The following is a 288358-nucleotide window of genomic DNA, read 5'->3' as shown; positions in this document are numbered from 1 at the left end:
TGTTGACAATTTGTCACCTAGCGAAAATTATTACGCTTTGGGAGTGAGAACGTGTCTGACCACTACCGGCACACTTTTGCACCGGAGGTTTTCGGAAAGCTTTTATTTTGGTATTTCCGCTGATCCGTGCAATAAATTTGCATGTTAGCCTAAACATTTAGATTTAACATTTAGCATTTAGATTTAACATTTAGATTTAGATTTAAATATAATATTTAGATTTAACATTTAGATTTAAATATAATAGATTTAACATTTAGCGACCTGTCCAGGGTGTACCCCGCCTCTCGCCCTATGACAGCTGGGATAGGCTCCAGCACCCCCGCGACCCTGAAAAGGATAAGCGGAAGTGAATGGATGGATGGATTTAACATTTAGATTTAACATTTAGATTTAGATTTAAATATAATATTTAGATTTAAAATTTAGATTTAAATATAACATTTAGATTTAACATTTAGATTGAATATTTAACATTTAGATTTAACATTTAAAATTCTGTTTTAAATATGAAAAGTTACAAATATTTTACTAAATGTTGTAAAAAATGACTTGTTTTGAGCTAAATGTGGAAAAATGTTGCCGTTAATTTCAGCCGTTAATGCAAAAGCATTGACATATATTTTTCCTTCCTACAATAGCCTGACGGGCAGGGAAGAGATAGATTTTGGTACCCGACTGGAAAAATCGCTAGCCCCTGGACGTCGGGCTAGCGATATTGCGAGCCCTGTATCTGATTGAGGAATCACTCATCTTTGGAAAAGAGAGTTTATTACAGAGAAATGGCTCTTTATACTATACGCTTCTTCTGGGCTATATTCTCAGCAGCATATTAAACATATCAGGTCCCCATAAGGAGAATCATGTGCTAACGGCTGTCTAAATGACTCGGGTAAAGTTTGTAGCATGCATGCTTGTCGTTTTTGTCTGCTTTCACTTGTCTTTGCACTAGGATGATGTCCGTGTTAATGTGCAGTCATATTCGTTGTGTTCCCACTAGTGCTTTCAGGTTAATCTCATTGAAATGACCTTAACGCCACAACACGGCAAATCTCCGTTAACGAGCTACCCCTGATCGCCCCGTGCATGGGGCTAGACGGCCAACACGTTAACGAGCTAACTGCACTAACACACTAGTTCCCACCCATGTAATTAAGCATTGCGTGGCACATCCAACATACTGTTTTACTTTAGTCCATGACGCACTTACCTTCAGGGTCATACGTCACATGAAAACCAAAATAATTCCAAACGCCAGATCTGAATGAGGGTGAGGGAGGGTCAATTTGCCATGTTGCAAAGAGAGCTTAACTTCTGTCTTGCTAGCTTGCCCTGCGCTCTTCCTTCTGATGATGCTGTCTGTGTTGAGCGCTCAGTGGATACGCTCGACAGTGCAGCCTAGGCGGAGTAGTCGAACGCAGATTCACTGAGCGCTCCACACAGACAGCATCGTCAGAAGGAAAGTTGATAAAATAAATTACAAATGTTGTGTTCGATACATATGTGTACCGAACCGAAAGCACTGTATCGAACGGTTCAATATCGATACGAATATCGTTGCACCCCTATTATTAATATACTAATGCTATCATTTTCCCCATCTCGTTTACTTTTTTTCATTACTCCATCCAGTGCAATCAAAATCACTTAAAGATATCAACTTTTTGTGTAACAGAGGTGCTACAGTTTACACTGTCATAGTACTTGTTTTTAATTTTATTGGTATTTCTAAAATAAGGGACATTAAATAGTGACCGTCACATTAGCAAATGCTGAAAATGGAAATCCTTTTCTAAGAAATACATTTTCTGATAATATTCTTTTGCTTTTACTTTGGGACCATATTGAATATGGAGCTTAACGATAAAGCACAAGAATATTATCAGGAAATGTATTTATAAAAGGTGTGCAGTGTTAATTTTGTCTGTGTGTGTGAGTGTGTGTGCAACATGATAAAAATGGGTCCACTTAATATAGCAGGAAATGGCTGTTTCATGTACTTTAGTAGGTGTTAATCAGTAAAGTGGATGTCAATGCATCCATGAAAGATGCAGCAATAGAGATGGAATGTATCTTTAAGATTAAGTATTACGATTTGCATGGTCTGATACATGACTACCATGTAATCTGCACTGGGAAAATGTGGTCAATGTGTCCAGTGCCCCACCAGTTTATGCCCCTGACTTACACTCATTACATTCAATTTAAATGCGTGTGAGTGTATGTGTACACACTCATATGGCCGTGGTTTTGAAAAAAACTCACAACAGCAGAAACTACCAAAAAATATGGGATATGTTTATAGGTCTAGCTGTATGTGAAATGTTTTTCCCAACTTTCAACTGTGGAAAATTTACTCATACACTGTTATTTATTTATTTATTTATTTATTTATTTTGGGGTGGAGTTCAGTAAAAATATATTTCAGATAAAAATGAAGGCAAACTTCAAATAGGGTCTTTAGATTGATATTATTCCATTTAAACTCAAATCAAGCGATTTTACAACTGAGTTATTAAATGTCCAGCATATTTCATAATCTGATATCAAGTTGTATAAATAATATAGGAATCTGACAACTAACCATTTGCTGCACTTGTTGAGGAAATGTAGAAGGGTACATGTGCAGGAAATTAAAATAATTGCCATAAAAGAGCCATAAAATAAAAATCTTCAGGTTAAGCCTGGTAATTAAGTATTTCTATTTCAACTGAAAAAGAAATAGCTGAACACCACTGTGAGTGTTTTTCTGCTGTAAAATGTTAGTTTTTCCTTGAAAAGTTGAACTGAGCACCTCTTCTATTACTGATTAGGCTAATGACTCAGCACATTAACAGAATGTTTCTTATTTGGATGTTTTTATTCCTGACCTACACGTTTCTGTCCTCTTTGCTCTTTTGACCTCCACAGCTCTCTGCACACAAGGGCCTGGGGCCAAAGGCTGAACCCACTGAACCATGAGTTAAACCAGTACTGGAGCAGCTTGTTTTCTTGTCTTGTGTTGTCTTTCTTCGTCTGTCAGTCTGAGCTTTTCACACTCCAGATGCCCTCAGACACGCCTAATATGTCGACAAAGTTAAACACCCTCATACAAGAGCACCTCTTATGGTTCACCTGCAGGACAGGGGAGTTGCGAACGTCTGGTCCAGGGTCCGTCGGCCAAGAAGGGAAACAGGGGGGTTGGTGTGGGGGATCAGAACACCAAAACCAACCTCCACTTAACTGGAAAGTGCTTGAGTGACTGGCTAAACAAAGGCTTGAGGTAACACCCACGGCTCATATGAAGTGTATCTGCAGTCATTACTCAGGCCTATCTGTTGCTGCTAATACAAGAGGCCTGACCTTAGCTATTTGTGAATGTTATTGCATTATGTCACCGAATCTAGTCACGTAAGGTTTGTTAGCCCAGATAAACAGCCTTCGTATTTGATATCTCACTTTTCAACAGCCCCGAAAACACCTGAACATGTTCAGCGGAAGGAGAGAGACACAAATACATGCTAGTTCTGGGAATGCATGACAAGCTGCATGCCACTCAGAAACCTGCCTCTTATTGTGAGATGTAATAATGCCAAGCATATGCAGAAAGCTGATGTCTAGCACCTTTATTGTGTTCACTATACAGACGTATTCAGAGCAGATAGTCACTGAAGAACAGGCCTGCTGTAGATTAGGCTCTGTTACAGCGACCCTTGTGGCTAATCCTTGCACGCATGCCACCGGGAATGTTCCACTCCCAAGACACAGGCTTGGATTAAAGCTGGGAGTTATCAACATACGCAGCACACACACAAAGAGAGCGCCATTAACATAGAGAACGACATGAGCTGCTCTCCTTTGTGAAGGGGCAGATGAAGCAGCACCGCTGCCTCTGCATAAACAGAAGTCCTCGGTGAAAGAGCAGCGAGAGGAGAAACAGACAACAGCGGTGACAAGGAGTGATATTTGTTCTCAAACTCCAAACCAATTCCACACAGCAGAGCTACATTAAAATAACAAAGGCTGGAAACTTTGCCCTTTGTTGCTGTTGCCTTCATGTGTCCTCATGAAGTCAGGAAAACATCCTTTCATATTTAAAATATGATTCTCCCAGTTTCCCCACGGGGATCATTAAACTTTCATCCTTCTGTTAATGACTGAGAACATTTTTGTGCTCCAACAACAAAGGCGGATATTTGCAGTGTATATTTTAAATACGTATATTGGAAGCGTCTTGTTGATATTAAGTTGCAGCTTCTTTAACATGATCCAAAGTTTAAAAAAAAAGCTTGTCTCTTCTTATTTTTATCTTCGTCTGTGTTCAAAAAATTAATAACATTTGAAGACTTGTTTATCAGTGTTTGAAAACCACTTCCCTTTGTTGGTTTGGTGTAGTTTTTAAAAATTTGCCCAGCTTCTGATTCCAACATGTAAATTCCTTTCGATCATCATAAAACACCAGTAACATGTAAAATTGTTTATTTCCATATGCACTAGCTTGCAGTCTTCTGTTCCCAAGCCTTTATTGGGATATTGCTACCGTCTCCTTCTACAGGTCATGACCTCCATGACCTGTTGACAAGCAGAGGTGCCTTCTCTTTAAAAAAAAGAGGCACAGCCACCAGTGTCCACAATGAATTGCTTATTTTCTCATTTCACTGCCAGATTGAGCTCTACCAGGTGTGTGGATTGCACTTGCAAATTTACATTAGCTATTAGGCTAGCTACTGTAGTTTGGAGACATGTGCAACATGTGGGGCAGGGATAGCTCAGTAGGTAAAGTGGTCGCCCCATGATCGGAAGGTCGGCGGTTCGAATCCACTTAACGGCTACCCTGAGGTACCCCTGAGCAAGGTACCGTCCCTACACACTGCTCCCCGGGCGCCTGCTTAGTGGGCTGCCCACTGCTTCACTGAGTGAATGGGTCAAATGCAGAGAAAAACAAGTAATTTCCCCATGGGGATCAATAAAGTATCTATTATTATTAACTTGTTATATTTGAATAAACAAAATAATCAACAATGGTAAACACATGCAATGTCTGTAATAATTTGCTACTAACTTGGTAGCTACTGTTCGGTGGATGCTCCCTTTCTCTTATATGGCCAAGATAGCAAACACTGTACCGTCCATCATTTTCACCGTCATGAGTACACATTGCAGAGTTCTGCATGCAGCCATGCTTTACAGTATAAGTACAGGGTTCATCAAAGAGAATCATCTGATTTCAAAAAGGCTATGTTTGTATTTTTTTTTACATAAAAGCTTGCAGTAAATGTTAAAATACATATATAAAGTCCTAAATATAAAACTTACAGTGTTCATAAGTGCTCAATGTGTCCTCCTTTGGATGCAAATGCATGAGCCAGCTGAGCAGTCTTAAATAATTCTGCAGCAATGAGCCTTTCTTCAAAGCAGCGTGGATATTTGGTTGACACAGTCTTAATCGCAGTCAACCTGCCTTTATCCCACAGACAATGATAAAATAGTAGCTAATTAACTGTACCATGCAGTACATTACTAATTTATCAAGACTGTTCTTTTAATGTGTCACTCCTTGGCATCTGTCATGAAGATTAAATAAAAAAGGTGCAATTAGCAATGAAAAATGAGATTATTGTGCATTAAGGTCAAGTTTGGTCAAGGTCAAGTTTATTTAGATAGCACATTTCCAACAGTCCGTGCTGCACAAAGTGATTAACAATGTAAAATCCCACTAACATAAATAAAATGCACAACAATGATGCAGAAAAATATAGAAGGAAAAAAAAAGTCAATAAAAACAACTAAAACAACTCAGCTAAGGCTGTTAAAACCAAAATGTTTAGGTCAACATGTCCTAAAAGCCAGAACATAAAAACGTGTCTTTAAAATACTGCATTTAAGCAGCTAATCATTTTCTACCATCTTCATACATTCATATGCAATTCCAGAGGAGCCTAACACAGTTCACTTTCCTTGTGAAAAATGTATTCCACTCTTCTCCAACCACCAACCTTACAGTAGCCCAAAACGTCTAAGTGCAGTCAGTCTGTCAGCTTGTCACAGGCAGATTCAGGCCAACATATGGAGTGTACATTATGAGTATGTGCAACTACTCGAACAATTAATCAACTGCCTGTGTTTGTGTTGAGCTCCTGAGTCTTCCAAAGAGTTTGATGACTCATAAAAATTGGCCGCAGCTGGATGTTAACAATGTGTTTTCTTCTTCTGCTAATAGGCACTCATATCCATTATCTAGCCAGGCATTGTGAAACCTGGGAGTATCCCAGCTTCATTAATCCACCTCCAAGACAACAGCAAGAAGAGACAAATGTTTGAAAAACATGTGTTAGTCAAATATCTGACTGAAGACCTATTTGACTCATGGCTTTTAGTATGATAACAGCTTAGAAAGAGGGCTAAAAATCCACACACTCCATAAAATGCAAACAGCCCTGGTATTTTAACCCTTACCATTTTACAAATAAAAGTAAATAACACTTGGGGATACTTGAAAAAGGCAATTCAACATGATAGACAGTGATTCAGTTGTTGGAACTCTTAGGAGCCTACATGGTTGAATGTTCCTGCAAAAAGAGATGAAAACAGTCAGTGGCTGCAAACTCCATCAGAAAGGATTACTTCAGGCCTAAATATACTTTCCGAGCCAACAGCTGCAGGCTCAGAAGGAAACCTGGAACAGTCGAGGTGGTTGCACATTTCAAGCAGGTAGTGAGGTAAGAGCAGGTTCCAGCGAGAGGAGTTTGCTTGAATAATAATTCCACTGTTTGTCTTGTTGCTAATGTCTGGATGTGACTGTGTATTGCCACGTTGCTCTGTTGCTCAGGTTGTTTTGTTTACATATTTGTGGCCTTGCATGATAATTTAATTAGCCTGCTAAGCTGACATACACGCACAAGTACGCCACTTTTGCAACCGTTAGAGGAAACCATTGTCAGATGAAACGTTCTTAAGGCTTAATGTGGGATTTTATCATAATCTGAAAACAAATGATTCAACTGCAATTATGTCCTTTATAGACAGGATTAAATGTTGCTTTTCAGTTCTAAATAAATCACGGTGATTCAGTTGAAGAATGATATACAGTTCACACCAGTACTTTACATAAGGGAACGTAACTGAAGAGAACTGCACCTCATACAATTTGTATTAGACTTCAAACACACCCTGATTTAATCAAGCTTGTTGAAGCGACTTGAACTTAATCATTAGCCAACCTATTAATGTTGCAAAATGAGTAAATATGTCAGTCCACCTGTTATCATCACATAAACCACTTTGTGGTTTTTGCATGAATGTTTGCCCACCGAAAACCTGTGCTTAACATTTTTGCTCGCTGTACAAAACTAAGTGTTGCATAATAAAAACTGAAAATGAAAAACAAACAAACTGTAAAACCAAGTATGATTCTATGAACATGTTTCCATTGTTCTGATAAGGCTCAAATTCAAGGGGACAGTGAAATCACCATCACACCCAAACTTCCATTATTGCCAAGTTGTGTTACAAAATATGCAACATTTTCAACCACGACACATGACCTGGCCTTTTTTTGTGTGTGCTTTGGCACTTTTGGCAGCACAAGTTGAACACTGCTGTATTGTAATATCACATATTTTGATAAAGTTGTGAACTTTGTCATGTGTGCCCTCAAGTTAATTCATTTACACATAGGCATTAAAACCATTAATCAACTGTAATCGATAATGCTGACATATATTTTGACTATTGTGTCCGTACAGGTTTTACTGTAAATCGTGTTCTCAGGTTCTCTCTCTCTTTTATGCAAATGAAAATTAAATTATGACACATTTAAATATTTTACTTGTTTAATGCTATAGTTCACATCCACTTTTTAACACAATTTTAGTAAAGGAAATAATGGCACAAATTATAAATAAGTCACTGAATATGTGTGTTGAAATTTGACACTCATTATTACTATATTATTCTCCATAAACCCGAAATCAGCACCAGTTTCACTACAGTCTTATCAGAAGGCCAGGATTTATGCTGTCAATCCTCTGCAGTTTGACTCCCATTACAAATTTATTAACAAGCCCAGGGGCAGGTTTTGGCCTTGTCAGTGCGCTATCAGTGTTGACTAAGAAACAGATGACCTGCAGGCCCGGGCCAGCACAGTGGCAACACGCACAGTAGGGGAACAGGTTACTCAACAAGCTGATAAAAAGGTTCATGCTATCGCAAGTTGATTGTTTAATAGCTGTCTAATCCGGTGGCAGTTTGTATTTGAGTTTAGTTGATCAAATATGCCTGAATGTCAGTGCAGACATCCATGTTTATTCTACATTTTTTACAAGAGCATGATTTCTCATCTTGTATTGATCCTATTATCTATATATGTGGGCAAATACAAATTGTAGTAGCAGTTAAGGCATAATAAAGCTTGTTAATTATCATCTGTTTCATGTCCACTGCAGAGGACACAAAAGTGGTAATAAACACTGTAGCTTTAAACACGAGAAAATTAATCAGTGTAGCACTTTCCCAAAATGCTCTGGATTATTCTGTAGATTTCAGACCCTTCATTAGAACCATAATTTATGAATGTTTATGTAATAGTCCACATCTTGGCCTTATGTCATGTCAAGAGAAATCTGATGCCTGTTGTTTGGAGCTTTGTAGAGAAATCAAAGCACAGCTGATAAGTAGGAGTACAATAAATTCAATCAATCTTTCTTGCTCTGCTAGACTGGATTACACCGGCTGTAAATAAATCAAACCCTAAATTTATTTCAAAAGTTCAAGCGTTCTTTACTGCATCATTAAAATTTGGCTGCTTGAGTGGGAAAAAAAAGTTGAGGACCAAACACTATAACATATCGCGTTTTATGTTGATGCGGCAAACTTGTAAACTAATCCAAAACAACTTTTTAAAAATATATTCTAAGTGACTCATTGAAAGTGGCTTTCTGTCCTATTGTCAGGCACTGTAAATGCTTCACTGTGGTCACAAGCTCGCTTCTAACTGTGCCTGTCAGCCTTTTAGGCTAAGCAGGTGAAGTACAGTTGATTTGTATATCAGGGAAGCGTGGAAGCCCACAATAAACCCTGCAGCGGAGGGTCGTTGGTTCATTACAAGTCACTACTTTTACAACTTTCACATTGTCACAGTAAAATCATCACATGATTTTCACTTTAATGAATAAGTGAATGAAACTAAATGTCAGTAAGCTTTGTAAAGAGGAAGGTTTGCAGGCGCTGATGGAGAAATATTTCTGATTCCAAGCGATTAGCAGTGATATAAACTGAATTATTTACCTTTTTTTTTTTTTGCTAACATAATATATTGTAGCCACGTATTAAGCTATATTGGTGAGAGATGCAATTTTAAAGTGGTGTGATATAGTTACATTATTATAAAAATACATTGATTGATTGCTAATTGTAATGGGAGTCAAACTGGGGTCACACTGTACAGAGCACGTCACAGTATCAGATTTTCACTAAAGCAAAAAATACATTTAAAAAAATCACGATAAAGCTACTATCAATATATTTACAGAATTATTTTTTTTTGCGCTAATTAAATTCAAATCCATTAAATTAAAAACATACCTCTTAATTTTTTATTTCATGTGTTTTCTGTCCCATTGCCACAGGTGTACAAAATCAAGCACCCTCTCATGCACCCTGGCTTTATAAACATTTGTGGAAGAATGGCTCATTCTAAAGAACAAATTAAATTGATCTTAGTGCTATAATAGAACAAGTCGCCTTGTGAAAGTTCTTCCCACCTACATATTCCACAATCAGCTGTGAGTGGGGTTAATGCAAAGTGGAAGCATTTGGAAAACAAGTGGCAGAGCATGTAAGTTTACACAGTGGGGTTGCAGAGTGCTGAGAGACATTGTGTCAACACTCTGCTCATTCAGTATCTCCAGTATTCCAAACCTCTTGTGGCATTAACATCAGCACAAAAACTCTGTCCCGGGAGCTTCATGGGTTTTCATAACTGAACAGCTCCTGTTCAGGTCGACCTGTACTTTTGTCCATATAATGTGTGAGTGAATTCGCAAGAGACCTTGTAACTATAATTGTACAAAAACATGCAATAGACTGATTACATAATTATTCACAGTATTATCTTATCTGCATTATTTAGAGACGATCCATATTCCATTAATTAGAATATCATAGTTACGGTAAATACACTCTTGACCCTCAGTTTACTGTAGAAAACAACCATTAGTTTTGTCAGTTTGTTCATTCACCTACAACAACTACCGAGTGAGAGCTCAACATAAGAAATTGTTCCTTTGTTGCAAAAGAGCTGAATTCAGTGATGCATTAATTTTCCGTTACAAACACTACAAAGAGGCATTGAAACTGAATATCACTCCAGACCTCTTGTTTTGTCAGAGTTGGATGCAAAAATTATAACCAGATCAATAGAGTCTGCTTTTCACAAGGGAACCTGACATGTGAAGAAGCAAACACATTTCGTTGCTTTTTGTGTGTCTCTGCTTTTCTTCCGGGACCTACAGACAGAGCCACACAGTGTGGTACAACATGCCAAATGGGTGGCCTGGGGCAAGGAACACCAAGAAACCATCAAGTTTGGTGGTTTGAGCGCGAGCAGGGGGAGCGATTGGTTTGGTTTACATTGAAATTAAGGCAAAGAAATGAGAAACTGCTGTTTACATTTTGGGTGGACTGTTCTCTGTATTTCCATCCACACCCAGGGAAAACCTAAGACAAGGAGTTATGAAAAATGCATCTTGTAATTGAACGAGTGAAATGTGAAACAGAGGTTCACCTTTCTTTAGTTTACAATTGAAAATCCAGGCATTATAAATTTCCTCTGGGTTATTATGCCAGTCAGTCATCAGCTCAGAAAACCTTCAGAACTCTCTAAAAGGGTTTCTCCAATGTATCATACCATGCAGCATAACACACACACACACACACACACACACACACACACACACACACACACACACAAAGATGGCTGAACAGACCTCAACTATGTTATATGGACCTTTTAATATTTTAAGACTAATACTTTTAATTTTGAGCATTTTATTCTTTTTAGTTTTTCAATCTGGAAGTGATAAAAACAAGGCACTGACACTTCTGCAAATCTACAGAGTCCATATTTTTATTGTTATCTCTTTACATGCTGTTACAGAACTGCAGCTTAAACTATGTAATAAGGCTTCTCCTGTGGACAATATATGTTTCTTTGACCAAAAGCACTTTATATTCACTCTGAATACACAACACAAGCAAATTTCAAGTCTCTGACACATGCTTTCCAATATGCATGCAGCACAGAGTAAAAACGTCATTAATGACACCATTAGGTGACTTGCAGTCTGCATACTTTTGATTGCGTTCATGCTTAACATTTTCAAGTGATGAAACATGCATGTTAGGAAGATATGTAGTCGCTCATCTGCTTGCATTCCTGGATGTTTGGTAGTATGTGTTTTAATTCTGTCCATAAAAATTACATTTGACAACCTTTCCTGTTTCCACTAGTGACGAGTTTTGACATCTCAATATATATCTATGTGGTTTTATGATCATTAGAACATATTCCAGGTCTTTCCAAGGGAAGTCCCAGTAAGCTGTATAGGGAGAGATCAACCCTCATCTGATACAATTTGTTCTGAAAGGCCCCAAATGTGATAGAAACCACTCAGTTTATTAAAGAGAAACAAGGATTAGTGTCCAAAGAAGGCGTCCAAGGGAGAAAAAGTTAAATCTTACTGCTCTTCTGTCATTTTGCCTCTCAGACTCATTTGTGCAATCTGCCTCCTCCTCCACCCCACTTCATTCGTTCTGTGCAGCCAAGGTAAAGCTAGGGATAACTGCTACTGTTTTGTCCTTGGCTGTTACTGTTAATGTTGATCATAAATACAGTCTGACATAATAGATTTAAAAATTATTAATCACACTAGCTGGTGACAGCTACAGTTAGCAACCTAGCTGCACTATAGCTACACTACATCAATGCGGCAACAGTTTGTAATGTTACTGATAGAGTAATTTGAAAACAATAAGCCAATGTTTTGATGGGTAGTGGAGAGGTAGAGTGGTTAGCACTGTTGCCTCACAGCAAGAAGGTTCCTGATTTGAACCCTACTTCTGTGTGGCGTTTTCTCTGGTCACTGTGGCATTGCTCCACCATTTATGTTAGCTTAATTTTTGATTCTAAATTGGCCATGGATGTGAGGTGAATAAAGTGCTGCAACAATGTATGATTTAATATGATTTGTAATCTACAGTAAGATTAGAAAACTGCTATATAGGCGTAAATGGCAGTTCACCTCCTTTTCACACATACTTGGGCTAACTGCTCGCCGTTAGCAGCGAACAAGAGGCACTGAGATGAGGAAACATAAATGTCATATCCTTTTGTTTTCATGGAAAGACTTCACATACAAATCAGTCCATATGCTGTTGTAGGCAACCAGGAAAGTCCAGGAAGGTTTCATGTTTCAAATAACATTACAATCTCTTCACTCGTTATCAATAACAGAGCATTGAGCTATATGAAAATTGCTGTAATAGCACATGTGAGAAGGCATTAGGATGCAATTATCAATTTTTTTGTTTAAATGTAGAAAATCATATGTGCTATAAGAAATGATTAAAATCAGTGTGAAGTTTGACAGAAAATTTAGTTTCACTTCAGTTTCAGTCTAAGCATTTTAAGATTATCATAGACTAAATCTAAGTCTACACACTTGACTAAAATATAAAGTGTAAAAGATTTTACCAGTGAGAGTTGCTGCATATGGTTTGCAAAGCATCTTATTTTAACTTGATATCAAATGTGGGAGCGAGTTGCCTAACCTTTCTGCTCAAGGAGATTACTTCTGATTGGATAACTTCCAAACACCTTCCGGCTCTCTACACAACCAAATTAGTTCTGATTGGATCTCATCTTTCCAGAATATTTTTATTTGTTTTCAAAAGTGTCAGTATATCATAGGTTTTGTCCTGGTTCATCAGTTTTTTATTTAGTTATCCTCTTGCTTTTATCAGAAAAAAGGTCATTGACGAAAACTGTGGAAAAACAAAACTGACATCGGTTAAAATATAACCTCGGCTATATGCTATGTCCCATTTTTAGGAAGCGAGGCTTGCCTGCGTGTGTCTATTTTTGGCAACCAGCTCAAATTTAATGATCACCTTTGAGAAAAGAGTCACCGTATATTTATAAAGGCCAGATGAAACTCAGACATGAATGGCTGTTGTCCTGGCATAATTCTCATAGGTGTGACTTGGTGTCTGTGACAAAATGACCACAGGGTGTTGTGGGTGCTCAAAGGAGATTATTTTGCAATGATAACAATACAATATGTTGTTTAGGTCTTCCTCTCTGGAAACTGGAAACCTTGTCATCTAATTACCATTACTGGAACAAAGACAAAAAAGACTGTTTTACTGTACACATTTTTAGTTACTGAAAATTGCATCCTAAATTTTGAAAGAGTTTGGGAAATGACACCATAAGTAACAGGCTTGTATTATAAAGTCCTACTGAAAAGTAACATTCAAGAATAAGGCTGGGGGCATCAGGTACTTCTGTTGTCTTTTATAAGTTCTATAAAAATATAAAAAATAAAGAAAGAATTGGTCCTGTTAATAACGTACTACGTGTATCTAGAGCAAACATTTCTTTTTCCTCTGGGCAACGGAGCGTGTGTTCAAAAAACTATTAAACTCACATCAGTAAGCCACACCATGAGCACACACACTGTTGTTTGTTTTTTACTCAGTCCCACACAGTGTCATGCTGCTTCACATTCACTACAGCACCAGATAGAGATTGATCCACCTCCAAAAATATCCCAAATGCCTCACTTCTGCCAGACAGACAAACGTGTTTTAAAAACTACAGGGAAGGGTTTTTATTATTATTATTTTGACTATTCATGTCAGCTATATTCAGCCAGACAAGTTTGCTTGAGGGCTCCAGAAAGTTAAAAATAACTGGGAGACTTTCATGTGTCCTAGAACACCGACTTTTGCAAAGCCTCATGTTTTGCATTAAAATGTGCTAAATATATTTTGGGTCCTGTCTTTTTAAACATTTCCCTTACTAAAGCCCAAGTCAAACCGGCAGCAGCAACACCCTGGCAGTTGCCAAATAGTAGGGAAAAATATGTAGTCCTCAAGTGTTAGGCAAGTGATTGCTATTTGTTGCTAGGTAAAATCAGGCACGAAGAAAGTGCTGCACCAGAAACAACCTTGTTAATTCTTTGGTCAGTAGAAAATTGATGCAGTATTTTTTTTATAGGAGACGGAGACTTGTCTGCAAAGACTCTGCATTTATGCATGTATTTATTCAAATGATCATTTATTTAGTCCCTTCAGCGTTAATCTTGTTAAAATGACGTTAACGCCATAACCACATTAAAACGGCAAATCTCTGTTAGTGAGTTAGCATGGATCACCTCATGCATGGGGCTGCACGGCGCTAACGCGCTAATGGAGATTTGCTGCGTTAATTGGCATTAACGTCACTTTAATAAGATTAACGCTGATAGCACTACATTTATTTATTTTATTATTTTGAAGGTGAATGGTGTCCGTTTCCAGTTTTCATGGCACTTTTAACTATTTCTGTCTGGTGATATTATGTTTGCAGAAAAGTTGATGTCTTCTATTTAAACTACTGGAAACTGTGGCAACCTAGTACATCTATAGCAATCGCAAGAAGGTTTTTGGTGCAGCACTGTATGTGGTCGAATTCATGCTAGCAACTGCCAGCAACCTCAAGAAACATTTACCAACATTTGCAGAATATACGCGTTTTCATAGTGAACAAAGTTTGCCAGTGGACACTGACAGCTCTCATGGCTCGCGTGAATTTCACAATGACGTCTATCAACCTCCAGCAACTACTTACAACCAGTTTGGAAATACGCATTTTCCTTCATGACCTGTGGAACAGTCACCAACCAGTCTCAAAGCATGTGTTCTTAGAACTTAAGAAAACTTCAAGACTTTCTAAGTTTGAAGTTAAACTCTAAGAGCCAATTACGCATGTAAAAATTGGTTTTTATTTCATATATAGCTTCACATAGTGGCACAATAAACTATTTTATTTCTCAGAAACCTGATGCATTACTCAGAAGCATGTTTGACTGAGAAATCATAGGGCTTTCCTTGGAAAAAGTAACACCCAAACATGTAATGCATACAGGTGTGCATACACGTGTACCTTGGCTGACAATGTCAAACATTGTCAACGTGTTCAGTGTACACCAACCGATGGCACGCAAGTTTATTTTTATCTATTGTCTTGTTCCCTTACTGTAATTTTTTTGTGCTTTACGCGGTTGCATACGTGTATGTACGTGTCCATTTATGTGTGTGTGAAAACCCAGGTATGTTCTGCCATCTCTAATTAACTTGGTGTAGATGTGAATGACTCAGCAGCAGTTGACAGCATAATCACTCTGTGGCTCACCTGTTTATACGTGCAAACACACACTCAGAAACGCCAGGGCTAGTAAACACACACACAGACGCATGCATGCTTATACATTTGTAGTCGCAGGTTGGCTAAACCCTTTGTGAACCCCTGGGAGAGTGCTCACTGCACATCAGGGTGAAACTTGGAGTATTCCGTGGTAAATAAATGCAACTATAAAACACAGGCAAGCCGTAACCCATCTCTGGATGCCAGCTGAGGCGCACTCTTGCCAATGTGAATGCGTGTGTTTGTCTGTCTGATGTAACCTGGCAGTTCAGGTGCAAACAGAGGGCAACATGCCGATTAGAGGTGGCAACCTGAAGCCACAGGTAGGCAAGGAAATGAATGCTCAGGAAAATGAATCATCAGTTATTTACCTGAAATTAAAAAAAACAGATACAAACAAACTCCTTGGTTTCGCAACACAGGAAGTTTCCTTCACTTTCCATATATGGAGGCCTTTTAATTGTTTTGACTAGTGTGTTGGTTCTATTAATGACTTTCCAAAGGTGACTTTATGACTTCTCTTTTTCACAGCTTGGATCCTATTTCATCATACTGGTTTCTTCTTGTACGCATAATCAGATGAGTTCATTAGAAGAAGAAACAAAAGCATAAAGGCAGTAAAACCGAAAATGCAGTTCAAAATGTAGATTCATTTAGCTAACACTGTCACTACAGGGTAAAACTGACTGTGCTCACACCTATGACACGGAAGTGAAAGTAGCTCCACAGCATGTAATGGTTGTTTACAAAGGAGTCACAAGTTTGTGTAGTGGTTCTTGTGTACATTTGGTTTTGTTTTCTTTTCCAAATAACTGATTTAATAAGAACTGTAAAGTAAACTTGGAACTTGTTTTGAACCTGTTTGACCACTTGTTCTGCCTGTCCCAAGGGACTGTTTCCATTAACTCTACACTTAAACTGGCAAATAAAATTTCTGAAAACTATAAAACGAAGACAAAATCTTGCTAAATCATGCAGCATGTCTCAAACAATGCTATGGCCTGTACTTTTTCTTTCTTAGCTCGAAAGATGTCAGTGAAAGAGCAACCAAATTTAATTTACTTCAGTACAATTTGGGTGTGGCTTGAATACAAAACTGTCTCCACGAAACCTCTTGTTATATGCCAAACAGACCCATTAAAGCTACTGCATATCTCTCACTTCCTTCAGACCATGAAGCCACCTTTGGGACTGAAGCCAACACGGAAACGGCTACAAACTGCAATTCTTGGAGTTGCCGCTTGAGCCGGACTCAAAAATTGAGTCAATCCTTGTAAAACGACATGCTACAATCGCATAAAAAAAAACCACACGTTTACAGGAACGAACAATCTATTATTATTATTATTTACAAAAAACAGATGTCTGGATGTTGTGTAATCGTTTTGCCTCATTTATCTTAATTCTTTCTTTTATTTGGTTACATTGTTCCACTGTTCAGCACTTTGGCCGGCACTTTTAAATGTGCTATTTAAATAAAGCTGACTTGACTTGACTAGATGATTTCTGTTTTTATAACAAAGCTGTGGTGGCAGATTTAGTCTGCTAGACCCTGTCACCATTTATTCTGGTCACTGAACTTGACTTTTCTACTGCATTTGCGGTGCTAATGCCTTTTGGACAATTTTTAATGTAATTATATGCAAAATATACAAAACAGCCCATGAAATTGGGTTGTTGTTTCAGCTTTGGTCAGTAACATTCTGGTATTTTTTAACACTAACTAGCAGATATCTTGTGTCTGTGCCTCTAACTTGTAATGGCTTAAGAATCTAGCTTGCTAACCAAGCTAGTTAGCATTAGCTGATGACTTAGCATTCCACCCTCTTACCTAAATAACGTCTGATTTGGCTCCGAAAAACAAAATTGACAGCGAAAGCATCAAAAGCTTAAAAATGTGGAGTCCAGAAACTAATGGGGGATATCAAGTCAGGCCAGGTCAATCTTTTATATCTAGTGTATACAGTACTTGAGCCATTATCAGAAGCTGTTATGGGATAATTTGGGATAATTATTCCTGATGGCTTTGCTTGGGGCTTTCCTTTTGTTGTTTGCTTTAACACTCTGCAGCAGAAAGACACAAATTTAACCCAGGTTCTTGAAAAAGTTCAAAAGGGCTTTTAGTTTCTGTTGCTCTGGATGGATGTCTGTTGTTTGACAAGCAGGAATAACACAGGGTGATACGCACATAATAACAGACAGGTGAAACAGACTAAAATATTTCAGTCATGGTTCATGACCTTCCCTGGCATGCTGCAACAGCCACAGCTTCATCATACTTTACCCTGCATCCTTTAACATGACCTTAGAAAAATAACACGTTCTTGTGTGCCAGGAAGCACTATCAGCTCTGCCAAGCTCTGGTGAAAACTCTGAGATGCAGGTGGGGACACAAAAGAGTTTAAAAGCTCAGTTGGAGATGTGGAGGAAAGGTAACACAAAAGTTAATCCCATCAAAAGAAAACAAAAGCCAGTCTTTTAATAAAATCCCGGGCCCTGTTTAAAAGAACTGCTAAAATAGAAATAACGGATGTTTCATAAAGAAAGAGGTGGGAAAGAACAATTCATATGCAAAATCTTTGTTTTTATTTCAGGTCTTTATATGTTTTCTTTTTTTGCAGGAATAGTTCTTTTAGCAAGCTGGATATATTTAATTCATCACCTGTATTGAAATTGTTATTATTATATAATTACTTTTATGGTTAAAAAAAAGAAGGAAAGAAATCAGTCAGAATTATAAACAAGCGATCAGTTTATGTCTCAATAATAATAAAAAAGTACATGTAACTTTGTTTAAATCCATCCTGAGATCAGAGTCACAAGACTCTGGGAGGACAACCATCTGCCACAAAGCAGCTCCTGAGCTGGAGAAACCTGCTGAAAAGTAAAGGGAGAGGGATGATGTCGAAGAAGAAATACAAATTAGAAGAAAGAGAAAACACAAGGGTCCAGCCTGGAAGGAAAAAAGGCTCAGAAATAATTCAGAGGTTCCACTGTGAAAGGGGACAAAGTGTTGTTTTTTATGAGTACATTGTGCTGGATGACATGATTCCCTGTTTTTCAGAGATGCACAAATCCTTTTCACTGTGTTGCTTCAGGGTGTGACTGGCTAATATGCTGAAATCAGCTCAGTTTTTTGTTTTGTTTTTGTTGTTGTTTGGAAAGCACCGGAGATACCAGGAGAGAAAGCTATGATGTGAGTTAAAAGAACTCAAAAATGACTGTATATGTGCTTTTTTTTAAGAAATCCTTTGGCTATCTAATTGGATCCATGAGTTCAAAAAAACTTGGATCATGTATAAATGTGACCAGTCAGTCAGGTCGGTGACTCAGATAAGCTGGTAATGTGTGACCTGCTTTGCACAGGTGTGCTGTACAAACATCACAGTGGTTTATTCCTCCCACATGCTGTGACAGGGAGGTAGAGGGAGAGATTTCTAAAGATAAATGAACGGACAATCTGCAGCGCAGGCGGTTATCAGATATGATCAGATGGAAGCGATGTGTAATAGCCTCGAATGGATCGAACTAAATCAAATTAACCACAGGGCTCGTACAGATTGGCCCTCTCGCAACAATGAAACCTGTTTGTTAAATGTGGGCTGTGATAACTGCAAGGCTGGTGCCTTGGAAACAAAATAATTTCAACCCCGGTGTTGCGCAAGGCCTCCACTTTGCATCGGGATTGCTGCCGACAAGCTGAGGGCTCGCCAGCGCCAAAAATCATCAGACAGTTTTATGACTAAAAATGAAGCTGAGATGAGGAGAGAACCTGCCTGTGCACACAGAAACTCTGCATCTTGTACAAATACACCTGGAGCACACCCAGTATACATGGCAACTGGGGCCACAACCACTTAAAACGCAACCACAGAAAAGAGGTGTTTTGCAAGCTGCTTGGATTCACTGCACACTCGGTCAAGTCTGCTGACAATAACTGAACAGCAAAATGTGAACTGACAACGTTAGCCTGTTTGATGTTCCCCGGCTCTCTCGTTTTTTAATCTTTACTTCAATAGAGGGGAGCCTGAAAGGCAGAGTAGAGATGTTTAGGAACACGGTTTGCGGTGGTAAAACCCACGGATAACAATAAGCGTTTTACACAGAGCAGGAATTCAGAGAACTTGAGGAGAGAAACACAGAGACAATACTTGGCTGTGAAAGAGTGACGATCACTTTAACATGCTAAATCTCTGCCTTTGTGCCCCAAAGCTTTGATCCCAAACTTCCAGTGAGCCTCTTGTTCAGTCTGTTTGCTCTCATTCAGATATATTAAGACTTCCTATTATGTGCCAACATCAGAAACAGCCTGTGGTATTTGCCCAAAGATTAGTTTACTTAAAAGCCCAAAAGAAGGTCCCCGATATCAGAGGGGAAAACCTTCCATTGACAGAGATGAGAGGTAATCTGTGTAGGGTAGAGTCATTTCAGCACTGTTCTAGTCTTTGCATACAAACTGTGTGTGTGTATCTGGCTGTTCCTTTTTTCCCTTCTATGTGTGTGTGTGTGTTTCTCAGCATATTTTGCTGTTAGTTAAACATGCATTGAAAATGTGAAGCTTTAAAAGAAAACAGCTTCTCCATTCATGTCCTGAGTTCAAAATATTGTTTACAGGTCTGCAAATAGTGATAGGTTATAGCCAAACAACCTGGCGATGCAGACCTGTCATGCTCCAGCTTGAGTGTGTGTGTTTGTGTGTCTACAAAGGTACTTTTAAAGGCATTTATCTGTGGGCTTGTTTAGCTGATTTGTGTGCTTGATTGCTGCCTACTGCTGGTGCCATTCATCCAGTAAGCAGTCAAGGTTCATTCGGGTCACTGTGGTTCCTTAAAGACAATGACACTCCAGGCAGCATCTGACATGACTGTGAGGCTAAGCAATGTCAACAGATGACCTCATGGATGTCAGCGCATTCTCAGCGACACTGAGGACGGTCACAAAAACAGGAATTACATTCATGTCAGAGAATGGACAAATGTCAACAGAAAGTACTGTACCACTGTGTGTTGGAGATGTTAATGGATGCGGATCAGAGCTACAAGCTTGGCTTTGGGTCTTCCATTTCCAAAAAACAACAGAAATGATTAAAAGCCAATGAAACTCAAGTGTTCTATTATACTTTACGTTGTTTTATGCTCTTGGAAGCATTAGACATCTGTAACTAGCCTTTTAAAAAACGCTTGTCAGGAAGCATAGATCTAAATGACATTGTTCAAGCATGAGTTCATGGAAGAAACAAACAGATCAGACGTTATGTCAGTGTGTTTTATAAAATGTTGGATCTTGCACCAGAGTTAACGGGACACTTGCAAAGATTAATCCATTTGCTTCAGTTCAATTTAATTCAATTCAACTTTATTTATATAGTGATGAATCACAAGTCACCTCAAGGTGCTTTATATAGGATTGCTTGCTCCTCCTAACCCACCTGATCTCTTAACTTTACACAGCCTGGTAAATCAGTCACAGTTTCTAAGTCTGCCATGCAAATAGCTGTCACAGTGAAGATCAGGCCTTTGCTGAAGCTGATGCTAAATTGTGGAGCTGGTAGGAGGAAAAGAATTGCGCTCCAACTGACCGTAATAAGTCTCAGACATTCTCCAGTCAGTTGTGGCACAACTTGTCAGTGATTTGTCTTTTTGCATTAGGGCATTTGACTCAACTGGTTGCCAGCCGGTTAAATCTGTTTATAATCCTACATGATACGAATATTGCTGAGTGCTGAGTGTCATTTTGAAGAATTTCCGTTTTAAATCTGTAGGTTTTGGCTGAACTCGGAATGTAAGTAGTACATTTCTGTTTAATGTGAATTCCTGTGTACAGTTTGTAGACAGGAAAAGATTTGCTATTGTCAATTCAAATCAATAGTTGCCTCAAGGAGCATTATACAGTAAGGAAGAGACACTAAAATAATACAAAGAAAACTCCAACAATTAGACAGCCCCCTACGAGCACTTACTTGGTGACAGTGGAAAGAAAAAAAATCCCTTATAACTGGAACAAACTTCCAGCAAAATCAGGTTTAGGTTGGAGCGGCCATCTAACGTAACAGGCTCAGGGTGAGGGAACACGCTGTGGAAGAGAGCCAGTGATTAATAATAACTATTGACTAAATGCAAAGAGATCTATAAACACATAGTGAGTGAAAAAGGTGAGTGAAGAAGAAACACTCATCATGTGCATCATGGGAATCCCCCAGCAGCATGACTAAGCATAGCAGCAGCATAACTAAGGGAGGATTCAGGATCACCTTTATTCTTTATTTATTTAAATGGGACCGTACAGTTTAACATAGTCCAAGTATAGAACTTGAAGCTGATGTAATGCACCTGTAGCTATCACTAATTTTCAACCACTGTCTCTTGTTGGATTTACAATCACAATACAAACATTTTACAACCTGATCCAGCCCTAACTATATGCCTTATCAAAAAAGGAAAATTTAAGCCTGTTCTTAGAATTAGAGAAGGTGTCTGTGTCCTGAATCCAGAGAGGGAGTTAATTCCACGGAAAGGGGGCCTGAATGCTGCAGGCTCTGCCTCCCATTCTAGTTATAAATATCCTAGGAACTACAAGTATACCAGCAGTCTGAGAGCAAGGTGCTCTATTGAGGTGATACTATGGTACTATGAGGTCTTCAAGATAACATGGGGCCCTATTATTCATCATATCACCATATTTTCACAGATTACATGTAATAGTAATCAGTAATCGGTCTGACCAACCCGCCTTATTTCTGTTTCAAAGAGGACAAATGACCCCAAGTGGTCGCAGTGTCTTCAAAGCAACCATTTATAGTTTATTGCTATAACCAAAATAACATAGAAGTTAATTTTCAGAAACTTTGCTACAAGTCTTCACTGAAGGCTGTGAAACACAAAGAAATTCTCAAACTAGAAAAGGCATGAGGCATTTGTATGGAATGAAAATCATTATGAAAGTTGACACTGATGATAGGAGTGTACACTGAGGTGTGTGTTCATCCCACCCCAATATATCTGTGAGCATTTGCACAGCTGATTGAGCAATATTATTATCAACCTGCTTGCATATGGATAGACACATACCACAGCCATAGTCACCTATGTTATTAACCTCCACTCCCAACAGACACTCTTTGGAAGGAATGTGAAGGAATGCCTCCAAAGATTTCTGTCTCTCAAGACCTGACAGACCGTGTAAATACACCAGACAGGCTAGAGGGTTCAGCTCTTCGGCGACATCTAAATAAAAGGCTGCTACTGCAGATCGCATAGCAGCTGAAGGAGTCTAAATAGGTATTCATCATCCTATCTCAGGTGTACAGCATACAACACTTGCTTGCTTGACTTTGTGCACAGAAATATGATGAATTGATTGACTGTAATCTGTGTCCCACATGAGCACACAGTCAACTTGCAAGCCTGGAAAAGTTTACCTGCCTTGAATAAAGGTAGCATATTATATTAACATGATATCAGCATTTCAGTTTTATATACAATGATTATTGCCAATTCAGGTGTGATTCTGGGTTACATGTATTACATAAATACACTTACTCAAACAACATGAATTGAAACTTTTTAGCATTTAGCTGTATCTGCAAAGCCCTTCTCGTTTTTATTCTCCTCTGCTTTTCTTTTATTACTGCCCGTTTAACCAGGGTGCTTGTCCAACATTACGTGTAGAAAATCACGAACACGTTGGCTGCCCTGCTGGGAGAGAGAGAGCATACAGTCTATATCGGCCAGAGTGACAGAGTTATGACTGATGAATGGGTTCCAAGAACTCACTCGTGTTTACCTGTAATATCACTGCTCAGAATTACCTCATTCAGGCGACTTAAAGCGTTGTGAGAGAGAGAGACGTGGCACTCAGGGAATTCAAAACCGCTGGGGAATTCTGAAACAGCAAAAAAGGCGAACGAGTCTGAAAACTTTCTATCAGGATTGACAGGTGATTCTGTACATGCAGTTTTACAGTGGAGGAAACAAATATTTCAACTTCCAGCTGAATTTGGAAGTTTGCTCACTTTCAAAGAAATCAACAGTCTCTCATTTTTATGGTAGTTTCATTTTGAGTCAAGTCGAAGCTCCAGCTCCCTCCACAGATTTCTTTGCACCTTGTGGGCACTGCAAGATTTCAATCATACTAGTGTGTTACCAACAATGTTCTTGGTGACTGTGGACTCCTTTGCCTTCAGATCATTAATAAGCTCCTGTGTAGTTTTAGGCTGATCCATCATACTCAGCAGGGGATCAATAATAGTAATAACAATCATTTTTAATGTTTATTTTAGTTTTTTTCACTTGACTAACGTTCATTCTCTGATTGGTTTGAGCAGCTGCTGTCATCGCTGGGGTGAAAAATAACTAGTGATCCCAACATGCCAGAGTCAGATTTAAAGGTTTAAACAATTTGATCTTCTGTCATAATTAGGGGTGCAACGATACACAAAATTCACGGTTCGGTTCGATACTTTGGTGTCACGGTTCGATATTTTTTCGATACAAAAAAAATGTTCATGCCTTTTTAATTTGTCATTTATTAAAATTATAAATATATATTTTAACTCAAAAGTACAGTTTTTAAATTTAACCCTAACCCTTGTGCGTGTTTTTTATTTTGACAGCGAATGCGCACCTGCTGACCACTTATGTGCAGCCCTGGTTATTTAGCTCGTCATATTGCAGCCACAGAAATTCTTTTGTCCATGAAACCATAAAGCTGCACTTTCTTTTACCTTATAGTCTGATTTGTCATAACTTCTCCGTTTTGTGGTAAGCTTTTCTTTGGCTGTCACTTCTTCACCCTGACCTGTCTTATTTGGCTCAGCAGAACTAAAATATATGTCCTGCTGCTTTTACACAGGCACTCACATAACGCTCAGCGATTCTCTGCGCGATCAACCTCTCACATGTTTAAGCTTGCTGCGGGAGATTTCACTTGTCATGTTTGCGTAGTAAGCTAACGATTAATAAGACGATGTCAGAGGAATTGGTGCACAAATTATCATCACTCACCAATCAGTGCTGTCGCTCTCTATACACAGTTCGCGTGATTGCAAAGTGAAAGCAAAAAAACAAGCGCAAATTCAAACGCGATTTCAATATGTCACATATTGACAGTGGCTCACCGATGCCAATGACATAATTACCCAGCTACATTTCCGAAAGAATGCAAAAGCACTGACATATATTTTTCCTTCCTACAATAGCCCGACGGGCAGGGCAGAGATAGATTTTGGCACCCGACTGGAAAAATCGCTAGCCCCAGGACGTCGGGCTAGCGATTTCGCGAGCCCTGTATCTGATTGAGGAATCACTCATCTTTGGAAAAGAGTTTATTACAGAGAAATGGCTCTTTCCAAAATAAAAGCTATACTATACGCTTCTTCTGGACTATATTCTCAGCAGCATATTAAACATATCAGGTCCCCATAAGGAGAATCATGTGCTAACGGCTGTCTAAATGACTCGGGTAAAGTTTGTAGCATGCGTGCTTGTTGTTTTTGTCTTTGCACTAGGATGATGTCGGCGTAAATGTGCAGTCATATTCGTTGTGTTCCCACTAGTGCTTTCAGGTTAACCTCGTTGAAATGACCTTAACGCCACAACACGGCAAATCTCCGTTAACGAGCTACCCCTGATCGCCCCGTGCATGGGGCTAGACGGCCAACACGTTAACGAGCTAACTGCGCTAACACACTAGCTCCCACCCATGTAATTAAGCATCGCGTAGCACATCCAACATACTGTTTTACTTTAGTCCATGACGCGCTTACCTTCAGGGTCATACGTCACATGAAAACCAAAATAATTCTAAACGCCAGATCTGAATGAGGGTGGGGGAGGTCCATGTTGCAAGGAGAGCTTAACTTCTGTCTCGCTAGCTTGCCCTGCGCTCTTCCTTCTGATGATGCTGTCTGTGTGGAGCACTCAGTGGATCTGCGCTCGACAGTGCAGCCTAGGCGGAGTAGTCGAACGCAGATTCACTGAGCGCTCAACACAGACAGCATCGTCAGAAGGAAAGTTGATAAAATAAATTACAAATGTTGTATTGTTCGATACATATGCGTACCGAACCGAAAGCACTGTATCGAACGGTTCAATATCGATACGAATATCGTTGCACCCCTAGTCATAATTACAATGACAACATCATTGCTCTTACTGACTGCTGACCTCTAAACTGCAGCTGACCTGTAATGGTATGCTTGTTTGCTTTATGATGTCCGTGCCATTCTGTCACTGGTCAAAATGGGAAAGAGAGAACCAAAAGCAGGAGTGAAGCAAAAAAAAAAGTGTTTTTTAATTAGAGTATACTGTAACTTAATAACAACACAATTTTTCATTTCTGCCCTTTGTGCATTCAGTTTGTGGCTGCTAATATCGGAAATAACAAATGAAACTCGCCAGTTGAACCAAACCAAATTGCTAAGGCACTCCAAATCTTTGTTGTTTTTTTTGTTTTGTTTTGTTTACTTGTTTGTTTGTTTGTGCTTGGCAGTGTCCATAGAAAAGCATTCAAGCAATGATCCCCTAGGACTTAAACATAATGAGCCCCGCACATACCAGGTATATAAGGTATAAGCAGTGAAAGCAATTTGTGTTAATTATTTCACAAAATCAGTTTTGAATGTATCGGCTAGTCAAAGGAGCTTGAAAAGAAAAGCGTCTGGACTTCTTTAAGTTACTTGAAGACGTTTCACCTCTCATCCGAGAAGCTTCTTCAGTTCTAAGGTCAAATGGTGGGGAGCCACTTCACAAGCGCATGGCACAACACAGAAGAGCCACCTCCACAGGACAAGACTCAGCAGTCCATCTGCATCTTAAGGATAAAGGACACTCTTTCGAGGATGCCAATGTTCACATTTTGACGCCTTAACGCTCTCCTCACATCCTGGGCCATCTGACCTCAGGAAATCACATGTTAAGGTGGGGCCAGGTTTCACAATGAGCTCACCTGAAACTCTGGCTGATTGGGACCCACACCCAGTTTCACACCTTGGCTCAGGCGATTAGAGGATCATCAGGGGGTCCTTTTGTCCCTCTGTGGGGGGAAACTCCCACTAGGTTTAAATCTGGGACTCCCCACTATTTGACCTTAGAACTGAAGAAGCTTCTCGGATGAGAGGTGAAACGTCTTCAAGTAACTTAAAGAAGTCCAGACGCTTTTCTTTGCAAGCTCCTTTGACTACGATGACCTGGATGACTGAGAACCTTCACAGACAAATATATCGGCTAATATATCTAATTTGAAAACCACATAATTTAATACTAAATTGCCAACGACAGTTCATGGTGAGTTTGGTTTTTTATAGATGCCAAACCTGGAGGGCATAACAAAGCTTTTCTGCAGCCTGACAGTAATTTTTACTAGGGCAAAGGTTGTGGCTAGTCTAGGCTAGTGCCTTTAATCACTAGTACACAAAACTTAAATCATCTCTAATCTTTATACCTCTTCTTCTGAGGGGTGATCTAAATGTGGCTGGAAACTTATGGGAAATTGATACGCCTCTGCTACAGTACAGAAGTTTTTGTTCAAGGCCCTTACACTCGGAGTACTCTGCTAAGAAAACAACATGAAATTCTGACTTTTTCAAATGAGAATTGTTCGTGTCACTTATAAACACACCCAAAGTGTTGCTTTTTACTAGAAATCCATAGGAAATTTATGAATAGAGAAAGATAGGCATTGTCCTGCCACTGCCCTTGAAGAAACCAAGACTAAAATGTGTAATCCTAGCAGATCATGTTTTCATCAACTTTTTCAAAAGTAGCAAATGTATGGTAGGAAAAAAACAACAACTTTTTGAACCATATTCTGGAATACAGATTAATTGCAGTTTTTATTATAATTATTATATAAATCTTTGATAAAGTTTGATAAGGTTTATCCTGTTGCTATATGCTCAAGCTGCTGGGAGACTTCTCATGAGGCCCTTCACATCTACTGTCCTCTTTTCAGTCACAATGTTTATATGAATAAATCCAGGATGGCAGGATGTGATGTGAGACTAGGCAGCAGAATGACTTTGCTGAAGCCAAAGGATCCTGATCCCAGATGCTTCTGACAAAAATGGCCTTAACTGATGCCCCAGGAGTGACATTGGGCTGGGTGTCCTGGGGTTATTTAATGGATATAGCTGAAAAAGTGAAACAGTTCAAAATACTTCTCAATATACTCTTAAAGATAGAATACTTTCTTTTTTTTTTTAATTTTCTGGGTCTATGCATGCATGTGCAGGTGTGTCCTTGTGTACAAAGTGCAAATAAGATGATAAGTGATCCATTCTGAAGCAGAGCCAGGACTCCTTCCTGTGACGTAACAGCTAATGACAGTAAATGAGTCTAAGTTCTTTGACGGGCAGATCAGTGGCTCTCAGAGGAAGAGAGACCGTGTTTCACTCTAAGTGCTGTGTTGTTATTTCTGAAGTAAATGGAGTTTGTTATCACAGCTTGGCCTCCCCCTTGCTCCCCCTCCTTCACTTTGCCGAGCGACAGACCAAAACTCCTGCTGCGTTTCTCATGCTAGACACCCCATGCCGGCACACACAAACATGGGGTATACGTGTTCTTATGTAAAGGATGCTCACAATCCTGCAGCAACATATGCATGCATATAAATAAAATAAATTCAGGTAAAGTGAATGTGTTTGAGATATGAAGAGCCCATGGCGTGCGACTCGCCTTCCACCGCCATGACTATGCTTACATGCAGCTTATCTGATCTGCTTATCACTTTGGCAGACAAGAAAACACACACACACACACTCCCTCTCTCTTTTGCTCTCTTTTTGGTATGTACTAATGTAACTAGTATTTTGGCAGGTGTTCCCCAGTTTTCTTAATCGAGATGAGATAATCTTCCTTTTGAGGACCCCCCCACCACACACACACACACACACACAGACACACAATGTGGGAAAATAACCAACAGCATTTGCTTAAGCACCCTTCTGATGTTAAGCTTAATGACGAGTTATTGAACAGTTATAAATACAAGCAACTGTTTAACCGTCTGAAAGCCATCTTGCTGGAGAGTATTTTTATTTTACATATTTTAAGTGACTGATGATAACTGAGGCGTGTTCAGCCTTCCATACTTGACTGTCTTTGGAACATATCTGCCTTAAAAGAAAACAATAACATCAACCAGCCGAGCAGGTGAGTCACTGAGTGTCGTGCGTCACTTTGTAGTTTGGTTTTCACCCTCCGAACCAACATTATACAAAGGAATGTCTCACTCTGCATACCAGCCTGAGCCTACATACGCAAAGAGGAGGCAGGAAATACTGGTGTGATGTTTGTATGTGGACATGGCAACTGTAGTGGGGCAGGAGATCCATCATCCTACGCATGCAGAGACATGGCTCTGAAACACTGCTCAGGCGCTTCAGCTGAATGCTGATGTAGCTTTTCCCCCAGTAACAGTTGATAAGGACATTGCTTTTCTCAGCTTGTAAAAGGCAACATTTTCTTTTTCCTGGTATTTTCAATTAATGGAACCAGTTAGGAGCCTCATGCTTACACATCTCATCTGGTTTGTGAATGTAGTTACTAGATGGAAACCTTGTCAGACTGAGGTGGTTTAAGTTTAAAAGGGAGAACGCAACGATCAACACAGTGTTGCTGTGAAGATTCGTATTGGTCCTCTCTTGATCAGAATTTGAAAATTAAACAAATTATAAACTCAAATGTTCTGTAACACTGAGTGTCAACAAAGATCGCCTGATGTGGAAGAATGGGTTTTTTTTATTAGCTTGTTTATCACATGCCATGTGCAGTGTTGGGTGTAACACATTACATTGTCCTCATATTACATTGTTCTGTAAAGCAGTAATGTAATGCTGTACTAAACTGAGCAATCACGCATCAGTTACAGTTTTGTTATTACTCAGTTATTACATACTATCTCTTGCCTCACTTACAAGGTTTGAATAATCTTATCTCAAAGACCTGATAGTTCTAAGTCACCTGAATAAAGCACTATGTTCTCAACTGCTGGTTTACTTGTGGTTCCTAGTGTATTTAACATTAGAATGAGAGGCAGCGCCTTCAGCTTTCAGGCCTCTCCTCTGTGAAATCAGCTCTGGCTCTAGATTTGGGAGAGAGATGCTATGTCTACCTTTAAGATTAGGCTTAAAACTTCTCTTTTTGATAAAGCATACAGTTAGGGCTGGATCAGGTGACCCTGAATCTTCCCTTATTTATGCTGCAATAGGCCTCGCAGCAGTGGGCTCCCCATAATGCACTGAGTTTTTCTTCTTCAACTCTTCTTCTTCTGTGTTTATACATCATTTTGGCATTTAGTTATTTTTAGTCAGTGTCTTTTAGTCTTTCATAGTGTCTTTGGTTCTGTCTACCTTTCCCTCACCCTGAACCAGTTGCGGCAGATGGCTGGTCCTATCTGAACCCCCTGCTGGAGGTTTCTTCCTGTCAAAAGGGAGTTTTTCCTTCCAACTCTCACCAAGAGCATGCTCTTAAAGGGTCATCTAATTGTTTGACTTTTCTTGCATATTATCTTTTTTCTAACCTTTAACCTTTTTTTTTACAGTTTAGCAAAACTCAATATTTGTTGTCCACTTTTGTAATCCTTTTTAATTAAACAATAGTCAAACATTAGCTTTGAAAACTCAAAGACATGTCGCACAAAACATGAAAAAATAAAGCAACTGATTGCCTAATCGAATTGAGTACTGCTGAATTTAACAGCTGAAGTGCATTTCTTTAGTTGGACAGTATTTTCTTGGCTTCCACCACTAACATAATAATGTTTGGTTAACATTCATATTCAAAACAATGACCATCAAAAATTTCTTGTAGTCCAGTTGTTAAAACATTAACTTTTTAATACAACAAAAGCAAAAAAAACATGAAAAACATGATAATTGGCTCTAATGCAGTGATTCAGACTCTGAGTCTCAATCTCAAGTTGTAAAATGTAAATATAAAGAGGAGGGATAGTGTGGACAAAGTTTGTTGAAGACTGAGCTGAAAGGCAGAAGAAGAAGAGGAATAAGAAAACAAAGTGAACTAATGCTAGAATTCAAAACCTCACTTTGAGGTTCATGTTAAATTTCTTTCCATTGTGTTACAACTGCTGTCATAATGTTGTATCATATGCAGATTTAAGTGTGCAGGCGCCTTTCCGTCATTGGTGGATCCAGGGGACAGTTCATGCGGATTGGCTAACAACATGGAGACAATGTATTTGATGACGCAGCCTTCGCTCACCGGTGGATTGATCCTCTGCGCAGCTCAGCTACTGTTACTTGTTTGATGTTACTTGCTTTATACTGGAGTATGTAGGGGTGGACTGCCTTTTTGCTTCATTATAGTTTTCTCCTGTTTTTCTTAGTTGGGGAGGTAAGTTGTTATCTTTTGGTTTAACTCTGTTCAGTAGGTAAGTTTGTTAAATCCCCGAGATAGGCTCCCTTTTTGTTTGTTGTTTTGGCATTAGGTCCACCCTGAAGTTGTAATGAGTTCTTCTTTTTGTGTCAAATCACCTTAGGAATCAACTCATTGTAAATAAATCATTATTAAATGCAATCAGTTGTGTGATGTGCTGCTTGTAGTCTAACGAGGATGGATCTCCCTTGTGTTATGGCCTGGCCACTCGCAGATGGGACGTAACAATTGTGAAAGTTTTAAATTTCAGCCAAAACCTTTGCTGACATACTTAAACCACCAGCCTTATATTTAAATAAAGTTATTAGTTGAATAAGACAGCTGTCAAATTTGGCGTAGAATGTCTTGGACATGCTCTGCATGAACATCGTTGATGGTGTAGTACACCTTTACTGAAAAAGAGCAAGTTGACAATACAGCAAAGTGTAAGGGTTACTTCAAGGTTTGACCTGCCAGCATCTTTGCTATGATGACTTCTCTTTGGTTTAACCAGCTCGTGTCGCTTACCTAACTACTCCTGGCCATTTTCATCAGTTCTAAAATGTTCTTTAACTCCTTCACCTTAAAACTGTAAAAGAAAAAAAAATCAAATACTTTAGAATAACACTGTCTATGGTTTAAAAATTTAGCAGTCTGTCTCAGCTACTGTGGAGAACTAGGTCGGTTAGCAAACCAGAAAGTGGCTGTGTTAGCTTATTAGCTATTAGCTTATTAGCTGTTAGCTGCCACTAAAGGAGAATTGCTTTTTTGAAATTTCACTAAAGTGGTTTGGAAAAAAGAAAAATTTAAAGAACATTTGAATATTTACTTTGATACAAACAATGTTGGCAACGTTCAACAGTGATGAATGCAGAGCCATTAGAGGTGGGTAGATCGATTCAAATATCGAAAGCATTGATAACAACGCTAGTATTGGTATTGGATCAATACTAGTGTGACACATTTGATACTTTGTTTCTATCCTATCTAAGTTCAGTATGTACCTGACTGAAATATGTGAAATTATTTTTTTTTTTCAAAATGCATAAAAAGCATTTTCATTTAGTGGTCGTTAAAATGTGTTTGCAAATGTCTGATGATTCATGTCATAAATCATGATACACTGCCCTCCCCTACATAAGCTGCTTTTATAGAATAAAAGTATCAGTATTGATACTGGTATCGTCAATACTGGCCCTATATGTACTTGATTCTATCCATACCAAAATCTGCAGTATTGCACATAACTGAGAGCCACCTATTATTTCTGGACTTTCAAAGAGTCTTCAGTGGCTAAAAACACAATGAAAACTATTTGTTAAACTTTGTGCACGATGTAAGTGCAAAAACTGGTCAACAACTACATTTTGATTTCTAAGAATCTAAATTATATGAGAATAAAGACTTACAGCTTTTATGTTTGGGGTCAAATTGACACAAGGCATCAAAACCTTCCAAAGACGATTGCCATGTAATTAAATTGAATAAGTAAAATTCAATGATATTTTTAGGTATTAGGCACTTACTATGCAAAATAGCTGAAGTTGATCGAAAATAATAAGTTGAAGTAACTCAAATGGAAGAAAATGTTAGATGAACTTAAGCTATTTGAATTAAAAAAATCAAAATCAAATCAAAATGTATTTATATAGCACATTTAAAAACAACAATGTCGATCAAAGTGCTTCACAAATTAGGAAATAAATAAGATAAGACAAATTTACCAAACAGCAACACAAGACAAGACAATCTTAGAAGCCAACCAAATGATAGTCAAACTAGGTACGACTGTTTCTTAAAAAGGACGTTTTGGAAGTTTTTTCTTACAAAGCAAGTCATAATATTAGTACAATAATTCACTAAAAAAAGGCATCTATTACACACACACATCATAAGAGGTCCAGTCCAATGACTTGATGACTCTTGATGGCTACAGCTCTTTTAATCCTTGTTTAATCCAGTTTAAATAAACTTCATAATTCTTCCATAGTCGGATATTAGCAAGATAGTTAAGACAGTGACACATGGAAATTGACACGATAATGTGAATTTGCTGATGTTGTTTGTTTTTAATAAAGACAGACCTGAAGCAAAGACCAGGCTTAGGAGAAACCAGGTGGTCCTTGAATTCAGATGCTGCATGAAAAGACAGAGGTTTTTGATGTGCTGTTTTCGCACAAATCCCTACAGGATTAAAACATGATCTGTATACTGTGATGCATAGAGATAGGGTTCCACTACATGGGGTATGCACCTGACCGAGGCCGTGCTGATGAACTGAGTGAGTGCTCACACCTGGGACACACGCTCAGGTGAATTTGGAGAGTCAATCACAGTCTCCGTTGCCCCACAGCAGCAATCTGCCAGTTTAAATTTACTGCCCTGTTTAGTTTAAAACCTGATCTTAGTTCTTAGATCTGTCCTATATAAACATGCAACCACCTATTCTACACTCTAATATGCGGACACAGACACACAGGCATGCACAAACGTGCACACACACTCAGATTATCTTGGATGTTTATACAGAACAATTCAAGCACAGATCTGATAAGACTTATCTGATCCAAGAGAACAGCTCATTAAATCAAGTGTAAGAAATTCTCACGCACCTGTGTACTGCGTCGAGAATGTATTTGCTCTTTACTAGAGAAATACTGTAGCATGTTTATCTCTTTGTTTTCCAAATGACATAGCAAACATATTTTTTGTGCCCTTTCACCACCACATTCCTCACCCTGACATTTTGTCTTACACGGGATTCCATTAATTCTCAAATGTCAGTGAAATGGCAACAGTAACAGATTGCACAGTACAAGTTCAAGTTCAAGTTCAACTTTATTGTCACTTCAACCATATACAGTTTAAAAATACACAGTGAGGCGAAACAACGTTCCTCCAGGAACCAAGGTGCTACAAGACAAGTTAGTGCAAAAAAAAATAATAATATATAATATATCTAGTAATAATATTGTGCAAAAGAGCATTTACAGGTTGGTGTGTGCGATGGTTTGGTGGTGTAGGTCAGTGTGTTTGCGCTTTGTGTTGGTTAGTCAGTCCAGTCTCAATGTTTTGAGGTATTTGAGTTAAGCTGAGTGATAATGTTAGTGTATGTGTGTGTGTGCGTGTTTATCAGTCAGTCCCTTTTTGCTGAGGAGACGGATGGCTTGTGGAAAAAAGCTGTTGCACAGTCTGGATGTGTGTGCCCGAATGCTTCGGTACCTTTTTCCAGATGGCAGGAGTGTGAAGAGTGTGTGAGAGGGGTGTGTCCGATCAGCCACAATGCTGGTGGCTTTGCGAATGCAGCGTGTGGTGTAGATGTCCTCAATAGAGGGTAGAGAGACCCCAATGATCTTCTCTGCTGTTCCCACTATCCGCTGTAGGGTCTTGCGGTCTGATATGGCACAGCTCCCAAACCAGACAGTGATGCAGCCGCTCAGGATGCTCTCAATAGTTCCTCTATAGAAGGTGGTCAGGATCGGTGGTGGAAGCCGGGCCTTTCTCAGTCTTCTCAGAAAGAAGAGACGCTGTTGGGCTTTCTTGTGCAGGGAGCTGGTGTTGAGGGACCAGCCGAGGTCCTTCTCCAGGTGTACACCCAGGAATTTGGTGCTGTCAACGATCTCCACAGAGGAGCCATTGATGCTCAGCGGTGAGTGGTCGCCTCGTGTCCTCCTAAAGTCAACAACCATCTCTTTTGTCTTGTCAACATTCAGAGACAGGTTGTTGTCCTTACACCAGTCCGTTAGTCTCTGCACTTCCTCTCTGTACGCTGACTCGTCGTTCTTGCTAATGAGACCCACCACGGTCGTGTCATCAGCGAATTTAATGATGTGATTTGAACTGTGTGTTGCTACACAGTCATGAGTCAGCAGTGTGAACAGCAGAGGACTGAGCACACAGCCTTGTGGGGCCCCAGTGCTCAGTGTGGTGGTGCTGGAGGTGCAGTTCCCGATCCGTACTGACTGAGGCCTTCCGGTCAGAAAGTCCAGGATCCAGTTGCAGAGGGAGGTGTTCAGGCCTAACAGGCTCAGCTTTCCGATCAGTTGTTGGGGGATGATCGTGTTAAATGCTGAGCTGAAATCTATGTACAGCATTCGGACGTGTGAGTCCTTCTTGTCCAAGTGTGTCAGGGCAAGATGGAGTGCAGTGGAGATGGCGTCGTCCGTTGAGCGGTTATGGCGGTATGCAAATTGCATTGGGTCCAGTGAGGGGGGCAGCAGGGTCTTGATGTGTCTCATGACGAGCCGTTCGAAGCACTTCATGATGGTGGGTGTAAGTGCGATAGGGCGGTAGTCATTGAGACAGGACACAGAAGACTTCTTGGGCACGGGGACGATGGTGGTGGCCTTGAAGCACGTGGGGACAACGGCACTGCTCAGAGAGATGTTGAAGATGTCGGTGAGAACATTTGCCAGCTGATCAGCACATTCTCTGAGCACTCTGCCTGGGATGTTGTCTGGTCCAGCAGCTTTACGTGGATTGACTCTGCGTAGAGTTTTCCTCACCTCAGCTGTAGTGAGACACAGGACCTGGTCGTTCGGAGGAGGGGTGGTCTTCCTCGCCGCCACGTCGTTCTGCCTGTCGAACCGAGCATAGAAGTTGTTAAGCACATCTGGGAGGGAGCCGTCACTGTCACAGGCAGGTGGTGTCGTCCTGTAGTTAGCGATGGCTTGTAAGCCCTGCCACATGCGTCGTGTGTCGCCGCTGTCCTTAAAGTGGTTGTGGATTCTCTGGGCGTGTGCGCGCTTCGCCTCTCTGATGGCCTGAGAAAGTTCAGCCCTCGCTCTTCTAAGCGCCACCTTATCTCCCTCTTTGAAGGCAGAGTCTCGGGTCCTTAGAAGTGCACGCACTTCCGCAGTAATCCACGGTTTCTGGTTGGGTCGTGAGATGATGATCTTGGAGACAGTGACGTCATCGGTGCACTTGTTGATATAGCTGGACACTGATGATGTGTACTCCTCCAAGTCAGTGAGTCAGTAGCATTAGTTAATTCCAAAAATGAATGAATTTCAATTTAATTTGAATGAATTTAATCTGCTTTATAGTGGCAAAAGATGATAAGATAATTCTGGCATGATCTGAGGTCTCAGCTCATCTGTAGCACCTGTTTTAGCTAGAATAGACAGCAGATATGAAAGCTTTTGGTGTGAGTTTTTATTTGGTTGTTTGTTTGCTTCATGAAACACCAAAAGAAATCCCATGATGAAGGAGCTCAAGGGCTGTCTTGATAATAAGACATTTTTGCCTGCACAACAAAATCTCTTAAAAATACAAGACAGATTAAATATCCTAACATCTGCTCGGTCACCATCTGGGGTTAGGATGGGATGTGCAGTTTTTGCCATATACAGTCATGTGGAAAAGAAAGTTCTCAAAGGACTATATGCTGTCCTGTTATAAACTAGGTACAGCCCTAGTTAGTTTGTAGAGCCACGTTTTGGTTTTCTGTATGACTTCAGATCTTGTGGAGGAATTTATGGCACACACTTCTCTACAGTGTTCCTTCAGGTCATTGAGGTTTGTGGGCTTTCATCTATGCGCATTTCCCTTTAGATCCCTCAAGAGTATTTCATTTGGGTTGTGTTCTGAATTTTGACTGCGCTGTTGCAACATCTTGCAACATCTTGTAACATCTTCATTCTTGTCTTTTTCAACCACTGAGGATTTGATCTCTGTCTCGTCGCATGACCACGTTTCTGCCAAGCTTTAGCCGTTGGACAGATGGCCTCACTTTTGACTCTGTGGTATACAGGGGAGTTCAAATCAATGACTGCAAGGCACGCAGGTCTTGTAGCTGCAAAACAGCCCAAATTACCACCCCTTCACCACTGTGCTTGACAGCTGGTATAAAGTGTTTGTGCTGACGTGCTGTGTTTGGATTTTTGCTAAATGTGACATTGTGCTGTATAGCTCCTCTTTGTTTTTGTCTGTCCAAAGGACAATGTTCCATAAATTTTGGTCTGTTCAGATGTAACTTTGCACCACAATTTATCTTTGCAATGTTCTTTTGAAACAGAAGAGGCTTTCTCCTGGCAACTCTTTCAAATAAACTGCATGATCCTTGTATTTGTTCGCTAACTACCAAAACTTGGAAGAACATTTAATCATTTAAAAAAAGACATATTCTGATTGCTTAGGGTTAGAGTGAGGGTTAGGGTAGTGTCATCACTGATCACCTAAGGGGGTTAACTGGTTAAATGGTAAATGTCCTGTATTTGTATAGCGCTTTACTTGGTCCCTAAGGACCCCAAAATGCTTTACACATTCAGTCATCCACCCATTCACACACACATTCACACACTGGTGATGGCAAGCCACATTGTAGCCACAGCCGCCCTGGGGCGCACTGACATATTCATGGTTAAGTACTCATGAATATTTATTACCATTATTACTTCCGTGTTTAAATACTGCACCTACAAAACCCAAAACTACACCAGATTTAAATTTGACTCTAACGGCTCTAACACCTTGTGCAACAATACACTGCTTTCAGCCCTCATGGATCATTGGAAATCCTGTTTTCAACACAAATAAGTACATATTGATTTCACCACCTACTTAAAATTTGTGCTGCAATCATCAACGTCTGTGTTAAACTCAACCTTCATGTTCAAGGGTCCCAATATGTGTCCATATATCATCAGCGCAGGCCTGATGCACTGTGGGTATATGCTGTTTATGATCCACAGATGGGATGTAGATAATATTTAGTCATTCATCAAACAGTAAATGGTAAATAGTAAGTGGGCTGGTACTGATATAGCAGTTGCAGTTAGGGGGGCCAGGAATTGAATCACTAATCTTTTAGCAGACTACCCCGTCTACCGCCTGAGCCTCGACATGTGGCCTCATAAAGATACAATAAAATGTAAACAGGATAAAGGTGAAGCAGAATATTTCTTGATGAGTTTGTTGTGAAAACGGTCCGGAACAAAAATACAGTTGAGTGTTTTCAATGTGGAGATTGCACAAACACATTTTTGGCTGGCAGAAGCTTGTTTGAAGCTCAGAACTGGTATATGATTGATTGTTCGGAATACTGTATTGTCATGTACTATGCTGTAGTTGCGCCACATGGTCAGATCAGATCTACAGCCCCGCCTCTTTGACGTCACGCGCCTCGCCGAGCGTGCCAGCTCCCTGAACTGACAGAAGATGCCCGCATACGTTGGCATGATATTGTCGCATGCTTGATAATCAAGCAACAACAGAAACGGTGCAGCGATGAGGAGACTGATAGCAGGCAGCCAGCCGCTGTGGTGGAGCTGCTCTACTGAATGTGCAGAGGAGGTGAGAAGAAGAAATGTGATAACATTGTTGTTACATCTCTGGTGCAGATTGCTTGTAAAGTACATAGCTCTGAGGAAAACAGTGGAGCCAAAGTACATTTTTAGCTTTCTTCTTCTTCTTTTTTTTTTTTTGAAGTTACATCTCTAAGTTGGTATCACAGTTGACAATCTCTGATCAAAGGGACACATACCATGAGGAAGTCTGGAATGACAGAGGCATGTTACAAATGATGTATTCGAAAACATTTAAATTCATATGTCATCCAAACTTAATTGTTAATGGAGACAAATATCAATGTTTTATTACATTATGTAAAGTTCTTATAGAATAATGTGAACAAAAAGTTTTGTTGAACTTGAATTTCCAGTCAGATTGGGATTTCATGTGCTTAAAAATGAACTTTTAAGTACAGCTTTACAGATTTACTAACAGTGTATAAACCTTCTAAATCTTGTAGTATTCTTCTAGTATTTATTACTAGACTACTCAACCCTGTCTACCTCCTGAACCACAGCTGCATAATCATATGACCTTCTAAAGATGTAAAACATGAAAAGGTAAGCAGCAGTATAAAATCAGAATAATAAATAAATCAAAATATAAAGTTTTAGTCAGCTTGGCAGCATAATAACATTAGCTCACAGCTAAAGCACCGCTGGTCAGTTGAGGTTTGCACCACACAACAAAATGATTCATTTTCCTCCTTATTAACCTGTCCCTGTCCATCAGGGCCATTGAATAATGCTGTATTAATTCCCACCATTCAGCAACTACTTGAATGGAATATGACTCCCACTGACATATATTTTTGAAAGGAATCTTTTTACCATATGAAGTCATGATACAGTAAATCAAGAAGCCATTCATAACTTTATGTGTAGCTGCATATTGCAATAATAATTATCACTCATTGTACACTATTTGGAAACCTATGCAATTACAAATCACGACTTTAGAAATGGGAGAAGATGCAATGTGTTGACAGTATAGTCAAGGCAAATTAAACTCATCAGTGCATCATTTTGGCAGTGGACATAAACTGTGTACTGCAGATTGATGTAATATGAACATAGACCAACCGAGCTGGCAATGCTTTGAATTACCCAGAAGAAGCTCACCATATTTATAACATATAGAAAAAAGTATTGTGCCAGACCTCTTCATTTCTGAATTATGGTATTTTCGGTCCCTTTGCACAGGTGTGTAAAATCAAACACCTTGTAGTGCACTTCAATTGAATTCAGTTTTATTTATATAGCGCCAGTTGTGATGGCATTGTGGGCTAAGAGCCATACAATACCACAGACAAAAAACTGAAAAATGCCCAACAATCAGATGACCCCTTATAACCAGGTGTTTTAGCAACAGTGGGAAGGAAAAATTCGTTTTTAACAGGAAGAAACCTCCATCATAACCAGGATCAGGGAGAGGCGGCCATCTGGCAAGACTGGTTGGGAGTGATGGGAGGAGGACAGGACCCTCTGCTGCCTTTATGTTTTCAGTCCAGTCCTTGTACCTCACAATTTGTTCCAATTTCTTTAACAAAATCAATGAAAAATCCCTAACATAACAGTTTGACAGGCATAAAATAGTATTTTTGCACCAACATGGTGATTTCTAAAGAGCCATTAGCTGAAAATCTTGCATCTCGGCATGGTGTGCAGTATGTCCTTAGTGAATTTGAAGGAAACTGGAGGACAAAAGACGAAGTGACACGCCTGAAACTTTCTACAGCAGATGAACAGTGTCTAAAAGTCACATCTTTAAGAAACAGAAGTCATACATTGACCTGAGAGATTCATCTGGCTCTTTAGTTCTTCTACTGTTCTCTGAAGTCTCATCACAAATGGTCTCACTGGAAGACTGGCTGACAAGAAGCCATTTTTAACAAAGATAAATAGGGAGAAAAGTGGATGTGTGCTAAAATTACACAAGAACTAGACTAAAGTGTGGCAATCAATGGTAACAGGTCTTATGGAGTGATGAAATTTGAATTTTTTGGTTCAGGTGGATTGATGAATTTATGAATGTAAATGCAGAAGAGTCAGATTCACCAAACACCATCCACATTGCTGTACCATCTGGAAAACATCTGACTGGCAACAGATTCCTTGTGTCCTTTAAGAAGCCTTGAGAATTATTCCTGAAGACTATTTAAAGAAAATACAAGTAAGCTTTCCTGAGAGAGTTCAGGCTGCGTTGAAGAACAAAGGTGGTCATAAAAACTATTGGCGTTCAAGTAGATTTCGGAAATCTGTTTACCTTATACACTATGTGCTCCTATATATATTTCTGCATGCTTGTTTCAATCAATCACTAGACCTGTTTCCTAATGCACAAAAAAACCTTTGCACAACACTGTAATCTGTATATCCAAGACTACGTTCCATGCTTTATCCTTAGTTCTGCCAAAGTGAACATTATGGCACACTCGAGCAAAATAAATGTGCATTTGTGACTTTATGGCATAGTCTCATTTATTGTCAACGTGGCCTGAGGCACAAGTTAGAAGAACTCCATGAGGTGGCTATTTAATCCTCAGTGCCACGCCTCACATTAAAAAAAAAAAGTGGCACTATAAATAGACTAATCGCTATTATTGAGGACCCAGACTTTCATGTCATCGTCAGTGTTTCTATAAAGTCACTGGGTTTGTTACACCATCGAATCAATTCTCACTGACATCATAGACTGCATTCCTGTGCAAAATCTGACAGCAGTAATGCAATAAATCATCCGGAAAATACACACAGACGCACACACACCATATATCAGCACAGGTGCTAAGCAAGAGAATGGGAGGGAGTGGAGAAGGAATGGGTGGGGGCTTTAAGTTAAAACCATAATTACGGGCTTTGTGTTATTTTTAGAGCTGCAGTCAGAGCACTAGCATGTAGAATAAAAACAACAGAAACTTCTGCAGAGCTTAAGACACAGACAAACATGTACTTGTTACCTTGTATCTAAACCCATGTGAGTAATGTCAGACCTGATTCACTTACCCAGGATTATAGGCAAAGACTAAATACTGTAAAAGCAAGAAACTTAAAATTAGCTTTGTTTTTGACTGGAGGGAACCCCCTGTATCTGGTGATCCCTGTGCTATTGATATCTGTCATAACAACATTACACGAGAACCAGTTTTTAATAGCACCTACACACACACACACATACCCACACACACACACAGACCTAACCTCAACTGCTTAACACACACGCGATAGTATACTCTCAACAGTGACTCACAGCTATTACCTGACACTATTTACCATTGTGAAACACTACCTGGGTTACCCTCACAGTCCCATACTGTCAGTCACTGTTTCCTCATATTTCACACTAATCCTTTTTTCAGACAAACATGAGTGAGCCGCTAATGGCACAAGTATGTTTGGACATGTTGGTTTGAATGACCAGTCTGCATGTGATGAATGATCTGTCACACTCCCTGTACATAAACTATCGCCGTGCACAACTGTTCCTTACAATAACTCAGGTCAGTGTGATAAGATAGGGGCTGATGGGACGACGGAAGTCAGGGACAATCTCAGTCCAGGTAACATGCTCAACCTGTGATTAGAAAAGAAAAAGAAAAAAAAAACGCAAGGCGAGTTATGTAAAATGCTACCTAACCATTGCATAAAGCAGTAAGGTGTATGCTATTGTTGGAGCGAACCCTCACCCACCTTAAAAATGAGAAATACACTTGTCATGTGACGTGTGTAGGTGTAAGGAATGTATTTTTCCATCTGGTAAATCGTGAGCCACTGAGAACAAGCGCAGTGCCATATTCAGGCACAATGATTGAGAAATGAGCATTTAGAGGTAATGGATGGTGTTAAGTTTAAGAAAAACAAACAAACATGCACTTCAGGCCAAAAACCCCTATAGTATTTGTCTTGTGTGGCAGTTACTGTTGTGTGTTTTAGGCAGTGTTGGGACTAACGCGTTATTAAGTAACGCGTTACAGTAACTACGTTATTATTGTGGTAACGAGCACGGTAACTAGTTATTATGCCAAAACCGGGAACGCGTTACTCGTTACTGGGATTTAGATAGGCTCGTTATTCGTTAATTCGTGTGGTGGCTATCGCGGAGCTTCCACAGATTCAATAACATTAGCAAGTGGTGGAAGCCAGCAGGTGGATGATACTGATACTGTTGATCATAATATCCTATTAGAGCGATTAGAACATGCTGTAGGTATTACAAGTACTGCGCTGCAGTGGTTTGTATCATATCTATCTAATAGACTCCAATTCGTGCATGTAAATGGAGAGTCCTCTTCACACACTGAGGTTAATTATGGAGTTCCACAGGGTTCAGTGCTAGGACCAATTCTGTTTACATTATACATGCTTCCCTTAGGCAGTATCATTAGAAGACATAGCATACATTTTCACTGCTATGCAGATGACACCCAGCTCTATCTGTCCATGAAGCCAGATAACACACACCAATTAGTTAAACTGCAGGAATGTCTTAAAGACATAAAGACCTGGATGGCCGCTAACTTTCTGCTTCTTAATTCAGATAAAACTGAGGTTATTGTACTCGGCCCTGAAAATCTTAGAAATATGGTATCTAATCAGATTCTTACTCTGGATGGCATTACCTTGGCCTCCAGTAACGCGGTGAGGAACCTTGGAGTCATTTTTGACCAGGACATGTCCTTCAACGCACATATTAAACAAATATGTAAGACTGCTTTCTTCCATTTGCGCAACATCTCTAAAATTAGAAATATCCTGTCTCAGAGTGACGCTGAAAAACTAGTTCATGCATTTATTACTTCCAGGCTGGACTACTGTAATTCATTATTATCAGGATGTCCAAAAAACTCACTGAAAAGCCTTCAGCTAATCCAAAATGCTGCAGCAAGAGTCCTGACAGGGACTAGAAAGAGAGAGCATATTTCTCCTGCTTTGGCTTCCCTTCATTGGCTTCCTGTTAAATCCAGAATTGAATTCAAAATCCTGCTCCTCACATACAAGGTCTTAAATAATCAGGCCCCATCTTATCTTAATGACCTTGTAGTACCATATCACCCTATTAGAGCGCTCCGCTCTCGCTCTGCAGGCCTACTTGTTGTTCCTAGAGTATTTAAAAGTAGAATGGGAGGGAGAGCCTTCAGTTTTCAGGCCCCTCTTCTGTGGAACCAGCTTCCAGTTTGGATTCGGGAGACAGACACTATCTCTACTTTTAAGATTAGGCTTAAAACTTTCCTTTTTTCTAAAGCATATAGTTAGGGCTGGACCAGGTGACCCTGAATCCTCCCTTTGTTATGCTGCAATAGATGTAGGCTGCCGGGGGATTCCCATGATGCATTGAGTTTTTCCTTTCCAGTCACCTTTCTCACTCACTATGTATTAATAGACCTCTCTGCATTGAATCATATCTGTTATTAACCTCTGTCTCTCTTCCACAGCATGTCTTTATCCTGTCTTCTTTCTCTCACCCCAACCGGTCGCAGCAGATGGCCGCCCCTCCCTGAGCCTGGTTCTGCCGGAGGTTTCTTCCTGTTAAAAGGGAGTTTTTCCTTCCCACTGTCGCCAAAGTGCTTGCTCATAGGGGGTCATATGATTGTTGGGTTTTTCTCTGTATCTATGAAGCGCCTTGAGGCGACTTTTGTTGTGATTTGGCGCTATATAAATAAAATTGAATTGAATTGAATTGAATGAAGGAAAAGGGAGGCAAGAGGAGAGACCCGAAGCGGCCGCTGGTCCGAGAGTGTCAGGTGAACTGAACTTCAGGTAAGTTATAACCTGCAGTCCATCTGGGTCAGATATGAACCAAGTTTAGTTGGAGTTTATTTTCGTTGTACTGACTTTTTCGTACTGCGTGCTAGCTAGCATGACGGGGTTTCTATACAGCTGGGTGGGTGCTATGTTACTGATGTTGAACTTTATTTTGTTCATAAGGTTAATTATTAGAGTTGCCAACCGTCCCGTAAAAAACGGAATCGTCTCTTATTCAGAGAAAATATCACGCGTTTCATATTGAGGTGAAAAGGAACAGTTTGTGTTTCAGCTACAATGAAAAAGACACAAAGCTGGAGTTATTCTGTGTTTACGCTGCACAGCTGCCTCTTCTTCTCTCATCCTCTCCCCCCTCCCTCTCCTGTTTCTACTTCAATCATGAAACTGATCAATGATCAGCTGATCGGCTTTTCTCTCTTGTTTATTTATCGCCCACTTTGCGCCAGAAAGAGGAAACCAGCGGATGTCGCGCTAAACAACAGCAGCACGTTTAAGCTTGATCAGCTGCTGTTAGAATTTATTTAATATTAATTTCTAGTATCAGCTGATGTTTGCTGGAGCCACAGCTGTAAACCTGCTGGTCATGATATGGTTTGGTTGTGTGGTGAGAGGGAAACATGAAGATGAAACCAGGAGATGTCCTTACTGGATCATCAGAGCTGTGATGGAGAAACAGGTTTACCTTTTAGGTGACATGAATGAGTTGAAGGGAAGTTATGAACTGTTTCTGAGAGACAAATAACACCAGGATCCTTTTCTAAGTAGCTGACAGCTGGTAACTGTGCAGGGGCGGGTCTAGCAAAGTGTTGCCAGGGGTCCATGTAGGGCATTAAAAGGGAAAGGGGGGCTCAAGGAAATACTTTCTTATTCTCATTTAAAATGTCTCACTTTTAAAAAAATAATTATCTGAGTCTTGCAACAAACAATTGATAGATTGATACATATATCCCATCAGAACAGTGTACATCACTGTCACAACAGCGTTTATTTTCATTCAAAGGCTTTATGATTTTTCCTATAATGGTGGGCCGGTCTCTAGTCAAAATGCCCGGGACGATTTTTTTTGTCCCAGTCCAGCCCTGTATGCAGCTCATCTGCAGTCTGGTGTTACCTACATCTTCCTATTCAGAAGGCAGAATTTCCGAGTTCTGAGTACAATCGAAAGCACCACGACTGCAGTTTTTGTGTTGGATGTAAAAAGCAGGCTAGGATAGAATCAGGCGTGGGATTTCTCTCGTGGAAATGTGCACATTATTTTTTCCTTTCTATTGGTAGGTGGCACAGTGCACTTGTGGCAAGTAAGCAAGCTAGAAGACTGGCAATCTTGCTGGGTATCCAGTTACGGAAGCAACACATTAACAAGAGAATTCTGAGTAAAACCAAAGTTACTTTCCCTAGTAACTAGTTACTCTGAAAGTAACGAGTAACTTGAAGTAACTGAGTTACTTTTGATAGAAGTAACTAGTAATGTAACTAGGTTACTAATTTAAAGTAACTTACCCAACACTGGTTTTAGGGTGTGATAAAACCAGAGATGACAGTGATATTGGATTATTTATTCCCACTCTGAATTGCGAAGTAGACAATGTAGACAAAGACTCAAGTAAAAGAGTTATCTTCTTCTTTTAGGGGTCATCACGGTGGATCATCTGCCTCCATTTTCACCAACCGTGAGCATGTTCGTCTTCACGACATCCATCTTCTCTGTGGTCTTTTATTTTTCTAGGTGTCCCCAGAGACTCATTGTACCTTTAATTTTTTACCAAAAGTACAGGACTTTCTATGAGTGATCAGATTAAGCAGAAATATAGAGATACAAAAAACATTTTCCTGAAGACGAAACAAAGGTAGGTGTTTTACATTGAAAAACTGCTACTGGCTCTAGAAAAGGCAACAGCTTCAGGGACCCGAAACTTTGAAAAGTGACAGGGGCACTGCTGCTGACACCACGCAGTCCACACATCAAAGATGAAATGTATATTGTTTTGTTACCAGCAGCTGCAAATGAATCGGACTTGATATTCAGACTTTGCCGAGACACAGACGGCAAGTTAGCGAAATAAGAAGATGCGGGGTTGTGATTGCAGCAGCAGGCCTCTCAGCCAAAGCTCCTTTCCCTCTCTCACACATGGACCACCTGGGTGATCTGTTTATGGAAGCCATCCCAGCTTCTGGCCCAGAGCACATTCGAGCTATTCATGCCGCTTTTGTTTAAAGAAAGTCGATTTATAGAGTCTACTGCACAGGCAGTATGCAGATTAGAAACAGAGAGACTTGTCCAACCGGGGCAATGCTTTCAATCTGGACATAAGGCAGCTCAGTCCTATAACGTAACCACAAGGACATTACAGGCTTATTTCACTGTTTTGGATTAGCATTAGTCCTTTGGTGGATTACATATAAGAGAACTCTCTTAAATCTCCTAAAATCTTACAAAATTATTCCATGATCCTAGAGGAAGATTGTGTAAACTTTGATTTTTTTTTCTTCAATGCCGGTAGGAGGAGCAGGTATTATGCGTATGAGTTTCGTGCGAGGCCAAAGTGTTTCCACAGGTTAATTTGTAGGGAGCAGCTCCGACTGTTATCACGCACTGCAGAGCACTTTGTTTTGCTCCTGCCGTGAAGAGTGTTTTCGAGCTAACCCAAACACGGTCTATAGTAACAGTGATATTATCTACCTGAGAACGCGGGCCCCACCTGCGGGGCTCTGACACAGCGAGAGAGATGTTTTACCTCGTCTGCACGAATGGGCCCCGAGCAGAGGAGGGAGGCAGTAGGATGGGTGGGGGGCAGGGGGTGTGTGGGAGGAACGACACGGAGCGGCGGGGGAGGGAGGCAGTACGGAGGCTTTTACACGCTAACACGCATGATGCTGTTTGGGCAGGTTGAGCCTGCAGACTCGCTGACTTTTCATCAGCTAGTTTTTCTTTGCCTTAACGGCCACACTATAATTAATCAGATGTCTGGGTTGGATAGGCACGCAAGGGCTGGGTTCAAGACCTTTTGTTTGGATAGATGCCTGGTCAGGTGTGTAGCTGTATAAATAGTTACCGCCTGTTTTCTCACAACGCCTTAAAGAGAAAGTTCAATTAGAGTGGTGTGGCAGAGACACAGCTCTCAACATGACCCAGCTTCACAGTGCAGCAATGATGCTTTTCTTCTTTTTTTAGCATAATTGCAGATGGTGGAACTTGACTTTAAGAGAGGTGTGCATCATTCACTGACACATGATTCTATTTTTACTCTCTCTAACCCCTTTGTGAACTGGTAATACTCTCATATCAGCACTTAAACTGGAGTATTTTCCTGTGTTAGACTCTGGCTGTGGCACAGCTGAAGGTCAATTGAGTGAGAGGCATCAGGATAGAATCACACTCTGGTTATCATGCAGTTTACCCATAACTGCCCATGAAGTTGGAGGTAACACATCTTAGACTTAATACATCCAGGCCAGACCCATTTACTACTTAAACAAGAGTAAGAGGATTATGCAAAAACAACACAATGAACTCAAAAAGATAAACACTGACCACTAATTAATTGTTTCACCTTCAACATAGCACGGATAAGGCTGTGAACATTTTATCTTTTGTATTGTCATCTACAGAAACATTAAAGAGATTAAATGAAGTAAGAAATGTGATCAGTATTTGGTATTGTATAACACATAACACAAAACTGATGCGTCAGCTAACAAATAATATGGCCATTTACAAAAAAGACTGCAGGCTGGATCTCTGATTATTGATTACGAGCAGATCTTACTGAACTTTTTTTTTTTTAAGTGAAATAGTTACACTTCTAAAATACTGGGGTCCTTATAATGATAGCATGGAGTAATCTATACCTCAGACATCACCTTCCTTTTCAGTAGGATAAATCCACTGTGTTGTTGTTTTTTTCATTTGATTTGTTGATAGAACAAACACAAGGCAAAGGATTGTTTTTGCAATATAAAATAAAAGTTCATCAACATAATCTGCTCTCTACAAAATAATATTTATGTCACACTTTTATACACATTCTCCTCTTACATTATCAGGTATGTTTAACCACCAGATAAGTTCTGTATCTTGCAGTGAGACTGCTGCTGTTTACTCCCATGGATCAATGTTGGAGCGGAGGCAGGATATATTACAAGACCTGGGCCAGCTGGAGGTGATTAGGCTTTTTTGTCAGCAAACTTCCTATCCTTAATAGTATTCATTTACAAATTATCACCAGATCAATATCTAATAGCACATTCTACAAACAGTAACATCTGCACGGGAGCGCAGGTTTCTAATTGCCCTTGCAATGAGCCGTGTACGGAGATTAGGAAAGAAAAAAAAACCCTCTGCATTTAACATTTGAGTTAATAAAAAAGTATAAGTCCAGAATTTCTTCTCCTCCCATCAAAGGTTAGCCCAAATGGCAGACAGAGTGAACATCAGACCAAAAGAAAAAAATCTAAGTTGAAATTGTTAAGAATTTCATTTTATTTAATTTCAATATTAAAAATCTAAATCTATATCATTATGATGTATGAAAATGACCGATGGCTTTAAACTGTGCTCAGACTGCCTCCACGATGGGTTTTTCATTCAGTAATGAATATGTGATTTAGATTCTGATGTTAATTTAAGGGGTTTATCAAAATTATAGCCATTACAGGAATTGCAGCCATATTTGTTCTAAGTCCATGTGTGTCCAGAAACTCAAAGGTAAATGACTAACAAGCAGTTTCGTGGCCAGATGAGGTCTGTTCCTTTATCATGTCCTGACAAATTAGCAGATGTGACACCTGGAGATGATTCCACATGCTGGACTTGCATTTTGCAGCTTTTCACTGGAATCCTCAAAAAGAAGCTTAAAGAAATGTGGATTCAAGTGCAGGAGGCCATCATGAGCTTGAAAAAGCAAAATAAACCTGTCAGAATGATCGTTTTATGAGATGCCAAATCAACAGTCTGGTAAAGTCTTAAAAAGAAGGAAAGTGGGCGACAGTAGAATTCTTTCCTTGGTTGATAAGAAACACTGGAGCCATTCCCAGGTACCATAGGACGAGAGGCAAGGAGCACCATGGGCAAGTCGCCAGTCTGTCACGTGGCTAACACAGAGAGACTGAGAACGAGTCGTGATTATGGTCAGAATAACCAGTAAACCTAACCCCACTAACTGCATGTTTTCGGACTGTGGGAATAAGCTGGACATGACCATGACCATGACCTCTATCCCCCACATATAAGGCAGCAGTAATATGATGGTGCAGATTAACAATAACAAGAAAAGCTGCTGCTGGGTTGGACACCATGGTCAACAATGCCCATAATTTGTTATCCAGTTATTCTCTCTTGTCAAGGTTAACATCTTCCTTCACTGTTTATTTATTTTTTGATAGGTGGGAATAATCCAAGTAGCAGCCTTAGGGGAAAATAAAGGCAACATAAAATACCAAAAACCACACTTCCAATAATGACCACTCAACAATTATGACCTCTTTGAATAGTTTTTATTTTTTTAAATACCACACTGCTACTAGGCTTAGATTAGAAGTCTACTTTACTTGATGTCAGGTGTGCTGAAAAGTGAATCTGATAGCTGTACGTTAGCTTTTACCTTTACTAATTCACTGATCCAGTCTCAATTGTGCTGTTGTTGCCTTTTTTTTTCCACACACTGGAATTCAGTACAACTATCCAAAGGTCCCATTTTCTGTAATTTACTCATTTTGAAGAACTAAATTAAAAAAAACTTCACTCACCAAATACTCTTTTTAAAAAAATGTATTAACAATATTTCACCAACTCTACTTGCCTCGGTTGTGCTCAGATAACGTCTGTGATGTTGATGTCACTGCCACAGTTTTTGCAAATTATAATATTAAATAGTAACAATAGATGATTCTTGGTTTCAGACGTTTCAGACATAACTTGCATAATCTATCTGTTTACCATACATTGCATGTTGTCAAGACATCTCAGTGCAGCCACTGTGAAAATGTTACAATGTAAACCTGCATATTAAATAACACAACCAACGAATTAATTACCTGAAGATGCGTTGACAGGTACTCTATAAAGTACTGAGTTCAGTTGCTGAGGGAAAGAAATTCTAGTGTTTTCTTATCTGTTACTTAGCAATAATTGGTAGAGCTGTATTTTCCAACCCTACAGTTTATCAATACAGCTTGCTAATGGGGTTAGCCATCATTAGCTATTACGTTACCAGTGCACATCCAAATGTGGTCACTTCACAACATCAGCATGTTCCTGCTGAATCAAATGTGGAGACAAAACCAGTCAGTGAAGTTATGGTGGCTACATAGATATTTTATGCTCAATGTATACACTAATATGTGAAGAACACAATGGTGACTAATAAGGTCTAGTTGGGAATTCGATACTCTTAAATACAATCCTAAAGTGTTTGAACTGGTCTCACTTTTAGAGGCACCATAAGCACCAAAATAGTGTGGACGCTATTAGCTAGAAGAAGTTTTGAAACTAAAATGTTTTAGCATGACTTTGCCTTTGTGTGCTCCTTGGAAACACAGACAGATACTGAACCACACCTTGAATTGCTTCTTGGTTCACTGAAAATCAAAGTCTTTCTTAGCATTCAAAGTTGGTTGCATATATAAACTCCGATTAGTATTTTTTTATTGTATAAAACAGATGGATGACAGCACTGATTTTTAGTATTATGATGTGAATCCCACAAAACACTGGATCCTAAATTTTCCATCATATTAGTTAATAGTGTCTTGTGTTATGCGATAAACATGGTTTTCTTTTGATACTTTTGAAATGTATCTTTTATGGACACCGAGTTCATCACAGTATGTCTGTTTAAACTTAAAATCAACATCTGTATATATAAAAAATATTTAGTGCCAAATTAGTATTAAAACACTTGAATGACAGCTAATCTAACCTGCAATTAAGTACAGGCTTTTCTTAAAAACTGCATTTTGTATGTTTTCTAACGAATACATAAGACCCTTAAGAAATACTTTTAATAAAAATACAAAGAGATTTGCTGACTAACCAGTAAAAGGTAAAAAGAAAAAAAGAAAAAGACAAATATAGGCTTGGAGTAGTTCGTTTTACAACCCACACGCTAATGTTATCAATCAGCGAGGTGTTTGTTGGGGTTAACTACGGGATAATTCCTTAGTAACTGCTCAAATTCAGCGCCGTGTTTGCAGTTAAAGCCCTCGAGCGAGATGTTCCACCTCTCAATCAGAGAAATAAGAGGGGCGGTTAAGGTTCAGACAGTGCAGAAATAGAGCTGCCGAGCCTCGTGGTAGGTTGAGAGGCAGGCAAAGCATCTCGTGCAAACCACTATGCGTGAGTAGAGTGTTTGGATCCTATTTCAAGTTTAGACAGAAAAAAGCTGAACAGCTGCCAGGTAAACAGAGCAGCACAGGTACTGATTTGGCCCCGTGTTTATGCTTACACCAAACAGCCTACAGCGCAGTTGAATGGAATTAGGTCCTATCAGCTGCAGTGATAAAGCAAGGTGTCTATGGCTGAGATCAATCATTGCTCCTTTTTCTCCCCCACCCCACCATCCCCTACCCTCCAGCTCTCTATAGCCCCCACCATGCCTTCTACCTCAGCTTATGAGGGGACTCTAGCGTGTGAAGAGTTGAAATGGACGATAGCGGCAGATATGGCAGGAGGTATGAAGCCCGTGTGGCCCGCATGGCTGAGGTTCATTGACAGACAAGCCCTAACAGTAACATTTTACCGGCAGGACTAAGAAGTTCACTTTGGTCTGCTGTTCTCTTGAGGGGGTATGTTTTGAATTTTTGGAGATGGCCAACTACCATCTGATATCAGCGTCTACTTACTTACTGGAAGTGTTCTAGTGATGGTGCAGGCTTTGGTTGCAAATTGGTTGCGGTGATGAGCCGGGTCTGTCACATACAGATGTGTGGTCATAAGCTCTCCAGGTCACGTTGTGTTTTAATCCGAACCATGACCTTTTCCTAAACCTAGCCAAGTACTTCTAACTGTTAACTAGCACCAAGTTTTGAAAACAAGGTTTTCTTCTGATTGACAGCTTTATGATTTAAATTGTTTACCATAGCAACACTCTCTAGCTGAGTGGGGTGGCTGTGGCTCAGGAGGTAAAGAAGGGCCTCTAAAAACTAAAAGGTTGGTGGCTTGATCCTAACTGCTCCAACCTGCATGCTCCAGTCCCCAAGCTGCTCTTTGAGGCATTGTGTATGTGAAAATTAGTAAGCACTTAGAAAGAAAAGGAGGCTTGTATGCGAATGGGTGTTTAAGGTATGTTGAAAACTTATAAGGCTTGTGTAGAAAAGCTGTACATATGAACCAGCGCATTTACCATTCTTCAGATTTATATAAACTATAGGATAAATTATATCATGGGATCAGGTCACAAAAGGAGCTGTTTTGTTAATCTGCTATTAATTTGGGCCGAGCATTAGAGCAATGATATAATCAAAAATGTATAGATGCTTACCATAAGGTCATTTGAGTTGACCACATGAAATCGCTGAGGTTCTGTAGTGTTCATGTTCTATATGGACACTTACACCAAGACATGCACTTGGTTCTTTTGCTAGCCAGAGGAACCTGTGAGCCAATCGGTGTCATTTGCACCAATCTGAGGGGAACATCTGGAGCAGGAGGTGGTGAAACAAAGAAGCTGTTTTGCTAATGACACACTTGGACCACCCAAATAAGCACACGGGCTATTTGAAATGACTCTACTATGATGCAAAACATAAAACAAAAGAATAAATAGCAGTTCAGAATTACTGCACTAAGATATTGTGGGTGTCAAAAATGTGTTCGCATATCAAGACAGTAACTGGGTTGGGTTGGGGGGGTGTTACAGGGGACTGAGTCACATGACTTTGCATGACTTTTAGGTGCTACCAGTGCCAGGCTGCGTTTCACCTGTGCTTCACCTGTGCTTCACCTCTTTCTTTAATTACTTTAATTATACCTTTGTTGGCTCTGTTTATTTATATGTATCTATTTTCTCTCTCTTTCTCTCTCTTGGTCTGGCAAGGGTGTGCACACCTTAAGTAAGAATGCAGGAAAACCCAAAATAGCAACCCGCAGCTGCCAACTGACTCCAAGATATGCTGCTTTTTTCTTTTTCTTTTTTTTATACTTATATCTGATTTCATTTATTAATCGCTGACATGCTGCACAGATTTATGCACATCAGACCGTGCTTATGAAAACTGTGAGTCACTGCATGTTTTCGTGTCTGTTTATTTGCCTATCAGGTGTCACGGATACATTTTTGATGCTACATGCAGCAGTTCCCGGAGTGCATTCAGTGTGGAAAGTTCCTGGGTTATGTATGAAAACAGCTTCATGGGAACTTTGTTTGTCACTGATAAGTGCTCAGGTGTGCCTCTGATTACATGGGCTGAACGCCCCCCTACCAATTTATCTTCCAAAACACAAAGGTTTGATTCTACAGAAGCACAACAAAGCAGGCAGCAAACGCTTAGAAGGCCACATCGTAGGGTAATTACAGTAATCACCGCTTGAAGAATAAACTAGATGGAACGTATGCATCTTGCTCTTGCTTTTTGCCACAGCACATGCGCAATCTCCCACACCCACACACCTGAGAGGACAAACAGCTGCAGTCAAACAAACACCCCAGTACACACACGCCCCTGAGCTGGTGCCTATCGAGCAGACTGCAGGAATGAGTAGAGCTTATGTGGAATGTCTGATCTTTGAGTTGGCTGCGAAGCTGACACATTGTTGTACCTACCTGTGCGCCCCAGTGAAGCATGTCTACTGTCAGACTATATCTGCTGCAGGGAATCTCGGGAATCTCAGCCACGCAGGGCCTCTTGTTGCCGTTCCTCTCTACCCTGCTCACACACACACATAAAAACACACACACGCACACAGCTCACACTTTGTTTATACAAAGACATGGGGGCTGGCCATCCTTCACTCACAGAGAAGAAAGACAACAAAGATGAGATACAGGTAAGAAGTCATCCGAAGACTTGCAGACAAGGGTTAGCGTGTGAGCGCCGACCGCTGCAGAGGTGGGGCTATTTTTGGAGCTGTGAGGGATTCACCCAGTCAATTTACATAACTGGAATGCCACTCGTGTCAGCACTTAAAAGAGTTCTGCTGCTCAAAGAAGACACGCTAATTCTCAACAGGTGAGCCAAACCATCAAGTTGCCAATTTTAGAAGAGACTTGTTAACAGGTTATATAAGCATAACGCATCTCTTTAGCCTAACAGGGGGCAGAGTTGACTCTGCTGATTTGACAATGCAGTTAAAGCAGTTTAATGCATTAAATATATCATCTTTCATTATGGCCTAAAGGTGAAAGAAGAGCCTGACCTTCTCAAGCGATTTGAAGGTTTGAATTCCACCTTAATCCAAATGTGCAGAGTGAAATGATAATGTGATACCTTATTGATCCCTTTGGGTAAACAGTCTTTCCACTTGTGATTTCAAATTGCCATGTAAAGAATAAAACACGCACAAAAAAACTGAGAACAGGTGTGCTTCCTTTCACACCACATCACTTTGGCACAGGTGTGTGTAGCTGCCTTGGCAGAGTACCTGAAATCGTATACAGCCTCATCTCACTCCTGCAAAGAAAAAGAAAAAAAAATCATGCAGGCACAACTACCACCAGCCAAGCAGTGTAAAATTCCCTTTGCGCCTCACCGGGTTGTTGTGCAGCGACGGCGTTAATGATAGCGCACATGCCGCTGATTTCCTCAGCTCTGGATTTAGGCTCTCAGCAGTCAGCCTCCTGAGTTTCAGCAAAAAAACAATTTCAGCTCACCAGCTGCTCCCCGAATTCCCGGAGAGAGAAGAAAGCTGTTTCCAGAATGTAAATTTGTATGTGACAACCTTTGGTTTCTCTGATGTTCCTTTCCTGTCACAAAGGACGGCTAAGAACACACCACATCACAAAGCTCAGATCATGAGTTCACTGTATTCAAATGGCCTCCACATTTACTAGATTTCAATCCAGTCGAGCACTTATGGGACGTGATGGAAGGGAAGATTCACATTATGGGTGTTCAGCCAACACATTTACAGCAGCTTTGTGATGCTATCACGTCAATATAGGCTAAAATGTCTGAGGACCATTTTCAGCACCTTTCTGATTCTCTGCCATGAAGAATTCATTTAATTCTGAAGACAAAAGGTGTCTTTAGCAGGGTGTACCTGATAAGTGGCTGGTAGGTGTGGTTACCTAGAGTCCTAATAATCAGATTTGGAGTTTGTATATTTTTTAGATTAACTGTAAACAATGGTCATATTTCTAAGAGTGTACAGCATCTATTTCAGCATTTATTACTTTAATATAAACATGTCCGGTCTGACTTCAATGCTTTGGTTAAAGTGCACTTTAGCACTATTAGCAGATTTTCCTCTGAAAGAAATTATCGATCAAGAGAAACCTTTAAAAACATTCAGTGGAAGTGGGCGAGGAAAAATGTAAAATGTGGCAGAGAGGGTTCTGATAGAAATGACATGGCAACCCATTTAACATTTAGCTGTGAAGATTTGTTTAGAATGTATAATGAAATGTGATTTTTGTGTGCAATATATTGTATTTTTATAGGGCTGTCAGAAAGTTTGGGCTCTCAGATAATCAACAACCAGCACCTCTGAAATGATGCCATGTACAACCCTTACAGGTGCGTAGGAGCCTGCCCTCTTAAAAAGCAGGCAAGCGGACCTTGAATTTGACAAAGAAATGAAACAACAGAAACTGTGTTTTCAAGAAACAAGCTGCCATCGGGCTTGTCATAACACAACTGGAAAAACAGACAGGCTTCAAAGTGCATGTTCATATAGTTGATTTGCATACCTTCCACGTTCTCTCAAACATATATACACAAACAGTTCAGGGTCATATCGTTAATCATGCCTGTCATGTATACCCAACGTGATAATTATGTGATAACATAAAAACGTACTGTAGACTCACAAACTGTTCAAGGTGTCAAACACAGATTGGTATCTCAGTGCTCTCTGCTGTCTGGAAGGCAGTAGGTAGTTTATAGTGACCCTATCTTATATGTTTCACTAGGAACTACCAATAGAAACATTTTCAACAGAACTATGTAAACACGCACACATGCATTAGGGTAAATGAAGCTGAACCTGCTCTGTGTTGTTGGGGGCCCCGGAAAGTCCGAGCAGGCACAAAGGAACAGGAGTGCCAGAGTAGACAGTTTAACTGGCCTGAGGCAAGGCTCATAACTCATGTTAACTCCAGCTGCTCTCTGCATCGTCACATGGCGGAGGCGCTGGCAGGAAAAGAGTTAGTGCCACTAACATATTCGGTTTACAGGTGTCAGGGGCGTCAGTTTACTTAAAACCTGCTCCAGTAGGTTTTAAGTAAGCTCCATTCTGTAACTGATTGACAAGCTCTCGACTGGAGCTGTGATTTATAGCTCAGATATTAACTAGTTGTTATATTCTGTCACCAAACCTGTACTGCAACACTGACAAAGTACAAAAAAGCCTGATGTTCTTAAATTCTCTTCAAATCCATCTTTGCATAATAATTTATCTACCTTACAAACTTAAACGCTTTGTTTTATGCAATTGTTTTATGTTGTTGAAATAGAATAAAATTTATTTCAACTGTTTGCTTTAGCTTGCCGCACAGCAAGTTAAAGCAGCAAGGCCCAGGTGTCTGAGTGCTCTAATGGAAGTGCACATCTATTTGTACAGATATGCAGTCAGTGCCGCGGTCTCCTTATACTCCTTATACTAAAGGAAATGCTGCGTGTAATATAATTATCCAAGAACGTGATGTATTTCCAGTAAATTAGGGTTCTGGAGTTTCGGAGACAGTGGATACCTCGCTCTCGCTCATTTACATCACATGTTCAGACACAGAAGTAAGTGTATTTTTTTCTGCTCTTCGCTCAGGTGTTTCCATGCATGCAGGTGCAATGGTTCTCTACTCTGAACTCCCCGTGAACTCGCGGGCAATCTTTGCGAATTTTCTATGAATTCTTTCTGTCTTCTCGCGTGTGGCGACTTACACGTCACCCAGCGTGCGTTAATTGGAACTCCTCCAAAATCTATCGCTTTTATTTCAGTTTAGCCTTCGCGTTACTTCCTCGTTCCGCCGGAGCGCCGGCGGATGGGTATGAGAGGTTCAAGTGAAAAGCAGCCAACAGCATTTTTCTCTATCAACTCTCGTGTCACCTTTTTTAATCTGTCTAGGGTTTTTCTGCGCTGTCTTCTTTTTTTCTGTGTAAAAGCCAAGGCATTCAACACTTCAAGAAGGATTTGCTGTTGTGCGTAAAATTGTCAAAGTTTTTTTATTTATTTCAAAAACGTGTTTAATTTCATAACCTTAATGGGCTGAAGTTATTTTAAAAAGAAGTAAGAGGAAGGAATTATTGTATTATTCGCCTTTATTTGATTGCACTTTGACTGAATCCATAAAAAGCAACTCGTAACTAGAAATAACGAGCTATTCACAGATAGTTGCGTTTGAAGCTAATTATATTTGTCATACCTGCCCTGCCTCGCCTCACTTATCCTCCCTGTTTTTTTTTTTTCTTCTTCTTCCCTGGTGTGGCATGGTAACGTCCAATTGTAAACATACATATACTATATTACTTCAGTCGCTTCAATGGATTCGAGTTGGAAACCCCGCCTGTGGGCCGTCCCTTTCCCAGGCGTTATATTATAACAAGACAAGCGTGTCTCCGGAGACAGATCTGTGTTCTGCTGCCCCAGACTGAGGTTCAGGGTGCCTCCAGCGCTCCACACGAGCCTTTACAACACACAACAAACACTCAGGCACATTTTTGCTGTCAGGACTCGTACACCTGCTGCGCTTCTGAGCTGAGACAAGAGTCCAACCTAGGAGACCATTCACACGGCAAGGTTACCGAGAGGAGACGGTTATCCTTTTTTGGGGAAATGAAACTTGAAGTTTTCTCCGCGCATCACTACGCGCAGAAGCCGCTGGAGTTGTGCATTGACGCAGAGGCGGGAGTCCCTTCTCCCCTGTCCGGAGACGAGCTGGGTTCGGACGGAGACTGCGTAGCCAACAGCCCGGCACCTGTCACACAGAGCAGCGATGGCGGCAAAGGGAAGCCCTACACCCGCAGACCTAAGCCCCCTTACTCCTACATCGCCCTGATCGCCATGGCCATCCGAGAGTCCAGCAGCGGCCGCCTCACTCTGGCAGAGATCAATGACTACCTGATGAAGAAGTTCCCGTTTTTCCGTGGCAGCTATACCGGCTGGAGGAACTCCGTGCGCCATAACCTGTCGCTCAACGACTGCTTCCTCAAAGTCCTGCGGGACCCGTCCAGGCCCTGGGGCAAGGACAACTACTGGATGCTCAACCCACACAGCGAGTACACCTTCGCTGACGGGGTGTTCCGCCGCAGGAGGAAGCGCATCTCCAAAAGGCCCCTCAAGGAGCAGGAAAGCCCGGACATCCTCAGCGAGGACACCCGCCTCCCGGCCCCGGAAGAGAGAGTGGGGGCCAAGTTCTCCAGCCCGTTCGCCATCGACAGCATCCTCGGCACACCTTTCAAAAGAAGGGAGGAGAGGTCGTGCGTGGAGCAGCCCGGCCCCCGGCTGTACTGGTCCCCAGTGGCCCACGTACTGCCCTATAATCTGAACTATCCGGCACAGCACACTTACATGTCAGAGGCGGCGTACAGCGGCACAGAGCCCGGCAGAGATGCACCCACATACCTCCAGCACACAGCATCGGGCACTGCTGCACCTGAGGCCACATTCAAGATGCCCAGCAAAGCGCGAGGCTTTCATATAGAATCCTTGCTGTCGTGAGACATCCAGAGAGCTGTCAGGACTTGTGTGTTCTCATCCACAGTGTGCACTTTGGTGGGCACTCTCAGCTTTCAGTGCTTCAACTGTTTTACTGTGTGAGAGTCGGTGTGTCTCATCATGACTACTGTAGCTTCAGTCAAAGAAAAATAAAACAAACATGCCGAGTTGTTAATCTAGATATAACTGTGTGCTGACTAAGCAAATCATTAGAGTCATTGTAGGACATTCCACTGTGTGTGTGTGTGTGTGTGTGTGTGTGTGTGTGTGTGTGTGTGTGTGTGTGTGTGTGTGTGTGTGAGAGAGAGAGAGAGAGAGAGAGAGAGAGAGAGAGAGTATTCATATTCGTATCTATGGTTCATTGGTCATTTCTACTGTAGGACGGCAGCAAAGTGCCACGTCAAAACTGTTAAAAGTATCACTTTATTTATATTTTCATGTTTTGTATGACCTGCTGTATAAATATTGTATAATATTATTGACTGGGCTGCGTTAGGAATCACGTGGCTGCACTAAGAAACGCATGGAAAAATGTGCCGTTTTCCTGAGATTGATTGTTTGATTGATTGATTGATTGGTGCATGCCTGTTATTTTTTATGAATAAACAAAACACGTGAAACAATGGGACCCTGGTGTTCACTGAGTTATTCACTGCTGACATGAAAGGGGGGAAGGCAGCTGTTAGATCAGAAGCAGGTGCATGAATAGGGAGAGGGAGGGCCTCACACCTGCTGTAGGTATTTGTTGTGGTTTCTCTTGTTAGAGCCAAAAAGGAAAATAAGTTGGTCTTATTTTCGTTTGAAAATGAAACCATAATTACAAAAATTACCAAAGTCAAAAGATATATAATTATATAAAATATTTACAATCAAAGGTTATGTTGAGTCTGGTGCCTTCAGGCTCTTTGGACGATGTCGCGTTTAGTGCGACACGTTTATCCAAACTTGTAAATATTAGCGAGTATTTACTTAGTAAAATGGCAAAATAGAAGTCAGCCATCGTTAATAAATGTTACATATGAAATGCTTTTGTGATGATGGTGCTTATTCGTATTATTTTCCATTTACTTTATTTATTGTACTCAGTCCAAATGGAAGAAAATACCTCCGCAGCGGTGAGGAGTTTGTCATGTAACAACATAACGTCTCACATTACATTGCAAACAAATGTGCCAGATCTGCCTCACAGACAGACTTCAACCCTAATCAAGAAGGGTTTTATTTTCCACCCACAAGAAAGTATCAAAATAAAAGACCTTTTTAAAAAGCCTACTTTTCTGTACTTATTTTATTTGTAATAGCCATCTTAAGTTTCCCATAAACGAGCAACACGGCTCAATGAAACAACGTTTAAAATAATCTACTGGTATTATTTACACTGCATAAAAGTTCAGCAAACAAACAAATCCATAAATAACTAAACCGAACAACAGAAGGAGAATTATGCTTTTTATTTATTTATTTATTTATTTTTCTTCAATTAATTGTTTTGTTCCATCTACAAAAGGCCATTTATGATTTATGTTCTGTGACCACATTGAGATTTACACGCATATCAGGATCTTTAAAAACACGCGGGCTGTTTGTTGTCCGTGTCCCCATGCAGGAGCCTATACTTGCTCTCCTCGGTCCTGAAACGGACCCAGAGACTCGGGGCCGCGGGTTTCCTAACGAGGTGTTGATCACAAAAAAAAAAAAATCACGCGTGAGCTCAGACAAAATAATTGATCAGTCCGTCGACGCTTTTGGCCCAAACTCAGTAAAAGTGTCTCAAATTAAGCTGTAATAATAATTTTTGTTTTCTTGATTAGCACTAGTTGTTCAGAAATAAAAATCCAACTGATTTATTTTTTTCTCTCACTCTGTCATTCTGGGTTTATCTGTTTGTTGTACCATCAAATACAAAACAGAAAGTTTCGGTTTTCGGTTTACACACTCTGCTGTGTTTAACTGTAGCTGTAAGTAAAGATACACCGTTCTGACACAAAGCCTGGTGACACATTTCACAATATAAGAGTTCCTAGTGTCAGTGATTTATTGAAGACTGTAGTGCACTAAACTTTCTTTAGATAGCAAAACTGCAACATTTCATTGTGGGGTAGAAAAAACAACATAGTGGATCAATTCTATTTTAGAGATGTTCAGGGCAACCAAATTATAAAGTGATAAGAGTTTTGGGATTTCTTAAATGTAAGTTACTTTGACTGTACTCAAGAAAAAAACCTGAATATCTCACGTAGCTATTTTTGTTACGTGCATCTTGAGGAATAAACGAACTAACAAACAAATAAATACTACATAAATAAAATAAAATATTTTATATAGTTAAGTGTATAGTCTAAGTTAGCCGTGCAGTAGCTCATATGCTCGTGGCCCCTGTACTGAGCTGGCAGTACGGGGGCAGGTGTGTGTTTACAGGGCTCACTCAGCAGCTGAGACAGGTGACAGGTGAGATTCGTTCCTGTTTCTATGGACAATGCTGCAACCTGCAGGTGAAACACCGGAACAGCACACCTGTCGCTCTCAGAGCCTGTCACGTGGCCCCAGTCATCTCAGCACCCTTACATTTTTAATAACCTCGACACCAAGGCGCATACCTTAGGCTGAAAACGCTCTCTGCTTTTTCACTTCAGCCTTCGTCTCTTCTCTGCACCCATCACGCATTCTGTAGGGAGAACTGTGGGAGTGGGGGGAGGGGGGGGGGTGCCGCGGTGTTATGAAACAAAACTATAAGGCAGGCACAATGTTAGGAAGTCCAAACAGTCTGTCACTCGGGCAAACTGAACCGCGCCTGACCTCCTAGAGTCCCGGAGAGCCAGCTCCAAAGCTCCCGGCACCGCCACAGGAAACGCAGGCGGAGAGGCAGGAGAAAAGCCGAGCAGCCAAAAGAATATTAGATTACCTTTAAAAGAGAGAGAGAGAGACCTGAAATCTGTATTTGTTATTGTTTCACTTGATGAATATTGTTTACTTCAGGCCTGTTGCACAAACAAGGAGCATACAAAACAACCAAGACAGAGCTAACTGTTACACACGTGAACACTGCCTTTGCGTGACATTCGGAAAAAAGCTTTCTTTTTAAAGTTGTTCGGTTATATTAGTTAACAAATAAAATCAGTAATGAAAGTACAAAATGTTCGTCCAAAATAATAAATTTTTCTAAATTGTGTTGAGAAGCAGGATAATTGATTTTATCCTTTAATAAAGAAAGAAAGAAAACAAAAAGAAAAAAGGAGGCCTGTAAGTTACCTGAGGTCAGAGCAGGCCCGTTTCTTAACCCTGTCTGATATTTTCTGTGGGATAATCATATATCTTCGTCCAAACATGCAAACAAACACACGGCCTTATTATGTCCGCAGTGACTTCATATCAGCCTCCAGTCGTGGCCGTGCTACAAAAACAGAAACACATCTCGTTTGTGCGCTGGCAGCTGATAGCTTTATATTCCAGAAGACCAAATTAGAAGCTCTATAAGATCAACGCGTAAAAAAGCAACCGGATCGCTGTCTTCAAAGCGCTCCCAGAACAAAGATTCCCTCTCCAAGCAAAAGCATCCTGATCTCGGCAGGGGTCATAAGTTTTGATGTCGCAGGAAATTTCTGGGGCCGTTTAGGTCCTCGAAACTGCAGTGGAAAACGATTTTATCCGCACATCCTTTGTTCTGCAAAGTGCAAAGGTTAGTGTGTCTGGTTATTGTTTGCTTATATCCTCCAGGCTATATCTAAACTTTAAAGGGCCCTTAGGCACACACGTGCACAGACACACTTGAGCGGGAAATTAAAAAGAGGCGAAAACATGGATATTTATAAGTTTGATTGCGTGGGGCTTTATTTTTCTCCCTTTGTGCGAGGTTCTGTGGAAATGAGGGGAGTAGTTGAAGTCGGCTGAAATTTACACTGAAATATTACAAATACGTGACTGAAAAAAATTAGAAAGGGGGAGATTTACAATCATACAATTCAACCTAAAAGCTCCAGAAGTAAAACCTTTTTCTTTTTTTTTGTTCTTCAAAGCCCAATATTCTCCGCTCTGTCGCAGCACGGATGTTGATATTACCTTTATGGGATATATAACTCCATCATGTTGGACAAATCTGTGTGTGATGTCTCCATAGGGGAGGAAACTGTCGACGCCCGCTCGCCTAATTTCGCTTTTCTCTGTCTAATGAACGTGGGGCCCATGGGACCGACTCTGGCCCGGGGCGGTAAGCTGACACTGGCGCGCTGTGTGTGGTATCCAGGGCCGGGCTTGATGGAAAAAGCCTGCTTCCACTCATGTCAAAGTCATTTACTCAGAGCAACCCCCCGCTTACACACACGCACGGTAAAGACCACCACCTCTCCATCTCTCACACTCCTCTCCCCAGCCCGGCACCGCGACAGTTTGTTTTTGTTATCCTCTGGACCAGTTTGGGAGGAAATTATGAGCGAAATAATACAAATAACGCAATGTGGCCTTTTTTTCTGTCGGTGTTTCACACTGATGTGCTTGGGTATTATCTGCCGGGGGACATCATGTAAGGGCCCGTGTGAATGTTTTGGGCATCGCGGTTTCAGATGCAAGCTGGACATTTTGCACATATTGCGGTGGTTTATTCTTGTCAGAGGAAATTTATGCTCTGTGGCACATTGGGACGAAATCACTGCTTCATATATGGAGGAGCAGAGGCGGGGGGATAGCTCGTTTTTAAACTTGTGCGGCTGGCGTGTGGCGTTGTTGATTGGAGTGTCTGGGGGAGGTTTGATAGATGGCTTAATTGCGTGTAGTCCGAACTTGGAGAGAGGTGGTGGGAGGGGAAGAAACAAGACGAAGGAGAGGAGAGAATGAGAGGTTTTAAGGCTGCTGCACGGTAAATGGACTTGGCATGGGGGCGGGTGAGGGGGGTGGTGTGTGTGTGGGGGGGGGGGGGGGGGGGACTATTCGACACTGATTTCAGGGAGAATTGCAGGGGCAGAGTGCGGATGAGGAGAAAGGGTCGGGGGAAGAGGCGGGGGGCTCGAGCAGAGGGAAGAAAGATTTATGCAATGATAGGTGGTCGGACTTTGTTTGGCTGGACTGTTGCGCGCAATAAGTCCAAGGGTTTTCGTGTTTCCTGCACTTGAGGGATTATTATAGGCGGTCGATGGCCACCCGGCGCGTCACACAGCGCCACTTAGCGCTGCTGTGACACCCCGTGGAGTCCTTATGTCTAGCTACAACTCTGGACACTTAGTCTCCAGTGGATAACCGCCTCCCCCCACTCTCTCTTCCTCTTCCTCTCTGTCAGTGCGTACCAGCCGTGCGTTCTGCATGCGTCAAAGGAGCACCGTGCGTAACAGGAGAGTCGTGCGTAACTGGAGACAGATTTCACTCCATTTTGCGCTGGGATTCTGAGGACCACTGGCGGTGTAACGCTCACTTGCAAGGACACTGACCGCTGGGAGCCAGCACATTTCTCCCCCGAAACACCTCCAGGTCGTCTTTTCTCCCTCCCCTCTCTTCTCTCTACGCCAGTTGTACGTCAGAGCTGACATGACGACCGAGACCCCTCAGCAGCAGCTGGAACCTCCGCCTCCTCTGAGATCCAGCCCGGCGTCCGGCGTCCTGCATCCCGCTATGCTGAGCCCACAAGCCGCCACAGAAAGTTCTTCTAATGGCGTCAAGGGAAAGAAGACGAGCTCCGGTTTAAGGCGACCGGAAAAGCCGCCGTACTCCTACATCGCTCTCATCGTTATGGCAATACAGAGCTCGCCCACCAAGCGGCTGACACTCAGTGAAATCTATCAGTTTCTCCAGGCTCGCTTCCCATTCTTCAGGGGTTCGTACCAGGGCTGGAAGAACTCTGTCCGGCATAATCTATCGCTTAACGAGTGCTTCATCAAGCTGCCAAAAGGGCTGGGCAGGCCGGGGAAAGGCCACTACTGGACGATCGATCCAGGCAGTGAGTTCATGTTCGAGGAAGGCTCATTTCGGCGCAGACCCAGAGGCTTCAGAAGAAAATGTCAAGCTCTGAAGCCCATGTATCGGATGATGAATGGCATAGGCTTCGGCACCTCAATTCTTCCACAGAGTTTTGATTTCCAGGGTCCATCGGCCACCCTCGCTTGTCACAGTAACAGCTACAACTTGGACATGATGAGCAATTCAATGGCCGGGGGGTACGACGGGCTGAGCGGCGGGCACCACGTACCTCACATGTCCCCGAGTCCCGGCTCCACATACATGGCGAGTTGTCCTGTTCCTCCTAACGGGGAATATGGGCAGGATAGCAGCAGCAGTCCTGTACCGTCCTCTCCAGCCATGGCCAGCGCGCTGGACGGCCATTCCCCGTACGCCAGTACATCCGCACACTGGGCGTCCTCCGGCGGCTCCCCCTACATCAAACAACAGCCTCTAGCTTCCAGCAGCCCAGCATCCTCTGGTTTACACTCCGGCATGTCGCCTTACTCCCTGGAGCAGAGTTATCTTCACCAGAATGGCAGGGACAGCCACTCCACTGATATTTCAGGTACCACAGAATAACTCGAGGCTTACAGAGGGGTAGATGAATCCGGATTAAAATCTCTGGGATCCCCCCCCCCCCTCCCCCCAAAAAACAATAATAATAATAACAATTTTCACTGCATCTAAGTTTTATCTGCATGATATAAGCACATTTAAAACGCAACACTCTAAATGAGTGGGTCTTTCTTCTGCAGAGGCCCGTGTGATAACTGTAACGTGTAATTATGAAATTGTAGACTACACAGAAATTATATATATATATATATATATATATATATATATATATATATATATATATATATATATATATATATATATAAAGATGATTGTCCTGTATTTAAAGATGAAAAAGATTCTTAGAGGGAAATTCATATCTGTGCAAAGCGATTAAAAACACACGCAGAGAGAATTTACCATTATTCTTTTTAATCTGTTTGCAGACTTTTTTTTCCCGCATCATTTGCCTCAAAATGTAACCCGAACACACTAGTTGCAAAATAAGAACAAATGTTTTCATTAATTTTGTTAAACAGCAAAGATGCATCGATTATTGGCTGAATCACAAAGCCAGACAGCGCTTTGTGGTATTTTAGTAAATATAGTGACATTTCTTGCTGTGTATGTAACTTCATTAACAATCAGAAAATGCGTCATTTCATCCACAGTTTGTATAATTTCCATAAAGTCACATGTTTATAACATGTCACGGGATATTTCGGCGAATTATTAGATTAAGAAAAACAACTATTTTGCGCTCTCAAGTCACCTCCCAGTTCAACCTCATTTACTTTAGCAGAACACAGCCAGGCTTTACGAAAATCTGGGGATCTAACCGAGGCGAGTAAAACCCATGCTGGAGCCCGAAAGGGGTCCCAGAGGTTAACCAAACAAAGACTGTGCAGGTCGGACCACACTGGCGGTGGATTTCAACCACGGCGTATCCACAAGAGACGGAAGGCCTTGTTAAACTTTACGCAGCGTTCTAATTGAGCCTGCTCGGAGGATAGACGTGCTGGACTGTACACAGCAGACTCGCTAACAGTACTGTCAGTCAAAGAGGCGTGTGTGTGTGTGTGTGTGTGTGTGTGTGTGTGTGTGTGTGTGTGTGTGTGTGTGTGTGTGTGTGTGTGTGTGTGTGTGCTGTCTATGAAAACGGGCGCAGGGCAGCGAGCTGTGGCCCGGAGGATAAAGCCTGCTGTCTTCCCCCCTGAAAAACACGATCACATCTGGAGTCCTTATGACCTTGACAGAGCCGCAGTCTCCACTTTTAGTTTTCTGTTTCTGGAAACAGAGCCTCGCTCACAGACACAGACGATGGCCACTGAATCTGCCTGAAATAACGCAGCATTTTCAAAAAATAATGATAAAATGTAACTGGGTAGAAAACTGAAAGCATCCATATAAGAAAGCTAAAGAAGCCAAAGAAACTGAAAAGAACGGATGTGTGGCTGCGCTGTGAGCCAACAGGGAGGCTTGCAAAAAGAAAAATATTATGATTAAAGAATTCGGGTTTTTTTTTACTTGTGTTAAGAAATATTAGATTTTTATGGCAACTGAAAATTTAAGCGTAAACACTTTATTTTTATAAATACAATAGAAGGACCGTTTACGCCATCAACAATTGTGCTGATTTTAAAGCCACACAAAAGTATCAACAGCACTGTTTAAAAGAGGAATGGCTCATGTTCTGCATTCAAAAGTTCTAATTTAAAAATGTAGAATCAAAGTAAATACTGATTTTAGATATATGACAAGAGCGTATGTTTTATTTCGATGAGATTAAATAAGACAGCAAGTTCAGCTGTTGTGTTTTTTTCTTTCTTTTAGAATATTTTAATGCCACCGTTAATTTCCTGACAGTGATCAGAAATGTGTTCCTTTATTTCAAAACCTTTCCTCTCTGCCTCTCCACAGTGGGGATTCCGCGCTATCAGAGCCATTCCTCGGTCTGCGACAGGAAAGATTTTGTGTTGAACTTTAACGGCATCTCCTCCTTCCACCCCTCGGCCGGCGGATCCTACTATCACCACCACCACCACCACCACCCCCAGAGCGTCTGTCAGGACATCAAACCCTGCGTGATGTGAGCTCTCCTGTCACTGCGGACTTCAAAACAAGAGAGGCATCACAGCCACATCTGAACAAACACGCAGATCTTTTTTTTTTTTGGTCTATTTGTCTTTTTTGTAATTTTTGAAGGATTCGTGCTAGCATGGATGGTGGAGTCCGCACTCACATGTTTGCCTCCTATGCAGCCAAATATCTTTATTATTGTTAATTCTGCTGGACTTGAACTATGCATTGAAGAAAACATGAATGAAGAAACTCCAGAGGCCTTTAGAAGTACCACTTCGCCTATATGAACCCTGACAAGCTTTCTTCTTCAAGAGAAGTTTCAGAAACACGACTTTCGATGCGTTTGCTCTTGTAACACGTGCAAACCAATTATACTCCATGTAACTGTATCTTATTACACACACAACGCTTTAGGCTTTCATGAACTGCAACGAATCTTGCACTTATTGTATAATCCTTTTACCATTTTTTCTTTTTGTTTTGTCCTGTAAAATGTTTCAATAAAGCTGATATATATTTTAGGCTAAATTCCGTCAGTCTTTCCCTGCGCGTGTATCCATCACATTTTCGATTCACTTGAGTTCAAACGAGCTGATCTTGAGCTTGCATGGAGCAAAGACACATAGTCTAATTAAACAGAGCTGTATTTTAGGCCCTTTTAGAAAGTTCTTGGATTATTTGGTCAGCCTGACATGTGCTTGGCCAAATTTCTGATTCTTTACTTTTGCTTTTTATTTACTATAATTGTTAAACCTATTTAGATTACATCATAAAGTGTCACCTATGTGTTAAGCGCCAATACATAATAGCGCACGTGGTCTACAAATACGGACAAGGTAGATACTGCTGCACATTGAGTATTTTTGATAAATTAGGTCAATTTCATGGTAATATTTCTACTTTACCTTAAAGTTTGGATGCTTATTATTAAGCATCTATTCATTTGTTGCATAACTACTTTGGATCTCAGTGCATTTTCCTGCACTAACTGTCAGGCTATGGATTTCTGTTATTCTCTAAAATAGTTTCCAGCGAATATTCAGTAACATACAGTAAACAACCCTATAATGTTTGTTTAGAATCTTAGTTTAAAAAAAAATCAACAATTGCCTTTATTTTAATGTTCTGCTTAAAGGTGTACACTTGAGAGAGGATCCGATTTTTTTCTGTTATTGTTGTTGTTTAGTAACCATTTTACTGGTTTCTGTTCGGTTATGTAGTCGTAATTACAGAGCTTTTACTTATTTGAAGTAAAGGGATTACAGTTATTTAAAATATATAATATAACATTTGGATCACAGATCTAAATCTTAAGTCAAGACATAAACAGAAAAATGTATAATTCATAACATTTAATGTAACGTATAACAGTCCTGTGAGCACCTTTTGTATTTTACTGGATTTTAAGCGCACTGCTTCAATATCAACATACTATAAATATTTCAAGAGGATGATATGAAGTTTATTTATATCCTGTTAAGTAGTTAAATTTAAAATAATACTTCTTATTTTACTAGTTGTTTTGTTTATAAAGTCACGGGTTTAAAGTAAACACAGCTTTTAAATAAATGCAGTAAAAATGAAAAATGTAGCGGCGCTCAGTATAAGAGAAAATCCAGGAAAGTAAAATGCCTTTAAAAGCACACGCGTGTGCATATATGTAGGCACTTGCTACCACCGTATATTAAATTAAATTATAAGAGAAGCGGGATTCTTGTTAACGCTCTGAATGAAACAGATGTAACATGGAGGGAGGAACATTATTAGTCTAAGATCAGAGGGGGGAATGATCACTGCTTCAGACCAGTCTTGGTTTGAACGTTGCTTCATTTCACGTGTTTCACAGCCGTGTCTTGCCCGTGGAAGGCAGCTGAAAATCTTTTGCATCCTGAGGCTGCTCCTTTCCATGTGGTCATCCAGGGTTGCCAACATCTCAAGACGCCATTTAAACAAATGAAACGACTGGGCCCGAGTCTGTGGAAATGCAACAAAGTGGTATTTTTAGAGTGCGGTAAACAGATCAGATTGACACAGAGCTGCCTCGTCACACAAACACAAAGCAGACTCGGGCTGCCGCACTTGTGCCCTTACTCTTCTTTCTCTGCATGGTTTTTGGTCACGAATCAAATGCAGCATCCTACAGATTACACATCTGTAGGAGCTCCTTATTAGGACCCCGGCATCACGTGACCTTTGATTGTCACGTGCAGTCACACCTTGTATCTTAATACAAGATATGAGAAAAGCTTTTTCCTCTCACGTCACCGTTTGTCATTTTAAACACATGACAGCACACTCTTTTCTTTCTCTTGGCCCTTAATGAAATAAAACCTGTTCTCACGTAACCTAAATGTAATTTATGCAGAGTAAAGAATCTGCTATCACACTGCAGAGAAAAATGAATGACCTGGCTGCAGTTGCACAACAAACCCTTTCACAATCTTCATCATTTCTGTGTAAGTGAGCGTGAGAGTCAGTGTGAGGAAAACACACTGGGAGAGTGGCCGACTGAGTCATCCTGGTCTTTCTGAAGTGGGCTCCTTCTTGGCAACACAGCAAAAGCAAACAAGCATCTGCAGCCACATATCAAAAAGAAGAATATCTCTGACTAGACAGAAAAGTCATTTTTTTAAAAATATATATATATATTGTCACACAAAAGTGGCAAAACTGACCCTGCAGCTGCTGGATTTTCCCAAACAGGATTTTTCCAGCGGCCTGTTATTTCAATATAGTGGTGAACAGTGCCATCTAGTGGTCACTGCCATAGAACAGAGACGTTTTTACAGAAACTCAGGTGACCAACTTTACACTATTCAGCCGCAACATTAAAAACAACTACCTCGACGTTGTGTAAACTACCTCCACGCACGTTGAATGTCTCTGATCGGGCTGGAGGTGCGCTGTGGTGTCAGGAACTATGTTTGGTGGTTGCTCCTTTGGGTCCTTTGGGACAGCAGAGTGGGACTTCCGTGGGAATGAACGTAGGATGCTTGTTCCTGCAACGGATTGATTGGAGTGGGGTTTGAGGGAGCTCAGTCAACATTTTGGTCTGTTTGTCATGTTCAGTGGAGGTCTTGGGCAGTTTTTGTGGTTTGGAATCGCATCTCCAAAGCAAGAACATTTCATTCTTAATCAGATGTGTATTTATATAAAAAGCAGCTTGCCTACCAGATCTAGGTGTTTGTTTGTTTTGTTTTGTGTTTTTTTTTTTTAACTTACCAGTACTTGCATCAATTTACTGATCATTACTACATTTTTTGACAAAGCATCTCTTAAAGCATTTTAACATTATAGCCTTCAAAGTAGCAAGTAGCAAACAAGTCTAACTAACAACAATATTTCACGATTGCAAAAGGAACACGTTTTAATCAGAGTATAGCATTGAGTCAGTTAACTTTGCAGATTATTGATCTGGTCAGTGAAGTAAGAGAGAGTGTTAATCAGTTAATCTGCTGTTATGATGTTCATGAAATTCAACAAACAGGAATGAGGTTACCGGTGGAGACCAATGATATTATTCCCTCTTTATCTTTTCTAACTTTTTTCCCCAGTAGTTTTGCATTTGGATAGGCTCAGTATCACTACTGGTAGCCTGAGACGATACCTGAACTTGCAGAGGTTGCACAGATAGTCCATCTCCTTCAGGATGGCACATCAATACCTGCCATTACCATAAGTTCTGCTGTGTTTCACAGCACAGTTTCAAGAGCATGGAGGAGATTCCAGGAGACACACAGTTACTCTAGGGAGCTGGACAGGGCGATAGAAGGTCCGCAATCCATCAGCCAGTATCTGCTCCTTTGTGGAAGGAGGAATGGAAAGTTCATAGCCACAGCCCTACAAAATAGCCTCCAGAACCAGAAGAATATGCAGCAGCATCTTGACTGCCATTAGGTATTGGTACACTGGTGTAGTGAGCCCTGGGTTCAGTGATTAGCCTCATGTGGTGAGGGTATGCAGGCAGTTCCTGGAAGATGAAGGTGAGGATACTACTGACTGGCACCCATGCTCACCTGACCTAAATCCAATAGAATCATCTGGCATCTCAGACTGTCCAGCTCAGAGATGCCCAGGTCCAGATCTGAGAGGAGATCTCCCAGGGCATCAACACATGCCCTGATTTTGTAAGGCACGCATACAAGGACATGGGGGCCGCGTACCATTTTGACTAGCTGCAATGAACTTTCTGCAAAACTGACTAACCTGCCGTGTCATTTTTTCACTTTGATTTTCAGTCCTCTGTAGGTCGGTCATTTCCATCAAGATCTGATGTGATTTCAAAGTGTTCCTTTCAGTTTTTGAGCAGTATATTTAACTGTTTTGTGTAACTTTTCCCTGGACTAGTCGCCCACTGAGGTGTGCAGAGATCTTGAACTAGATGATTGTAGGTTTAGCAATGTTCTAAAACTAGTGTAAATTCAAAGCACAGCAGCAGACACGTGCTATTTTCTTCATAACACATTGTATTATCTGTGCTCTGAGTTTTATGGAGGTGTTAATTGCAGATAAGGATTTGTTAAAGTAAAACAAGATACATATACTTGAAGACAACAAGTCAAAGCAGTTTGAATGAAATTCCACTATCAACTGCACATGATGAAAACATATGCAGTTTCACAAATATTTAGTTGCTACAACTACAGTGCTTGGCCTGAAAGGGACACTTACTGACAGGTTTGGGAAACCAAAGAGCAGGGGTGTTAAACATAAGTCCCGGGGGCCAGAATCAGCCTGAAAAGCACTACAATCTTGGGCCTGCTGGACGGTTTTGAAAATGTGAAGGGGGGCATACATTTTAGACTTGACTGCATTTTCACAAGTGTTACAGCTTTTCCTACTGATAAAGACCTCCTGCATGATCATTCATACTATACCAAAGTAAATAGGTAATAGATGGACATTGAGGACAAATCTCTAATTTTTGCAGTGGGTTTACCATAAAACAACATTCTCTCAGTTAACAAAAAGCATTTATTTTATGATTGCAGGGCATTCTGTGCAATGAGCTAACAGAACAGATTTATTTCGTAAAGTTTTAGACCAAAGCATTTTTTTCATGTAGAAAAAATGAGATGTATTGCTGAAATTACACTTCTTTTTTATATTAAAATATCTCAATGTCATCAGAAGGGGAAGTTTCTTAAGAACAAAGTGGGATGTATATGGCTCACAGTGTAAAAAGAGTTTGGCATCCCTAACCGAGAGAATCAGAAACCAATATCTGAGCAAACTAAAATACCAAAATTAAAGAAGAAATCCAGAACTGACCGATCTATTTGGTCTAGTAATGCTGCTAACAGTCCCCTGACTGTTCTTTTAGCACCACAGTGAGATTGGCATTTTTGCTTGAAATGAAAGTTCCAACTTTGAAGGGACCGCCATTAAATTAGATGCAGATCTTTATTCTCTACAGGTAAACAGACCCCACCAAACTAAATGTGTGTTGTGTGGGATATGATACCAGTGTGGATATAGCTAACGTTTAAGAAAGCACAGGCACACAGAAACTGCACAGATCATATCTGATCATATCTGTTATTTAAGGATCAACGATCTTTTAATGGCTTCTGATGCAGGAAATGGTTCTGTATTCATTTTACTTGACCTCAGTGTAACCTTTGATAATGCTTACCATAATATTTTACTGAAAAGGCTTACATCTTTGGCTCGTATCATTGGCTCTACATTGGACTGCTTTGCCTTATGTTTATCTGACAGGACTTTTTCTCTTAGGGAGAGCAAGTTCTTTTCTGCCACTGCTTCTCTAACCCGTGGGGCTCCGCAAGGCTCAATCCCGGGTCCATTATTTATTTATTTATTCTATATTCTTTCCTTGGCTGGTATCACTTAATCTTTTATAAAATTTCACAAGTAGTAGTGTATATTTCACAAAGTGGATAGTTGTGTTCTCTTAATGTTGATAAGCTACTACTCTTTTCTGTCTTCTGTTTTCTCTCAGCTGTTAGTTACAGCAGATGTCTGCCCCTCCCTGAACCTGGTTCTGCTGGAAGCCTCTTCCTTGCTCATCATAGGGGTATTCTGACCATTGAGGCTTTCTCTCTAATAATGTAGGGTCTTCATTTTAAAGGATTAAGCATCTTGGCTGTGGCTCACGAAGCAGAGCAGACCATCTAGTAATAGGAATGGTTGCTGGTTCAATCCCTGGCTGCGCCAGTCTATGTGCCAAAGTGTCTTAGGGCAAGATACTGAACGCTGAAATGCCCCCAAAGGGCTTCATTTAAATGTGAATGTCAGCCAAAAGGAACTAGAAAAAAGTGCCCATGTGAATGGGTTAACGAGGCTTTGAATGCTCAGGCAGAGAAGAAAATGTGCTCTATGAGGAATGGTCTATTTATTTTGGGTAACCATTGTTAATAACAATAGCACTGAATTTAATTACATTGATTAGTGTACACTGTCACCAGTAGTTTAGTGGTGTCTGACTGACTGGCATACTTTTCCAACACTTTTAAATATCTCACAAGAAAAAAACATCATAACAGAGACTGTGGTGTAATAGATACTGTGGTTATCATCCTCATAGGCAGCTTTCAGTCAAGCATAACCGGACCATGTGGCAACATGTCTGTAGGCTGGGCTAGGCTCGTACTTTGGAAGTGGGCGTAAAGCTGTGTGTGTATTTGTTTCAATGTTACCACAGGTGTTGCTCTTCTCTTTTGCTTCACTTCAAGAACTCCTAGAACAGAAATGGGCTTCAGCCAGGAACACTGCTCCCATACAGGACACAGGCTGTTTTTGCTCCCTATGTCATCAGCTTCTGAGGTCAGAGCTTGGACACCATGCTGCTGCCACCAGTTACGCACCTTAAAACAGGACATCTCTTCTTGCCGCTGGTTATGCAGAGGTCAATCAGTTCTACAGAGCCTACAAACATATCTGACTAGTTTAAAAAACACCCTGCAGGTGCAGACTTCTTGGCATCATAGAAACATTTTTGTTCTGTGGCTCTTATCTGACAGGCAGGTTAAACTACTTTGCTGCTAACCTTTCTAAAGCAGAAACTCTTGTGCTGATGTTGGGTGTGGGCAGCAAGACTGGCGGCCTGCTGAAGTAGACGTACGTGAAGTTAATGAGGAGTTGGGTGCACTGGAGGGCTTTTAATGAATCTCACCAAGCAGATGGGAAAGATCTGGTAAGAGGGGGCATAGAATAGCTTTGACTCTAAGGTCTTGAATTGACCGGATCAGCTGCCATTAGATCGGTAATGGTTAAAGGACTATACTGCACGCAGTGTGAAGAGAGGCGCATTTACACTCACTAACCAGACATGTTTCTTTCTTTAAAGAAAAACGAATGGGAGTTCGTTGTTGGTTTTCAATGCACCACTAGGGGGCAGTGTTTAGCAGCAACGTGTTTTATTTCTGCTTAGTTTAAACAGATTTTATTGGTTTGAGTAATTATCAGCGTTGTAGTTATTTACCTACTAAGATAAATAACACATCGCTATGGTAACCAATAGGGGTGATTTTGTAGATACTTCTTGTTTAAAAATAGCAGCATAATTAAAGCAGCCACTGGCATTTTTTCCTCATGCTAGAAAATTTGGGTACAAAATCCCAGTAAAGCTGATAGTCAAAGACAGATAATTATTCAGCTGTTTTCTGTTTGTAGTTAAAACTGGTTAGATCGTTTACTCTGCTCACTTTCTCTCTTAGTCCAGATCTCATTTGAAATGGATTGCATACTCTGAGTCACTTAATCAGAAACAGCTCACTGCTTGTTGATATGATTCTTATTAAAGCCTTTATTTGGGATTCCAGAGAGCTCTTTCTGTCGGCTGATCTTAAATGTCCAGTTTAGGGTTAAACAGGAGGGGGGGAGAGACCAAATGTGGCCTTGAAAACAGCTTTACCCTCTCTAAACCAATCACGGCTGATGCATCAAAGACAGAATCGAAAGGAAAATGAATCTTTTGCACATGGATGACTGGCAGCTATTTATTTAATGTGCTTTCTCGATGGATGACTGAGGTTTGGAAACTCATCTGTATCTAATGAGCCATTTTACAGGAACAATGGTGATGACATTAAAGTGCCTACAAAAAATTTTTTACAGTCAATCCCGTGTGAGGGAGTCTTCTTAAACATAATATCGTAAACTATTGTGAGGTTCAGGACTAATATACATAAAGCTTATCATTGGGTAAGCAACCCATTTTTTTTATTGTAAATTCTCATGTTGCGCTGCTTATGATGTACATGCATCAATTTGCCAGTAGGTGGAACCAGTATACCATTTAAACCCAAAGACAGAACGTCCCAAAGCGTCCACTTTTTGCTTTTTGACCCATAGTGTATAATTGTGTTATTATTTTTGACTGGTTGTGTGACTGACCTGAAGACACTGTGTGGGTTTGGAGCGTAGATCAGACTGTTTGGATGGGATTCTGCCAAATGTGTCAGAGGTTTTTGTGAGTGGGTAAAAAGGATTTTGTGTTAATATTTTTAGAAAAGTATTTACGGTTTCAAGAAACGTGTCTAAGCAATATTGGAAAACTGTCATTTAAGCTGTTTTTGTTGCCCGTTTCCACAATACAGGGATCCGTAGTGGGCATGAAGGTAGTGAGAGAATCTGTTAACACGACTGTACAAAAACAAAAAGACGGGTGGCAGATGATCAGGTTATTACATGCGCATTACTGACGCAATATCAGCATTTCACTTTTAAACGTGATGGTTATAATACACTGGGATCAGTAGTGGGGAAGATCAGGCAGTCAGACAATGAAAGCCAGAAATAAGCCCGGTGTTCCCCGGTCTTCTCTCAATGCATTATTGTAGGGTCTACCTTACAATATAAAGCGCCTTGAGGCGACTGTTGTTGTGATTTGGCGCTATATAAATAAAACTGATTTGAATTGAATATTAGTTTTAAATATAGTTAATATTATATCGCCATATTTGGATTCCTTATACTTATTATAGACTGCAACACATGTTCAACTGCATTTCTGAGATAAAACTAAATGTTTCAGCAGTTTTTATGAAACAAATTACTCATCAGATTTTTACTTGATCATCGTGACCAAAAACTTAAAAGGATATGTAATATTCTCATGTTGTGTATTTAAAAACTATTAAACAAACAAACACATAAATAGCAATCACACTACTGGTCAGACTTGTTACTTTGCTTATTAAAGTCTTTTGTTGTTGTTGTTGTTGTTGTTGAAAACATCACATCACAAATATCACTTTAGCATTACTGACACAATAACATCAGCATTTCGCTTTTAAACATGATACTTGAAATAAATACAAGTCTGGTGTGACAGTCCCGCTTCAGCAATATATCGTTTCATTTGCAGACATTTTAAATAAATCAGGGTATCCGTAATTTATAGCGCAGCACCTCAGCTATAACTTATATTTCTAATATTTCTGATGCTTTTAAATAGCATACAGTAGCTGTTCTGTGCATCTACAGTTTGTAGCATTTAACAGCAATTACAAAATTCTACTTTTAATTTCCCACAGCCGTGTTTTAGTGTTCTTGTTTACACACCGTTCCCCGCCTCTGCTCATAGAGGAGTTAACCTTGTCGTCGGATACATTTATGTGTTACACCTGTGAACAGCTGCTGTGTTATAGTTTATTATGCGGCTTACCAGAGAGAAATGACCGGAACTCAAATTATAATGTAGTTAGGTTTAAATGCCTAACATTACTTAATACAACTGCTGATGGGAAAACGCCTGCATTTTGCACGTTTATGTACTGACCAGTCGGGGGAGCTGTTCTCTTTCACATTAGGAGAAGAACCGCGTCCGACTTGATACCAGCACTGATCTCTGCTGAAGAACTCAGTAAATGTCTCGTTAAACCATTTTTATATAGATTGTTTAAAACCTATTGCAGGTCATTATAAGAACCTTTGAATTTGGTGTGTGTTTTTTCACAGAAGGGAGTATTATCATTATTTTTATCATCATTATTATTACAGGGTGTGGTTGTATTTCATTGAGATGTCAGCAGTGACGGATAGAGGGGTGTGCTTTGGATGTGGCGGAGCCAGCTGACGTGTTTGCCGGTCAGCCAGAAACACACAGTGCGTGGTCCTCACAGGTGACAGCGTTTGTCTCCTCTGGCCCTGTAAACACATGCAAATAGCAGAACAAAGAGCTGAATAATCACACATACACGTGACAAATTAACAGATTTTATAGCGAATCAAAAACTCGTTTCTCCTCTTTTCTCTTGTGCTGCAGGAAAGATGAAATTGTGAAAACTGTCTCTGAGAATTTTTAAGTCTCGGCAGTTTTCAAAAGGGAGCTCAGCATAAACATGTCGACATGGGCCTGTTTGTTACACGAGGCCTGTTTATTTTATTAATCCCTGCGCTTTTGTCGGGAGACTTCAGACTTTTGTCAATCGGAAGTTGGTGTGAAGATGTTTGCTCAGGGGTAAACTGAGAGCGTCACTGGTCTTAGCGCAGTTAGTTCACAGAGACGTGAATGATTTCTTTTTTGTTTGTTTTGCATTTTGCAGTGTTTTCAAGAGATGAGTCTCTGTGCTCTTCAAGGCCAAACATAGAAGCGTTATCAAATATTGAGATTAACTTTTATGTCATCGGGACATAAAAACCGCATATATACAATCACTGTTTATGTTTAATAAAAAGAAAAACTGACTGAGAATTTGCTGACTTTGCCTCCAAATAAGGTTTTTCAAACACTTGTTTCTACTTGGATCACCAAAAGGTTTTCGTTTAGGATTCTTTGAGTTTCGTGTCTCCTTCATACGAGCATCGTTTAAGAAAATAAATAAATATTTCAGATAAAGCCACGCGGTGCTCCATGCAGGCCTGCTTAGTATTATTTTTTATATAAATAAGTTCTTAAGTAAAAATAAACCTTTTTTCATTTACTAACATCGGCAAAAGCTTGATTTATAACAGAAAATATGACAGATTTCTCTGTGAAAATTATTATCTACAATACTGAACTTTAAAAACATGAGAGAAATATGAGTCTTGTCTGAAATAGAGCAGTATGGCGGGGAAGTTCGTCTTTCAGCAACAAAACAAACCACATAGTTTAGTTTTTTAAAATCTGATCTTCAATCAAGTTCTTAGTTTGTATGATAAGATTAATAATTTAGATTATTTGAAAAAATATTTAAATAAGGAAATGTAAATTTCTAAAGCCTTTAAATTACTTTGAATTCGGCTAACACCTCTCACACTTTTTATTTTTACCCCCAGCCTCACAGAAATCACCGAGAACTTCCATGGCTCTGTTAACACTCCGTCTAGTGCGAGTGACATTTGGAGGTCTTCATCTTTCAAAAACGTCTCAGCAGCCGCTCGCGCCCTGGGGAACTTCTCCACACCCAGCTGGGCCAAATGAGCTTCATTTAGCCTTTAATTAGTTTGTGCACACCGCCCACCGGCGCTGTCGGGGAGGAGCGGGGAGGCATCCACGCTCTTTCATGTCCGCTTGTTTATTCAGAGGCTCAGGCTCATCTGATATCTCACAAAACTGACAGGTCTCAGATCACCGTGCATCGCTGAAGGGATTTAACTGCAGTTTTAATTGTGCACGTTCGCGTTTTTTTACATTTTGGAAATTGATATCAGGCTCGTGTCTGCTATGAGAGAAATTCCTTAAGAATTTGTGGTAACCAAAAAAAAACCCAAGAAAAAAACAAAACCTTATTCCGATCAATTATACACAATAAATCCACTTTCTCCATTTTCACCGTGAAGTTATTTTACGAGTCTCAAAATGAAGAGTTAATAGAAAATAATAAATAACTCACAATTTGGGCCATTAAATGAATCTTTTGGCACTTTGGGCACACCCTGAAAAGTATTTTAATAATTCCGTGATCTGAACTGAGAAGTCAGGGAAAGAAGTGCGGGGGAGGAGGAGAAGGAGGGGTGGAGGAAAGAGTGGGGGTAGTAACTTTTATCACCGTGCAGCGTTTCCACAGGTTCATTTCGCCGTCCCATTGGATAATGGAGCACACATTCGGATTCGGGGTGGAGCAGTCCGAGCAGCCAAAAGGGAGGAAAAAAATGTGAAGGGTAAAAAAAAAGTTCCTCGTTGCAACTCCTCCAGCCCTCTTAGTTTCCAAATGTTCACTGTAGCAGTGCGTGCTCTCTTCGGTTCACCCTGGCGAGCTGCGGCTTAGAAAAAGGAACTTCTACAGTGAACAGAGAGCTGCGAGAGAGATCGGAGCGCAAGCTGAAGTTGTGACAGTTTGTGGAGGGAGAGCGCTTTGGGGAGGTTTTACGCATTGCGCAGGATGCAGGCGCGCTATTCCGTCTCCAGTCCCAATTCTTTGGGAGTCGTGCCCTACATCAGCAGCGATCAGAGCTACTACCGGGCCGGCGGGGGATACACGGGAATGCCTGCGGCTATGAGCATGTACTCGCACGCAGCCCACGAGCAGTACCCGGCCAGCATGGCCCGGCCGTACGGACCGTACACTCCTCAGCACCAGCCGAAGGACATGGTGAAACCCCCTTACAGCTACATCGCCCTCATCACCATGGCGATTCAGAACTCGCCAGAGAAGAAGATCACCCTGAACGGGATTTATCAATTTATCATGGAGAGGTTCCCCTTCTACCGGGACAACAAGCAGGGCTGGCAGAACAGCATACGGCACAACCTGTCCCTCAACGAGTGCTTTGTTAAAGTGCCCCGGGACGACAAGAAGCCCGGTAAGGGCAGCTACTGGACTTTGGACCCCGACTCCTACAACATGTTTGAGAACGGCAGCTTTCTACGGCGCCGGAAGAGGTTCAAAAAGAAGGACGTGCAGAGGGACAAGGACGAGCGGGACAGGCAAAGCAAAGATCCCTCTGTCCGCACGGCGGGCCGGGAGCCCGAGCCGTCCATGCAGGGCTCCCAGCCGGTGCGGATCCAGGATATAAAGACTGAGAATGGGAACTCCACGCCGCCTCAGGCCGCATCCCCGACCCTGGGCGCCGTGCCCAAAATCGAGAGTCCAGATAGCAGAAGCAGCCTGTCAACGGGCAGCCCGCACAGCGTCCCCTCCACCCGGTCACTCAGCATCGAAGGAACCGAGCACCATCACCACGGCCAGGCCCCTGCGCAGGGCTTCAGCGTGGATAACATCATGACCTCCATGCGGGGGTCTCCGCAGGCCGAGCTCTCCCCACCTCACATCGCCTCCTCTCGGACAGGTATCGCCCCTTCACTGCCGCTCAGCTACTCGCCGAACCAGACGTCCGCTTACAGCTCAACGACCTGCAACCAGAACGCCATTTCCACGGGCTCCAACGCCACTTATCACTGCAACATGCAAGCCATGAGTCTATACGCAGGGGATAGATCCTCCAGCGGCCACCTGGCCCCTTCCACCACAGTGGACGAGGCTCTGCCCGATTATTGCATCACCACGACCACCGCGTCCTCACTTGGGCACGGAAACCTGAGTCAGGCGGGCCAGGACGGTCACCACGCACACCAGGGTCGGCTCGCATCTTGGTATGGGGACCTGAGTCACTTGAGCCCGGGTTACCCGGCGCAGCAGCAGAACTTCCACTCGGTGCGGGAGATGTTCGAGTCCCAGCGGATCGGGCTGAACGGCTCTCCATTGAACGGGAATAATAGCTGTCAGATGGCCTTCCCGTCCGGACAGTCCATCTATCGCACCTCAGGAGCTTTTGTTTATGAAAAGTTCTGAAAGCCAAGCGCATCTTTTAAATTAATAACTCTAATATATAATTTCTCTCTATATTTTTTTGTACTTTTGGTCTTTCATTCACACTCCGAATGGACAAGCGATTCAGAGAGATTTTTTGTCTTTTGTATTTTTTGTGCAGAGCTGTGTAACACCAAAACACGTAAGTTTCCTTCCCTCTCACTTCGAGAATAGTTTCTAAAGATGGCTCAAACCCGGCTGTTACGACTAGACTGTAAATTATAGCCTAATATAGTAATTTATTTTTTAGGAAAAGGGAGTGGTTGGACATTGAGGACCAAACACTTTTTCCCCCTCCGCAGTTTTCTTATTGCTGCATTTTAATTGTCCCAGTTCTTGTATAGAAATAGAGGGACTGTGTAGCCTATACTGACTTATTCTATTCATTTTGTGTTATTTGTTTAAAAAATACTTTGAAGGCATTACATTTTGTTTTGTTTAATAAAGTGCCGTTTATTTGAATTTGAGTGATTTATTAGTAACGCTAGAGCCAAAGTAAGGGGACATTTCTTGAATTCAGAAATAGCTGCACGGTAGTTAAATATATTTCAATTCAAAATGTATTATAAAGCGCTAAATTCACCTAAACGTTCTGATTTTTTAAAGAGAGAAGGAGAAAGAAATAAACAAAATAAAAGCCCGTTTATGCGTATTAAAGTATTTAAGTGAATACATAAATTTTCCAACTTGATGGAAAAGCTTTTATAAGTCGGTTGACTTCAGACTGTGGCCCATGCACAGGCGAGCCGAGTTTACCTTTCAAAGTGAAAGCAGCTTAGCAGATGCCATTTTCTTTTTTTAATGCGAGGCTCCAGCCTCACCTGCGCGCTGTATATGTTCAATCCTGGAGTGTAAACGCCGGCGGTAAATAAATGCACGTGTGGCAGCAGCTCACCAACGCGGTCTGAACTCACTGAAGGCCTTGTCAGCAAAACAAATCAGTCATTGCAAAGTGAGCAGGCTTCCGTCTGACTGCTGTTTGGGAATGATGATGGGAGCTTTTTGGATGCAGTTGTTTTTGGATTTGTCTTCAGAGTTAATTTTGCTGCTGGAGGAGACCCCCGCGTGGGGTGGGGGTGGTGGGGGGTCCTTGTTGATGCACCAGGATGACGGCCTGATGGGTACGATCTGTGACAGAGGGATGTACTGCAGCCAGCTTTGCTTTATTTTTAAATGTTTGTTTGTTTCCTGGAGGCTCGAGATTTACCGCAGCTCTGGCTGATTGAAATATTACTGCTGTGTCACGTGTTTACTCCAGTAATTCCCCGATGACTTGGGGACCCCCCCCCCTCCTCCCTCCTTAAAGAAAAGCAACAAAAAAACAAGGTTGCTATTAAAACTTTACAGCGGCCTTTTTAAAATGTCATTCTTATGCGCGTAGGCAGTTTTACACGGAGACACGCATGCTCAGTGTTAATTAGATATGGTCCCTGAAGTTTCTTTAAAAAAAAATCTGACTTTAGAAGAAAAAAAATATATATACATATATCTAAAGTTAGAAAAGAATAATCAGGAAAAATATCAGTTACATGTAACTTCATGGCGGGAACCCCTTAATCATGCAAAACAATTATATTATTATTCATTATTATTATAATAATCTTATTAGCGAGTACATATACTCCACACAATAATAATAATAATAATAATAATAATAATAAAAATTATTATTATTTTAATGGCGGCTTCTAACCTCTGCAATCATCGAGCTGCAGGGCATTAAAGCTGAAAACAAAACAGAGCAGTGTGTGTGTGCGTGTGTGTGTGTTTTAAGTGGCTGGTAGTTGAAGCTTAAACGTGACTGTTAGTTTTCGGCCCGTGTGGATTGGTTTTTAATGAGTCAGTAAAAGTAAAAAAAAAAAAGAAAGAAAGAAATCCAGCACGCAAACGCTCCCCAGGGCCAGCAGTCAGATGAGTCAAGCTCATTAAAGCTAACATAAACAATGTGCCGTTTCTCCTCTGCTACAAACCACGCAGGTGAGGTTAAGACTGCGGTTCAAATGCAATCTGCACTACATACAAATCAAATCAAATAAATAAATGTGGAAATAACCACCAGTTGCACGCAGAGCGCAGGCTAATACGAGAAACGCGTTATTCCCTCCAAACAAACGTCTTTGTGATTGATCAGCACTCAAGAGTCAAGAAGGAAAAGCCAGTCACGATGGCGAGTCGTTTTTCATTGCAAGTACAAGACAGGAGGAGGTGATGGAGGTCAGTGGAGAGGATGTCAACAATGCACTTTAGGGAAGGACGGTGAGCAGCTTGCGTTAAAGCCCGTCCCTGCTTTATCCAAAGCAGCTTCACATGCAGTGCACATCGCAGGCTGGCCGTGGCAGCTTCACGGCCTGCAGTGTATCAAACAATAACAAACAGTCAAACTAAAGGGAGTCCCGGAAGAGAAGGGGAGCTTCAGGCGCGCACTGAAGTGCTCACAGAAGCCCCAGTTAAGGAATTATTGTTTAATGCCGTATTCGGGATACTTTAATGTTCACATTAGTATGACTGTAGCCTCGAGGGATCACACGAGCGTAGGTGTAGTTTACGGCCCCGGCTGTCTGCAGATGTTCTACATGGGGAATTCATCCCAGTGTCTGATTAGCGTTGAAGGCCAGATCTTTGCACAAGTGCCGTAGTCACGAGTGGCAAAGCAACCCGATAGCCCACAGCATGCGCTCTAAAGGTTTGGCAGGTATCAGAGCGCTTATGGGGAAACATATGAAGCTCCTGGAAACATGTGGGCGCCCCACACATTTGAAGGGGGCTTTTTAAAAAAAATTATAAGGAGGCTCTGTTTTTACTGACTGCTTAAAAAGCTTTCTGTTTCACACAGAAAAAACAAAATAGAATAAAATCTCTACAGAGTTTAACGCATTTTCGCGGGTGTTATGCATTTTGTTCTAGTTTGAATTTTTATTTCTGAAGGTTGAGCCTGAAATTAAACAGGAACAATTTCCACACTGACACTCGCTGCGGGTTTTGCGTCCAATCTACCAACCAGATTCTCCCATACAGACCTTTTGTATCCACAGCTTAATTTTTTTGTTATTGTTTTTATTTATTTTTTTAATACTTCAAATTTGCATGTTATATGCATACAAGTTCTGGCAACTGCGGCCATCTCACAGTTACCGACTAAACTGTAAGCCCGTACCCCCCTCACACACTCCTCACCTCTCCTGTGAGACACACACACACACACACACACACACAGAGAGAGAGAGAGGAGTTCGCGGGAGCAGAGCTAAATCCCATCGCGCAGGAGCAGTGATTGAAATCGCGTCTGTATTTCCTGCACGAATCTGGCCTCCTGCGTTTTTTCCTCGATGTATTATTTTTCTTAAAAGAAGAATAAAGAAGAAAAGCCCATCGTGTCCTAATGACTTTACATATCAAACCAATTAAAGGAGTGAGGATTCACCATTTAGCCTAAAGTGGGCTGAAATCGAGGCTTCAGTGTAAACGGTTTATTTTGCGTCTTGTTTTGTGCCTGCGTGGATTTTTGGTGAAGGCTCTAGTCACGTAGTTTTCCAGTTTCTCACTATGAATTTTCAGAGTTTCTAAAATTCCAGCATTTGTTTTATTTATTTATTTTTTATGTGTATTTACACTGTTTTTAACGCTTTTTAAAATCGTAATATTTTAAGGTGTCTGCACTGTAGACCAGCAGTAATAATAAAGAATGGGATATCTTTTATGTCCTTGATATCTCAGTAACACGACAAGCAGGTGACCTCCACTGTCCCGGGATAGTGCTCCGATTCGTGTTAATTTAATTGAACTTGATATTCAGTGAGGCCCTGTGTAGGGCTGGCGACCTGTCCGTACCTCTCATATGTTAGCTGGGATAGGCTCACTCCATAAGAGGTTTAAAAAAAATGGATGGACGGATGATATTCAGGGGCGAGATCAGTATTTTCTCTTCCTAATAACAAATGATAGAGGACACTGGTCGGATCCTTTTCTCCGTCTTCCACTCTGTGGCCGTCTGTCCAAATGTGCTCAGTAAAGCTGGAGCTTTGAAAGAAAGGAGCAGCTTCTCCCTCCTGCAGCTTTCACTTTAGGGATCACCTCCCCCTACAATATCTCTCGTGCGTTTGATTTGACAAAAAATTATTATATTCGCGTTTTTCAGGGATTCTGAAAATCGTGACTTTAGAGCCGTTTAATCTCCTTAAAAACGTTTATTTAGCCGCACAAGTCTGCTCCCCTCCTCCTTCCGAGACTCCTTCTCGGTTCAAATCTCAGTCATCTTTTCTTTGTTTGTGCGCCAGCAGCAGAGCCGATCACAAAACGTGCCTAAATGTTATTAAAGGGGAATACTTGGTGCACCTGTGTGAGGCCGCGGGCTCAGTGTGTTGTGTGCTCTCAGCGCGCTTTAGGGGGCCCAAACAACCTCAGAGCAACATCTGTTTCCAATCTGGAGTCAGCACAGACTCAGCGCTGTCCAGGACGATCACAGAGACTTTTAAATGTCCTGTAGGTGCCGTCCAGAAAAACACACAGGCGATCCCACCCTCCACAGACCGCTCACGGTCCGCGCAAGTTGAATGTCAAAACCTGACAGCAGCAGTGTGCTCTGAGGAGGGACCGACATCTATCGAGTGCTGCATTTAAATCGGAGATACTTCATTTAGCATTCCACGTGGAAATAAGATGCCGCACTTAAAAAAACAACCAAAAAACCCTCAAACAAAACAAAACAAAACCTTATTTCACAACTTTAATGATTTTCGGGAAATTGAGAAAAGGCGCCTTACATAAATATTTGTAATAATACTTTAATAAAATATCACATACTACATCTGAGATAGGCCATTCTGGTGCACGTGCACTTTCATTTGAGATAAAGTAGATTTTGGCTGCACGCACATACTTTATATTTTGAAGATATAAATGCAGAGTTACTGTTCGACTGTTTTTAACAGAGCTAAATTCCCACAAATACTGTAAACACACTAGATTGCTTCTGCATTCATATTTATTAATAGTGTGATACAGGAGGGCTGGAATGTAAGATAGTAAGGCCCATCATTAAACACAACAAATAATATAATGTAATCTATAGGGAGCGTCAGGTCTCCTGTACAGTCAGTAAGAGCAGAGGACTGATGACTAGGCTGTTAGACACATGACAGCACTACATCACTTCCAGTCGCAGCATTTTAATCAAATATACTCTTTTTCTTAAACAAGTATGAATGACGTGCCCTCGTGAAAACGACCCTTTTGGATTCAATACCTCGAATTAAACAATAAAGACGAGCAAAGAGAAAGCAGTGTGGCTGTTAAGGAAGAAGAAGTCATCTAACTTCTGCAAAGTGGGAACAGTTACGAGTGTCCAACACACCCAGCAACCGTTACCGTCAGGGTCACAACAAGTCAGGGCCAACAGTTTAAATGAGGGCATTCATTTTAGGCCACAAGGCCGCTCACGACCCAGATGTAGATGTTTCCAGGTAGATGTTTGAGAGCAGGAGAAAAACGCATTTCCCTCAGAATAAAGGAGCGCAGTGTTCTGGTACATTCTAAAGAAAAACTTGGAATTAGGAGCAAACACAGAGGAAAGAAACGACAGGAGAAGAGCCAGACCTCTGCACAAACTGGGGATCCCATGCGCGTGCACATGCACACTCCGCGCACGCAACCTGCGGTTCAAACCTGGATTTGCAGCTTTTATTTCCCACATTTCCTTAGATTTAAAAAAAGAAAAACAAATTAGGCCTTCTATACAATTTATTGTGTTTCATGAGAAAACAAACAGACACGATGTTAAAAGACTTTTTTTATTGTACCAAATGGATCCCCTGCTCATATTAATAAAAGATAAAAATATCCATTCATTTCTATTCATTCATTTTACTTTTTCCACGTCACACTTCAGGGGAAAAGATTTCAGCGTTGACAGTCCCAAAACAATGGGAAAAAAAAAATACAATAAAACCCCTCAGTAATAACAATAAAACATAATCAGTGTTAAAATGTAAAAGGTATTTAATCAATCTAAATATGAGAAACAGACAACAGATACAACAACAACCATTATTCACTCGAACACCCGCAACAAGACAATCAATTGATTTAGAAGAGTCATACAGGTAAAAAGGAAAGGTGGGTCTTCCACTATGGGTCTCAGTGGAAGAACCCAGGAGTGCTAAAACATGCCCGACTGACTTGGCCTCAGGCATTTGGATTTTTCTTCATGAGATCGATGTCTGCATCGACCATCTCCTTCACCAGATCCTGCAAGGGGACAGGATCAGATTTATATATTTGGAAAGGTTGATATCTCTAAAAGGTAAAGACACAAACATAAAATACATGAAGTAAGGCTCGTTTACACCCGCGGTTCAAACTCGGCCTACGTGAAGACCTCCCTTCCACACACAGTTATACTGCAGCTGGATAAACATAATAAATACATAGAGTTTATCAGCATTAGGACCTGACAATGATCCATAACGTGCTTGTGTCGTTGGGTCATATTGTACTGATAAGAGCTCAGAGCTTTGGAGTGTCTGCAGCGACAGATAGGAGATAAGATTGTTTTTGTTTATCAGAAGATTCAGAATTTATATTTTTATAGTTCAGCCAAACTTCCCGAGCAGGTAAAGTTGAGAAAATATGAAACCTTGAACCGTAGTTTTCTTTTTTTTTTTCTTTCTCCAAAATAAATAAGGTTTAACCGAAAAACACAGTTGTGTTTTCTCAACACTGGCTGCATTATTAATATATTATTTAGCCTTAGAAACTATTTAATCAAAGCGTCTAAGCACTTCAAAAAATTACATTTTCTAAAATATGTATAATATTTATTTGAAGTACATTTCATTATATTTCAATATATATATTGAAATATAATTATGCTTTATATACTTATTTATATACATATATATATTTAATGGTTTATACCTTGTGTTGTGGGGGGGGGGTGTGTGTGTGTGTGTGTGTTTCTTGTTTCTTGTCTTGTTTTTATGGACATGAAGTCTGCCAATAAAGATTGAATTGAATTGAATATATATATTTTAGAAGTGCTTTTCTCAGTATATAATTACAAAAAATATAATGAGAAATATTTGCTTAATTTATAGTAGTCTTTGCTTAATAATATTTTATTAAAAGGCTGATTTCTAAACAACATACAAAATGTTATAAAGCAAGTATTTATTTTTATAGCACTATTCACAGAAAGGAATAAACAAAGAGCTTTGGTACCAAAGAGCTTTATAATAATCTGATGCGGCATAAAATGAAAAGTAGATAAAATATACAACTGTAATAAAATTCTAATCTAAAAGCTAAAAGACTCAAAACTCACGTGCTGGTTGGTTTTCTGTTGCTTCGTGTGGATTTGATGCAGTGAACCTTTGTGTATTTTCTTTTAACAGTTCGCTGAAAGAAGGCTGCGTTTCTAGAAATCGTTACAGGCTTTCAAAACCATTCTTTCATTTGTCATTGAAATGTTTTGATTTGGTGTTTTTTTTTTCAGTCACCTTTGATTTCATCACGTCATGCCATTGTCTACACGCGTGGAAAACTACTCCCATTACATTTATTATATGTGTGCTAATGCTATCCAGCAGGACCAACCGGCTGTGCTCTCAAACCAACCTACCTCAAAAGTCACCTTTGGCTTCCAACCCAACTTCTGAGAGGCTTTGGTGCTGTCACCTTGTAGGTAGTCCTAGTAAAAAGACAGAGAGGAGCCAGAGAAAAGGAGAAAGAAGGGAAAGGAGAGAGGGGGAGAAAGAAAAACAAAGGATCTGTCATGACTGATCTGACGCCTGTGAGGAGGAGACCCCTCAGCCCAGCTGATGTGTCACTCCGATATGAAGACGTGCTGGATCAAACTCAATATCCAAACTTGATGTCTTCAACAGGATGCAAGGGATGGAGGGTGATGATAACTTTCTCTCTCCCACATACATGCACACATTATCTCATCTCTTGGGGGAAAAAAGGAGGTCACAGAGTCTCCCTGGCCATCAATCCCCCCCTCTCGGCTCCCCACCTCCGATCTGTCCAGACAGCCCCCGTTGGTGCCAGAGCATGATGAATTGTGGGACTCTGGTGGTGTAACCCCTAGCTCAGGACCCCCCCACTCACCCTCTCCCCCCTCAACCCCTCACTCATTCTCCCCCCCGCTGGGGTTTGCACCGGGTTCAAGATCCAGTGAGACCCTGCTTCAGACCACCAAAGCGAGTCCAAATAAAAAAAAGAAAGAGAGAGAAGCCTCTTCTTTGTGCGTCTTTTTTAAGCTTCAGTCCTTTCTCCGACTTCTATTCCCACTATTCTATTTCTTATATTTACAAAGATTCTCACTCATGGACAACTGTGTCGAACACACAGACGAAGAAAGGCTGATTCTGTGATTTTAATACTTTTATACAGGACGGCTCGTGTTAAACACAGTTATTGCTGCAGTGGTGGTTTCTCAAGAAGTGCTCAAAGTGCTGTGCTGGGTTTCCCCTGTGCTTCTCTCTTTTCTTTTCTCTCTGCACTACACGGGCCTCCTCATGCTCCAAGACCAAAAGTCTGAGGACAACCAAACAAAATAGCCTCTGAAACTCACTGTGGCAGCAGTCTGTACTATCAGTGGTGCAATCTGTCATTGCTTCAATGGGTTACATGCATGCATAGTGTGGCTGCTAAAGGGTGTTATTATTTGTTTTTAACTAACCTGGCAAATATGTTTTCAGGCTAATCGTGTTTCTGCTGATCTCTGCTGTTAGCTGCACATACATATGCACATACATTGATAGGTAATAAACGGCATCCATGTGCACAGAGAGGTATACAGAAAATGATGCATGCGCATACTGGATGGAATTCAGCGGACAAGATCCTGCATGTGTGAACATCACATGTAGTGACGTAACCTGAAAGAGAGGAAGAGCTAAGGAGCTGGTCTCTGGAATTTGAAAGAGGATACGTATACAGTAAGTGTTAGTGTAAGGATAATGCAATCCATGAAGAAAAACAAGTTTGACTTAAAAAATACAACACGAGACAAATAACCAAAGGAACGGTAAATACTCGCTAAACTTTCAGCTCAAAAGGGTATTTCATGGTCGATACGCTCTTAGTGTTGCCAGCTTAAACAACCTTAAGTGTCACCGTGTCAACCAGAACTACCATTTTAAGACTTAACTGACTTTGCTGCTGCGTGCAGATGCCGCTCTTCTAGTTTCAGTCTTTCCACAAGATTTTGGAACGTGCAGGGGATTTGCTTTCATTCAGCCACATGAGCATCAGTGAGGTCCAACACTCAGGCTGAACGACGAGGCCTGACTCACAGCCGGTGTACCCGCTTCTCGCACAAACGTTGGAAGCGGGGTGCAGTCGGTCCAAACCGTTTCTTTTACGGGCCTGGCTTTGTCGTTTAAACACAGTAGGCTCTTTTTCAAACTGTTGTTGCAAAGTTGAAATGAATATCGCTTTATAGCACACACTGTTAGCCGGAAATGCGACGCCAAACCCCACCTATGAACAGCAGCTCAGGGTAAAGTGCACCGAGCAGAGCAGTGTTACCATCTGACACTGAACCTCTTGAAAACGTCTTTTCTGGGTGATCTTATTACAGAGGAACGCACACAGCAGCGCTGGCATACTTGAGCCTTTTAGAGAGCGGGGACCCACATCTCAGAGAGGCTCCACAGCGCTTAATCACACTCTTCTGATTACACACAAAGGCAAGAACACTGAACACACACGGAGGGAACAAGCACAGGCCGATTCAGGTTTCTGACAGCGTTCAGTTTGATATTATTCGGCCCGAGTTGAAAACTTGGTTCAATTCTGGGTGAGCGGTCTTTTTATTTTTAACTCTGCATGGTCTATATACAGCCGAGCAGATGAAAGCTTCAGCCCATTTTCTCCTCCGTCTGTAACAGCAGGACAAACAGCTCTTTCTCATGTGAGCAGCTCTGTACATTACTCACAAACGATTTTGGCACTCAAAGCCATAACTGGAAACATTTTCAGACTAATTACCTGCAGCAATGAGACATAATTTATCATGAGGCTGAATGTAATTATTATAGGGCGACTTACTCCACAATTATATTAAATAATCCACTTGCTTCATAATTATATTGATTAGGGTTTGTAATGGAGAACATTTCATAGCTGGCATAAAAGAAACATCAACTGGTCTAGTCACGAACTGGTTTAGAGAAAAGCGGTAAGCTGACATTAACAAGTAGCAACTGCACCTCCTTTATAATTTCTATACATCAGGGAGTCACATGGTTTATACCTTTGTTAGTGATGGTTTGCTAAACAGCAGGATAGTTAAGTCTAATCTGATGTGAGTGTTTCGGAGACAGATGCTTGAAAAGGGAAAGTAAACAAATGCAGGAAGTTTGACCTGCAGGGAAAAAAATCCCAAAGTTGCCTTTTGTTTAGATTCTGTCTGCATGCATACGTAGTTCAAATGAAGTGAAATAAATATGAAGCTGCAACACCTGCTGCCAATGGCAAGACCCTTACCTGAACTCAAAGGACTGAACCTGGAGCGCAGACTCCATCTTTAAAGAGTCACCGTGTCTGCGTTCTGTTAAACGAGACAAGTGACAAATTCATCCACGCACCTGGAGTTTAGAGGCGAGCTCCCAAAGCCTGCGACTGCCTTACAGGTACAGCTTTGACCAGCAAATTTACCCCAAAGTCCAAAACAGACGGCGTTTTCTTACACACATCTGGAGATTTGTACTTTAACCTGAGCTTCTTCTTATCTGGTAAATCACAGCACTCTTACAAACACTGTAGAAACAGTAATGTAGCAACAACACAGGTTATATACGTCTTTGCAAACCAAGTTTTAGAACCACACAATTAACTGTGAGGGAAACTGAGGAGGGTGATGGAAATGCAGAGCAGCGAGACTCCAAACTTCCAGCTGTAGCATTTTGCATAAGGAGCTTAATACAAGCTCCTTTACTGCCATTCGGTGTGACTGATAGATGGCCTGACAGTGCTGTTAATGGTCAGGAGAGGCAATTTTATAAGTGAACCTTGACCACACATGGCACACTTTTTACTTCTTTGACTTTGTTTTCCTTTCAAAGGGTAACACGCATGACGGACATCTCTCTCATACCCTATTTACAGTCCACGGTGGTGGTGCTTAATATGTATTACGCATCAAGAGATCACATCGTTTTGTGGTTTTATATGACTGGAAGCAAAGTAACCGTAAGGTTGTGAGTTTAAATAATTTATCTAAATATTAAAGAAGAAATTCTTGCAGAATATGTGCCAAAACAGACAACATAAATCCTTACTTACTGCTAATGGAAAGGACCTATTAAAACATGTTCCAAGTTTATGTGATGTCAAAAATGGTTGGATTCAAGTTGATGTGTTAACCAGCTACACATCTAAAAAGATGAATGTATCTTTAGAGCAAGTATTCGTACTCCGCCTGTATATTTTCTGTTGAATAGTAAATTTACTAAGACAGTGAAAGCTCTAAAGCACTGAGCAGATTGGGATTTAAATGAGGGGTGTGCGCTATCCACGATAATACTGGTGAAATTATTCTTTTTTTGGAGATATTAAAAAGTGTTATATTGTGATATCACTGCTACAGCAGTGACAGCCACAATGACCACAGCCTCCAATGAGGATTTAATAAAGTAAAACTACTCTAACAACCTCGGAGAACGATTCTTGCTAAAGGTGGACGCACTTTTTTGACCACTTGAGGCAAAAAACACATCATCGAGTACAACCAGGCTACAAGGAAGGAGAGACTATTCAGTTTAGAGACTGCTCAGTATTTTGTTTTTTACATAAATAGCATTTTGTGAATTTTTTTGAAATATCATGATATATTTTTAAGGCTATATAGCCCACCACATAATATACGTGTAAATCGAACAACACGTGAAGCTGGGAGGAAGAAGGCAGAGCCATTCCTTGTATTTAAATCAGCATTTTGTCACCACTACTGTTAGGCCTGAAATCTCCATCTGAGTTTGGCAGGAAAACATCTGCTGAAATCAGACTCTTGTCTGCTAAGTCTGCCTTCTTAGCACGTAACCACACGGTTCAGCATCCAGGAAGTTAATCCAGCGTCTGGTCTTTGTCAACCAGGATTTCTACAGGTGACAGACAACCTCACCATCAGAGCTCATACTGCAGAGTACCACTCAGTGAAATAAAAGCTGAGTCCAAACTGCTAACAAGAGCGTTCTGTGGCCAAGTGAATTCACCCAAACAGAGCATGTAGCGAATAATTCAACATGAACTACTAACAGATGGGGGCACAATACAATCTTCATATGGATCCGATTTGGAACCAAACCCAACAGCTTGGTACGTCCTGTTTAACTCAGCGTTCTGTCCGTGTCTGCAAATATGTAGCAGTCATAATAACACAATTAAGCAGCACAAATCTAAAAAAATAAAAAAATAAAAAATTTTTTTTTAAGCTGTGACAAAATGTGGCTCTCACAAGTTGAATGACAATATGATCTACACCTGGGGCCTGTTCTTCGTACGTCGCTTACTACATCCAAGATCAAATGACACATCCAAGACCAAACCATCGCGCTAACCGTGAGCTCGCTAATCCGGTTCCCCGAACACGCCTGCTGTTGACGATTAGTACAGCTGGACGCAGTAATGTGACATCACTGGGTGTCGTAAAAGGGGCTACGCATCGATAGTAGAAACATTGATCGGCAACCCGCTGATTGGTCGGCGAAAATGTCGAAGGGGCGTGCTCGGTATTTTCCGGCAGCAGAGCAAGAACTCATGAGTGCGGGATTTCAGGAGTTTCAGAGTTTAATGAAAACGCAAGAGAACACTGCAAAGGCTGCAAAAGCAAGGAGAGAGGGCTGGCAGAAAGTTGCTGACAAATCAAACTCGTAGGTAATTTAATAATAATACTAATAATAATGGATTGGGTTTATATAGCGCTTTCCAAGGCACCCAAAGCGCTTTACGATACCACTATTCATTCACTCCCACATTCACACACTGGTGGAGGCAGCTACGGTTGTAGCCAGGCTGCCATATCGCGCCATCGGCCCCTCTGGCCAACACCAGTAGGCGGTAGGGTAGATCTATCATATGACACTATATTGTCCAATATCATATGGCATTATATTATATTATAATATGTTATATTATATCCCCTTTCACATTAGAGCCACAACAGGACCCACAAGAACATGGGAACAAGTAAAAGTGGAATACAGGAGTATTCTACAGAATGGTAATATTTATCTCTTAGATTGCTTTTCGTCTCTTGGCAAGGTAATACTGGCCTGTAATACTCTGTTAGTTTGTTCATAACAGCAACCAAGAAAAGGGCAGAGGAAAAAAAGACAGGTGGTGGTCCTGCACCCCCTCGTCAACAAGTTGGTTAAGTAAATAATACCCTCACGGGAATATCGATATCGCTCAATGAGCACACTGTCGCGCTGAGCTAAAGGATCCTGTCTATCCCGTAATATACGCTGAATTCTGAGGACTCTCCTTATCAATCTTGCACCTTCCGCAATGGGTGGCTCGCGTATACGGACAGGACATGGCTGCGACAGGCTTCCCAAATCCACCTTCGCTTTTATAGCCGTGGTCTCTCATCTTGATTACACGAAGTAATTTACAATTACTACTCTGAAATATGAATTACATCTGTAATAATCACATACATGTAATAGAATGTTAATAGTTCATTTCCCTTTTTTAGGAAATGACCTGTATGTATCTGTGTGACATCAATAAAAGGATCAAGTGCTGCATTATCTTTAGTTACATTGATGTTATTTATTTATGGTGAAACAGTGGTGGAATATCGCTGTTGCTTTCGTATAAATGAAGCGGACATACCTGCGTGGCCGCGATCTAATCCTGTTTACATAAAGTAAACCTGCTCCCGAGCAGGTTTACGCTTACGGCTCTGTTGCTATGACAGCAAGTCCCGGATGAGCTTCGGGGAACCGAACGATCCGGGATCACGCGAAATCGTCAACAATCTAATCCAGCTAACTTACTTAGCGAGGTACGAAGAACAGGCCCCTGCTCATCAACCGAGACTAAGTTAAAGCCTATGAAGAGGCATTGAGGTCTCTGAGTGGCATCAAAGAGTTCATTTTGTCAGACGAGTAAAAAGAGGGTCACATTTATTATTTACAAAGCGTTACACAAATAAGGCAACATCATTTCGGTCAATTCTGATCATCAGCTCATGGCTGTAAAGTCATTTCTATAAGTTTCTGAATTAAAAACCTTAACTAAGTATTAAAAAACGCATCTTTGATTCTGAGACGATTTTCTGTCCTGATTATGCGATGAACACTGCCACAAGTAATTGGTATGTGGAAAACACCAGCCAGAAACTTTCCTCAGGAACAAATGGAGTGATTGTAGTGGCCGAACCGATCCCAGATTGATCCAAACTTTGAAAGAGAAAAAGCACAGACTCAAATTGCAGATTGAAATAAAACCACAACATCCCCAGTTTTTATCTAATCTTAGCTCCCAAGCAATAGTTATGAGACTGGGATGTAAAAGGATCTTCATCACATGCCTGGAGTATGCTTTGGTAATGCATATAAGTTGATGATTTTAGCACTAGGTGGTCCTTTCCTCTTTCTTCCTGATCAGCTCAGTTTATTTGATCAGCTGTACTGGTAATGACTGGAAATAAATGGAACTTAACTGGACAATCTAAAAAGCCACAACATCTTCCTACAGTTTACTGTTCATTAAAAAAGTACTTTTGGACTAGACCGAAACATCAGATAAAACAAAAGCAGTATGACTATTGAAAAGACTCAAAATATAACTGTAACCTATACAGTCAAACAATCACTCGTAATACAAAAAGCCTGACAAGTATGCGGTCTGACCTTCCCTTACTCATTCTGCTCTTTTGCCCTTTTTCTTACACTATCCAGTCTAATAAAGATGAGAAGCCATAAAATTAATCCTTAGAAATGTAAAAGTGAGAGACAAATAGGGTGTGATCATGGTCCATAAAGCACACAGCCAGTAAGAGGCCCTCAGAGCAGGCATTTAACGCAAAGGAATCTGGTATCACTACAAGGCCTTTCAATAAATCACACAGCACACGGGCTGACCCCCACATAAGGGCACATACACACTAACAGGCAGCGATGTGTGAACACGCACACACACATACACACACACACGCACGCACACATGCGCACACGCACACACACACACACCAAGTACAATTGTCAGGATAGATTAAAAAATGCTAAATGTCCCTAAGCTGCATTTATTTTTCTTCCGACTGCAAACCTACCCAGATCAAACATTTTCAAGAAACCGATTCCCTTTCCTCTCTCTTGCCCTGAGGATTGCATGCTGGGAGACTATGATGTGGTTTTGGAAGTCCAGTAGTGCCTCTGGTATTTGTACAGTAGTGGACATGAGGCTGCAAATACTTCAAAGGAAATTAGATAAAGGGGCCGAGAACGCTGTGAGAGTCTGGAGCCCATGGTCTCCATGTCCCCAGCAGACCCAGATGTTCCAACCAGACCCAGATGTTCTGATCTTTGACCTCGGTGGGATTTTGATGGAAGAAGTCATCCCTGATCCAGGGCTTTTAAACCCGGAATGAATTACTGCGCGGACAATGACAAGGACATGAAGGCGGGACAATGAGGAAGGAGCAGACTGATACCTAGCCTGCCTGCAGAAACATGAAAGTTAATGCATGCACAATGTGCACAGGTGTGGGAGTCGCCATCTGTGTTTGTGTGTCTGTGCAGGTGGGGACATACTTGTAGCAAAAAAAGTGAGTTTCATCGTTTCAGTGCTGCCTGGACCTACAGTCACAAATCTGTCACTGGTCAATTTCTAACGCCAGCATCGCCTCAACTTATCACTTCCTTTAAAGCACAAAAGACCCTCAGTTTCAAGTAAAGGGAAGGGAGAAGGAGGGAGGGATGAAATCGGAGACTGATGCAGTAATTTGTACAACAGCAGTAGTCTCTGTTTTAATGGCTCAGGTGTGAGAGCGAGCTGTCCACAAATCACATGGCTGAGAGTTTCATCCATGGCCCTTCCACACGCCAGGGCATCTTTGAGCATCTTACTGAGTTCTAAGATGTTATTGATGATTGGCCTGCTCTATTGTCACTGGGTTATGTGTGTGCATTAACAGGTGAATGTTAAAAAGGTGCTCTTTAAGTGCTTCACATTCACCATTTCTTTTTCTAATTAAATTCACAGTACATCATAATCTTGTAATAACTTGGTAATAACTTAATACTTAATTCTAGTGACACAAAAATTTGACTCTGACATGAAGTATCTGTTCAAGCACAGTAGATTGTGCTTCTCAGCCTGGGGCTGAGGCTCAGGATCGCTAAGGTGGGTTTCAAAGTGATTAGTAAGAGAAGTTAAACATACACAGATCTTACATTAGCAGATATAACTGTGACTGAACTGAAAAGAGAATGTAATAAAGTAACAGAAATTCAGGCCAACAGGTTAGATTATACAGAATATTTTAAGTTATTACTTTATTGCTTTAAATAAACTAAAAATAGTATTACGAGGAATTTACTATTATATGGTAGGAGGTTAAATGTTTTAAAACTACGTAAAATCTAAAAATCCTCATATATTCTCCTTTCAGTTACTTAACATTTGAAGAAGAAATATTGTCTGCACGACTGCACCCGCTTATTTTAGCTCTTTTCGACACAATATGTTGTTTACACTGGAACAAAATATGGAAACCAGAGTCATAAAAAAATGTAGGTTACCTCTGTCTGCACTACTCCTTCAAACTGACATACTTTCTATTTAGTGTAATTTATCTGGCATCATATGAAATCCTGGAATCTTGAGCAGAAGAAACGAAGACCTGTGGGTTTCATTTGTGCCACTCTGTGGCAACACAAATCAGTGATTTCATATTTATTGTTTCCTCAAGTCAATAAAGCATCACTGCAGTAAATTTCAATGAACTCCGAGCTGCTGCGTCTTTAGGAATCCAAGACAGTTATTAGCCGCTCCCAGCCAGATGTCAAAGGCCAGGTCCAGCGTGTCTCATTCAATGTATGCGCTTGAGTCTACGGGGGAGAGAGAGCGAGCTGTGTGAGTTACAGCTCAGGTTTCCTTCCCTCACTCCCCATGCAGCTTGGCCTGCACACAATGTGTTAAGTGACCTCTAAGGGGTGGCCCTGTCACCTTGATGAGTATGTACAATACTACACTGCACATGTGCGCGCGCACACACACACACACACACACACACACACACACACACACACACACACACACACACACACACACACACACACACACACATATATATATACACAGTAATGACATATTTAGTGCAGAAAGCCACACACAAAAACTCTTAAAAGACTAAATCAGTAGGAAAGCAGGAGTGTGTGAATCTTCTCGGGAAAACAGTGAAAGTCATGTTAATATTTAAAAGCTAAATTATCACAAACTCTCACTTCATGTCATCTTCTCGCCTCTCTCTCTCTCTACTGGCTCTACTGTGTTGATTGCTCTCCATCAGTGCTCATTAAAATTCCTGGGGTAGCCGTGTGATAAATATTTATGCGGCTGAGGACACACTCCACACACACTCCAAACACACTGGAGTGGCTGGATCTGTCTGCCGATAGTGTTAAGTGCCTGAAGGCTCTGGTAAAGAGTGGAGACCCACTGCCTGCCGCGTGGTTGTATACATGAGGCGTTTACTGTCAAGATAATGGGAGGAGGGTTAAGATTTATGAGCATTAATGGAGTTTAAATTCTGTTTCTATGTGTGTGTCCGTGTCCGAGGATAATCTTTTAATGTGTGAAGTTTATGGAAATGAAGAGGAAAACATCGCACATTAGCACATCTGGATATAAACGCATTTGCAGACACACACACATACAAACAGAATGTAACCACAGTGTAGCTGGACTCCTCACTACTGTTCCACAGAGCTGCTGACGACCCCCCTCTTCCTCCTGTATTCTATTATTCCTGTGGACGGGAAACAGATCATAATTCCAGGAGTCAGCAGAAAGCAGCAGAGGGAGAGAGTGAGAGGTAGAGGGAGGGAAAAGACTACGGGAGGCGGGGGTGAGGGGGTGGCTCAGGTGACTGCTCACTTCCACAGAGGTCAAACTGAAACTGTGCAGTTAAGTAATTCCCAGTGAAAAGTAAGTAAGTGTTTAGTCTGTTTGGGCATTTGTATAATAAAGTTTGGGCGAAGCAGTGGCTTCCAGTGAAATCAGCTGGTGTGTGTCAGCGTGAGCGTGTGTGTGGTGAGTGTTTAACATTTCTATAAGCGTGTGGCTGTTTCATATTTCAGAAGACATCAAAGGCAAACTTAATTTCCCTTCTTTAAACAACATTCTTTACAATCATACTTAAAAAAGGAGGGAGAGAGCGAGACTGAGTGAGAGAGGGTGAGAGACTGAGGGGAGAGGAAAATCTCATCCTCTCTTATCTTAATTGTTGTGTAATCTCAGTTAAGCATCGAGGGGTTTGTCTAGGCTTTGACACCCAGCCTCAGTGTTTTGGTACAGATGATGACTGTTAAGTAGCTTCTATATTCTCCATGCTGAAGGAAAGTCTGGGTCCAATTTATATGATTAATATGGCAACAATTGAAATGGATTAAAGTAACAGCTACACTGCTAACATTAGATACAGCTTTGATGTGTATAGAGGACATTGGTAACAGGCAGATTAACATTAAGACCTCAAGCCTACACATTAAAATTGAAGACTATATATAAAAGATGGACATAAGCACTGTGTTGTTACTACAGCTGGCTACCTTTCATACTTTAAAACACACTGGTATCAGTACAGGCACCTGTATTTGGTACCAGAAGTGAATAACAACTGTTTTTCTGGACTTTGCTCAAAAAGAAATAATAAATTAAATTTTTTTTCTTGAGTCTATACTTCTCCACTGAAACATTTTACTTCTTTGAAACACTTTACACACAACACAAAACCAAATCTCTCTGTTTTGACCAGATTTTTTCTCTGATTAGATGTGGTTTGCATTTTGCACACCAACAATTATGTGTAACTTTTGGCACACACTAACAGTGTGTGCCAAAACGGTGGGAACAGCTAACCCCAGATATGAACTGATATCAAAAGTGACACCCAGTGATTTGGTGTAAAACTGTATCAATGCTGAATTTGGTACCCACCCCTACATGTCCCCCACTGGTTTTTGAAGGTTCAACGTAATTATTACTGATGTTCTGGAGGCTGAAATGAAAATATTTGGAGTTTTAAATAATGAAATTAAATAACAAGCTCTCTCCATAAACTGTATGGCACTAATGAGACATGCCGTATCTGCTACAGTAAGAAAACGGCTAAAGGCCCTTTCACTTAGGAAGCAGAACGGACTGAGCCAACTGCTACGTGTTGCAAATAACTAAATGCTTTTTTCTTCCTGCGCACTTGTAACACAATGAGCTGATTTCAGATGGTGTGCAGGAGGAGGAAACTGGTGGAGCAGCCTGCAGCAGAGACATGGACATTGCTTTTTATACTTTTTTATTGCACAACAGGACAAGAAACAATTACGCTACTAATATATCTTTGGGTCTTTGGAAGCCCCTGCACAGACAGAATACTAATACAAAGCTAGCCAAGAACGCAGGCTGATGATAAAGCTGAGTAAATGCAGACCACATCCCAGCAGCCAGAGCCTGAGTTTCAGCAGGTAACAACCTGATGAACAATCAGGCTTGCAGCATTTTAGCCTCCAGTTCTACTACATGTACATGTTTCTACAGCAGAATCACTGTGGCAATCGAATTCAAATCTCTGTGGGCTGGTTGTCATCTTTGCTTTTTGTAGTCGGCTTTGTTTTCATACATAACACTAAAAGAAAGCTCTTGTGTGTGTGCTCATTAGGGATTTCAGTTCATGTGGGGAACTGTAGCCAGCGTTTTATATTGTTAACTGGTAAGTATGTGGCAATGCACGGTTATTTAATGGAGAGATAATGTAACAAATTAGATTCTTTGGCATGTAACTAAGTAACTTACTGTATAACTTTTAAGAAGTGTAATGTGTAACTCTACTTTTTTGAGTAACAACCCCAATTATTATATTCTAAAACATAAAACTACATGCAATATAAAATTAGTATTGGAACAATACATAGAAAAAGATTTGTGTTTGGCTTACTGGATTTTGTCTACATTCGTGGACTGTGTAGGCATTGTCTTCTAGCTGCACAATCAGCATTCTTATCTATGATTATAACATCACAGCCTCAACTGATTAAATGTGGGAGTCATGGGCACGGTGGTTTACTTGTTTTCTTGCACAACTTCACATAAGTGTTGCTGTTGTCTTTTTTTCCCCCAAAACACACACCAAATTATAACCTTGGTCTTATTTTGGAAGGCTTTTGCAATTGCTTAACACTGTGCATAGCAAAATAATTGCTGAGAGCATGGCATTTCTACTAATTTCTACAAAACAAACCACAAGTCAGACATTCAGGCAGATTTTCAACCAACCAAAAGTTTAGGCAGATTATGTAACCCAACATATTTTGAGGTAAAGCTGAAAGTCAGAACACCTGAAACGATGGCGTAATCCCTCAAGTCAGCCAGTTTTTGAGTGATCGTTTCACTGTTCAACGCTGGGAACAAGTGATGTTGGCAAACATGTGGGTTTGAAACCTGTCTGACAGTCTAACTTGTATTTCTTGCCCTGTTTGACTTTGTTCTAGATCTTAGCTTTTAGCGTGAGTACAATTTTGTTATTACTGATGTCCAGATCTGTTATTATATGCCCAGTGGTAACAAAATTAAATTATGGTTTGACGAGCCAAAACCAAAAACGTCTAACTTCTCTCCTGCCTTGGCCTCTATCACACAAACAATCTACTTTTAGTTCGGCCTCACAGTATACAAACACACACATCAAGCGTGTATAGGTTACATGTCTGCTCTCATTTTGGGAGCTGTTTTTGTACGGGTGACATAGATGTCAGCTATGTTGGATGAAGATCAACAGGTGAGTTTTGGCTGAAGGATGTGGTACACACACACACACACACACACACTTTAGCATACACATGCACACAGAGTGAGATGATCCCTTGATGTGATCTAATTCAGGCCCTGGCTGAACTTTCAGTGGCGTTGGGGTTAAGCGAGGCAGTCGCACATAAAAACTTCTGTCTGCAGTTTTCAACTCCCAGCACACTATTTATTAGTCTCTTGCTCTTTCCTTCTCCCCTTCTCCGTTTTTCACCTCAGCCGCTCTCTGAACCTGCTAACAGACAACCTTGTCTCTCCTCCGTGACTCTCACCAGCCATTGCTCATTTTCTGGATGTAGTCAGGTTTGCTCTGGTTCAAGAGGAAAACTGGGCTTTTCTTTGTATCATGCATGTGTGCAAGTGGACAATTTCAATCAAAGATTGTAATAAAATATGATCAAAGACATTAACATATTACATACTTTTTATTTTTGATCACAAACTGCCTTTTCACTGTTTTAGGTGGTGCTAAGAAAATCCTGAGAAACTAATAAACAAATAGTTTTTCTTTTAGACTCTTCTAGTATTGTTTGTATTATATGAACATTAAACACTGGGAGGAAGGAAAATTTCCACATTGGAATATCGGTTATTGAACAAATTTTTTAAAAATGTAGGATAAGCACCACAATAAGGAATCTACAAGGTTTTAAAACTTCAACAAGTGGCCACAACTCACAATTCAGATTCTGCAAAATGCAGCAGGTACATGTTTTACTGGGGTGCAGTAGAGAACACTGGCAAGACAGCTGAAGTATTTAATCCTGCTTCTAGAAAAACGTAACTTCAATTTTAATTTCATAAGTTCAGTATAGATAATATGTTACAGTCATGTGAAAAAAAAGGTCTTACAAAGTATGCAGTTACTAATTCCATAGGATTAAGTGGGCAACTCAAATGTTAAATAAAAAATGATCAAATCAAATATATTTTATAAATATATAATATTTATCATATCATATAAATATATGATATAATAAATGCGTTAATCAAAATTACCTGATTAATTGATGAGCAGTAAGTGTGAACACTTTGATTTAAGCAGACGTTTTGGCAGGTTGCTGGTCTAGAGTATCCAAGTATGTCTTAGTGCAATGCCAAGGAAAGACATCAATCATTTTAGCAAAACAATTGTTGCTGTGAATGTGTAATAATGCCATTTCCAAACAATTTAAAGTCTATTATTCTACAGTGAGAAATGATTCACAAGCAGAAAATGTTAAATACACCTGTCAGTCTTCCCAGGAATAAATGTCCCACCAAAGTCAGTGCGTGGAACGCTCAGATAAAGTGCAAATAAACCAAGCTGTACATCTCAGACCCTACAGGACTCAGTAGGAATGTTAAATGCTAGAGTTCATAACAGTACAATTAGAAAAAAGACTGACCAAGATGAGCAGTTTGGAAGGGTTTCCAAGAGAAAACTCTTCTCTCATGGCAGCACAGCTTAGGCCTACAAAGTTGCATCTGAACAAACCACAAGATTTCCGCCTTCCACTCCCTTTGAGATGAATTTTTAAAGATTTTACAGTAAAAATCTAAATAACATTTGACAAAAGTATCTCTCTAGATCACAGGTGTCGAACTCCAGGCCTCGAGGGCCGGTGTCCTGCAGGTTTTAGATGTGTCCTTGATCCAACACAGCTGATTTAAATCGCTAAATGACCTCCTCAACATGTTTTAAAGTTCTCCCGAGGCTGGTAATGAACTAATCATTTGATTCAGGTGTGTTGATATCTAAAATCTGCAGGACACCGGCCCTCGAGGCCTGGAGTTCGACACCCCTGCAGATACTCCACATACTGCTCCATTAACACATTTTCCAGTGACATTTTCTCGGTACAAACTTGTTCTAATGACAACAGTTTACTGATATTTTTTAGGCCACTGGTACGCACTTCTGAATTTATTATTATTCAAGAGAAATGAAGTCAAAACAACAGGAGCAGACAGAGGCAGAAAGAGGGCAAGCAGGAGGAAAAGGGCGGCTTGAATGGACATGCTCATCTGCTTTGGGTCAATGGATTTCAATCCCGGCTCACTTCCCTTATGTCTATCCTTCCTCTATAAGACGAAGGATAGGAAAAGGCCAGTGGTGGTGTTGGATGACATGTCGTGGACAGGGGAACAGGCTTCTATAGGCTACATCTCATCCAGAATGGCGTTTCCTCTCTAAGCAGCATTCCTCATCTTATCAGCTCCAATAATCTGCTCTTCTCATCGTGCCCAAACAGGGAGAGCCAAACCTGAAAGAGTGCACAGGAGAGAGAAAGAGAGAGAGCAAAAAGGAGCTCCCTTTGCTTGCTCTCTCGTCCTCTAACTCTCTCTTTCTGTGTCTGTTAGCTGGTGATAGAGTGATAAGGTGGGGAAGAAAACAGTGAGCTGTCTGCCACTTAGAGGAAGTGGTCGCTCAGCCCTGAAGACTGAGCATACCCCAAAACTGGACTCAGAAAGAGGGGAGGAAGTGCAAGCTTCCTCAAAGTAACTAAAAACATTTACAGTCTGAAATCTTCACTGTAATCGAAAAACAAGAGAAAGTGATGTTTATCCTTTAAAATTTACTCAAAAACATAAACAACACAGGCTATAAACTGCTACACAGTCATATGCAAAGTGTTATGGCCAATGTGTGAGCCACTGGGACACAAACTTCAATACAAGAGCAGCAAATCTGGATCACAGTAATGAGAAGTATTTCAAAGTAACCACCTCTTGTTATCAGTTTTAATTTAATTGTCATATAAAAGTGTAGCTGTACACACTTTGAGTGATTTCTAATTGAATTTGTGGTCTCTACCTGCAGTACCTCCAGCAGGTGGTCTCGGCTCACACTTTGAGAATCACTGGTGTAATGCAATCCAGAAACGGAGACTTACTCTCAAGGTAAAAATTGCACCTTTTACTACAAGTTGTTTTTAGCAATAAGGAAAAACCTTTACTTTGAAAACACTGGCTGCTTCTCTGTTGCATCACAGCTTTTTAATGTTCCGCTCAGTTGGTGTCTTCCTTTGAACTATGGATAACCTCTCCAATCTGCTAGCAATCAAACAATCACGGTGAGGTTTTTGGTCCAGCACCCTCTTTGCAACTGATTTCACCTAGTGAGAACCAGCAGCATCCCACAATCTCTCGCCAATGGGCTGGGGAAAACACACCAGTGACCAGACCGGGGGCTTGCTAACCGGTCACTAGGCCTGTGTGACCGAGGCCTAAGCAAGTATGAAATGTGAAGCAGACAGAACTACTTGTTTGAAGCTACAACAGTAAAGCCTAAACTGCAACAATACATTTTGCTGTGTTGATACTGTGCAGCTACTTTAACTTCAGTCAGTTCTCTGAGGGTTCAAGCTGTGAGGAAGGATTGAGAATAAAATATCAGATGAGCCAGTCTGAGAGTGACTGAATGAAAAAGAGAAAGACATGAGCGGGAGTGAAAGAACGAGAGAAGGAGGAAATAACGAGAAAAGGTAACAGTAAAACAATAGAACAGCCTTAAGGTTAAGGGAATGTAGTGGTGCTGGAGTTCAGGAGATTCAAAAGAAGTGTGTGTATGAGAAAGAGAGACTTGTGAGTGTGTGAATACTGGGTCGCCTGAAGAGAGCGGCCCCAGAATTAATTACCCAATCAAGATAACCAGCCAGGGAAAGACATTAGGGAGGTCACACTACAATTAACCTCTTAGTCTAAACCTCTCTCTCTCACTCACACACACACATGCACACACACAATAAAGAAGTCATAGGTTCATTGAAAACACAGTGAATAAAAGTTTAATATCACTTTTCAGGGGTGACTTTCGCTGACTGCAGGGCCCAATATGCTCTTATTTTGAAGCATTTCCTGCACTCTGTTATTTTTGGGAGATATAGCGACTCTACCTGTCCTGTTCAAGAATCCCTGGCAAAGCCATGTTGTTTACAGTGGGATATTGAGTGAGTCGGGGGCTTGAGTGGAGTGGAGTCGGATGTGGTTCACACATTCCACCAGAGACTCAGATTACACTGCAGGAAACACCGGCCCTGCAAGACACACACTGCCTGACTCTGTGATTTATAAACATACTCCTCTATGGGACATACACACTCTCAGAGACACACATTAAAAATCTCAGCGGCTTCGCTCTGAGCCAAGGCTGCATCTACATCTCTCATTCACTTTCTTCCTTTCCTTCCTTCCTGCTTCTCCTGTAATTCTCAGACTCGTAGCTGGGCTCCAGTTTTCTCCTCCTGTCGCGGCTAATAGTAAAGACAACTCATGGGTGTTAGCGCCGGTTTGACATCATTGCATATTCATGAGCTGGTGGGCGAACATTCAGTCTGGCATTCATTAGTAAACACAACTTCAATCACCATAAAGTGGCCCTTTGTGAAAGGTTTATGAAAGACACACACATGAAATAGGTCTCTGGGAAGACTGTCCTCCTCAGAAAACCAAAAGAAAGGACAAACAGAGACACCGAAGACGGGCCGCCAGTCAATCACAGACTGAAATGTAATATGTTCAGTATTGATATTATATTATGAATAGTGCCCAAAATTGGCGCAATGACATAAGTGTCAAAGATTCAAATATTCCAGGTGAAGCAGATGCTTTATTCAAAATGTCACTTTTAGGAACAACCAACAAACTATAACACCATTTTGTCAGATGCTGCTTATGGACATGAGCCTCTCGCACAAGGTGTCCTTTGGTGTCAGACTTTGATGACTTTGAAGTACCGCCATGAAAAATTACTCACACCAGCAGCTTTGGCAAAGAATCACTGACTGACTCCCAAAGGAAGGTAATGGTTTGGATCTACAATTCAGTCAGAAGACTGAGTTTTATTTTTTCATGCTCTCATTATGTCCACATCACCAGCCTAATGCTCAAAACTGAATTTATAAAACCACTTAGGAAAATGTAACACAGGTCCGATCTGATCTTTCCCTCCTCTCCTGAAAAAGCTCAGTGCATCTTACAATCCGGTATCCACGTTGCCTGAAGCTGCTCGGCGGAGAACCCTGGGTAATCAAGCCCAGCTGTGACAAGGGGGCAAAGACAAGGGCTGACAAAACTCACTCTTCTCTCTGTAACTCTTTCAACAATACCCTCTTCCCCGCTCACCCCAGCCTTTTCTCCTCATCTGCCATGTTTCTCTTGTCAGGCCTTTGGATGAGTAATGCTGGCTAATAGCTCAGGAATCCTAGCCCGCGATCCTCCTTGGTGCTTCCTTGCTATCTCTGGGACACACTGCAGCCAACAAATTGCTGTAAGGTGCTGAGGATACACTTCTTCATCAAGCCACATGCATTATGACAGACCAAATACGGATGATAAGGAACGTTAGACTAGCAGAATGCGTAGGTGTCTATAGCCTGAGGCAGAACTGGGGAGACGAGAATAAGTCTTCCAATCTTAATAACAACCTAGTTCTCTGTGTGCAACAACTTTATCAATGCTTCTTTATACTTGTACACCTTCACATCCAATGAGACTCCATACTGTTGCCATGTCTCTCTCTTTCTCTCTGGGAGCAGTACCGGGTCAGTCTGTGGGTTGGACTGCTGAGGGGCCCAGGGTGGTTCCGCTCTGACGGTAGGAGGAAACTCCTTCAGGAAATACCAAACTGCCAGACATACACACTCACACACACAATCCACAATCTCCCTTTCTTTTTCAAGTACTAGCAAACTAAAGCTCTGCACAAACTGCCCCAGTCCATTACTGCCTTTTTTCACTTTCAGCTCCTTCACACTGAGACAAGCAGACGATCTGAAAATACAGTTCTGTTTAGTGCAGTCAAATATCCACAGGAACGTCGGGTTGCATGTTAACCTGCAGTGTTACACAACCCAGAAGCTGGGAGACAGCCAGGGGTTTTATGGCATCAATTACAGGTAACTTTAACGAGTCGGCTCAATTAAACAATAAATCACAGCAGAGCCAAGTTTCTGCCCCTGAGAGCCCTACCTCTCCGCACACACCATTAAAAGTTGACTGAGGTGTTTCCTTCCAAAAGAATGAGGAATTAGATTCACTAACATGCAAGAAAACAGGCACCTTTACCTCACAAAAATGAGTATGAGCAAAAAAGAGAGACAGGAGTCATCTTATTTAAAGACTTGATTCATCCCAAATATATATATATATATATATATATATATATATATATATATATATATATATATATATATATATATATATATATATATATATATATATATATATATATATATATATATATATATATATATAGCGTAGTGGTTAAACTACACGCCTTTGGAACAGAGGATCGCAAGTTCGATTCCTGCCTGGGGCGTCTGTATCCAGTAAGGGTCCTAAGGCTAGACCCCCTATGCTAAGCGAGCCTACCGCAGACATGAGCGAGACAGATAAATATGAAGGCATGCCGGCTCGGACGTCGCCCGGATCAACAAGGTCCGCGTCAGGTGTTGAGGAACCAGGGCACCCTGACGAAAAGTGGGCTACTGGAACAAGAAGGCATCGGTGGGCAAGAGACGAAAACAGGGCGTTGTTGGAATGCTACTACGCAAGTAACCCCGGCGGAAGGGGCTACATGAATAGGATGAGGGACCTATGGATTCTTCGATACCCAACATCCACAATGACGGCGAAACAACTAGTAGCTCAGTGTTCCAACATTCGAAAGAAGGGACTGCTCTCACAGCTAGAGATTGACGAGGTACAACACAAATGCTACGGCAAGGAGGAGTCAGGACGCCAGGTCAGGGGGGAGATATCATCACCCCCACCCGAGATTGGGTACATAGCCCCAAGTGCGAGAGGAACTGACCTGAAAAATAGGATCATGGCCAAGCTTGAAACCTGGATCCCCCGTAGCCGGTTACCAAGATTACGTGAAGTACCCTCAGAAGGTCTGCTAGATGATGTTAATGCAGCACTACGGGCAATACCTACAACCACGATTACCGACACTAACAAGCTGATCTACAATACGGCAGCAGTGATCAGTGAGATGCTTGGCTACAAGTTGAACAGCCACAAGGCGCAGTACCCTCCATGGAGAAGGAGGCTAGAGGGCAAGATCAAAGTAGCACGGAGGGAGGTTAGCCAACTAACGGAGTTGCAGAAAGGTGCGACAAATAAGGTGCCTAAGAAATACAGCAAGTTGTCCATACCTGAGGCCTTGGAAACTGCCAAGCAAAGACTCACAGCCTTGGCCAGCCGCTTGAGGAGGTACACCAGAGAGATAGAAGGCAGGAGAATAAACCAGCTGTTCTCCACAGAACCAGCAAAGGTGTACTCTCAGTGGCAAGGGAACAATAAGAGAACAGCACCACCAAGGCTGGAGACGGAGCAATACTGGAAGAGCATATGGGAGAAGGATGCAACCCATAACGGCAATGCTCAGTGGCTAGAGGATCTGAGGGCAGACCACAGCGACCTCCCTGAACAGGGTCCAGTAACCATCACAGTGGCAGATATCCAAGAAAGGGTCTCCAGTATGAAGAGTTGGACAGCACCAGGGCCCGACATGGTTCACGCCTACTGGCTGAAGAAGCTGACTGCACTCCACGAGCGTCTGGCAGCACAAATGAACCAGCTGCTAGTTAACGAAAGACACCCGGAATGGCTAACTGAAGGCCGGACGGTCCTGATCCCCAAGGACCCCAAGAAGGGACCGGTCCCCTCCAACTACCGACCAATAACCTGCCTCAGTACTACATGGAAGCTCCTGTCAGGCATCATATCGGCTAAGATGAACAGGCACATGGGTCAATACATGAGCGGGACACAGAAAGGAATTGGCAAGAATACCAGAGGTGCAAAACACCAGCTACTGGTAGACAGAACAATCAGCCGAGACTGCAAGACCAGACTGACCAACCTGTGCACTGCCTGGATTGATTACAAGAAGGCCTATGACTCAATGCCCCACAGCTGGATACTGGAATGCCTAGAATTGTACAAGATCAATGGGACCCTAAGAGCCTTCATCAGGAACTCAATGGGGATGTGGCGTACAACACTAGAGGCCAACTCCAAGCCCATAGCACAAGTTACCATCAAGTGCGGGATCTACCAAGGAGATGCTCTGTCCCCACTGCTGTTCTGCATAGGCCTGAACCCCCTCAGTGAGATCATTAACAAGACTGGCTACGGATACCGACTACGGAACGGAGCAGTTGTCAGCCACCTCCTGTACATGGATGACATCAAGCTGTATGCCAAGAGTGAACGAGACATCGATTCACTGATCCACACTACCAGGCTATACAGCAATGACATTGGAATGTCGTTCGGACTGGAGAAGTGTAGTCGGATGGTAACAAAGAGAGGGAAGGTAGTCAGAACTGAGGGGATTGAACTACCAGAAGGCAACATTGCAGACATAGAAGACAGCTACAAGTACCTGGGGATCCCGCAGGCAAATGGGAACCATGAAGAGGCCGCTAGAAAGGCTGCAACCACCAAGTACCTGCAGAGGGTCAGGCAAGTCCTGAGGAGTCAGCTGAATGGTAAGAACAAGATCCGGGCCATCAACACATACGCCCTGCCCGTGATCAGGTACCCTGCTGGGGTAATAAGCTGGCCAAAGGAGGAGATAGAAGCCACTGACATAAAGACAAGAAAGCTCCTGACCATGCATGGAGGGTTTCACCCCAAGTCCAGCACCCTGAGGCTGTACGCTAAGCGGAAGGAAGGGGGCCGGGGACTGGTGAGTGTCAGCACCACAGTCCAGGATGAGACAAGGAACATCCAAGAATACATTGGGAAGATGGCCCCAACTGACCGAGTGCTCAGTGAATACCTCAGGCAGCAGAAACCCAAGAAAGAGGAGGGAGACGAGGAACCATCATGGAAGGACAGGCCCCTGCACGGTATGTACCACCGGCAGATAGAGGAGGTGGCTGATATCCAGAAATCCTACCAGTGGCTGGACAAAGCTGGACTGAAAGACAGCACAGAGGCACCAATCATGGCAGCACAAGAACAAGCTCTGAGTACAAGATCCATAGAGGCTGGGGTCTATCACACCAGGCAAGACCCCAGGTGCAGGCTGTGTAAAGATGCCCCAGAGACAATCCAGCACATAACAGCAGGGTGCAAGATGCTAGCAGGCAAGGCATACATGGAACGCCATAACCAAGTGGCCGGCATAGTGTACAGGAACATCTGTGCCGAGTATAACCTAGAAGTCCCGAGGTCAAAATGGGAGATGCCCCCAAGGGTGGTGGAGAATGACCGAGCTAAGATCCTGTGGGACTTCCAGATACAGACGGACAAAATGGTGGTGGCTAACCAACCGGACATAGTGGTGGTAGACAAACAGAAGAAGACGGCCGTAGTGATCGATGTAGCGGTTCCCAATGACAGCAATATCAGGAAGAAGGAACACGAGAAGCTGGAGAAATACCAAGGGCTCAGAGAAGAGCTCGAGAGGATGTGGAGGGTGAAGGTAACGGTGGTCCCCGTGGTAATCGGAGCACTAGGTGCAGTGACTCCCAAGCTAGGCGAGTGGCTCCAGCAGATCCCGGGAAAAACATCGGAGATCTCTGTCCAGAAGAGCGCAGTCCTGGGAACAGCTAAGATACTGCGCAGGACCCTCAGGCTCCCAGGCCTCTGGTAGAGGACCCGAGCTTGAAGGATAAACCGCCCGCAGGGGCGTGCTGGGTGTTTATATATACATATATATACATATATATATATCTTACAACATAAATAAATAAAACCTTCCTAGCTTCAGTTTGATTTTCTCACAGCTACCATCAATGACAGAAAACAGAATTTTACAGAGAGCTTTCCCAGCTCTACAAAAAAAAAAAATCAGTCCAGAACATTTTTGCAGAGCTGGGGAAGACGGAAACAAAAGAGATTTGCCTGTGAAAATTAATCACTCCAGTCTGCCCTGACACCATTCAAATCATTATAGGTTAGTGGTGACGCAACTGTCTCGGACTGTTTTGCATGCTTTTGACTGCTGACATCACTGATGCTTTGCTTCACTCCAGAACACTTGTTCTCTATAGATAGACTCTCCCTCATTTTCATATTTTCTTGAAATCTTATTGTGCTAAAACAATAAAGGTCCCGATAGAAAGCGAGCTATTTATAGAGACAATATGCTACTGAAACCTTGGAAGATAAAGAACAGTGGTCTCTCACTGATGTGATTGCACAGACTCAGATTTGATGATAAAACCTGTGTGACAGCAATAGAGTCAGTCAGTCACAGAAGCATGTTTCATAAGGTTGGTGAGCAATCCCCAACAAGTTCAATAATACTACTTTAAATCATGTCTTCCGTGGTATTTAAAGGGAACTCTGATTTTACCAACGAATGTTAGCGTCCGTGCCTTCCGGAGTGGCACTTAGCCTCTGAAAACAATAGTGGGAAATGTAGGTTATAATGTATTTGGAGCTTGACCCACAGAGTGTGAAATGTCAGAGTATCTGGAAGTCTCTGAAATTCGGCTTCTTTGGAACGATAATTACACAGAAGTGAAACACAAACTCATGTCTGTGCCTGAATACAACGTCAATAAAAGCAGTCCTAAACAGTACACCTCTTCCAAGGCTGTCTTCTAATTGTATATTTCTACTGTATTTTCCACTAAAAGTGACAGAGCATCATACATTCACTGAACTAACGCTAAGGTTATTTCAGGCATCCGATCAATCTTCGTAAATAAAAAAAACCCCCCAACATCTGTTAGTCAAGAGCCCATCTCAGCTAAGGTGACAGCCTGGATAGAGTGCCAGTTTAGCAGCAAACTCATGTAAAATATTTCAAAGCTAGTTAGGCTTGAGGGAAGCTGCTGATTCACCAGGAGGAAACTGTCATTTAATACTAAAAATCACTTCAAACAAGCTATTTGATGCAACTGAATTCTAAAAATTGGGATTCCAAATAAATCTAATGGCGGACGTCCTTATTTTCTTTTTGCTAGTTTAAACACTAGTCTTTGCCTTAGCTTAGTCTTTCAGTTAACTCAGCTGACATTGTCAAGTTTAAAGAGTCATTTTTTGTGTCCGAAAGTGCAAAGTTTACATGAATGTCTTAGTTATCTTTGTCTGAAGTGTGTGTGCGCCTACTTTTGTGTGTTTTCAAGCTGGAACACTGTGGCTGACCACAGGAAGTTCTAATCAGCAGTACGGCATGGCTACTACCTTCCCTTTTCCCTGGTGACCTCCTCCTCTCCACCTCCCTCCCTCCACAATAGAGATACCAGGATCACATTACTGACTCTGAGGGTTAAGGGTCAATCCCATTTTTCAGCTCTCTCTGTCCCCCTTTTCCCCTTACAGATTCTTTCCCAGAGGTTACAGGCTTCTGTCACCTAAATTCACATCAGTTCACGCGTGGCAAAGGAGTGGTATCCATCGGAAGCCCTCTATCACATCTCCCACACCTCCCCCTTGTCCTCGCCCACATAGCTATTTTAGTGTCCCCTTGACAGACAGTCCTCTCATCTCAGGGAGCACTCACACAAAGGATTGGACATGGTTAAAAACATGTTAAAAACACTGCTGGCCTCTTTGTGTCATTGAGTTGGTGTGTCTCTGTTAAAGTCTGTATTTTCATGCTGTAGAGGATTGGGTTACCGGGAGGTAACACTGAACCTGGGATGACCTTGTGCATTGAAAGCCAACCTCTCTGCTATAAAAAAAAGTATTTAAAAAAATTAGTGGACATGCACGTCCAGAAGTAAAAATCTTGCTTTGAACAAATAACATGAGTTTGTATACTCCTTTGCAAAACCCAAATTATTCCCAACTGAATTCCAAGCTCACTAGTGGAGTTTCTGCAGTGTAGATTTACTATATTAAAAATGCACGTTTCACAGCAGTAGGCATCTCACGCTACCAGAGGTGACAAGGACACTGCAAAAAGCAAAACTAAAGAGAAACCAGTCAGGAATTATCAGAACAGAGCAATAAGAATAGCGGTCTGTGACCACCACTTGCAAAACCAGTCCATTCTTGGCGAATGTTCTGTTGTTGCCTCTCCAGAGCACTTTTTGACACTTTCATTTGCACCAAAGCAGGTTTAAGCTTCCTAATTGGACAGATTGATATCCCTGAAGTTTAACTGACCATGAGTATTTATCAAGTGTTCCTTTATTATAATGGTTTTTGAACAGTATAGTTTTGGTATAAAATATCTAAGGTGTGCCAACATAAAAGTCTAACAATCAAGTGAACAACCAAATCAGATAAGATTTATTATGAACTTGAAATCCTTAAAACTTGAAATCCTGTGTTCCAATAGCTGAAGATCATCAAATGAAAATACTAAAATGTTAATATAAGAAGTAAAATACTGTCTTCTACCACGTAACTATTCAGTACATGTGGGCGATCACAAGAAAACAAAGGAAGTCAACCAAGCCACTTAGTACGATATACCAGTGGCAGACAGCAGCCCTTAAATCATAGCTTGTATAGTAAAGAAAACCACAGTCAAAGCTAACATGTGTATATTGGTAAACAGTGCATAAACGCACTCTCTCCAAGCATAAACCAGCTTTTGATGATGTTGTGGTTTCTGAACTACATACTACAGTTTAATTATGGTTCGTCTGTCAGTCAAATATGGGAACAAGCGCAAAGAGTCACTGAAACTGACAAGTTATCATTTTCTCATAAACCTCTACATAAGCACATACGCTTTTGCATTTTTTAAATTTCTGCACATCAGTAATATTTTAACACTCATATATATGTATATATACATACGTATACACACACGCGCATATATATATATACACACACACACGCGCATATATATATATACACACACACACGCGCATATATATATATACACACACACACGCGCATATATATATATATACACACACACGCGCATATATATATATATACACACACACGCGCATATATATATATATATATATATATATAATAGAACTAATGTATGGACAATTAATTAATTCATGTGGGTTTTTTTTAATTCAAATTGTTGTGTCAAGAAAAAGAGACATTTGCCTGGGTTGAGCAGAGGGAGAAGGAAACAGAGAATGGCTTTATAAAGTTGGTTAAATGATCAGAAGTTAAGATCTGATTGGCAGTCATCAGATAAGCACGTCTATGGAAATATGAGTATAGAGCTGACGAACATACTACAGTAGAGAGAAGCTGTTCAGCTGCCCTTCTACTCATTTAATCCCCTGTGTGTCAGAGCTACAAAGAACAAGAGGAAGGAGCAATTAGCAAACCCACGTGATGAGTATTTAGATTTTACAAAGCTTTCAAAGTTCGACTGTAAAGAATGGTATGCATATGGAGCAGAAAGTCTTGGCTTGGGGATCAATTACACATTTTCAGATTTCTCAGGTTACTCTATGGATGCTGAGATATTGGCCATTGGCCCAGAAGCATCATTGTAAGATAATAGCTGATGAGTTGGGGGAAAACAGCAATGTCACTACTGAATTTATTAATTTCAGTGTTCTTACAAATTAGTAACTTGGCAAGAATAGCTCAGCATTAAAAAACTGGGGGCATTTTTCAACATTTCTGAGCCTCAGTTCATTAAAACTAACATTTGAATGTTTAAATATCTATGAAAACTGACTGACAACTTGACAACTGACCACTGACAATTTTCAGCTCCAAGTGAAAATCTACAACCACTTCTGGAACCTTGTCTTATATCATTCTCAATCGTTTTCCATCCAGACCTGGCTGTCAGTGATCTTTCCAGACAGTGAATGGCTTTACTGTGAACCATCTTGGAAAAGAACACCCAATTCCTCCCTAATATACGGAAACCTTTTAAAATAATGCTAATATTTCATGCTTGCTTTGTGTGAAAGTACGGTGGGCGTCTGCCAAACATCCAAACGCAGCACTGATAGCCCGTTTCGTGTGTCAAGTGCCATAAATTCAGCCAGCAGAGCTCGACAAAGCTTGTTCAACGGATAAATCACGCTGCTCATAAAAGCCATTTGGTTCTTTTTGTCTGTCTGGTGTTCAAACATTCACCTCAATCTATCAATGAGGCAAACTGCTGTCAGAACACTAAGGCCTCTCTTTACTTCGCATTTCCCCTTATCATTGGCTACTACTAAGAGGAATCTCAGGAATCTTAGAGTTTGTTTGCCAAGAGCCAATATGACAAGGTGAAACACAGACACATGTGGCTTTTAAAACACAGACTCATTTCTGGTATATAAATCACACAAATTGATCACAGATGCTAGTGGTAACTACTGGTGGTGAGAAACAAGTGTGGAATAAAACAACATAATTGACAATGATGTGTGAATCTGAGCACGGGAACAATGTTTGCATGATAATAAAGTCATAAACTGGCTCTCAGCCAAACGCCACATCTTCTTAGCAGTACGGTATAAGAACTCCACCCAGTGAAATGGCCCGAGCTTGCTGCCTCAGCACTTTTCCATCCAAATGGCTGCGGTTCAGTTAGAGGTCTCGCTGCCTTGGTCCCAAGATGAAGCACCTCAGAGAGCCAGCAGTCCTAACCGGCCCCCTGGCTTCCATCGCCAGCCCGACTGACACCGCTACACTGCCAGAGACGTAAAGCAGGATAATAATAGCTGCTCATTCCTCTCTATCCCCGCCGACCAGACAGGGTCAAATTGTCCAAAACTATATTTTATTGAATGATAAGTGACAAATGCAGGGGAATACCTCACCTTATAGCCTCAGTGAAATCAGATCTATGAATCCAGTCCAACACATTTAGTAGGTCATAATTTTGGCAGGTCACTGACTCTGACTGATGGGGTTGGTGACAGTGTTGTAGCAAAAGTAGAGAGGTCCTTTGAAAGGAATACTGTATTATGATGTACTTAGTAACCTGCAAGATTCTTTTCAGAATTTAAAACTGACTGCATAAAGCATTGGCAAACCGCTAGAGGTGAAAAAGTAGTGAAAAACAAGTGCTGCATATAGAACTCAAGGAATCTTTTAAACTATTCTTCTGTATTAGAAAACTGTGTGCAAACCACCAGAAGGTATAATCTGTTAACCTATATGTCATTAAAAATGTGCAAGAAAATACACAACACAATGAAATTTTAAATTTCAGTGTATTAACAGGTGTGACAGTACAAACACTCTCACTGGGACAAAGACTTTAAGAGTTAAATTTAGTTGGTCCTTCAAATGTAGCAGTACAGTTTAACATTATGTATTGTTAAATTTGACAACTGGTTCCAATCACTTAGGTCAACACTACAGAAAATAGTGCAAATCTGGTTTGGGTTAGCAGTAAAACAGCTGGTTAAATCAGAAGTGTGAATAAAAAGACCAGTAAACAGATATGAATGCAGGTCCTTATTACATTGTGGATTGCTGGAGACGGATTCCAACAAGTTTTTCCCTTTATTATTCCATGGAGAAATGTGCTTTGAATGAGAACCAACTGTTCCAGTCAGGGGCTATTTAATGTATAACTCATGTAATCGACTTTTAGAAATTCTTCATTGTAGATAAATTGCTCTAGAATTCAGTGCTGGAGTGTTATATAGCGCTTTAATTAAAATAGTTATTAAAATGCTGTAATGGATCAATTCGTAAAGAGAATTCCAACCTAATACTGGGACGCTGAAATGGCGACCATATTTCAGGCTTCATTAAATAGCAGATATTACACCACAGAACAGGCCAACTGTTAAACTCTTCTCTGGGGCACAGGGACAGTGTATGAGTTACTGCCTGCCAGGACCCATTATGTTAAGAGCACATATGTTTGTGGGGCTATACCTGTTTTTCTCATTGTTACGATGAAGAATTTCCTCCATAGTGGGTTTTGACTGTGTGCTTTCTGCAATCTTACCATCTCTCCTTATTGCATCTATCTTTGCATGGATTGTCTGGCACTAACACTATTATGCACTGATCAGATCAGAAAGTAAAAACATTACTTGATGTGGAGATAAAGTGGGAACAAAGAGAAGAGTGTCAGTAACATCTGTGTGTCATTCTCTTCAAATCAGAAAAAGTGTAGTACTAATTCTGTGTGCTGGAGACAGAACAACACTAACCCTGGGAGTGGATTTATGAGGTCTGGACTGCCTGCATGGAGTAAAATGAAACCCCAAACCAGTTCTGCTTCTTCAACAAGGCCTAACAACCAAGTCCCTGTGTCTACAGCTACAAGAGATACCATATTGCCTCTAAAGGTCAGTATGCGTCAACCAGAGGTTAAACAGTCTTGACATCCCTCTCCGCTTTTAAAACCTGCTATTTCTGCCATCTTTCATCTGTACAAATGAGTGCAACACCATGAAAGCCTTTGAGAAAAGGTTGTCTGATAGTATGCCCTGTTATCCCAATTTGACTTTTCATCCACTCAAAGTGTTTCCATTTGCAGCTATAAAATATATTTTGACTTAGTTGGTAACAAATTATAAAAAAGTAGTTTGTCATGCCAGTTGTCCATTATTTACTCACTTACATGAGACAAATGAAAATGCCTTGAACAAAGTGGTATCTTGAAAAGTGGAATAAAAAGGTTTTCTCTAATTTTTTGAAAATATATAATATAATATTAAGAAATATAACTTAAACATGGCTCAGTCTTTTTAAGCATTCCTCAAGTTACAAAAATATTCACTGAAGTTCCAGTTGACAACATCTTGACATATATTACCTTTCTGCTCAAACTATATGATGCTTACACTGAGTACACTGAGATGTTTTTATGGCAGCACTGTAACAGATTGGAATCTTTTGTGATTATATTGGCACTTGTCAATATATACATAGTTTGACATGAAAATAAAATATCCTACTCCAAAAAAAACACAAAAACACATCAGATCTCAATGAGAAAAACAAATCATCAATCAGCTGCATATGTATACTAATATGGACTGTGTAATATGTTAGGAATGAAAGGGTGCCACATTGTTTGATGGAAATAAAAATGATCAACCTACAGAGGACTGAATTCAAAGACAGCCCAAAAAGTAAAAGAAATGATGCAGCAGGTTAGTGTATTTTGCATACAGTGGCCTTTTGGGTGTCATTTTGTAGCTTTGGCATTGCTCATCCTGTTTCTTTTTGCACAAAGGAAAAGATGCTGCTGTTACTGATGGGCTGAGGGCCTTCTATGGCCCTGTCTAGCTCTCCTGGAGTAACTGCTTGTATCCTGGAATCTCTTGAAAGTATGCAAGAGGAAAAGAAAGACACACAAAAGACAGAAAAACGTCTGGTGATGCCACATATTGATGTGCCATCCTTGAGGAGATGGACTATTTGTGCAACCTCTGTAGGGTCCAGGCATTACCTGGTGTTACCAGCAGTGCCTCTGTCCCTAGACAAATGTAAAACTAGTGAAAAACCAGTCAGAAAAGATCAAGGGAGAAAAAATGTCAGCAGCCTCCAGATGTAAAACCATTCCTACTTTGTGGGTTGTCTCACTGTTGCCACCGAGTGCTTCTCTTGTTCATTTCATTAACACCAAAGTAGTTGAAACTAATTAACAACTCGCATTGTTAAACTGCATTATTCTCATTAACCCCCAAAAATCTTACACAGAAGATCCATATTGACATACGACACATATTACTGCAAAATCACAAGTCAGTCACACAGTGTTAAGTGTGGCAGATAATGAAAAATTAAAGGGTTCAGAATTTAAGTATTGTAATTTCTGTAAAAAAGCCACTAAATAAGATTATAATAATATTGCCTTGAAAGGCCAGAACTGGTTGCATGTAAGTCATCTAACTCATCAAAAGGAATGTTTACTGAAAGTATCTATGGCACAATAGTTCCAGAATATGTTGCATCCTCATTTTCAGTAAAAAGGTTATGGGACACATGCTTGATATATTTAAAGATATTATTGCTGAGATACACATTGCCCAGTTTTCTCCTAAGAAGCATGTTTAAGTGTGCTGGTAATAGTAGTAAGTGAGTGACAAATTAAAAGTTCACCATCTGATTTAGGTTGCTCACAATCCTATTTCAGGCATCTGTATTTCTGTCTGGGTGTGTAATACAGATATGGGTGCTTTCCATCTTCCAGTCTTTCTTGGTAAAGCTGGTAAATGTTATGCATGGTGCTTGCAACTTCATCTTCAACTTTGATCACAGAAGACAGAATAATTTAAATTAAATTAACTAATAGCATGATGGTGTGACTATGTATATACTATGGTTTAGGGCCTAGCATTCACCCTGCTTTGATGTGAAACCTGTGCTGGTTTGTCCCTATTCACACCGCTGACTAAGAAAGGTTCAGGTCAGGTCTGTGGGAGAAGTCAAAAGACTCTCTGTGACACTCATAAGATCACTAATGAAAGTAACGAAGGCAGGTTGCAACACTTCATTACAAAGACGTGAGGAATGCATTCAAGATCAACGATAATATCCAGCTGTGTCGAAGTATCCAAGAGTGGAAATGTTCTTTGAGCTCAATAAAGCTTCACAATACCAAACATTATTTAGAAACTACATAAGGCAGGTGTGTCTCACACTAATTACCTCAACAGGTGGGTTGACTCCCTTGCCAACAGTTATAAAAGGTAACCACAACACCCAGCATCATTATTGCTGCGGATAACTAGATCCATTGTCTTGGTTTCTCATCTAGTGATGACAAGACAATGACGTATGAGCAAGCAAGCGTGGTTCTTGTGAATTTGTTACGCACGTTTCAAAGCTGGAATGCCATCTTAAGTAAGTAAGAAGGAAGTTTTGCCCAGGCACTTGCGGACAAGCACTTGATAGATACTGAGGTGTGGTATGTGAACAGGGCTATTTTTAGGGGTTGATGTGGGAGTTTTTGATTTGTACCTGCAGATGGGATAAGAGGAAAACAGGCAGAACAACTACTGTGTCAAAATCTCATAGGCGAATGCAACACACATTCTTTTATTTCATGCAGGAATTAAAGAACTCTTTTGTTTCTGCATTTGGTGTAGGCTAACTTACTGGATGTTGAATGCTTTTCCGCAGCACTCCCTGCCACCATTGCTAGCTACCAATAAACAATGAACAACTGCACCACTAACCAGCTAAAATGTGATCTGATGCAGCAGAAGGAAGCGTCACAGGATCAAAGTTAAGATAAGAGCAGGATTTATTTGATCAGTGTCTTTCCTCTCTTTGCATGGACACACAGATAAACTGCAGTAACAAACTGTGGATTTTACTTTGTCTGTTTATACATACGCAACACAAGCTTGACACTATCACGAAATTCTTGCTGTAGCAGCGATATGAAGCACTCCTGCTTTTCACACTTGTCTGTACTGCGCAAGAATAAACTTGCAAATTTAAAACAAGAGGACAATCGGTCATGTATTGACAGTACATGACTGCATTGCAGGGAATGCTGCTACGTGACTGCAACAAAGCACAATTTACATCTGTTCTTCTTGATACATGGGAACCTCAGTTGGTGATTCTTTTCCATCAATCAAAGCACACAACAGTGATAAACAGTCATGCCACTGAATTGCTCTCCTGTCAGCAAAAATGATCATGCAACGTTTTGGTGTTTTCATTAGCAGATTAATGACTGGTGGAAAATTAAACATCAATAAGTCTTAGCCATTAATTAAACCTAAATGACAGATCTACATTTGTTGATTCCAGCTTCTTGTTTCTAGATGTGCTGGATTTCTCTGTGACATTATAAAATCTTGTTTTTTTTGGTGCACAACCATCTTATAGACATCCTTTGCCTTTGACATCATACATATTCAAGAGTGTAAAAAACTGTGCAAAACGGAGTGTTTACTGTAGTCTAAAGCCTGAGGACTTGGCTCACAGGGATTACCTGTCCATACTTTGAACTCATTTAAACTCATTGGCCATCTACAATACAAATAAAAGCTACCACTCAACCAGAGGTGCTCTAGGCAAGCAACTCCTCAACTGCCAAGAAACTGATAGCTCATAGATGGAAATCATCCTAATCTATCAATAAACAAAGACGACTTCAAGATTTTATCAATACAGATTGCAAGGAACAGTGAGGAGCTACTATGCACCATGCTAAAACATTTCATGCTGGGAGCATGCTACAGAAAAAACAGACACGCTACACAATGGATTCATGCACTTCTGTCGAACAGCTGGATTAAAGAATTAATAATTTTTTTTTTACATTTTACATGCCATTCTATACTCATCCTCGCAAGGCACTGAGCTGAGGTCTCACTAAAGTGGGTGTGGAACAAAACAGACTGTCCCTAGGTTGCTTCCTTTAAAATTACAGTCTGTAGAGAAGACTGGAGATTAGAATGGAAAACACTGGATTTGTATAGCACTTTTCTAGCCTAGAGAAACCACATTCACCCATATACTCAAACGTAGCCTTAATCTATACACTTAAGTGTTTATCTACCTTACATCCGTGGCCAATTTAGAATCACCAATGAACCCATCATGAATGTCTTAGGGTTGCAAGAGGAAATTGGAGTGCCTGACGGAAACCCAAGAGCTCACAACAGAAACACGCAAAGTCCACACATAAAGGTCCCAGCCAACCCAGAGATTCAAACCTTTCCTTACAAGACATTTCAATCTAATCTAGATGCATCAATCTAACAAAAACTGAGACGATCTACAAACAGGATCAGATAAATCACCTGAATCCAGGTGTATATTGTTAATTCAGATATATATACACACAATGATAGATGTGTATATTAAATGTGGCCTAACTTTTAAGTAATGTGAACAGTGCATGCACTCATAGAAGGTAATTCATCTGAGCCAAAATCACAGGTATCAGACTCTAAATGCTCCATTTCAGACATTTTTTGTACTCTTGGACATGTATGACATCCAGGAGAGTGCATATCCTTAATCTGGTCACCTCAGCCATAAAGCTTTGGCTATGAGCACAAAAGCCCCATTCACCTTCTATTCATAACTTTGGTAGCAGCCAGTCAGAAAAAGTTGGCTTCAAGGGATAGAAGCTAAAATAGCTTATTTCTGACTGAGAATGAGCCAAGGGGCTGAATGAAGGCAGAGTAAAAAGATAAATAGGGATTACTTTGAACGGTCATTGATGCAAAGCTATTTTACAAGAGTTTAAGATTAAAAAATATAAGCCGGAAATGAGAATAATCATTGGGTCCGGTGATTGGGTTCAAGCGTTGGGATTACTATGATTTAGAAAAAGATGTAAGTGTGCACTTACAATATATAAACTTGATAGTGGAAGAATTACATTTGCCATCCCATCATGCACACTGACGGGTTACAGAAACATAAGGACAGACTGAGAGACAACTTCCCATTTATCATCACTTTTCCTTCTCTGCATGAGAGGTAGAAGAAAAACCACAGAGCTGTCAATCAACTCACAGTCGTTTACACCCTCCAGCAGCACATGAACTTGGAAGTATGACAGCCAGGGTGCATTAGTATGAACATGCACAAGCGTCTACATGCATGCGATTAAACGCCAAGTCAGTGACATGCACACCTGTCTCTGCACAGACAAAAACAGCCGTCTTGGCCCCAAACGTTGTTTAGAGAGACAAATTGTGATCTGCAATAAATACTTCATGCTGAAGTTTAAATGAGGCAAGGAGGCAAACTGAATTTAAAAAAATCCCCACATTTACTGTCAACTGTATAATGCACGTTGTTAGGTAATATGCACTCAAAAGCAAACTACTGTACTGTATACATTGTGCTATGGAGAGTTAAGTGGAAAAACTAAACTCAAGGGACTAACATCAAACTTAGTTTTCCAGATGCTGTATCATGAATGTCAATCAGGTTCAACTTCCTGGGGCCACTGAACAACCTACAGCGGTGACCTGTGCATAAGACGTTATTTAAAATCCCAGAGTTTATAAGCTCTTAAAAGTATGCAGATATTTTTAAACAGTGAAATTCATGAATCTGACCTGTTAAAAACTGCTCTGTGTTGATTTTACGCACAGGACAAAAAGTATTCCCATTACCAGCTGGTGCGGCAGATGACACAGCTCATAGAGGAAATTTACCAATTTAAAGTAGCAAAGTTGAGTATTTTTGAGAGCATTTGAAGTGCTGAAACCCTAAACTAAAGAACATGGAGCTGGCAACCAGAGCAGTGGAAGAGTTTTAGGGGGAACCTAAAACTGTGACATCGTAACATGTTTCAGCATGTAGAAACTGTAGTAAACACACGCACGCATGTTGTGCAGTAAACTTTAACATACAGTAAAGACGTATGTTAAAAAGTAATACTGTAGAGATATTGGGAGAGACTTTAGTGTAAGGTAGGGATTGGAGAAGGCTTAATTCAAGCTATCTGAATGTATTCGATTATACTTTTGGAGGCTATGTAAACTGTAATACAAATCCTCATATGCTGGCCTGTTTCTTTTTTAAACCCATCTTTTGAGATCCATTAAATTACAGCAATAGATCCTAACTGCTTCTGCTATTACTTTTGGTTTTGCACGCACGTAAAGTGGAAGGTTTTTTCGAAAATGATGTGACTTCTTATCGTCACTTGCATGCCAAACATATTCTGTACTCAACTTCCCATGTCAGAAAAACAAAATGTCAAGGATTCCACTCGCGGCACTCATCTATAGACCAGTTTTTCCCTCTACCTGTGCTCTTTTGTGCCCTTTATGTGAGTGTGTACGCCTCTTTAACAAATCACATAGAACAAATGCACATTTACAGTTAACATCACCAGTCTTATAAAACAATTGGGTACAAAAGAAACTCAGAAAGCCAGACAGAAGAACCCATCTGATCACACCTTGGTATTATACCTGGCAACCAAAACTAATCAGAACCATTAGAGAGTAGTGCGCAGACACACCTTTGTAAAGCTGAGGCAAAGGCTGCTCACCTGAGCCAAACTTTAGGAGCGTTGACAGAAGCCCATATGGTGCCAAGAGTGACTGACAGCCCTGCAAAGTCGTGACAGTTGGAGCGATGTGAAACTTACTTGTAGCTGTCCTCAAAACAGCCCTGGCAGCTTGCACTGCATGTCTTTCGCTTTCACGTGTTAACTATTGGTGCAAAATGCTGGTAGCTTTATTTTTTTCATTTTAACCAGCACGCACCACACTGGGTAAACTGCTTCCACAGTCGGACAAACGGGCTGTCAAGCCGGTAGCCCTGCAGGGTTCACACATGTGCACAAAAGACACATTCACACTCACACACTGCACCACATGTGAGGCACACCTGCTGGGGGGCTTCTGTCCCAAGGGATTGAAGCTCATGTCAGACACACACTCTGACAGAATTAATGATGAATTACACAGATATTAGCACACAGCCCGAGGTAACACTCCTTCCGCGCTCCACGCACACACACACGCACACACACACCCCTACCTCGTTTTGGGCCCCACACAGACATACATTCAAACTTTTGTACTGCTAAACAGCAAACAAGACACCAAAAGAGTCTGAGTCAGCTGAAGTCTTAGGATATACACACACACACTTGATGACAGGTATTTCCACTTGAGGTGAGGCACAATGCTGAGCTATGAGCCCAGTGTCAGTCACTTCCTGTCTGCCGGGGTCAGAGGTTAAACATCCTTCAGTCTCTTTAAGCCATATAGAAGGGACAAAGGGAAAGAGTAGAGAAATTGCCCACTGTTACTGAACCATCCTCCCCTTGTTATCCATGCAAGCTCACACTTTGTTATTGCTCTGTGTTTATAACACCACACGTCAGGAGCAGTGTTCCCTTTGCTAGTGCTAATAACATGGAGCACCATAGCAATATACCATGGAAGCAGCAAAGGGTCAGCAGTTAGGAGTTATTCCACACTTGCTACATGAATAGTTTTTCTTTGAATGTTTACCATAATTGTGGTCAAGTGAGGTGACTCGACTGAAAAGCAGCAACAATAACGCTCTCAATGCTGGCTTCTCTCTTTCTTGTGTTCAAACACTTGTTAGGAAGCTGTCAATATGATAAATTTTATAGTGCTGGGTAGCTATAAGGGCATACAGTCATGCGGAAAAGAAGGTTTTCACAGAAAGGATGCAGCACAGCACACCCTTGCTGCATCCATAGGATTTAAGAGGGTAACTAGCAGCCATGTGCTGATAATTAAATACACTTGACTGATCATCAGCAAGTGAGAGATGTTTGCAGTCTGGAGCATTCACATGTGTTAACACAATGCCACAATATTCCCCGGAGTGGATGTCCCAGAAAATTTACCCAAGGTCAGATTGTGCAATGCTCAGAGAAATTAGCTGGTTATCACAAATGGACATGTACGCTGATTTGATCATATTTTAGAGTAGTTGTCCATACAGATACAGGGTTAGGACCTTGAGTGAATAAGCTGACACGGACAGAGAATAGAGGCCCAGGTGTGTAACCAGTGCTGCCGTACCTTCAGCTGTCAGTCACTAGGGGCTCCTTACTAATCCTCTGCCATCACTCAACTGCATCTCAACTCTAATCTCACCAGGCCAAAGCCCAGGAGAAAGGAGCTCCTGCTTTAAACTGAGAGGATGATGGCTAATCTCAGCCACAACACCCCAGGGTAACCCTAGAATGTCCACAGGGAGTAACTGCAATAACCCTTGACCAGGGTGATGAGAGAAAGACCTCCCAAATTCAGCAGACACCTTTCGAGAGATGGAGGAGTAATACACTGGCTAACATTATGAGTTTGATTTTTAGAACTATCACCTCAGCAAGCACAATCTCACGAAAGAGGCACCAATATCTCTCCTGTGCTATCAAACTAGCCTCTCATTCAGCAGAATTGCCTCACTAACCCTTTGAGTCAAACTAATAAGTTGTTAGTATTACAAATTTCCAGGTTGGACGCACTTAGCATAAGGTGGCAGGATATAGCTTTCAGTACTCTTAAAGAGCTTATCTGGCTTGTTTCCAGCTGTTTAAAAAAAGCATACAATAAGCAGCCTGAGGCTGTCAAGTGACTGCATCCACTGTAGCTGACAAGCATATAGTGCCAGACACAATTACCGGCAAACACATACACAAAGAAAAACCATGAAACATTCTTATATAGAACAATAAATATGTGCCGTGATGCATTATAAATTATATGCAACTATATAGATTGCACCACTATAGTAAACCATTTTCATTCTGAAGCCTCCTTTGGTTGGTGTGGTCCACAGTATTGTGCAGTTAGAGAGAAAAATCACCAAAGGTTTCTGGGATCAAATGTACAAATGTGTATTATAGACTTTATATAGGCCAGTATAGCAAGCATCTCCAGGTTCCCAGAACACAGAGGGAGGGGCAAACAGACCAAAGGTGTAAGAACTGGGTGCATGAATACACGTGCATTATACATATAGACACAAATGGTAGGAGAAACTTGACTTACCACTTCGGTGGGACGGAAGTATTTTGGGTCCACCTTCACATGTACCACCCCTGTCTCCTGGCAACGGCCAACCTCCTTCTCATCCTTTCCCTCCCACCTGGAAAGAAAGAAATCTTAGCAGGAACTAAGAGTTTCCCACACCTGCTCCAAGATTCAAGCGCCGTGATTACTTCTTGTGTAGTTTGTTTCCTTAAAGTCTCATCCAGACAAAACATGTCACCTGCCTTTTTCCCCCCCCACAAACGAACACATCCTTCACCACATTTCAGTATCTCACAGCACATAAGAGGGGAGGTGAATGACAGGTTAAACATGGGAGGAATCTTTCCAAGACAAGAGACATAGGGTTGGGGTGTCTTATATTGAGGCCTCTCAGGCAAATCTGTGATTTTGACTGCAAAAAGAATACTGATATGTTGACTTACACAATGGTCTTTCCCACACGTCCAAAGGCCCTCTCCACAAACTCCCTCACACTGTGCACCTCCCCTGTTGCTATGATGAAATCCTCGGGCTCCTCCTGTTGCAGCATCAGCCACATAGCCTGAAAGAGACAGACACAGAGACAAAGACAGAGAGGTCAAACTACTGAGAGATCATAAAGACAGTTCGGTGATCCACACTGGACCGTGCCAAACTCAGCCCTGACAGACAGGAAGTGAACCTGCGACCTCTGAGCGGGGCATTCGCCCATACCTCTGCCCTGACGTCACTACAAGGGCTCAGGGGACACATACTGTGGGAAAGGAGGACAGAGCACTCCCACAGGCCCACTGTGTTGCTGGCACACAAAAATGCACACGTGGCCATGAATACACGTGCATTCAGGCCAACAGCGTTGCACAACTGACATACTCTAACAACTCAAAGATATTTTAAGACACATAAAGTGAAAGTAAAGAAGCTGATGAAATTCCTCAAATACAAATGAATTTTCCAAAACCTTATATCCTGACTCGTGTTTACTATTCCTAATTACACTGTGCAGGCAACGTTATTATTAGCTTAGATACCCCAGCGTAACCTATTACTTTAGGTCCCTTAACGGACACGGTGCTATATTAAACAACTAGCGAAGGCGTGGTTCCATAATATTTATGGTGAACTGGAGCCAGCAGGTCAGAGCTGCTGACCCCTGGCACATCCAGCATGATTAGAAGAAACTCGCCAGGGACACAAAGACAGACCAACAGACGCTCATGTCTCCACTCTTTAAAATCACAGAAGAAGACAGAATGAGAGTGACACAGAAGGCCTAGTCGTAATTTTTTCATGTTAAATGCAATTTCTATATAAACAAGACTAAAATCAGTGTGTAATTGAGACTCTATTGTTTCAAATTGTGCTAACTCATTTCAGTTTATTTATTTATTTGCTTCAGATTCTGAACTATTTGAAGAAGAAAAAAATACTGTGAAATTAAACCCAGCTGTTATATTAAGTTGCTATAAACAGTCATGAATGTCATGTATTCTCCGACTCTTCATTATTTCCCCTTCAATAGCTCAACAACTGGGCTTGTAAATATAAAATATATCAGCAGATTAAAATCTCTGACATCTCATCATTTTTTTCTCAGTTCTATGGGTAAAGGGTCACATTTAACACTTACAACTTCCTGTCAGCAGTTTGTTGGCAACGTTTTTGTTTTGCAGTAAAACTTGCGCAGAAAGATGCAAACATTTCTGTGCATTGAAGTTTAAAAGATTGCAAACAGTACAAAGACAAAGGTTAAACTGCTCGATACGATGCTTTGATGAAACAACAAATGAAACGTGCCTCTAGACATTTGGGTGATCACTAAAACCCCTGACATCTCGTGAAGGTAAAACCTTTTAGTGCATCTGTGAAAAGGTTTAAGTTTCAGTGTTCAGTACCCGATTGATTCCAACATGCACTGATACAACCCCAGAAGTACCCCGAAAACCAGTTCGTGGCACTTTTTTCACACAACAGTTTAAAAACTGACACAGTCAAAAGAAAGTCAGTTGTGACACGGAATAGTAATCTTTGCATCAGATTTTCATAGTAATCAAAGTAACAGCGACTGCTAATTTGTTTACAATTCTATGATAATGTCACCAGTAGTGAAAAGAAAAAAAAACAGTCCCGTTTCTCTTACTCTAAATGTTGTGTAATGCTGTGAGCTTGCATGCTGAACTACTGTATGCACACATTTCTGTGCACTGTTGTGGCATTGTTTAAGCACATGCCTTCTCGCAAACACACCAGCAGTGATGGAATGAACTTCCTCAGGGAGGCGAGGGCCATTCTACCTGAGGATCGTTCAGGGTCACCTGAGCGCTCAACAATGATGACTCCCCTGAGCCTGACCTCTGACCTCTCACCCTCTGGCCTCTGATGAACAAACCAGACTCTCACACGGCTACACAAGACAAAAATTGCAACTCGGCGTGTAACTGACAGCAAAACAAAGCATCCAGGGCGTCATCAGAATATGTTATTCAGTCTGCTGCCACATTTTGGGCCTGTGAAGTTTACAGGAAAATGTAATTCTCTTACAAACGGCTGCTTCTGACAAATCATAAGTAACAAACAAGCAGAAGAGATAACAGAATATTTCATTAGCAGTCCGACAGTTTAAACCTTTTATGTTGTGAACTGCTATGTTTTTCCATGGCTTTGACCACGATTATGCATTATTTGAAAGCAGAAAGCCCCGTGGGTCAAATGGTGTAAACCACTTTAACGTTTTATTACTACAGCAACAACTGCAGATGCAGAGGACCCCGATGTTTTAACAGGAGTCCATAAAGATCAAAACTGTAGTTTTCTAAACTTTCACTGTCTATACAGGCGCATTTATATTCAATCATCAAACAATAAAAAGTTTCAATTCCATTTTTTAAATCTTTTTGAGTCAAAACTAAACTGTTCCATGGATAATGGCATAAATATTGATCATGGATATAAATTGAGCTATGACATTTTTGTGCAATATTCCTGCAGTCTTCTTTTAGCTCCAGCTCCAAAGTGCTCGACGGCATGTTCATAAACACGAAGCACACGAGTCTTGAGTGAAGACGAGTGAAGAGTTTGCTTTTATCCGTTATATCAGTGTATGTTGAAGATCTTTAGACAGCAAAGGCAAACTTAGATGTCAATTTCATTCAGATCTTTCTTTTCTTGTTGTTTTTGCTACATTAAACAGTTTATACAAAATAATTGAGTGTTACCACAAAAGTAGCCAGCATATTACACTACAATATTTTAAATTTATATCAACAATACAGACATGACATCAATCCTGAGAATTTAATCAGAGGTGAGTTCCCAGTCTGCCATTTCCAAAATATGTCAGCGCTTTCCTTTTTGACGTGAGCAGGAATAAGCATCACTGGAAACAGTGGAGTATCAAACACTGACATCTACACTGTAATACTGTTTTGATCATCTGACTGGCTGATTATTTGAACTTGTAATGAAGCAGGCTCATTCCCTTTTCCTGAAAAACCCCACTGATGGATGTGTAGCCTGCAGTAAACTGGATGGCTGTGATGATGGGAATTGGAAACGTAGGTCTGCTTCTCTTGCAGCCAGAGAAAATGTTTACGGCAGGAGCTGAGTGATATGGCCTCTGCTGATTTTTTTTTAACAAGGACATGTAATAAATATTCTGATGTGTATTTTTCTACGTATTGTAGTGGGAATAAAGAAGAATGAAACGGAAGACTGGTTTATTCATCTCAGCCCGTTCAGCGATAACTTCTCGTTCTCGGCCTCTTTACACCCGCTTTCCTTCTTTTACCTTTTACCCTCTTTTTTCCCCTTCTCCCACTCCTCCTCCCTCAGGATCGCTCTGCTTCATTAGCTATCTGATAAACAGCTCAGAGGTTCAGCCCTTCACACTGAACCCGCACCTTCCTGTTCACATGGCCACAGGATGACCCCCCATCACACACTCCACACTTGACTGCAGCTCAGAAACAGCCAGCGACCACTGCGGACCCCTTTACCTGAAACATATTCTGACACACACGAGGGGAAACCGAGCTGACCAACGTTTAAATGTTTTTTTTTCTATTGTCTCGGAGTTCTAAATTTCTGTTGGAAGTGATATGAAATGTGGATTTCAGTACAGCTCTTGTTGTTATTGTTACTCAATTTGATATCTGTAATTATTAAAATACAAGCCAGATCTGCTTTTCGAGTTATTAAAATACTCTACAATACAAATTTTCCAACAAACTGGATAATATAAAGAGTTCTGGAGAGTAACTTTGCTTCTATATTATGCATAGTTTACTAATGTAATTAGTGAACTAAATGTAATGGCATAACTACTGACACTGCAATCCAAAATTACATGTTCCTGTTTTGATTTACGTTGTTTACTTCTTTTAATTATGTAGATCACGTGACCATATTGAGTTATAATGCATGTTATAGCAAAATTTTATAATCATTTCATTTAAAAAAAAAATCAACACAAATTATTTCCTTTTTTATCTGCTGTTGTTGTATTTTATTTGCTTTGCTTCTTTATCTTGTAAAACAGAGTTCTGTATACACATGATTCAGGAATCAGTAAATCTATTTTATTTATAATTTTATTTTATTTTTTTATTTTTATTAAAGACTTAAAACCAAACCAGTACTCAGTGTTCAAGATGACTGATAGACTGAAGAGACGTTTTTCCAACATAGTCCGAACATGCTGGAGGCCTACAGTAAAAGATGTACTAAAAATTATACATGCAATGCTTTAAAGCTGAATTCAAAGTTTAATATTACATCTTATAATAAAATGCCATCCTTCTGTAGCTGACAGGGAATCACTGAAACTTAAAGCCTGCTTAAAACACTTTGATTTGGAAATGGCCATGAATGCCAAATTAAAATCTGATGAAAAATCTTACACCAATAAAAAAAGTTAACAGGTAAAATATCAATGTATGTAAAATATCTTTGTGCAGATTCAGGCAACTTCAGACAAACATAACTGATTCAATATTAACCGACTCAGCAGTGACCTCAGCAGGGCAGCATCCCCTTAATACGGTAGAAGTTTCGTGGCTTCAGCATTCAACTGCCGTGGCTGCGACTTTCTTTCTTTTTTTCTTCTTACAGTGTGTTATATTTAATCTTTTCCATATGCTCCTGTGAGATAGAACACAGATAGAGCACAACCAAAGGGACTGAGCTGCGGGAAAATCCCTGGTTTAAACCAAAGGCAGCCTGCTGACTCAGAGTACTGAGCACAGGTCACAAAGTGCAATCTCACCACTATGACACCAACTCTCTGCTACTGCTGACTGCCTTTCAATAATATATACGTAGTAATTTGCAATAGCGTCACAGTCTCTGTCGATAAAATATTCTCCGATAGAGAATATCATCTCCAAGCTGGCAGAGAATAAAAGGTTTGTTTTGCTAAACAAGTGTTAAATCCTCAGGCAGAAAACAGATCTTATACTCGATTCCTTGTTTTCCAAAAGTGCCTAAAAAGCATCTTACAACAAACAGAGCACCCAAACCACAACTTAAGTGATGACTTATCTGGACCTCCCTCCTCTGCTGACCCCTCCATCCTCCCTTCTCCCACTCTGCGTCTCGCCTCTCTCCCAGGCTGTTATAGCCACTCCATCTTCCCTCTCTAGCTGCTTGACTCCAGCTGACATGTGGCATTGCTCACAGTGAACACTTAATAGAGCTGCGATTATGGCTGCACAAAGCCATCGGCCCCAGCACACACTTTCCTCCTCATTCAAACATGCAAATGTAAAGCAAAGCCACTTTTTACATGAAAAGCATAAATGCATTCATGAGGGCACTTATTCAAATTATTCCAGAAACACATACAGAGCTTTATAAACGGACTGGTCACACCAATTTCAGTTAGAATATAACATGTTGCGCACTCTGCTGTGCTGCAGAGAGTTTTGAGAAGCTGCGACTTCATGTCTTCTCAGCTATAGAGCTCGACCAGAGCTGGCTTTTCCAGCTCATTTGGAGCTTAAGAGGTTCTCAGCCCTGTTCCACAACATGCTTGCACAGCTGCCAGACAAGAATGTTAAAGCCTGAAAAGTTAAAAGAAATGCTCTCTTTTCTGGCGTGGACCAAAGTCAAGCCTTGAATTCGAGCAGACACAGCTCCAGTCTGCCGGGCCCACCGCTCTCCACTGATAGTGAGATTAATGACCTGCACTTACTACTATGTTATGATACTATGATACGTCACATTTGAGCTCAAACATGGCCACGTACGTCATAAGTGTGTGTTATCGGCTGGTCTTTTCGGACCCACATCCATCAAGGGCCAGTACTTCCCGGATACAGTGGCAATCATCTACAGCCATCTTGTACTGAGATTAGGCAAATAGTATTGAAATGACGACTTCAGAATGACCTAGGGGCCACTGCTGATACCAGACTGAGGGCAGTTAACCTCTTACTACTGTGGATGTTTATATATGACTATATTTAACATCAAATTCATCATATTTTTCAAAACAATTCAAAAAATAATCTTATTTTGTGTTAAGAACCTTCTTTACTTCACAACAATTCAGAGTAAGACAAATACCAGGGGTTACGTTCGTTAAAGTTTCTACAAAATTCTTCATCAGTACAATTTAAGTCTTCATGACTTTCAAATGAGTCCACTGGTGCTTGTACTTCCTATGTTCATGGTTTTCATATACTTTTTCATAAAGCTGTCATTAAAAGATGCTGCAAATGATAAGACCTTTTTCCCAGTTTCTGCCTTCTATCCTCAATAAACCAGAAATGTTCATTGCCAATGCAGTTTTTCTGCCAGCATTTCAGAAAGTGAATAGAAAAACAGATTTTTGTTTGCCACTCGTCAGCCCCCCACCCCCACTGAGGTGTGAATGTTGCAATGTTGGCTCGTTCACTTCTGCCTAAAATCCAGAATAGTCTAGAGTGGTTCAGTTGTCAATAGTAAAACGTTTTGATTTCACTCTGATTTTTTTCCACTCTTCTCTGACCCCAGAAGGGATTTAACATCATTTTTCTAAGACATTACACATGTCAGAAAATAACTAGAGGGAAGTCTGTGAACAATAGATTATTGAAGTGTTTTTCCATCAGTTTGTGTTCAGAATTGTCTGGTGGCTTCAGAATTGCAGCACAATGATGCACTCCGGCCAGGCTTACTTAGCCAAGAAGTTAGAGTGTATTAGTGCTTATTGCTTTCACAGCCTACAGTTACTTTTTACATTCTTTTGTTCCACCAACAACAATTGCAAATAGTCTTGTGCTCCAAGACATCAGTCACATAGGCCTAGAGACCAGTTGGCAACTACCTGGCAACCACTGGTTGCAAGGGAAAAATTTGTATTGCCCATCTGGCTAGTGAGTGGTTGGTTGCTGGAGGTGCGGTGAAAACTGTGAAACAGGCATGGAGGATTAGAAACTAGTCACTGACCCCAGGTAATCCCAGGTCACTAAGACAAATGCGTATTCCCCAACTAGTTGGTGAGAGGTTTGCATCATTTGCATTTAAAGTAAAAGTTGCAACTTTTGAAACATTGGTTTTAGTGGTAAGGCACAACTTTTATGTTAAAAGTGAATATTCTGTTTCTGGTTTGCATTGCACTTTTTTTTTTAAGATTCACTGCTGTTTGGTGGTTAGTTACAAAGTCTTTGCCCACAAATCGACGTCTTTAATGCAAGCTACAAGTAATAAAAGCAATCACTGGGAGGTTTTTTGGGCAGTAATCTTTTTAAGACCAACTTCACCCAAATACAGCCAGAAGCCTCCAGCAACTAGCTGCCAATTGGTTGGGGAATCCACATTTTTCTAGAATCCAGACATGTCAGGAGGTCCCTGACCGGTCTCTAGGCCCGGGTGACTGAGGCCTAATTTAATCCAAACTGATGTTACATGTAAGCATTTTGATGATTCAAATATATTTCGTAATGCTCAAGAACATACAGCCGATGCTGTTTTTTGTATTCACGTCTTATATGTATATTTGTAACTAAACCACAACCACTAACTCGCAACCACTTGACAAGTGTGTATATGTTTGTCTATTAAATAAAACATTCCTGTGAATGTGTTCTACAGCATTCCATAATGGTGTAGATGATTCCAAAGAACTGTGGCTTCCTCTGAAAGATACACCCGAAATCACCCTTTTATTCTTTGTGCATCATTGCTGTAAAACACATTACCTTGCATGTTTACACCCTCCCCAACGGGAGCTGTCAATATGCAAGTGACTCATAAACCAAGAGTCCTCCTTGCTTCTCTAAACGGCGTATCACATAACAATTCCTGACGGCACAGCAATGACACACAGTCCATGCCTGTACAAACATTTTAAAAGCCAAATAAGCAATGCAAGGAAGAGAAGCAGATACAACTCTGCAGGATTATGTGTCGTCTGCAGCATTAACTAAAGGTAGCATTTGACACTTTTCCTTCTAAATCTGTTGAAAGCAGGTCAGACTCACTGACTTATAAATCAGATAAATTTCATGATCAATATTGGGAAGTAGTTTTATTTATTTATTTGTTTAACACCTGTACAAAAGGCCAGCCAGTTCGCAGAACTCACGAACGGAGCCGCATCTGCGGAGTAAGATATCAGCATACGGCTGCCGTTTAGCCAATGAGCGGTGAGGCAACCCATTCTCTTCACCAATCAGAAGACACAATTCTACCTCATCATTACGCACATGTCGACGCAGAGAGTTCGGTCGGAGCTGCAGGTGGGAAGAGTCAGCAGAGTTTTACTCACCGTGTGGATTTTCATTCCTCTAATGCTGTTAGCGGTGTGCGTCCATGAGACTGTAAGTTTCTGTGTTTTATTGTGTTTGTTCTTTGCTGCGGCCATTATCCTCCCTTGTTTAATCCTTGGCGCACACTTTGTTTACCGATTGTTACTGCCGTTTACTGCGAAGCAGCCTCTGCCGTGCGGTCATTAAGAGACCGTCACTAATTTCTCATGTTAGCTCTAATGTAAAGTGCCTAGTTAGGATTTATGTAAATAGTAAAATTAGCATTTGTTGACACTCCCTTATTTTGGTTGAATGTTCCACTATCCAGTATTGTTTGTATTGTTGTATTACACATTTAATTCACTCTGTTCACCTAATTATGGAAGACTTTTATGTTCTTTCCAACAGAAACCACACCATCACTCACCACACGGCATATAGCATTTTACAGTCTGTTAAATCCCCTCACTCACATTATGGATGTGTGCTTCGGATTCTTGCTAAATAAATGAGTGAACGACAGATACCTGAGTGGCAGTGGATTTTGTGGATATGCCATCTGTTCTTATCGGACAACCCTGTTGAGATTGTGGATTCTTAGAGTCAGCACCTTATCATCTACATCAGTCATAGTCAGGAGGTCAAGTCCATCCCACTTACAGTGACCTCCTCCATTACATGGTCCTTCGAGCCGGAGTTACAGTTTCACAGGCAAGATGGCTTTCTCATCCACTCCTCGTCCTCGTCGCGATGGTCATCGGCCTCGTTACCTCGATGACTTCTTGGTGCAGTTGCCAAGGAGATCACTACCACAGGTGCATGTGTCGCACAACCAGTCCCCTGATGACCATGGGGCACATCCCAACACCTCAGCCACTCCAGCTGACCAGACTTCTCAGCATGGCACCTCAGACGTGGTATTATCAGCACTGAGAGAAATGCAGGAAGATAATAATCAGCTCAGACGAGAGGTTCAGACTCTGCTTGGTGCCCTCTCTCTCCGGTCCTCAGCCCTCCAGACGTCACCAGCTCCCCAACCTTCTGCATTAAGCCCCAGTACCCAGGACCAGAGGCAGTCCTTGTGGACTGATTCCATGCCTCAGTCTCCTCATCCTGACCATGCCTCCAGACACTACCCACACACGGTACGTTCCTTTCACATACCAGAGGATGACATACAGGATTTACCTTGGCCAGAGGCATCACTTCCACTTGATCCTCAGAGTGCTGAGCCATTCCCTGTTCCACCACCTCCGGTATCAGAAATTCCTGCTAGTGCAGCAGCCTCAGGTCCTTTCAGATGTACGTCACCTTATCAGTACAGTCAACTTCCTGTGACTGAACAGGTCGGGAAAATTAACGTGAAGGACGAGTATGGGCCTGGAGCATGTGTGAAGAGGCAGGTCACCCCTGAATATGCAGAGCCATACACCTTTCAGCGCCAACAACCAGAAAGCTTCCGGGAGATGACTGGGGACCCGCCTCGCTGGCCGCCAACTGATTCCAAAGCCTGGAGGAAATATGGTCAGCACGAACCTCTACCAAGTACAGAGACCGTGTACCGGGGACCAACACCACACATTCCATACTTCACGTCTGATGACCCCAGCCAGTTCGCTCGTTTGCGAATGGCCCTTGACAATATCCTCCCTCACGATGCAACTGAACGTTTCAAGTACCAGATCCTAGTCGATCACCTCAAGTTGGAAGACGCCCTCCTTATTGCCGATTCCTACAGCAATAGTCGCTATCCATACAGCCAGACCATGTCATCCCTGATAGAGCTGTATGGTCAACCTCACAAACTTGCCCTGCAGCGGATCACTGACGTGTTGTCAGAGTCTCCGGTGCGAAGTGGTGACAGCCGAGCGTTCCGTCTTTTCGCCCTGAAAGTGAGGGCTCTCGTGGGAATGTTAGAACAGCTTGGGAAAGAGGGGAGAGCAGAACTAGAGTGTGGGTCACACGTCACCAGACTGCTGTCCAAACTGCCACACAGTCTTCGAGCGCAGTTTAAGCGGTTCATCAATCCTCTTCAGACACCCATCCCAACCTTAGCAGATTTGGCAGAGTGGCTTGAATATGAAGTCCGCATCCAAGATGATGATGTGTATTTCCATCATCATCAGCAACCTCGAGAGCCACGTGTGGATCGTGGGAAGGGTGCCAGACCCAAGCAGAGATCTGCAGCGGCAACCACAACCGTCTTATTGGGCTACGACCCTCCTGCTAAAGGCCCAGAGCCTCCAAAACAGGCATCACGTCCAGTTTCCAAATTGGGGAAGCCAAAGAAATTCTGCCCCTTCTGTAATAATCTTCAGCACTATTTCAATCAGTGCACAGATTTCAAGAAGCTCAATATAGAGCAGAAGTTGTCTTGGATTCAGACAGGCAAGCGGTGCTGGAGATGTGGAAGGGACCATCCAGAGGCGCAATGCTACCTGAAAGCTAGATGCCAGCAATGCAATCAGGTGCATTTGGAGACACTCCATGAGATTAATGCATCGCGATCCACTAGTTCTGACAGACCGGCGGAGGAAGCTGTCCAACCCGTCACGTACTACGTTGATCCAACATGGGGGACCAGCTGTGTGCTACTGAAAATGGTCAGGGTGTGCCTCTATAATGGCAAAATGAAGCTAGAGACATATGCCATCCTAGATGATGGGTCAGAGCGCACAATCCTTCTTCACAGTGCTGCCCAAGAGCTGGGCCTTCAGGGAAAGAGGGAGGAGTTGGCGCTCCGAACCATCCGACAAGATATTAGAACGGTGGAAGGACATTCCGTTTCCTTCTCTATAGCCTCCGCCACTGACCCTCGGAGACGGTTCCGGATCCAAAGAGCATTCACTGCCACTGAGCTTGGGCTTGCCAAACACTCACATCCAGCTGATGCACTGCAAAGGTCCTACCGCCACCTGCGAAGTCTTCCACTTCATTCGTTCCACCAAGCTCAACCATTATTGCTGATTGGCTCTGACTACCCACATCTCCTGACTCCAATAGAGCCTGTCCATCTGGGTCCACGGGGAGGACCAGCTGCACTCAAGACACGGCTGGGTTGGACTCTGCAGGGTCCAGCCAAGGTTCTTCTACATCAAGCCTCCACTCCTCAGTGTCTACTCACAAGCACCCTGACTCCCAGTGCTGAACTTCTCAGTAATGTAGCCAAGCTCTGGCAGATGGATGTTCTCCCATACCAGAATGAGAAGGTGGCCACACGTTCAAAACAGGATACCATGGCTGTCAAGATGCTAGAGGAGAAGACCATTAGAGTGGAGGTGGATGGTATCAACCGGTATGCCACCCCGTTGCTGTGGAAAGAGGAACCAGTCCCGCTTCATTCCACTAAGGACTCTGTCTTGGGTCACCTGCGAGCTACGGAGAAGCGCCTCCTGAAGACGCCTGTACAAGCAGCCACCTATAACCAGGAAATTCAGAAGCTGGTGGATGCAAGCTATGTGAGTAAACTGACCATCGCAGACATGGAGATGGATGGTAGCACCTGGTACATACCACACCACATGGTTCAGCATAATGGCAAGGATCGCGTTGTCTTCAACTGTTCTTTCGTGCACAATGGTAACAGCCTGAATCAGCATCTCCTACCTGGTCCTACCCTGGGCTCGACGCTCCTGGGTGTGTTACTTCGCTTCCGGGAGTATCCCATTGCAGTGAGCAGTGACATCAAGGGGATGTTTCATCAGGTCCGCCTCTTGACTCAGGACAAGCCCTTCCTCCGGTTCCTCTGGAGAGATATGGATCGCACGAGGCAACCAGAGGTTTACGAATGGCAAGTGTTGCCTTTCGGGACGACATGCAGTCCCTGCTGTGCCACCTATGCTCTGCAGCGGCACGTTCTGGATCACAGCAGCCCCAGCGAGGATACCCGTCACACAGTGGAGAAATGTTTCTATGTTGACAATCTCCTCCAGAGCTTCGCATCATTTCCCGAAGCCCAGCAACTGGTTAACAAAATCCAGCAGTTGCTGCTCACCGGTGGCTTCGAATTACGACAGTGGGCTTCCAACTACCCAGAACTCATCAGTCATATGCCACCTGGATCAGTCTCACAGAGCAGTGAACTGTGGTTTTCCCCCGATGGGACTGATGTACCAGAGCGGACTCTGGGCCTGCAATGGCACTGTCAGTCTGACGAGCTCAGATATCAGATTCGGCACACTGAGCAGTTGGTGGAGCCCACAATGCGCAACATCTATCGGGTTCTGGCCAAGCAGTATGATCCGCTTGGCCTTCTCATTCCTTACACCACTCGGGCCAAAATCCTGGTGCAGCATCTCTGGAGGAAAAGGAGAGACTGGGATGATCCAAATCTGCCAATCGACCTGCTGCAGCTGTGGCATGCATGGGAAAGTGAATTGATTCAGCTCCCTGATGTCTCCCTGCCACGTTGTTACGTGCAGCCAGAGACAGACCCATCCCTTTGCAAGCAGAGCATCCACATCTTCTCCGATGCATCTGAGAAGGCATATGGAGCTGTAGCCTACCTTCGGACAGAAGATCATATGGGGGGAATCCAGGTAGCCTTCCTAGCTGCCCGATCTCGAGTTGCTCCCGTCCGTCAACAGTCCATTCCGAGGTTGGAGCTCTGTGCTGCTCATGTGGGAGCCCAGCTTGCTGCCGTCCTCAAGAGGGAACTCACCCTTCATATCTCAAGCATTGTCTATTGGACCGACTCCACTACAGTCCTGAACTGGCTCCAGTCCCAATCCTGCCGCTACAAGATCTTTGTGGGCTCTAGAGTTGCAGATATTCAAGAGCTAACTGAAGGGAGCCTGTGGAGATATGTCAGATCAGGCGACAATCCTGCCGACGACATCACTCGAGGATTACGGCTCTCACAGCTCACCTCTCATCATCGGTGGCGCCGGGGCCCACCTTTTCTCTGGCAGGCGGCATCATACTGCCCGGAGCTCCCGAACCACGTTTCCCTTGATGATTCATCAGAGCTGCGGAAGGAGAGCTTCTGTGGGAACATCACCAGAATACCTGATCCACATCTACCTGATGTTGGTTCTTTCAGTGGCTACCAGACCTTGCTGGAAGCTTACGTTCGAGCTGTCCATGGGACAGCTGCTGACTCGACACCCACGGCAGAGGATTACAGGCAAGCGGAGTTAGCACTCCTCCGGAAGGTACAGGAAGACAGTTTCCCTGAAGATTTTGTTCGGCTGTCATCTCACAAACCGGTAGCTGCCAGCAGTCGCCTACTTGCCTTAGCTCCTGAGTATGACCCAGAGGCTCAACTGATTCGGGTAGGGGGGCGGCTTCGCAGATGTGAAACCCTCAGTCAAGACATCTTGCATCCTGTCGTTCTTGACCCTCAGCATCCTATCACAAAGCTCATCGTCCAGGATTGCGATCGCCAGCTTGCTCACCCGGGCTCCGAGAGGGTCTTTGCTGAGCTCCGGCGCAGATTCTGGATACTTCGAGGACGAGAGGCCGTCCGGAAGCACCAGTACAACTGTCCTGAATGCAGGAGGTGGCGCAGCCAGCCGGTCATTCCCAAGATGGCTGACCTTCCATTATCCAGTTTAAGACTTCATCGCCCAGCCTTCTATTCAACTGGGGTGGATTGCTTTGGCCCATACCTTGTCAAGATGGGGCGGCGTACAGAGAAACGGTGGGGGATCATCTTCAAATGCCTAACGACCCACGCAGTCTACCTTGATCTGCTTGCCAGCATGGACACTGACTCATTCCTGATGGGACTGCGTCGTTTCATCTCGAGACGTGGGAAGCCCTTCGAACTGCTGTCGGATCAAGGTACCAACTTCAGAGGTGGTAGCTCTGAACTCCAGGAGGCTTTCAACGCACTCGGCCCAGCTCTGAAGTCACAGTTGGCCAGCCAGCAGATTCATTTTCGTTTCAACCCTCCACAGGCTCCACATTTTGGTGGTTCCTGGGAACGGGAGATTCGTTCCATCAAGTCTGCGCTGCATACCATTCTCGGCTCGCAGCATGTCACCGAGGAAGTCTTTAGGACGATACTCAGCGAGGTAGAGAGCATCATCAACTCTAAGCCGCTAGGTTATGTCTCCTCAGACGTAGCAGACGTTGATCCGATCACTCCCAACATGTTGTTGATGGGGCGGCCTGATTCCGGTATGCCACAGGTCGTCTACCCAGAAGCCGAACTCCTGAGCCGTCGTAGGTGGAGACAATGTCAAGCCTTGGCGGATCAATTCTGGATCCACTACATCCGGAATTATCTACCTTCACTCCAGATGCGGCACAAATGGCAGCAGGAAAGAGATGAGTTGACTGTTGGCACTATCGTTCTCATTGTGGACCAGCAGCTCCCTCGTGCCCTATGGCCAGTTGGTAAGGTCAGCCAAGTAATCCCTGGAGCAGATGGCAGGGTTCGAACCGTTCAGATACAGGTTGGAGACAAGACATATACACGATCAGTGGGACGACTTATCAGACTTCCAGCTCTTCCACCGGAGTCTACTGCCTGACCTTCCTAAGTGAAGTGCACCTTTGCTCCGCAAAGTTGGGGGCGGCTGTACAAAAGGCCAGCCAGTTCGCAGAACTCACGAACGGAGCCGCATCTGCGGAGTAAGATATCAGCATACGGCTGCCGTTTAGCCAATGAGCGGTGAGGCAACCCATTCTCTTCACCAATCAGAAGACACAATTCTACCTCATCATTACGCACATGTCGACGCAGAGAGTTCGGTCGGAGCTGCAGGTGGGAAGAGTCAGCAGAGTTTTACTCACCGTGTGGATTTTCATTCCTCTAATGCTGTTAGCGGTGTGCGTCCATGAGACTGTAAGTTTCTGTGTTTTATCGTGTTTGTTCTTTGCTGCGGCCATTATCCTCCCTTGTTTAATCCTTGGCGCACACTTTGTTTACCGATTGTTACTGCCGTTTACTGCGAAGCAGCCTCTGCCGTGCGGTCATTAAGGGACCGTCACTAATTTCTCATGTTAGCTCTAATGTAAAGTGCCTAGTTAGGATTTATGTAAATAGTAAAATTAGCATTTGTTGACACTCCCTTATTTTGGTTGAATGTTCCACTATCCAGTATTGTTTGTATTGTTGTATTACACATTTAATTCACTCTGTTCACCTAATTATGGAAGACTTTTATGTTCTTTCCAACAGAAACCACACCATCACTCACCACACGGCATATAGCATTTTACAGTCTGTTAAATCCCCTCACTCACATTATGGATGTGTGCTTCGGATTCTTGCTAAATAAATGAGTGAACGACAGATACCTGAGTGGCAGTGGATTTTGTGGATATGCCATCTGTTCTTATCGGACAACCCTGTTGAGATTGTGGATTCTTAGAGTCAGCACCTTATCATCTACATCAGTCATAGTCAGGAGGTCAAGTCCATCCCACTTACAGTGACCTCCTCCATTACAACACCTTTGTTAAAAACTTGCACTCATAAACCAATCTCTACCTGATAAATTCAAATAACACCTAGCTCTGCTTTTGAAAAGGGACAGAGGGGTTTATGAAAATTTTTAAACCGTTTTTAAATTAACAACTTAACAACGGAATATTGAAAATGAATCAATTATATACATAACTGAAATTAGATAAAGCATTGAGCTCTCTCAGGTAGGGATGGGTATCGAAAACCGGTTCTTGTTGAGAACCGGTTCCCACTGTTTCAATTCCTTGGAATTGTTTGCCATTTTTGCAAACGATTCCCTTATCGATTCCAGTCGCCCCGAATCACGTCACCACGTTGCGGAGCGTCATTTACCTGGCAGGAAACATGGTGCCTAAGCGGCTCAAACGCTCAAAAGTTTGGTTATACTTTAGGAGAACGGATGACAAAAGGGCAACTTGCAATACTTGAAAAGTAAATATTTCATTTAAGGGAGGAAACACTACGAATATGTAAAAAGAATTTGCTGACAAAACACGTGATAACCTTAAATGAATGTCGTGTTTTTAATTCCGCTCCGGACTCGTGAATCTCAACCCAGCAGCAGCGGTAACGTTTGCACGTCCTCTCCCGTTAATGCGGCAGGTAAATAATCAACTAAGAGTGCATATTTATGTTAGCGCGATCTGCCTTATTACAAAACCTGCCATTACTGTGCATTTAGGTGACCATGATAAGAGAGACAGACAGAGTCTGGCTGCCTCAGATGCTGGCAGTTCTCCCTGCAGTCTACCGGTAGCGTCTCCTTTCAGGCCAGGATAGACGAATGTCACCGAGCAGTGACTAAGTTTGTGGTAAAAGGCTTGAACCCATTTGCCACAGCAGATGCCCCGATTTTCGGTAAGTGAATGTGTTTAATTGTCGGCAGGGACATTACTGGATATTCTTGTGTAATTGCTACAGAATAATTTATGTTACACTTTGTTATTGCTACAGAAGAATATTTATTTTATTATTTTACATTTAAAAAATTTTTTCCTGGGGACCCTGTGACACCCCATTGAAGAGCCGTAGGCTGTGGATCTCTTGTCTCACTGTTGGGTTTGTAAGGCCATGTTACTCTTGTTCAAAGAGAAGATATAAAACAGTTGTAAGCTAATCGACCTTAGTGTTCTCCTTTAAAAAAAAAAAAAAAGAATCGATAAGAGAATCGATAAAGAATCGAATCGTTAAACAGAATCGAAAATGGAATCGGAATCGTGAAAATCTTATCAATACCCATCCCTACTCTCAGGTTATCCTGCAACTGTCACTGGACGACCATTGTTGGGGGTCTAAATAGGTTCAGGTTTAACTCATGACTTTCACTGGGTCACTTGAAGGACTTGACAGAGTCGTCCCCAGTAAATTTCACTGCTGTCTTGGCCTTGTGTTTTGAACCCTTGTCTGTGGCAATGCCTGAGGTTCTGAGGACTATGCAGCAAGTTTTTATTAAAACATCTCTGTACCTGACTATTCTCTCTTTCCCAGTCACAGAAAAACAAATCCAAAGCATGATTCTGCCAATGCCACATTTCTTCAGGAAAGGCTTCTGTCAGGGCACTAAGCCCAGATCAGTGGGAAATAAATCTTTCATTTTTGAAAGATAGCAGACTAAGAATCCTGGGTATTCTCCATTTGCACTTGTTTCATATCATGTAATGTTCAACGTGTGTAGCTTCATGTTTTTTCTATACGTGGCAGAATTTGGTTCAAATCTGCTCTAAATATGAAGTGAAGTGTATATAAATAAGGAAACCTTAACAGTAGCTAACAAACTATATATAAAAGTTACATCCTTTTGATGACTGTGAAAGTCAGGATTATTTCATGCAATTATGTTGAATGAAACAGTGTTTCCTTTGCCACCACTTAGTTACAGCACTACTCATAACAGAATTACTTTGCACACTGGCAACTGGTAATCATCCTTAACAACATAACACAAAAAACTCATAAGGCTCTGAAGCTGGACATGAAGAGACATTCAGTCTGCGACTCTGTGACTAAGTCCTGCCGCACGCTGTAGAACAAGTACAGATAAACCAGCTGGTAAAAATAACATTTAAATGAATCTCTTTTTAGCACATTAGACGTGCTCTTTGAGACAGCCATGGACCAGATATCAAATTAGAATGCAGACTAAATGCACTGAAATGGAGACTGGTGGGCTAACATTCCTCACGTTCCTGAGCATCGAAGTTTCATCTAACGTGTTTTCATTTCCAACATATTTTATGTGACTTAACTTAGATATGTTTCACTTTTCTCTCTCAATCTGTCTTTATCTGAAAATCCCCAAATGTCTTCTCGTGAGTCAGTAAAGGGCAGGGGAGGATTTGACAGAACCGTGAACCAGTCCAGACCATACTTGGCTGAACCAAACGAATTTAGGTTAGACCCGGACAGGCCAAATGAGGTAAACGCAGGGACAGACCAGGCATTAGCAGCCTCAACATAACTGCTTTCCAACCGTTTTGTGCCTAAATGCAAGTAAGAACTTCAATCATTCAATTTAGGGCTACATTTTCACACATACACTGATACACACACAGACATGCTAGTACACAACTTTCCCAGGCTCCACCATCACATCGTCCAAATGGCTGCTATGGAGCTGTGATTTTTAGCAGAGCAGCTTCTTTTATTTTTTTCAAAATTGTTCTATTTTTTTTTTTTTTTTTTTTTTAAATCCAAGATTCCTATTTTTAGGCATGGCTGAAATTATTAACCCTCCTACCCCCTTTACACACACACTCATTCTTCATTCTCCTCCCCCTTTCTCCCCCCTCCTTCCCGCTTGTCTCTCCTGTTGTATTTTGACCAAAAAAGTCAGAGACTTTAATGTTTTTCCCTGTCAGACACAGGCTGTCTGGACGTTAAGTTGAAGACAGAAGAGGCTATATTTGCAGTCTGACCTCACTCTGAACGCAAGCACACACACACACACACACACACACACACACACACACACACACACACACACACACAGTTTTAACATGGTCAGGGATGACGCAGGGACAACCGCACCTCTGCGTTGTCAGTTTCATTCTGTCCATGTTGCTGCTGGACGGGCCTCGCATCAGTGGTCAGCCTCAGTGGATGCTCTTTCACAGACAACATCCTGTTAACCCAGGGGCCACAAAATTTCAGTTGATCGAAAAAAAGTTGAAAACATTTTATTTTGTTGATTCCTGGGTGTTGCTTCTGGAAGCTCCACAAGTGCTCGAGCCCATATCTAAGATTAACAGAACTCGTAGGGAATGCGTTTAACTCTATGTCCCCCCTGCATTCAAAAGCTGCTGTAACTTGAATTTGTAAAAAGATGAGTGGCATTGCCCAAATATCCTTCACTTGATGGAAAATGAAGAAAAAAGTGAGGAAATACAAATCTCCTCACTGTGCCACATGTCCATACGTTACAATTAAAGACATAAAAACTCAAAAATTCCATTCATGGTTGAAGGATGTGTCCCTTATTCTTGGAAAATGATACAAGATGTAATTTTCCAGATTCCTGTCATCACACTGAGGCTGCTGGGGGTCGCATCATTGTGTTGTACAGACAATAATGCTCCTTTTGCTTTTCACTTGACTTTTTAAACTCTTTTTTTCACCACTATAATAAGTTAATCACATTCACTTAAACATGTGCATTTACTCTTATTCTGTGAGCTTTTGACTGTAACAAAATCCTTACGAAATAAAACAAGCTGAACATCTGAAGTCTCTAAAAACTTTTTAGTGCACTCAATTGTTACGGAGGATTCTAAATGTGTTTTTAGCCTATAAATAGTAGATTTAATCCACCGGCACCAATAAAAACTTGTATTCATTCACATGTGGCATTAACGCTTTCTCCATATGGTGACATATGACTTTATTTAGATAAAAACCTGAATCACTGATGATGCTAACAGTGACAATGGACATTTGTGTGTGTGTGTGTGCACGCGCGTTTTATGTGTGATTTACTCTTCTGTGTGAAAGGACGTTGTATGCCGCAAATCTATCAAAATTATATTTTATTGTAGTCAAACAGTGAGGCTGCCTTCTAGGAAAATGAAATTCCTTCAGCCATCTCATATTGATAAACCAATCCATCAATCAAACCGGCACCCATTCCTTTGAAATTATCAGTGGGTTTGTATATCTAAACATAGACACAAGCATGGGGAAGTCCACACACACACTTGAACTTGGCTATGACCTCTGGCTGTATGAGCAGTTAAACAGTCTTTCCATGTTTTCACCACAGGAATGGACAGGGGTCTCATAAAGAGTGTCATTCACTATTTAAGTCTCAAATTCACACACATATACATAGTAAACTAAATTGTCCATGCATGCATGCATGCATGCACGCACACACACACACACACACACACACACACACACACACACACACACACGCACGCACGCACGCACACACAAACACACACACACACACACACACACACACACACACGCGCGCACAGGTTGGGCAAAGCACCATGTAATGCAGACAGAGCTGCTGATTCTCGGAGTTTAGCGATAGCGTCACTTTTACACCGTGAGAACCCGAGAAACACATTTCTCAAAGGAGCCCTCTCATTCGATGTGGGTGTGTTACCATTTTTGGGGAGAAAAAGGGGGATAGCAACACAGACACACATATCCACACAGACATGAGTTAAGTAATGTTAAATATAGCAGTTGAATGCTAATCTGTTATAGCTGGGTTATGAATAGGCAGTGTGCAGAGGCTACAGAGGATGTGAACCACGTTTAAAATAGTTAAAAGGTTTAAAATAGTTGCTTCAGATTTTCTGCTCTTTATTTAACTGACTTTAACTCAGAATTGCACACAGTAAAAAAGATGCATGTGAATGTGCATCCTGTCAGAGAGAAGGCATCAGCAGCTAGAGGCGGAGTGATGTTAGGCCAGAAAAGTTCTCTCTTTATTCAGCTCCCTCTGACGAGGCAGGAAGAAAAACAAACATAAGCATGGGTAGGACGACCGCTGCCTCACAGCGTAACAAACAAGCTTATTGATTATATTTATTTCTATATCTCTCACCATACACCGCAATATCCAAGCAGAATGTCACAGCAGATTCTTGGGGGCGAGGGTAAAATCTACAGTGACGGAATAAAGTGGACGCACGGTGGCTTACGATGATGCTGCAAAGTTAACAAATTCTTGTTTTTCAGCATTTAAATGTCAAATATTCCCATTCAGTTTCTAAAATGTGAGGCTTTGTCTCTTTTATATATGTGAAGAAAACACAATTTCTAAACATCACATGACTAATTTTTCAGTATCTGTTAAGAAGAACAGGAAAAAGAAATGAGAGCATGATAATACCAAAAAACGTTTAGTTCCATCCATAAATTCTAAGAACTGCATTGTTTTTAGTTTTTGAGACCTATTTTAAAAAAGGGGGGTAAGGGCCTGAGAGTATGTGAAGTGGAGATAAACGTGACACAGGAAGCTAATTTTGTGTATTTCATGTTATCAGGAATTGTGGGATGTCACTGGCTGCAACAGTCTGATCGTAGGCGGTAGATGCAATTTATGGTAGTTGGAATATTTTTAGTCTTTCCATGAAATCTGAAAAGAGATAATTCCATGGGAGTTTGGACTCAGACGGATCAGTTAAAAATGAGAGACGTTTGTCAACCTAAATGACAAGAAGGAAAGAGTGAGGCAGAAATGTAATGAAAGTTATTAACAAGCATGAGGAGATATCCTTTAACCTTCCTGCAATGTTTAAGGCAGAAATCAGAAGACGAGAGGTTAGTAAGTGGGCGGTGAGGAAACTGTACGGGTGTTTGCGAATTGAATTGCCAGACTTCCTCGACTGTTTGAATTTGAACTCATGACCCCCGACCTTGGGGGGCTGAAAACAGAAGCTGAACTGCAAGAAAGAGACTGTTTACAGTGTAAACAGGCCTGAACACAGATTGTGCTCCTACATGCTGCCCTGCTTTTAATCTGTCACCCGGAACAATGGTCACTTTCCCCTTCAAAGCTGTTATGTGTGTGAAGGCATGTGTCAATGCTGGACCACGTCTCTGTGCCTAAAACGCATTTCAAGCTACAGTGATCTCATCGGAGATACTATCAGCCTGTTTACCGTTTCTACGCTCCTCTGTGGCTACTACACTTGCACAAATTGGACAATGAAGAGCAGGTGTGTGCATGAGATACCAAACTCTGTGTGTTTGAGACAAAGGTCGGTGATTATTGTAAAATCCCTACTGCAGGTGGAAGAGCAACTCTCCTGCTGAAAAGCAGGCAACGGACAGAAATACAGACTGAACAATTTAATGGTGTTTTGTCACATGTTTAAAAATGTTGTTAGTATATTTAAAGAAGGGCAGAGGCCAACCGTCATGTTGGATTAGGCATCAAGCATTTTTAAAGGCAATTCTTATACAGAAACATTTTTTGTAATGTTAAGTGAACATCACTTAACAGTTTTACTTTTTTATTTTAGTGTCAACAGTAGAAAATAGTGACACACACCACCCATACATTATTGTGTTTCACGCCTTCTTTCTGCACTGCAGCAACCTGTGCAGTCATACTGAAGCATCTGCCTAATAATCTGTGCAGTGGGTTATTGTGTATTGACAGACACTGACATTTTCCATCAGCATCAGCAGCAGTATTGATTATAATGATTGCTGTAAAAATAACAAAAAAATGTAGAAGTAACAAACATTTTGGATGGAAGCAATGCAGGACCCATGTCCATTTGTCAGCTATGTCCACTTGTCATTTTGGAATTTTTGAGCAGTTCTGCCATACCCAACAAAAAATTCACCAGTCACGTTTGTGTAGAAACTATGGGTTGACCGTGGTTATGTCCAGGTGACCAATACAATCGCAAGGATGTTTTTGGTTCACCACCCTTTGTGTGACCAGCTTCACTCAGGAACCTACAGTGAATTCCTGTGAACTGAAGGGGAATACACATTTTTCCCTAGTGACAGGAGATTGCCAGGCAGTTGCTGACTGGTCTCTAGGCCCATGTCAGTGAGGCCTAATCCCTGAATTATGCTTCAGCAGGAAATCTATGTTGTAACTTACTTTGTAACCAGAAACTTTCCCTAACCCTACTCCCTAACCTTCCACGTCAGTCAGACTCATTGTGGGCTGAAGCTTTAGTTGCATTTCTCGAGAAGTGCACATCATGTTATGCAATGAGTCTGATTGGCATGGAAGGTTATGGAGAAGGGTTAACAAGGGCTCTGGCTACATGGTGAGTTACCACACACTTTATGTATAACTGAGCAAGTAGTTTTTAGAGCTTCCAAATAATGACACCATAGTTATCCTGCAAAATAGAGAATGTGCCAAATGAAAGAATAATAATTAAAGAATATCGCTGAAGCTAATCTGTGGTTTTGGAAAAATAAAAATCTGTGTTCTGTCAAATGAGTAGTTTGTCTTATCTGCATGAACTGAGACAACACTGATAAGGGAGTGGGTGACAGAGAAATTCAGCGAAAGATCATTGGGGGGTGGGGGGGGGGGGGTCTTCGGGGACAGCTGGGAAACTGCACATTCATCATTTTTGCAAAACACAAAATGGGCACAACATAATATTTTAAAAACAGATAAAATCCCCTCCATCCTCCACGCTCTTTATCTCTCTTTTAAGTGCCTGTTGATTCATTAATGTTATCTGACCGCCACAGCAGGGGTGAAGGGAGGGAGGGCGGCCCGAAAGGCACACACAAAAACACATTCACTATTTCCTGAAGCACAGTGGCACACACCGCAGTTTCCTGTGGGAATTTTTCAAATCGGCTATCTACTTTCACCTGCTGCTACTGACAGACTCATCGTCCGGCTAACGTCATCAGAACATGAGTATTTCACATAGAAATATGTAACACAAAAAAACTGACACACAGTTAAAGTTGATCAGTTACATTCTGACACCACATCTGAACTGGTGTCTCAGGCACTTGCTAAGAGACTAATCACAACTGTTGTATCTGGCACTTTTTACATTTTAGCTTTGAACAGCAGTACAACAGCTTGGTGCTGCGCTCGCTAGCTTGTTTGGGTTTTCAACGTGAACTCACATGCTTGATGCTTAACATGCTAACAAAAGAGACTGTTCCCAAAAAAATTGGATGCTCTGTACAGTGTAACTAAAACAGCAATGCAATGATCAGCAAATCTCATAGACGCATAGCTTATTCAACTGTTTGCTGAGACATTTTAATATTTGCTGAAAACTATTAGATGATTTAGAATTTTTGATTATTCTAACTTCGAACACAAGACAATAAAAGGCTGTAAAGTAAGTGGAACATAAAGGAGATAGCTGGAGGGACACTGCAAGTAACTAGGTGAACTGGCAGCAGGACAATAACAGGATTGGAGATAAAAAGATTATCTTAAAGAGTTTTTGTCAGAAGTAAAGACAGGCAGAGGTTCCACAATGTGCGAAAAACTGCATCTATAAATTGTGGAACAATTTCAGAATAATGTTCCTCAAAATTAAATTTTAAAACTTTAATTATCTCATCATTAATAGTACATAACATCCTTAAAGGATTCAGGGAATATGGAGAAATCTCTGTGTGCAGGGAACAAGGCGGAAAGTCAATATTGCCCGTGATCATCAGGCCCTCGGGCGACACTAAATTAAAAACAGACTTGATTCTGTCTTTGAAATCACTCCCTCAGAAACTTCCAGAAATCATTAGCTGTGAACACAGTTCTATATGCTTTCCACAAATGCAGGTTAAAGATCTATTGTGCAAAGAAGAAGCACACCAGCAAATCTATAAAAGAAAATAGTCAAAGTATCAAAGTGCAAACCACAACAGGATTGAAATTCTGTGGCAGGACGTTAAGAGAGCTGTGCATAAATGAATGCCAGTAAACCTCAAATATCTGGAGCAATGGCGTAAAGCAGAGTGGGCAAAAATTCCTCCATGACGATGTGAAAGACAAATAAAATGTTCATGTAGAAAATGATTCATTCAGATTAGTGCAGCTAAACAGATTTCTATAAGCTACTGAATCATGTACTTAGTTTTTCACAGTGCTGCACAGAGTCCTGTGAAAACTCTCTTTCACACGACTGCAATCCTTGCTTGTAAACTGAATTTCATTATAATTTGTTGAAGCAATCACACACATATGGCCATCAGACACTGCACTATTCCCACAACCACAAAGCACAGTAACTCCAGTGCTTCCTACAGTATCCCCCCCCACACACACACACACACACACACGCGCACACACGCACACACACACACGCACCAGTTATCAGCAGGGAGAGCAGATCAGATGAGAGCGGCGTCCCTGTTGATACTAAGGTGATAACATCAGGACATTAACACAAACCCAAAGCCAAACGACACTGAAAAGGACAAGCGATTAACAGTCAGTGTCATCAAAACAAACCGCACGGTCACTCCACAGTTACACACATACGAACCATATACTGACATACACACACAAGCTTTGAACCTACTAGAGGTGTGTGCTTTGAAATGTTCCTCTAATGTGTCCAGTGAGTAAGATAAGACAAGAGTAGTGTAAACAGTAGTGTGTGTGTTTGTATTATATGCAGTGCCTCCACATGTTGAGCATAGGAAACAGATGCCTCACCCCTGGCTATGGGAGAGGGAGAAAGAGAGATTGAAAAGAAGAGAGCGAGGGAGAGCAAGAGAGGCTGTGTTTGTATTGGAGCATGTCAGCAGGGACTGCACAGTCTTGTGGTTGTTGTTCCACATTGTTCCACAGTCAGACACCCAGAGGGGTACACGGATAATAAAGCAGCGGCTAAGTTTGGTCTGATTCAGTGGTTCATGCTGACCTTTGCAAATTCCTTACATATGGTAATATGTGTGTGTGAAAGGTTCTCAAGAGAGCTCCTTATACCCTTGCATTTTCTTGCTATGAAATTAAAGTTTAAAATGTACAGCACAATTACAGCTGACAAAGAGAGCCTACTACTGTAAAATGTTCTATGCTCTAATACAGATTTAACATAAAACGTGGCATTTTACTAAAGGTTGAAACCAGTGCTGAATAACTGTGTTGCATGCAACTGCAAAACATAAATCTTTAATTTTATGTGCAGGAAAAATTCAACTGATAAAGCCAAAATATAGGAAATCCATAATCCCAATGAAAATCTAATCAAATCAAAATGAAATATTGCAAGTATTTTTTTTACAATTTTAATAATCATGGCTGACATCTAATGAAAGAAAGAACTCCAATATAAAACTGTTTAAAATACTGTATACCTGAGGTAGCTGTGGCTCAGGAGGACACCAACTAGTCGGAAGGTTAGTGGTTAGATATCGGTTTGCTCAAGCCATCGTTGAGCAAGATTAACCCCAAGTTGTTCTTATGTATGAATGAGTGTGAATATTAGATAGAAAGCACTTATGTAGAAAAAGGACACACATGCAAACGTATGAAGGGGTGTTAATGGGTGAATGAGGCAAGCTGTATAAAGCGCTTTGAATGCTCAGACTAGAAAAGTGCTATGCAAGAACCAGCCCATTTACCACTTGTCTCTCAACTTAGTTCAGTAAACACTACTGACTTGACAGATGTTAAGATCGTCAACTCACTGTACTCCACATGGAGGATAAGCTATTGATGGTCATTGTATAATAGTAAAAAGCTACGTGGAAGGTGTAGCACAAAAAGGTGCAGACGCAACAGGGATGACTGCAGCCTTGAGAGGACTGCCAAAAACGTTTTTTAAAGAACTATCAATGAGAACCACCAGGTTCACACTTTTTCTGTAACAGGAGCTACAATACCACACTGAAGCCATCAAACATCAGAAGCATCTCATTTAGGCTAAAGAGAACAAGAACTGGACTGTTGCTCAGTGAACCTTCTCAGGTAAAAGTAAATTTTGTATTTTAATTGGAAATCAACGTTTCTGTACTACCTCAGCCAAACTGAATGGGTCCATCCCAGTGCTGTTGCCTGAGGGTGGACTCATTCTGCTCTTACACTCCTGCTCCAACCCTTCCTGTGGAGCTGCAGTGGGAGTCACTACAGGAAGACTTCATCTCAGAGGACAGCCCACTTCCTCCACAAAGAAAGGGGAATTAAGTTGAGGGCTGAAAGTAAAGGATTTACACTGCAGACTGGAAAGTATTTAATTTTTTTTTGTTAAAAAAAGAAAGAAAATCAGTGTAACAAGCTTAAAATGAGAATAGATTTGTAAAATAGAAAGCAACAATTCAATCCCCACATACTGATGGATGGATGTTAAAAAAAAAGAAAGAGTGGAAGTGGACATGGACAGGTGGAGATATCACGACCAAGCAGTCATTCCTGTTATGCTTCTTTGAAGCCTGCTTGAAGATCCATGCTCGTATTGACCCAGAAAGTATAATCAAGGCTTAATTTGATAAAATCAGACAGATTGCCAACATGTTGCTGCGCCGATAACTTGTTGGCGATGCGACTCAACGTTTTTCCACTGTTCTGGTTATACTCCTACATAAAAATAAATCTTGTCGAGTGCCTGCATTATTTTGCAGTCCTGCAGCAACTTATATGTGGAGTGATTTCTGAATTTCTTCATCAGTCTATGAGGTTGTGGTTGGGCCCTAAAAGTAAAAAAGCAGTTAAAGTGAATTCCTTTATATGTAAACAGGATAAAAATCCAATTTCTGTCAATTCATTACAGTTAATAGTCACATTGTCAGGTTCCATGGAATTGCTAGCTCCACCCCACTCAATTGCAAACTGAAAGCAGACTGACTCAGTCTTATTGCTGTTTTATTGATGACTTGACCAACGTTGCTTTGAAGACAGCAAATGACTGTGAAACCTGGTCCCCATCTTCAAAGCAACAATATCAAAGGCAAAAAGATCACAAGTTTATTGCTTATGTTTTCAATAATTTTGGTCGAGTTGTCATGGTCGCCGTGGCATAAAGGCCATTCAAACTTTTGGCATTGACCAAAATGCACTTTTCATGCAAAGCAAAACAGTAACAAGCTAAAAAAAAACCTCAACCAAAGCTTTTTGGATTTACAGATTCCATAATCAAACCTAGATTCAACCACTTTTTTAACAAATTGCATATTTTATATATTTGTGTATTTGAGGTGCACTCATAAGCTTTGTAACTAACGCTATTGCTTGATCTTGTTATGTTCTGTTTGACATCGCTTTTGCTGCCTTTATATGTTCACACCCTTTTGAAAGATTCCTACTGGGAGAACGTCACTACTGGAAGATTCCAATTTCATCCGAGGTGAAAGTTGGTGAAACCCTACAACTGGAAAATTCCTACTGTGTTGTTACAACACAGTAATGTGCCTATATGAAATGTGTTGCATGCTTTTGCTGAAATGTGTCTTAGGTTTAAAAAACAACAACAACAAAAAACAATAAAAAACAAAGCATGACCATGACCTGAGAGAGTACCTTGGAGTTTTCCAATTTTTAAAGTCTTCCAAAGAGCGCCTAAAAGAAAAAAACTACTTAAAAACTGGGCCTGTTCCTACTCAAACATTTCATATTTATGTAGATTTTGTGAAAATAAGAATTGGTGTTAAATTGCTATATGTTTTACATCCCTCTCATCACACACAACACCAACACTCGCTGGTCCTTCAAAGTGTTTTACAATTTATTTCCACTATACACTTACATGGAAAATACTAGAGCTGATATTTTAATGAGTGAGCAGAATTTTGGAGCCAAAGGACAGTCGGGACTGTTCTAAGGGAAACTCCTGATGAGGGCAGTGGTTTAGGTTAGGGAACAGGATCAAAGTATTAAAAGGTTTGATTTTAAATTCAGTGTTACACACTCAAAAGAAAGGTGAGCTGCTGGGCAGTAAACGTGGGTGGTCACATGTCTTCAGTGCACGAGGGCATGTGTACACAGCAAATTTTATCCAGAAACCTCATTGTTTCCTCGTCACGGTCAAGCAGAAATTCTGTCAAATTCTTTGTAATGCAGCATAAATCAGTGGAACCACTTAATACTTCATCTGCAAAGCTGCTGGCCTTGGCATTCACAGGCATGGCTTTCCACATTTTTAGTTGTATGAGCATGCATAAACATTCCAAGTAATGAAAATGTGCACCTGCACACACACACAGCTTATAAACATGGACATGCATTACAGGGTTAAACAATTCCTCTCTACAACAAGCCTTTGAACAATGGAGCCAGTGTGATCAGAAGTATGTATGATGTAGTGAAAAAAAAAAATCTCTCATTCTCATTCACTTTCTCTTCCTTAACGGAAAACACAATCCTTGTGTCTCGACACTGCACATTATTGTACCAAAACCTCAAAACGTAAAAAGAAAAAACCCAAAACTGACATCCACACACAAATTGAAATCCACCTATTTGTGCATGCAAATATAACCAAAATTCACAAGAAACAAAAGCAGTTTCTGTATGATAGTGATAGTTGGCAGGGAGCACAATGCAGACCAAACGGCAGGAGTGTTTTGAATTTCCCCCAGGCACACTCGCTCAGACTTAGTGGGAAATATTTGCCTTCCTATCACACACACAATTGCTTGAGGGTGTTTCCCTGAATCTAAATATTCAAAGAATCCCTTGTTTTGATTAGATAACAGTTTAGACTCAGAGGAAAGTGGAAGCTTAAGTGAGGCACTAATACAACAACAACAATAATAATTCTTAGAAACCTCTGACAAATGAATCGCTCATCATCTGTATGTGTTGTATCGAGTCTATTATAAACAGAGACGTGAGAAAGCCAATGTTACAATCATTACTCTCTTCCCTTCAGTAAATCATCCTAAACTTTTCCATTACAACCTTTGATTGGCACTTGCAGCCTGTATTACCTTCACAATCAGGATCTTGCTGTCATGTAAAGTAAACTCAAAACCTCAAATAATCTGTGGAAAACACCAAAGATGTTGGGATGCATCCGTCTTAAAACTGTGAACATTTCTGCTAATCCTTGTATAACCAAATAATGTCTGGTATATTTATAATAACTCAAGGTCTGCGTGCCATTTAAAGCATAATGTGCACACTACAATAATTAGTGTCATTGTTTCTGACTGACAATATGATTCAGTGCTGAAAACGATATCCCCCAGTTAATCCTTAAAGAGAGTATGCCCTTTTTCTTAATTTGTTTTACTCAGTCTAACATAGAAAAGTGTTCATAGCACTTTTAAGATCTTAATACCACTTTAAATTATATTTAAGGCCACAGTAACAAAGGCCTAGAGACCAGTTGGCAACTGCTTGGCAAATGGTTGCAGGAAGTTGCTGGCTGTCTCTAGGTGAAATTGGTCATAAAGAGGTAAATGGTGCTGCACTAAAAAAACCAAAACAAAAACTCCTAGCAGATTGCTTATAGGTTACCCGTTGTCTGTAAACACTCACCAACTGCTCATTAAGTGGTAGCATATCTGTAAAGAGTGTTCACCTTCAAAGTAAAAGTACCCCGTGAAACTCTTAAAAGTTCCAGCTAATCACTGTATAGGAACAAAGACACTAAAATATGCACAATAGCTGCTAAGTTGGTAAATATAATAGAGTTGTGTTTATAAGTAGATGCACTTTTGTAGTAGCCAAAAACATTTAAATACAAGCATACTACAGTATTGTCAGCATAAGCTAATATTACATTGGCCCCGTTACAGTATTTCATTGCTACATGTGAACTGCAATTTAAATATACTTCATTTGCAATTAAGAAGTTTAATCTTATATTTGAAAAAAAAAAACTATCAATAATGTAGTAAAAAAATGAGAATACGTAAGTTAACAGTGTAAATGTACTCAGACAAAATATGATTCTATTACAGGCTATATAGGCAATCTTAAGCAAGCTTAAAAGGGAGCGAAATGAAAGGAGAACAGGAAAGCAAAGATGCAGATCTGTATGGGGTTAACCTTGAGTGGACCTTGTGGGTGGGTGGTACAGAACCAGACCAGCTTCTTCACATACTTCTGTCAAAATCTCGTTAAAAGCCAATTAGACAAAATAATAATCCACGCCAAATTAAACAGAAACTCAAAATCTGCCGCTCTGCCTTCTACCAAAATAAAAATGAAAGGGGACCTTTTTGAACAAAGGAAATATGATCTCAACTAAATTTTTCCCCCCGTCAGCGTGTATGTCTGAATGGAGAAACTGTTTCCCAGGCTCGTGGACCACCAGAGTGAGTGAATTGAGCTCAGGGGTAGTAAAAGCCTCTAGACACTGTAAAAGAGACAAGCTGAGAGCCCAGAACTAGAACAGGTCTTCCTTCAGTGGGACAGTTTATATGACGAACACACTGGCCATGTGTGAAATTTAAGGGAGACTAATTGCTGGGATTCCAACAGCCCCAATAAAAAAGGCAAGTGGTCAGAAAGCACATGGTAGTGATTAGACCTGCTGATAAGCATCTACTGTAAGTTGCTCTCTTTCTCTTACTTGAGTGCACACTCACAGTGCTGTTTGGAAAAAATGATGCAAAACTTGCATCTACAGATAGCAATCTAATAAGCATATATTATGAAAAGAACTGAGAAAGACCTGTGGGCATGACATCATACAGGTGTGGTTACAACTAAAAGCTCGATGCTTGGGAGTTTGGTCGTTGGACTAAACAATTGTGAATGCAACCACAGAAAGACCCTATGGGTGAAACTATTGTATGGCTTGATTGACAATGTCAGCAACAAATGACTGAAAAACAATATAATAATTCTCTGTTGTTGACTTTACAGTTGATTTGAGGGCTTGTCCTTGGCAGCAGATCCTCATGACAGCTTAGACAGCTCCAGAATGATTGATACTGGCATTTTTAAAAAAATAAAATAAAATCACATGTTACAACAACATCCTTAATGTCTGGAGCTGATACTGGTGCTGCAGTGGAAACTATGGAACCATATGCAGTATTCCACAGTTTTCATTTGGACAGACTGGGACTGTTTTCTGGGACTGTTTTCTGGGTGTGTGTGTGTGTCCCGGTTTTTACTGATGGGTAAAAACAAACAATACAGATTATGTCCCTGTAAGCCAGTAGTAAGATAATGACATGGTGCATTGCATCTTCAGAAAGTCACAGTTATTTCTTTCAACCTCAAAATTTAGCAAAGCAAAAGCAGAAGTATTAACATCTTATCTTTTGCTATTATCCTGGCTCTAAAAGCAAAACAAGACAAACAGGTTCACTGTTTCCATAACCACAGTTTAAACTTGGCACACAGCAAAGCCTGAGCAATACCTTACATACCGAAAAAACCTTGAAATGCTTATCCTTTAAGTAATGGGTGATCATATGTGCTTGACAGTCTTTGTGTACTTTTAAAAGACAAATCTGTGTAACAATATACTGCTAATTGAATTTTTGACTGCTGAGCAATTCATATTCTTCATATTCATATCGTTACCGTTTTTCCTATTACTCTGTTCTTCTGTTGCACTCGCTCCTTTTTTATTCATTCAACAAAGTTTAATCGACTTCTAACACTGCTTCAGTCTTTTAGCTACATCCAGAATTCAAATGTTATTTAAGTGAGGAAAATGATTCGATTGTTTAAGTGTACTGTAAAAAGTAAATAGTGTGCACATTGCACCTTTTAACGCTAGTGGCACTGTGGCACACATTCGCATTCCTGTGGAAGAGAGAGGCCATGCCAGGTAGTGGGTGTACATGGAATTCTGAGACAAAAGGACAACCGGCTCTATCTCTTAAGTTACTGGAAAGGGGAGGGTGCTAATGAAGTGCTTATGACAGGTAAAGGAATTTTATAAATCAATCTTTAGATTTTACCAGGCAAATGTGAAATAGGTGCAGGAATTTAATGAAACATCAGAAAACACATGGAAATGCAGTATACATATTTGTACTGTTTTAATGAGCTTGAAAGTTTGAAGAAACTTGGCTCAAAAATGAAAGGACTCCTTTTTTAATAGTTTTTCTCGATTTATATTTAAAGTAACTGCCGTCTGGTAATACTAATACTTCTATCTTTACTGGGCATTTTGCGGTTTTCTGATCACAACTATTCCACAAACACATAAAGTATAAGTGAAACGTTTTATTTTTTATGCACCTTTAATCTACACGAAATTATTCAATGGGTCTACATGAACTTAATATAGGTTCAATTCAAGTCTTTTTAATAGCCTGAAATGATTACATTTTAGATTACTTATATTATAACCAAATTAAAGGGGGTTCTTTTTTAAAGGTCATGACCATCTAATCAAATTTTGGTCATAAAACAACATCCATAGACAGGAGCTTAAGCATGTTTGCCTGCTGTATAGATGCCGCTCATCTCTAAATTTGGACGATTCTCTGCTGCTGCTTTATTGGAAATGTAAAAATATACACTCCTGTCCACAACCCTTGCCCTCAAATCCACATGCAGATTCTCAAACAACCTCAAGGGATAAAACCTCTCCACTGAGACACACAAAACAAGTTACACAAGAAGAAACACTACAACCTGTCTGTTCATTAAAGAAGAGCCTGACACTAACAGCTAAATCAGTACCATGTGGCACACAGGGAGCCTCCTGCCCTCTGCTCTTTCAATATAATGGGATGAACATCAGAAAGGATGAGCTGACGAGACACATATGTCCAACACTACATTACCACATGTCAGTTCACTGCAACCTCTTTGGGTCACTGGTCTATAAGATTTCAGGTTAAGATCCAAATGATGTCTGATACCCTGAAATCAGGAAACGTAAAATATGTAAGATTCTTCCGCCATAAGCAGGGCAACCTAGAAGAAGAACTATTATATGAAATTAATAATCTGACTTTTTTTATGTAGAAATTTATAGACTATCACGATGCTTGTAAATTTTTTACTCTTATCTGTGGCCAGTTCCAGGTCAGTTTGGTCAATGGTCTCTTGGTACCCCTTGTCCTGAGATTTGAGATAGTCTGTGTTCTGCGCTTTTCCCAGCCTCCTCTTTCGGGGTGGCTGAGTGGGATCTGAAGGCAGAGTGCATGCTGGGAAATACTCCCAAAGAATGCAGTCACAGTCATCCTCAAACTCACATTCATGCAACTGGTTCAGTATGTTTTACATTCATTCAATCAATCAACAGTGTTGAGCTGTGAGTGGGTGCCCTGTCTGAACAAAACATCTTTGTAAAAATGCATTATAGCAAAAACAAAGGTGATATTTGAAGACTTGAAAGGGTTAGATAAGCACATACACAACATTTGTAAAGACTGCTCAAATAAAGAAAATTCAAAAGCATTGGTACCCTCCCAATATCATACCATATTGTATCATATGACAGCTGGATTGGTCCAACAGAGCTATACTAAAAGTTATAAAAGACTTCTGGGCACGAAATGTTTGCAAAGGCCGCCCTGATGAAACCAACGTGCATTCACCTTGACAGGGGTGGATGAGGATGTTTGTGCTGTCATTACGTTTCGAGACAGGGCACAACTGCATTCCAGCATAAGAACCGTACCCAATCTTGTAGTATCATGGCTTATTCAAAGTTTTCCAATGCCAAAGAGATGGTGGGTCTTAGAGAAGGAAAACACAAGTTGCTCTTTTCTCAAAGAGGAAAAAAGCCACAGAACGGATTAAAATCCTCCCAAGGCCGGTGTGGAGAACCGCTTGACATTTGTTGAATATGTTCAGTTTTTGTTAATGCCCAACGAGGACATCACACCAGATACTAGCAGGATACAGAGGTTGGAGCACTTTTTTACTTTTTCACATTGTGTGTGTATATATATATATATATATATATATATATATATATATATATATTTATTTATTTATTTATTTTAGGGCTGCCACAAACAATTGTTTTGATAGTTGACTGATCAGATCATCATCCATTGGACGTAAAACGTACAACTTATTGCACCAGCATGCATCTGCTCTTATATAACTATCATTAGCTTACAGCTTTAAGTGTTTAAGGTATGTGCTAACTAAAAATAAAGACAAGATGATAGTTTATTAAATTTTAATGAAATTTGCAGATTGTTTCGGTGGAGTTTAATAAACTCAGCCGTCTGCTCCTTGCTATCTAAAATGTAACAACTTTAATCTCAGCCAAACCGATTTACTCAGGAACAAATAAAATACTGAAAAAAGCCAAATAATAATATTTTTAAGTTATCTAAGTGACTTATATATCATGTTTAACCTGAGTAGCAAAAGACGGCGGTGGGTTTGAAAACGATTTGCAGGGAGTCCGGTGTTCTCACCGGCTCTAGTGAGCCTTGAACCCCGGCTAGCTATCGAGTTGGTGGGTAACAGATGTCTCCGAAAACGTCGGAGCGCTTTTGAAAATATGTGGTGTCTTGATAAACTGAGCAGATATTTGAGGTTTACACAGCTACATTCTTGCCTGAAAATATGTTAAACGTTTATTTTGTGACCCAGAAAGAATAATAAGAGTAATATTAAAACTAACTAGCTGCCGCCATTGTTGGAAACTGAGCAGGGCCGCGCTTGCATGAAAACGTAATATTTCAGGTCATATTTATGAAAAATAAAGGCGAAAGACCAAATACCACTGTATCTTAAATGATTTGCTCCTTAGACCAGCAAGATCTACAGGTGCTGCAGTCTGGTCTACGTGGCCAGAGTTTTAAGCAGACATCACTGCTGTGTAGGCACTTGAGCCGTTTCTCCTTGGAATGTCTTTGTGTGTTTTCCAGAGGGAAACCGTATCCCTGGTGTCCCTGCCTCCGTCAGGCCATCACAGAACTCCAGAGAAAGAGGCCAGCCCAGCCTGTGCATACCTTCGGCTTGGCTCTTATTGGAAAACTGGGATAGCATAAGGAGGAAATGCCTGGCATATTCCCAGAATAAAAGAAGCGATCTGGACATTGGGGGCAAAGAGGAAAATATATTAACTTAAAATTAAAGACATTTCTGTCATACTCAATCTCCAAAGTCAAAAATCAGAATCAGATGAGGTTATTCAGGCAGCAGAACGATGTGGCTCTTGGTGATAGAGCAGCAACCACACAAAGCTAAGCATTTCAGAGATATGCATGAGTGTGTGTGAGTGTGTGTGTGTAAGCTTGAAGTGTGTTGTGACTCGTGAGTGGTGTAGACATTAAGTGGCTGACATTAGATCCAGTCTTTGCTGGCTGGTCCACTCGCGTGCCTCCTAATATGTGTGTGTGTTTGTGCACGCGTACAGAATTGTGCACCTGTGTCAAATAAATCCGCCATGAGCTTGCTCCCATTGCTGTGCTACATTTCCAATAACAGTTACAGAGAAGGCTGGAGGCGAGGGGTGGAGAGATGGCTACTGTACATTGTTGTAATAGAGCACAGCTGTGCATGCATGCGTTTGCAAGCGCGTGTGTGTGCATGCATGTGTGTTAAGCTCGTCAGAGAGGTTGTGCAGACTAACATGTTTCTATGGGAGGAAACAGGTTTGGGCTCCTTGTAAATGTAAGTAATTGGGGTCTGATTGCATTTGGCTGCAGTTGCAGCTCTATTTTTGATGGAAAACTAAAACAACTAAAGACTTCTTACTGTCTTTCTGTCTTTATTTGATACAGAGGCTCAGTCTACTAACACCTCAATTTCTTCAGTGGCTACAAACTGTTAGAGGAATTGTGATTATTCTAACACAAGCAGACATTACACCTTCATTTATGTGCTTGAAAAAGGCCACCTGTTGCTCCTCTAGGCTTTTTACTTTCTCCACCTACTTTCTTACAAATATGTGATCCATTGGTAAGACGTCCCAAAAGAAAAGCGCGCATAATATAATGCGCAAAAATTGTGAATTCTTTTATAAAACTTCTAAATCAAATAGAATTTTTAACCTTCACATTTGCCTCAATAAAGAAACAGATAAGAAAGACATGGTGCTCAAAGAAAGTTCACTACAAAAGGTACAAGAGAATTCTGGAAAGATGACAGGTGCCAAAGAGCCAATCAACAGCTAAACTGGGGAACATAATAGCCAACCACAATCTTGCAATCGCTTTGCTAGTATGAGCGAAGATGCTGACATGCAATCCAATCCAATCACATCCAATCCATCACAGTGAACCTTTCACACCTACACCCAATTTACACTCACAAATTAACTTAACATGCATGTCTTTGGACTGTGGGAGGAAGTCAGAGTACCTGCAGAAAACCCATGTAAACATGATGAGAACATACAAACTTCACACAGAAAGGCTCTGTCCACCTGACGGATTTAAACACAGGACTTTCTTGCTGTGATCTAACAGTGTTAACCACTGCACCACCATGCTGCACACTGCAAATAGAAACGATACCTGCTTTTCAATAAAAAATTAACACCGTCTAAAAAACAAACACAGTCTGAAATAAAAGAGGTTTTTCTCAATTTATACTGAGCATTCTTTAAAGGAATTTGTAGACACTGGGTTCTGTGTTTTATGATTCTTTTTTTTTTAGTTTGAAAGTATTTGAAATTAAAAAACAAAACAAAACCTAGTTGCAGGTACTTGCAGGGGAATGGGTGGGTACTTGCAAAGCTGTACTAAACAATGAGAGCTGCTGCTGCCATTTTTACATCACTTTATATGACACGCACCCTTTCCTTCCAAGTCCTAAAATGCAGTACAGAAGCAAGACATAACAATGTACCTTTGACCTAAAAGTTTACATACGGTTAGGGTTAAGGAAAGCTCCTAGATAAGGCCCATCATGTTCCCTTAATGAAATAATAAAACATATGGCAACTGTAATTAACTCTTAATTAACTTTCTGATCAGACATTATATAGATTATTATAAGATTAAAATATCTAAAAAGGAAGCACTTAAAGAATTTGGTTGACTTTCATATGAAATATGAGAAAAGAAAATGCATGAATACAAAGAAAGAAACAATGAGAAGCTAATGAAAGATAACAGGGAGAGTAAGAGGCAGAGAGAAGAAACTCTTCACCATCACATCCCAGCAACAGGCTGTGTGAGGGCCCAGGATGCCTCTCTGTGTTTTAACTCGGAGGTTCTTCTACTCTCTTGGGAAATAAAAACATTCTTGTTTTCCCTCCAAATGAGCGCTCTGGGGGCAGCCAGATGTGCAGGACAGGAGGGGGAGGAGGAGGGGGAGGATTGTCTCTTCTCAGACTAAACTGAAAAGCTGGGAGGGGAGCTTGAACACCAGCTCATCTCCTCCAGGAGAAGCTGCCGACAACCTCGCCTTTCACCTCTGACTCCTCACCCCTGACCTGCGGGGATGCAGGGAGGGGGAACTGTGAAAAACATACAAAATGTAAACAGCCAATTGCCACATACTGACTGATTTTCAGGATTGATTTTTTTAGAGCATGCTGAGAAAAAAATAACATAGTGACTGATGCAGATAGAGCTTAATTTAGTTAAATGTGATTTACACAGACAGTATGAATACATATGTCATGTGTGTGCTTTTTGGGGTGACCACCCTTTCTTCTTTTTTTGGCTTTGTTCATTCCCCGAGGTAATTGAGAGAACTGCGTCAGACATCTATTCCAGCACGCTGAATGTTAAGGAGGAGTATGTATCAATTCTTCGGGGACCTTCCAAGAGACCACCGGCTAACACAGAGAAGCTGTCAGGGAACAGGAGTAGGAGGAGGACATGGGTTCGAGCCCTGAACCATGGGTGGAGAGACAAAGATGTAGGCAGATAAGGTGGTGAGAGAGAGTAGGATGGAAAGGAAGAAAGGAGGGAGGAGAAAATGTGAGGTGTTAAGAAATGCCGGAGATACAAGGGTACAAGGGGAGTTGAGAGAAGGCTATGAGGTAAAGAGAGCAGGGAGGGGCAAAAAGGAGGAAAGGACGAATGGAAGAGGCCCTAAGGGAACAAACTTAGTACACAATGTACTGATGTAGTGGAATGCTACTCTGATTTCTTTATCTCCAACTGTAACTAAGTGCACTCGGGCTTTTTCAGGCTATGAACTCAACATTTTCAAGCATCTAGCACATTCTAAAACAAGGGGACTCGTGAGGACATTACAGGACAGGAGATTGCATACCTTTCAAGTCTTGGTTCCCATTTGTGTTCACATGACTAGTAGAAATTCTGAAGTATGATCACAGCCAGCCAGCAGTTGCTAATGTAATGCACTTCTGGGAATTGTTCAAAATCTAAAAGTACTTTGTAACAATCATGCATGCTGAACCCCTGCTGACATGGCTGACATGGCTTTTACTATTTAAGAGCTCTGGACTGTAAAAAGTGTTAATTAAAATGTTCTGGGAACAGAGACAACAGAACAAAATAGAATTTAAAAAAAAGATTTAAAACGCACAGACAAGAAAAACTGCTGCTATTTTTGGCTGAAACCGAATGGATCAACTTGAGGAGCGTTAATGGGATTTGGGGGGCGAATGCGTTACTTTTAGATCGTTCCACTGGAGTCCTGTTCTGAACACTCAATTTTAAACTGCTTTCCATATTTGGCTTGCTGTTATTTCATCCACTGCCAAATGAAAAATAACACAAAGGATCACCATTTTGACAGTGGAGGAGATCCATCACACATCACCGAGTCAAAAGTACAAGAATACATTAAGGAAGGTTCAAATTTTTATTAGGTAATGCTTTTAATTTTTAAAGGCCCATTCATGAAACTTTTGGAGCAGATCTTGTATATTTAGTTAGTGTGATATTGAATGTTGGCTTAGAAAGTTTTTGAAGATGATTTTGAAATGTGGAGCAGATCTGACCGATGGACACTGCCTCCTCATTTGGGAATAAGTAAGTTTCATTTATTATATAAGAGAGGAGCTAAAGGTTTTCATGGTTTCAAGGTTTTCAATTATGAACAGGTTAATGCACTAAATCACTATATGGATGAGCAAAGATGGGCTGAGAAAAGCCTGTATTTCCCTAAAGTTTGATTTAACCGCAAGAAATATGATAAACAATACATGTGGGTCAAAATTAATGCAAAAGAAGGTCTCAAGTCACATCTCCCTGTACAATTTAGACTATAATAGGCCACTTTGATCATCTACTAGCTGCAGTTTCACACTTTTTTTCAATAAAGCATTCAATTGATTATCGTAAATGTAGTAAAACAGATGACATAAAAACAAAGTGTAGCCACAGCACCTCATACTCAATTCACCCAATGGCCTGTCTGCTATCTCAAGGTGCAGGTCGATAAAAAATAAAAGCAGCTCAGAAGGCAACCGTCCAGAGATTATTTTTTTATAACCTCTCACACTAACAGAGTAAGATTGTTCAGAGTTAGATAGCTGGCATTGCATTCTTCTCAAGAGGAAGTGGCTCTTTTCTCTGCACTCCCAGACCTGGTATGCAAGGAAATCAATGCACTGCCCTCATAAAAGCCCTCACTTCCTGTCTATACAGGAAACAGTCACTCACTTGCTTGCTCCTGATATCCTGCAGGTTTCAGTCTGTCTGTGAAATTGTTCTGCCAATCAAAACATGTTTATCAATGAAAAGAATGTAGGTCTTATCAGTACGTCATTTGTTGTCTGAGAGCGAGTGCTGAGATTGCATCGTGTTTTGCGATGAATGTTGTGCAAGGCAATAAAACCAATGATACATAAACTGTCCAGTTACACACATGTCAGTCCATAAGGGCTGGGCTGGTTGCAAAACATGGCCGGACTGGGTGTGCACAAAGTTCAAATCAAATATCTTTTTCCTTTTCTGCAGTTTCTGTTTGGCTCTGTACCTGCCTTTCCTCCTTTCATACTGTGGTCTTCAGTAGACCTAAACCTTCTTTTTGTATTGCTTAAAAAAAAAAATCATCTGTCCATTTTTCCCAGCAAGACTCCAGCGAGACAGAGTCTCATGTTACCAGGAGCAGAAAAGATACTAGCTGACGTAAAAAGAAATGGAGCGTTACCAATAAAGTCTACTTCTGCCTTCTGCAAACAATCAGCACCTGGGGCTCGAGTTTGAAGGTCTGCATTAAACCAAAAATTACACAGTTAAGACAGAGAGACAGAATCCTCTGTTGCAACTCTTGCGGGAATCATTTTTTACCGCCCAACTTCATTAATCTCTGAAAATTTTCTATATAATATCCAGCCCACCGGCTCCCACGCCACAGGTGCTAATCCAACGATGGTTACAAACCAGGATGGCTGTCAGTTCGGCTTCCTTCTCAGGTGAAATATGCCCCCCTCCCACCGAATCAATTATCCCCTCCTCCTTCTCAGCTGTTGAGCTTTATTTATAGGCTGAACCTGGAGCCTGGGATTATGGCAACATTTGACCCCCTCCTCCACCTTCGACCCTCCAATACGACCTTGTATGCCATTAAACTGCCTCTCTCCTCCTATTACCCAATCTGATGGCTTACTTAAGAGGGGGGATCCAGGGTAATATGAGAACAAGATGGCAGATCTACCTGCTATAATCGCAGCTGGGGAAAATAGCCACCAATTAGTAAAGAGAGAGGGGTCGGAGAACATCAACAGGTCTTGGGTGCCAACGCAGGTATCATTTTACATCACTGAAGTTTGCCACCCAGTGGAACCTCATGCAACACGTTTTATGAAAAAGATCCCTTAAACGCAAAAAACAATACGTAGCCTAAGGTAAAGTCAGATTCACTTTTATCCATTTAAACAAATAGATATCTACTTTCCCATCAATCAAAACATAAAGAACATTTCCAAATGAAACAAATAATAATGTTCAGCCATTAAATTAAATAAATTACATGTTGGGATTAGAGCTCCATAGGGCCCATTCTTTTCATCAGAAAGTCCAAAGAATCAGAACTCTAGAGTATTTAGTACTGTTTAGTTGACAAGAGTCTCTCTTTGTGTTTAAAGACATGACAGAAACACACTGAAGAAGAGCAGAAACCCCCGGGAATAAAGAGACAGCCTCAGCCACAGCCAACACCCCACCTGGCCTTGGCATGTTTATTATTACCATTATCCAGTGGTAATGGGGAGAAGTTGAAACAAACACTGGTGCACCTGTTAATTCCACCCCTGGGGAAGCGGGCCCGAATCGCTCCAGCTATTTCCTGTGGCCTTAGGGAGGTTGCAGGATGGGCAAGCAGAACCAGATGATGGCCTGTTTGGAGGTTGTGTCACTGGGTTTCAGTGGCCATTAGGGCGATAGAGTCGGGGAGGGGGGTAAAGGTCAGGGTGAGGGTGCAGCGCCACACCCAGTAGGACAAGAGAAGGCTGGGAAGGGGGAGTGGAGGGGAGGACCTGAACCCTTCATGTGAATCTGTTCCAGACCCACAGTTAAATGACAGTATATTGAATCCAGACACGAGGAGCTGTGAGAGAATGTATCTTTCACTGTATATGTATTAAATTATGGACCTCACAGCCTCATTAATTTTCTGTGATTATAGCTGTCATTCTGGTCTCGGCAATGATCAGAGCAAGCTGCTGCCAGTGGGTGCTGAACGTTTGATGACAGAATTATGCAGTATGGAATTAAAAAGATTCAAACTGTTTGGCCTCTGATCCAGTTTCTGCCCATTTTTCTCATTAGCACGATTTTAAACATTTGGAAATGCAGCTGTCATCATCACGTTTCAACATCAGAAACAGTCATTTAAAAGCTGTTGGGAAATAGCAAACAAATCGCGCCATGACTGAGAGGGTATTATTTTATTATGCAACGGGATGATTAATCCTGTTTCACTAGGAAGCCAGCGAAAGTTCACACAGCTCTTACGTTTGAGCTCGAAATGTCCAAAGTTTAGAATTCGTTATGCCAACACCATCCATCATCAGATTCGAATGAAGCATTTTTCCTCAATTTATTTACTTTTTCCGGCACAAATTACAACTCAAATTAGCAAGGCAAACTGTTTTTTTGTATTGACATTCATCAATTTTCTACAATAAAGACAAAGAATTTGTAATCCTGCAGGATTTGAAGGTTTACTGGCAATGCAACTCTGAATTATCATAACTTGTACTTTGCATTTACTAAACCTGAGAATTCATCCCAGCACTTTCTACTGAGTATAGCAACTCTCTATGTGTTGCTTGTGACTTTTGCTTAGCAACGCCAACATTTTCCCAGGGCTTTGAAACTAAAGGCCAATTCATGGTTTCCACATCCATGAACAGCTGTGGACTTGCACACGCTTCTATGGATACTCTACGCATGTGGACACATTCCACACATGTGCGGCTCATTTGCTTAACAACAAGGCTGAAAAACAAACAATGCAAGCAACCTCTTCTACGGAATATTCCAACCTTGCAGGATACCAGAAATACATACATGCATACAATTAGTGTCCAGTTTTCTATTCAAGCCAGCATGCAGGAGGTATGATTAATGCGCAGACAGGCCGAGCACTCTGAGATCGGGCTGCATTCTTGAGACCAAAGACACAGAGATAACTAGGGATGGGTATCGTTTAGGTTTTATCCGATACCGGTGCCAAATCGGTACTTTTGAAACGGTGCCGGTGCTCAAACGGTGCTCAAACCGGTGCTTAAAGAATGGAGAACACAAAATTGGTCCAAAAACCTCTCATGTTCAGCTGGTTTTTTGTAAAAAGATAACAATGTTAGCCTTTTCTGCAGCTATAGGGCATATATGGTATCACTCTTGGCTGGAAGCAGTGCTTAATCAATGGAAAAAACACAAACTTTATCCAAAACCTCTCATGTTTAACTGTTTTCCACTTTTTCTTTGGTCATTTTAGCCTTTTTGGCCAGGGTGAAGGGAGTATCTGCCATCAAACAAGAAGACAGCCGCATGTAGCTATGATGATGTTTGCTAGTTCACCTTACATGCATTATTGTAATAACATGGTTAGCCTACTCAACGTAAATTACACACGAACATTAAGCTACTCACGCAGAGAAGAACGGCTGCTGCTGCATCATCATCCTCATCATTTCTGATACACTGGCAGGGCTAGGGGCCAGGACTCTCCTCTTCGGGGTTTTTGGGGGATATTGCTAACTCCGGGTCAGATAACAGGCAACCCACGCACAGTAGATGCGCTCGGTGTGAGGTCTCGCAGCAAGCTATCATACGGCGCATTTCTGGGCTTTTAAAAAAAAACGCTATGCGTCGCCAGGTGTTTCATCGGATTCTTGGTGTTACCTCCTTTGACAGTATCACAGTATCAGCTTAAAGCACTTGTTGCAGGCTGCTGAGTTTGCATATTTTGCTGTGAAGTACAGCCAGACTTTTCGCCTTGGGCATTTTAATCTGTAGCTCTGCTCTAAAAGAACGTACGTACCTGGCCCCGCCTACTATCCTCGGAAACGTAAAATTATTGGCTAGAATCTAAAGTGTATCACAGCTCAGGAAAAAAAAAGCACCGAAATAAAGCACCGAAATGTGCGCTGCTTTTCGGTCTGGTTACTACCGTTTATGTCAGAACGACACCGGTACCCATCCCTAGAGATAACTCTTTATAAAAACAAACAAAAAGTCATTCATAAACTATAAATTCAAAGTAAATGCTAAATTAATATTAATGTCCTATTATTATTCATCTTTTTTATTCTATTAGCTTATGTAAACCAACATGCCATGAATGGATTTTATTCTATATCATTTACTACAAGTTTTAATTTTCATACATAACATTTTATATAGCATGTTGGCATTTCAGAGACAGTCACAAGGTGCCTCGTGCACACAGCGGTGATACTGGCCCCCACTCCAAACTATTCCCAAACTAGTCATATTATAATGAACTAAGTACCCTTGAAAGTATATTTTGAATGTGCAGGGTCAACGTTGTGAAGAGGCACACTTTTCCTAAATCCTGAAAGTATTTTCTTTTTCTAAAAGTATTTTTTAGTGCCCAAACCTAACCAAAGAGCCGGTGAAAGCAAAAGTTTACACTGAGTGACAGTAAAAATAAACAGTGAGAGAAATCGGACAAACTGCAGTCTCCACGCCATTTCTTCTTCACCTGCTCATTTTTATGTGCATTAAAAATGTTGATTTGAACATCACTGTACCACAGCCACTTAATGTTCAGAAATTTGATACAGTGCATAGTGTTTGTTATAAACATTTGATGCAACTTTCAGATAACAATTTGATGAGGTTTATGGTGGGTGCATGCATCAGTGCATCATGCATCAATAAATAACACTAACCTAAGTTTAATCTTCAGGTTACCGTGTATTTACAATGGCTATCAGGTCTTTAAGTCTGACGTCATTAGCCGTGTCTGGGCCCAAACTCCGCTGCAGGTCGCTAAGTCAAACGATCACTGTAGCATTACTGAGAATTGAAAAACTCTGTAAATTCTTTCATCTGTAATAAAATGATCGGTGTGGCTGCTCTACCAGGTGTAACAATTAAGTTTAACATTCAGGCATCCATGAAAACAGAATTTATGAAATTTAACAGTTAGAAGTTAGCAGGGAGTTAGCTCGCTATATTCCATTTAAATATAATATACCATGTTCTGACTGGGAGATTTCTGAAAGAAATTAAGATGTACAGCTCTGCTATCACTTCCAACATAAATGAAGACATGAAACTAAACAGCAGTGACGTTCGTAGGGTTACTGAAGTTAGCTGTTAAGCATTTGCACCGCCATCTTAGTTGCAAAAAAATCAAAATGTGATGAAGAAGAGTGAGTCAGACTGTGAAACAGCTTGCTCATTGGCTAAGAACTTGTCAAGTCCTTAGCCAATGAATGAGCAGCAAATACTCCTCTTTGAAACCGAGATGAGCAAGATTTACAAAACAGATTCAAGTTTTTACTAAACATGACCCGAAATGAGTAGGAAACTAATCAGGTTAGTTCAGAAAGACATCCCCAATAATTTCTATGAGATCAGAAATCTGTTTGCAACCACAACTATCACCATCTGGTGGCCTTCAGATACAAGGCGGGTTTAAGGGACTTCCGCATTAGCTTCCTTTTTTCCAACTAGGAAAATACATCCATCTTTTGTACTGAATACGACTATATTACAGTTTTTCAAGCATCTTATTCTTCACAATGTTATCTTCAAAACAAAACGCACTGATGTCATAATGTGAATAACAGCTGACAGATATATTTAACAGCGTTTAGTCTCTCAACAGACTCTTGTTAAACAAATGATACAGTTTATGTGACACGGACATACGTGGGGTCTGCAATGAGGGAAACCACCGATTGTTCTTGACTTGATGAACACTCAGTCAATGAAATTAAGAGGAAAGTCACTATACACTAAAATTACTGAGGATTAACTTCCTACAATATGTTGGCCTTAACTTTGGACACCACTTACTTCAGGGCCCTCAGGCTTGGAACAGAAGTAAAACCTTTGGCCTACACTGATATCCACTCTCCTTCAGCCCACCCGCCTGCTCCCCTTTGGTGTGAAAACATGATTCCTTCACTCTCATCATCCTCCACCCCCTTCCCCTCCTTCTTTTCTCTCAGTCTCCCTGCTGTTCTGAGCTGAAGGGAATTAGAAAGCATAACAGCCAAGAGGTCCACTATCATGGAACACCCAGGTCGCTCTCTTCTTCCCTCCCCTTTCCTCTGTTCCACGTCCTTGGAGCTTCCTGCTCACACAGCAGGCCCTTTCTTTTCCCAGGCCCATGTTTCAGGAGAAGCCAATTCACCAGTGCACTACACCGGTGTAGCTGTGACATAAGTGAAGGTTTCTGAGCCGATGGGGACGCAGCTATTGGTCAAATTGAGCATGGCAGCACTAAATCCATGACTGTGAATAGGAAATGTTGATAAACAAAGTTTTCCAAAAAAACAAAGAAAACAGGTAGAAGGCAAAAATGGAGTGCAAGAAGAAGGATTTATTTTATTTAGGATTTTAGGATTTAGAAGTGACTTTTACAGCAATTCCTGGCGTGTTTCTCTTTCAGAATTTGGACTTAAGTACAGTTTATAGTCTCAATTTTAGCCTTTAGGCCGCTACCTTCCCATATGGAAAAGATATATATAAATCTTATAAAGTTTGTATCTGTCTTGTGTGAAACTTGTATGAAAAGCATATAAGAGTGAAAACAGATATAAGATCCCTTGAAAAATTATATAATGAAACTTGTATGTTTTGGATCCTTACTAAAACAATGTATGAAAGTAATGAGAAAGTGGCCACTTTCATGAGTAATCACATATAAGTTTTTACTATTTCTTTTCCATATGGGTTGTTTCATTTGAAGCCAAGATGTGCAACTTTTACTTTGAAAGCAAATCGTCTCCTTTTCTTGTTTGTGTCACACTTTTCACAGCTTCACTACATTTTGGAGAGTCATTAGTTACTTACTCAGTTACTTATATTCGGCCGCAGTAATATGCTAGTGATAAAGAAACCACAAGGAGGTTATGCCAGTCAGTTGGAGAATACACATTTCCCACTCACGACCAGCGGTTGCCACTGGGGCTCGACTGAATCCTACATGGGCAACATAATTGTCATACATCCAAAATGTCAGACAAGTTAACATTATGTGGTTAGTGATCTCAGAAAAACATTTTTACTAATAACAGATGTTAGCTGGTGCTTAAGAGTATACCATGCATTGAACTAAAAAAAAAGGTTGATGAGACACAAATGAGGCTATCCTGCACAGTTATGTTGCACTATTCCATAAAATGTATGTCATGTATATTACACAACTGAGAACAAAATATTTACTGTATACCTGCACATCAGTATAACAATAATAAAGTTGTGCTAGCAGGCATGCTAGCATTAGCTAATATTAGCGTTAAGAAAGACAGTTCTGTATCAGAGTTTAATGTTAACTCAAAAGACACGACGTCGTACTCTCATTCACAGCGCTTTATTCGTTCCGCCATTTTCATACGGGCCACAACAACAACACTTAGCGGGCAACAGTACTCTCGCGATAAAACAGAAAATAACAAGTTAACATTTAAAACTTACAGCCAGATGATCCTTCCTTGGCCACACAAGCTCGTTAGATAAACCTTCTTTTCTCTGGCTAATGTTAGTTTACACTAGCTTTACTAAGCTAATCAGCAAATTGCTTTATATACAACTTAGCTCATTAGCTAACCTTGGCTTACTTGTTTGGTAGCCTTAGCCCTAGCAAAATGCTAGGTTATCTGAGGCAACAATAGCGTTTGACATGTTGTTACAAGTTATCTATGTGTTAGAGTCTCTGCTGTGCTGGAACAAACCAAAAGAGAAAACTGACTCAAAGTAAATTAACATGAACTTAACAGGCAAAATATAAATAAATAAAAACCTACGCATCACCGAGGACTACTTGAGCATGCTGAAGGAGGAGGACCTTGAAGAAGTCCCTGAGAACTCAGTGGATGAGTGTGCAAGGAATCTCATTAAGTTGTTTATCAGCTCATCGGTGTGGGAGAAGGGGCCACTGTGAGCCACTGGGCCCTGTGACAGAGCTGCTGTCATGGGCTCTCTGTCTGTCAGTAAGTGTGGGGTCCCAACACTGACAGAGAGGTTGGAGAGGAGGGTGCACTGACAGACGGGATAGAGAGAAAGCAGCAGGCAAAACAGTCCATATGGATATGCAGACAATAAAAAGGACAGGCTGAAGAAGAGAGATCAGAGAATAAGCCAGAGACAAATTGGGAAAAGAGAGAATGGTATGTTGTTTTATTTAAGGAGGAGGGCAGCAGATGATTTAGAGGAGCTGTTAGCATCCCTCGAAACTTGATCTGCCCAGACGAGCACAAATCAGTGCACAGTGGGCTGCTGCCATCACCGCAATGAATTACACCTCTGCTGTCAGATCCATAAAGTGTACTGAAGCTGATATTCTACAATTAGTTAAAGTTCATTCCATCCAATTTCCCTTTCTGGATCTTCAACCTTATTCATTTTACTTGTTAGCAAGTGGCTTTAAGATGACTAGGATCTCTTTTTTCTCCCACCTGTTGAAGAAACACTTCTTCGACCCGATCTCTTTTAACATGTGGCACCAGATTCCATGACCCTTCATCTCCTGCTGAGTGTGTTTAGTGTGTGGGAATGTAGAAAGGTTAGTCAGTGGACAGTCCTGAGAAACATTATTCTTAAAAGGTGGATACCAGCTCCACGACCCTGGCACAAACTTCACTGCTATGCTGATTACCAGCACTGATTTATGACTTCAACCCCGAGCCAGAAGTCTTGCTGGTGACATCACTCACACACACCGACAGACACACGCACACCTGTCCCTCTCCGGCTGTGAAAAAATTACTTTTACAAATGGTCTCATTCTCTCACAGCCACTCTTAGATGTGTGTGGAGCTCCTCTTTCCATCTGGCCCTTTCACAGGGAGTTGCCAAGCAGTACTTCATATGCAAAGTTAATGAAACCGGTCTAACCATTTGATATGGGAGACTGACTATGGGAATTTATAGTATGCTGGCAGCTGATCAGTTAGTGGGAGGATAAGGTATATTAGCTGGAAGATGAATGACTTTTTTTAAGCCTGACACAAGCTTTTGAAGCACATTGTAAAGACATGGTGGAGTTGCAAGTTATTACATTTTGAATGTAGGGTTTTTGTTAAACATCAAGGAATGAATTCTGTGTCACTCTAAAACACAAGCAAAACACATAAACCAGGAATGAATGAATTTACCTACACTGAGTCACTACTCATAAAAAATTAAAAGTAAGCAGAGAATGTCAGACATTAAAGAAACTCTTCTTTGGATGTGTTTTTGACTTTTGCTGCCATGATGCCAGGTCTCGCTTGGAAATGAGATTTTTAATCTCAACGAGACCATTTTCAGAAATACTGATATCAGGCAAAAAGGCTGATATCAACTCATACCGATTTTTGGTCAGTATCTCAGTGCATTACCCTTACAACTTTCCATCCATCCATCGATCCTCTTGCACTTTGGAGAAGAAGAGAGATGCATAGGCTCTAGCCCTCCAGATCATGTCATGGCTGTCATAGGGCAGAGTATACTTGTATTTTTATTTTATTTTATTTTTTTTTATTCCTATTTATTCTATTTATCCCCTTCGTATATTTTATTTATATTGTCTCTGTATTTATATATGTGTGTGTGTGTGTGTGTGTGTGTGTGTGTGTGTGTGTATATATATAATATTCTGTAACTCTGTAACTTCTGTCGGTGCTGTGCTTTTTTGGAAATCGAATTTCCCAGAGGAACCCACCCGAGGGATTAATAAAGTTCTATCTATCTATCTATCTATCTATCTCTATACGTCAATAGTCTAGTTCAAGGTTAACACAGAGCCACACACCTGACAACCACCAATTACGAGGGAAAAAAATGTGCATTACCTGACTGGTTGTCCAAAGCTCTCAATCACACAGAGAGCGGTGCACCAAAAACCTCTCCATTGCTTTTTAGTTTTGCCTTACCAGTTAAACAATACATTTTACAAAGCATAACTTTTACTTTGAAGGCAAATGGGAAATGTTTCCATTTCTTGCTTTGTGTTAGATTTTCAAACAATCTGTGGGTGACCTCAATAGTTTGCTAGCACCTGAAGCAATCTCAGTGCAGCGCATCACTGTATGCCTTTTTGCAACCAGTTGTACCTACAAATGATGATACAGGGAACCTAGTGTGTTAAACTGCAAGTTTCATTTTGTAAACAGTTAGCAGTGACAACACTATGATCACTATTTTGGACATACAACTGTATAAAGTACAAACATATTTGAGATACTGACTAATGTGAATTATCTTTTTTTTAATCTTTTATAACATAAACTCACGCTTAGCCGCCCTCCTCTGTGAAACGAGGAGTCACCCAAACAGACCGCTGTCCCTTTAAAAATGTGAGTGTGACCTTTAACCTTGGAGTTTGACTAACGCTCCTGTTGGAGCCAGGATTTCACGCTGAGGATAAAGTCAGCACATGCAACAACAAATGGTAGCCACGGTGGCCTTTCAGGCATCGACACGTCTTCACCTCAGACAGGAGGACGGACAGAAGACTGCAGAGCAGTTGAAGAGACAGTAAAGACAGGAGGGGGAGGAGGAGAGGTTATGTGTCCACCATCATCAAATGCTTTTACAGCGAATAACAGAGATGACAAATGGTGTCTTCTGCTACACGTGCACGCTAGCACGGATCTGGATCTGTGAATTTACATGGGAGCAACAAACACATCGGACATACTTCATGAGTGTGTCATACGTGAGACCAAAAACCACAAAGATCCGGTTACGCAGTAAAATTCACTGTAAAATACAATGTCTATATAGTTAGTCCTCATAGTCTTCAACAAATAACAAGAGAATGAAAACGTGCCACATGACAGATATCACAGATAGGGCGTAATCACTATAACTGCATTTTTGTCTGTTATATTCATCATTGTAGATTAAGCAAATATTAACTAATGAAATCTCGCTTGTCTGTGATTGAGACCAATGACAGGCTTACTTGGCATCTTTCACATGTACAAAGTCATTGGAAAGAAGCAATCTCAGCATCACACTATCTACTCAATCTACTTTCAATGAATGGTGGATCAGTCTGTGTTTCTATTGGTCAACCTCAAACAAATCATAACAGAAGACAAAAAAAAGAAAAGAGAAAAAAAATCATTAAAGCATAAAAAAGGCAGCTAACTGAAGGGAGGACTTGTCTACATGTGAAAGACAATGAATGCATTTTATGTTGTATTTTCGGGCATTTTGGATTTTGGAAGCCTGTTACAAAAAAGCATATCATTTCTTTCTATTCCTTTAGTTGAATGTATTTGCATTGTGATTTCCAAATAGACATTAACCCCAAATTTGCCATATCTCAGCATAATGTGCAGTGACCCATAAAAAGTTTGAGGAAACTGGACCAAGCGAAGCAGCAAGCCTAAAAGAAATTACAGGAGATGAACAGTATCTGAAAGTCATGTCCTTAAGAAATAAGAAAAAATTCCAGCAAAGACCTGAAACAAGTCCTCAGAAATGCATTTGGGCCTTCAGTTGATCCACCTACTGTTGACTGATGATTTGTCCGAAATGGTGTCAGTGGGTGTTGAGACATTCTTAACCATGATATAATTGCAAGATTTATTTTTATTTTTGTAAATGGAGTGTTTACTGAACCTTCTGACAATTTAAAAAAAACAACAACTAAATATTAATTTGCATAGACATGAGTTTTAATTTGACTAATCCCACATTTTTCTTCAGTTTAATGCCTAAACATATATTACGCAATTTCTTTAGGTTTGTCAGGGACAAAAAATTCACAGCGATGACGCAGAAGTCTCAAAAACTCAATAATCAAGTATGATACACTAGGTGTTAAGGGGTTAAAGAAGGAAATGGGGAAAAAAGCTGAGGTATGCCAAATAGCAAAAGAACTGGGCTGAAAATCAATGGCAGCAGGTCTTTGTGGAGTGATGAATCCAAATTCAAGTGTGGGATCATCCTGACAGAGAACAGATCAAAAAGCAGCCAGCATCCAAAGAAGAGGCTTGAATATCCTTCAAGAACCTGGAGAACTACTCCTGAAGACTGCTTAAAGAAATTCCAAGAAAGCTTTCCTAAGAGAGATCAGGCTGCGTTGAAGAATAAAGCTGGTTGTATGAATTATAGACTTTCAAGGTCTTTAATATTCACATTTTCCTAGCAAAATATAAAATAGGGTGTGGCTCAAGGCTTTTTTACAGTATGTTACATTAATTTAATAATGATTTGTCAACATTAGGTAGGCTATTATTACTATTGTTAGTATTACAGAATTTCTTTCCACTTTCCTGAGGAGTGGCCTGAATACAGAAAACAAGTAGATAAGTGTCTGCTGGGTATGTGAAGTCCTAAAAAAGGACCATCAGGGCTGTTTGTGCGCTCTCAGGTAATTGTTGAATGTGTGTGTCGACATGTTCTGCTGCAGGCAGCTTGTCATCAGCAAAGTGGAGTGTAGCAGAGTAGACAGAGAGGTGCTAATACTTGGACAGACAGACACAAGACTCCTAGTAAAAGATAGGGTGCAAACCCGTCACAATTCACTGCTCTGCTTTCAGCACTCTAGGATCTGCTGGAGGCTTCTAACACGCCACTCATCGCTGCTCTACACTGCAACAGGCACAAATGCAGTGACGAGTATTTTTATTGTGCACGAGGTCAGTGGCAAAGGCTGCGTGTGCCTCCCTCTTTTCCTCACACACGCATACACACCTGTCTTCACCTAAACAGTAAAAGACTATTGCAGTTCAGTGTGAAGAAGTCCTTCCGAGTCTGTATTTAAATAGAAGATACTCGTGTTTCACAAACAAAAAAGAAGCAACAGGTTGGATAGTGTGTAGGGCGGAGGTCAGAAGGTCAACTCTCAATGCCCACATCGCACTTAAATAATGGAAAGTCACATCTTACCTGATGATGGACGGGAGATGTAGGGAGGACGGACAGCAGGAGACAGAAAAAGAAAAAGTGACCATCAGCATTCATGAATGAATCTCCTACATTTCATACAAAACTATACAAAGATGAATAAAATGTGTAATGTAGGAGAATGGAATTTAACTGTGAGTGCTTGGTGGATTCATTAGAAATCAGCTTATTTCATCAATAGGTCAACAGTAAAGGAAACACAAATGAAGCTAATGCAGTCTTATACTGTGACGCGACTCTAAAACCATCACTTATAAAAATGAAGGCGATAATAACACTATAATACAGTACAGTTACACAGCACTGCTACGGCTGAATCAACGAAGTTTTAATACAGTTCCAACAAAAGCTGAAAACTGTCATACACATACTGTAGGATTTACTACTGGGCTTTTACACTTCACTGGACGCATTTTACTTAGATGTTTCTAATAAATAGAGAAGTTGAGTGAAATGTGTGTCTCACCCTCCTGGTGAGACCTGAAGGTACTGCAGTTGAGCAGAAAGACTAACTTTGAATAAATTAAAAAAAAAAAAAATCTGTTTGAGGTGAAGAGGTGGTTGTCCGAAAAGCAGTCTATAGACAATCAACAGGGCAATGAAACCACAAAAGGGAACTACATAATCTTAGTTCTGCGTGATGATCAGAGTTGGGCTTTTTCACATTTGGTAACACCTGCTGTACTGTAGAGACCTTATTTAAAGCTCTTTGGAAATGCCCAGTGTCGGCTTTTAAAATATGAAGAAAAAAAGGGTGACTCAAGATTTTACTTTTGTTTGATAAGTTTTCATTTACTTTAAGCATAAAAGTCTTCACATGTACTGAAACCCTTACAGTAGAAAGACTATTATAACCATGCACCATGCTGCAAAACATTTGATATTTTGCTCCGACTGTCTGTACTGTAAAATGAGCTGAGCAGAGGAATGCTAACAGACAGCGGGATTATGAATAATGTGACTGTTTGTCACATGGTAAAGTGAGCAATTCAAAAAGTGAAAGGCTAAATGGCAGCACACGTTTCAGTCAGCGTGATGTCAGTGACAAAAACAGCTTGCACACAGACAGAATCACATAGCTTCACCGCAAGCATCCACACTCCCGCTCATACACACATCAATAATCTCTGTCAACTCGGTCTCAAGCAGGCTAGTTCCACCTCATTGGCTGTGATTTATTGTCTACCATTGCTTTCCCATGATTCTCAGCGTGGCTGACTCCAGTTAGGCATTTTGGGAGATGACTCTGGCAGTGCTTCTCACCGGAGCCGCGACCTCTCCTTCCATCCCTCACTGCCCGCCACCCTTTAACCTTTCCACTCTGGCCTTGGTGGTTTCAGGATGGGCTGGCAGGACCCGGGCGAGGAGGCCACAGTGATGAGTTATGGTCCTAGCCGGGATGTGGTCAACATGCCAAGATTTCTCATGCAGACTGAGAAGCATGGCAATTACAATTATAGCCAATAATTGAAGTCTAATGAAGATGGATGGGGTCAGCGGAGAATGCGGCGAGGTCACATCATTGAGCAAATTCTCAACATTTATTTCAGAGCATAGCATGCTAATAGTTGAGCGAGAGCAGGTGAATGGGACTAAATAGAGGAAGCCCATCCTGCATCTGTGCAGCAGTCAGCAAGTGCCATCAAAGAATATGTGGAGCAAAAACACAGAGTTTACACATTTTTCACAGATGGCGAGGGAAAAGAGAAGCTAATTAGGATCATTAGGCTGCAATTAATGATTCATTTTCTAGTGCAATATATGTGATTTGGACTCTTTAGTCCATCTTTATTTCCTTCCAACTCACCCATCTTGATTACCTCTGTATGTCTTCTACTGCAGTGCCGTGATAAGGTACATAGAGTAGATTAGGGTAGTATAAACGATGGCTATGGGTTTGAAAACTGAAGCCAACTTGGAATTGTTTTAGGCCTGCATTGTTTAGAATAGCCAGCAGGGGGTGACTCCTCTGGTAATAAAAAGAGAACCCAAGTCTGTGGGGAAATGTTCTGCTCACATAATTTATGATATCAATAAACACTTTCTTGGTGGCTTTATGGGCTGAGTTGTTAGTTTCAAGTCTTACTGAATCTAACAAAGTTCATTTTGTAATTTATGGTCCCAGTTAGAGTCAGATAGGACGATCAAACAGCACATGCTTTAAAGTGGCCCAACTTTGTGATTTCTGCACCATTTGAGTTTGCAGCGTCCCTGTGCTTCACAGGCATATCGCTACCTCACCCATGATATCCTTTTTTGAAACACCAAGATGGCAAGAGCAAACACTCAGTACTTCACAAAATAACAGTTCTGTCTTGTTTTGATTCCCAACTGGCTCTTTGCTGAGCAGCCCCGACCCTCCGTCCCTTTAAGTTACTTTCAGTGGTTGTGGAAGATCTTGGATGATGGTTTGAAAATCCTTAACAATGGACGTCAAAGTGTTATTCAGACATAGACCTCACTAGAACTGGCAGTACTTTTTAAAACTCACTGTTGTATAACTTCTAAAAAAATTAAATCAAGTACTGAAACTCAAACTGAGAAATTTTAATTTCCAACATGTGGCAATGGAGCCAATCAAGAAGGGTGAGTTGGAAGGAAATAAAGATGGACTAAAAAGTCAAAAAAGAATCATATATATTGCACTTGAAAATGAATCATTAATTTCAGCCTAATGATCCTAATTAGCTTCTCTTTTCTCTTGCCAAAACAGGAAAAAATAACCCCCCAAAAATGTATTTCTCTCTTTTGTGTTTTTAGTGAATGGCTTTAGATGGGAGCATTTTAGCCCAATTATTACAGATAAAAACTTTTCCTTCACAGAATTTTTTCCCTCAAAGTTTAATATTGAGAACATATACATAGTCGTTTATTTTAAAATAAATGAATGGCAGTAATTAGTGTAGCAAACTCAACTGCCAACAAGATCTCTGTTCAAACCAGCTTAGTTGGGGTCGTTCTATGTGGATTATGTATTTTCTCCTGGTGCTTTTACAGTTTAAACTGACCATAAGTATAAGAATCGTCACTGTCTGTGTCCTATCAAAGTAGAACTGTGCCTCTAATCTAATGTCATTGTGACTGTCTAAATAACAAGTCAATCTAAAGATAAGCAGGTGTAGACGAGTGTCTACGGCATAACCAGGCTCGGGGAGGGGCAGCCATTGCCACTGTTGCGATTTCTTGGAGGTAAGGGGAAGGTGAAAGACAAAGACATGCTGTGGAATTAAATGCAGAGTGGTGTATAAACATCCATCCATCCATCCTCTTCCACTTATCCTTAATGAGGCTGGAGCCTATCCAAGCCACAGTGCAAAAAGTAGGATACACCTTGGACAGGTCGCCAGTCTGTCAATGGCTAACATTCAGACTCGTATTTTGCTGCTTTGTCAGAGTCACAGCTCTGCCAACTGCAAGCAGCTACATTACGGCATTGCACTACCTAATCACCACTGACTATAAACCAAGCCAAAACCCTTTTCACAACTGAGGAAAGTAGGAAAATAGACGAGAACAAGATGGATAACATGTTCATGTACTTTAGCCTGCTCATGGTGAGCAACATGAAACACAATATTCCAGAAATGTATCCATAATCTCTATTTAATCAGACATAATCTCTTTATATCTCAGAGTAATGTCTAGTAATATGAACAATGGGCAAGTCTTGAAGTCTCTCCCCTGTGAGTAAATATACAACAACCTGGTTCTCATACTCGACCCATCTGAACACACTAACAGTCAAACATGGAACCATCTGTGGATCTTTGGATGCCTTATTGGCTTCCTGTGAGTGTGTGTGTTAGCCGCAGTAATCTTCAGCCATGCCCTGCCCAGAGGAAGGAGTGGAGTGGGCGGGTTGGGAATAAAACAGCGTCAAGAGGTTCTGGTTCAGTCTGAAACCACTGGTGGTCTCACAGAAAGTTCATTACAGACAACCGTGTACACACACTTAGAACTACCGTTTAATCTGTTTTGACTTAAATTCAAGATAAAACGACCCAAAGTTTGGATAAACAAAATGTACAGACTTGTGCACACAGTCCGAACTGAACCTGAACCCAGCTCAGTGTCTGTTTAAACCAAACGTTCCAAGCTAATGCGAACAAATATCTACTGAGCTGCCCAGAGGTTTCCTCATATCCTGCCCTAGCCCACACACACACATACATACACAATATTCCCCACACCAAGAAGGGGCCCCATGGCTACTGTAACGCTGTGTAAAACCATTCCTGTAGCTGTTGTGAGAGCCAGTCAAATCCCTCCATTAACAATGCCTTTTGTTTCTGTGTCCAGGGAGTATTTTTAAAAATGGCGTCGAGGCTTGTTTGTCCAAAAAATAAAAAATAAAAATCTGTATTTTGGTGGCACCATAAGCCCCCAGCTTTCCCTCCTCACTAAAAACTCTGGGCGTACCTCAGCGTGACTTTGCCAAAGCTCGTACGTTCCAAAATGCAGTCTGAGTAACTCGCCAGCGCGTTTTTGTTAAATGCTGCCAGCATGTTTCTCCGACAGTGACCCACTGTGTTAAACATGCCGCAGCCTGCCAGGGGTCACTTTCCATTTGGCTTCAGTGCCCTGAGCCTTAAACTGAGAAAGACGTGGAGAGAGTGAAACAGAGAGGAGATGCAGGCAGACAAAGCGGCCGTACAGGCATCTGCTGCCGTTTAAGCGGGAAACACCCTTCCTCTTTGACAAACACACGAACGCCTCACACTTTTCCCCTAATCAATAATTCATCAGTGACCTCATATGAATATATACAAGCTCTGAAAATTTAATAAGCCCAACTTTGTCAAGCTCTGCCAAACAGATGTCACACATCAACAGTTTGTACACAACGTTTTCAAATTCTATTATAAACGCTGCGCCGTTAATTCAAAGAAGATACGACAATGGAGCAGTCCAGGTTGTCAGTAGCCAGACACTAACTGCTACGACTGTTTACAAAAGCTAATTCTCATGTCAAACAGAGCTTGTTCACACAGCTCCCGTCTGCTTTACTGCCTCTGTCTTCCACTGGCAGTGCTAGTTGTTTTGAGCACAGCAGGACATCAATAACAACTTGTTCACTGAGGCCCGATTTCAGTTGCTTCAGCTTTGGACTGACGTCTGTGAATGAAACCAGAGGGGACAGAGACTCTGCTCTGTGGTCTGAGAATGTCAGGACATGCGATGAGGACGTCAGAAGAAAACAGCGGACTGGAAACTGCTCATTTTAGGCTCCGTAGAGAGTGAGACAATACCAGCTTAGACTGAAGGAGAGGGAGAGAGTGAGAGGCTGACAGGGCTAAAGAATGATAAATAGCTTTCCATACACGGCGCGTACATTTTCCGCAGGCTATAAACAGACATGGCAGTGAATCGGACTTGCTCTCAAATATCTGAGTTGAATGTGTGCTAAGCCCTAAAGCCGGACACAGCAGTAAATACATCAGGTAATTACAGCATAACACATCTCAGTTTTAAGAATTATTAGGCAACATGGCAAAAAGAGCCACTTTATGTAGCAGAAAAATGGAACTGAACGCACCTGTAATGACAGTAATAACTAAATTAAAAATAAGACAAACCAAGTTAAAGCAGAAACATTACCTTCAAACTGATGATGGTAACACTGGGACCTAATGCAGGTAGTGACTTACTTCATATAACCAAGAGGTTACACATTAGATGTTTTTGTACTTATAGTGTATCTGAGCTATCTCTGCAACTACACAGCAATTCAGTCATGCTGGCAAGTGATGGCAGACAATAAACATACTGATGGCCATCAGTGCTGCCCCTCAGCATCCTTGTAGATACAGCAGTGGTATAAATGTGAAATTACTAGGTCACTTCCCTTGCCTCCACAAGATTTCCAGGAAACTTGACTGTAACCTCTGACCTTTGACCTTGAGGATGCCCCAGTGGTGTGTCCCCTCTTTCTTTGGTTCACATGGGTGTCCAAGTTCCACTCCTACTCTTGAATTAAATATGGCCCATCTGTTCTTTCTTTCTTGTGCACCTCTGGACTTAAGCTGGTTTGTAGACTAAGGAACTTTGAGAAGCAAGTGAGAGCAGATAAAAACTGTACAAATGCCAGTCCAGCCTATCTAAAAATAGCAGAAACACCTGACGTGGTCCAGACCTGCACGGGGAGAAAACCTTGAAAGGGAAATGTATTATTTATTATAGGGTATTGTTTGTCTTTTACGGTCAAAATTCGTTTTTGCATTTTGTTGTTAATGAATTCTCGTGACAGCTTTACTAACAGTCTCGTGTTCTTCAAGTCTCTTGATTGTGAATACATCTTAATTAACGTCTTCTCCCCAAGAACTTCAAATCTCATTAGCTACGTCATGATTGTGTGTGTACTTGCAATAGACAGAAAATCCCATACATCTCCACAACTCCACCTTTGTTTCTAACCTACTGAGGCTAAATCAAGTCAGACCCCCCAACGGCAGCACGAACCCGCCCTGTTTTACTTCTGCTGCCAATGGGAGATACAAGGAGCAAAAACTCCAGAGCTTAAAGATGAGAGTGTGTGTTTAAGTTTGTGTGTCTGGGTTATGAATAATGTATAAGTGGCAGGTCTGATTGATGTGGGGTATAAGGTTTCCAGCCAGCCAACGGAGGGGCTGTGTGTCCGTGCCCAAACCCCAACGCACTGTGCAGCCGACTTCAAAAGGTGTGGTCTGGACTCGCTCATATACAAACACAAACTCTCTCTCATTCAGTCACTCACAGACACACACTTTTGCTTTTAAACACACACATGCACAGATGAACCATGAATATGCACGCTCTCTTTTCACACACATTTACACACTTGCACATGCAAATACACTCTCTCTCTCTCTCTCACACACACACACTGTCCTCTCAAACTGGAACACACAGGGTGTTGTGTGCTAGATGGCTGGTTTGGGATGGGTGGAGGGAGGCCTTGCTTTCCACACCTGTGTTTGCAGCAGTAATTAGGGGCACATGCTATTTTGGGGCGGCAGGAGTCCATGCGCTCTCACACACACACACACACACACACACACACACACACACACACACACACACGCCGTGAAGAACACAGAGAGCGCTCTCAGTGGTGCAGGCATACAGTAAACGTAGGCTGCTGTTTGCTGTGCAGCGGCTCGTGTTTTCACTGGTTGGAGAGTGTGAATGCCAGTGGAAAGCTCTAAATGGCCTGTAAATACAAACAGTCATATTTCCAGTTCCAGGCCATTAAAATACCCATCATGGTCTGCCCACGCAAGCCTTTATGACATGACGGACAGCAGGCCGGGAGGATTTCAAGGATATTAGCTCAGCTAAGATGTTAATAAAAGTCTGTTGCATCTCACATAATACTGGATAAGGCTGGCATTATTTTACCTATTATTTTGAAATGCAGTAGTGTAAATAGTCACAGTTGGGCATTACTCGTGGCTCCACGCTACAGAAGCCCATGTCACCCAATTTGTATTTACTAAATGATCAACTGTGTGACGTGAAAGTGAAAAGGTCTCCTGTGACTTTGCACCAGCAGAGAAGAAGTTGAGGTTTGCAGCTCTTCAAAGCCTTCTGGCTATTTTTGATAACTCCTTTGGTTTGACTATTTTGGTCAGGTCTCAGTTCTCTAAATGACTTGTGCCGGGCTCCTCAGCAGATAATCACACACCTTTCTTAGCATCTATTCTTCTCAGAACTTCTAAATCCGTATGCTGTGTATTCTCGAATGCTCCGGGCCACGTGGCCTGCACATGGGAAACCAAGCTCCCCACCTCACAGTATGTCACACCAGCCTGAAGCTTAAAATCTCGAGGAATAAAACAAGCATGACAGGCCGTGACAGTCACCAATCTGTGAAGTCTATACTTTGAGGTTGCGCTGGTTTAGAGGGCAACGAGGCAAGCTATTGCGCTGTGAAAAACGAACGTATTTGTGAAGACGGGGAGTAAACACAGGCGGGGAGAAACGTGCTTATTCATTCTCTTTCCTCCTCGCTCCCTCGCAATCTTGTAAACACACGCGCATGGTAATTACAGCTCATTAGAGCACTCGGGGCCTTTCATGTAGCTGCTGAACATGGCCACCGTCTCTCCCCTCTGGCCCACAGACATAAACAAACACTTGAGCTGGCCATTCCCCTGGAGCCATGGAGCCTCTGCTCCACGGTGAAGCGCTAGGGATTCCCCTTTGCAGTGACGCATGTCTCTACCGCTCGCTCCGTACGCCACCCACACCATTTTATTTTTCCTCAACTGCTGCTCTTTTCTTTCTTCTTTGCTCTGTTTTTAAAAATGAGAGATAAGCAAAAAGAGGCGAGAAAGAGCTGAAATCACAGAAATAAAGAGGAAGGCAGAAGACAGAGCACAGCATGTCTGCCTGCTGTGGGTCTGTGACGGTATAATGAGAGGACTGCAGTGTTTAGTGGGCGGCTCTTTTTATAGTGACTGTCAAGACAAATGTGCAATCATTCAGTCTGATTGAGTGCACGCGCACGCACGTACATGTGAGCGCGTCTGACAAGGAGCTGCCTAAGAAAGTGAAATACAGCCGTTGAGGAAGCGGATTCCTCGACTGTATTTTAGAGGCTGGCTCTGAACACAACACTCTCACTCCAATCAACAAATCAGACCTAGGGATGAGGCCAATTAACTAGCTGTTTAAATGCGGCTGTGCTAGTTGGCACCAGAAATGCTAGTCTGTGTTATTCTTATTTCATTAATGCACACCAGCAGTTTAATTTACCAGTCAGTCTACCCCCGGAACAGCTTGAAGAGGAGGTCTGAGTGAGAGAAGTTGAGGCTTCTCTGCTCAGATTCTTGGCAAGTGATGGATGGATGTTGCTGGTTAAAAGATACTTTGATGGCACTGGCTGCTAACCTGCTAACCTGGGATGACATCCCCCAGTCGTAGGGAGAAACCAGCTGATGGGAGGGAAAGTTTAAAGATACGAATAACAGGAACAGGACAAGTAAAAAAGAAATCAGACAGGTGTCACCATAAAATCACATTTTTTTAAAAAGGTGCGGAGCAAAGGTTCAATGAGAGGTGAAGCCAGTTCAAGCCCAGGTCAAATAAGGTGCAAAACCAGTAACTCTAGGGCAAGTTTAGAATGAAAACAAACCACCACTATCACTGGAGGTCAGAGACAGGGCCTCCCCTCAGGTCACACTGACACACACACACACACACACACACACACACACACACACACTCCTATTGCTAGGCTTTCTTAATTAAAAAAAAGAGATCGTTGGCACCCTCTTAGAAAGTCCCACCTTCTAAAAGCAAATACACAGCTCTCCATCGTGGCTGTTTTAATAAGGATAAAGTTCAATATGAGCAGCGTCGAGTGAAAGCCTCATTGTGGTACACAGAGAGAGGCTCTGAATGCCATGTCAGTTCTCTCCTCATCCATCAGACCAACACCTCTGCACAGCATTTCTTCACCAATTATGTGCTGGTCTGGAAACCTGTTGTACTCGGACACACGTTTCTTTATACAACGTATGTGGTCATTTACACATAGCATGCATGTGTTTGCATATGTGTAGTGCAATATTAACATAATTACAGTATATTTTTTAGTGGCACGGCCCTGGTAGTCAAATTCCCACCATGGAACATTTTATATACATGCTTGCGCATTCCTGCATGATTTTAAGTGTAAAATATCTGTGTGTGGGTCTGCGTGGCGTACGGGGACGTACACTGGTTTAATATCATAGGCTCGTGTGAACGTTGATCTACTTTAGGTCTAATAAAAAACAGACAACATCGGGAGGCCATCTGGCATTGTGTGAGGAGGGAAGACGAGCTTTCAGTGCTGTGACCCAACAAATGTTTCCATTTCATTCCAGCCACCAGGCCTGTTTGAAGTGGAATGACTGGGATGCTGTCTCTGCCACGCTCGATACACTACAGCCAACTCTCAGCGGGCTTGCATCTAAATTCCCCTCCAGCTTCAGTACCTGTGTTGAAAGCTCAGACAGACATACACACCCACAGTAAAAGTTTGGTTAATTTATTTTCCTTCATACATATATACACACATGTATACTGTTATACCGGATATGAGCGCTGTGATGCAAAACTCAGGCTTTAGACACTGTGTTTCACAGTTTCTTCTATTCTTGGCTCTGTGTGCCATTGATGAGTGGGGATATCCCTAATACGGTCATTTCAGGCTGTTAATATTCGGCGTTCGATGAGAGGAATCAGAAAAAAATCAGCCTTGCCAGATATAAAGTTCCACATACAAAACTCTGGAGCTCCACTCTTAGCACTTTTGTTTAAACCACCCAAAAAAGGGAAAAGCTTTAGCTTTCATTGGTAGGTTTTTATCTTTGCAGTAATGTGGCAACTGAAGAGCATTTTGTAACACTGGAGAATTTGAGCTAATGGTCTCCCAGCATTGGCTTTAATATCTAAAGTAACATGTACTGATATCCTGGAAAAAAACATAAGAATTAAACTGAAATTTAACACAGAGTACATACAAACTGTTGAACTTTGACAGTTTCCACTCTTTTAAATCCATGTGCAAAGAAACACGGCATCACACAGAAAGCTGAGAATCAAAGGGGTCAGTCAGTCACAAAAAAACACCACGGAAAGAGTGGGACACAGAGTGGGAGAGCTGTGAGATAAAGAGAAGCGCCGAGACTGTGACCGAGCTCTCGCAATATTTGGCCCGGTTTCGAAAAATCCGGAGCGAGAATCTTCCCACGAGCTGCTCGACTGAGGGCGACGCGCACAGAGCGCGAGCGCGGGAGTGTGAAGGAGAGAGAGAAGAGGTCACACACATTCCAGCCCCAAAGAGTTGGCCAGACTCCTCAGACAATTAAAACAAGATGACCCTCCCACCCCCACTCCCAGCCCTCTAAACATCCCTCTACTCCATCAGGCCTGTCTGCTGGACGAGTGACAGCTTCAATTCACTCCCCACGCTACACTGATACTCCCTAAAATGTCACTACAGAGACTTAGTCTTTTCTGTATGACAACATTTAAACGCACACAGACACACACAGGCCTGGGAGGGATTATTGCATTAAAGTGCCTCTCACACTTGTCCGTCCCAATCAGGGAGTGTCTCAGTTTCACAGGCCAGCTGTGGACTCCCTAACTACTGCTTCTCTCTCTCTCCCTCTCTGTGAAGTGGATTTCAAAAAGGGTTTAAAGTGAATCTAACCAAAGTTTACTGATTAGTAAACAAGAAAAAAAGTCAGTTCAAAGTAATAAGTAAATAGAAACAGTCCTGAAACATGATTCCTTGTTTAAACAAGTCCTTTTTTTCTGCTTCGCGAACAGCTCCTTTAAATGAAAAATTGCTAAATATTTAATCTTTCGTGTGGAAAATATGTGACAGATATTATGTTTTCTATTAAAGACATAATTTTTCCATAAGACATTACCCTCAGCTGGGACATCAACAGACTGCATGCGACTGATTCTGATGACGGTGTTAAAGAGCGTCACACTACAGTCACATACAGTGAAATTAAACACAGACACACACACAACAAAAATAGGATAGTAACTCCCTTGCGACTAGGAAGAGTCATTGGTTGCATTTGGTGACTTACTGGAAGTAGACGCAGCTGAACGTGCAAACACCCGTCAACCTCCGAGTAGGGCTGCACGATTTTGCATAAAATGAGAATCACGATTTTTTGGCTTAGAATTGAGATCACGATTCTCTCACGATTTTCTTTTCCAGTATAAATATTTATTGCACTTATTAACTGCACATCAACTTCGTAACAGTTGAAACTGAACATAAGAACAATAAATAAACATAAAAACAACAAATGTCTCACGTTTTGTCGTTGCAGCAAAATGTTGTACTGCTTGAAATTCCGTCTCCACCGTTGCTCGACGCTGCGTGTATAGAGCAGGTAGTGCAACAATAGAAAAATAGTTGCGGGACGGCACTGTGTAGCGTTTGTCTAGGGTGTTGATCATTTTCCTAAATCCCTGTTTTGCAGTGTTGATGGGAGCCATATCATTGGTCAGGTGATAAGTGATAGCCTCCGTAATTTCTTTGTGCCTGCGGGAGTTTGACGGGTATAGGGAAGCGCTGTATAAGGTTCCCGTTATTGATGTTTGGGTGGTTGACCGGGACGGATTTTCTCCTGTCACTTTCTCGTCATCCCTGACGTGCTCTCCGTTGTTTTTTCCCTGCTAATTTTAGCATCACACGCACAGCTTCTGTATCAGGTGGTATAAGGCTCTGCCCTTGTCATTTGTTGAGCAGGAAGAGTGAGCGCTTGTTTTCATGCAGATTACGTCCCGGATCAAAATGCGGTACAATCGTCGTTGTCTTTTTTTTTTCTTTTTTTTTTAAAAATCGTTGTCATTTGGAAATGAGATCGCACATAAGTATGAATCGAGATCGCGATTTTCTAACGATTAATCGTGCAGCCCTACCTCCGAGTGACCATTTCTGACTGCGAGCCACCTGCACAGGTCACCTGGTGGGAGGCAACTCGTCTCCAGACAATCATTGTCTGACTCGGACTGACTGCCATCGTTCTCAGACAGATTGGTGAACGTTTGCAAATAACTTTCACTCAGTGTAAGCCAGTCTGCACCACGGAGTGCAACTTGCCTGCAACGGGTCTCTTTGCAATCAGGGACTAAACAAAACGGTTGCCAACTGCTTGCATTTTGGTATATTCCTCTAAAAAAAAAAAAAAAAAGCATATTGAGCCCTTATGCCGCTTAGCAGTTGCCGTTCTGCAGCGACTACGTTACTATTTGTGGAGTAATTTCTGAATTTTTTGTTTCAAAATGAGATTCTGGCAAGACCGAATCTAGTAGTTCATATGACTTTCTGTTTGATCTGAGTATCTGTGTATTAAGCTGGCAATAGATTTGCAAATTCTGCACATTTCTCACAGACAATCGCCGTATACTCACACACAGGAAGCATGCAAATGCTAACTTGACCCCAGAAATGTGACCTCAACAGACTGCATGCCTCTGATTGGCCAGGGAGTGATGTCACTGGAATAGTCACGAGCACAATGCCTTCACTTAAAACAAACCCTCCATTTTTTAAAACACGGCAACAAGGGAAATAGTTACACACAAACCAACACCATGGTCCACCGACGAGGTGCAGACATCCTCAATTGTTTTGTTTGTGTCACATACAAACGACGTCATGGAACATAATGACTCCACCCACACTGAGCTCGTAGTTAGTTGTAATGGGAAACCACCAAATTTGAGCAGAGTCAGCCAAGCTGAGTAGCTGCTAGTAGAAAAGAGTCATTAGGCTTCAGCCTTCTCTCACACACTCTTTCTCGTCATCACCAGCTGACTCCCTCCCTCCTGTGCTGATCTGTTAAATCCCCAGCGGGGTGCCCTGCATGACCACCGGCAACCCCCCTCTAGAGACGTCAGCCCATCCGTTATTTCCTGTCCTGCTCCCTGCTTTCAAGGTGGGAGGTATATTTCTCTTTTGCATGTGTTTAGGTGCCACCTCACCCACAAATTTGTCTTCAACCAAACCTGCTGAAATCTTGCGCTGACCCTTAGAACAAACAGGTGAGGACACACTGAAAGAAGCACACTCTGTGGCCTTTGTTTTCCATTTTTAATTAAGAGAAGTGCTGATCTACTTTAATTTCTTGGTATATTAAGTTGTGTAGCATGTTCGCATCAATAATCAGTGGTTGCATCAAAATCCATCTACTGAAAACTGAAAAGCTGACTGCAATTTTTAAGTGCAGACTATGGAAAACATAAATACTGAACACTGTCGTTGAATGTTTAGGCAAACTATGCCGTTTATCGCTTCTTTTCTTTCTTCACATGATAATTTGTGCTCATTTCTACTGGTATGCACTTGGGTTCTCACACAATGGTGTTGTGTTAAGACAGCAATAAACACGGATCCATATCAGCAGTTTGGCTTACTTTGCAATCGCAGAAAAATCTGCTTAGATTTTTCATAGTAAAGCATCAAATATGTCAGTCACTTGGTGTATTGTGTGTCTCTGCTTTCTGCAGGACTCCAGGGTGCAAACTATCCTGCAGGCTCCGTATGAAAGCTGAGGATTCTGGTTACACAAGGCCGCAAAGAGAAAGGAGAGAAAAACAGAGCGGGAAAGGAAGGAGGAGAGCATCTGCTTTCATCCTCAGCCCAGCAGGGGTGAGCTTAGGCCTGTCAGTCTGAGAGAGATGGCCAGCTGCTGCGGCCTGCGCACACAGACATGAGACTTTTCTGAAGTACCGCTGGAGCTCAGCAGTAACAGTACAGCCATTTCTCTTTTCTTCTTATTACAAAGACTTATTCCTAAGGTCCAGGCTACAAAAACACAAGTGCATGTTCCATGCTGGTAAGCAAAGATTCTTTCTTGTCCAAAACGTTTCCTGAAACATTTCTTCTCTATTTTAAAAATGACCTACAGCAAGACAGTCTTCATACCAGAGTCTTCCCGCCATCCAGCTGGACAGGCAGTGGTTTCTTCTAAAAAGGCAAACTCAACAACAACTGGCTGTTTTTGAATCCTCTACTCAGGGAAAAAAAGTGTTGGCAGTCCTACTGTAAATGTATCATTTACCTTTGATGTAAAAGTGATTTGCTCTAACAATCAATACTGCAAAAAACCCCTCAGTAAATCTAACATTACAACTTCCAAAAGCTGTTCTTACAAAGATGGTGACGGTAGATGGTTTTGGTACTGTATTCCTGTAGACTCTACATTTCCAGACTTTTATTGAGTGAAACGGCCTTGAAACAGGAAAATAAAGTCGTTACTTGTGTCAGAGTTAATTATTTTCATTGCCTACTCCCACAGCAGGGGATAATGAGTGCTTTTCGCCTTATTTTTAAGAGATGGTAAGCCCAAAAAGATCAGAAACGCTGACTAATAAGCAAGAAAAACAAAGCTAATTTAGTTCGAGACACAAGATCTGAGGAGTTTAACGATATTTAAGGACCCAAACACAGAGCAACTGCACATCAAAAAACATAGCACATCTAACCACACACTGCAGCAGCTGTCCTGGAGCTTTTCATCCTATCAGTCTTTACTAGATCAAGTTTGCACCGTCTTGTAATTGTTCATATTTCCATTTACTTTTCCAGCTCAAGTGTTTCCAATCTATGTTGGTCCAAAAGTTACAGTTAAAACTGATGTGACTGAAGAGATTTCACTATGCAAGTCTATGTGCTGCTTTATTTTCCACATACATTTCCTTTTCAGCAAATCCATTTTCTCAGATCAGTCAGACGGTTCATCTTGTTTCTGCATGTCAGAAGATGGAGTTTGTGGGTTTTGATGAAAACGGCACAACAAAACTTTGCAAAACTACTCACTTTAACAACATTTGAGTTGATTAGAGTCAAATTTGAGTTGATTAGAGTAAATTTTTCTGTTCTATGGTTCATTGAGGAAAAATGATATCATCCCATCACCCTCTCCTTACTGTCTGAACACAGAGTATGGCCTCTTTAGCTGTTAAACATGGAAGGCAGCAGGTTTGCCTTTTGAAGTTAAAAAGGCTGGTACGTTTTCTTTATGTATAAAACGTGATTTTCAGGTTTGGCCTCATTTACCTAACATTTTCATAGCTTTGTTTCTTTTTATTTTAATGACACAAAGCACTTTACTTCCAGGTACATGTAATATAACTTCTAAAAGTGCAGTCATTATTTATTACTCTTTACCTGCATAAATCTAATAGTCAAACTGATTACCTGCTTTATATTCACTTCCAAGGTCTGACTTTTTTACAACGAGCAGAACAGGTCAAAAAGAAGTGAACACTACAGGAGAACGGGCAAGAAAAGGAAGTAATTCTCTGAAAACCCCGAAAATCTCCCTAAACCCCTTACTGGGATTTCGTGGCAGTGTTCCCAGCTGAAATACATATCACATGTAGAAACACATACAACCTTCACGCACTGAAAGCGACCCTAACAAGGTCTCCTCACTTCTATCATGGATCTGTTATCTGTTCTTCTATTGTTAGAGCATCAGGGGGAGTAGATTTTACCCAATCTTTCCTCAATGAATCATCCCGCTGAATTATCTGTGCTGTGAACATATTCAACATTTCGCCTTTCTAAGACTCCCACTGCCCCTCGCTCTCTCTGTCCCTCTGGTGCGATGCCACAGTAAACATGTTCAGTGATTTAGGATCTGGACAGATGGGGCAAGAGTGCCTCCCTGGACATCTGTCTCAAGAATCTCACCCAATTCATTATTTCTATCAAAGCTCAACTCCTACACCGTTTCACTCGGTGATTATGCAGAGCCAGCTCTCGTCTTCCTACCTGAGTATGGCCAAGTACGTTTAGGTATGATGGTCAAAAAAAACAATAGACAAAATATTTGCAACTTATGGTAATTATATTGGCAAACGTGAAATTTGTGTCGCAGTAAAATTTCAAAACATACATGTTAAAACAGCACGTCATCAGTAAGAAAACAAAGATATTATCACCCAATAGTTTTTATTCTGAACTGCTTGTTTTTGCAGCTTTCTTTTTCTCAGATTAGGGTGCAAGCACTGAAAGGTGTGAACGTGCTATGAAACTGCTCTTTCTCTTATTGTTCACACAAATAAACTGCTTTTGGGGCTTTAAACCAGCTTAAAATGAACACGTCAAAAGCTGTTTTCCACACGGATAGTGGAAGTGGACCCCTAGACATATCATACATGTATGATATCTGGTACACACAAAAATCTCCTTGGAACTCCAAGTTTCTCTCAGTCTAAGAGGAATTTCAACATTTTGAATTTTTGATGTCATTTTGGCTTCTTCTACATTTTTAAAGGACTCAATCCTCTAAAGAACTATGTACACCGCGAGATCCAGTGGTTTTTAGAACCACTTTACGCACCAAAAACCTGAAGTAATTGTTTTCTCTATGACTTTATCAGTGGCTCAGTCTTGTAGAAGACTTTTCCCTCCACTCTTCTTTACAACTTCATTGAGGTTGCATGAGCAAATGCCTGTTAAAGGTCTATTAGTGTTCAAAGACTGAGGTCTAGACTTCTAGATTTTTTTGCAACTCTTTGATCCTTTTTCAACCATTCATGGTTCTTATTATGCTTAGGATCATTGTCCTGTTAAATAACCTAATTTTGACCTAGCTTTAGCTATTGGACTAATGAACTCACGTTTGACTAGCATACTGTGGGATACACACGAGCAAAACAAACCAAAATCACAAGCCTTCTACCACCGTGCTGGTATGCTGTGTTGGTTTTCACCAAACATGGCAGCATGTATCACGACCAAACGTCTCCGTTTTGATCTTGTCTAACATTGTTTCAAAAGTCTTGTGGTTTGTTCAGACGCATCTTTGAAAACCTAAACCATGTGGTTATGTTCTTTTAAGGAGAAGAAGCTTTCTCCTGGCCACTTTTCCAAACATGCCATATAGGTTCAGTCTTTTTCCAATTTTTCTGTCAAGAACTTTAACATTGAACGTGTTAAATGAAGTCTGTAGTGTGAGACATGTGGCTCTTGGGTTTTTGCAGTTTCTCTAAGCACTGCAACATCTGATCTTGGGATGAATTTGCTGAGACCTCTTAATTCCTGTGGAGGCAGTAAGGGTGTTTTACAGGCCTGCATGTAGTACAGTCCTGTGGAAACTTTCTTTTTCACATGGCCACATTTGTCAAAACTCATCAACAGTCATAATAACATAAACTGGTAAACAGCACGGGGAGTATTTTGTTTGCGATCAAAATAATCTGAAATGCACAGTTTAAGCAAGATGAACAGAAAGATGAAGATCGCTGTTTACTGGATGTTCTCTCATGCCTCATAGTAGGCAGAGCAAGTGATAAGTAACTTCTTTGTGCAGCATGGTTCAGCAACAGCACAGGAGCATGTGCGTGCACGCGCTGTTGTTCTTTTTTTTCATACAAAATTGCTAGACCTGTTGCTAGAGGATTTCTTTTAGGCGAACTGAACTAGAAAGGTTGGTGTTATTTCAGGTAACTTTAGGATGCATATATAAAACTACAACTCCGACAAGATGAGTATTTAAACTGCAATGAAATAAAAACACCCTCAAGAGCCTCCCTAGATAGAAAGTCTGGAGTTGGGCCCATTATCCCCCCCCCAAAAAAAAAAGATTTTAAAGGCTCTTTGGGGGCAACCTGGGGCTCACATATCCTTACCAGTCCTTTATAAGGGATAAAGAGCTGTATTTGTTTCAGTCATCATGCTGTGTGAATGTACTTGTAGGTGAAATAAGCCCCATGGGTTAGTGTGTATGTATGCATTCATGCATGGAGAGGTGGCTGGAGGATTGGTGAGGTTTCACTGCTTTTCCCCAGAGGGGGGCAAACTCCTGTTTACTGAGCTACTACTAAAGCTGCGGTTCACATTTCACCTGCAATGAACACAAGAGAGCGTGCACATACGCAATCACATGTACATCAGTGTGTGCACAGCCGCTGTGTGGGACAGTAGCTTCAGTCAAAGTCCCTTTCTCACTGTATTGCTCTGCACTTAGGCATGAGTAGGTGGGTGTTTTCAACAAGTAGGCGTAGAGGTTTCAGGAAGCTGCTGTTGTAGTCAGAAGGTCTTGGTGGTGAAATCGAATGCTCCTTCTCCTCTCCCTTATTAGCTCCCATTGTGGGTCTTTATTACTCTAGCTATGTCGTGTGTGTTTTGAGCAGGCAAAGACATTTATCAGCTCTCTGAATAACTGCTGTGCTCTGCGGGTGTTCATTTATGCACGGCTCTCTGGGTTTTTAAAGTTTCACTGAACATTGCGCAGTCTGACGTTGGGTTGAATTTGCTGGCACATCCGCTCGCAGGAATGCTCCAAACCAGCAAACCGTCAAAACATCTGCTTCTACAGAAGTGTTCGAACTTGCTGATCATCAGTTATTCAAGTTCAATTGATTAGAAGCATGCGATTGCTGCTTATCCTCTTAATTCCTGTGGAAATAGTAAAGGAGTACTTGGTACTTTCACGGGACTGCATGTAGACATGTGAAAACATTCTTTGCCAAATCATCATAGGTCAACACCACCAGAAATAAACCTCTTGTCCTGTCACTGTGTGCCGTTCTGATGCATAAGACAACATTTAGACTTTTGGGTATGTGTGCTGAAATGAATTACTGAATCCTACATGTACTTAAACATCAATTCTTTATGCTCTTAAAAAGTGAAGTGTTGTGGATACAGAAAAATGTCGTGTGCACCGTTTCATATTTCCACATGATTGATGGCAAATCACAGCTGAGAGACTTCACTCGCAGACTGCTGGGCTACTTGTGGTTCTTAGGATATTTAAAATTAGAATGGGAGACAGAGCCTTTGGGCCCCTCTTCCACTGAACAATGTCTCTACATTAAGATTAGACCTAAATCTTTCCTTTTTGATAAAGCTTAAGGTCAGGTTTCCCTAATAGGCCTAGGCTGCCGTGGGCTTTGATGAGTGTTTCTTCACTCTTCACTTTGTGTTTAATCATTAGTTATCATCTCTGGGTCTCTTCCACAGCATGTCTTTCTTCCATCTTCCTCCCTTCACCTCTAACAAGTTGCAGTAGATGGCCGCCCCTCCGTGAGCCTGATTCTGTTGGAGGTTTCTTCCTCTTAAAAGAGAGTTTTTCCTTCCCACTGTTGCCAAGTGCTTGCTCATAGGGGGTCATCTGTATGTTGGAGTGTTCTTTGTTTTTTCTGCATTGTTGTAGGGTCTTTCAGTCAGTATAACGTGCCTTAAGGTGACGGTTTTATGTGATTTGGTGCTATTTAAATTAAATTGAATTGAATCATTTATCATGGTTATGCTGTATTAGTCAGAAGTTTGAAGAAGAGTGGCTGCTGAATATGTCACTGTTATATCTGCTGTTTCTTTATCCAGCACCCATGCATTTAAATGCAAAGTTGTTTTTTTTCCACTTTCTTCCATGCTCAGAGCCAGACATCCACGTTTACATCAAGCCTACGGTCTTGACAAAACAGATGATGACGAGGTACTGAGTCACTCCGGATAACTAAAAGTTCAAAATGTTGATGTAAATGTCTGTCTTACTGTACGAACACTCCTAGCCTGCCCTCACTGTCACCTTCCAGGCCAAAAACATGTGATGGATGGCCTGCTGCTCTCATCAATCATCTTTGATTGGCCCTGATCTGCTTTGTGATTGGTTAATTAGCCTCATCTGTAACCATTATTGCACGGAGAGGCAGCTGCAGCAGAAAAAAAACGGATAAGAAAAATAAACGAGGTGAAAAATGACACCCTCGAGGTTGTCCTGCCACCCTGCTGCCTTCACACAATGCCAGGAATCAGAGAGCTACTGCCATACAGGTGCAACCACACACATTTAGGACAGCGATGAAATGCCTTCCAACGACGGGAGTTTCACAAGTAATTATATTTTGAAAATAAATACTCAAAGAAGACAAGAGCGGGAAAGCGGGGTGTGCCATCGGGTCAACCACATCTCATCTGGCAACAGTTTGTAGGCCGAGACATACAGCAGGGAGAAGAGGAAAGCCAGCTCAAGGCAGGAGAAAAATAGGAGCTGCTTATTAGATGTCGGAGGGAAATATCTAGTAACTGGGTGGTAGCTGCTCACCAAGAGGGAGCAAGAGTTTGGTGGAGTTGTGACAGTACAAAGATGAAATAATAAAAGGTTAAGAGGTAGGAAGGACATAAAGAATAAAACACAAGAGGGAGAGGAAATGGACAAAAAGACAGCGAGAAACTAAAGCAGGATGGAGCCCGAGGGGGAGAAAAGGCCAAAACCACTAGGCTGACTCCTGCTCCCACTCCCTCCCCATCAGCCTGCTTCTCCACACAGGAAATGGCTCTCTGTAGCCAGAAGGGGAGGGTGACAGAGGGGGTGAGGAGGTGGTAGGGGCTCCAAACAGCTGTACCCACCATGAGCCTACTCAGGATGTCGGCATAGGGTGAGAGGAGAGGGGGAGAGTAGGGAGGAGGGCAGTCCTGGCGAAAGGTGGCTGACTATTACATCTTTATCTTCTCAGATAGCGCAGTGACTGATTGCTGTGGGTTTGCTTTTCACTCGGGCAGGCTCAGAGTCAGAAATTTGTTCTGCATCGCCAAATCGCAGAGAACCGCAATCAAAAAAAAAAAAGAGAGAAAGAAAAAGAGGAAAAAAAGGCCAGCCAAATGTTTCAAACACAGTCACAAAAGTGAAAAAGTCCAAAGCTTAACCTCTTTCATGAAAATGAGATCAAGAGGATTTAAATTATTTTATCTGTCGATTTTATGCTGAAGCTTCTTAATACTTTAATGATAATAAAGGCCTCCAGTGAGGGTAGCTGGGAAGCTCTAGGCCTGTCTGTCTGCCTGCCTGGGATGGACACCCGATACCAGGCTGAGACGATGCCCAGCCAGCTGCACGCCTTCAGACGTCGTTAGAGCAGACACACAGCACACCCCTCCTGCCACCCGCAATCCATCCACAGCCAATTACAAGCAATTTCCCTGTCCTGGGTGGGGTGAAGAGAGGGAAAGAGAGTCCAGGAGGAAAAGCAGTTGTCAGCCTAAAGCAGACACACATGGTTCTGTTTACAGGTTGCCAGTTGTTTGGCTTTGCCATGGTAACATAGTGCTGATGCTGACTGGATGGATATTTCAAAGTAAAATCGAGGGAGGCAGACGGAGGGGGAGGCGGTGTGGTGACAGTCGCAGCGTTTGATGGTCTTCTGGGTGGGGTGAACTTTCAGCAGAAGGGATGGTTCGCTTAATGCACAAACGTCCCACAAACATGCGTCTGTTTCACCTCTTCTTTCAAACCTCATCCCCCTCACCCTTTCCCTTCTTCGCCTCCACCTCAGTTCCCCTCAGCACCTCCAGCTTCTGTTTGGCTTCCCGAAATCCGCCTTTCCGAAACAGGAGAAGCAGAGCGAGGAGGTGCCTGATTCACCAGAGCTGGAATGTCGGCAGTTCCCACAGGAAACCTGGAGCGTCTCATGCCAGGGTGCCCTGGACAGGCAAGCGCACGCACACATAAACACGGCTGCACGTATTGGCATTAAGCACAGAAATATATTATATTATATTATATTATATTATATTATATTATATTATATTATATTATATATTTATTAACTGAGATCATGTAATAATATAGTATTATTATCTGGTACTGATCAGAGTATTAATGGGATCAGTCATACGTGAAAACTTTACATGTCAGCCGCAATCAAGGAATAAAAAACCTGCACTGCACTCTCGAAATTCACTCTAAATTGCCACAGAGTGGAAAACAGACTAATTTTAATGTCTAGGATCTTCAAACTCCAATAGCTAACACTGCTAATTCATCAAAAGTCTCAAGCCAGTCAGTCACAGATACTGTTTTCTCACATGAGAGCTGGAACACGCATGCTGGATCAGGTGACTCTGAACCCTCTCTTAGTAATGCTACAATGGTCCGAGGCTTGCTGGGGACTTCCCATGATGCAGTGAGTGTTTCTTCTTCAGGAACCTCTTGTTTGTTTTTTTTATACACCACTTTTAATTAAAAAATGAGTTATTATTAATCTGTGACGGAGCTGCCCTTCCTCCAGTCTGGTTCTTCTTGTTAAAAGGGAGTTTTTCCTTCCCACTGTCTCCAAGTGCTCACTCAAAGGGGTCGTTGGATAGTTGGGTGCACCATCCTTTATTTCATCCACTGTGAACCATGTGCATGACATCAGAATACAATCACAGTTTCTTTTTGAAAAACTAACAAGATATGCTTTCATTTTATCATTCGCAAACCAAGTCAGACTTCCTGTGACAGGAGCCAAAAATGACAATGTGCTTACGTTGGACATGACTGATGAGCAGTCTTCCCGTAACCACGCAGTGACTGATGCTTCGCTGACGCCACCGAGGGCTCCCTGCCCCACCTTAACAGCACGAATCACAGCCGCAACACTCTGCTCTGATGCCTTGACCCCCTCACTGCGCTCTCCTGTTAAACTGAGGTTCCCCGCTGTAACCTCCTCACCTCCACACCCATCTCAAAGAGCACCCCCCACTACCACCACCACCATCACCTCTTAATAATAACACAGCCTGCTGCAAGAGGTCTGCTGTCAGACATGGCAACCCGTCGAGTCTTTCATCTGAACATACACACACACGTTCTTCAACCTTAACCTATCACACACTTTCACACACGCAGGAATGTGTGCTTCCTCACACACACACACACACACACACACACACACACACACACACACACACACACACACACACGTACGTACTGGAGAGAAACAAAAAAACCCCCCCCACATACACACAATTTCAGCTCCGTCTCCTTCTCAACGTGGCGACCCCACTGTTCGTTTCACCTCCCCACCCCTCCTTCTCTGCTTGCTGCTGGCACCGTTACATTAACACAAACACAGTATTTCTGTCATCGTCCCCAGGACGCAGCGTTCCCTTAATATCTCTCTTTCTTTTGCAGGCGTTCAGGGAATGGCAAACGAGGGCCTGAAGGGATCTGGGACATGGGTGAGTTGTGGGAAACCAGAGTGCATTCTGTGGCCTCACAGCATGCGGCACTCTCCCTCTCCTCCCGCTGCCCTTCTCTTTCTCTATCTCTGTTTCTCTTTTGGCAGACAATCACAGGAGGCTTCATGCAGATCGCATATTGGGGCCTCGAATGAGCTGGGAAAACATGCTCCGTTAATACTATGTGCACATCTGAACCCGGTTCAACTCCGAGGCAGAGATAGTATGCGTGTGATGGTGCGTGTATGTTTGTGTGTGTGTGTGTATATATTCCTCTAAGCTTGTGTGTGGTAATGGCGGTGTTTGTTTTACCTCCACGTAGTCGTTGGCATGGCCCCAGTCCCTCTTGGAGTCCAGGTTGCCCAGGCTGAAGAATTCCAGTTGGCCAAGGTGAATCTTTGCCACAGAACGGCTGATCTTACGCGTCACAAAGTTTGCACCTAAAACACACACGTTAATAATGCTTTGTTAGCATCTTTTGAATTCAATTATGCTCCGCGAAGGATATAAATGTAAGAGAGGTTCAGTTTGGCCCAGTGCACACAAAATACAAATAGAAAAGAAAGAAATACAAATAGAAAAAATATGGAGCAGATAAGTGAAGTCAGGGCCTCCTAAATGAAAATAGAATTTAGAGATCCTAGACAAACTTCTTCAAAACAGTCGACCCCACACACAGAAAAGCACACGCGGCAACAGCCTTCCAAACCTCCCCTTTTCTTCCAAACCCCTTATAGCCAAAACAAGAAAAAAAAAGAGAAAGTTAAAAAGTAACCCAGAGTCAAATCAGGTCTTTACCAACTCACATGACAGCCATTAGAGCCTCCAATGATTTTTCTCGCGAATTCACTTTTGGTGACAAATCTGGGCTGAAATCCAAGACAAATCGCACACACGCACACACAACAGGGAAGTTCCAGAGAAATTGACAACCAAACAGGACCACCCTGGCTCTGCTGGTTGCAGTGTCCAGTAAAGGAACACCACACTGACAGCTGATTCATATGCCAGATCACCTGGCGATGCTCCTCATCTGAGCTGACACACATGGCGATATGATCTGTGGCAAAACAAATGAGCTTCTAATGACTGTTTCTGTGCGGCTCGAATGGTTAGAAGCACTTTTGGGTGTTCTGGCGGGACACCGTGGGCTGGTGTCATGTTCTCTGCTCACGCTGTGGGGAAAAAGATGCTGCAGGGAGCCAGCCCTCCAACCCAAATACAGTATTATATCAATAGAAATCAACACTAAATATTAGGGTGTCATGTCTAATAATACCACCATCTTTGTTGAAGCAGCACATTAGCCCTTAAGGAGTTTCACTCTGGCTAGTCTTTCCTATCTAATGTTTAAAATGGAAGACATGTAGAATCTGTGAAAACAATTTCAAAGAAAAGCTTCAAACTTGCATCAAAGTGTTGGTTATTTTTAGCTCATTCAACATTTCTACTGTACATAAATCTCCCACAACCCTGGTGGACCCCTCGGAGCCCTCTTAAAAGCCCCTCCATGCTGTTTTTGAACTCATCATGCTTAAGATGAATGTTGCCTTTTAGGTCAGCGCCCGTCCCTGGCTGTAATAGCACAGCTCTGTCTCGACACTGTATCACTGTTCCCCTGACATGGAGCAGAGCCTCCATTTAGACGCAGGAAAATCCCATGAACCCAATCATGCGAACGCACAAAATTTGTAGTAATTATTTCATAGGAAAGAGACAGCCCTGGGCGGCCTGAGCAGAAACAGACCAGGGAAGGTTAGACACGCTTATTTAAGAAAATACAGCATACTTGTGTGCTGGTAGCAGGTCACATGGCCCCCTGTGTCAGTGCTGCTTAGCCGCCATGTTGAGCTGGAGTTTAATAAAGTGCAAATGAGGATTTGTACATTCACTCTGCTTCCTCTGGATCACACTACAAAACGGAGATCAACGCTAAAAGCCACCTATTGTTCTCAAGTCTATGAATCAAAATTATTGACACACAGATTTTGAAATAGCACGTGTCCACAGAGCATGCATAAACTGTCAGTGGAAACCCCCTTCGATGTCAGGCCTGTCCCGTCTTTGCATGATCATCTCTCCTGGCCTCAGGGGCTATTCTCAAAGCTGGCAGGTCATCTGTTCTGGCAGATACCGCCGCTCCCGCCAACTCTGTAATCATATTAACCAACAATTATTCATCTACCACTGACATATTCATGATTGTCAGCTTTGCTCTCATCTGTATTAGCCAGACAGGTTTTTATCCCATCACTGCCACGTGGATGTATTAACCACAAAGCCTATACACAATGTTGCTGTATGAGTTGCACTGTATGTTTTACACAACCCATACTCGTGGGCTTAGTTCGATTTTAGAGACAGGTGCTGCTGCTTTGATTTGGAACAGTTTCTCTCCCCTTATGTAAAAAAATGCTTTGGAAAACTGTTTAATTTTTGTCCTATTTTAGCTTTACTCAATGATAAAGCAACAGGGCTCTGACCCGTCGTCTAGCCATCACGATTTGGCCCTTGTAAAACTCACTCTAATCCTTATGCTCGCCCCTTTTGCCTCCACGTTCACTTATTCCTTCATGGCAACTAACAGATCAAATGCCTTGATTAAAGACAAGAAGGTCAATACTGAGGACAGCTGATCACAAGCTATCGAAAAAAATACAAAGAACAACAAGTATATATGTTGGACAAGTGAAGTCCACCATATAAAAAAAACACTGGTTCAGCTTTTGCTTTCAGCTGGACTAGACATGTCATCAGCCTTTAGCTCCAGTCATCTGTCAGAAGCTGCTAATGCTAACATGGTGCCACAAGCTAAACGGGGCCCTTCAAAACCAAACATCGCTTCTAAGAGAAACTTTGCCTTCTTCAAACGAGCTCTGGATCTGAACTAGAGGCAACAAGACTGTTGGATTAAAGGAAACTATCTAATAAGGCGATGAAGACACGGGTATGTAAAGAGTGGCAACACGCCTGCAAAAATAAATAAATAACAATGCAGGTATCATGGTTGGTCAAGGTGCTGAAAGATGATATGATAGATTTTCACAGATATGGACAGGACACAGCTTTCAAAAGATTGCAAGATATTTTTTTACATCAAGAATTTTCATTAGCTGAAGCCCTTTATATAGTGTATGTTAGGACCTGGCAATGTGCAAGGGAATGTACTGTAACAAGAGCCCAGACTGGTAACTGCAGTAAACTGGAAGGCAGGGGGTTGATTTGATCCAACATCCAAGGGAAACTCAAGTTTGCAGGTTAAACACAGGTTGTCAAAACTCTGCAGAGCCAAGCTGGCTCTTAAAAAGGTGGCAGAGATATACAGTATAGCACAGTACCCCAATCAGTAATAAAGTCTATTATTTCCCCCTGAGCACACCTGTAGTCTCCTTGTAAAGCTCACACCTCTGTTTGGAGTGGCTCTGCTCCCTGCCTTCTCTAATTGGTCCAGTGTGGAGCAGAGCATGGACCTAATGGACCGGCCTGCCTGGCCATGGACAAAGCCTGCTCTGTTACTGGCCCGGGTGTTAATGTGTTTCCTTTACTGGCAGCAGCACTGCAGGGCAGCCAGGAGGAGGGGTAGAGGCAAGCAAGGGGGGAACTGGGGGGGCTAACAGGAGGCTCTGAGCCCAAAGGGGGCAGTGGTGGCCGTTTAACCTTAGACCGGCGGAAAGTCTAATAAAACCACGGGCCGTGAAAACTGAGCAGACAGCAAAACCCGAGCCAGAAACTGACACTCGCGCTCTCTCTCAGCCTCAGTCTTACTTAAGCGCTTTTCTTTTTTTCCACTATTCTTTTTCATTTTTTGGCCAGAGAAGCAACAGGAAAAACGTAACACACAGGCTTCGCTGGCACAGCTGGGACCAAGTACGGGGAGGAAAAGGAGGAGGAGGCTGAGGAGAAATGTATGGAGATGTCTCCAATGCAGAGCCAGGCCACGTGGGCCCAGACAGGATAGGGCAGGAGCTGTCAGCTGGGGGCTTGGTTCTGGGGAACTCGGGGAGTGGACTGCGGGTTTGAGGAAATTTTAGCTCGACCTAGGTTACTCAACGGATTCTGTCGTTAGAATTGTGCTGCTAAAGAAAGGTGAATTGTGAAGTCTCATAGTGTGTGACGGTCCAGACCTTACACACCCAGACCTCAAAATGTCTGAGTCACACTCATTTATATTACTGTCTGAGAGCGTATTTATGTGCAGTTACTGTTCGGAAATCAACCACAGTGTAATTTATTCAAATCTCTCCTCTGTAACATTTATTCTGAAGACACATTGTGTGGTTGTGGGAAGGCAAAAAATGGTACATTAGCTCTGGAAAAACTGAAAAGCTGAGTAAACTCAAGTCCTGAATTAGGCCAAACATTTATCAAGATGATATTTGCACAGGTAAAAAACACCTACTTCCTTCCTTCATTCCAAGTTTCCTCTTCCACCTTCAGACCTGGTGTATGTTTTCATCACCTTCTAAGTATATTCCAAGATTACTCACAGGATGTTATCGGGTTCTCTATTTTCTTAATGAAAACTGTGGAATGGCTTGGTACCCAGACTCTTAATGAACCACATTGTAAAAGAAGTACTGTTTATAGGTCATATTTCTCTAAAGGTGACCTATAATGATCATTTCCAGTTCTGCATTTGTAATTTTTGACTCTACTAGAGTAGCTCTGCATGAGTCACTGTCCAAAATAATCCTTATTCACCTCACTGGATTCACTGGATCTTAGTTCAGCTTTCGGGTTTATTCTAGTCTGAAAGATACAGTTTTAGCTCCCTTCCCCTCCCTTTAAGATTAGGGTTAAAAACCTTTCCTTTTTGATAAAGCGTATAGTTAGGGCTGGATCTTGTGACCCCGAACCCTCTCTAATAGCACTTTTCCACTAGTACCTACTAGAGATGGACCGATCCGATATTACGTATCGGTATCGGTCCGATACTGACCTAAATTACTGGATCGGATATCGGAGAAAAATAAAAAATGTAATCCGATCCATTAAATATCACGAAAGCACCTCACAAAACTTGCAACACGCTGTAACTCACCTCAGAACGTTAGCACGTCGGAGCAGTGGCTGTGGCATGCGGGACCTGTCGTGGTCTGGATAGCATGTGGAGCTTCGCTAGCAACCTGGCATTTCATCTCCGACAAAGTTATCCCCGAGAGAAGTAAAGCAAGTGTGTAAGTCCATCTCTGAATGTTTGTAAAGCATTCCTGCGTTAAGCTTAACAAGCGACTGCCTCTCGCTCTCCGGCTGCTACTTCAATCGTGAAACTGATCAGCTGATCGGCTTTTCTGTCGGGAGTCTGTCTCTCTTGTTTGTTTTTGGTCCACTTTGCACCAGAAAGAGCAAACCAGCGGCTGAACAACAGCAGAACGTTTAAGCTTGATCAGCTGTTGTTAGAATTTATTTATTATTACTTTCTACTCAGGATCTTTTTCTACGTAGCTGACGGCTGTAACTGTGCAGGGGCGGATCTAGCAAAGTTTAGCCAGGGGGGCCAATAGGGCATGAACAGGGAAAAGGGGGCACAAAGACATACTTTTCTTTCTTATTCTCATTTAAAATGTCGAGCTTTTAATAAATAATTATCTGACACCCAAAGTTTTAATTTGATGTAAAATGAATAGAAGTCAATTACTGTATATAGTGACTATTAAGTCTAATATATATACCCTAGTAAACTATAGTACTTTTTACTTTGGGAAGGTACCATCTGTGCAGTCTGCAATTTTGTTGAAGAAAGATGTTGAATCTATTTAATATTTCTTGAAAAAAAATTGATTTCTGTGCATTTTTTTTTCACACTGCATCAAATTAAGGTTGATTACGTCGATTAAGCATCATGAGGTGGCGCGTGAGGGGTGGTTCCCTATTTTTTATTTATTTATTTTTGTTGTTGCTGGGAGTTGGAACCCTATTAGTTAGGTTGCTTAATATTTACGCTAAGTACTCTTTAAAATACCAGAATAGGGAGGATGGTGCAGGTTTAAGTTTATTAGATTGATCAGTATTGCTGAACTATGAAATATTTTTTTTGTATACAGGTATAACAGAATAGCTTTAGTGTAGTTGTTGTTTTAAACTTGAGTATGAACTTGCAGACTTGCAAAATGCAGCAAGATATTTTAAAAAACAGTTTTGTTGATTAAAAAACACTATATCGGATTCATATCGGTATCGGCAGATATCCAAATTTATGATATCGGTATCGGTATCGGACATAAAAAAGTGGTATCGTGCCATCTCTAGTACCTACTAGGCTCGACTTAATGCAGCTCCACTGAACTCTGTTTTGGATGTTTTCAATTACAATCACCCTAATGTGTGTGGGTTCATTATATCAACATGGGCCAAAGTCGCACACAAAATATGTGGATAATGGAGGACGGCTAGCAGTTGGTATAACAGATGCTCAGTGAATGGCTTTTTGTCAGACTCCATTGTTAGTCAGTTCCCTTATTGCCAGGTTTCAACAATTGCGGTTTTGATTTTTCGTAAGGGAGATGCTCTCATGACTCATCAGTTGATGCCACATTGCTTGGAACTCCAGCCAAGTAGGTGCTTAAATATGCCTTAAACCAGGTACTTTCACCTAATGGAAAGCCATAAAAACCAAGTCAAGTCGAGCTGAGCCGACAAGAGCAGGGACTAGTGAAAAAGAGCTATTAGTTACATTCTAATAGGCCTAGGCTTGCTGGTGGCTTCCCATGATGCACTGAGTGTTATTTCTTCAGCCACCTCTTTTCACTCTCTGTGTTTATAATCCACTCTGCATTTATTAAATGGTTATTATTAATCTCTGGCTCTCTTCTACAATGTGTCTTTTGTCCTGTCTCCTCCCCTCACCCACAACGGGTTGTGGCAGATGGCCAGACCTCCATGAGTCTGGTTCTGCTGGAGGTTTCTTCCTGTCAAAAGGGAGTTTTTCCTTCTCACTGTCGCCAAGTGCTTGTTCATAGGAAGTGATCTGATTATTGGAAAAAAAACGGTCTGAAACGTAGTCTGGAGCCTGCACGCTTGGCTCAGAGTAATTAGTACACATGCTGAACTCACTTTTGTCATGTTTAATGAGAGTATCCACCACAGTAACAGTGTATAAAAGACAGAGATGATTAAAAAAAAAAAATACTATTTCCCCCTCAAAAAGTTAAAGCACAAACTCATTCCAGCTTTTTCCCTAGGTGTTTGACAGGTGAGTCATTTCTGTCATGAGCCTGTCTGAACTGGCCACGTTTCGGAGGTGGAAAAAGAAAAAATAGCCGAAACCTAATTCGGATTGCCGCAGCGTTGTCATAGAAACTCTTCAGTTACCTCAACACAGGGTTTACACACCTGTTTTGGAATTCAACCAGAACTGCAAATCCCATAATCCCACTCCGTCTTTGAGAAATGGCCTTGGGGAGTCAAAGGATTTCTGGTAGATTTCAAGTGAAAAATGTAACCCTTAATATCTATCTCCACTCCCAGACATTTTCGGATTTAGATCAACTCACTAGCCGTATTTACTTCAAAACGAATGCCTACTCATTCCATACCCATCTTCTTTATCTCTGCCGAGTTATGAACAAAATACCTGACTTGCACGAGCACTGAGTGATTTCGCAGGAGGAATCTTCCCTGGGTCGGGGGGGTTGGCCAAATTCCACCCAGACCAAAGACCTGTCAGTGTCTGCCATCACTGTTATTGCACAATTCACATTCTGACTGATCTCTGGAGCCTCAGCCGAGGGAGAATATTTGCATTACATCCAAGACAGGTCATGAGCTCAGCTCCGCCAACATAGCGTCTATTCACACCTGACAGACTGCTGCCCTCGTTCTGGGCTGACTCAACTGACAGGGAGGGTGCAGAGAGAAAGAAATGTGGTGCAAGAAGATTTGGGAATGGAGCTGGAGGATTGAGAAGTCAAAGACAACGAGCAAAAAAGGCACAATTTCTTTTTAAAACTGGGTGTAATGCAACTAAATGAATGGAGTGTGAAAAATCGTGTGGAGAAAGAAAAGGAGAAAGTGAGAGAGGAGTTTATGATACATGTTGTCCTTGAGTTTTAACACTAAGAGCACCGCCTCCACACTGTTGAACCCAGGGTCTAAAATAAAGATGGCGGCATCCAGTAGTTTGACTAAATTAAAATAGTGCAGACTGACATCTTGAGGTTTGCTCGTCCTGCTGCAGGGCCTTGATGGGCCTTGGCAAAGGTTGGGAGAGCAGTGGCGGTGCCCTCGACTTGTGGTGCAATTATGCCACTCAAAGCAAGCACCTCAGTCAACAAGATTCTTGGCTACCATGGTGATCTGGGATAACAAATAGCAATTTGAGGGCGGCGATGGGGATGAGTGAAGGTAGAAACCTCCATGACCACGTGACACATCTGAAACCAACTGAGGCAATAGGGGAAGCACCTTTGTGGCTAAATAGCACAGGCCTGTAGGAGGTGTGAAGGCTAGAGACGAGTCTGTCATCAGTTTTGCTTCGAAGATTTAAACACTGATCCTCACCTGGCCATAGTTCAGCTGATGTTTAGGCTGCTTTCATTCAGCCCACTCTCAACACTACCAATGAAATCAAAGACCCTAAACTGAAAAGTGGCTGCTCCGGCTCAAAAGATACTGCCTAATCCCCTTGATGTCCACTGACCCAGTCGTTCCCATCTTAAGATTTTCTTTGAAAACAGCCTTTCCAATAAACGGAAAACATATCGTCTTACAAACCTATTATGCGATCTGACCTTTTGAGCTCAATCTCAACGAAAGGGGGAAAGATGAATCCAAGGCATGTAGGGGCTGAGCCGTTGTATATGTATGTTTTTAAGGGGTAGCATTGATTTTGGCAGTACCATTTCAACTTCCCAAATGCTAACTGCTGTTCTCGCCTAACATAACAGTATATTATTCTATACTGCCAAGCATGAACCACAGAGCACTGAGGGAGGAGAGATGGATGGGACTTCCCCAAATAAACCAAAGGATCAGCCTCCAACTGTTGTTGGCTAGTAGTATGAACTGTGTACATACACACACGAAGCAATATTACTATAGTGATTTACTGCACAGCCTTACACCAACACACTATTAATAACTAAAAACCAAACAAAGGTTTCGCCTGCTGCTGTCAAAACTGGATTCTGAGGGATTCAGTGTTTGTTGAATACGCTGAACAAATAAGCATGCGACTGGCTGTTTGCACAGGTTTCACTGCTGATCGTGCTGTTCAAGAGATTGAAGTACTTCACAGTCTCACATGTCAAACTATCTATGGAATCCATTTAGCATCCCTGTGAGTGTTAATTCCCTCTCTTCAGAGGCAGTATGCTGATTGTTTGTTATGGCTAATAACTAGGATAACCAGAAAGGGGCAAGCTGCGGTGAGAACCACCTGGCAGATGCAGACCTCTGTTTGCTTTGTTTCACGCTGGATTTCCATCAGGTTATTTTTTCTTCCCCGACTGTTTGATTCCAGCCTTTTGCTGCAGGACAATGGTAAGCGTCTGTTTGTTGGCAGAACAGTTTGGTGTTTACAGAAATGGTAAGAGAAACCAGAAATGCATTCCTGCAGGGATTAAATCATTCTGAGCGTCATAAGACACAGAACTCCTTTGCATAGTGCTCCAGAGAGGCAGGGCATCTGATCAAAACTCTCCAGCCACTCCCAGCATTCATTGTCCTGTGTGACACATCGCGGCACACTGTCTAGTGAACAAGACAGGACACTGTTCGGTCAGACGCCTTTAAAGGGAGACTCGGTAAAGGTTGTTAAAAGGAAAAAAATCCTCATCAAAGCAAACGTCTATTTGTTTCTCAAACACAAATGCACACAGATGCAATAGTAATCTGGGACAATGACCTCACCGTGTTTCCTGTGCGTGGGAGGCGAGGTGGGGTAGTGGTGATGTCAGAGCCAGTGAAATTGACATCCTTGACCTCATTAGTGAGAAATTTATTCAGACATGCACGATGTTTGTAAAGAACAGGAGGAGTTACATGCAAATAATGAGCAATCTTTTTTCCCCCTTTCTCCCATGAGTGAATTAACAAGTTAAGGCAGTTCTATAAAATTCTACAGACGTTTTCAGAAGGGTGTGCCTGCAAGCAAGAGAGTAATGCAAAATTCCTCTGGCGATCTGTGGTGCAATTTTTAAAATCACTGGGAAATCTAATTGACATGCACTGATTTCAGTGGATTTTATTCAGTTCCATTTTATTTATATAGTGCAAGTCACAAAAGCAGTGGTGTCAAGGTATTTCACATTGTAAGGTAAAGACCCTGCAATAATACAGAGACAGCCCAAACAATCACACGGCCCCCTATGAACAAGCACTTGGCAACAGCGGGAAGGAAAAACTCCCTTTTAACAGGAAGAAAGCTCCAGCAGAAACAGGCTCTGGGAGAGGAGACAGAATAAAAGACACACTGTGGAAGAGAGATTAACAATAACAATGATTTACGTGCAGAGTGGAGTATAAACACAAGAAATTATATGCTTTATCAAAAATGTTTTAAGCCTAATCTTAAAAACAGTGAGAATGTCTGTTTCTCAAATCTCAACTTGGAGCTGGTTTCACAGGAGGGGGACCTGACAGCTGAAACATCTGCTGGTTTTATGTTTTAATTGTCAGCCTAACTGTCAAGAAGTTTTCTCTTATATCTTTCTCTGGATGGTCATTTCTATATTTATCCAGAAACTATAATACAGTAAAAACATCTATATAATGCCTCACACTGCAGTGTTAGCTGTAGCGTGACACAAAGCGGTGCCTTACAATGCTCAGATTATTGTTTCTGTGATGAGTAATATGATATTCTGCAACAAAGTCATCAGGTACTTAGATACTTTTTTAAACAACCAGTCCATTAATGTTAAACAGGTCAGCACATTCTGCTGTTCCTTTTGTTGTGGTTAAGGTCACCTAGTGTGATGAGAGAAAAGACGGCTATTAGATTGTAGAAATATTTGCATTATTTTTTCTGGAGTGATACTAATGGCCTGGCTTCTTTTGGTAAAGCTGTTGCTTGAAGGTAAATCATAAAACCTATTGCTCATGTCGTGGAGGGAATGCCACCAATATGAACTCGCAATGCAATAATATAGTGGGCTGCACAACTTCAGGATAAGCTGACTTCAAAAAGGTAACACTGTAATGGAACTAGTTACTTTTGCACTATGGTTAATTCCCTGAACCCTACATTCTGGCTACATTTACTTTCTCAGTTCCCATTTAATCAGTTTAGCAGTTAGGTATTTCACACCAGTGACTGACAGTACAGCCTTACCCTTGGACAGTGATAAAATATGCCGGGGGGGGTGGGGGGGGGGGGTGTTTTGCAGCTCAAAGCACCAGTTTCCCCCAAACAGCAGCCCTCCTGTGAGTGACACAGTGCACAGCCAGACGCCCCCTCAATGTGGCAGCGGCGGGGTCACGGCGGGCCCCGGGGGCCTGGGTAAACACTGGCCGATCCAGCCAACACATGCTCCACACTGGGTTGTGCAAGGCAGCCGTGGGACATCTGGCCACATCACAGCACTGCGTTCCTGCTTTATGAGCAACAACAGCCATAAGTTTGACTAGAATAGAAGTGGCAGAAGTAAACCCAGTGGCCCGCTGCAGAAAATGCTGACTGTGGGGAAGGGAGGCGAACGGCATGGGATAAAGCAAGACGGAGAAGGACAGGGGAAAGGAGTGTGTGTGGAAAGAATGGGAAGATAGAGGCAGAATGAGCGAAGCAGGCGAGAAAGCTGACCATGAACAAAAAGGCTCACAGTGTGTTCACAAGGAGAGCACCGAGTTTTGTCCTTATAAGGTTATTATGCATGTGTGTAAGAAAGGACGCGGCACAGGATGTTCACATAAATGTCTTTAATTCACAATTCAAAAGTCTTCATATTTTAGGCTTTAACAGATGGTTATGTTTGTCACCCGGAAGTGTATTTTAAAATGATGTCCATGGAATAACTATCTTCAGAGGTCTGAGCCAGAGGCAATTTTTTTTGTTTTTTGCTTCATTAATAACATTTTTCTTCAGCACTATTTATCCATCCGTCTTGCTCTCATTCAGCCAATTCCTTCTACTCACACAACACACCGTTTCAGTTTCAACAATATCAACTAATTCACCATTACAAGACCCCAGTGGTGAGCACGCCATCATTGCTGAACTGGCTGTAACCTACACCAGTTCCCACACTTATCTATCTGCGGTAACCCATTAGGGTTTACTGGATGACCCCCGACCTCGGTTGAGGTCGTGGCCAGGGCCTTCATTAGGGAATAAATCATAAACACCTGAGCAGCTGACCTGGGCATGGTGCTGGGGCTGCAGTCATGTGGTATTCATTTGGAGTCGCAGTGGCGTGTAAATCGCGTTAAACCAGTGCCTGCGACCCTCAGGACTCAGAGCACATATTAAAAATGCAACTACAACCCACTCACTATGTGTCAGAATGTGTGCAACAGTGTGTGTCAGGTGGTTAGGAAACCTGGCTGCACGGTGAATGAATATGGCTTTATATAGAGCATGTAATTCAAGCTTTTTACACAATCCAACAATGGCTCACCATCGGTTCTGCTGCCTTTTTGTTGGCCCAACATCTTACTTAGGTAAGAGGAGTGACGTCGTGTTTTTGATGTGACAATTGCTGTTAATCAATCAGCCATTTACTACAATACTGTTCTATATAAACTCAAGATGACTCTTTCAATATAAAGAAGGTAAACTATGAAAGTACAACTTTACTTTAGGACTATATTTTTTGGGGACTGAACATTGTTTACAGAAAACGCTACAAGGGATGCGGTACTGTATTGTGCAAAGGTCTTGAGCCAAATGTTATTTCTTCATGTTTTGTTTTTCAGTTGGACTTTCTTGTCCTATTTTGTTTGAAACACGTAACAGACAACTTAGCAAAGAAACAAATTGAAATTGTATCTTTAGCCACTTTGTCGCCTTTCACAAAACAAAAATTCCAATTTCTTTAGCTGAATCTAAAGAAAAACTGACAGACATAAAATAGTATTTTTCCACCAACAGAGATCCTAAAGAGCCATTACGCTGAAGTGTGTGCAGGGTGTCCTTAAAAATTTGATGAAGCTGGGAAGCTGGGGGTCAAAAGAAGGAAGAAGCCACACTTAAGGAATGGAAACGTGAAAAGACTGAGGTTTGCCAAAAACTACACAGGAAATAGCCCCAAAATCAGTGGCAACAGGTCTGATGGAGTGATGAATCCAAATGTGAAATCTCTGATGAAATCTAAAGCAGGAAGTCATGAACGCATTTGATTGTCAACAACTTCAGATTTTCAGCATGACAATGATCCCAAACTCATTACCAATCCAGTTAAAGCTTACCTGGTTAGAACAAACACACAATGGTTGATTCTGTTCATTTGGACATAGCGTTTAGAGTGGGAAAAACGTTTCGTCACTCATCCGAGTGAGTTAAATTAGAGTTTTAATATAAATATTTATAGCAAGAACAGAACAAAAGACTACAAACTCTTTTTACCTTATTCATTGCATTCCATGTACATTTCTGCACATTTTAATAAAACACTGGACCCATTTCCCACTTTTTGAGAAAAAATACAAAGAAAGCTCAAAACTTTTGCACTGTAGTGGTGGATTGTGGTGCTTGTCACTTACCTCTCCTCGGACTTTCATGGTTAAAGAGGATCCCGTTGACAGCAAACATGTTGTAGGCCTCTCGGAAGTTCACCACAATCCAGTAGGCATAGAGTTTAGCAGCTCCTGAGGGCAGAGGGAAAAATAATCAGTATCAATTTTATATCAATTTAAATTAAATTTATGGAAGGAAATGTCACTTCAGGAAAACATAAAGCCATTTTTATTCTTTGGATACTTTTCTACACTTTATTTGCATAACAAGTCAGAATAAAAAGATATATAGAGTGAATCTTATAAACAGAGACCTGATCTCCTCTAAAAGACAAGCTACATTTCATGGAATACAACACGCATGGATCATATTTTGAAATCAAGAGCTTGAAGTGCAGATTCCTGCTGATTGAGTAAAAGCAGGCTTGTACAGAAAGTTCTCCCCATTTTCCTCCTCCCTTCTCCTACGACGAGTAGAAGAAACAAGGCAAATGAAGGGAGGAGCCTGTTGATTAAGCCATAGGTCAGGATGTACAACTGGAGGTGAAGGGAGGTCACCATGGTGACCACCGCCTCCCCTTCCTTGAGTCTAATTAATAAAGGTGCAGCCCTTCTTGAGATGGTATGCACCTCCCATGCAGCTTCAGACTGAGTGCTGACAGATGCGGAAAGTGTCAGTGAAGAGACCATTTAGACAACATAGAATATGAAAGACACACGTACGGCGTGTGTGTGTGTGTGTGTGTGTGTGTGTGTGTGTGTGTGTGTCCGTACGTTGCATGCATTGAAAGTCAGTGTTGAGTGCTGTGGATATAAAGGTGTCTTTGTTAAAACGAGAGCTACTCCAAGTCAGACGGCTGGCCTCGGGGTGTGTGTAGAGCTCAAACGCAGTCTAAGAACTGAAGCCCCCTCTATTCATTCACTCACACACATGCACACACATACACGCACTCCTAGAGAAAGAGAGAGAGAGAGAGAGAGTTCAAGAAAAAGTGGAGAAGAGGCATCAAGTAATCTCTGTTTGTATGCCCTTACAAGGCCAAGTACAAGTGTCTGACAAATGGTGAGAGGTAGAGAAAGTAAGGAAATCCTTGTGTGTGTTAATGTGGATGTCCATCTGCACATGAGTCTTACCGTAAGGTGAGCGGGGGTAAAAGGGAGTGGTCTCCTTCTGAGGGATCTCCTGGACTTTGCCATACAGCTCACTGGTGGATGCCTGGTAGAACTTGACACTGTTGGTGAGACCACATGTCTTTATGGCATCCAGGAGGCGCAGCGTGCCTACACCGTCCACATTAGCTGTGTACTCAGCCAAGTCAAAGGAGATCTTGAAAAGAGAGAGAAAGAGAAAGGAAAAATGACACGTCATTAAAGCAACTTAGTGGAAAAACTGCTTCTAATAGAAACTGATTTGCATTTTTGGTTGACTGTACAAAGGAGCTGTCAACTTTGGATATAATATTTGGGGTCAAGTCTTTTTTTTTAATTTTTCGCCAGTGTGACCTTAGATTTATAACCGGAAAGATTTTCTTTTTTAATCAGTCAAACTTTGAAAAAGAAAATACCAGAGAAATACTTTTGTAACTCAGGTATACAACCAAAGAGGAAACTGTGACATAAACGTACACAACATCATATCACAGGTCACCCTTCATACACCATGACACCCATGCAGTGTTGTACTCCATCTCCCAGAATTCCTGTTTCCAATATGAAAAGCCAAAAGCAGGGGACTTAACAAAGACTTGGGGGGAAATTAAGTTTAAATTAGAAATGGCTGTGCGCATGCATGTTTCTGTGTGTGTGTGTGTGTGTGTGTGTGTGTGTGTGTGTGTGTGTGTGTGTGTGTGCCAGGTTGGCCTCAGGCTCCAAATCAAGCGTGATGGTTAAAAGCGTGCCAGTTAGTGGTCACCACACCTGGAGTGAGTGGCATGAGCCAGGTCTGTATGGAGGAAACGCTTTGGCCCTTTAGTGCTTTCACACCAGTGCTGCACACACGGCCGGATAAAGACCCCTTATTTAAAACGGGATCTCGGAACACTGGGCCTCTATTCCACTCACAGGGCATACACACTTACATATAGACACACTCACAGAAACACAAGCAGTGAGCAGGTTTGATCAGGTTCAATTACACTCCACAACTCAGTGTAATTACCTGTGACGCTTCACTCACGCTTTGACTTTGCATTCTGGCATTTGGTTATATTTACATCATTTACAAGAAAAAGTGAGAGGACGCATACTGTACATTGTATAATGACATTTTCAGTTACCCTCGTTGACAAGGACATCAAGTGGACAGAATAATAGCAAAAACTGAAGCGTCAGATGGTCCAGTTCAATACTTTTCTCTTTGACACTGACAACAAAAGATGAATTTTATGATCATAACAACTTTAAGGCATTGTATGATATCCACTTTGCACAGAGGAATATTTGACTAAATACTGCAGTGTTTTTGTAGCCAACTACAGCTTGACCTTTATCAGTCTACAAATTTAACAAAAGCAGCCAGTGCTCAAAGCATTGGACACTTAAAAGCCTGGAAAAGTGTTACTTATGAGCCCTTTAAGAAATTACAAAACAAGCTCAACTCCTCGAAGCAACAAACAAAGAACTGAGTTTGCACAGTAGCATAAAAGAGCACAAAAAGACAGGGACATTATAAGAAAAAACATCTATATGAGACATAAGATTTAAGAGGGAAAAAGTTTTGAAACATTTTAAGCACTTTTCATGAGATCAGATTGGTGATTCCATGCATACAATTTTTATGTCCCAATGACAACTAAAATGAAATGAAATTCTATCAGGCAAAGTCTATTTACACCTACAGGCCACTCTTTCAAGGATGAGGATGTACACATCCTGGACAGGGAGGAACGCTGGTTTGAGCGCGGAGTCAAGGAGGCCATTTACATGAAAAGGCAAAGACCATCTCTGAATCGAAGAGAGGGCCTAAAGGTACATCTTTCACCATCTGCAAAGCTGTGATTGCAGCCATTCCCCAACTCTCTGTCAGTGGTACTTATGGCCATTGATCAGTGGTTGCTGATCAATAGTCATGACAATTTACATATTAATGATTAAGGAACTGACCTCACAGCCCATTGTTCATTCAGTGGTGCTAGTTTCAGCCATTGTGCAAATGTACTGTTTATAAGATTGGGGAAACCTGCAGTCAGGTGAGACTGAAGAAATCACTTGGATGAGTGACGTCCAGATGAACAGAATCAACCTTTTGGGGGTTGCTTCCAAATAAGTGCCCAGAGGCACTTTATGATGGCTGCTGAATAGTGAGACTTGGAACTAAAAGGACGTTCTGTGTTCAGATTCAGATTTGGATATGCAAAGCTCCCAGAAGAGCTGCTTTAGTGCAGAGAAAGAGTAAACGTTATGAAGAGCAATAGAGGGGCTTTCTTTGTAAATCTGGACAATCATAATGACGAGACAGATAAATATACTGAAAATATGAATCGGGAGCAAATCCAAGAAGATATCAAGACACTTTTACGGGGCTTCCCCTCCACCTTGGAGACTACACAAACACACAAAAATGAAAACTTAAGCACAACAAAAGGAATAAAAATGCAAAAGGGTAAATGATGTTAACGTGCACACCATAGAGAAGTACCTGCTCACACTACTTCGACCTTGTAAGCCATATTTTCTAAGACCTACTTTGTGTGCAAGGTTGTGGTGAGTGCGTGTGCACACACACACACACACACACACACACACACACACACACACACACACACACACACACACACACACACACCTTGTATCAAAACCAGCTGAGAGGGGCAGGGTCCAGGATGCCTTGACAGCTTAAATCAAACAAATTGCCCTAATGCCTCCATTCTCTGTCATTATGTAAGGCACAGCCTGAGCGCTGATGCTTTAAAGGCCAGACGTTTGTGTACATTGCTATATGTGTGTGTGTTCTGTGGGGGGTGGGGGTAGGGGGTTGCTTCTGGGCCCCTCAGTCGACCTGGCAGATATTGTTCTTTCTGGGAAGCGAGCCAGGCCCTGTCAGCATTGGGGGTCCACAGCCAAACAAATATCCCGTTTAAAAAGCTTCTAACTGTCCAGGATATATTTGCAGTATTTGGTGGTTTCATTTCTTTCCTGCTCATACAAGGTTTGTTGAAATGTGTGCTTCAGACTCGGGAATGTGACTCCAGACGTGTAGGTGTGTGCGCACTCACGTATAACAGAGTGTTGGCGTGTGTCTTGACAGATGTATATGTATATGTATTTATATATATGAGCTACATTTATTCAGCCGTGGCCTTTCTGCATACCTGCAAGGCCTTATATACATACATATATACACAACAGTGGAGGAAGCATGTAAAGTTCCATTGTCCATTTACAAATCCAGGAACACATCCATCACTCAACAATTTAAAATAAAAATATCAATAACTTTGTATCATTTACTTAATTTTTTACACACATGGAGAATATAGATTTGAAATGTTAGTAGTTTTATATCATCACAACATTGTTCATTATTAGTACAATAGAATAAAAAATTTTAAAAAAGCAAACCACACTAAAGACCAAACCAATTTGACATCACCTGGATAATTATATCAGGTTCAGAGTCACCTGATCCAGGCCCAACTATAAGAAGAAGTAGTAGTAGCAGTAATAGCAGTAGTAGTAGTGGTGGTGGTGGTGATGGTGGTGTTGTTGTTTCTGTGTGTGTATTTAAATAAAATGTAGGACATGGGGAGATTCACACATAATGTGTTTGGGTGGGTGATCTGTGCTGGCATGTTCATCATGCAAGCAATCACAAACTTACAGCGCTTTGATTGGCCCTTAGCATAAACTAGGCTAGATGCGTGTTACCAACTTTATCTATATTCAATAATCCACTTCTTTGTGACTTGACAAATGGCAGCTTTTCTACCATAATGCAAGTAATGTAATATACTGGCATTTAAACAAGGCTTTGTTCACTCAAAAGTGCTTTAACCATAACTTACATTTTAACCATACGCTGATGCAGCACTATAGTCTGTATACTTTAAAGACTTCATTTACCTCACCTCCATGATCACTTTAGAATCACCAAGTAACCTCATATCATATCTTTGGAAGCCGGATTATCTGGAGGAAACACAAATATATTATATTCCAGAGACAACAGTAAAAATAAGTGAAAGTCACCATGAGTGGACAGCATTCTCACACGCTGACAGTGTGATACATCGCTTCTAACTGCAAGCAACCAAATAAAGAAAATCACTCCAATGCCTTGGAGGTGGAGAGAACAGAGAGAAGGAGAGGCCGGTATGAAGCATGAGTGGAGAGAAGGAGAAACAGTAGAGAGAGAAAGTGTGTGTGTGCGTGCGTGCGTGTGTGTGTGTACATGGTGATAAATATGGGTGGGGGTTTGTGGAGAGAAACCACAATCAATTACACCTTTACTCATCACATTACAGGCCAACTGAAATTAGAGCAGTCGTGTGTTAACAGAGCAAAGACAAACAGGCTAAATTCCCTCCAGCAGAGGGAGAGGAAGAGGGAGAGAGAGTGACCTGGAGACCCATGTTCTGACAAACAGATCAATTACAGTGCTTTAAACTACCATCATCAGCTTTACGAAGCCACTACTCCATAGAAACATCCTTTTGCACGGAAACACAAAGTCTTGATGGAGTGCTTCTTCCTCTCAGTGTTTATAATAATAGCTGGTGGCTAATTTTAGCAATTGTTTCCCTCCATCCACAATCATTTTACATGTAAACAGTCCCCTCATTCTTACAGGCCAGTCTCAGTCCCCCTCTACCTTTTTCCCCATTATTAGCTGGATTATAGACCAGGCTGTTTGATATCATTCAGCTGCTTCTCCATAGAGGAACATACTCCAGTTGCACCATCTTGGACTGCTGCTGAAGGTAATTCTTCACCTAATGTGAAGATCCACTGTAACCTGAACCTGCAACCGTGGAATCGGTAAAAAACTGATTCATGTGCTTCTGCACTAAGCTCAGTGAGGCTGCTGAGCCCAATGCAGTCCAAGACAGCAGAGTTGGAGTTCATCCACAGGATAAGAAACTCTCTGGAGAAGCATGACATGTATTTTACTCCCACATAGTGCTATAGGTAGATTAAATATTTAAACAGTGGCTATGGCTCAGGATGCAAAGCAGGTCATCTAGTAGTCAGGAGGTTGGTTCGATCCCCGACTGCTACAGTCCGGTCACTCTTTTTATAGCGCAAATGTCTGCACAAATACACCTATATAACAAAAAGTACTCGCCCTGCCTACTGTTTAAACAGCAGCATTTGTCCAATGGTCAAATTAGCTTCAAAGACACCTCATGACATGGATGAGTAAAGGCAGGAGTCAAAGTCTAGCTTCTCTTGAGCAGTTTGTTTCAGCTCTTAGCAGTTTCATTACCATTTCATTTGATTGTTTATTTCATTATCACCATTGGCACTTAAAGATGTAATGCTTACATCCTTAGAAATAAATACAGCAATATTGAAACTTTCTATGAGCCAAGCAAAACTAGGGTTGTGACATCGTGTGTAAAGAGAAGAAAGCATGACAGATGAAGAACTGCAGTGGAACAAAATCGTGGGGGGAAAAAAAGCATCAAAGTGTTGGAGATATAAATCACTACTTCTGGTCAAAACTCCAGAAATTTATGATAATGATGGTGAAAAATCAACACTAATCTTCACAATAAATTGTTCAGTTGTCATTCAGACAGCACTGAAGTGGTGTTGTTGTATCATAAAATCATTTGAAATTACTGCACAGTTTTCCATGATTGCGTAATCTTGTGACGGTAGCCTAAGCTACTGTTGCTGTATGCGGCCCCAAACGCTCTCCAAACAGAGCCCTCATCATGTGTTGTGATAAAACTTGAGAGAAACGCCTCCACCTCTAGTCCTGTCTTTTTGTGCGACTCTGTCTGTGTATAAACACACACACCTGCTAGAAAAACAAAAGTGCTATTTTTTTCCCCCCTTTTCTCTGTGCCAATTCGCCTTTCCCCAAAACGTAGACACAATAGAGGTGAAAAATGCCGGGAGAGTAAGATACACAAAGTGAACAGCAAGAGACAAAGGCGCGGATGCATGGCATTGCATCATCAGGCTGGAACGTGTTCGCTCTTTGCTCTGCTGTTTTCTCTCAGGAAGATGATCAACGATCAGGTAAAACTACAGGTACGAGAACCTGTTATGCAAACCTCCAAAAGTAACGTGCTCACCGCTTGCAAACATGAGAATGTTAGTAATCCTCAAACAGCACAGTACAGACAAACATATCTACTTTATGCCAAGAATTCCCTTGTGACCAACATTTATGGGTTTAAGACTTAATTTAGACACACAGATCAAAGCTTTCAGCTTGTCTAAGTGCACCTGAAGGAAATACAAATACTGTGCATATTAATAGGGCCTTGGTTCAGCATGAGCTGCTAAAAAAAAAAAAAAAAGCATAGTTTGTATGCTTCACGTTGTTTACACAAGGTTTTTTTTTAGAAACGTTAGGAGGGAATCGAAGACAGAATAGAAAACATTTTTAAAAAGTGACGTAATTTAATACAAAACTGCAAAACTGAAATCGACATCTAATTTTATAGTGACATCTCCATATTAAATGGACTGGTTGTTATACAGTGCTTTTCTATTCTACCTGAGCACTCACAGCACGCCTCATTTATGCAACCACTTTTTTCTATGCCTAAGTGCTTTCTTTCTAACATTCACTCTCTGATGGAAACATTAGAGAGCAACTTGGGGTTTAGCATCTTGCTCAAGGATATTTGGCATACAGACTGGAACAGCCAGGGAACGAACCATCAACCTTTCGATTAGTAGATGACCTGCTCTACCTCCTGAGCTGCAGCCACCCCAAATACTGCTTTACATTTAGCAGTATTTCAATATTTTTCAGTATAAAAGCTCAAATGTTACTTCCATACCTGCAAAGACAGCTAATTTGTTTGCAAACGCTCACTATTTTACAAACCAGGCATGGAGACCATTCATCTTCGGAATAACAGTCGTTCCTTACAACCAAAACCAACAGGCAACCACACGGCACTTGTAAACTATGGGGGGGGGGGGGGGGGGGGGGGGGGAAGCATTTTTCTCTCGAAAACCAGTCTGTAACTAATATACAGGTGAAGTCCCTAAATTAGTATCAAGCTTCTGGGGAAAAAAGGAACGCACTCCAAAAACAACTCTGCATGACAGCTGCTCTAAAGTATCAGTATCACAAGATGAAGAGCATAACTTGTTTCATTTGTAGCTGGTGATAAAGAGCGTTCATCAGGTTGAAAATGGCACGGTCCTCCAGTAAAGATGGAAAGAAAAGGGTTGGTGAAACTCGTTTTATGTTTTATGACAGCTTCCTTTCATGTGGAGAATGAATTGCACGAGCATGCTCTCAAAATAGATTTTATACCTCATTTACTCAGGTCCTTCTTTTATAGAACATGAGGTGTAGCACTGAAGTGTTGATCTACTTTACGAGTACTTAAGACATAATTGTAAGTACTTTAAAGAAAAAGCAATGTTCATATTAATTTTTCAAATCAGGTATCCGTACATGGCACGACATGCATTTACCCACTAATCCCCCATCCCACTGATGTTCACTCATCATTATGATCATATCTCAATCTCTACATTTTTCTGTCTAATTACAGGCGTCTTCTATTGAGTTGGTGCAATTGTTGCTGCAGCTATGGCAATGAACAAATACAAGTACACAGATCAGGTGGATGTGAAAGAGACAGATGGAGATGTGGGAGGGTGGCTAGAGCACGTGTGGACAGATACGTGCTGTGACAGCGTGTGTCAGGGCAGGTAGACTCTGAGTTGACGATTGACTGTCAAATTCAGGATTTATGCAGACGAGTCTGGAAAGTCCCAGTCTGCCTCGTGGCACTCCCATCTGCCTCTCTCTCGCTCCCCTTTCTCTCTGCATCGTTTTGTTTGGAAGCTATTGTTGCGAACAGGTGGTGGCCACGTTCACTCCGGCCTTCCGCCGGCATTAAAATACTCGAAATCTGAAGGGTATCGACACCAGAGCAATCAGCTTATGGTTTTATTAAGCTAGTTTTCACACACTGCCAAGACAAGAAACACGTAACCAAAATTTTCCCTGCATGTTATATAACTACTGTAGTAACACTGGCAAGAATGCATCAGATGGCCTTTTACGATGCTGCACAGTGCTTTATCAAAAGAAGGACACATCGATCGATTCATCGTCACCATGATACTATGATAAGGACAAAGCATGACTTATGTATACTGAGAGTCTTAATTAGAAAAGTATTAACTAGTTGATTCAATCATGTAACCAACCTAAAAATGTCCATAGGATAAAACGTAACTTCAAGTGGACCTAATACCCTCATTTGCTGCTATATATATTGTTTTTGGGAGGCTTTGGAGTAGAGTTGGACACTACACCAACCTAAATTTTTGGCTACCGTCCAGTCATACAGCTTTAGACAAGATTTCTTGGTTCTCTTTTCGCACCCACATTCAGTTAGGGTTGAACACTCAGGGTTGGCCTTCGACGGCTTTGCTGTCAACAGAACGGTTTGAAAGTTCTGGAATAGAGCCACGAAGTTCCAGTTCCACCTTGGCTGTCTGTGAAATGGTAACAAGAGTGATGCCAGTGATACTGGCATCAAATTAGCTGCTATTTGAATACAAGTATTCAGACAGGTGTATTTACATACCCCATTCTTTTAGCATTGGATAAGAGTACATGTACAAGCAATGATAAAACGCACTTCATTCTACTTTTCCCCGAATATCGTGATCTGCCCTGCAGACATGTACCACCAATCAGTCACTCCTACCTTGCAAACATAAACATGCTCGTAAACATGGCAACAGACCTTACCACGGTCATGCCTGCGGGGCTTTGTGGAGTAATCACGACACACCGACACAAGAATACACAGGTCGAAACCATTTTGTCATAAGTGACAAATTTTTGCTGAGGATTTCACTAGAAGATACTGCAGGTGTAAGATCATATCTATACACCAACTACAGAAAATGAATTGACTGTGTGTGTGTGTGTGTGTGTGTGTGTGTGTGTGGGGGGGGGGGGGGGGGGGGGGGGGATAAGTGAACACCAGGCTACTCCACTGACAACACTGGGTTTGAAAAGTTCCTGGCCTAAGTGAGCAACAACACCAATCCACCATTTAGTGATAATGTACACTGAGACATGGTGAGGAAATTGAAGGTGACGGAGAAATTGTTTCATGGTTTAAATCCATATACCAGCTCTTTCCATGCAATATTATTGCTCTGGAAAGTTCTGGAGCTCCAAACTGATCTTCAGTGTCTTTGGGGGATTGCAGCAAAAGATATACATTAATAACAGCTGTTAAAATAGCTTTCTCTTTGCGCCTCTGTATAAGCATGTATAAAGCATACAGGTGTATGCTATATAATCTTCACTCTAAACTCACTCAAAGTCAGACCATGCAATACTCAGGAAAGCTGAAAAAACCCCAGAAGAGCTCCATCTCAAACTCTACAGGTCTCTAGATCTTAAATGTTAAAGTTGATGACAGTAAAATTACTAAAAGACTGAACGGGGACTGAATGGGATATTTGGAAGGGTTGCCAGGAGAAAAGCCTCAAGTTGCACGTGAACAAAACACAGGACTTCTGGAACGATGTTTGCTGGACACAAGGCCAAAGTGGAGATGTTCAGCCACAATTCAAAGCACCACATTTGGTGAAAACCAAACACATGATATAAATGCAAATACCACCTGTGAAACACAGTGATGGAGGCAGTGATGATTTGGCCTTGTCATTGAACTCCTCTGTATTGTATACCAAACTATTCTAGAGCTAAATGTCCGGCCGTCTGTTTGAGAGCGTGGTTTGATTGGAATCGGCTAATGCAAAACAATCCCAACTCAACGTAAAGACCTCAACTCAACTGAGATGGTGTCATGCAACCTTAAGGGAGCTGTGCATCAAAAAAAGGTCCATCCAAACCTTAATAAAGTTAAACAGTGCTGTGTAGACATGGCAGACTGATAAAGTCATGGAGAAAAAAAGGAAGTTCTACAAACTCCTGAATCGTGTGGTATATTTTTTCCACAGGACAATGTAGTTCTGTGTAAACATTTGTTTCTTTTGCGCTCTAACTACAGTTTTTGTCAAATAACACTAAAACTACATTCATCACAGAAAACATGGAAACTCCACACAGACAGGCGGTTCAAACACAAATCATTGCATATTTGTAATAAAATTACAAATAACCATATTTTCTACTAACTCACCAATAAACACTAGCTAATAACTAAACTATAACACGTTTTGTGACTTGTTTATAGCCCCCTGTTACATGAAGATGTATTGTATTGATTCACTTCAACTACATTTTTCCTAACTTTTCCGAACTCAAATTTACCTATCCTCACACCTCCCCTTTCGGGCCTTGTTTTGGGCCAGATGCATGAGCACTACTGTAGCTTTCTCTGCTCTAAATGTAGGTATTCATTTATCCATGGGCAAATGTAATTACATGCAATTATAAAACTGCATTTTACAACTTACTTTTTATTTCGCTATGTGAAGAATATATTAGTGGCTGAGCTGCAGTTGGGTGTTGCACACTGTGTTCAGACAAAACCTAATTGAAATTGTATAGTATTTACAGGGATACTTTTACTAGATTTGAGATATAAAGTTTAAAATTAAGACTTCTTTAGAGAAAAGGGTTTTTCCCTACATTTGATTATAATTGTGGATCTTTTTTGGATTAATTTGTGATGGATTTCTAGCATCTTCCATAACTGGAGATAAATGACTGATCACAAGTGTTTGAAGGCAGTCAAACCATTACACATGTACTTCTGTTATATATCTACTTGTATTACACATATTCCTTACGCCAAGTAAGACAGCTGAAAACCACTGAATCACAACAATATCCTAAATAACACATAACACCTCTCCTCCCTCCCCCTCTCTCTGTTACTCCTCACACTTTTTTATCAGCTGGCCAAGAGAAGATAACTTCAAAGTGAGCGGTCAGAAGAGAGGCAATGAAGGACCTCCCACACGTGAGACCCCCTGTCAGGACCAAACTGATCCTCTTTACACCTTCACCCTCCACCATTTCCCAGTCCTGTATCCCCCTCGAACTATCCCCTCCACTGATCAAGCTGCTGGGGCTGCTCCATTTGGCTGTAATCAGCACCCAACATCTTCTCTGATTAGAGAAAGCAGGGGTGGCGGGAAGTAAGACTTGACAAATCGGCACATTCTTCTGCAACTACTCTCCCTTTTCACCCCTCTTCATCCCCCCTCAATCCTCCTTTACCCCTCTCATAGACCCCACTTACACATGGCACCGCCCCCAGCCACCCCCGCCCATTCTGCACCACTAGCATGATGAATGCTATCCTTGTAAAGAGAGGAAGACACGTAGACACACACTTCTTCCCTGGTGTTGCCTGCATGATCCTGAAACAGAAATGAAGTTTGGGGAGCACCCCCGCCCCCACCCTGCAGGTGCTACCTCTCTTAATTGCACACACAGACACACACTTGCACATCAATTTGAATGCAATCGCCACCATAACGGCACATTCCCATAAATACACTCCACAGCTGGCCACAATAACGTAGGCCAACACACTTTGGCGGCCCGTGGTAGCTGTCACTGTGCCATGTGACCAAAATGGAGCCCAGATTCTCATTCCATATTACGCCCGGCTTAAACAACCTCCCCTCTCTCTCATTCTGTCCCTCTACAGTCCTGCCCCACCTCAAACCCCAGTCAGTCTATCCTGGCCCACCCAGGGCCCCCTGGACAGAAGCAGCACAACAGCTGCGTGTGTGTGTTCCTGTGTGCATGTGTGTGCGCGTGTGTGTGTGTGATTGTGTCACAGAGACAGGAAAAAAAAAAAAGCAGGACCCCAGCATTACATGGTGCCTACTGGTTATAAATAACTTCTTGTCTGCCTAGCAGACTCACTCGAAGTGACACTTGAGAGAGTTCTATGAGCTGTATGTTGTCCTGTCAGGTTTTATTGGCACTTGAGATGAGCACTAATGTATGACTAAGGAGATTAAACACAGGAAGGCTGGAAGCAATTAGCATGTTTACAGACACCTTGGTTACAAGTAACTGAGTAACTATACACTTTTTGAAAAAGAATTTCTCCTGAAGGAAGTCAGTTTCTTGGGCAGGTCTATTCATTTTCACTAAAGCAGCATCAAGTTTATTATTAAGAAGAAGAATAAAAAAAAGACTGACTGCCAAGACATTAGGATAAGATGCTGTATTTTTACTATTGAACTTTAACTACATCTCTCAGAAAAATGAAGGCTCAACTGCACATCCAAAACAAAACAAAGGATTTGATTTTTCTCATAGCTTCTGTGCTTTACACTGATGACGAATATCATTATGACCACTAGGGCTGGGCCATTCTATACCTTTCACGGCAATGATAAGAAAATGAAATATTGCGATAGAATATGGGTAAAACAGGCATGTGCAGTGCCTTTGTTTTCATAGGCACATGGCGAAAAAAAGCGACGGAGAATGAGAAGGGCGAAAGCGGATCGTTGAATGAAACAGATGAACCAGAATTGGTTTGTAAAAATAGTGCAATTTCAGTGGTGTGGAACTGGTTTGGTTTTCGCCCATCAGATTCACACCAAAGCAAAGTTTTTTGTAGAACAGCAAGCGGGCCGTCGTGGCGAAGGGAGGAAACACGACAAAGCTATTTCATCATTTGAAGCAGAAGCACTTGTTGGGGTACAACAACTAATAAATTTGTGGAGCTATAAAGTATTTTGTCAATTATATCGTCAGTTATATCATTATCGCAAATTTTCAAATATATATTGTGATAAATACTTTTGACCATATTGCCCTGCCTTAATGACCACTAACAGGTGACGTGAATAAGAGGGATTATCTCTTTGCGATAGCATCAGGACCACTGAGCAATGGCAGAAAATGGCCTTTTCTTTTAGATCACATGGATGGCCGGGTTCATATCTCTCACTTACCTGGGAAACACCTGTCACCAGGATGCACTATGAAAAGAAGGCAAGCCGGTGGTGGCAGTGTGATGCTTTGAGCAAATGTTCTGCTGGGAAATGCCATCCATGTAGATGTTACTTTGACACGTACCAGCTAGTGATGGGTCGTTCGCGAACGAAATGGCTCTTAGAGCCGACTCTTTGACGTGAACGACGCGAGCCGGTTCCTTATCGCGAGCCGTCACGTTTTTTGGTTTTTTTCCCCTCTTTCTCTCACCCTCTCTCTCTCGCACTTTTTTTCCGCTTAACTCTGCACGCGAGTCTTGTGCTTTATGCTGGGCAGAGGGGGGAGGGGCGGTAGTTACACTCAATAGTGCAGGAACAGAGCGGGAGGGAGAGACAGAGAAAGAGCCAGGGACAACAACATCACATTAGAAAGGTATAGTAATCATCCACAACTATTTTCAGTTGCAGATGATAAAGGATTCAGAAAGTTTATTCATGCGGGCCCATATGACAGAGAATATGCATGTTCTTTTTGTTTTCATATTATAATTTATATTTAATTGTGTTGTGGTTTGCAGTGTTTTGTGTTGTTTCACTTTAAATTTGTAAAAGGAAAAAGCGGAAAATTTAAATAGTTAAAAGTTGAAATGTGAATAGTTGATTTTTGTATTATATGATTTATTTATTACATTTTTTGTGGAGTGAATAAATAAAAGTATATTTACGGTGGCCCCTACAGACAAAGCACGTAAAAACTCCAAAACACGTACGAACTCTGAAGCACATACAAACTCCAAAACACGTAAAAACACGTACAAACTCAGAAGCACATAAAAACTCAAAACACGTACAAAAGACAACAGACGTGCTCCAGGATGCTGGGCGCAGTGTTGAGCTTTTGTTACCTTGTGGCTACACAAGCCAGCAAGTACCAACGACCGGATTTGGTGTGTGGTAATAACAGGTAAATGACCTTTTTTTTAAATTATTTGAATATATATGAGTGCCTGTGTATAAATACACAAACAATACACACATGCTTTCAATTGTGTAATTTAAGTGATCTAGTAGCTCTGCTTTGGAAGTTCAGTTCATGCTAGAAATGTGTTTTATATTTATATATAAACATATATAAAAAAAACACTTTTTTTACATTAGTAATTCCTTTTGTGCACAATTTTATATTATTGTTAATAATAAATTAATTAAAGCAACAAAACAACCTGAAGAGCCGGTTCGGAGCCAAAAGAGCCGGCTCTTTTTAGTGAGCCGAACCGAAAGAGCCGGATCTCTAAAAAGAGCCGGAAATCCCATCACTAGTACCAGCTACCTAAGCATTGTTGCACACCATGTGCACCCTTTCATAAAAATGGTACTCCCTTACGCCTGTAGCCTCTTTCAGTAGGATAATGTGTTCTGCCACAAAGCCAAAACAAAAGCAAGGAACAACGAGTTTGAGGTGTTGACTTTGCATTTAAATTCCCCAGATCTCAGTCCAATCGATTGCTACTTAATTAAAGAATATAAATTAAAAATGAATTCATTTGGCAGTTTAGCTCAGTGGGTGAGCAGGCGACCACATGCTCCGTAGCCCAAAAGCAGCAGTCCAGGTTGTTACTATTCAATAAAAAGTCAAAATGCAAAAAAAAAAATCATATTAGAAGAAGAATTAATTTAGCATTAAAACTATGCCAACGTGTGGATCTCACTGGGCTCAGGCTTGATTACTAACCCACTTGGTACTAACAACAAAATAATATCAACATCAAACTTTTTCCACCGGATTTTTCCAATTATGAAATCAATTTCTTCAAGTAAGACATCTTCCTTATGCATCAATGTGTTGAGAGCGATACGGTGATGACATCAGTGATGTCACTAAAACCTGCAGGGCCTTCACTGTGCTGGCACACTGCTAAACCAAAGAAGAACAGGGATGGGTAAACGAAATTACACACACACACACACACACACGACGTCACAGTGGCGCACATTTGTAACCATGTGAGTGTTTTTGTCTCCATTTCTATGGTGACGTCTAGCCTCTACACATCAGGACACTCCTCAAAGATGGTGTGAGGAGGAGTGGCCAGCCTTTCCCAACTCCGTCACACCAACGGCTTTCATCTGGAGCGTATTAGAGACATTAGCACTTTCTTATCTCAACGCCTCCCTCCATGTCTTTCACCAGCTCCCCCCATTCCTGTCTCTTTCCTCCCTCACAGTACCTGCTCATTTTATTTTTCTTCAGCTGGGTACCTGTGTGTTCTTCAGATACAGAAAAGGGAAACAGTACAGAGGTGGACACAAAGGAAGGGGGCATTACACTACACTGCCACACTGTTAAGTAAAGTCTCTTAAACTATTATACTTGTATTAAGAAATAACTGGCTCAGATTCAAGTATATAAATCAGCACACATGCTCATATTTTTATATGAGCGCAAGCCAAGTCCACTCTGTTCTGTTTGAACGCAGTTCAGTTAAGGGAAGCAAAGATAATCAATCAAAACCCTGACACACACACACACACACACACACACACACACACACACACACACACACACACACAGCTATGGTGAATTATAATCACAAATTACACTAAAATATCTATAAAAAGTAGGCTTACAGATATTAGCTGAGTGCTTCAACAAATAATACAATTAAGCAAACAATTATTAACACACACAGACAAACACACACATTTGTACTGGTCATCCATCTTGAGATGATGGCACTTAAGGCAGGCCTTACTGGGAAGAGGTATCATGCCGTGCTTAATGGGAGTACGTGCTGCAGAGCCTGGGCCTTGATAGGAATTTAATCTCTGCCATCTATCTCTATTAAAATGGCTCCGAATAGCTGAAGAGTTTGACACTGGCCTCAACAAAGTGCAATGATATTGACTCCAAAGATTTTAATGGATGGACAATTTTGAGGTAATGAGCATGACCAATGTGGTCAGTGTGCGCTAAGTTGTGGCCACCCAGTTGGCTTACTACATTTTGCTGGATTCTCTTGAACTGTGTCCACCATCCTTCATTATCAAGTTTAGCTTATTCTTAAGAGCAATCAAAGAGACCAATACACAACATTTTTTAAGGCTAAACCCTCAACTTGATAAGGTCGTTATCTGGGGAGGCCTCAGTGAAGTCTCAGTGAAGTTTTTAGGAGTATAACGGTCTATTTATGGTCACATGATATCACCACAGTCCTAGCAACTGACGTTTGAAGTGTACAAACGGGCTGCAGTATTCTCCTTAAAGGTAGGTGTCGCCACTCAGAGAAAAAGCTCTGAACTAACTTTGGTGTAACAGTAAAAGAAGTTAAAACAGGAATTAAAGCAATCACCGAGTTTTCCAGAACTCCTCCTCTTCCTCTGTACTATCTTGGAACCTCTGAGGCCCGGTATCGACATATACATAATCATACACTTGAACCTAGCTGGTCCAGACACACTGGCCACACAAAGGTGCACAACCAGCCAAAACAATGCCAAAGGATGGCCCCACACTTATTTTTGGCACGCACTGCCATTCATTGGTGAGTAAAAAAACATGTCATTGATTAACAATGATTAATTGTATTTTATCTTATTTGTCTGACACTCATGTGAGACTAACATGAGTGTTTTTTTTTTTTTTTACCAAAGCCACTGACCCTAATACTAGTCATGTACTATTACCAAGAAAAAAAACTGTTTCCATCTTTGTGGCTCTCAGTGTTATATCTGTGCATGTCACCTGATCCTGAATACATCAACATGTCATCAGAAGAAAATCATGACTCACACTTTTACAGATCCACGTGCGCACACAAAAATCTAGACAAACCACACAAAGTCACGTATACACATAAAGAGAAAGGTTAGCAGAAGACAATTGCCTGGGTTCAAGTCCAACCCAGCTCCACCCGCCTCTCTCACCAGGGCGGGAACATCGGAGCAGGGGTCGGCATGCCGGGTCGGATCATTGCGGAGTGGCCTGTCTTTGAAGGAGGCCTGTGGCAGGGAAGGGTTTTCGGGAAGGGGAAGTGCTCTGCTGGAAGTTTTCAATATCAATGGAAAGGCTTTTTCTGCTACGCGGGGCAGCAGAATGGCTTTCCTTTTACTTTCCGTCGTGGTGGGATAAGGATTGGAAGATAATGTCAAAGAAACATGTGACAGGAATATTTCCAGGAAAGAAAAGCTAAACAATGCAATCCAATCCCCGAAGGGGAAAAAGCTTGTGGAATACATTGTTTGAAACCAAGTTATAAAAACTTTGTACTGACTTCAAACTTTAGTAAAGTGGTTTGTGTGGCTTACACAGTGTGCTGATATGAAAAGAAGACAGTGGCTGAAGAATAAATCCTGATCAGCCCACAGAAGCACATGCACTGTAGGAACAAGGTCTCCTGACCCGAACTATCTCACGATCCACCAGCAACCTGGCTAAACCACAAGTGCAACCTCTGGCTACCCAGATGTCTGCTCGAGAAAATAATCATATTCACGCAAGACCAGCAGGGTGAAGTTTCAGACTTAGGCTAAAAATAAGGCTTAAATGTAGTGATTTTAGAAGCTGTTAGTCTCATTATCATATCAGCAGTGCTGAAACACATCTTAAAAGTATTTAGCTACTTTAAAGTTCAAATCAGCATTGGCTATTGGTCATACTGTTATTTTAAACATCAGTATTAGCTCAATCCCTAATCACAGTCTCTTTAATTAATTATATGTTGTCCATAATAAGAACTAGTATAGACACGGCAGACTTAAAGCAATAACAGTAAAGATCTGCAATCCTGACAACTACACTTTAATGAAAATGTATTCATTTTAATTATTTATAATTTCCTCTAATTTAATTCAATCATTAGAACTGAGAGTTAAATACAATTGTAAAGTCTAATCATGTGGATAGAAGCAACAGCTGAAATGGAATCTAAACACACACAGTTTTTTTTTACTTTATATTATAATTTCCAATTAGTAGTAGACTGTCAGCATTGTGCATCCTGTTAGCACATGCTAATTTGTTACCTTGTTACCTACCTTGAGGAGACTTTGCACTCAGCTCTGGCTTAAGGCCTTTCATAAATGTAGGGAAAATGTCTTGAAATATTTTTTTTATTCCTGCAGTAAGGACTAATATTCCTCCAAGTAGTTAGATAAGTATGGGTTGATTTAGTCCAAAGCTCTTCCATTTAATTGTGATCATGACTTCATTACTCTCCAAGAAAGCAGACCAAAATGCCTGTTTTATCTAGACATTTAAAGAACACATCACTGTCATTACTCAGACAGCGATCCCAAGGAAAGTATATGAACAAAAGGACGGATTTTGTCAGTGGCTGTCCGTGTCAACTGTTTGAACACATTGTGAATGTATGCACTGATTTATATTCCAGCGGCTGCAGACATTTTCTGCGTGCATGCAGGAACAGACAAAAACTAAAAACCCATCACCTTCAATGAGACCACGATTAGCTGAGAGTATCGGCTGCCAGGGCTCTGCTGGCAGAGGACCAGGAGTGTCACTGTGGTATGTTGTTGTTTGCTTACAAGTCTAACCGCACTAGAAGATTGTGTCACAGACACAATAGCATCTCTCATTTCTACGTGTGTGCGTCTGTTGATACCTGCTGTCGGACTGAGAGATGATCCATGACGACTATGTGATGGGCATGTCTCAGCTGAATTCCTCAAATGGCAGTTAAGGTGGCAATTGCTTAGAATTATCAGCCTTTTTGTTGTGACTGAATTTCTTTTATATAAGTCAGATTCATGCCAAGATATGCAAATCTCACCGCTGGTGTCTGCCTACTCTCAGGAGCTTTGTGAGGAACACTTTGCTGCCGTTTCTTGTTTGGTTTCCAAAATGCAATGTTAAAAACCCTTTGATAACTAATGAAAACACATCAGCTCTGACTATGCCCTGTGTTCCCTCTATCTCGTATAGACAGGAAGCCAGCCCTGAGTTCTGAATATGTGAATATGCAGATGAAGTGTAAGGTATCACTGCAGAGGAAGAGGTTTCATATGCAAGGCTTTGAATGGGTCTCTGTGAGCTCAACTCGGTATCCGCTCCCACGCGGTAAATGGGTAAGGCGACCCTGGATGGACAGGTTGTGGTGAACCGTACCGGGAAAGCGGACGTCTGAGAGCTTTGTTGCTTTGGCTTCTGTAGCAAAGGAGCGGAGTAGAGGCGAGGACAGAGAACTCGTAAAAACATAAAGACAGTAGACACCAGATATCAGTGTGGACTTGCGTCTGAATCACTCAGCAGCTCGCTTTTGAGGGTTGTGCACTAAATCGTGCTGGGGCTAGTTACTGATGTATTTATGGACGGTGAAGTCTGCCATCTCATAAAAGAAAAGACTTCAACAGTGCCATGGTGCAGGTAATGTCTCTATGAGTTAAATGGAATTAAAAGGATTTTAAAAGCCCTTTTAAGATTTTAGAAAGGTTTCCAGCAACAGGAAATCATTTGGAACAGGAAACTCATCGCCAGTATCGTTCTCTCCAGAGATTTTGTTCCAAGTGGGATAGGATACAGCTTATTTTTACTCGGATTTTAATTGTGCAAAAAATTGTCCCTGTCATAACTTATAAAAGACTTTTTAATTTCCTACCACCTCAGGCAAAATGATCTGTCCATAGGCCCAGCTAAAAACAAAATGTCCTTTGAACAGTCTTTTACTTCCTATCTGTAAATTTGACTACAGTTCAGTCATGTTCATGTGTTTTTTTCCCTCGATTGTTGGTTTTATTTTGGTTTTATTACACAAGATAAAAATGTCCCAGAAAGTCTTGCCTCTTTCAACAACTTTCAAAGACACAAAAATGTCCTTCCAAACCCAGCTGCTCTGATTGTTACTCTGCTGCATGAAGTGGTCCTATGTATTGACATTTTCATCAACAAACGCCCAAATTTTTCTAAGTGAAATGACAGAATCAGCTGATACCTGTTAAGTAACAAGGCTTTAACACTAAGGGCTTTTTGAATTACTGTACTGAACTACAGTAACAACCCCAATGTGATCTGTAAATCTGCAAAAACAAGTAACAGTAGCAGTTAGATTTTACATGTGGTTATGATGGACTATATTTTCTCACTTAACCCACAAGTCAAAGTCAATAAACGAGAAGGGAACCAAGTCTTTCCATAAAACAGGGCTGCAACACTGTAGTTACCCATAAGTAACGTGTGTGTGTGTGTGTGTGTGTGTGTGTGTGTGTGTGTGTGTGTGTGTGTGTGTGTGTGTGTGTGTGTGTGTGTGTGTATTGTGGCTCTCCCTAGGGCAGAAAGGTGCTGACTGACACTCTGGTAATGCCTCCTTTTCTCTTAAACCCGAGCAGGGTCTACGCACCCTGAATGAAGACATGTCGCTGAGCAGCAAAGAAGGAGAGAAACATCTGGCTCGGAGATGTTGTCTCGCTCGCTCTCTGAGAGCTCCACTGGCAGAAGGATACAAGTTTAGACACAATCCAGAGAAACAAAAGACGGCTGAGCAGAGTCCAAAACTATTCAGCACCAGCTGTGAAGGCTGGAGCTTCATGCTGCATCGCAAATATTTACTTTCAATAGACAATGTTACCCCCCCCCCCCCCCCTTTTTATTTTTTAATTAAAATTGAACATTTATGAATTTTTTATTTTGTTAAGAAATTACATTTTTATTAATTCATTTTTAAAACATATTTTTTACATTTTTGAATCATTTTGCAAACAAACTAAAAATGTAAATTCGTGAATAAACATAAAAAAAACTTCAACATAATTTTCTTTGATTTGCAGTAAATTGAAACTTTCTGTTTACAATTTCAGAGACATTCGCTCCTCTGTGGCATTTTAAAGTTGTGTAAAAGTGGACTACTATATTACTTTTATTTAAGTTATTGCTCATGTGGTGTGAATAACAGTGCACTAATGGCACAATTAACATTATTTTCTTAGAAATACATTTAGATAACATCATTTTAAAACAGTACTGTAAAAATATTAGTTTTGCTTTACTGCCAATCAATCAATCAATCAATCAATAAAACATATATGTGATTTATTAGAATGCATTTTTAAAGCTAGCAAAACATAACTGAGTTGAGTTTCTTTTTTTGTTTTACCTTGATTTTTTACACCTATGTTATATTTTTACATCAATATAAAAAGTATCGCAACAATGTATAGTGAAAAGATGTAGAGTCACACAACAAGAACAACAACAACTCCAGTTTGGATGACATTTAACATTTGAGAAAAACTGAACTATTTCACATACCAGAATTTGTCATTTATATTAATATACACATTTTTCAAATAATGTTTTAATTGCATTAATCAACTTAATTGGACCACAGAAAACATCTTATCAGTTCTTCTACTTTGTAATCTCATTGTCTCTGATAGCGACATAAAGACCCAGAAATAACACTTTACACAGAATAATGTAACGTGTGAGTAAACGTGTGTTTAAGCAGACTTGCTTAAAATAACTGAATATTCCCACCAGTGTCTGGGCATGCGTGTATCAAGTACAAACACCTGTGCACGATGACGGCGGAGTCGAGGACGAGTGTGTTTTTATTCAAGCTGTACACTTTACGGCCTCTCTGGCCCGAGCACGACAGTTTAATTTGACTATAATAAGATCAGGACGACAGATTGGTTTCACTGGACCGGGCAGGGTGTTTGACTTTTATTACAAACAGGCATCACTTGGAGACTATTACTGTAAACGTTTAGCCGTGGTGGTGGCCTGCTTCGGCCACACATGTGTAAACACTGTGAGTCTAGCAAGCCAGCTCCATGCCAGAGTAGATATTCCCATTCCCCTGGCATGTGGATACAGGAAAGATTTAGCATGGGAAGATCAAATTCCCAGGTGTGTGTGTGTGTAATGGCTGTCAGCATCAAAATGACTGGCCGGTCAGGGGAAAGAGTGAATGCTCCCCTCACCAGTGTTTGTGTATCCATGGCTTCTTTTTTCCCCTCTTCCCATCATTATATTAATAATTGAGGGAAGAAGCGCATAGAGGACTCTGCGTCTGTTACACCCCAGCAAGCCAAATGTGACGAGGTCACCTACAGCAGAGAGAGAGTGTGAGCAAAACCCGGATGTGGCGGAGAGATACGCAGCCATACAAGTAGTGCAAACTAAAGCACACATACACACTCATAAAAAAACAACCCCACTCTTCCCTGTGTAATTTCTTGCTTAACTCTCAGTAATCGTTTTGTGTGCGTGTGTGCGCGCATGTGTGTGTGTGAGACTGTGCAAAGTAAAGAAAACAGCCGAGTGTTTTCTTTGGAGTTTGCCCACACTGCACACAGACTGAGGAAAGCAGAGATTATCTCCTGACTAATCGTGTTCACTTCTCTCTTAGATGGTACTTATCGTCGCCCACTCGCAACCCCTCCCCATGCCTCCTCCTCGTCTTCATCATCACACACGCATGTCAACTCACACCCACACATGCACACGCGAGGACGCAAACATACACTCGAGGCGCACATAATCGCGGACCTAAGCGTGCTTTTTCTGATATGTTTAGCTGAACAAACACACGCGTGAGTATCACACACATCTCAGGGTCACTTACTTCAGTTTAGGCATGTCTATGACGCCCTACCTGTTAAGAGGGCACTTTTCAAAGCGATTTATACACCTCAGATGGGGCCTGCCACGGCTCTGTCCTAAAGAAAACAGCCTGGAGATATTTTTGAATTCAACGGTTTTGTGCACATCACTGAGTCGGCGTCATGGTTTGCTTTAGCTCGCCGTTTAGTGGAGTCATTAAAAATTTATTGACAGCACTTAACCATAAGTCAGTGGTTCCAGCTTCTCAAAAAGGTGTGGTTATGCTGTTATTAGTCAGTACTAAACACAAAACAAGCCTTTAATGTGGGAAACTATTACTGCCTATTTTCTTACATTTTACTAATTCAATAGCCCAGTCAAAATTCATCAGCTCACAGGCATGGATCCTGACGAATGTGTCTTGGTAACAATTCAAGAGCAACAAAACGTATCCTTATATTGATTTAACATAGGATTTATTTAGATTTTTTTCCCCACTATCAGAACATATAAACACTAAAATCCAAGTTTTGCGCTGGTTCAGATAAAAACATTCAAGAGAATAATTAATTTTAAAATGAGCGTTGGCTGGAGCCCAACAGATAACCTCAGTGTAGTTTCTCTTTATGATAAATGATTACACCACCGTTAGCTGATTTATGTGATAATGATGAAACCAGCTTGGACTGAAACAAAAACAATTACAGAACCCTCTCTGCGCTCCGGGAGACGAGGCTGAGAAGTAACAAGTCAACAGTTACCCCAGAACACATCTGCGTCACCCCGTCTGTCCGTCGGCCTAACCTGCCCCGTCGGACGCCAGCGCGCCTGATTGATGGCGTTGTGGAAAAACCAAACGCAATTCTATTCAGCGACAATCAGCAATCATGAAGAACATTTATCGCGCCGTGATACCAGATTCTCACACTGTCAGACATTTACCAGCGCTAATGATGATTATAAAGGAGAGTAATCTTGATCTTATCCTACAGCAGCCTGAAGGCAAGGAGCAGCAAGGAATGAGCTTCTTAGGAACACTGGGTGACAAAAGGAGGCAGTGACGGAAACTAATTTCTCACAATTCTTTCCTTTTGTGAGGGCAAGTAACTCTGAATAGACGCTCAAGTGTGTGTGAGACCATGATTCAACAGGCTAAATGGATTGAAACGAGACACTGAAGCATTTATGGGCAACTTCTGAAGCGTATTTACGTCTATAACATTGTTCAGAGTGTGTGAAAATAACCCATTTTGCTTTCCTTCCCATATACTTTTAAGATTCAGAGACACTTTTCTACATTTTCCACTGTGTCAAAGACGGAAAAATCTAAAGCAAACAGTAAGGCCGAGAGAAACAATGAACCAGGGCTGATAGTTTGATTAATGATCTTTTTTCTATTTGCCACTCACATGTCTGGCAGCACCAAAGTGCTCGACAGAATGTGCCAGTCGATGGGCCGTGTGTGTTCGTACACTCAGCTCAGGATTCACACACAGTATTTGTGAATTGGCAACAGTTTAGTGCATGCCCTTATATTATAACAGGACAATCCCCCAAAACTAAGCCAGACCCATCGAGATATATCCTCACTGTGGTGTGGAAGAACTACAGTGTCCTGAGCCAATAACTAAAAATGAGAAGACAACAATCTGGGACCCAATCAGAACTAATCTGTATAGAAAGGCCAGAGTAGTTTGGAAGTAATCTTCCAAACGTATTTAATGTGTTATAATTTAAAATGTCCTGTATTTATATAGCGCTTTACTAGTCCCTAAGGGCCCCAAAGCGCTTTACACAACCAGTCATCCACCCATTCACACACACATTCACACACTGGTGAATGCAAGCTACATTGTAGCCACAGCTGCCCTGGGGCGCACTGACAGAGGCGAGGCTGCCGGACACTGGCGCCACCGGGCCCTCTGACCACCACCAGTAGGCAACGGGTGAAGTGTCTTGCCCAAGGACACAACGACTGAGACTGTGCAAGCCGGAGCTCGAACCGGTTTCCGATTACAAGGCAAACTCCCAACTCTTGAGCCACGATCGCCCCGTTTTAGATGCCTAAATTTAGACTAAAACTGCATCGAAATTTGCTGTAAAGATAAACACAGCCTGTTCTGTTGGTCTGGCTCTTTTTTGTTTAAATACTCCATCATTCTGATGTAGTTCCAATTTATTTTTTGCATGAATACTCAGGTAAAGCTGCTTCACACCTGCTAGGAACCCATCATGTCAAAGCTTCGCCACATATGCAGAAAAACTACTAAAAAGCAAGACTGTAGCAATATAGCATATATAGCACTATAGCATCTGATCAGTTTGATTGAATTTGTACGCGCAGTTATATTAATCGAAGCATTGCACTTTAATCCTCTCACCTTTCAACTGAAGAATGGACTGGTTTTTAGACGGTCCTTTTCTACTTGAGTAACACAACATGTCTCAATCACACATAAGCACTCTTTTCTGTGTCTAAAGTGCTTTCTTTCTAAAATTTACACTCTGATGCATGCATCAGATCCCCAGGACACTTTGGTATGCAGACTGAAGAAGCCAGGAATCGAACCAACCTCCCGATCAGCAGAGGGCTGCTCTACCTCCTGAAGCTACAGCCTTCTCATGATGTGACCGTTTAACAGTTTGCTAGCTTACAAGCTGTTAACCTCTAAAACTTGACAAGTATTAAAAGAATTTCCTAATGTTCCAGAAAGTTACTGTAACTCACTAAAGAATGACACGTGAAAAACAAACAAAAGATTTTGTTCATCTCTCAAAGCTTATACATCTGTTATTGTCTGCTGAGTGACTGTTTACTGTGCTTGAACATTTTACTCTCTCTGAGAATAAAGGCCTGTTTGTTTAGTTGATGGGAACACGTTAAGAGAAGCCCAACCCTTCATTAAGGTTTGACAGTGTGATTTAAAGCTTCAATTAAAACACGCAGGCAAAGACAGCACCCAACACACAACACAGGTACTGAAATGTAAAAAAAAAATAAAAAAATCATGCTGTACAATAAGACTTTCAGCACGTCAACAAGAGAGTAAAACAATTACAACATTAGATGTTAATCTATACGAGTGTAACTTCTCGCCTACTTATTACATCTGCACTCATTTCAAACCCTGCCTCTCCTCTTCTTGTTTTTGTTCCACGGTCCACAGTGTGATCCAAACATGTGAGATCATAGCTCATTACAGCGGGCTTTTGTAAATACATTGCAATCCTCAAATTGCACAACAGACGCATATTTGTACACGGGGAACCATAGAGAACACCCAAACACATTCTTAGACAAAACTAATAAAGGGAACAGTGTCTTTTGGAACAATTACAGATCATGACACACTTAAAAAGCAAATTTACAGGTTATGATACAGCAATTACGCCGCCATTTTTTTTTCTTCTTCTTCTAGGAGCGCCTGCCTTTTATCCCTAGAAGTACTTGAAACATCAGCTTCTGTACAGTCTGCAGTGGCACAATTACAATTGCAGGACACGCTGGGAAGAGAAACTCCAAACACACGGCAGAATTACACAAACATGCAATTAGCAGAGGAAGTGTGTGTTTTTGTGTGTGTGCGCGTGTGTTGTATCTATTAGGGTGTGATCATGCAGCACAGAGTGGGCAGCAGCAGTCGGGACTTGTGTTCGCAGATTAGCAACAATGTTTACTGTGAGTAATGAGCTTATGTCACTTATGGAAGGATTGAGCGAGCTGCATCTTCTCACTGTGTGTCACAGCCAGTGTGGGTGTTTGGGGATATAGTGTAATTACGAGGCTGCACTGATGACAGAAGAAGATATTAAGACTAATTTTCATAATGAAAAAATAATAAAGCCTAGCTGCTGTTTGACAGCCGCTTTTGAAACAAACAAGCTGAAACAGACTTTTTTCCCCCCCTTTGCTAAGCCTTACTGCTTCGAGTCAGTGAGTCTGCTCATTGAAATCCCTTTGTACACACACTATAATTCTACCACTATGTATGCACACTAGAGAAAGATACCAATAAAACCAAATCTCTCTGTCAACTGAGCTGTGTGTCTCTGCGCTCTTTGTGTAAACTCAAGTTGTTATACTAGTTTCGCACGTGTTTGTTTGTTTGTTTTTTAATCACAGACACGGCAATACAAACTTAAACCAACACCTATTTGCATAGCAAACAGCTCCATGTGATTCGAGTCTACCTTATCTGCAACTTAAACTGGAAATCTGTTATTTCTGGGTGCTGCGCCCTCGATATTATTGCTGCACATGGAGCATGAAACCCCAGAAGAAGCCACAAAGTTAATACTCAAACCAAATCCTGACAAAGCATAGCAGAGATATAAAAAAAGAAACTCGTAACGATTATTGCAAATGTGCTGACATTTATGCAAATGGAAACCAAATAAGCTGTTTTCAGGTGTGAAAAAAGGTCTATGATGACCTCCTTTGGCCTATGAAAGTTTTTTGTTGGTTTGTTTGTTCATTCTAGAATAAATGTTTTTAAAAGAGCACATTAATAGAACAGAATAATTATTATTGTATCGAGTTTGTTTCATGTATTATTTTCGTTGTGTGTAATTTGATTCAGTAAAAAAAGTTTGATATTGAAATTGATTGAAGAGAAATGAGTGGGAACGCACAGTGGTTCCCAAACCTTCCCAAAGCCCCTCCAACAATGCCCCCCATAAACACACTCTCACACAAATCCTTTACTTTTCAGTCTCCTACAGAAATATAACAACGGTGCGTTACATTACTGAAAAAAATTAATATACCAATGATTCTGAGTGGTGCCAATAATTATAGGCAAAAAATATTACTCAGCTTTTTTTTTTGTGACTTGCTTTGCCAGCGCTGTAGAAGTTCAAATTTAGCCATCCACCTCCTTTAGTTCAAATATAACCATATTTTGAGAATAAAAGCATTTTAGTCTTATATGAAAAGAAAATGCCTTGGAGGTAGGGCTGTGCGATATGACCAAAATCTCATATCCCGATATAAGAATTCTATCGTCCGATAACGATATAAATCACAAAAATGTAACATTTTCTGTAAATTCTGTGAATCTCGGGCAGCTCGACTTGCGTGAAGTGTTTCCAGCTGGGCGTCGTGTAGCTGGAGTCGAGTGTTTTAACCGATGCATGAAACTATACATTTTTAGACATAAGTTGTAACAGCCGCCGTTTTCTTTGTGAGTATTTCTTACACAGCGTGCTGCGGGGAAAAGCCTGTTCTAACGTTTGAGTCTAAGGTTTATTTTTTAGCACCTGGCGGCTCTTTTTTACTTCTCATCCGTAAAAAACCTGCTCTTTCACATGATTCAGTTTATTTTGAAAAGTCTCAACAGGATCTTGAGCTTTATTGTGAAAGGTTTATGTGGAACATAAACAAGCGGACACGCGATGGTGTTACCGTCGTTGTTGCTAACCACAACGCATAAAAACAGGCGCTTGTCTGTCTGTAGTGTGGTTATATTAAATATAAGAGAAAGAGAGAACTTTAAGAAATGAATATAGCCACTACAGTGACCATCAAAACGATGAAAAAATATTGCTATAAACAGTTTATTTTGCGACACCACGAAACAAACTATAGCGTAAAATGAAACGATAGACGTTTTTATATCGTCATCTATCGTCATATATCGTTATATCGAACAGCCCTACTTGGAGGCTCTCAATATTTTTATCTTAATAGTTTAGTAACTTTTCCATTTTTTTGTCCAAATGTGCGGTAGTTTAAGAGAAGCAGCGTTCTCCCTGAGGCTACTGTAGTTACCAACTTAACTAGCTCTCTATAACTGCATTGTAAAAGACTCTTCACATTTTTTTTCAGCAAACATACTTGTGCATTAGCTGAAATATTAAAACAATCTGTTTATTTATTGAGCTGTTCCGTTTTAAAATCTGCTGACTCTGATGAACTGATCATTTATTTAACTAATCAAATAACAACTTTATTACACAGGAGAATAGGCACAGAGCAAACACACAAAACAAGACTTGTTGGGTCAAACCTACCCTTTCTATATGAGTAAATATTTAGATTTGCATTAAGCTATTTATAGCTGTAATAATAAGCTACATACCACAAACTCTAAGCCTCTAATTGTAGGCTGGGTCTAATTATGGGGGGGTAGCTTTTCGTGCAGCAATAAATCCTCACAAAAGCAGATTACCTGGAATTAGATGAGCACTCTTCTCAGGTATGACTTCTTTGTTCGCAGCTACAAACAACCAGCACAGCTTCAGATAAATCATTACAGAATATCCAGTATGAAGCTATGAAGCTTACTGCCATTAATGCCAAATGTGTCCCTGGAGGACATAGCAACAGCAACAGGAAGATTGATGAGTTTAATAAATATTTAGCGTAATCCCTGGTTACCATCTTTTCTCCTCGGCCATCTTCTCTTATCAACTACACCAAACTCATTAAACAAACGAGCCCTGCTTTGTGTGTTCATTGTGGTATTCGCATCGTATCGTAACAACAAACATGCTACGGGCTATTGTCAATCACTAGTCAAAGAACTAAAAAATGGAAGGAAGAATGTTAGAGGAGGAAAGGATCCAGGCATGATGGAGCTGTTCAGGAAAACAGTATTACAGCATTAATCTGGCAGTTATGTAGAATAGCATTTCTCCATTGTCAACATTGTACCTGGTTTGATCCCTTTCCTGTCTTTTGTTTTTCCTCACTTGATTTATTGGCGTCTTTTTTTTCTTGATTCATCTCAATGAAAATTGGACACCAACAAACCCAGAGAAGCCTAAACTTGCTATCGAATTTGCTTACCTGTAGACCACCTGTAATGACCCACACGAACCTGCAGGGGGCAACGTCCTATGACAGCTTCGAGTAATATTAAAACTTAAAACCAATTCAAAAAATTTTTATGTGCGTGCATTTTGTGAATTGTGGATCCAAGGAGATTGTTCATCATTATTATGTGGCTATAATGACCTATTCTTTATGGTTTAGTCAAGTTTTTCAAATTCCCCATATAAAAATAATACCTAATGACCAAACATCAACATTAATTACCAGTTTTTTGTTTTTGTTTCTCAATTCTTCAGAAGCTAGATTACTCTTAAGTATAAAATCTTTCTATTCAATTTATTTATTGTAACAAATTAAAATGAAGGTTCTTATTGAATTTTCAGTGTTAGATCAATCAACTTATCAATTACTCTAGAAATTGGTGGGAAAATACCCAAAATAGCCTCAGTAAGCCTCATAAGACAAAACAAGAATATAAAATAAAAAATATATTTAGTTTCATTTGAACTGACAAATTATCCAAATGATTACATAATACTGGACAGAACTGTTTTTCCCCACATTGATTTCATTAACAAATTATCAACAACAATGTAAATTAAAGTCCAGCTTAGAAAACTGTGACTTTTAAAAAAATTCCCACTGAATAAATAAATTAATGAATCAATTCTGTTATTTTTTTCCCTTTATTTAATTATGGGGGTTTTTTGTTACAAAAAAAAAATAAAAATAAAATTGTAATGTGAAAAATGACTTTGGAGATTACTTTGGATGCAGAAGCCCACTGGTGCAGAATGTGGCTTACTTCTGCACACCTTCTGTTTGTGTGCTACAACCCTGACACAAACTACCAGGGGAATCGTCCACAGCAGCTCTCTACTGCCACCTATAAATCACACGAGAAACTACATCTCCAGAGTTTGGCTTCTGCTTGTCGAACGAACTGCACAGTTGATGTGAAATATTTGGGCCTTGATTTAAGATTAGACTTAGATGAAATCACATTTAGCTTTATGATACCATTTATTGACTGAGTGTATTTACTTTACTTCTTAACTAACCTCAAAAAGCTTCCCCCTCCCTCCCCACTTTCCTGCTCTCTCCTTCCTTCTATCTTTTCCCGAAATGCGTGTTTCCATGTGTTACAACTGTGCTGGAAAACAGAAAAAAAGAAAGAAAAAAAAGGCCTGAGTCATGAGTGGAGCAACAAATCTGACCCACAAGGAACAACCACAAAACATTCCCTGACTCTGAACGAGGAAAGTGCAGACTTGTTTCTCTTGGCACAGAAGCATCTATTCTTAAGCTAAAGTTCACTTTTTAAAACCATCTAGGCCAGGCAGCCTGCCTCGCATGAAGGCCTAACCTTTAAAAACAGGAATCGGTCCATTCGGGGAGCTATTCTGACCGCTGACTACCAGGCCACCAACGCAACGCGGTCCTGCTTTTCCTCATTCAACAGGTGGCGGGCATGAGAAAATGTGGGCACGGAGATTACACTCCATCTCCATTTGGCCAAAACTGCCAGTATTCTGATGCTGAAACGCAATTTTAAAACAATGGAAAGCACGGCACCTTAAATACTCGCAAACCGCACACACGCAGCTAATGAGTCCTTTGAGACAGAAAACACACACTTGAGCGGGGAATGCGCTAATTTGGTTCCAGGCGAGCCTTGATCCCAGTGAGATACACACACCACTGCAAGCGTGCCACTGAGGGCTGATTGGACGGTGTTAATGTAAACACCAATCAGAGAGTGAGCAAACCCAGCCAGTGGGCTATTACCAAGGCAAGACCGCTCATCATTCACAGTTTACGAAATGATAGTCACTGTCCTCTGAATGACTGTTTTCTCCTATGCTTTGTATGGACTCGGGACATTAAACAGATGCAGAACTTGTGTTTCACGCTCATGTATAAAAAGCCTACAAACGAGCAGCAAATTCTGTAATATAAAGAGTTGTAAAGTGAACTAATTACGAGTTTACTTATTCTCTATTGTGTTACAGCAGTCAGTGCTCATATTAAACATGCCGACAGGGTTTGTAGAAATGCAGTGTACAAGAGTCAAACGTTCAGGCTTCATTACGCTCCAAATGCTGGGTGACAGACAAAGGTTCTGCATGATATGATGGACAGTCCATCTTAGACTTACTGCTCGGTCTCTAAGCGCAGAAGCTCCACCCACCTGCTTTAAAACATCTTTATTTCTGAGGGGCAGCCAATCAGAAGTAAGGTGGTTTAAAGCCAGTGCCAAAAAAAGGATTATTTTGAACTGTGATAATTCAACAATATGTTAGTTGCTTCCCAAAATAAAAAATATGGTCTGAAAAAGTATTAGGTGCCCTTAAAATACACATTTTGCCTTAGAAGCAGTCAAAATGACAGTCATGTTTCTCCAAAACAAATGTAAACAGATGGTTTTACCTTTTTGCAACACTGGGTATTATTTGCTCAGTTGTATAAATCCCAGTGTGTCCTCACTGTTCCACCAAACTGTTCTTAAAGAACAGTTGTGTTTTGGAATTAGCTATCGGGTAATAATAATAGGAAGAATACAGTAAGAGGAGTAACTACAATAAGTAGAAGACCACTTTAAATTTAATACCACGAGAAAAAATATTAACATTTCGTAGAGTAATTCTAACTGTTCATAACTGCATGAGAATCATTTCTTGTTTATAAGCAGTTTAGTCGCCGTAAGGAGCAGCAAAGTCTTGGAATTTGCTAATGTCGTTTAGTTTAAAAAAAAAAAAAAAAAAAAAAAAGATTAACATCTAATGAATTTTAAGCCTCATGACAATGCATTGTTGACAATCTAATAGGTTTTTAAAGAGAGTTTTATTATCCTCAGATGAATAATTTCAACCCCAAAAGGAGCATGATTGCTTCAGTTCATCTAAAATACAAAACTCACCACCAAATTTGGAAACGAAGGGCTTTCACTGCAAAGCTAGGTTAGGCTTTTTTGGAGCAGAATTGGCACGTGAGGACAACATAGATCCCCAACAGTCAAGAGGGCCAATAACACAGGAAATTGTAGCTCCAAACAATGTAACATCCACTACCCACAAACGCTGCTGGATGATACACAAGGAGTCAAAACAACCGCATCACATTACTTACCAGTTAAACAAATTGCATAACAAGCCCACAGACTGTAGTAAGTAGTGGTATTACTGCCTGAGAGTAAACTGCTGGCAGGCTGCACAATAGCCACTTTAGGCCTATAAACGCATCAACACACCGAACAAACAGTGCAGCGCTTTGTGGGGAAACAGGCGTGTTAAATCCTGTGTGTCTCTGGCGTGGGAGCCTCTGCAAACCCGGATGGGGGAGAGACCAAAGGGTAATGGAGAGATGGAGTGAGCTGCAAGAAGATAATGGGATGATGGTAATTCTTTCTGAGGATGGAATTCAGATATGGATAATAAAGGATATACATGGAGGAAGTTTGTCTCCAGAGCGCAATCTGCACTTATGTCTTCAAAAGCCGTCAAAAACAAAACCTTCTGCTTCACTGTATACACTCTCTCACCTCCCCAAACTCTTTCCATCTTCTCTTCATCCCCTATTCTTCCCGTCATGTCATTTTCCCCTGTCATGACTGAGGTGTGTTAATAATTCAGCCCATCTCCCTGTGTGTCTGCTGTGACAGCTGCAGGTGGGAAACCTCGCACAGAGAGCAGAGTTAAGGGGTTTTGTTCGTGCCCTTCCTGTGAAGCGCTTCAGTGGGAGAACACAATGGGATCATACCGAACTACTCAGATGCAGAACAGATTAGTGTGAGCACTTCCCCATTTCAGTTCGTTGTTAATGCACATTTCACGAGTATGTTTCCGTACTACAAATGTTTCAGTACTTATTGTCACAAAGATGAATAATTCATCAACCATGGCTACTGTTTTTTGTTTTTATTCTTATATACTTGTTCAGTTTTTCTGGTATCTAAATCTTGTTTGATCACACTAGACAGCAGCCTGTCCAAGGTATATTCCATCTCCTGCCAAATTCTAACAACCTTTGATCCTAGTTGGATAAATAATAAGAAAACAGATGGAGTGATGGTTGCTTCTCTTCAGCTACTCTGGCTTCCTCCCACATTCCACAGACATGCGTGTTAAGTTAGCTGGTGATTCTAAATTGGCTGTAGGTGTGAATGTAAGTGTGAAAGGCTGTCTGTGTTTGCACTGGCCCTGGCTGCGAACCTGTCCAGGGTTTAGCCTGCCTCTTGACCTGTGACAGCTGGCATAGGTCATTGAGATTTGTGTCGACTTTGAGGTGTAAAATAAAGCGATCGTGGCTCAAGAGTTGGCAGTTCGTCTTGTAATCGGAAAGTTGCCAGTTCGAGCCCCGGCTTGGACAGTCTCGGTCGTTGTGTCCTTGGGCAAGACACTTCACCTACCGCCTACTGGTGATGGCCAGAGGGGCCGATGGCGCGATATGGCAGCCTCGCTTCTGTCAGTCTGCCCCAGGACAGCTCTGGCTACTGTAGCTTGCCTCCACCAGTGTGTGAATGTGAGAGTGAATGAATAGTGGAATTGTAAAGTGCTTTGAGGGTCTCGAAAAGCGCTATATAAATGCAATCCATTATTATTATTATTATTAATAGCTATTAAAAACTGAAGTTGCTTACTACTAGCATCCTACTAGAACCGTGGCAATCATGTCCCAGTACTCTGCAGTCCACAGTCCCATCCCTTCACTGTTCAATTCTTCTGCGGTAAGTACAAAGCAGGAAACCATAGCATGGTTCTAACACAGAAGCTAAATGGAATGTTAATGTGTTAGATGCCAAATTTGCTGTAGCCAAATAAAAATTTAGTCAAGTTGGGTTAACTTGTTTTGGGCACTTAGGTCGGTATCAGAAAGCTCGTTTTCTGATAGGACTATAGCTACCGTCACAGCTTCCTCAAATCCACCAGACTTTGCTGGGTGTGGAAAAATACAAACAAACAAACAAAAAGCAAAACGTAATTTTACCTGTTAGAACGCGCGCCCCCTTGGCTTAGCGCTGTCTCGTTTAGTTTGTTCCAATTTGTGACTTTGGTGTTTTAACATGTCAGACCTGAGGAAAGCTAATATGTTAAAGCTTTAACATGACAGTTCACAAACCAATTGACACCACCATGGTTGTCATGGTTATGTTTTTACCCGTCTTTTTTATGTACAGTCTGTTTAACATGCTAACATGCCAACTCTATAAATGAAACTTTTACACCAAGAATATTAACATTGTTAAATGATAACACAGTTGGCGAAAAAGACCCAAAGTTGTGTTGACAATATAAACTCTTGGGCCCTGAGGTTCATAACCATGATTCTGAATTTGATTATGGTGTTAATATTTAGAGTTGGCAAATACTGTGTAGAAATCACAATTTCCAGAAGGAACTGATGTATTCAGCTGTACTTGAGTGTAGCTATGCATATCTCCCATTCCTTTTCAAATAGTAAGGTACTCTACTAATTCTGCTCTTCGAGGATCAAATACAGCTTGAAGATGTTACTTGGCAATGCTCCATAACCAGAGGATATTTTATTAGTGTGGAGTTGTGTAATAAACAATCCACCACAGGCTGACACTAAGAATATTGTTTTTACAAGCTCTTTTTACAAATTCTTTGGCCATCTTTCCTGCAGGCGGTGAAAACATATTTGAAATATTACTTTAGGAAAGAAGCCTAAGCACAAAGATCAAACTGATCAGTCGGAGTCAAAGAAGGTCCCTTCTGCTTTGTTTGCATGCTGATCTTTTGATATTGCAGCTGGCTGCCTTAGGCCCTCCAGTGCCGGTTGACTTTTCCCTGTGCACCTCCACCCCTGCAGCATTAGAAAATAGCCTCGACTCTGTTCTCAATGATGACTCTCTGCAGCGGAAACCAGCACCCACACATCCCATACTACAAATTAAGCTGCCTGGATGAGTCTCATGAAGGCAGAAGGGCTAGTGGGAAGCAAGAGAGACACACTGAGTAAGTGGTCAGTATGAGAGATCTTTTCCTCCGTGGCAGGGCAGACTCCACACCACTACTGCCAGTAATCTAGTACGCTCAGCTGTCGGGAGCGTGTAGCATGTGGTCGAGGAGGTTCCCAGGCTGGTTTTATTGGTGTGGAAATAAATAAACAGAGCGGACCCTCACCCCATTCATATACATGGATGTTCTGTTGCTGAAAATGTGTGTGGCATTATGGTGATCTAACCATGTGGGCGATGGGAGGACAGTCACAGCCTCTAACCGCAAAGAATGTGGATAGACAAGTCATCATTCTCACTCTCCCCTTCTCTTCTTTTCCTTTGTGTCAGTCATTCATTCAGGCCTCACTTACTTTGTACAAATACCGGAACGTCAGGAAACTGTTGTCTCGGCCAGTCAACAAAATTTTAATAATAAAATGAGACACAGTTACGAACCTACAAAGAATTTCCTCAGTTCCATGTGGCTTATTAGTCTGTTTTACTTTATCGTTGTCTCAGAACTAGAAGTAAGCTGGAATCAGCAAAAAACAGCAAACAGCTGAAACATCTTTTGTTGATTGTTTGCAATTAAATTCGATCTAAAACAAAAAAAAGAGTAAATTTTATACCTTAATTTTAGTGGCCAGACTTACAACTCCCAAACGATAATGCTACTCTCCTCTGGGTTGACCACTGACCACAACTTTATAAGGTAAACATTTGTGTTTTTGAGCATTTTCTGTCCACAAGTGGCCAAACGATCATTAAAGCTTTAACCTCCAGTTTCATTATTTATTATTATTTTTTCATTATTTACTTAAAAAAAATGAAACCATCATAGTGAAAATCAGAAAAACAAATATAGTCATACACCCAAGAGATCTGCCGTCTGACTGGACTCTTTCAGCTTTAATAAGAAATTCAAGGACTGCATTCAAAATAAGTTGAACAGAGGGCGGATTGCTATAACTGAAACGTAATCTCCCACGCAGTCACATGAGACATTGGTTATTACCGGCTATCTGTGATCTGACTAAGCTCTTGGCTCTATATCCCATCAAACCCATGATGATGAAGGAGGATCAGTCCTGCCTGGAGACTGTGTGTCAGATCCCAATGTGGAAGGGCAGAGGGGGATGGGGGTGGGGGTGAGATCTCCTGGGATCACCGTGGAGCTCCGAGACAAAAGGGACATTGTGGCACAGACTGACCCATCCAAGAAAACATTACTTCCTGTCCCACCAGCTCCAGCAAATGAACAGCTCACTTCCCAGAACTAAGTCTCTTTTTAACATCATCTGCTGTTAACTGTTTCCAGCAGCAGTCACTCCTGACCATATGCAGACACAGTAACTATTTGCAGAAGAACTGAATTTAAAACAGTCTTGAAAAATACAAACAGGCAAAGAACATGATAAGTCATTACCCATTTATTGGTAGGAAAAAATCCAAGGAGGTGACAGACAAAACATGAGCTGAGAGTTTGGGTAGCTTGTTGATCTATCCATGTAATGAAAACATCAACCTGAAAATGTCACTAGTAAGCAACGCTTGTCTAAGATTTAGTGTTAAAAAGATTACTTTGGGACTTCCGGTGTCATGGTGGCGAGAGTAGCAGCATAAACAGGAGCTCCTGCATCGATAGCTAAAATAATCCGCAATTCAAGAATATAGTCCATTAGAAGCGACTTTCCCCTCAAGAATAATGAGCGGAGATAAAAATAAGAAGGGACGAGCCCCAGGCCGAAGCTTAGAAACGCGACTTGAGAGTAAGACAAATGAAACACGCTTTGAGCAAGAGGGCGAGAAGATGGCGGCGGAGGCCACAACATCAGCACTAGGCCCCCTCAGACAGGTGGTGAGTGAAGTAGTGGCAGAGGGCATGCAAGACCTTAAGGCAGAGATGAAGAAGGAGCTATCACTCGTGAGAACAAGTTTGAAAGAGGACATGAAAGCCCAAATGAGCGAGTTAACACACGAGATAACTCAACAGGTTACCGCCGCCACAAGCAGGATGGAGGAGGTGGGGAAACGTCTGGAAGAAATGGAAAGAAACATGGTAGGGAAGGAGAAATGGGACATTGGAGTGAGGGATGCCATTGTTCAGCTGCTGGATAACCAGAGGCAGCTCCAAGAGAAGGTTACGGATTTGGAGGGGCGCTCACGCCGTAATAACATACGGATATATGGCATCCCTGAGAACATAGAAGGCACCTCCATGCTAAGGTATGTGGAAAGCATGATGATATCGGAATATGGCACGTCGATCCCCCTTTGATCATGGAGTGGTGAGGGTCCGATGCAGGTGACTCACATGTTTTTTGTTTTTGTTTTTTAGTTTCCTTTTTTCTTTTAAAATAGGAAACGAGAGGGGCCCCACACTGTGGCATTTCCCCCCAGACTGAGAGGAGAGAAAAAAACCTCTCTTATTGAAGACCTGGTTAATTTGATTAAGACAAGTTCTGTCTTTGTTCATGTGTGTTTATTATGTGTTCTGAGGGCTGGGAGTATTGTTATGTTGGTGCAGGAAAATAAGTTGGAAATACATAGAACATATGCAGTATTATAAGGTATTGTCTTTGAATATAAATATATAAAGAATCCCATTAAGAGGAGTAAGATAGTTTCAAAGCTAAAAAGGGAAAAAAAATCGATATTGCGTTTCTACAAGAAACGCAATATCAAAGGAAGAACATGAGAAGTGGAAGAGAATGGCATTCAAAAATATTTATTATGCCTCACATAGATCTGGCAAAAAAAGAGGAGTGGCCATTCTGATACCGAACAAGGTTGGTTTTGAGTTTACTGGAGAACATAAAGATAAAGTGGGAAGATTTGTGTTGGTGAAAGGGAAAATGGAACAGGAAGACGTCACGCTGTGTAATATATATGCACCCCCTGGTAGTAGTACAGGGTTCTTTAAGGAGATATTCAGTCTTATTGCCACAGAAAGTGTTGGTACATGTATATGTGCAGGAGATTTTAATTTACTTCTCCATCCAAAATGGGATACAACTAGCCGAGACCAGAGGGGAACTAAATTAGAGAAACAAGTAAAAACAATGTTATCTGAGTTGGGGCTTATAGATATATGGAGATATTTACAAAAAAATGAACGCAAATTTACATTTTATTCAGTGAGACATGATATGTACTCGAGGATTGATTATTTCTTTACTTTTAGTAAAGATCTCCCAGAGTGAAGGATTGTATAATAGGACAGAGAGATTTATCTGATCATTCAGGACTGACTATGAAGATTGGGTTTAAAGTTAGCCCCAAAAACACTTTATGGAGGCTTAACACAGGTCTGTTAAATAATGACTCGTTTAAAAGAGAAATGGGACAGGAGTTAAAAACATATTTAGAACTCAATGACAATGGAACAGTTAATCCTACAATTTTATGGGATGCGGCTAAGGCATACCTTAGGGGTAAAATTATTGTAAAAGGTGCAGTCCTAAAGAAGGTGAGAGCAAAAAAGCTGTCAGATTTGCAGGAAAATTTGGAAAAATTGGAACAACTGCACACCGTTACAAGGTGCCCCCAGGTATTGGAGCAGATGAGGCCGGTTAAACAGGAGATCCACAAAATTTTAAGTGAGGAAATTGAAAAAAAATTAAAATATAATAGACAACGGTGGTATGAGGCAGGACCCAAAGCTGCTAGGCTATTATCATGGAGACTCAGGAGGCAACAACAGGAGAACACTATTCATAAAGTTCGAAATTTAAAAAAAAAAAAAAGATAACTAATAAACTCGAAGAAATTCAGAGAGCATTTGAAGAATATTACGCTGAGCTATACACACAACCGGATAAAGCAGATGAGCATAAGATTCAGATTTCTATAAATCTACCATTTATAGGTAAGCAGCAGAATGAAAAACTCATCAGAGAAATATCAGCAGCCCTCATCTGGGACTCTCCTCAGCTCTTACTGGGACAGTGGCGCGGCTGCCCCTCTGTTGGTCTTCCTTGGTCTCTTGTGTTCTGGGGGCCTCTGGATGTCTGGAGTTTTGATCTCCTCCATACCTGCTTCATACCCTGGAGGACGGGGCTGTGGCTCCCCCACACTCCCTAGCAGATCGTTACATGGAGAAACCTTTGGAATACAAGCATGCTGATCCACACAGGTATGCACACAGGTGTACACACGGGTATTCACAGACGCGGACTACAGCTTTCTTGGCTGCTGCCTCAAAGCACATTGTGCGCTGTCTATCTTGCGTGCTGCACAATATCGTTTATTACTTAGTATCTACTGATATCTACTGCTAGCTAGTTTATTGTGATGGTGCCGTTTTTTTTATTATGTTGCTCTTTGTTGTTTGCTTTCTCTTCTGTTTTTTTCTCCATACAGGTGACCCAGGTGTTTTGTTTTTTTTGTTTGTTTGTTTTTTTTTCTTTCTTCCCCCCTTCTCACCGTCTCTTCTCCCCTTTGGTTTTCTTTCTCTCCCTCTCTTTCATTCTTTCTCCCTGTCCTATCCCCCAGTCATGTCTGTCCCGTTTGTAGGAACTGAAAATAAAATAAATACATAATTATAATAAAGGTCAATCAAATGGACCAATATGGCAAGGCCATGATGATCCACTTGGTAAAATAAATCCGCTTGGCATCTTTCTTGGCCTTAAGACAACAATTCTGATGGCTAAAGATCCAAACGGGACACAAAAAAAAAAAAAAAAAAAAAAGAGAAATATCAGCAGAGGCGGAGCCAGACATTTGAAACACCCGGGGCTTAGCCCTAAAGGGTAGTATGCATGTGGGATTTTTTTTTTTGGGGTTGGGGGGGTGGGGTTAGAAATGACTGAAAGATTAATAGGCTCTGTTTTGAGTTTTGTTCAAAAAAGAATGACTTCATATAGGGAAATATATATATCACACATGCAGGACACCTTAAACTAGTTTTTTAATTAAGCAGCAAGACAGAACGAAGTCGGGGCTGTATCAAGACACAGGGACTAAACCCCAATTCAACCAGACGCAGAACTGATCCAGAATTAAAACAGGACTACAACAGTTCAAAATCAGGACTACTGAGGACTTAACCAAGACAGAACCAGAATCAGAACTAGATGATAGTAGCACTAAAAATCATCATAGACCTGCACTACACTTATTTTTTTAAATCTACCAAAGTACAATATTTAGATTGAGAAAAGTTTATATAATTATTTTGGCCTTGTTGTGCAAACAAGCCTGCATAACTTAATAAATATAGAATTTGAAAAATAGCAAACCTAAAAAGAAACACTAGGTACGAGATACATGAGTACCTATGATACGGTGATACTTTTGGCAAACGACCATTTGACTAACATGTGTGTCTCACCTGCTCTTGTTCATCTGTTCTGTCCTCATTCTGCTCTCTCTCTCTGTTCCTCTCTCTCTCTCTTTGTGCTGACAATCATAAAATATACAGTTGAAACCAGATATTTACAAACTCTTCAGATCAAAACAAACACTTTTTTAATTGTAACATCAAATCAGACTAAATGTTTATTTTTTTAGATTGATAAATATAAAAAACATATTTGTTAACTTTAAGAGTAAAGAGAGAAACTATCTGTATTTCTTAATTGCAAATGGCACCAAATTGTATTCAAACTGAGCCACACTTATGGAGCTCCACAGTTCTTTTCCTGGTGTTTTGGTTGACATCTCTTGATTTTCCCATTTCAAAGAAGAAGGCTCTGTGTTTTGCCTTATATGCATCCACAGCTGTGCCACCAGTTTACTCACATGGACTCTACTAACCTATCAGAAGCTTCTTCAGCTCAGAATGGAATCGTCTGGAGTTTTCTTATTAATTAACAAACTTAGTGTATATGTACTCCTAAATTTGATGAAAGTGATAATAAATAGACAGATCTCTCTCTCTTTATTCTGACATTTAACTAATTCAAAAGATATTTCAATATTTATCTAAAACAAAAGTTTACTCTAAATTGATGTTGTACAGTAAAAATGTTTTATGTTTTCTCCATAAAGTGTATGTAAATATCTGGTTACAAATGTGAATATCCTGCTGTGTACTGAAATCCCTCTTGTTTTGCATAGAAATATACTGAACAACATACAAAGCACAATATATAAAATAACATTTACCTGAGTTTTTTCTTTGAAAGAACCCTCTAATGTCCATTCTTATATTTCAGTACATAACTGAAACCGATTTAGTCGGGGAGGGTAAGAACTGAAAATATGAAATAAATACACGTAAGCTAAGACTCTAAAAAATAGCATTTGTTCGGCTTTTCATTTCGCCATTTGTTGATTCACTTGAAGAGCAAGTAACGTAATATTGGTCAAGTGATCAGTTTCATATCAATCTTTCGTGATGCACAGTCATATTTACATTATTTATACGGTACGAATGATTTGCTTTGGTACCTGGTCAAACTTAAGCTCTCCTTAGTATGGCTGGCTCTGTTTCTCCAACAGCGCACTAACAGGTAGCAGCTGCCCCGCCCCCTCGCTCAGTCGCTTAGTGCCTGAGCTCGGATCATACCAATATCAGGGGGGATTCACGCACAGTCGTAAATTCCCACAGTGTGCACTATGTGCTTCGAATATTGTGTGTACTTTTTGTTTTATACAGTTGTCAGCCAGGCATCTAACTATGAAAAAATTACACTCCAAAAGACCCCGGGCTTCTGACAAAACAACCCGGGCTTAAGCCCAGTAAGCCACCCCCACGCTCCGCCCCTGAATATCAGCAGAAGAGATTAACATTGGGATCTCAAAACTCAAGACTTTTAAAGCCCCAGGATGTGATGGATTTCCACCAGAGTGGTATAGGCAGATGAGGGAACCCTTAATCTCGCTACTAAAGGCCTCTTTTAATTACACTCTGAGTGGGGGGGCGCTCCCACCATCGTGGCGGGAGGCGTATATCTCTGTCATACCAAAAGCAGGGAAGGATAAAACTGACCCCAGAGGTTATAGACCTATTAGCGTGTTAAATATAGACTATAAACTATTTTGGCTAGGAGATTGAGTACATTGATGCCCACGCTGATAGAGGAGGATCAAACTGGCTTCATTGGTAACAGACAAACACACGATAATATCAGAAGGGCCATTCATATTATTGACCGGATACTTAAAGGGAAAACTGGAACAGTTCTCATTGGGCTTGATGCGGAAAAGGCATACGATACGGTCGGGTGGGAATTTCTGTTTCATGTGTTGAAGAGATTTGGGCTATGTGACAAGCAGAGATGGGCAGTTACTGTAATCTGATTACTTTTTTCAAGTAACGAGTAAAGTAAGGGATTACTATTGCAAAAACGGTAATTAGATTACCGTTACTTTCCCGTAGGAACGCTGCGTTACCGCGTTACTAAAACCGTGATTTTTTGCGAGAATGTCTCACGACAGTGACGTAAGCGAGTGCGCCGTTAGTGACAACAGCTGTGTGCAGATCAACAATGAATCACATATCAATTGTGGGAGAGAGTATGAGCATGCAGCGTTTAAAGCGTGGAAGTACTGACCTTACTTTAAGTTTGATTCCATAAAAAGGGACAAAAACATTAGCGTCCATCGTGCGTGGGAAGAAAACTTCTTTTTACAGCGAAAAAAACCCCTAAACTTCTAAGCAAGCACCGAGTGCGCAACGACGTAATGGGAAACTCACAGAGAAACTCGCGGATTCTTCAACTGACCGCGGCACACCTGCACCAGGGTAAACCTCCGCCTACCGCAGTCCTGCTTTACAGGAGAAAATAGAGCAACAGGACCGCTGAGTCTTTGACTTTATTTATTTTCTGCTGTGTTTTACTTGCATCTATTTGAAAGATGTGAGTGTAAACACAAAAAATATTTTATTTTATTTTATGTGCTGGAATGTGCAGAAAATATGTTTAAATGTTAAACTAATTTATTCAAGTCAGAGAATGTTGCATATAATTACATTTTTGCTTGATGCATAAAGTTAAAAGATTAAAACTGATAAAACAAGTTTAAAAAAAGAGACTTTTCCATTTGATTACATTTTGTATGATGGATTATGTAGAAAAAGTAGAATTGGGCTGAAAGATCTATCGCTTTATCACCTCTTCAGGTTGTAAATCGTGTTTTTAAAAAGTAACTAAGTAACTAAGTAATTAATTACTTTTGAAAATAAGTAATCAGTAAAGTAACGGGATTACTTTTTTGGGGAAGTAATCAGTAATTAGTTACTGATTACTTTTTTCAAGTAACTTGACCAACACTGGTGACAAGTTTATTCAATGTACAGGGAGTGCAGAATTATTAGGCAAGTTGTATTTTTGAGGAATAATTTTATTATTGAACAACAACCATGTTCTCAATGAACCCAAAAAACTCATTAATATCAAAGCTGAATGTTTTTGGAAGTAGTTTTTAGTTTGTTTTTAGTTTTAACTATTTTAGGGGGATATCTGTGTGTGCAGGTGACTATTACTGTGCATAATTATTAGGCAACTTAACAACAAACAAATATATACCCATTTCAATTATTTATTTTTACCAGTGAAACCAATATAACATCTCCACATTCACAAATATACATTTCTGACATTCAAAAACAAAACAAAAACAAATCAGCGACCAATATAGCCACCTTTCTTTGCAAGGACACTCAAAAGCCTGCCATCCATGGATTCTGTCAGTGTTTTGATCTGTTCACCATCAACATTGCGTGCAGCAGCAACCACAGCCTCCCAGACACTGTTCAGAGAGGTGTACTGTTTTCCCTCCTTGTAAATCTCACATTTGATGATGGACCACAGGTTCTCAATGGGGTTCAGATCAGGTGAACAAGGTGGCCATGTCATTAGTTTTTCTTCTTTTATACCCTTTCTTGCCAGCCACGCTGTGGAGTACTTGGACGCGTGTGATGGAGCATTGTCCTGCATGAAAATCATGTTTTTCTTGAAGGATGCAGACTTCTTCCTGTACCACTGCTTGAAGAAGGTGTCTTCCAGAAACTGGCAGTAGGACTGGGAGTTGAGCTTGACTCCATCCTAAACCCGAAAAGGCCCCACAAGCTCATCTTTGATGATACCAGCCCAAACCAGTACTCCACCTCCACCTTGCTGGCGTCTGAGTCGGACTGGAGCTCTCTGCCCTTTACCAATCCAGCCACGGGCCCATCCATCTGGCCCATCAAGACTCACTCTCATTTCATCAGTCCATAAAACCTTAGAAAAACCAGTCTTGAGATATTTCTTGTCCCAGTCTTGACGTTTCAGCTTGTGTGTCTTGTTCAGTGGTGGTCGTCTTTCAGCCTTTCTTACCTTGGCCATGTCTCTGAGTATTGCACACCTTGTGCTTTTGGGCACTCCAGTGATGTTGCAGCTCTGAAATATGGCCAAACTGGTGGCAAGTGGCATCTTGGCAGCTGCACGCTTGACTTTTCTCAGTTCATGGGCAGTTATTTTGCGCCTTGGTTTTTCCACACGCTTCTTGCGACCCTGTTGACTATTTTGAATGAAACGCTTGATTGTTCGATGATCACGCTTCAGAAGCTTTGCAATTTTGAGACTGCTGCATCCCTCTGCAAGATATCTCACTATTTTTGACTTTTCTGAGCCTGTCAAGTCCTTCTTTTGACCCATTTTGCCAAAGGAAAGGATGTTGCCTAATAATTATGCACACCTGATATAGGGTGTTGATGTCATTAGACCACACCCCTTCTCATTACAGAGATGCACAACACCTAATATGCTTAATTGGTAGTAGGCTTTCGAGCCTATACAGCTTGGAGTAAGACAACATGCATGAAGAGGATGATGTGGACAAAATACTCATTTTCCTAATAATTCTGCACTCCCTGTATAAGAATGATTTATATGTCTCCAACAGCGAGGATCAAAGTTAATGGAAGCCTCTCAAATCGGATAACACTACAACCTGGCTGTAGGCAGGGCTGCCCGCTGAGCCCACTGCTCTTTAACCTTTTCATTGAACCGTTGGCTCAATGCATCAGGGAAGAGACTCGATTGGCGGGGGTTACAACGGGGAATGTGGAAAATAAAATTTGCTTGTATGCAGACGACGTGCTGGTAGCGCTAGGAAACCCGGAAGAGGGAATTCCTCTGCTTATGGAAATACTGGAAGAATATGGCAGACTGTCTGGTTATAGACTAAAAATTCAAAAAACTCAAATCTTGACATTTTTTTTTTAACCCCTCAAGACAATTGGTAGCAAGCTATAGATTCGGATGGCATCAATCTCAAATGGAGTATTTGGGGATCCTGCTGACAAAAGACCTTGCATTGTTCTATGAAGTTAATTATAATCGGGTGAACAAGAAGATATATGAAGATCTGGAGAGGTGGGGTCTGCTCCACCTCGATCTGGGCAGCAGAGTTAGAGCAATAAAGATAAATATCCTCCCAAAGCTGCTATATTTGTTTGCAGCGCTTCCAGTGGAGGTTCCAGCAAAACAATTTAGGGAGTGGGATATGCATTGCTCAAGATTCATATGGGGAAATAAAAGGCCAAGAGTGAAATATGCAACAATGCAGCTGCCTGGTGAGCGGTGGGGCATGGCTCTACCGTGCTTTGAGGATTACTATCTGGCAGCCCAGATCAGACCTCTAGTGTGCTGGTGTAACTCTAAGTTTGAGGCAAAATGGAAGGACATTGAGCTTTCTTTGATGGATTTCCCAATACAGTCTGTTCTGGGGTCTCTTGAGAGTTTACCACAGGCATATCAGATGCAAAATTTATGTGTAAGTTTTTCCCTGAAAATATGGGCAGACGTGATTAAAATATTTGGTCTTAATAGGGAAATAGGGTTGCTGGGATGGCCAGCGTATCTCCCACGCTTCCTTCCAGCATTGTTAGACCATAAATTCAGGGAGTGGTCCAGGCATGGAATCACTGCAATCTGTAAGATAGTGAAGCATGGGGAGCTGATAAATTTTGAGGACGTGTCAGATTTACGAGATCGGCAGGGAAGATTTTTATCGTTACCTACAGGTTCGGAGCTTCTTCCAGAAGGAACAGAGGCGGTGGTTTACGACACCAACTCTCTGCCATCTATAATCCAGTTTTGAGATCCCTTCCCAGACGCCTTAACGCCCACTCACATCCTGGGCCATCTGATCTCAGGAATTTGCATGATAAGGTGGGGCCAGGTTTCACAATGAACTCACCCGAAACTCTGGCTGATTGGTACCCACATCCAGTTTCACACCTTGGCTCGGTTCCACAGAAAGATCCGCAAATACTGAACCGGGAATATGTAGGGGTCGACTGTATCGTCTCTGATATTCATTTATCAGTGTCAGCAAGACTACGCAGACTAAGCCAAATGTCTTGAAAGTTGTCAGTAACCCATTATATTGGTGATATTTATAACTCAAAACTCTTTTCATATGATAAAGCATCTGTACTTTGTTTAGGATTACAGACCAATGAAACCAGAATCTAACATTGTCAGATTTCACTGGAATACTTTTATTATAATGCCACAAAAGAGAAACCAAATCTACTTTGTAACTAACTTTATTCATACTTATCTGGTCTAACGTCATGGTTTGAAGGTTCACCATCATTAGAGTGCTGCTGGAATGCAAATTCATTGTTATCAAGTCTCTTTATCAGTTTTTTTTTTTCCTATATCCTTCTTCAAAGCAAATCCATGAGCAGTGGTTCCAGGGAATGGGAAGACGATTAAGAATGTTTATAGGAAAAGCACTCTTACTCCATCCAAAATCTCACAACTGCGTACTACCTACTCACTATGGTTCCCTTTGTTCAGGATACTTTTGTGTAAATAAAAAAAGAACTAGGTATCTTTGAAGACTTCCTGAGATTGTGTGTTACCAAGGAAACAATCTTGTTTGAGATGACACTACTAGAGACTAACATGTTAAAAATGACATAGTTATAAAATGAAATTATAGATTTGAATATTTCCTTTTAGTTTTTGAAGTAAGATCCAGTCCAGTAATGTCTCATTTGTGACACCACTGCATTGCACTTTGATAGAAATATGTAGCCACTGCTTACAAGATGCAGTGCTCCCTCAGACATAGTAGCGTGTTACCCAGTGGTACTAAATGTGTGCACTAACTCTTAATTATCATTTTGACGTATTAAATACAAATGATGTGGTATGCAGCATTACTGCGTGGCTCCACAGTGTCGTTTTTTTACACATTTGCTTGGTAAGCGAAAGGTTACTGATTCAATTCCAGTCCGAGTCACAAATCCTCTCTGGGGTTGTATAAGCAATTTAAAACATACAGCCATGATCCACAGTGACAAAGGAGCAGCTGAAAGTAGCTTTTCAAATACTGTAGCGTGTTAATATGGGATTTGGGATAGAGCTTTGATTTGAAAGTACACTGCACAAACTAAAGAACCACGAGTGTTGTGACTTTGGGATCACACTACCTTGACGTGACTCTGAGCACCCAGGTTGTAGATCTCTGTAGGCTTCACCTGGCTTATGATCTTCACCAGACATGTGCTGTCAGTCAGGTCACCATAATGCAACTTCAAGTCTGATAGAGAGTGGGACAGCAAAACACATTTTCTTATCTCAACACCAAAAGAAAATAAATAAATAAATAAAAATCACACTTGTTGCTCCTTCATGTATTCACTCCTGATGACCAATGGAAGTCTAAGTCCTAATATCAGGATCAAGACCAACAAAAAAATATATTATTGTGTTTCTCCTTCCCCTCATCCTCAACCGGTCACAGCAGATGGCTGTCGCTCCCTGAGCCTGGTTCTGCCAGATGTTAAAAGGGAGTTTCTCCTTCCCGCTGTCCCCACTGTCAAGCACTTGCTTAATAAAAAGCACCTTGGGGAGAGTTGTAATTTGGCGCTATATGCATAAAATTGAATTTTAAAAGTCAAAATTCCAATATATCTGCCATTATTTTTTTCTCCTTTCAGACACACAAATCATAAACAGATTTCACTGACATTTTTTATACATTTATTTACTTCTTTATGCTCTCTAGTTGTGTTTGTGGCTTTCCAAACATGTGTGTCTCCAACAGGTAAGTTGCAGATTGCCTTCCGGTGGACAAACTGTGCAACATCATCACACATAACATGAAAGGGTGTTTCTCCCCTCTCTTCTTTACCTTTTAAATGCATCAGCTACTATAAATGGCAGTAGTGACAGATTGGATAATAGGAAATATCAGCTGATATTTTAATTTGGTTACTCTTTTTTCCTCCGTAAATAAATGAGATACTTACTGCCCTCAGTATGCGTCTGTGGATTTTGGTAAAGATGCTCAATGCGACCTGTGTTGAAGGAGCTGGAACGCCGCAAAATACCATGAACCTGAGAGAAAAGGGGGAAGAAGAATTGTTAAATTTAAAAAAAAAATCTAGTGTCTTAAAACATAACACACACAAAAAAATTAAACTACAATTTACACCATTCATGTCAGTTAATTTGTCATTGTTATTACGATTTCAACATGGGTAAATACAGACTAAACATATTCTGAGGCATGCTGCAGTTTAAAAAAAAGGTTTGCTTACAACGATTACTCCATTCAAGTTTTAATTAAGGCAAACAAATCGTACTAAACTAATAACACACTAACAGAATTATTTGTATTATTATTATTTTATTTCGTTTTCAATGAGTAATTGCACAGCTGATAAAAAAAAGAGGCCTGCTCTTACAGTAAAACCACTGTGTGTTCAGCAGAAGTCGGCAAGAGGTGAACTCTGCCTATATAGTCAAACTACATCTTTAATTATATACACTGAGGTGTCAAAACTAGAGATGGACCGATCCGATATTACGTATCGGTATCGGTCCGATACTGACCTAAATTACTGGATCGGATATCGGAGAAAAATAAAAAATGTAATCCGATCCATTAAATATCACGAAAGCACCTCACAAAACTTGCAACACGACGTAACTCGCCTCAGAACGTTAGCACGTCGGAGCAGTATGCATCACGTGATAGAGCGGCTGTGGCATGCGGGACCTGTCGGTGGTCTGGATAGCATTTGGAGCTTCGCTAGCAACCCGGCATTTCATCTCCGACAAAGTTATCCCCGAGAGAAGTAAAGCAAGTGTGTAAGTCCATCTCTGAATGTTTGTAAAGCATTCCTGCGTTAAGCTTAACAAACGATATATGGAGCGACTGCCTCTTCTTGCTGCTACTTCAATCATGAAACTGCTTAACGATCAGCTGATCGGCTTTTCTGTCGCGAGTCCATCTCTCTGGTTTGTTTTTGGCCCACTTTGCACCAGAAAGAGGAAACCAGTGGATAAACAACAGCAGCAAGTTTAAGCTTGATCAGCTGTTGTTAGAATGTATTTAATATTACTTTCTACACCAGGATCTTTTTTTTTCGTAGCTGACGCTGGTAACTGTGCAGGGGCGGATCTAGCAAAGTTTAGCCAGGGGGGCCGATATGGCATTAACTGGGAAAAGGGGGCACAAAGACATACTTTTCTTTCTTATTCTCATTTAAAATGTCTAGCTTTTAATAAATAATTATCTGACACCCAAAGTTTTAATTTGATGTAAAATGAATAGAAGTCCATTACTGTATATAGTAACTATTAAGTCTAATATATATACCCTAGTAAGCTATAGTACTTTTTCCTTTGGGAAGGTACCATCTGTGCAGTCTGCAATTTTGTTGAAGAAAGATGTTGAATCTATTTAATATTTTAATATATTGAAAAATAATTTATTTCTGTGCATTTTTTCCCCACACTGCATCAAATTAAGGTTGATTACGTCAATTAAGCATCATGAGGTGGAGCATGAGGGGTGGTTCCCTATTTTTTATTTATTTATTTTTGTTGTTGCTGGGAGTTGGAACCCTATTAGTTAGGTTGCTTAATATTTACGCTAAGTACTCTTTAAAATACCAGAATAGGGAGGATGGTGTAGGTTTAAGTTTATTAGATTGATCAGTATTGCTGAACTATGAAATATATATATATATATATATATATATATATATATATATATATATATATATATATATATATATATATATATATATATATATATATATATATATATATATATATATATATATATATATATATTTTTTTTTTTTTTTTTTTTTTTTTTTTTTTTTTTACATACAGGTATAACAGAATAGCTTTAGTGTAGTTGTTGTTTTAAACTTGAGTATGAACTTATACAAAATGCAGCAAGATATTTTAAAAAAACAGTTTTGTTGATTAAAAAACACTATATCGGATTCATATCGGTATCGGCAGATATCCAAATTTATGGTATCGGTATCGGACATAAAAAAAGTGGTATCGTGCCATCTCTAGTCAAAACTCATTAAGGGTACTGGGGAGGTCATCAAATATCGTCTCTATTCGGGAAAGAGTTAAATTTAGGAGTTCTTAGAACTTCCTTTAGCTGCAGCGACCTCCATCAGACACTTCCTCTAGCTGCTTGTGAGACTTCCAAAACAATGAGGAGGAATTTTGGTACATTCCTTTTACAAACAAAAGAGATTCAATTCATTTGTATTTCTGGGATTTTCATTTTCAGTTATTCTGTCCGTGTGTGCGCTGAGTCATTGTCTTCCTGCATCAGTCCTAAATTTCACCTGACTCACTGAAGTTCTTCAGTAAAAATGCCTGGATATCATTTTCATGTCTTTAATCTCTCAGTGACCCAAAGGCATCCACACCCTTACAAATTGCGATGGCCCCTCCACTAAGCATCACAGATTTTTGCAGATTTCTGTGTGACTTGCTGTTGCCTTTGGTTTCTTTTTACATTTGTTAGAACTAAACACTGACCTGTCGGTGGAATCTTTGCTGGATGCCCGCTGGTACAAAGAGTCAAAACAGATTGGACTTGCCTGTAATTTACAATTTGCCGTAAAAGTTTTTTAACGTTTCCCAGCTATTTCTCTAGTTCCAGTAGTCAAAGCCTAATAATAAGGAAACTGGCTCTTATCTTTGACAGATCACTGGAACTGCCACAATCTGTTTCACTGCATACATTGATATAATAGCATTATGTTTAATGGCTCCACCTCAACATTTTGTTTTGTTTTTTCGCTGCCTGTGATCTGTGATCTGTACTCCACATTCTTAGAGGAAGGTCTGCTCAGGGAAGATAACAGGACCTGATCCAAGGGGAGTCCATTAGTGGGACGCTGTTCCCTGACCTCACTTCCTTTATTCACTGTGCACTTCCTGCCTGCCTGTGCACTCCTCTTTAATGCCACTCCTCACAGCACCTCCAACCCTTCCACATCAGCATCCCAAACCTGGAGCTTTTGTTTTTTTCAATAGGATGAGGGCCATGTGACACATCAAACTTATTGGTAATGTCACAAGAAAAACAATGGTGTGCTTGGTTTCAACGTAACTTTATCCTTTCATGAGTTATTTACAAGTTTCTCTTTGTTCACAACCATTGACATGTCGAAGAGGTTAACACGTGAGGAGCGGATCGAAATTGTGTTGATATCTGGTGAACACAGTAACCGGGTCATTGCAGCAGATTTCAATGCAAGATACCCTACGAGACCACCCATCTCTCGTGCTACAGTTAGCAAACTGCTTGCTAAGTTTCGTGAAACTGGTTCAGTGTTGGATTTGCCAAAATGTGGACGCAAAAAAAACTGTCACTAATGAAGAAACATCAGTGGCTGTCCTAGCTTCAGTCAGCAAGAGCCCACAGCGTAGCACTCGCTGCATGTCACTGGAGAGTGGACTTAGTTGAACATCCCTTCGGCGGATATTAGCTACTCACAAATGGCACCGTTACAAACTCCAGCTACTGCAGCATCTCAGCGAGGATGACCCAGATGAATTTGCAGAATGGGCAAAACAAAAATTGGAACAGGACCCTCAGTTCACACAGAAGATTTTGTTCAGTGATGAGGCAAACTTTTATGTGAATGGTGAAGTTAACAAACAAAAACACCGCTATTGGTCTGAGACTAACCCACATTGGATGGATCCCTCCAAGACTGTTGGAACAACAAAAGTGATGGTTTGGTGTGGTATATGGGGTACAACGGTAGTGGGTCCATTCTTTATCAATGGAAACCTCAAGGTCACTGGATATTTGAAATTGCTACATGATGATGTGTTTCCCTCTTTGTGCACTGAAGCTGGCACGTTCCCTGAGTTTTTCCAGCAAGATGGTGCACCACCACATTATGGGTGCCAGGTCCGAGCATTCCTAGATGAGCAGTTTCCTGGAAAGTGGATTGGTCGTCGTGGGCCAGCTGAATGGCCCCCAAGGTCTCCCGATCTGACCCCCTTAGACTTTTATCTTTGGGGTCATCTGAAGGCAATTGTCTATGGTGTGAAGATACGAGATGTGCAGCACCTGAAACTACGGATACTGGATGCCTGTGCTGGCATTTCTCCTGCGGTGTTGCTATCAGTGTGTGAAGAGTGGGAGAAGAGGGTTGCATTGACAATCCAACACAATGGGCAGCACATTGAACACATTTTATAAGTGGTCAGAAACTTGTAAATAACTCATGAAAGAATAAAGTTACGTTGAAACCAAGCACACCATTGTTTTTCTTGTGACATAAGTTTGATGTGTCACATGGACTCTTCCTATTGAAAAAACAAAAGTTGTATCCAAGATGGCCGACTTCTAAATGGCCACCATGGTCACCACCCATCTGGAGGAGTTTGCCCCCTCACATATACTAATGTGCCACAAACAGGACTTTAATATCACCAACCATTCCCATTTTATTACAGTGTATCCATATAAATGGCCCACCCTGTAGTTTCACGCATCAGTTAAAACACTCGACTCCAAGTACACAACGCCCAGCTGGAAACACTCCACGCAAGTCGAGCTGCCCGAGATTCACAGAATTTACAGAAAATGTTAATTTTTTGTGATTTATATTGTTATCGGACGATATATGTCTTATATCGGGATATGAGATTTTGGTCATATCGCACAGCCCTAAAGCTAGGTGTTTCTCCTGCACATCAGAGGGGAAGTGAAGTCATGCTGCGACTGTCAGGAGATGTAATGAAAACTCCTGAAACATGTATGTTAACGTACGTGTGACCTTCTGTAGCCACGACTACACTACAAATGCAGCATACGGCTTCACTCTTTGCCCTCCACATAAACTCTTTACCTGAATACAGTTCACATATACTTCAAGGTCTCTGGGCAATGGACGGGATAGAGAAACCAAAAACTTCTGATTACATAAGACTCAAAGATTTTGTTCTGATTACACCAGTATTAGTTTGGCCACTATGGAAAAGTCTCAGCATAAGCCAGCTCCTTTTCTAGATCTGCAATAAGCCAGCGTCCTCTTCCCACTTTGGGCACAGCTCAAAACACTGCCAGTGGAAAACTGAAGTTTAGTAAGAGACCAGGGTGCAATACAACCGGTTTCTTAACTTCCAGTGCTTCTTCTTGTCTTGTTGGGTCACAAAAGTAATATTACTCTAGTTTTTAATACTTTTTCTCTATGAGAAGAACATTATTTCTCTATCCTGTCCATTCCATTTTTAGAATTCACCCATCCAATCTCACCCTGCAGCACAGACACATATTAATGCCTCCCACACACACAACTTTAAACAACTTAAAAAGAAAGAAAGAAAAAGAAACCATTGTTAGCCTCTGAGTTCACTGACAGACTGTTGACTTTGCGTGTTCCTGAGCACACTGAACAGCAGGTGAAAGCTAGTGACCTCACTCGTATGGCTGTCTAATAACAACCATTTCCCTGTTAATGGTTTGACCTGGGGTAAAAGGACAGGGGTTAAAAAGCTCATGCTGCACCAGGGGCCTTATCAGGGTGAGGTGTGAGTCAGCCAGTGTAAGTAGCTGACTGTCAAGATACGTCACACTCCCTCGGGAATACCCACAAACTGCGGCAACATACACACAGAATGTCGTTCTGTGTGTATGTTGGCATTCACAAGTATCTGCGCACATATGTGCATCTGTGCATGTGTGCGTGCGTGTATATGTGTACAGAGGGGATTTTTATTTTACCTCATAGCCTTTAGCGAGCAGGAACTCCGCCAGGTAGGAACCATCCTGAAAAAGCGCAAGACAACACCAGTTAAGACCTGTCAAATAACACTGCAAAGACAAAGAGTATGATTCACACATACACACCAAATCACAGCAACACAACCAAAACACGATAAAACATTCACCGCCCATTTCGGCTGAATTAATTTTATCACAACGTTTAAATGATTACAGGATGAGAAAATGTTTGACGTGTTAGAGCACCTTTTATTTCCTCTACGGACTCCAGAGATTCAAATTCAATGCTCCTACTAAAACTGAGGATTTAGGAATATAATTAAAGGACACAAGTGATTTATCAGAGAAAAAAGAAATAGATTCTTGTGGCATGATAAATAAAATAGTATTTTCTCTTGTTCAGTCCAATAAGAGTTACATTTCTGGCGATGTGTCTATGACCTAAGCTAACACATTAAGTCACAATTAAGCTTGAGGTCAACTTTGGATTTAAATTTGTGGTATGTTGTTGAGGGAAGAAAAATAAAATTAGCAGTCAAATAATAAATAAATAAGTAAAATAAAAATTCCAGAGTCTCTACTACGGTGTTGAAATTAAATACTTCAGTACTGGCTAATACTGGATCCTGGGATCGTCAGGCATGACGTCCACATGGATCAGGATCGCTGGGCACACACTGGACCTACTTTGAAACGTGTGTGTGTGTTTGTGTACGTGTGCTGGTGATGTGAGAGCACGATCACTGTCAATAAGGTCTTGTTCCCCTCACCCATGTTACTCCATGTCTTTTTACTTGCTCAGATTTTCCGACCACACGTTCTGGAACACTGTGGAACATTCCAACCCAGTCATGGCATCCATCCCTCAATCCCCCTCACACGCACACACATACACACGCACACACACGTATGGCCACACTGCCAAGATGCCAGCCTGAGGCTTCCTCCTCATGTCTGGGGGAAACGGTGAAGGTGGGGGGGAAAGGACCGCAGAAGGAAAGGCTACTAGAGGTTGGGGAGCATGCAGGAACCTGCACTCAGCACCAGGATGGTGGTGTCTTGGGCTACACGCACTTTTAAGTGACAGTAATAGTAATAATAATTATAACAACAACAGTGTAAAGGCATAAAATCTGTTCCTTTTTCTTGGGTATTGTAATCAGAATTGCTGTAGCATTTTGTACAATCTGAAGCCGTTTTAATGCTTTCTGATTGACGCCCATAGGAAGACCATTTCAATAATTTAAACGTGAGGAAACAAAAGCATAAATGACAGTACGAGTGTCACAGAATTGATCAGATTCTTGCAAAATATCCAAGGTAGTCGTAGTAAGGCCTGGGTGACCTTGTTTATGTACTTCTCAAAGCACATTTCTGACGGCTGATTTTACATAGTAAAACCTGATGAAGGCGTCGTCTCATATCAAACCAGTTTGTGAAACAACGCCATTTGACCACAGCTCAAGGCAAACGTGGCGAACGGTAAAAGACGGCGTGAAAAGCAAACACACAAAGGCCTGAGAGATGACGGATCACTGAAGAGACAATAACGGCACAAATACTGGATGTGACCGGAAAAAAAGGTGAATTTAAGTTCAAAGTGTGCTTGTTTTCTCACTTACATACTGGTGCCTCATTTCTGGATGTCAGCAATAGCAACTGCCCCAACCAGATAAATAATCCAAAACATTACTTTACAAATAACAATTATAACGATATTTTTCCCCCCTTTGACAAACCCCAATGTTAAGCTTAATCTGTAGTATCGTCTTACTGAATACAACCCTTTGTTGATTTTTGGTCCCCATTGCGGTCAAAAAGGCGGATGAAGCAGTGTATGCTCTAGGGTGGAGTTACCCTGAAAAGTTGCTCTCTGTCTCTTTTTGCAGTCAGGTCCAAATCACTAGTTCCTTTTGGTTTTTAAAACACAATTATGTAATGGCCATTCTGGTGCAGGATGACATACAATAACTGCACCAATAACTGGTGTAGGTTAATTAAAACCAACAGCTATTTCATTTGTATTAATAATTGTATAATATTTCTTCGCCTTATTAGTAAAAACTGGCGTTTCAAACACAGTGAGATAAATACATTGTGGCTCTTTGCAAAGGTTTGCTCGACATATAGACCAGATGATTAATTAACAGATTATAGCTGCAGCCCTCTGTACTACACTACATGCCTACTTAAAGATCCTGTATCTGCAGGTTGAGCAACCTGGCAGTAAGTTGGCACTGATGCCCAACCTGTTTCTGGCTAAATCCACGTGGGAGATGGGCATGGACGCTGGCAGCCCCTCACCCGTCCCCACGGCGTTCAAAGCTCCGGCCGGTGTCATGTTTTCCTGCCCGTGTGCCAGGGTCAATGCGTTCCATGCCAGACCAATATGGAAAACAAGTCTGAAGAGCTACAGCTCTGTTTCAAAACAAGAGGCTCCTTTGAGGCCATATTAGCCCATAAACCCTGGCCTCACCTCGCCGTTTCCTGTTATGGGGAGCCTGGCGCTTGCTGCGAGTGAGGGGGGCAAGTACATGCACGTTCACCTGCCAGGTCAATGCCACACCACAAAGATTCATTTACACCTATGACACAATATGATCACTCTTCTCCAAAGCTATAGTGCTTGTATTGTATTAAAAAGAGGCTGCTCGGTGACAGGCGTATGAAGGGTAAGCCAAGCAGTGACTGTCTCACATCTGAAAGCTAATTCTGAGTCTGACCTCAGAATCTCAATGAGTATCTGCAGTAAGTAATTCTGCAGGAGGAGCACAAATGTCAACACACGTACAGGTGTGACCACCATATTTATCACCTGACAGGGTGGTGTTACACTTGCAGTAATCTAATGCCAAACAGACTTTGAAGTTTAAATCTCCACCCGATTAAATCTTCGAAGTACAGTTTAGTCCAACAATGTGACAAATGTTTATTTATGTGTAAATGCATATTGTATATATGCATACCTGTGGAGATATTTGTTGTAAGCAAAGGTGCTGCAAGTAGTAAATCAAATAACATAAGGGCATGTTCAGCATTTAAGTGTTACACAAATACTGTGCATAATTACGTGATATAATAATAATAGTAACTAGATTTATCTAGATTTACTGGAAATCCATACACTTAAAATTCTATCCTAATGAAATGTCAGTGAACGTAACGCTAAAGAACGCAAAACAAAGATTAAGGCCAAATACATTCAGTGATAAAAAGATCAGGAGAAAGGCAGAAAAAAAGCAAATGTCAATGCTGAACAGTTAAATCCATCCTTGTGTTTAAAATGTGGCACGAGTGCTATCATTATCCCCAATCAGCATCAATATTACAATTGTTAACGGATCATCATCGTGTGGTTTCATTAAGAGGCCTCTGTATCAGAACCATGAGTCCGGGGTTAGAGGAAAGTAATTCAGTTTTTGCTTTTTCACTTTAAATACACTTAAAAACATGATGTGCTCCTGCTGTAGTGCACAGACGTACGGCACTGTATTTCCCTCAGACCCTAAAGTAAAGTAGCAACATAAATTTGAATAAATAAGTAAATCAGATTAGACTTTAGATCGCTTTGCTACTTAAGCATTAAAGAATACAACATTAACTTGCACACACAAATATTAAAACCCAAATTTTTAGGGTTAAACTTCTGATTTGAGTCACAATATACAGTTCAAAATGAAGAATGAGGTGAAATGAAGTGAAGTATTAAAAAATAAAATGTATTTATTTTGATAATCTGAACTGTTTTACTTATAAACAGCCTGAAAGTGTTATTTACACTGTAATACACATTAAAAATACATTATGAACTAATTGTGTATGCTAGACGCCAAACTGTTTAGAACAGGTTTAAGACATCCAATAAAAAAATACAAGTCAAAAATTAAAACACAACAACAACAAACAAACAAACAAAAACACACCATCCAGTGATTTTAACCCAGTTAATAAATCCAAGGTTTTTTTAACCTGGTTTTGACCAAACAGTTCTTCTTCTGATGTCTTCAAGCATTACTTAGAACAACACAGCCATGCTCATGGCTTTAACCAAAGAGCCTGATGTTTTTGGACAAACATGAACACTGTGAGTTTGGTACCCCCTGCTGGTGAAGTGAGATTTTGTATCCAGTTCTTTCCCTGGGTCAGCTTTGTGACCTAAAATACCAAAGTAAGTTGATATCACCTGTCCAACATTACGCAGAAAAAGCCCAAATGGAAAACGTTTTTATTCCCAGTCTGAAATTTTAAGGGCTTAGCCTGTGTGCTTACCAACATGATTTATGTAAACACAGGGGCCATACATGGATTTATTTGTCATTGTGCATAAGCTACAAATGCATCACTCTAATGGGTTTTCTTTAGACCACAGGCAGAAGCTGCCAAGCACGCCACTAGTCTGCAATTAGGCCTGATATGGTATAATGAAGCTGTAATCACAGACCACGATACACAAAACCCTGTGCACACGCAGACTCACACACTGCATTAAGTAGGAACATTTGGTGTGCTACATGAAGAGCAGCCTGAATCTCTTTCCTCTACTTTAGGACCATTCAGGCATGTCCCTGAAATAATGAGTGAACAGCACTCGCAGAAGCAATTAAGAAGCTGCACAAGGACCCACAGCCTTAAGATCTACGGACACTATTTTTAATTTAGAGCAGTAAAAGATCAAAGACTAAAGTCAAAAAGTCTTTTTTTGTGTGTGACTTAAATCTAAGGAAAAAAAAAATCTTATGCAAACCTTATGTTTAAGTGAGTTTAAGATTTTCAGTTAACTGTCAAAACTGTCCCTTTTAATTTTCTGTCACTCAGTTTGTTTCCCTGCTCTTGCACATATTTAGGACACCCTCGCAGCCACTTTTCTATTTTTGAAAAAGAAAACCACAGCAGGCCGTGTTTGACCACCTGACCTGACAAGTCATTTCAGACTGATTTATTTTACCAGTGTGTGTTAAGTACTAACATACCACATACAGGAGTGTGTTTGTGTGCACTTACATGCAGTTTCACATTTCTTGCACACTAATTAGTGGTTGGACTTTCAGCTGGAAGCATGTGGTATGTGTATACAGTTACATTAGAAACAAGGACTTTCCATGGCCATACTATAACTGAGGTCACTTAACTCTTCTAGCCCTCAGGACACAAACCGTATCAAAAAACTAAAGTATGTGCTGTGCAGTCCTTCTAACATGCCAATGAAACATGAAATGAAAATAGTGGCATGACGGTTAATATATCACAAGGCTCATCTAAAATGTCCTTGTGTTCAAAGGGATAACGATGCAGAGCTGGAAAATATACAATATACCTGCCTTCTACTAAAGTAAGAATCACTGAATAACTTGACAGACGTAGATACCTGTGGTATCAATGTGAACATCCTAGTAATTAAAAAAAAAAATAAACTGATCTTGTTTGACCTTTGATCTTCAAACTCATCCGAGAATTTTAGTAAAGCATTTTTCTTCAACTCGACTTTTAGGGTTTTCCATTAAGGAGTAGTACTTGGTACTGGGGTTCCAAGTACAGCTGAGTCAATCAGAAAATGTGATGTCACGCTGCATGCCGCTCAATGTTGTCACTCAACGAGTAATGAGAGGAACTCCTTCACAAAGCTAAAATTTTTGAAACCCAGCAATCAGGGAAACCGTGACACAAAAACCAACGCTGAGGACCCCGAGTTGAGCTGTAGACCAAGCAGCGGACATCCTCCATTGTTGAGCTGCGTTTATGTCGCATACAAATGACATCATCTTAGGACTTTCAGACGCATTGCTATAACAACCCCACGCACATTAGGCGCTAATCTATTGTAAGGGGAAAAGACCAAAAATGAGTAGTCGAGCTGAGCTGAGCCGGTGCTAGTGGAAAAGAGGCTGTAGCTACACCTGTGGTATCAATTTCAAAAGCCTACGTCGCCTCATTCTCTGGTTATCGCATTCGCAGGATTTTCAGAAAACTTGACCTCTGACGTCGAGAACTCATGAGAATTTGTAGTAGATGCACCTATGTTTTTTTACCATTTACAACTAACTGCAGCTGGACTTGGCTTACATCTCTTTTCCTGAATAAATAGAAGCTGACAGACTTCATTCAGAGGAGGACTCGGCCTTTAAGGAGCCATCAGCAGCCGTTATGAGCAACAGCGGAGATGTGTGCACGGATTCTTAGCTTTATGATTATTATTACTGGCACAGGCAAACACTCTATCCAGTGTTGCTAACAGTGGAGTCTAGGGAAGGAGGCAAGGAAGGAATGAGAGTGTATAAAACACCAACAAAGGATGAAGGAAAGAGGCCTGTAGGTTGAACATCAAAAAGCTTGCGGGGTCATACTGCAATCTAGTGCTGTTTTCCCAACCAGAGGGGTTGAAGAAAGAAGTGCTGGTCTCAAAGCCAAAGTAAAGTTTTACTGTGGAACAGAGAAGGTGAACCTGTCCTCTTTGTAACCCCAGCTAATAAAAAAACCACACTATCAACCAGAACCCCTGCCCAGCTCCACAGCTTTGCCTTGGCACTCAGGTGGTCTCCCATACCTCACACTCTCTCAACCCAATACTTCACACCAAGACAGCAGTCAAAAGTATTCAGGCCGAGCAGCGTGTTGCCCTGAAATTTATGAACAGTAGTTAGCCAACTGATTTACAGCATCGCAGTGACCCCGGTGGCCTGACAAGTGACTTCTGAGATGTTGTATCCAGATGCCTGCCTGCTTGCCTCCTGCATAGGCTCTCAGTAGTCAGTAATAGTAAAGCCATGACTGGTGAAATAAAAATGAATTAACACTGTTATTCTTTTTTCCTGTTAAAGAGGGTGAGGGGAGATGGACCTTTGCTTGTTAAAGGAATGTGAGATGTTGAAAATGACTTTCCAAGACCGCTGAAAGTTGTCTCTCCAGGGCCGGATTCTGGTAAAGGTCAACGGACTACTTTTATTCCCTACCATGAAATATTTCTCAGGTTTCTGCTTAAGTTTGCTTCAGTGCAAATCATCACATGGCAACAGAAATTCCTCTTATATCTGTACGCTACATATGACATACACACACACCACTGATATCTAGGTCATGGACAGGTTATATTATTTCTACTTCTTTAGATAAAGCAGAACAAATACATGGAAGAGTGAGACGTAAAAAGACTATGAGTAAAGGAACAGGTAACGAGAGCAGAATCTTCTCGTGTCATATCGATATAACATTTATAATACATTGAAAATGTTGAAAGTTTGACACAAATTATGTTTCCTTTAATATTAAATTGACTAGATTAGAATATCTTGGAAATAGTAGTTAAAATCCCAGATTATATCTTTATTCCTTTTATCTGTAGGTAATAACTTTACAGTCTATGAGCTTTATAACAGAGTACTAACAAATTCCATCTGTATGATCTTCAGTACAGTCAGAAAACAGGAGCTGTTCTTTATACTAAACTAATCCAGTGATGCTGTATGTTAGACACTCTTTGCATCTAGAATGATGGTTGGCTAAAGAGGCTAACACTTGAAACTGCTAGTGTGACATCGCCATCAGCATCTCATCACACATCTCAGAACAGATCTGACCAATTCCAGCCACTCCATTCGAAACAAGCACGCTGGAACACAAAACACGCACTGGTACTGAATACACAAATAGTATAATAACACTATAACATCAGGACCAGCTCGCTGTCGCTTGATGTTGACCTGTGCTCACAATGTGCTCGCACTAATCAACTAGCGGAAAAGTGAGAAAACGCTAGAGTCCAATGGTGTGCACCATCTTTATTTCGTTATCCCTGTAAGAAACACCTAACGATAAATGTGAAGTACTGTGCAACCATCTGGAGCCACCCCCCATTCCTTAACATTTTTCTAAGAAAATGGAAAACAAATGCAGTGATTTATTAAAAGTGTGCAAATGATGCAAATACTTAAGTTGTTACTTTCTAATCATTTTACAAATAATTATAGCTCTTGGTGGCAAGTTATTTTTCTGAACCTACTAATAAACTGACAAAATTGATTACAGCAAACAACACAATACTTAACATCTAAATACATTCATGTAAAAAAAAAGAGAGAGAGAATCATTGAAACATTAAAAATGAACTTTGGTTAAACTGTGGTATTAGTTATGCTAAAATAAGGGGCATACAAAATAAATGGCCCACTGTGTAAGTTGGGCTACAGCGTAATTTTGCCACTGGTAGGATAAATCAGGTGTAAGACTGCAGCTCTTTACGTTTTCAGACTTAAGAACACAAATCCAAACAAATATGTTAATACACTATATAATAAACAAACAGCCCTAAAACGGCGTTTGCACAATTCTAATAAGCCTGAAAGTCGTGACTTGGTAAGATCTCTCTTAGGCAAGCTTCTTGTAATTAGTATTCATGAATAACAGTCAACAAAACATTTTAAAAGTGGACACAATTGCCAGAATTTGTCAGTTTGTCCCGGGAGCTATTCATTTGAAAAATCCCATTAGGGTTGTGTCTTGCACAGGGCGCTTCAACGTACAGACACAGGAGCTGGGGATCAAACTACCAACCTTCTGAATAGTTGACAAAACAACTGTTAGATACAGATATTTCTCTAATAGGTTGGTGGAGATCAAAGAAGAGCTCAAAGGAAATGAAAATTTCATTTAAACCTGCACATAAAAACATCTTTAATTATTTTTATTTCCTTCAGTGTTTAAGCTTTTTTGTGTGTTCACAATCCTGTTATGAAACACGTAGCTGAAAGCACAAAATTGATGTGAACAAAAGAGTGTAAAGCAAGTATTAATGCACCCTAACAATACACCCTGTATTAGGGCTGTTCGATATAACGATATATATCGGATGACGATATAAAAACGTCTACCATTTCCTATTACGCTATCGTTTGTTTCGTCGTGTCGTAAAATAAACTGTTTACAGCAACATTTTTTCACTGTAGTGGCTTTATTAATTTCTTCAAGTTCTCTCTTTCTCTTATATTTAATATAACCACACTATGGACGGACAAGCGCCTGTTTTTAGGTTAGCAACAGTGACGGTAAAACCATCGCGTGGCTCTGCTGTCCGCTTGTTTGTGTTCCACGTAAACCTTTCACAATAAAGCTCAAGATCCTGTTGAGACTTTTCAAAATAAACTGAATCACGTGAAAGAGTATTCACAGTGCTTACGGATGAGAAGCAAAAACGAGCCGTCAGATGCTAAAAACTAAACCTTAGACTCAAACGTTAGAACAGGCGTTTCCCTGCGTAATAAATACAAAGAAAAAGGCGGTCGTTACAACCTGTGGCTAAAAATATAGTTTTATGCATTGGTTAAAACACTCGACTCCAGGTACAGGACACGCAGGTGGAAAAAGTTCACGTAAGTCGAGCTGCCCGAGATTCACAGAATTTACAGAAAATATTACGTTTTTGTGATTTATATCGTTGTCAGGACGATAAATGTTTTATATCGGGGATATGAGATTTTGGTCATATCGCACAGCCCTACTCTGTATTATTTTGCTAATGGCAATGAAAAAATTCTGTAGAACACATGTGAGTCATCTGAATGTGCTTTCTGCACTAGTAAACCTGCAGTCGCAAGATTTTCAAAGCTGTCACATGCAAAGTTCGTACAGGTGTTTTTTTTACACATCAACACTAAATGGATCACGTACCAGTTCAAAATTATATTTCTGCACTGCAAAGCTACCAAAGCACTGTGTGATCTCAGTGCAAAGCGTGTTCACTTTATCAGCAAAATGCATATTTGGGAACACTGTAGTGGTGACTTGGCTTGACACTGTTTGGTAATAGGGAAAGTGAGCAAAGTTCCTTTGCTGCGTTTGACTGACTTGAAAAGACCTTATACATACGCATCATACATATCTGTGATCACACAGCCTCATCCCCCAAGCTGAAGGTTTAGTGTAATAAGAGGCTTAGTTATGTCGCACAGAAAAACCAACTTACACCTCCACTTTTTGCCCCATTGCACTATAGTGTTCTGTTCACCCCCTGCATCTTCTCCCACATCATTCCTACAAATCTACCTTTTTCGCAGCGACTCCATCTGTTTTTTAGTCGCATAAATTAGTTCCAAGCAGTTTCATATCAATTACACATTTAGATACTTCATTAAAGATTCCTTTTGCCCTGGTTGTAGTATGCAATGATTTAAAGCCCAAACGTTCCTCTATGACACATAAACTGCAGCCCCACAGATGAAGATGGCCAGCTGTGCTGTGTCAGTAGTGTCAGTGCTCTCATCCACAGCCACAGAGTATTCAATGAAATCTTTTCCCTTTTCCATCAACTGTGCTTGTAAATCAGAGACAAGATCACACATCCAATCAGCAACAGTATTTGTGCTTAAGCCAACATTTGAAAATGCTTGTGTTTCTGTGGACACAAGATGCCGCACACTTTAATCGTGGAGTATTTCAAAAGCTCTTCCTCTTTCTTCTCTGCTACTACAAAACCTGCTTTCACAGCAGCTCTCTGGCTTTGCTTTGATGTGACATCAGATTATCAGATTCTTCTCAAACTTCCAAATTCTGCACCTACTGCTATGTATCCAGGTTTTTGTACTTGTCCCAATGTCGTGTTGCATAGCGCTGTTTTTATTCTTTAATTGCTGGCAATGTCAATAAAATGATACTATCCCTCCCTCCTGTTTTCAAAATACACTCTTAGCTTAGCCATTTCTTAGGGACTAACCTAAATGTCAATATATAAACTCTGACTTGAATTCATCCACATACTACTGTGTAGAGGTGGGAATCACCATACATATTATTGCAATTTTTTAAAATATTTTGCGATATTCAGATTCTGTACATAAAGGTAAACTTTATCAATATTCATTATATCTAATATCAAAGTCTCGCACTCAGTCTTTCTCTCATTTCAGTCAGTTTTATTGTTGACAAACTGAACGGTTTGTATTACAGTCTAGTCCAACTTAACTGAATGCAACCATCTGGTACAATTATAGCTATTCTGAACTATGCAATTTGTAAAAACTATGCAGCCCCTTCAGCAACTGAAGAATTTGAAAGTAAATTAAAACAAAATATAATTTTACATTAAATAAAAAAGTTTTAAACTGAATTAAAATAAAACATGTCTTAAATTAAAATAAGTAAACTGTCATGTTTATTGCTGCCAAAAAAAAAAAGTTAAACACATTTGGACATTGAAGGAATGTCAGGATTCTTGCTCAGAAAAAGGAGCTGATCAACATGCTCTGAAGTCAGAGCACAAAAACTTTTTTTGTAACAAAATATCGATTTCTGCTGTCCCTGTATCGATACATTATTAGCAAACAAAATATCACGATACTACACAGTATCGATTTTTTCCCCCACCCCTACTACTGTGTTACTAATGCATTATGGGACCGTTGTTTATACAAGTCTGAGTTATATGAGACAAAGATTGCTTTGGGATTTTAACCTTAAATGGTGGACTTTAGAAACTCGTCAGACTGGTGAGCTGCTGTGTTGTAAAATGACAAAACCATACATATGACCAGGATGTAAGCTCTTTATGCAGTGGAGTTGGATTTTTATGATTTTTATGATTTTTATATTCAACAACATTTTGGAAAATACTTCAAGTACTTACTGGCGAGTTAAAATTCTAACACATTTAACTGCTGTAGTTACATGAGACTATACACCCTACAGGGAAATCTTTAGGTTTTAAGTGTGTGTTCAGGGGGACTGAATACCACCATTACACCTCGGGCACTCTTACATCTCGGGCACACAGAAATTGTTGTGGCTTCTTTGACACACATCAACAGAGAGCAAGGGGACTACACCCTAAAAAGTTGTGCTTTAAGTGTATGCATTGCCATGAGATGCAAAGATTCAAACTGAAAACTGAAATACAAAAATACATAAACTATACAGTATGTGTTTCCAGGGAAAAAGATGCAGAAATGTGCGCACATATCACAGAAAAATGCCTCAGAGTCACACAAGCGTGAATGTGAGCTTGAAGCCATTTATAATTATTAACATGTTTGATGAGCAGGTGATCCCCATAAAAAGAGTCTGAGAAAATGTCCGGGAACATAGCAGTAGTAGTAACTAAAAATAAAGTTACCATTCCTTGTGTTTGTGAGGATCAGCCACAATAACACACCTTTGCCTAGCTATCTAGCTTCTCTCTGTATTACATCATACAGCTCCAGCAGATCCCAGAAGCAATGTCTGAGATCTCTGTTCAGAAGAGTGCAGTGCCAGGAACAGCAAAGAATCTCCCAGGCCTCTGGTAAAGGACCCGAGCTTTAGGGATAAAGGAGAGTGTGGGGAATGCAATTTTTTTTTGTATGTATGTATTTAATTATTTCTTTATTACAATGAAAGGCTGACCATATCGAATTAATGTCTGAATATAAATGAAATAAATGCGAATATATTGAATGAAGAGTGATGTTACAGAAGCTTTGGCATCACCTGTTGTTTTAGATGCGTAATGTTAAAACATGTCATGTGTCACAGTGTCACACTGTTACTTCTTGTTCGAGTTGCATGCTTTAAAATAGGCTGTAATAAACTGGCTATGCTTCAGCATCCTATTTGGACCTTTATGTTTTGCACTCCACTTCACTCAGTGATTCATTTCATTTTCTTTTTTCTTTTTACTTTAATGTCTACTTACTGTTAGCTGTTGGCATAAAAAAATTACACTGTTAAGTTTGTAAGAAATAAGGAAAATTTGAATTTAATTTTACATAATCTTCCTTTAGGACTGCTAAAGGTTCTACGATGAAGCAGTAGCTACATTTGTCATCTGTAGTAAAACACTGAAGCATCTCTTTTATTAGTTTGGACAGTACATGCATTTTCCATGGAATTGTGTCTTATTTCTATTACTTAGGAATGCTGCACCACCTGCTGACTTTTTCTACATCTCTAGTTCTGTTTACTGTGGTCCACGTCAGTTGATGACTTTGTAGACTTGTAGCTTTTCCCCGTCCTTTGTCGTTCACGCAGGGGAAAGATTCAAGTTAAATCCAAGTAAATGCGTCACTGCAAACCATGTGACAATATTTGGTCCACTTATATTCATTTATTTATTTATCTATACAGGCGTATGGACTGCCTATGTGTGCTTCCACTGCTGGCCGAACCACCATAATTTCCCTATTAGTTAATTAAGAAACACGCCTGACTTAGCTGGTTATCATCACAGCTCAACACCTGTGTGTGTGAAGCTGTGTCATGGTGACATTGCTTTGTTCAAAAAGAGCACATGTGCTTCATCCTTCATAAATGCTGACAGTTAAGCTGCTAGATTTGTATCACTCTGGGAATAGGAAACATCCGGCTCCACAGTAAAGAACTTGTTCAATGGGCTGTTGCAACCCGGAGCTTATCTTTCCAGGAAATGATGTGATGATTAAACAGCAGTAAGTTCAGAGGATTTGCAGCTGACCAGTAATGGAAATAATTTATAGTAACTGATAGTTTCGTCCAAACTAGTCTACAAATTGATGATGTGACACGATGACTTGTGTTTCTAGAGTAGTGTCAACACTGCCTTTCGTTATGGTTTGCTGTGTGTCATTCACTATGCCATTCACGGTCTGCAGTGCGTCTCTGGAAACAACAAATTTTATTGTAATTTACTGTGTATTGTATTGTAATCATAAACTTGTACACATGGGTTACTGTGTAGCATGGTTTGCAGGATTGCTGGTGGCTACTTTCAAGTCTTAGGCAACTTTTTTTGTTTACGTTGTTTTTTTAATCTCAGCTGATGGTTTACAGAGTTTAAAGGTTTAAGGTTAATTCTACACAGAGACACCTAAACATTCATGTTCTGTCATTTTTTTAATTTAAATGTTCACATCACCACGTTGTCTGTGACCAGAACAGGTTGAAAAGCTGACAAACCAGAAAGCATGACGAGTTCCACCTGAACTACCTATTTGACTCCCTTTATCTGACACCAGTGCGCTGTCACTGGCTGTGTGTGGACTCACAGAGCCAGAAACGTGTACTCTGACGACATTCTTGAAAACTTGGAAGTATACTACAAAGACAACTGACTAGAAAGAGCAGAAGCGTTTTCTCTTAAAGCGTGAATGAGACGCAAAATTAATTCCCTTTCTGGGAGAATTTCAATGCGACATAAAATCGCACACATCAACAATCCTATGCAAAATACACAAAGAGCACATTTGAATGGGATGGTGAATTACCGCCTTTCTAACTCCTGACAGGTGTAAGTGACACCGGCAGCTTTAATCACACGTTTCCTCTCAAAATTAACCACGAACGAGGAGGTACTGAGGCTTTCACCAGCAGTGACGATTAAAGTGCGCCATTGGAAAGCAAGGTTTTATAAACTGGGGTTTGTCCATCCCATCCCACAGTGCAGTAACTTTACCTGCCCGGTGATGCCGGTGATAACGGCTACTTTCTTCTCATTCTTCGGCTCTCCATGAACATCGGAGCTAACGGTGGCAGTCTCGAAGCACTGAGCCATCTCTGACCGGGTGAATGTTTACGGTTTGCTGCCTCACTGACCAGCCGGACCCAGCAAAAGGCTTCCGTCAGTTTACCGTCTGAGTACCACCGACCCTCCGCCGCATCCGTAAACCAAGCTGGAAACCGCTGCACGCTGTTACGTATGAGGAAGCGTGATGAAGTTGGCCAATGGGAACCGAGCGAGAAGAAGCAGTAAAACACGCTTGCCTAAAGAGAGGAAAGCCTGTGAGCGCTAAATAGTTTTTTCTTGCAACAGCGTCACTAGAAGGACGGAGGCAGAAATGCAACCAATGACTGTTTCTAACAGCTAAGAAAAAGACTTTTGAACACTTCGCAAGTATTTGTTCACAATATAGGCCATAACTCACAAACCTGAGCACAACTGAAACTTTTAAATGTAGTTTAAAAATAAAACATTTTAGAGTGATCCTGATTATTTTCTGTTTTGTTTATATTATAGGCAGCACAATGTGATTAGCACTGTTGCCTCACAACAAGGAGGTCCTGAGTCTACGGTGGTGAGGTTTGCTGTTGTGGTACGCAAGCTGCTTGGCATACACCTTGTAATGAAGAAAATGACTTGTGAACATTATAGTAATAACATTTAATTGTTTTTAGGCATGTTATGTCTAATACTTTATTAGGAGAGATCAGCTCAAAGTGTTCTCTCCTTTCACCAAGCTCCATGAAAAAAGCTCGAACACTAACACGCAATTTTTGTGGTGATGTAGTGCACTTCACGTCACTTGTCCATAACGAAGCAAGCCTGGTTACACACCTCACAAAAGTCTTCCTAGTGCACAGTGTAAGACACACAGCCAGGGGCGATAGGTCAGACAATCAATGTATTCAGACACTGGATAAATAGTATAACTGTAATAAGTTACTTGAATTTTCAAAAATCGCCAGTATAT

General features: G+C 41.1%; 4 protein-coding genes and 1 long non-coding RNA gene across 5 annotated transcripts; 4 read left to right on the top strand and 1 right to left on the bottom strand.

The window, feature by feature from the left end:
- The first annotated feature begins 57566 nt into the window (after nucleotides 1-57566).
- On the top strand, nucleotides 57567-59302 carry foxq1b (forkhead box Q1b). The gene has a single exon (XM_085436715.1). The coding sequence runs from the start codon at nucleotides 57793-57795 to the stop codon at nucleotides 58675-58677; it is 885 nt and encodes a 294-aa protein (XP_085292841.1). The 5' UTR covers nucleotides 57567-57792; the 3' UTR covers nucleotides 58678-59302.
- A 4515-nt stretch (nucleotides 59303-63817) lies between these two features.
- foxf2b (forkhead box F2b) lies at nucleotides 63818-67754 on the top strand. Its single transcript, XM_085436713.1, has 2 exons — nucleotides 63818-65161; nucleotides 67072-67754. The coding sequence occupies exons 1-2, from the start codon at nucleotides 64186-64188 to the stop codon at nucleotides 67242-67244; spliced, it is 1149 nt and encodes a 382-aa protein (XP_085292839.1). The 5' UTR covers nucleotides 63818-64185; the 3' UTR covers nucleotides 67245-67754.
- An 11458-nt stretch (nucleotides 67755-79212) lies between these two features.
- Nucleotides 79213-81395, top strand: foxc1b (forkhead box C1b). The gene has a single exon (XM_085436238.1). The coding sequence runs from the start codon at nucleotides 79506-79508 to the stop codon at nucleotides 80913-80915; it is 1410 nt and encodes a 469-aa protein (XP_085292364.1). The 5' UTR covers nucleotides 79213-79505; the 3' UTR covers nucleotides 80916-81395.
- A 5261-nt stretch (nucleotides 81396-86656) lies between these two features.
- On the bottom strand, nucleotides 86657-287615 carry gmds (GDP-mannose 4,6-dehydratase). Its single transcript, XM_085436239.1, has 11 exons — nucleotides 287344-287615; nucleotides 272958-273002; nucleotides 267199-267286; nucleotides 266377-266486; nucleotides 218790-218982; nucleotides 217683-217787; nucleotides 204357-204484; nucleotides 127660-127778; nucleotides 127235-127331; nucleotides 88549-88617; nucleotides 86657-87176 (listed from the first exon to the last, which is right to left on the bottom strand). The coding sequence occupies exons 1-11, from the start codon at nucleotides 287440-287442 to the stop codon at nucleotides 87114-87116; spliced, it is 1116 nt and encodes a 371-aa protein (XP_085292365.1). The 5' UTR covers nucleotides 287443-287615; the 3' UTR covers nucleotides 86657-87113.
- On the top strand, nucleotides 93711-94253 carry LOC146689071 (uncharacterized). The gene is made up of 2 exons (XR_014916027.1): nucleotides 93711-93995; nucleotides 94091-94253. It is a non-coding gene; the product is annotated as an uncharacterized LOC146689071 (long non-coding RNA).
- Nucleotides 287616-288358: the final 743 nt, after the last annotated feature.

The sequence above is a fragment of the Copadichromis virginalis genome, linkage group LG17, assembly GCF_057382275.1.
Source record: "Copadichromis virginalis isolate Kocher_CV1m ecotype Utaka linkage group LG17, C_Virginalis_male_GT1.1, whole genome shotgun sequence".
Classification (NCBI taxonomy): Eukaryota; Metazoa; Chordata; class Actinopteri; order Cichliformes; family Cichlidae; genus Copadichromis; species Copadichromis virginalis.
Note: the sequence above shows the minus strand (reverse complement) of the source record. Positions and strands in the feature narration are given on the sequence as shown.

What these genes read in the sequence shown, in the direction of transcription:
- foxc1b (XM_085436238.1), top strand. Translation starts at nt 79,506, where the DNA reads ATGCAGGCGCGCTATTCCGTCTCCAGTCCCAATTCTTTGGGAGTCGTG.
- gmds (XM_085436239.1), bottom strand. Translation starts at nt 287,442, where the DNA reads ATGGCTCAGTGCTTCGAGACTGCCACCGTTAGCTCCGATGTTCATGGA. An exon ending in TGCTCGCTAAAGGCTATGAG is followed by an intron (nt 267,287 to 272,957) that starts GTAAAATAAAAA and finishes CTTTTCTCTCAG; the next exon opens with GTTCATGGTATTTTGCGGCG. An exon ending in GTGCTCAGAGTCACGTCAAG is followed by an intron (nt 218,983 to 266,376) that starts GTAGTGTGATCC and finishes TCTCTTTTCAAG; the next exon opens with ATCTCCTTTGACTTGGCTGA.
- foxf2b (XM_085436713.1), top strand. Translation starts at nt 64,186, where the DNA reads ATGACGACCGAGACCCCTCAGCAGCAGCTGGAACCTCCGCCTCCTCTG. An exon ending in CCACTCCACTGATATTTCAG is followed by an intron (nt 65,162 to 67,071) that starts GTACCACAGAAT and finishes GCCTCTCCACAG; the next exon opens with TGGGGATTCCGCGCTATCAG.
- foxq1b (XM_085436715.1), top strand. Translation starts at nt 57,793, where the DNA reads ATGAAACTTGAAGTTTTCTCCGCGCATCACTACGCGCAGAAGCCGCTG.